The sequence below is a fragment of the Anabas testudineus genome, chromosome 19 (genome assembly GCF_900324465.2).
Source record: "Anabas testudineus chromosome 19, fAnaTes1.2, whole genome shotgun sequence".
Taxonomy (NCBI): Eukaryota; Metazoa; Chordata; class Actinopteri; order Anabantiformes; family Anabantidae; genus Anabas; species Anabas testudineus.
The window spans coordinates 790,650-1,079,007 of record NC_046628.1 but is presented as its reverse complement, the minus strand read 5'-3'; the positions used below and the strand labels follow the sequence as shown (position 1 = coordinate 1,079,007).

General features: G+C 39.4%; 15 protein-coding genes, 1 long non-coding RNA gene and 1 other non-coding gene across 30 annotated transcripts; 8 read left to right on the top strand and 9 right to left on the bottom strand.

Moving 5' to 3' along the window:
- Positions 1–2,688: 2,688 nt before the first annotated feature.
- Positions 2,689–48,987, bottom strand: exoc6 (exocyst complex component 6). 7 transcript variants are annotated; one of them, XM_026350897.1, is made up of 24 exons: positions 48,789–48,987; positions 34,250–34,421; positions 32,921–32,968; positions 32,735–32,825; positions 32,473–32,518; positions 31,236–31,289; positions 30,614–30,764; positions 30,380–30,532; positions 30,140–30,208; positions 29,725–29,808; positions 29,153–29,199; positions 28,901–29,021; positions 27,092–27,163; positions 26,910–27,007; positions 26,493–26,598; positions 25,116–25,228; positions 24,843–24,954; positions 24,611–24,745; positions 23,317–23,496; positions 22,535–22,564; positions 17,926–18,067; positions 17,280–17,353; positions 8,234–8,346; positions 2,689–7,242 (listed from the first exon to the last, which is right to left on the bottom strand). In XM_026350897.1, the coding sequence occupies exons 1-24, from the start codon at positions 48,965–48,967 to the stop codon at positions 7,116–7,118; spliced, it is 2,517 nt and encodes an 838-aa protein (XP_026206682.1). In that variant the 5' UTR covers positions 48,968–48,987; the 3' UTR covers positions 2,689–7,115. The 7 variants fall into 7 exon arrangements, with proteins under 7 accessions (XP_026206682.1, XP_026206683.1, XP_026206688.1 ...); XM_026350898.1 differs by having other exon boundaries at positions 25,116–25,225; XM_026350903.1 differs by lacking the exon at positions 48,789–48,987 and adding an exon at positions 48,173–48,317 and having other exon boundaries at positions 25,116–25,225.
- A 10,971-nt stretch (positions 48,988–59,958) lies between these two features.
- Positions 59,959–60,040, top strand: trnas-gcu. The gene has a single exon. It is a non-coding gene; the product is annotated as a tRNA-Ser (tRNA).
- A 17,587-nt stretch (positions 60,041–77,627) lies between these two features.
- Positions 77,628–82,983, bottom strand: hhex (hematopoietically expressed homeobox). The gene is made up of 4 exons (XM_026352259.1): positions 82,323–82,983; positions 79,114–79,292; positions 78,506–78,556; positions 77,628–78,263 (listed from the first exon to the last, which is right to left on the bottom strand). The coding sequence occupies exons 1-4, from the start codon at positions 82,705–82,707 to the stop codon at positions 77,985–77,987; spliced, it is 894 nt and encodes a 297-aa protein (XP_026208044.1). The 5' UTR covers positions 82,708–82,983; the 3' UTR covers positions 77,628–77,984.
- A 3,656-nt stretch (positions 82,984–86,639) lies between these two features.
- On the bottom strand, positions 86,640–90,547 carry trub1 (TruB pseudouridine (psi) synthase family member 1). Its single transcript, XM_026350565.1, has 8 exons — positions 90,382–90,547; positions 90,195–90,293; positions 89,291–89,346; positions 88,519–88,600; positions 88,357–88,429; positions 87,418–87,557; positions 87,253–87,309; positions 86,640–87,170 (listed from the first exon to the last, which is right to left on the bottom strand). Exons 1-8 carry the CDS (start codon positions 90,491–90,493, stop codon positions 87,040–87,042), a joined length of 750 nt encoding a protein of 249 aa, XP_026206350.1. The 5' UTR covers positions 90,494–90,547; the 3' UTR covers positions 86,640–87,039.
- A 285-nt stretch (positions 90,548–90,832) lies between these two features.
- lrrc45 (leucine rich repeat containing 45) lies at positions 90,833–101,763 on the top strand. Its single transcript, XM_026351827.1, has 17 exons — positions 90,833–90,933; positions 91,708–92,020; positions 92,331–92,392; positions 92,494–92,547; positions 94,297–94,450; positions 94,624–94,736; positions 95,744–95,802; positions 96,073–96,150; positions 96,791–96,926; positions 97,515–97,592; positions 97,714–97,825; positions 97,917–97,987; positions 98,341–98,433; positions 98,661–98,753; positions 99,140–99,313; positions 100,474–100,621; positions 100,757–101,763. The coding sequence occupies exons 2-17, from the start codon at positions 91,792–91,794 to the stop codon at positions 100,954–100,956; spliced, it is 1,854 nt and encodes a 617-aa protein (XP_026207612.1). The 5' UTR covers positions 90,833–90,933; positions 91,708–91,791; the 3' UTR covers positions 100,957–101,763.
- A 1,057-nt stretch (positions 101,764–102,820) lies between these two features.
- Positions 102,821–113,056, top strand: rac3b (Rac family small GTPase 3b). Of its 2 annotated transcripts, XM_026352033.1 has the most exons (6): positions 102,821–103,000; positions 105,569–105,640; positions 106,346–106,463; positions 107,908–107,970; positions 108,507–108,666; positions 110,770–113,056. In XM_026352033.1, the coding sequence occupies exons 1-6, from the start codon at positions 102,966–102,968 to the stop codon at positions 110,898–110,900; spliced, it is 579 nt and encodes a 192-aa protein (XP_026207818.1). In that variant the 5' UTR covers positions 102,821–102,965; the 3' UTR covers positions 110,901–113,056. The 2 variants fall into 2 exon arrangements, with proteins under 2 accessions (XP_026207818.1, XP_026207820.1); XM_026352035.1 differs by lacking the exon at positions 107,908–107,970.
- A 261-nt stretch (positions 113,057–113,317) lies between these two features.
- Positions 113,318–118,489, bottom strand: dcxr (dicarbonyl/L-xylulose reductase). 2 transcript variants are annotated; one of them, XM_026350574.1, is made up of 9 exons: positions 118,376–118,489; positions 118,109–118,221; positions 117,209–117,306; positions 115,234–115,388; positions 115,067–115,109; positions 114,744–114,843; positions 114,558–114,622; positions 114,074–114,191; positions 113,318–113,545 (listed from the first exon to the last, which is right to left on the bottom strand). In XM_026350574.1, the coding sequence occupies exons 2-9, from the start codon at positions 118,158–118,160 to the stop codon at positions 113,442–113,444; spliced, it is 735 nt and encodes a 244-aa protein (XP_026206359.1). In that variant the 5' UTR covers positions 118,161–118,221; positions 118,376–118,489; the 3' UTR covers positions 113,318–113,441. The 2 variants fall into 2 exon arrangements, with proteins under 2 accessions (XP_026206359.1, XP_026206360.1); XM_026350575.1 differs by lacking the exon at positions 113,318–113,545 and adding an exon at positions 113,567–113,987.
- Positions 118,490–119,717: 1,228 nt separating this feature from the next.
- Positions 119,718–133,010, bottom strand: rfng (RFNG O-fucosylpeptide 3-beta-N-acetylglucosaminyltransferase). Of its 2 annotated transcripts, none has more exons than XM_026351505.2 (9): positions 132,580–133,010; positions 131,367–131,927; positions 128,517–128,565; positions 127,334–127,436; positions 127,061–127,214; positions 126,793–126,878; positions 122,430–122,595; positions 122,249–122,334; positions 119,718–121,717 (listed from the first exon to the last, which is right to left on the bottom strand). In XM_026351505.2, exons 2-9 carry the CDS (start codon positions 131,838–131,840, stop codon positions 121,642–121,644), a joined length of 1,194 nt encoding a protein of 397 aa, XP_026207290.1. In that variant the 5' UTR covers positions 131,841–131,927; positions 132,580–133,010; the 3' UTR covers positions 119,718–121,641. The 2 variants fall into 2 exon arrangements, with proteins under 2 accessions (XP_026207290.1, XP_026207291.1); XM_026351506.2 differs by having other exon boundaries at positions 132,851–133,008.
- Positions 133,011–137,498: 4,488 nt separating this feature from the next.
- atp6v0a1b (ATPase H+ transporting V0 subunit a1b) lies at positions 137,499–168,154 on the bottom strand. Of its 3 annotated transcripts, none has more exons than XM_026350626.1 (22): positions 168,052–168,154; positions 164,623–164,779; positions 164,234–164,312; positions 163,988–164,085; positions 163,693–163,821; positions 163,339–163,421; positions 162,553–162,679; positions 162,359–162,441; positions 161,550–161,643; positions 159,441–159,653; positions 158,885–159,035; positions 157,557–157,696; positions 157,294–157,457; positions 156,099–156,189; positions 155,820–155,938; positions 155,522–155,738; positions 154,705–154,812; positions 152,951–153,151; positions 151,773–151,790; positions 143,888–144,005; positions 142,931–143,102; positions 137,499–138,204 (listed from the first exon to the last, which is right to left on the bottom strand). In XM_026350626.1, the coding sequence occupies exons 2-22, from the start codon at positions 164,737–164,739 to the stop codon at positions 138,111–138,113; spliced, it is 2,616 nt and encodes an 871-aa protein (XP_026206411.1). In that variant the 5' UTR covers positions 164,740–164,779; positions 168,052–168,154; the 3' UTR covers positions 137,499–138,110. The 3 variants fall into 3 exon arrangements, with proteins under 3 accessions (XP_026206411.1, XP_026206413.1, XP_026206414.1); XM_026350628.1 differs by having other exon boundaries at positions 152,951–153,058; XM_026350629.1 differs by lacking the exon at positions 151,773–151,790 and having other exon boundaries at positions 152,951–153,058.
- Positions 168,155–172,237: 4,083 nt separating this feature from the next.
- On the top strand, positions 172,238–195,234 carry LOC113156390 (caveolae-associated protein 1-like). The gene is made up of 2 exons (XM_026351509.1): positions 172,238–173,163; positions 191,778–195,234. Exons 1-2 carry the CDS (start codon positions 172,630–172,632, stop codon positions 192,648–192,650), a joined length of 1,407 nt encoding a protein of 468 aa, XP_026207294.1. The 5' UTR covers positions 172,238–172,629; the 3' UTR covers positions 192,651–195,234.
- Positions 192,789–196,493, bottom strand: LOC113156391. Its single transcript, XR_003298298.1, has 2 exons — positions 195,969–196,493; positions 192,789–194,724 (listed from the first exon to the last, which is right to left on the bottom strand). It is a non-coding gene; the product is annotated as an uncharacterized LOC113156391 (long non-coding RNA).
- Positions 195,913–226,656, top strand: LOC113156389 (signal transducer and activator of transcription 5B-like). Its single transcript, XM_026351508.1, has 19 exons — positions 195,913–196,050; positions 197,796–197,930; positions 198,717–198,873; positions 206,605–206,694; positions 208,008–208,185; positions 209,092–209,222; positions 211,849–212,000; positions 212,426–212,581; positions 213,641–213,820; positions 214,078–214,165; positions 215,615–215,737; positions 215,848–215,940; positions 218,022–218,228; positions 218,548–218,642; positions 219,116–219,258; positions 219,858–220,013; positions 220,262–220,313; positions 221,851–221,958; positions 222,648–226,656. The coding sequence occupies exons 2-19, from the start codon at positions 197,803–197,805 to the stop codon at positions 222,769–222,771; spliced, it is 2,361 nt and encodes a 786-aa protein (XP_026207293.1). The 5' UTR covers positions 195,913–196,050; positions 197,796–197,802; the 3' UTR covers positions 222,772–226,656.
- Positions 226,657–228,850: 2,194 nt separating this feature from the next.
- Positions 228,851–235,411, top strand: naglu (N-acetylglucosaminidase, alpha). Its single transcript, XM_026351599.1, has 6 exons — positions 228,851–229,478; positions 230,927–231,074; positions 231,374–231,520; positions 232,057–232,142; positions 232,374–232,630; positions 232,863–235,411. Exons 1-6 carry the CDS (start codon positions 229,066–229,068, stop codon positions 234,065–234,067), a joined length of 2,256 nt encoding a protein of 751 aa, XP_026207384.1. The 5' UTR covers positions 228,851–229,065; the 3' UTR covers positions 234,068–235,411.
- Positions 235,412–236,211: 800 nt separating this feature from the next.
- Positions 236,212–253,766, bottom strand: ipmkb (inositol polyphosphate multikinase b). Its single transcript, XM_026351333.1, has 6 exons — positions 252,454–253,766; positions 247,477–247,562; positions 245,522–245,618; positions 244,840–245,012; positions 241,907–241,988; positions 236,212–240,580 (listed from the first exon to the last, which is right to left on the bottom strand). Exons 1-6 carry the CDS (start codon positions 252,674–252,676, stop codon positions 239,757–239,759), a joined length of 1,485 nt encoding a protein of 494 aa, XP_026207118.1. The 5' UTR covers positions 252,677–253,766; the 3' UTR covers positions 236,212–239,756.
- A 5,271-nt stretch (positions 253,767–259,037) lies between these two features.
- ube2d1b (ubiquitin-conjugating enzyme E2D 1b) lies at positions 259,038–267,159 on the top strand. The gene is made up of 7 exons (XM_026350909.1): positions 259,038–259,222; positions 260,282–260,345; positions 261,433–261,464; positions 262,740–262,817; positions 264,954–265,059; positions 266,271–266,364; positions 266,458–267,159. Exons 1-7 carry the CDS (start codon positions 259,199–259,201, stop codon positions 266,501–266,503), a joined length of 444 nt encoding a protein of 147 aa, XP_026206694.1. The 5' UTR covers positions 259,038–259,198; the 3' UTR covers positions 266,504–267,159.
- Positions 267,160–267,406: 247 nt separating this feature from the next.
- On the top strand, positions 267,407–271,949 carry tfam (transcription factor A, mitochondrial). Its single transcript, XM_026350908.1, has 7 exons — positions 267,407–267,619; positions 268,188–268,330; positions 268,535–268,605; positions 268,735–268,884; positions 269,090–269,185; positions 269,547–269,603; positions 269,700–271,949. The coding sequence occupies exons 1-7, from the start codon at positions 267,534–267,536 to the stop codon at positions 269,946–269,948; spliced, it is 852 nt and encodes a 283-aa protein (XP_026206693.1). The 5' UTR covers positions 267,407–267,533; the 3' UTR covers positions 269,949–271,949.
- zgc:171971 (RNA_pol_Rpc4 domain-containing protein) lies at positions 271,298–276,460 on the bottom strand. Of its 3 annotated transcripts, none has more exons than XM_026350905.1 (8): positions 275,714–276,460; positions 275,391–275,437; positions 275,138–275,292; positions 274,893–275,020; positions 274,316–274,424; positions 273,328–273,578; positions 272,419–272,571; positions 271,298–272,200 (listed from the first exon to the last, which is right to left on the bottom strand). In XM_026350905.1, the coding sequence occupies exons 1-8, from the start codon at positions 275,903–275,905 to the stop codon at positions 272,060–272,062; spliced, it is 1,176 nt and encodes a 391-aa protein (XP_026206690.1). In that variant the 5' UTR covers positions 275,906–276,460; the 3' UTR covers positions 271,298–272,059. The 3 variants fall into 3 exon arrangements, with proteins under 3 accessions (XP_026206690.1, XP_026206691.1, XP_026206692.1); XM_026350906.1 differs by having other exon boundaries at positions 273,328–273,575; XM_026350907.1 differs by having other exon boundaries at positions 273,328–273,575; positions 274,364–274,424.
- Positions 276,461–288,358: the final 11,898 nt, after the last annotated feature.

Here is a 288,358-nt window from a genome sequence, read left to right as displayed (position 1 = left end):
AAGAGAAAAAAGCCCTTCGGCAGCCATCACACTGTAAAACTGCTAGTGCCGAGAAGTTCAAGTCTTTTGTCCCTTGGTATAGACTGGAATGGCAGAGGCCCTCTAAAAGCAGTCAGTATTTTAAACGTTGCAGTCCTTTCAGGCCACAAAACTGCAGGTCATGCTAACACAATAACCTGGTATCAAGTGGAAATTAAGCTACATGCATCATAGTACTTAGTGACCATAGTCAGGTGGGAGTGGTTAATTAAGGTCTCTCTAAATAAAATCAAAAGGTCACCTGCAACAGTATGAACAGAAGCTGTGACTGTAGAAAAGGTAAGAGGTAGAAGCTACATTTTCAGAAGTTAAAAGAAGACTTACTGTACTGTAAAACCAAAAAACTGTTGACCGTAGGCCATGTGACTGAGAGCCTGGGTCAGCAGAGGTCCAGTATGTGTCTCCTCCTCCTCTGCTGTATTGTTGGAGGGAATGTAAAAGCTGTTTACTGCCTTGTTAAACTGTTTGATCCCTGCACTGAAATACTTGTCACAACTGTTGACACACAGGAAGAACCCCCCCCCCCACCACCACCAACATGCATTGACACAGGAATGTAAATTGTGCTGCTTTCCCTAGACTTTGTCTGCAAGAAATGCAATCTGGCCTCTATTACACATGGAGTTAGCCAAACATGAATTCTGTGCAGAAACACGGTCCACTGTACCTAACCTCAAAATCAGGGCCCAGAGAGTCGGTAGAATGTGGAAACATGTTCATGGTCAGATGAGTCCACACTTTAACATTTGGTGGAGAAAAACAATTGTCAGGTTTCTCTGTGCTAAAGGCCATCCTGTATTTTATCAACGAAAGATGCACATGCAGAGACATATGGTATATTGCGATTTTAGAGAGACATATGCTGAAAAAACATTCAAAGAAACTTTTATTTGAAACATAATGCTTGACAAACAAGTTTCTCTCTTCTTACAAGGCTGATGTCTTTCTCCAACACACCCGTTGCCTGTTCAGATGTGCAGAAACCTTGCTTGGAGTGACGAAACATTTACATCTACACAGGTATATGTATATTTTTTATATACAAAGCAACCAAAAGTGTCAAACAGAGTTAAAGTACATTTCACTCTGATATGGAGAGTATAAGTATGAAATGTAATGGCAACACTCCACTAAAGTACGAGTAGTAGTGCCTATATGTACTGTCTTGTAGCTGTCCAACCACAATTTCCCCAAGGGGATAAATAAAGTATCTCATTATTTTAATACAAGAGCAGATATACTTGTTTCCAACCCCCTCACAGTCTACTGTATGTCTGTTACACCTTCACCATCTATAATTAGGATGTATGTAAAAGGATTGAACGGTATTGTAGGGTTGAGAGAGCACAGTAACAAACATTTTTGTGTGTGTTGGCTCGATGATTGCTGTCCAGTGTTAATAGAGGTCTCCAAATATCTCTCGCCTCATTACATCTATGGCGACAGGGATCCTTGCATTCAAACTGTGACCCAGGCCAAAGTTCATTTGGTGTTTCCCAGTTTGCGTGTGTGTAGGGGACCCATTGAGGCTCAGAGGGTGAAGATACAAACTGACAGATAACCTTAACAGAACAAGTGATGTTTCTGCTTTTGTGTGTGAGACAGCAAGAGACTAAGAGAGACAGAGGAAGCACCCATACTGCCATGAGGGGTTACAGTTAAAGATGAATCTCTGCACATATGTTTTAAAGGGCCAGATCACTAAAATAACAAAAACAAACACTAAGTATATTTTTCCAGTACTCAGTGGTATCATTTGATGCTCTGGGAACGAGAACGGATGGATCTTTTGACTTTTGTCTTTTAGAGGTTAAGGAAAATGTTTTAATTTTGGTCCTAATTTTATTAATATAGTTCAAATTTGGAGTAAAAGTTTCACTGCATATATTGACGCAAACATAGTCTCTCATGGTACTCAACAGTGTTCAGAAAGATTCAGATAAATTCCAATGTTATTGTATTATATGCTGATGGTATGCTATGCTATGTATCTATGGTTTATCAAAAACACTATAACGGCACTGACATTACATATAGATTTACATAAAACATATCAGAGCTGCAGATACTATGTAATATGGAGGAAAACAAACTAGATGTTGTCTTTCATTCTAGAACAGTTATGTTACCAGATTTTGTAAAGGCATAAACTTAACACTTACATACCATTAGACTACCAAAACATGGACATGGTTAATCAAATGATGCAATTTTCCACTGGACACCTCAAACTCTGCCTTTTGATATTTCTATTAGTTACTTCTTCGACAACACTTTATGCATCACAACTGATGACAGTGGAAAATGTAAATGATAGTTTCACTGACCATAACTATTGAAAAAGAATATAATTTAGGAACACTGCTTACCAATGCCAATGTCATTATGGACATTTTTGATTATATGACAATATTTTTGTAGCATAATTTTTGCAGCGAGGATTAAGACCACTGAGAAACTTGTACAAAAAAAAAAAAAAAGTATTATTTTCTATTTTTGTTTACCTTTGTGCTTCAAAAGGAGTGATGACAGACTCGTGGCCATGTGGACAGGAACTACTCAAGATCATTTGGCTGTCGAGCTCAGTGCTGGACAAACAGTGCTCTCTGTGTCCCGGGCCAAATGACAAGCTTAACACCAAGCAGACGCTACTGTTGAATAGACTTTTTATTAGAGCACACAAAATTAAAAATAAGTTTAGGAAAACCACATCTCAGTCAGGGTGTTTTACGGAGAATGACAACAAAGGTAAAGCAAGGTATAGTTTGGATATCGTAATGTACCCTCTCTCCACTTCTATCACAGCCAAGAATGTAGATTTTCTTAAATTGTGCACTTTTAAAGGGAAATGTTGTTAAAGACTCATATAAATTGAGCTTCTGAAATGTTTTCTCTTGTCATCACACATAAAATAATGTGTAACTATAGAGATAATAATCAGAAAATCACTACATTAGCAAGTATTTAATTTGGTTGCAAATGGACACAGCATTGTTTCACATTTCAAAACTATTTTTGATACTGAAGCATCACAGGCAACACTTTTTTGTTGTCTGTCAAAATATCCAATCTAAACTTTTGTTAATGGTTTTGTTTTGACTCGCCCGATAAAGACAGAAGAAGTTACATGGATGGGTAGTGAAACTTTTCGACCTAAGAAGGGAGTCCAGTTGCCATGATTCAACATCCAGATGACTTTGCCTGGATGACTGAGAAGCTTCATCACAAAGGATGTGTTTTATTAACACAGACACCACAACCTTTCCCTAACTTTAACCAGAGTGCTTTTGTTGCAGTAAACCACAGATTCAACATGTGAACCTCGGGCCCTGGATCAAAATTCCTTCCCTTTCTTAATATGTAGCATATATGTTAAACAGAATTTGATGAATACAGGATTGGATTAGTTTTTGTATTAGGTGCAGCCACTTCCCTATCCATCATTTTTTATTTGATAAATAAACTTTAATGTATTGCAAGTTTCAGCACAGCTTCCAACATGGGAGTCATGTTATACTCATACATACATTACCTGTAAAGAGGTTTCACATTAAAAGTCTTCCAGGTGCTGATGGGGCATACTGTACTTGAAGGGAGGCTTTGGGGCGGCAGTACAGCAGTCGTAGCAGTTGTCTACGAACCCCAGAGTGAATGGTTCAATTCCAGGTTCCCCCTGGCTACTTGTTGAAGTGACCTTGGACAAGACACCAAAACCCCATAGCAGCACTCATGTTTACTGTGTTGCAACTGTCCAACCCCATTTCCCCTAAGGGGATCGATAAAGTATGTCATTATTATTAAATGCCAAACCTTTGCAGGCTGCCATTGAAGGTGCTGAATTGCCCACTAGTGGAACTTGGAACCTGGGAATCAGTTGTTTGCCAAATATCACATTGACAAATGTGTCAAATAATGAACCACCAATCTTGCGATCTGTGGATGAGCTGCTTAGCCACAGACTTTTCAGTATAGTAGTGATTAAAAACTATACTTATGGAGCAGCAGAACAGTGAGTGTTGCATGACTCTTATCCCATTGTAAGACTGATGAATTTAGTGCTGTGGCAACATACAGTGCACCTATGCCAAATATTGTTATCCAGCCTCTACTGTCTTAGAATTGGTGCATTTCATAGACATGAGTATGCAACATGTGCAAAAAAATTCATTTCTGGATAATGTCTCGGTTGAAATCTTTTGGACCAGTATATATAGAGTATATAAGAGTTCATACTGTAATGTTATACAGCACATAATATAATATTTTATATGTTAATGAGAAGAATGAGTGGAGAGAAGGTACCAACGGAAGTCACTGAGCTCCTCACACTGTACTGAACTGTGTTCACCAAGTAACAAAAGCAAAGTTAAACTACATATTTAGGTGTTAACGGAGGTGCATATCACAGTGTCAACCTCCACTTCTGTTTGTAGTTGACAATCTTCTGGAATATTTTCTTTACAAAATATGCAGTATATACAGTGGCATTTACAAGCAACTTTTACAAAAAGGAAAAACAATTAATCTAAAAGGAACAAACAGTTCAGTGCTAAAACGCCTGCTGAAAGTAGAGCACAGACCAAAAACACAAACACAATAGAAACAGTCTTGTTATAAAATGTTTTCATCAGGAGTCATGAACAGGGTTTAGTCAGAATCAAACTGCCAGTGAGGCTGTAAAGGAACCAATTCATTATTGCTGTGCTTTGTGACTGTATGAGGGTTTTACAATTCTAAAGCTTCATGTCACCCTGAGGTACAAAAAGAGAATTTAGAATGCAAGTTATTTACTTTGAAATACATACTGTATATGTCTATATAATAACTTCTAAGTATGAATCAAGTCATTTGGGTGGGCTGCATTTAACTTCACAGAAATAATGTCCTTATCCCTACAACTAATAATTTACAGAGGGAGGAATGAAACCACCTGAACCCTCTTCTGCATGTGAGCTGTACAGCTGTGATACTGAGAGGAAACTTGTAATGGGTAAAGATCAGATTTGAAGTTCAGATGGTGCGTGGCTGGTATAATCACTGTGACTGCTATATGACCTGCTTGCTTTTACACTACATAGGAATCCAAGGCCCTGATCAGGTCCTTGGAGCGCATGCAGAGCAAACCCATGTATCCACCTGTACAATCAATTTCAAATCAGTACATAAACCTCCTGCATTGAGTGGACAGGTCTACATGAACTGGTGAGTTGTTCCAACAGATGGCATAATTTCATTTAATGTTATGTTCTGTGAAGAATCCCACTACAATCTGAGTGTCAAAACTGGCTGACATGTACAATGTAAGGAAGTAAAGAAGACAAACACCTAAAAGCTTCTTTGTTTTCCATGAACATCAGTCTTTCAAGACATCATCATTCATTTACCTGTTCTTCCTTCCACCCATCACCTAATAATCACCTTCTTTCTGCACGCACGCACACACACACACACACACACACACACACACACACACACACACACAAACAGTGACAACAGCAAAAGTACAGGGACCGCAGTAAGGGAGACTGGAGAAAACAGGTTAGGTCCCTGGACATAACAGAAAGTGGCACAACTGAGTTTGATCAGTGGATTAAATGTTCAACAAAGCTGCACTGTACTGAACAAACCCCACATGAATGACTGAAATTAGAGTTATGGGTGATGGAGTAACTAGTCTCTGAGAATGAAACCCTTTATTGCACATTAAAAAGTAGTTTCATATGATGTGATGTGGAGCTCCATTAAGACATCTACTTAAGAACTTGGGCTACAGTAATCTGTTTTATTTAATGTTGTCTAAATAAGCTACCTGTGTCTGTGTGAACCATAATTCTAAAACCAAGTCTAGGCCAGGTCATCACTTTACATTTTTCAGCCTTGTCGTGCACTAGTCAGACCCCTATTGGTTGCTTTTCAGCTTATTGAGCATGTTAAACTGATGTTGGACGTCATCTCTGATCGGGCGTAGAGCTCAGTAAACCACTGCGTGAGAAGAGAAAAGGACCCCAGCGCTATTTACAACTTCTTCTCAGACAATTCTGGATTCTTAATGGCTATAAACGGTCTGTGGTGAGCGAGAGTGGTGTGAAAATGTAAGCCAGAGCTGCAAGTCTATATTGCAGTTTTAGGGCTTCTTCTTTTCTCTTTTAAATCATAAATACAGATCAACGCCACCTGCTGGTATTTCAAGTTATGTCCTAGTACACTTTTTGACCCAGACCCAGTTGATCTACGTCACCTCCTGGTGTATCCTAGCCTTAGTATCACTCAGCCCTTTGAAGTGATCTAAGATTGTCCTGCGGCTGGTGGTCTGCTGCATGTTAAAGGTTACTGCAGTGTGAGTTTGTAAGTGTAGGCTTATTAGGCTTAGGCAATTAGAAATGTTGATTTGATCTGTACACCTCGATCAACAGATTACCAATAACCTGAGTGCTCTACATGAACAACTACTAGATCCTGACTTCATACATGGAGGACAGAAGTTCTGTTATCTCATTTTCAGATACACAATATAATGTGTTTCTGACATGACAACAGGAAATGGCTCATCCCATAAATTGTGGTGCAGCAAGAGTTGACTTTTGACCTCACTGTCCCAGTACCTGTGTGTGTCACCAGTCTCCCGCACTCAGCAGTTATTGTCACTGTACTCTCACACACGAAAAACATGTTTGTGTTATCAAAGCCATTAAAATACTTTACAAGCATTTTACTGTCCAGTCTAGTGAAGAGTCGAGTAGACCGCCATGAATATGTGTGTTATTTACATGAAGTTTTGAAGTATTGTATTTGCTTGGAGTCACTTCCCTGCATGCTGTGTGCACTGTACCTATATTGCTGCACCTCTAAGTGATGTGTGTGCATATTAGCCGTCTCTGTGAGTGCAAATTCCATGTGTAGATTTTTGGGTATATTCATGTCACATGCTTTGTGTTATCACTTCATTCCATGTGTTAAAATGCCCTTCATTGAGTTTCGTGGCAGTTTAGTGTGTGCGCAAGCATGTGTATGTAATTGCATGCATGTTTCAAACATTGTATATCTCTTTGGCGCACACACTGAACCTGCGTGTGTGTTTAGGATGACATGCCGTTGACCAGGCTCCTCAGCTGTCTGACCACAGTCTCTATCAGCTTCTGTTTGTCTCTGTCATTCTTCCTGAACTGAGAAAAGATGTTGTTCTTCTTACTGGTGTCCTTCATCCTGCAAACAGAGAGGGTTTTTCTTACTGAACTCATCATTAAGATTTGAAGTCAGGTAGTGCTGACGTGGTACACTGAATGAATCAAATTTAGACCTAGAAACAGTTATGTCATGGGGATGACAATAAGTCATCACTTAACAAGCTTATAGTCAAATAATGCAGAGCAAGGTTAAGCAGAAGTCAAAAATACATTGTTAATAATATAGTTGTAAACCATGACATTGGTCAAAATTTGCACAAAGCCAAGAAAAGACACACTGTAATGTGAAGTGAAGAAAGAATTGTGGTTAAATCTGACAGCATGCATGTAGAAGACCAAAAATAATCAGTGAGGAAGAGGCTGCACCTACCCTCTGTAGACTCTGAGAAGCAACAGTTTGTAGCAGGAAAATAGCAGAGAGAACATTTAGAAGAACAGACAGAGAGTAGACACATCCATGGCTAAGCTTATGGCAGTGTTAATATAATTAAGTGGTACGAATGTCAGAGAAGCAGTTTCTTACACATACGCATACCATATAGAAACCATTGCTGAGAGATTATGCCACGTTTTCATTGGCATACATGATCGTGACTCCCGTTATAAGGGTTTCTGCAGGGTTCACTAAGTTAAATGTGAGACATTTTAATTTGCATGTTTAGTACAAAACAGACCTAAAATTAATTATTGTGATTATTTTCTAAAATTCCTAAAACAATTCCAGATATGACTCTAGTTAGGCCTAGATCAGAATAAGACAAATTGGATAGATGGAATAACCAATGAAAAATTACTGATTTACAGAACTTCTAAGCTCATTTGAAAATTGTGTCTTAGTCAAGAGTCTCAATTTTTACTGCAGCTAACAGCAAAAAAATTAGGTGTGATGTATTTGATTGAAACTTCACAAAATTATTTATAAGAAACTAAATGAGTCAGTTTGTGTCTTCATGCTAAAACAAGTGTGACACACACTTGCCCAGCAGGGTCTATACATCAGGTGCACTTACTTCTCCAATAAAGCCAGAGCAGTGGCTGGATTAACTCTTAGGTATTTGGAGGTCGGCTGGCCGTAATCTGCCAGGTACGTTGACCAGTCCCACACCATGAACAGGTCAAGCAGCTGTAAAACACAGAGATATACAACAAAACATCATTTTGGAGAAACTTCAGACACAGCTGCAGAGAGGAAATGAGGAAAAAGGAAGGTGGTAGCAGGAACATGAAGACATAATTGTGATATTTTTTTACACTTTTATATCCACTGATCTTTACAAAAATCATATTAAAATTATATGAGAATATAGTTTAGCCAAATTATACACACTAAAATAAGTTTCCCTTCTTATTAAATAATTTAGATCTATTTGATTAAACTGCTGTTTGCCCTGAACACATTGCTTAAAAGTATATTGTATCTGAGGGATATGACACACTGATGTTAGCCATTAATCAGTACTCCACTGCTATTAGACTACAATGTATGGGATTGAAAAATAATGTGCACAGTAACTTAACGCTAGCTAGTTTAGCTACAAACAGATTTGGAAATCTGATGGTCAGATAGTTCAGTCTTAATACCGAACAACTAACGTTTCAGAACCTCTGCAACTACACAGTTGACCACTATTTGCTGTAGAATTACAAAAACAAAAGGATTTTACAAATGCAGCTTCATAATGTACCATAATTTCACTGGACCTTGTTCAATGGATTGCTCATGTATACAGAATTAAAAAGCTGGACAAAAAAAAAGTGTATAAAAAGTCACCATGTTGGATCCCAAACTTGCCCTAGAACCCTGAAATTCTCTAGACATTACCCAGAGGAGCTGTATGAAAGAATGCAGGCTCTAACGCTACATGATGACTGTTAAGTGTGAACATTTAAAATGACCCCCTCACGACCCCCTTACCCCACCCACACACACACCACACACACACAGTGTATGCTAATGTCATAGAGTGAAACAGCTGGGTGTTTGGCTCATGGTGAAAGAATAGTGAAAGAACAGCTTAGTGATAAAAGCATTATTCAGCTGATTGAGAGACTACGACACACAGAGAGGTTTGGCAACAATGCCATTATTGTCACCTGGAGCTAAGTGAGACACGCAGAGGCTGTCAGAGCTGACACTCAGCTCTCCACAATTCAGCTAATTCATTGAATTTGACATAACAATTTAGCCACCAGGTTAAAGAGTGATACTTGGGGACACTAAAAACAATGTGACGTGAGCTTAGTTTAAGGACTGACCTTCAATCACATCACTTTTGCAGATTGACACTAACTGGCAATTCTATTCTATTCTATTCTACTGTGTTTTCATATGCAATTATTGGTTTTCATATTAATTATTAGTGATATTTAATATATGCAAACAAAAGCATGATGGTAGCATGATGCTCTGGGAGAATGCTGATTTCTCTGCAACGTACATGTGTAACCAGTTTTCTAAACAGCTTTTTACAAGAGTGCATGTGCTTGACAAAAAAGGCTGCAGACAGAAAACTATGCAATGGATAAACTGTTCCTAAGTTACCTCAATCATAGTACTGTATTTTAAACTTGTTTACTGTCCAACATATTTACTAAACTAATATACCTGATATAATACGGATCGTACACTCTAATCTATTTGGGTACAAGTCTCAGCTTGTTAACTGCACAGAAAAAACTGAACAGTATAAGGGAACCCGCAAATCAAATTTGTTTGTCCGTCCAGACAAAGAAGTCCAACCGGTTCAAAGAGTAAAATACAGCTTTACTGCCACCACCTGTTTGGGTAAAGATATAACAGTGTTTCTACTAGAGCTTAATTTTCCCTGAATACAAGAACAGTCGGAAGAAAACTGCCATTTCAATCCGGACAGATCCAATACAAAGAGAATAATGGTTTGGTTAAAAATCAGATAAAAGAGAAGATACACGTATTGACGTGAGAAAAGGACTGACTAGGACCGACTGTTTCATATTTACAGTGAGGATTACATTTACTAAGCCATAGCCATTATCTTTAGTAAGATAACATAGAGTGACATTACTAATGATATAATGATATGTAATGATATTGTTTTTAGGTTATTTCAGCTTCACTAATAAACATCAATTCTATGACTAACTTGCTGGTTTAAGTCTCTTTGTGATTGGCAACTCTATATAATTGCATGTGGACCAAGTGTTTTTGTAGTTGGAGAGAATCCAGTGGAGTGTCTTCCATCATTACCGAATAATCTCTTCCCACTATTCTTTCATTCATATAATCTAAATAATTAAATTAAAAAATCACGTCTAATTCTAAATCAAGTTTAATTCAGGACCCCCACAGTATTTTCATCATGAAGCCTTTTAAAAAATATGGTGGTCAGATTTGTAGAATATACCGTATCTGTTATATGTGTTACATATACTAAAAGCTCATCCCATTTATGGTGGTAAACACTGCCAGATTTGCTGAAAATGTGTCTTTATCCCAAAAGAGCCAAAGTCGTGGATTCTTTAAAGAGACCCAATAAAACAGTTGCTGCTTTGTATAAATGCCTAAAAGTATTTTTTGCATTCTTATTTGTTGTATTTCAGACAATACCTTGGTGAAAGCAGATGCTTAAGGGCTGTACGATAACACAACTCTCTTGCACATTGGCTAGTTGTAAATAGTTTGTGCACATATAGATACATAAAACTAAACAACAGATTCCCCTTCATGTTGCGCTTTTGATGTAAGAAACCTTTGGCAGATATAGTACTAGAAACGATTAGGAGCCTCCGATGTAGCTTGTCTTTGTTGGGTCTGGCGACAGGCCAGCGTGTAGGTCATCTGTCTCTTGGAAACGGTCAGAGCCCAAAAGGTTACATCTTTACCAATTAGAACTACACTGCACACACTTTGTAGCACTTTTGTGATGCATAATATCATGAGGTTCAGGTTAGACTTCATAGTCTTCAACTATTGTTGAAGACTACTTAACCTATTGTTTAATTGTGCTCACTTTGTCTAGATTTAGAACTTATCATGAAAATATGAACACATCTAATGTCAAATTTATGTAGAAATACAGAAAATTGTAAAGGGTTCACAAACTTTGAAGCATAACATGCCCACTTCCTTTTGGGCATGTAATATAGTACTGAAATAGTAAAAGTCATAGGGAGTGTCATTTTATTTTTTAAGACAATATGAGTACATTTCGTATACATGGTGCTTGTGGCAGCCAGCTTTACATGTGCTTATGAATATAAGTTATTATTATTTGCATGCTGAGATGTTATTACATTTACAACATTCTCGGTACATTGTAGTTAATCTGAGAACACAGTGGTCAGGCTAATTCAAGGATAGGTTTGTTTTTTGTAATGTATTTTTACTACTTTATCTTTATTTTTGTACACTTGGCACATCTTGAAAAAGTGGAAATATATATATATATATATATATATATATATATATATATGTATATGTATATATATATATATATATATATATATATATATATATATATATTTGCTATCGTCAAAGAAGAGGAGAGTGTGACTGAGTGTAGTACAGAACAATGTAAAAAGCAGTTATAGATTCAAAAGCCATTGGATAGAGGATGTAAAAGGATGACCTCTGTGTAACCTGTAGGCTGTGGATGCCAACCAACCCATTTACCCAGGCTAGGATTAACATATCAACCAAGCAAAAACAGAGCTACCACTCAGGTCATGTCCTCTGGATTTCTTCTAGGAAGTCGAACTGTTTTAGCAACCCTCTGTTGCGTTGACATCCTATAGCTGATTGTTGTGTAACCTGATCCAGATTTTTCTGCACAAATAACTTTTTCACTTGGTACAAATGATTGTGAAAATATAGAGAAACGTCTGTTATTTCAGTTATTATAGCTTGCTTTGACTAGAGCTGGTACAGTTCATCAATAAAGGGTAGTACTGTGACCTGGACTGGATACAGAGGCAAGCTTGCATACCACTGTTGTTTACAACAAAAAGGGAGGCAGGCGCACACTTGTGTGTGTGTGTATGTATGTGTGTGTGTGTGTGTGTGTGTTTGTGTGTGGGGGTGATAGGAGGAGCAGGTGAACTATAGGACAGGTAAAACTTGAAAAGGTAAGGGAAATCCAAAATTATTGGATGTGGGATAACGTAAAAAAGGCGGATTAATCTAGAACTCCACCCATTTGGTTCAGTCATCTTTTTTATCATCTTTAAAGTTTGTGTATAAATGCTAAATGCTCAAAACACTGCTCCTTCCTAGGTATTCCTTTCCAGACCAGACATCCTGACGCCTTTCTGTATGATCTCTGGAGACTTTAATCACGCCACCCTCACCAAGACACTTCCTACTACATTGAGCTTGTGGTATGCTAATGTTAAAGATGCCTACAGCTCCACTGCCCTCCCCCCTCTGGGAAATACGGATCACAACCTGGTACATCTCCTCCCGCAATACACACCTTCGGTTCAGAGGCAGCCTGCCACCATTAAAACCGAGGAGGACAGAGGAGGACAGAGAGGGCACACTCTGCCCTGCAGGGATGCTTTGAAGAGACATATTGGAAGACTCTCTGTGAACCTCACGGTGAGGACATTGATGCATCACTGACATCAATTTCTGTGTGGACACCCACGTACCCACAAAAACCATTTGCTGCTTCCCAAACAATAAGCCCTAGGTCACTCAGGACATCAAAGCCATCCTGAATGACAAGAAGAAAGCATTAAGATCAGGAGACAGGGAGGCAGCAAGGAGGGTCCAGAGACTGCTCTCTGTCAGGATCGGGGAGGGGAAGGAGGCTTACAGGAGAAAACTGGAACATAGCCTTCAACAAAACAACACAAGGGAGGTCGGGAGGGGCATGAAGACCATCACTGGCTACAAGTCCAGCAGCCAGGTGACTGTGGGGACAGTGGACCGAGCCAACAAATTGAAAAAATTATTTAATCAATTCCAGGCTGAGCCACAGAGCCCACTTCAGTTCACTGTCCGCTCCTCAGTCCCTCCCCCACACGACTCAGCCACCACCCTAACAATCTCAGCTGAGCAGGTGAGAAGAGAACTGCACAGGCTTCACCCCACAAAAGCTGCAGGTCCTGATGGAATCAGCCCTAGGGTGCTGAAAGCCTGTGCTCCTCAGCTATGTAGTGCTCTCAAGCACATTTTCAACCTCAGCCTACACCTGGAGAGAGTTCCTCTTGGGTGGAAAAAGTCGTGCCTGGTTCCTGTGAATAAGACGCCACATCCCAGAGTCCTCAATGACTACACACCAGTGGCGCTGACATCACACATTATGAAAGTTTTTGAGAGGCTGATCCTAGAGTCCCTCCGACCTCTGGTCAAACCCTCACTTGACCCCCTCCAATTTGCCTATCAACCCCACCTTGGAGTGGATGATGCCATCATACATCTGCTCCATTGCACCTACACCCACCTGGACAAGCTTGGGGGCTTAGTGAGGATCATATTTTTTGATTTCTCCAGTGCATTCAACACCATCCGGCCGGCACTTCTAGGAGAGAAATTAAAAAACAGCAGGTTTAACACTCCCCTGATTTCCTGAATCATGGACTACCTCACCAACCACCCACAGTATGTCCGCCTGCAGAACTGTCTGACACTGTGATCTGTAGCACAGGAGCTCCACAAAGCACAGTCTCCATTTCTCTTCACCCTGTACCCCTCAGACTTCAGGTACAACTCAGAGTCCTGTCATCTTCAGAAGTTCTCTGATGACTCTGCAGTTGTAGGATGTACAGTGAGGGAAAAAATTATTTGAACCCCAGCTGATTTTGTAAGTTTGCCCACTAACAAAGAAATGATCAGGCTATAATTTCAATGGTAGGTGTATTTGAACAGTGAAACACAACAATGACAAAGAAAATCCAGAAAAATGCGTTTCAAAAAGAGTTATAAATTAATTTGCATTTCCACGAAGGAAAGAAGTATTTGATCCCTTCGAAAAACGTGCTTTAGTACTTGGTGGCAAAACCTTTGTTGGCAATCACAGAGGTCAGCCGTTTCTTGTAGTTGGCCACAAGGTTTGCACACATCTCAGGCGGGTTTTTGGCCCACTCCTCTTTGCAGATCCTCTCCAATGTTTGGCAACTCGAACCTTCAGCTCCCTCCACAGATTTTCTATGGGATTAAGGTCTGGAGACTGACTAGGCCACTCCATGACCTTAATATGCTTCTTCTTGAGCCAGTGATTTGTTGACTTAGCTGTGTGTTTTGGATCATTGTCATGCTGGAGTACCCAACCACGACCCTTTTCAATGCCCTGACTGAGGGAAGGAGGTTCTCACCCAACATTTGACGGTACATGGCCCCATCCATCCTCCCTTTGATGCGGTGCAATTGTCCTGTCCCCTTGGCAGAAAAACACCCCCAAAGCATAATGTTTCCACCTCCATATTTGACAGTGGGGATGGTGTTTTTGGAGTCATAGGCAGCCTTCCTCCTCCTCCAAACACAGCGAGTTGAGTTGATGCCAAAGAGCTCGATTTTGGTCTTATCTGACCACAACACTTTCACCCAGTCTTCCTCTGAATCAGTCAGATGGCAAACTTCAAACGGGCCTGTAGATGGGCTTTCTTGAGCAGGGGGACCTTGCGGGCACAGCAGGATTTCAGTCCTTCACGGCGTAGTGTGTTACCAACTGTTTTTTTGGTGACTATGGTCCCAGCTGCCTTGAGATCATTGACAAGTTCCTCCCGAGTGGTTCTTGGCTGATTCCTCACCGTTCTCATTATCATTGAAACTCCACGAGGTGAGATCTTGCATGGAGCTCCAGACCAAGGGAGATTGGCAGTTAATTTATGTTTCTTCCATTTGCGAATAATTGCACCAACTGTTGTCACCTTCTCACCCAGCTGCTTGGCGATGGTCTTGTAGCCCATTCCAGCCTTGTGTAGGTCCACAATCTTGTCCCTGACATCCTTGGAAAGCTCTTTGGTCTTGGCCATGGTGAAGAGTTTGGAATCTGGATTGATTGATTGCTTCTGTGGACAGGTCTCTTTTATACAGGTAACGAGCTGAGAGGGCTGCCAATGTCAGCTCGTTACCTGTATAAGATCCACCTGGGAGCTAGAGATCTTGCTGACGGATAGGGGATCAAATACTTATTTCCTTCATGGAAATGCAAATTAATTTATAACTCTTTTTGAAACGCATTTTTCTGGATTTTTTTTGTCATTGTTGTGTCTCACCGGTCAAATAAACCTACCATTGAAATTATAGCCTGATCATTTCTTTGTTAGTGGGCAAACTTACAAAATCAGCTGGGGTTCAAATAATTTTTTCCCTCACTGTATAAGGGTGGAGATGTCACAGAGTACCGTGGAGTGGTTGACAGTTTTGTTGACTGGTGTGGACTCAACCATCTTCAACTAAACATCAATATAACAAAGGAGCTGGTGATGGACTTCAGGAAATCTGGGAGTCCTGTCATCCCTTTCTTTATACAGGCGGAGGAGGTGGAGATCATATCCGAGTACAGATGCCTGGGAGTGTACTTGGACAGCAAGCTGGACTGAACTAAGAACTCATCAGCACTGTACAAAAAGGCTCAGACACGGATGTACTTTCTGAGGAGACTCAGGTCCTTCAAGATCTGCAGCACCATGCTGCTGATGTTTTATGGCCAGTGTCATCTTTTATGCTGTGACCTGCTGGGGCAGCAACATGAAGGTGGCAGACACTAACAGGCTAAGCAAAGTGATTAGGAGGGCCGGCTCTGTTCTGGGGGTGGAGCTGGACCTTCTACATTCTATGTAGCTGAGAGGAGGATGCAGTCCAAACTCCTCTCAGTCTCCCCCCTCTGTAAGGGGTGAGGGAAGTGATAGTTGTGTCTTATACTTGCTGTCATTCCACAATAGGCTATATATATATTGACCCATTTTCATTCATCTATTTTACATATTTTGTACAGATATTGAGTTTTTCCTGTATTGATGTTATTGGTTATGTGTATTTATGTTGGTGTGGAGGTTTCTTGGTTGTGTAATGAGGCAAAACAATTTCCCCCTAGGATTAATAAAGTTTTTTGAATCTTGAATCTTTATTGACATTATAAATCAGTCATGGTCAATAAAAGTTAGCGACTTTGACAAAAACATTTAAAAAAAATACCTCATTAATGTCAACATCCCCCGGAGTTATTTAAAATCCATTATCAAGAAATGATAGGAATATGGCACATGTCTAAATCTGCCTAGAACAGGCCGTCCACACAAACTGAGTGACCGTGCAAAAAGGAAACTAGTAAGAGAGGCCACTAACACACCAATGACTACTCTAGCAATTGAGATAGAAGAGACTGTACATGCAACTGTTGCCCGGGTTCTTCACCAGTCAAAGCTTTATAGGAGAGTGGCAAGGAGAAAGCCACTGTTGAAGAAAATGTTAAAACACGCCAATAGGCATGTGAAAGACTCCATGGTCCAGTGGAAGAGGGTTCTTTGGTCTGATGAGACGATAATGGTGCTTTTATGCCGATCAGACAAGATGCTATGTTTGGAGCACACCAAACACTGCACATCACTACAAACGCATCATCCCCACTGTGAAACACAAATATTTTTTTTCTAGCAAGACAATGACCCTAAGCATGCAACAAGAGCTACACAGAAATGGTTTATCGACAACAAGGTGAATGTTCTGGAGTGGCCGAGTCAAAGCCCAGACTTCGATCCAGGCGAGAAAAAGGGCTGTTCACAGCCGATCCCCACGCAGCCTGACAGAGCTTGAGCAGTTTTGCAAAGAAAAATGGCATAAAATTCTAGTGTCCAGGTGTGCAAGTCTAACTGAGACATATCTACATAATGAGGTTTTTTTATTCATAATTTTTTTTCTCAATAAAAGGATAAAACATCCAAGGGGGTGAATACTTTCTATAGGCACTGTATGTGACCTGGACACTGAGAACAGTGAGAGCCAGAGAATCATTTGATGAACAGACTTCAAAAACAGAAATATGGACTTGAATTAGATTACCATTAGGTAAAAGTGCATTCAATGGCAAAAACACCCTTATTTCTTCTGTACAGTCCAATGAGAGCATTTACCTGTCGTAGGTCAATGAAGGCCAGTTGAAGTGTGTCTCCTTGGAAACCAGGGACCGGCTCTGAGCTGGCAAACACTGAAAAAGACACAAAGACCAGCAAAAGTCACTTCAAACCACGCATGTTAAAGCATGAATGGAGAATGAATAGTGACTTAGATTTAATGCTGATCTGGGTCCTCCACCTTTCGTAGGAATTCATAGTATCAGTATGACATATGAAGAGAGCACACAGTGATGTGGCTCCCAGGATAATATGACATAGTGCTGAACTTTGGTTGACTTAAACTCACATAAACAGTGCCTACAGTAAGCATTCACCCTGCTTGGAAGTTTTCACCTTTTTATTTTTACAACACTAAATCATGATTCAATGTGGGTAAATACAATTATGGCTATAAGCGTGGTTGTCAGAAATATGACCTGTGAGCGACCCTTAACAAGATAAGCAGTTCCAGCTAATAAATGGTATAAACTACAGTTGTTGAGCTATTCCATTTGTTCTTTTTCTTTATATATTATAATATAATATATAATATTTAGACTTTATTCTCAAACTTTTCTAACTTTAATGCTAGAAAAAAACAATAACATAAATACATTTCAAGCTGGGACTTAAAAGTAGTTTTAGTAGTTTCATTTATGCTCACATTCACACTGAATAACATCTAAGTTGAACTGCTGAATGGCCCCCATGCTGACTTGTTTGAGTTCTGTATCCAGAAGCATCTGCATCAGTGATGTGGACAGATGTTTACAAGCTGACATACAAGCTGTCTGGGCCACTTTACCCTGTATGTAGAGAGAGAGAGAGAGAGAGAGAGAGAGAGAGAGAGAGAGAGATGCAGGGGAGGGTGGTGCAAGGGTTGGGAAAGAATGGGAAAGTGTAGGAAAGATTAGAATAGAGATCAGGACAACAAGCAGGTAAGAGAGAATGATTGTAGGGAGGGTATATGAGCAAAATGAGGAGAGGAAAGAGGTATAAAAGAAATTGTGTGAAAAATCGTCAAGAGTGAAAGGTTAAATGGTAAAAGAACAGAAGGAGGGTTTGTGAGTGGAAGATACAGGAATAAAAATAGATGTGGAGGACAGAGAACAAAAAGAAGAAATATTAATGAACACTATTGTTATAACTATGTTGAATTCTGGATAACAAAATCACACAGATACAGATGGTATATACAGCTGTCAAACCCCATTTAGACAGAGTAGAAAACACTGTAAATTGACTGGAAGTTGAGTCATGGCAACTAGACTTCCTTCTGGTTATGTTAAAATGTTTCACTGACAAAGCTACCTGGAAGAAGAAGAATGGAAGAAGAAGAATGCCCAGTTGCCATGATTCGACTTCCAGACAACTTCACCTTTATGACTGAGAACCTTTACCGACTGAAAAATAGCTTTACCTCCATCACCGGTTAAGTACAAGATACAATTTAAATAAAGCAGTGTAGCTATTCCTAAAACTACTCTTAACAAAAATCCCAGTGCCTGCTCAAACAGCATCCTGTTTGAGACTGAGGCCTGGATTGGCGCCTTTCTCAATATCCATAAAGTTGTGGTTTGTTGTAATGGAAACTTTTCAAATATGAAAAGTCAACGTCGAAGTGTTTGGTGAGGTTTTAATCTTGGTCACACAACCATGAAGAGTTTATAGGCATATCAATTAGTTACAATGAACCCACAGGGCAAAGTAAATGTCATTAATTTAGGTGGACCCTGACATGGTCCATGAGAGGAAGGACAGCCAAGATGCACAGAATGCAACCCTAACTGATGCAGCGACGTGTTTAGGTATCTCATTTCCTAAACAACCATGTCGGAAGACACATCCTGCGGTCGTGGAAAGGTTCAGAAGGGTCAAATTATTGGGATGAATTAAGCTAAGAAAACATCTAAGGAGATTACTGAAACTACTACTTCGTGTGAGTCCAGATCCCGTTCCAGAGTGATGGGCACATGATGGTAAGAAAAGAGGTGGCTGAAGTGACGCAGTGCTTCTCCCCTCAAGTGTAAGGAACACCAACAATGAACTGATCTTTTAATGGGTCGGTAAATTACAGTTAAACACAACAGTAGATCAACACATCACTCATGCAAACTCAAGGATGATGTGGTGACCCCAACGTGAAGTAGTATGTGCTTTTTATACATTTTACACAGTTGTAAATTTGAAATAGAATTAACTGCAATTCTTGCCCATCAATGTTCATGCAATAATGCATAACAACTAAATGATTTAATAATAATAATAATAATAATAATAATAATAATAATAATAATAACTGATACTTTATTAATCCCCTTAGGGAAATTCTTAGTGGACAGGCTGTCCCCTTGAGGCCCCAAGGATTTGGGGTTCAGTATCTTGTCCAGGGACACTGCGACATGTGGCCAGGAATCAGGAGGATCCGGGAAGCGAACCACCAACCCTGGGGTTGAATTCTGGTACTCAAGTATTCTACTCTTTCTGTCTCCAAACGGTTTGCTTTTATTTTTCTTTAGATGTGTGGAGAACTTAGAGTCCACCGGTGGTAAATTGAGCATATTTACAATGCAGTAAAATGTACAAAAATAGAAGTGGTGTGAATACTTCTTGAAGTGACAATAAGAATGTCAAGGTGATTGTTTAACTTCTTTTGTTGCGCTCCACAACATCCCTGTTAACATTCTTCATGCTGACCACTTACCAGCAGACAAAACAGTAGTGTACACAGTATGGCAAAATAAAGAGCTGCCCATTCACTCTAAGTCAAAAATGACCACAACTGCTGTTACAATTTGCTTCTGAAAAAGACAAGTGAAAGAAGGTAATTCTCCACCTACTGAGCAGCACAGGACAAATGAGCTGCTAGTCACGGGAAAATAAGAGAAGATTAAGTGGGATCTTACTGCCATTTCTGCTCTATACATTGTTTATAATGACCAGGCAAGTTCCAGTGTAACATTCTGAGGTATAATTTTCATCATTATATCAAAGAAAAGCAAATTTCTTTTTCTGATCATGCCACAATTGGTTGGACCACAAATATAGCAGCATTTCTACAATCCTGACATTTAACTTAACATACGCTTGAAAAATTGTGAACCTAAATTCTAGATGAGCTGCCATGTTCTAAACCTATAATAGCAGATTACACCTCCAATGTTTAGTTTACACAAGCATATTGCTGACTCTGTGTAGACTGGTCACAAAAAAGGAAGCCCTTGTTCCCACTAACAATTAGCATTAATGTTAAGATGACGGTAGAGAAAATGGCAACAATGACATAAACAGCAAGTATGTAGATGTAGGTAGTTTTGGAAAAGCCTGATGTGATTGCTGCTATTTTTGTGGTGGCTGAAAGCTGATGGTGAGTTTGTTTGATACTGCCCCACCAGTTGAAAATACACGTTGCAATATGTAGCAACAATAATTAATTTCTGACAATGCACCAAAATGACGCAGACAACGTAAGGCAGCATGTTGCATGAATAACCACATAGTTAAAAACAAGTATCAGAAGTTGAGTCATGGCAACTGGTCGTTTTCTGGTCGTCCTAACAAGAAGGAAGTCCAGATAACTTCACCTAGATGACCGAAAATCTTCACCTACATTTTAATAGCAAGTATATTTCTGGCCTAAGGACTAGGGCCAAGGGGAATTAGCACCAGGCCTGTGTGAACTAAATTTGAAATTGTATAATTGAAAACACATTATTTCATTTTCACTCAGTCACTGAGGGCTGGAATTTATAATTATTATTATATATGCATTTTGAAACAGACCACAATCCAAGGACATAAAGGATTAATGTTTTGAATTAACCTTGATACTCCTAGATTCACTTTACCTGAAAATAATAGTAAAAAAATTTGAAACTTTTAAATTAAATGAGAAGGGTGAAGATTGGATAAAATATGAGATGATGATACATTTCCATGTATCATGTGTATATGAGCTTAGAGCCACTCATGGAGGATCACAAGTGTCATGGAAATCCTTATACGCCATTTCATTCATTGATATGTAACTGAAAAATAAAACTAAGTTAATTATTTTATACATTAATTACTAGTAAATAAAGACATATACACATAACACATCAATTCAAATCAATCAATAATTATTTCATTAATACACATGTTAATGGGCAAAAGAATTATGAAATGTACAAATACATTTATAGATGGTTAAAAAAAAAAGTTATAACTTCATCAAAAAATAGTCAGAATCTGTGTCAAAATTACATTTTAAAATAACTACATTCACAAATTGATGTTTAAAATTATTTAATTAGTATTTAGAAACCCTTTTATTGAATATCTCTTGAATTTAAACTACTATTATGGATCATTACTTAATTTAGATTTTTATATGTAGTTTCTAATTTTATATAATTGAATGAAATACTTCCATGACACAGACATTCCAACATGCAATAAAGACTCCATGCATGGAGCAGCAGTGTGCAGAAATGACTTTAGGTTCTTTCAAGGTTTTAAGTCCTTCCAAAAATCCAAGAATGCACAGAATGGATGGTTAGGACATTAAGGACAATAAGGACAACTATCGATTTATCAGTATGAAGTATTTATCACACATTATTACAGCTGCTACTGTACCTGCATTAGAAACTAATTTCCAAAGCAACTACACATCTTCTACTTGGATCCCATTGAGTATGGAATCACGTGGGGCATCTTCCTTTTTACATGCCATCTTTCTTGGCCAACATTTTGTGTAGTAAAGAAGCACCATAAGGTTAGGTATCAATAAATGTATGATCACCACGAGACTGTAAAGAGCTAGCACACATTCCCAAAAGGACTAAATGACCCTAAATCCCTCGTGTTACATCCTTGGCCTTATAACATGCAGTTCCATACCTCAAATTTAAACAGTAGAGACAAATGCATGCAACTGGGCTAATGTGGGAAAACAGAAAACTGTGAGCAGCTTGCAAATTGAGATTTGAGATTATTTTAACCCACATGATACAGTTACAACTGTTTTCCCTCTTTTCTTGCTACCCTTCTTGGTCAGCATCAAGCAGCCAACGAGAGCAAGTACAGCTCAAGACCTTTCCTTCTGGATTTTTTCCTCCTAAAATTCAAATATAAACAATGTCCTACACTCTCTTCAGTAAAGGTTATAACAGGTCCCAACAAGACAAAAGTAGTGTAGCTTCCACAGACAAACATAAGCATGCTTTTCATTGCCCATCTGCCTGCAGAATGACAGCATAGTGTTGTAACAGCCAGGCAGGAATACTCACCGACATCGACGCATGGTCATTGTTGTTATTCTGAGCAGAGACACCCCCAAACCAACCAAAAATGGAGGAGGGGGAGGGAAAGAGGGAAAGGACAGAAAAGAAATGTGGCAACAATAAATGGACAGGAGGAGATAAATTTAACTGGCGTTATCTTGCATGCTTGACAAGTCAACGTAATTAAGGAGTAAAACAAATCAGCTACAGTGTTGTTAGTGACAGCAGGTGTGCATGGAGAGACAAGAGACATTCTCAAAAAAGAAAAAAAAACAAAACAAAAAAAACAAGCTGGAACTCATTTGAGACAGATCTTGGAGAGAAGAGCAGGCAAGTGGCCAACTATGACTGAAACTGAACAGGCGGTTTGCTGTCAGCTATCTCAGCCAAAATACACAATAACTAACCATGTACTTCATAGTTTATCATCAAATGTACCTTCCTCAGTTGAAGATAATGTCATATAAGCAAATGCAGTGTTTGAGACAGTAATCACACATCTACCATGCATGTGCAAAGATTACTAACGCAACACAGACTCAGCCAATTTTCTTATTTACAGAGTGAAATTGTTCAGTAAACACATTTTAATAGGGATGTGATGAACACAGCAAAGTGGGAGAAAACAGTTGGAAATATTAAGGAGAAACAAAGGAAGAAAATAAGGAATTATCACATCCCTATTATTAACAAAAACACAATCAACATGACCACACATCATTTGTAAAGACAATGTCCCACAGTTCCCCAAGAGGGCTGGTAGGTTCAAGAAGAGAGATGACACTCACCGGGAGGTGTGTGAAGACCTGGAAAGTGGATCGCAGAAAGTTGATCAGGTCCATGAGGTACCCAGAGGCCCGACCATCAGACTCAGCCATGCCCCATTCATAGTCTGCGAGCTGGATGAATTCATCAATCTTCTGATTGAGTTTGGTATAAATCTCTCCCTCTGCAGCATGACGAGCATCCTGGAAAATATTTTCCCTTATTCTCTAGTCTCCTATAAGTTCACTTTTACTTGTGGTCATCCAGGAACAGAGACATCAATTTACTATTAGCAATGTGTCAGACCATTAGTTGTGTAATGGGTGAGGAACTGAGAGAAAAATCACAACACAAACATCCTTCATCCTTGGTCTAAGTTCTACATTTTCAAATCTTCAAAGTAGCCACCTTTTGCTATGATGATAGCTGGGCACTCATGACACTCCCCCAGTCAGTCACAGGAGGTAGTCACCTGGAATGGAATTCACAGACTGCTTTGTAAAGTATTAATTAGTGACATTTCTTGCTCTCTTAATGTGCTTTATATCATCAGCTCTCTTGTGCAGAGGAATGGTGGTACAGAGTCAACAGCTCTATTAGTGCTACTACAACTACTAGACAAATCTATATTATAGCAACAAAAAGTCCCTCTTTACTTTAAATTAATGCCAGTCAATCTCAAGAGTGTGGATGCCAAAGCTGTCAAATGCTGTGACAAAAGTGGCTCTCATGAGGACTGTACCAGGTCAGACCCTCATTTCTTTTCTAAGAGGACAACGACCCTAAACACACCTCTATGTTAAGTAAAAGCTATTTGTCCAAGAATGAAAGAGATGGAGCACTGCATCAGATGATATGGCTCCCAAAAACACTAATCTGAAACCAACTTAAATGGTTTGGGATGAGTTGGACTGGGGAGTATGGGAAATGCAGCAAACAAGTACTCAACAACTCTAGAAACTCCAAAAATCCATCCAGGTGCAACCTCATGAGACTGACTAAGAGAATGCTTAAAGTGTGCAAAGGTGTTATCGAAGCAATAGATGACTACTTTGAAGTTTAAAAAAATAAAAAAACATTTAAAATTTGTTGCATTGTGATTTCGAACTTCAATATTAATGTACAATGTTGAAAATAATAAAAATAAAGAAAACACTGATGAAGAAGGTCCACAATTTTGACTGGCAGTGTAGATCATCTGAGCTTTAGAAGTGCTCCGAGGCCACACCACTAAAATTATTCTGTCTTAAGTGTCTCTCTTAAAATAAAAAAAAGACACAAAGGTGAAGGTAAATCCACATTAAAGTCCTGTTTTACCTTGAATGTGGACAAGCCATACAGTCTGGTGGTGTGCACTGTTTCAGGGGAGACGTTGGTGATATTTGTAATGAATTCCTCCAGATACCTGCAGGCCTGCTCCAGGTGGGTGGTGTTAATGATGATTTGCACCAGCTACAGACAGAAGGTTTAGGTATTAACCCTTGGTTTAGATTGTGACTTTGTGTGTGTGTGTGTGTGTTGAAATTAGGAGCACTGATGTTGTTCCTACCTCAGTCAATCCTATGTGAGGTTTCTTTATGAGGTTTTGCAGACAGCTGCTGAGCGTTCTTGTCAGCAGCAGGTTAGTTGATTTTCGCAACATATCATCAATCTCTGTTGAACTGTATGCACAATCATAATTTCCATTAAACAAGTGAGCTACCATAAATACTGTGGTAGCTCAACAAAGACATTCTATCAGTAAAGACTAGAACTATAGCAGTGCTGCAGTGTGTATCTGAACATATTGAAACTGCACATACAGTAACAGTGCATTACATACCTACGGTGCAGGGACTCTGAAAACTTGAGGCTGGCATAAATGAACTCTTTGACCTGTGTGTAGATCTGAGGGACGGACTGGGACATAGGCAGCTTCTTCGGAAAGTCCTGCTGCTTACAGATACACACACACAAACACACATTTTTTTATGGCATTGTGAGGACATAATGCATTACTTAGCCTCCTACTATTACTTACTACCTACTGTTGCATAGCCCATATTAATCTACTCTGTATCAATATTTAATTTATCACATGTACTGCCTTACTCTAACCCTAACCATCACATAACAGCCTCACCCTTAACTTTACCCTAATCCTAACCAAGACCTAATTGTAACCCTAAAACCTAGTCTTAAGCCCAAAATTGCTCTTTAAACACCCTTATTGTGAGGACCAGCTAAAATTTCCTCACTTTTCAAAAATGCCCTCACTCCAAAGGCTAAAAATTCATGCTGGCCCTCACAATGATAGCAATGCAAACACACAGACAGACAGACACACATACAAAACCTCAGCAGTGTTAAAATACTGTCTTGTGATACACACAGGTTAATAATAGGCCCTTACTTCTTAAGTAACTATGACTATATTTTTCTTTATGAGAAATGTTTTTATGTTCTGTGAACTGTTCACTATCAATTCTTTAAAACAATGTCACCCAATTGATTGTTGTTAAAACTAAATGTTGAATGTTTGTCAATTTTAGCCTTTAGTTAGCTAATTAACATTAACTATTTTTTATCAATTAAGCTGCTTTCACACATGGGTCTAGAGAAATTCTCTAGACCCAACCCTACAAAGTCAATGTAATGTCTGTGTGACTCCAGATGTGAATACAGTAGGTAATTGTCCAGAGAATTCACAGCAAGTGAGGGGGCATTCCCTTTCAGGCAATCCATTCAGCACAACACCAGTAACCATAGGAAATATTTATGATGCTTTCTGTTGTTGTATCACACTACTCTTCTTCAGGAAACCAGGGTTGCATACATACACATTCCTAATCATGCAACAGGCTCTACTTTGATACACTGTAAACAAAACACAAACGCTTTCCGCAGTGTTCTTTGAGCGTCATGTCATGCCTCATGTACAGTCTACATTGACTGAGTAGCAACTGGTAGTTGTTTAGTAAAAGGTAATGTTTGACGTGATGAATGAGGAACATGATTTCTATGTTTAGGTACTTTTTTAGGTACTTTTTTTTTTACATTTCAGCGTAAAACTCCAACAATGTCTTGGTTTTCTTGCCGATGCAGTTCAGCCATGTTGTGGGTCTGTGGAAACTGGGTCTGAACTTACACCCTAGTGAGGATATTTTTTCACCCATTACTAGTAACTGGTTTGTGAATTTGTGGTTCTCATATTTGTTACCTTCTCTACTTCAGCATCATGAAAGGGAAAGCGGCTGACTACCAGTTTATACTCCTCCTCTGTCTCCACTGGAATGGGACTGTAGTTATCCAACTCAAAAATCTCCCTGTGGAAAACAACACAGGTAGGTGTTTGTGCCCACTTACATTTTTGGTATAGGTGTTCATAACTTGTTGTACAGTTGTTTTCGCCAGATGTTAAAAAATAACAACATGTTGTAGCTATCTAAAACAACGTGCACTCCAGAAAAAAGGTCACAATCACCATGGAATCTTCTATTTATCTGCTAAAGCAATAACCTGATATTTGAATAAACACACAATTGAAAGTTGGTGAAAAGGAATTACCTATAGGCTTGGTATCATGCAAATATCTCACACATAAGACAGAAATACAGTTAGAATCATCAAAGCCCACCTGAAAACCAGAGCCCACTTTTTCAAAAGAGTTTCATTGTACTGGTCTCTGACCTCAAAAAGCAGGTCAAACAGACGGTTCACTGGGAAGCCATAACCCTGTAAACAGCAAACACAGAACTCAGTTGTTCTAAACACTTCAAAGTCACAAGCTGTTAAAATAAAGCTCTGGTCTGGACTCACCTGTAGTGTATCAGCAAAGATGACTATAAGGTTCTTCAGCTCCAGGACCAGGTCTGGGTCATTACAGTATGACTGGAAATGAAAACAAAAATAAAAAAAAATTTTTTTTAAATCTGAAAACAGTCCTATACCCTACTAATATAACGACCATTCATGGATATATATACGTGAGGTTTTAAAAAGCTGTGTTGTTCAATTTAAAAACAAGTTGCAAAAGTTTCCTGTTACAACAGGATTTGCCTTTTTCAACAGGAGGTTGTCAGAATCACTCTCAATGTACTTTTACTGCTTTGTTTGCTATTTTGGTGTACACATTCTGAAGGAAATGCCCTCAAATGAAATGAAAAATAATCATCTGTGAAATGTATATTATAGAGAATCTAACCTGCCACAATTAACATTGTAAACAACATACACGAGGTGCTTGAATAGCAAGTTTGATGTCGTTAGGCGGGGGGAGGGGCTTAGGCAAGTCCCTCCATTTTTCTGGAGTACAGAGTGATTTATGACCCTGAATACAGCATGGTTGAGTCCCTAATCCTGACACAAGGAACCTGACAACCGCAAGTGTGTAAATCAACAGAGTAAATTAAGACAAGTTGTGACTAGGCGTAAAGCAGCAGGCACCTGCCTTCCTGTTTACTCGGGCGCACAAACATACATCATCCTATTAACCTACAGCTGGAGGCTGAACTGAGCAGCAACACATCACAGTTGTGGCACAAATGTATTCCACCAGCTTATTAGTCTGTGTCTACCATATTCTGGTCCATGCCAGGTGAGTGTCATACAGTATTCAGTTTTATAAATGCATTCTTTTTGTTTGATATCAGTTGCTGATATTAATGTATTTGTACACAATTACAAAAGGTTCTGTTGTACAGATTATATATATTAAATACAAGAAGAATCTGTTACATTTATTACGGGCTAAGCCACAAAATCCTGCTTATTTTTCCTGCTGCTTGGTGGACTGGCTCATGGACAAACGCTCCCTCTGTAGGCTGATTATTCAATGATTTAAGTGCAGGAATCTGGCAGTGGTGAGTTGCCTGCATCATGACCCAGCAGAGGGACTACAACCCAGAGAGGGGGGATCAGGGCCTTTCTTAAAATCTACTCACCCCACGCTGAGTGGCCCATTCACTGGTCTGTTAGCATAATCCTTTGGGTCATTTACAACTGACTGGAGCCCAGGAATATGCCTTCTTAATCTGCTGTTATTGTTGCAATCCGTCTCTCATTAAGGCCCCAATGACCTCTTTGGCTGCATGCGTATGTGTGTTTTGATCTCTTCTCTTTAGAGTGACATCATTAGTGTGTCTGTGGGTGCACTGACCTCCTGGGTTATGTGTGTATCAGCTAGTAAATGAAGGTTCTGCCAGGATAAATAGAGCCACAGCAGGCTCTATTATTTCTATTAACTCATAGTTTCCTTCTTTCACAGTCAACTCCCTGCTGGCTTTGTATGTGTGCGTGTATGGTTATCATTGTGAGAACCAGCGTAAATTTCTAACCATTAAACTGAGGACATTTTTACAAAGTGAGAACATTTTAGCCAGTCCTTACAATCAGAAGGATGTTTAAAGAACATTTTCCAGGTTAAGACTAGGTTTTAGGGTTAGGGATAGAATTAGGTTTTGGTTGGGGTTAAGGTAAAGTTTAGGGTGAGGCAAAACAGAGTAGATTAGTAGGGGGCTAGGGAATGCATTATGTCAAGCGCTGTCCTTACACTGACTGGCATACCAAAATGTGTGTGTGTGTGTGTGTGTTTTTTTTTCATGCATGTGTTTGTGTGTGAGAGCCTACAGAGTGTGTGCGGAGCACAGCGATGATCTTGGAAAGAGCCATGTTCCACAGTTCATCAGTGAAAGCTCTGGTCACCAGTCCCCGCGTGGCATGAAGGATATGGTCCTCCACAACAAAGAACCTGATGATGCGCATGTATGCACACACACACACACACACACACCTCAGTACTTCTATTTAAAGCATGTCCATGCTAAAACCAACACATTTTAAATTCAGGATAATTTAATGTTATATTAAAGGAAAACTTACCCTACAATCTGATTGAAGTATCTCCTGTAACCTTCCACTGTCTCATGCTAAACACACACACACACACACACACACACACACACACACACACACACACACACACACACACACACACACACACACAAAAGAGTTTTTACAGTGTTTACATTTGACACACACCTATAAAACAATAGACATGTGATTATCATTTTGTGTCATTGTAGGTGTGAAATTATAACATCTGACATCAGCTCATTTTACTTCAATTAATATGTCTATATGGTTAATACGTTTTTTTGACACAGTCTGACTATTATTATTTTATTATGTTTTACTTAAAGCCACTGTGAGTAGAAATAATTTTATTATTACTCTTTCATAAGTATGAAGTATGGTGTGTTTTTGATGCTTTTGAAGGGGCCACAAAGAAATTTTTTAAATTCTATATGTAGTAGTCTAAAATCTAAAATGGAATTAGCACTTTTTTTAATGTGGATTGTTCCTTTAGTGAACTGAAGCAAAATAGGGAGCATTTTCTACCAAATGGACAGAAACCAGTGTTATATTATCATATTTGGCTCATCTTTGCTCACCATATTAGCCTGTGGCTGCAGCACCAGCCTGGCTTGTTTCTTCCTTTGTTTCCTGTAGTAGTTCTCAAATGTTTCACGGTCACCCTGAAAATACAAAGAAACACAACAGACCTTGAGTGGAAGTGTGGAAGACAGCAAAGGGGAAACACTCCCACTTCCTGTAGCTTTTAATACAGCAACACCTCCAACTCCTCTACTTGGGCTAACTAATGGTGCTGCTCCACTAGTAAAGGTGAAGGCAGCTCATCACATAAACCGTAGGCCTCAGATCAACATACTGTTACTGCTCTACTATGATGAACTGGATTGAAACATTAATTTTCCTATTTTTATTGATCATTCATGAATGTGAAACTGATACGCTCACGATGATCATAAATGTGTGTATGTGTGTATAAGAGTCTGGGACACCTACCAACACAGTGTAAATGTGTAAACACCTGTAGACAGGTGAGAAGTCCACCAGGTCATGGGCTGTAAGAACCTGTCAAACACATCAAAGCAAGCATGACTACAGGAATCAAATAGCCATGTATGGACCGAGCATCTACTGTTTTACATAAGAACGAAAAAAACACATTTAAGGCTGTGGAAAAGATTAATACAGTTACTTTTATATGAGCCCATACTGTAAAACCCAAACATGTTTCCTCACCTCTTCGTCTGCTTCCTCCTCATCCCCTGTGTCATCCATCATCAAGCCATTGTGAGTGTGTGTTTGTCCACTGAGAGAGTACACAGGCTTCATGTAGTGGCCCATACTGGCCTGCTTTGCTACAGCACTGTTAAAGGTCCTGTGCTGCTGTGCCTGAGAGAGATACCATCATCATCATAAATAAGCTGATTCCACAGCTACTGCAGGAACTGCTGAAAAGAGATCCTGTCCTACCTGTCTCATAGCAGTCTCTCCAACCTTGTCCGAGTGTTTTCGGATACTCTCTAAAAAGTCCTTGAGGTCTGACATGGAAATATCCTTGATCTCTTCTCTCAGTCTGGGTAGATTTTCCGCCATGATCTGGCAGAACCTGTACTGACTGACTCTACGGGTAACATGGCAGAACCAAAATCAAACTGTGTTGTAGCTGCTTAACACGAACAGTGCTGATAATGTTAAAAACATCTTTGATGCATAAAACATCTATTCAGATTCTTTTGCTATGCTCAGTAAGTGGCATCACAGTGTGAACACAAATTTGGGCTGCACATATTGGCTTTAGATATCATGAAATTTATACTACCTGTCAAATGGCATCATTGCCTCCTTAATGAAATGCAATGCATATTGAAATAAGTTGTTGTAGTGGGACAACAGACAAGAAAGAATCTGTACTAAAATTGCATTAAGCAATATTTTAATAGATCAACACAATATGTTAAACTGCTGTGAATCTGAGCTGTTCACAGCCAAGCTACAAACCGCTCATGTTTGAAGGCTACAACAAGTGGGTTGTATATTTACACAAAGGGTTTATAGGAGGATTACCTCAAGAGCCTTTGTGGTATTATCTTACCTGGGGATGTAGACTTTCTCTAGCTGCTCCATGGTTTTCAACGCAGCATAGTATCTGCAGATACAAGCTTAATTTAGTACAGCTATGAAACTTAAAAAAACATATCAGTTAAAACACAGCTCTGTCATCACTGTCTTGAATTGGAAGCTTTCTACCTCTCATTGTATTGTTTGTACTGAATTACTAGTACTATTATTACTATGCTAGAGCCGCATATTTCTCTTACTGAATTATTGGCACTGAAAACAAATCTAGATTTCACTGTCATACTGTAACCTAATATATAAAAGCAACATCTTTTAAGGCCCATAATTGTTTAGAGCTTTCCCACAGTAAAATAAATAACATCAGATGTAACATTAGGTCCTGTATGAACAATATTTTGAATCCCAGATAACCTTTTTTAAACACATTTCGAGACTGTAACTCTTGTTTTAATCACTGTCTGAAGATGGTGTTGGTTTCTAAATCTACAGCCCATCAGAAAGTATAGCGTATTTCCTATAACAACACTAAATTAATATTTTCTTATGCATGTGGTACCCCGGGACTCTGTTCTTAACCCTTGTCTTTATCAGTCTTTATGCAATATTGTCATCTTTCATAGTGTTTCAAGGGTTCAACCTTGGGTCAGTGTGCTGAGCTCCCATCTTTAGACTGATAGGCAGTCTGTAGAGGGATCTAATTGGTCGGTCAGTGAGTGTAGAAGGTGCTGTATTACAGATGAACAGAAGTGTCATCAACCATACAGTAAATAGGTTCGTCATAGTGCAGATCACCAGAAAGGAGGACACAGAGTCTACAAGTGGCAGAATATTGAACTGAAAATGACCTAGGCACAGGCACATAAAATACAGATAACAATGTTCATTTGAAGAATACAGACTCATTCCAACACAAAGTAACAGTGCAATGGCCATATCATTAGTGGTTAAAGTATGCTTTACATGCACAGATCCCATAAGGTATCCAGTATGGTGAAATTGCCTTGGACTGGTTGTGGGCCGTGAACCGTGACGGTGTTGCAAGTGGGGGCTGGTTGTGAACGAGGGCACACTGAGGGTCAATTGTCCTGTCAGTGAATGCCGTGTTCCTTTGGTACACAGCAATGAACCATAAAGGGCCATGTTTGCAAAGCAAAGCACTTGGAAGCTGTCCAGTATGCTGATTACCAGATCCAAATAAGTTTAATATTTCAGTTATACACAACGCGTCACCATGGGAAATTGCATAATACCTTTTAGATTCCAACTGCTCCTTTAGTTTGCTGTACATTTCTAGCACTGCAAAAGAAGAGGAAATGAGAAATGTGTATCAGTAGAGGCTGAGGTCCAAGATTCCCTACAGTGTGTTGAACTGGTCAAATTCAAGTTACAAGTGTATGTAAATGGCCTTGAGTGGTTCCACGATCCATTTAGGACTATTATTTTTAGGACTATTAAGACTTGAAACAAATGACCTTCACACAGACACACACAGACACAGAGGCAGCCTGGTACCTGGTATACAGAGCTGGAGCTTCTCAACAGTGGTGGCCATGTTCCTCTGCTGGATTCGACACCGAATCACCTCTTCTGTCTGAGCAGTTACCTGAGGGAAGGAATGTGCAGTGGAAGGTGACATCAAGGAGGTCTTTGTAGTTAATGAGCATGTGCTGTATTTCCTGTGTTTTCATGCACACTTACCTCCCTCCCAGCTTCTTGTAGTCTTCGATTAGTGTCTGTCACTTGACCCTTACAAAGCAAACAAAGAAAAAGCTTGGTATGTTATCGCTGAGTCAAACTGACAGACCAAAATCTAGCTTATACCTACTCTGCTTTACACATTTGACAGCTGACAACAGTTTTTCGAAGATATGAATAGCTTTGTCTTGGTTCAGCCACATATGCTGTCACATGTTTATGTGTGAGTCCTGTTTCTGTCTACTCCCTCTCTCAATGCCCTCTCTTTTCCCTTTCTCCCTCCTTCACTGCAGCTGCTCAGCCTTGTAATCAGCTCATTGTCCATGATGGAGCAAGGACAAAGGCAGGCAAATTCAGATCAACCAGACAGGGGAGACCTGAACTCGTGGTTGGAGCACTGGGCTTTTCATGGGGTTTAATAGCTTGTGACAGGCTCTTTCTCACAGATTCAGTGACAAACTTCTCAATTCTGGATGGGGATTTTTGAACTCTCGGCTCTTGACGCACAGCTGAGAACCACGACCTACTTGACCAGTTGGCTTTTTGATGACAGGCCTTTCAACAGCGAAGCTCCCAAACCAGAGGGACAGACTACATAATCAATGCTTTTTTCATTCAGCAATCTTCCAGCAACAGAACAAGAGTGGAGTAATATAACATAATGTGTATCACTTATGTCATATGCAGGGTTTGACATAAGCACTGGTCTAAAGGCAGAGAGCCAGTAATAAATGTGTGCTGGGCAAGCTTTTTGGCCTAGTGACAATGATGCTTATGATCTGTGATGCTGAACCTATATTCTCTATAGTAGTGTGGCAGAGTAAACTTTAAACTTTTCCAAACATTATTTGTGGTCTTACTTCATTGCAGAAAGCAAAATTATTCAGTAGCATTTCAGTGCTAACATTAACCTGCTACAAGTCATGATATATAAGAAGATTTCTTTTGCAAATGTTACATCAGCTTTGGGAGACTCCTGTTTGAGCTGCAGCCTGCGAGTTGAATGAACCTTCTCTTGTAAATACCCAGCTGACCTTGCATTCATTTCTCTTATAGTGTTCACATCAAGTCAATAGATTCAGATGAACTGTTAGCGCTGAATCAGGACCTTCTCTATTTAAAGCAAATAACTGTGTAATAAGGTGTGTCAAGGTCAGTAGGCTGCTTATGTGTAAATACAATCGAATACCATATGATTCATATTTGCCTACAGTATATTAACTCTTCTTGTTTATACTATGTATCTTTAGGACAAATATTTGTCTTATATTCCAATTTAAAAAATGATGAGGAGGACAACAACCTTATCGACTTATTGTTCTGCTGTCTTACCATTAGTTTCTCTGCGTCTGCTCTGACTTTAAGGAGCTCTGTGATGGCATCCACAAAACCTTGGTGGTGGAAATTGCACATCTTCTCAATCTCACGATCATGATTCCTTATCCTGGCATCCAGCTTTTCCATGAAGCGTTTGTGTGCGTTGGGCTGGTCATCGTAAATAGACCTGAAAAGTAAACAAACAAAATAAGGAATCACGGAACTTGGTAGGAAGGAAAATGTTGCAAAGTAGTCCTTTCCACCTGATAACACATACCGTTTGTTTAATCAGTAATCGTATATAATAGCAAGAGCCACTGCCACTATTAATTATTATTAATAATAATAGACCTTTCCAAAAGGGATGGAACAGGTTGGACGACGTTCTCAAATTTCTGAGCACAATTTATGTAATCATAACAGGTGCTGCTAGGGTGGAAGGTGTTAAATGAAAATTCAATGCTACTACAGCTGATTAAATGAAAGCTCTGAACCTTTTAGCCTGGAAGCACTGCCACATTTTTGCTTGGGTTATTGCTGTTCATCTGATACAAAGGTGCTATGTTCTATAGTGTTTAAGGTTTGAGGTGAACATAGCATCAAATAAAAGCTGGAATTTTGAACTTTTATCTCATATTCATTGCTTGATCTTCAGTGTAAAAAGAAAATGGTATTATTTTCAATTTTAAGATGACTTTAACAATGTCTCTCTATTATTTGAGAGGCATATCTGTTAGACTACTACTATACTGTAATTTCTAATGATATAGTGTGTTGAAAACAGAACTGCTGCCAGTGTCTCCCAGCTGCTACAGTACATGTCAGTAGCAGTTACTCATGGACAGTGGCTTCACCAACAACTCTTCAGTAACAACCTCTTGGAAAAACATTGACACAGAAGCTCATTCTAAAACCACACAACTGACACAACTGCAAAGATAGAAAATAACACATCACTGTCTGTCCTGTACACTTACAACAGTTATAGGACAGAACAGGGAATTATTAATGACGATCCACAAACTGATCCATGAGCCCATGCCATTCCCTTTCACCTGGAGTAGCGGCTCCATCTAGTGACACCGAGCTGAAATGCTACATTCATAAACTATACAGTATTTACAGTATATAGTTGAACAAACAGGGTTCCTTTGTGATTTAAGAACATCCCTGATGCTCACTTATGGATCTATGACCTTATGTTTGCTTAAACCACTCCAGCACAAATGGATAAAACAGGGTAAAGAGGGGGAGTTTGCCTGCTCAGCACACATATCTCAGCTACAACTGTCAGTAATAAATTAGATCATGATCAGATTTTTCATTGAAAATATTCTAATGTTTAATGTGGTTATTTGGGTGTGTTTATAAGGAGGAGAGTCACTTTATGGCTATATTCATGTTATTTTCATGGCATATTTATGTAAGACAAAATAAAACCTTTTATAATTTAATTCATAATTTGATTTTTAATTAAAAATCAAATTATTTTTTCAAAGGTAAATGTGTGAAATTTATAACAAGTTTTCAAAAACATATTTTCCTGTGTGACCAATGACATGTTGGAAAATGTCCATATCCTGTACAGACCAATCCCTTCAGCCATGTTAGCAGCCTGTTAGCAACGGCCATCTCTCTTTCCACCACTCTGACTCAGACCGACATCTCTCATAGGATCAACTGTATTGGCTTCGATGATCCTCTCGCCTTCCGTCTTACATCATCATCTGCTCTACCATTCCTTAGTTTATGACACCACTGATGACATCCCCATCAACTAACATATTAAAACAGTGACCATATAACACCTGGCCATAGAAGGTCCTTAACAAGATTACACAGTACTACAGTGACACACTATGTACCTACACAGTGTATTTAATTTGTTGTTGCTGTTGTTGTTTATTGTCATTTGTTTTTATACTGGTGTTAACTGCTTATATTATCGTTGTTTGGTGTGTATTTAATTAATTAATTTAATTGTCTTCTAATTTATTCTATTTTTTCTTGTGTAGTTAATATTGATGCTTGCCACTCTATACTGCTTTTCTATACTGTCCTATTTAATGTCACCTTGCTGCTGTAGACAAAAAGATTTCCCCATCGTGGGATGAATAAAGTCTATCTTATCTTATCTTATCTTAAGATGAGCACTGTCAGGACCCTAAAAAATGACCTGCAGTAGGCCACTGGTGTGAATGTTTCTAAACCAAAAACTGATTTCATGAGGGTGGCCTGAGGGCCAGACGTCCTCTTGTGGGCCATGTGCTTACTGCCTGGCACAGTGGAGCTTGATTGGCATTTGCCATAGATCACTAAAATTAAGAGGTCTGTCACTGGGTCCCTGTGATTCTGAAAGATGAGAGCAGGTTCACCTTGAACACGTGACAGACATGAACTGTCTGCAGAGGCCATGGAGAATGTTATACTGCCTAACATCGTTTAGCATGACCGGTTTGGTGGTGCGTCAGTGATAGTCTGATGAGTCATATCAATGGAGGGACGCACAGACCTCTACAGTCTTGACAACAGCATGCTGAGTGCCATTAGGTATAGGGATGAAATCCTTGGACCCACGTTCAGACCCTACACGAGTGCAGAGGGTCTTGGGTTGCTCCTGTTGACAACAATGCCCGGCCTCACATGGTGAGAGTGTGCTGGCAGTTCCTGGAGGATAAAGGAATTACCATTGACTGACCCCCACGCTCGCCTGATCTAAATCCAATAGAACATTTCTAGGCCATTATATTTTCATCACATCACACAGTCCATATCAGTATAAATATCCAGCATCAATTTTTTCCCCATTGAAATCTGATGTGTTTTCAAGGTTTTTCCTTAATTTTCTTTTGAGCAGTGTATGTGTCCTCTTGTAACATTCGAAGGATTATGTAATTTGAATATTTGATATCCTCCTGGATCGGTGTGTTCTGTCTGTTAGATATGGAAAAGTTAGTTTATACAAAGTAACACTCTGGACGGTTTATTCAAATCACCTTGCATGTGTGGAGAAGGATATCGCAGCACAAATTAGCTGGGAAAATTCAACATGCTGATGTGGCCTAACAGACAATGTAGATGAAGTTTAAGACTAGATCGAGAAAACACAACCACATCAACCACAAAATTAACACCAGCCTAATACTGCCCCCTTCTGCTGTGAAAACAGTTGACTGACTCTCTCCCTGTTGTGAACAAACCCACCCACACCCGGTCATCCACATGATGTCAAAGAAAACATGACTCTTAGCTGCATAGGCTTTACTTTGGTCTCTGCATGGAGAAGCCATCAAGACCCTGCCTCTGGTTCACTGAGAGTGCTCCCTTGGACCACTTCCAGTAGGTGCTGACCCCTGCAGACCACAAGACCTGCTGTAACCTGGAAACAGTGTCTCTATTACAAACTTTGTCTGGAGGGCAACTTAAGTTTAATAGTTTGTACAAAACAAACTCAAATTTGAATAATTGAGGGATACAACATTTCAGTCCCAATTCCTGAGAATGATCCTAATTCCTTTGTATCACTCCTACGGGCTCAATAAACTGCCAAACTGTTAATATGAAAACTGAGTCTATGTGTTAACCACTGTTATGATAATATCTGGACTGCGGTCACAGGTGTTTTTAACGATTTTCATACCTCACTGTACGAGTATGAAAATGTCACACTGCAAGTGTTGGCCCTTGTTGAAGTTAATTACGGCAATGTCCCTGACTTTATTATTTATAATCTGAAAAGTAATATAGTTTTAAACTGTTGAATCTTTGGATAACACAGAGCCCCAAGGAACACAAACTAAGTGGTGTGGCATTCCATGTACATATATACAGTAACTAGCCCAAACAAATCTAATTTCTTGATTGCACACAAGAATTGATGACCTGTGTAGTCACATATATACTGTGTTTTCTAGGATTGCTAAATTAAGAAAGTAATAGGAGGCTTCTAACCCTAACCCTGCTAAATGCAGAAACCTACAACTGAAACTGTTATAACTGAGTTCATACTATTTACTGAACATATATCATTGCAACAATTATGACATTTACACTGAACATTGTTAAAAAAAAAGACTTAATATGGCATTTTTCACTACTGTCAAACATTTTTGAGCTAAACCTTTAATTTCAAGAAAATTGAACTCCTAAATGTGAAAATTAAAAAAATCACTAGCTGCAGCCCCACCTTTCCATCCACCATCAGAGTTGAGGGAATAACTTACGAATGCAAACTACTTGATTTGAAATGTGAATTTGCTCAACAGTAGAAAGTGGGAGTGAAGATACACCAGAACCTGTGCCCAAGAGAGGAGCTATGTCTGCAGTAGGCATAATGTAACATATAATGTAATATAAAATAATTCTTTAATATCCAAGTTTTCAAGATGTGACCTCACTTGCTTTCTTGTTTTTGTAGAAAAGTACTGAAAATATAATAGTAGCTGTTTTAGTCATTAGGGAATATAAGGCTTTTCCGCAGTCTGACATTAAATGCCAACAGATGAAAAAGGAAGGTAACACAATTTGTCTTAAAATGTGATCTGATCTTCATCTAAGTCAAGAGTATTAACAAATCTAATGAGCCTAAAATAATAACACCAAAAATTCAGATCTTTTATATTTTTATTGAGAACAACCATAAAAACCTCATAGTGATAGTGGGAAAAGAATGGAGTCTATTAACTATTAGCATACATGGTAGAAAATTATCTTCTTTGACCACTGAAACTTTTTGAGTTTGCTCCGAACAAGAAGAATAAGCTTATGTGAGCCATACCTCACGAAAAGGAGTTTTTCTAAAGATCAAGAATGGATTTCCATAAAACTAGAAAGGGTTTCAAAGTACTTTCAAAGACTCAAATTCACCAGTCTACAGTTAGGCCAACAATTTACAAATGAAGACACTTGATTGATGACTATGGGTACACTCCCAAGAAGTGGGCGGCCAGTCAAAATGACCCTAAGAACACAACGAACCTCATCAATGAGGTAAAGACACAACCCAGATTGACAGCCAAAGATTTGAAGGCATCACTGAAACTGGCAAACATCCGTGTTCATGAGTCCACAGTACATTAAGCAATGAACAAGCAGGGTGTCTATGGCAGGACATCCTGCCTGAACTATTTGGAAAGAACACCAAACACTACATCTGGCATAAAGGGACACATATCATCATCAAAAGGTTCACTTTCTCTTGCCACTGTATATTAGAGCTTTTTACTTGTGCTACTAAAATAATGCCAAATCACTAATGGGCTCATAAATATGCAGTACTAACTTTGTTCCTTTACTTTATTGATGTAACATATTATTCCGTAATATGTCACATCATGCCACTGAACTCACAGTGCACTTACAGATTCACAGTCTTTGCTCCATGACAGCAGTTACAGTAGCAGTACAATACCTTTAGCTATTTGACCATTAACTTTGTTCACAAGTTCTTCACAGAACTGAAGCTTTGGTCTTATCATATTTCTGGGTGGAAACGTTAACAAAAAAGGATGATTAATTTCCTTCAAATATTGCTGGAGATTACATTTTTTCTGTTTGCTTTCCCTCACCTATGAAGGACTACCTTGATGGTAGTTGAAGTTGAGCAAAGAATTTCTGCAGAACTTTGTGTTGAAATTTTAAACCGCCCTAGACATCTAGATGGCTAGATAATAGGAATGAGGCCAGATACAGATCTGAGGATTTCAGCCAGACTGAATAATCATCATCGTTCTGCAAATTTGCAGTCTCCTTATTTGACTGCCAAAGATTTGTTAGTGATTTGTGCCAGGCTTTGAGCAATTATTGTATTCAAAACAAAAATGCAGGTGCCAGTTCTTAGGTGTCTTATTTGCATGTACTTTACACAATCACTTACACGGAATTTGATAAACGGTTAATCTTAACAATGAACCTTAAGCAACAACATTGTCACATTCTTATGTGACAATGTCTATATTTCTTGTACTTCCATGTTACATTCTTCAAACTCTCTCAACTGCACATACTTCGTGTAGCTTGTTTCAGACTAATCAGTGCCATCTGTACCCAACATGTCTTGTGAGGCATTTGTGCAGAGGTTGTGGTAGACTTTCTCATAATCTGTGATTTTGACTGACAGGCTCAAAAAAAACTCATCATTTTAATTTTAGTTTTTCACTGACATAATAAACACATTTAAAACTACAATATGTTATTTAAGTGAGCACAAGCAAGACAGAATTAATATACAGAAACGTTTATGCATTTATTAGGACACAGAAAAGATAATTAAGACACCGACTGTGTGTCACATTTTGCAGTCATTGGGATTTCCCAATCCCCCTGGCATTTGTTTCATCCAGAGGAAATCCCACAGTATAAGCTCCTGCACCACTCTGTGACCTGTAGTGGTCTACTGAGATGCATTGAGGCATTGAGTACAGTTCACTATGTAGGCTACACTGTGTGCAAATACAAAAAGATCTGCGCTCTGCCTGTGTGAGCACGATGCCACACGATGTCGGAAATCTCCAAACTAAGACACAACTCAAAGTAGCAGAACTACAACAAGTAGAGAATGTTAATCTATCAAAGATGTGTGATCAGATAAAAAAAAAAAAAAAAAAGAAGAAAGGTTCAGACCTAAGTAAGTTAGAAAGAAAAAACTACTTGCTCATCAAATAATATGTAAGGCAAGACAGATAATTACTGAGATATTAAAGCTTAGAACACTTGAGCTGCAGTAGGTGATGCTGCTGATATACACTTCAATAAAACCCTGATGCGACAAGACGAAGAAGATAATTTTCCCATTACACTGAACTACAGAAATGTAGAAGCTGAAAAATGAAATCTGCCATTATTATTACTAAAATGTTATTGCTCAAATTGCCGGGGTGTAACACTCCTGAAACCTTGGCCAAAACTGCAACACAGTCCATAGTCTCCCCCTTACCACCAACAATCCACTTCCCCCATCTATAAAGCAGCTCCTTGACATAGGATCCATCCTTGAATCTGATATTTCTTATCATTACATAACCTGCCACTTGGTTTGCCTGCTTTAAGTGAGAAGAAAGTACCATTGTGTCTATATAGAGGGCTTAGTGTGAGCTGTCTGTCAGCTTAGGTCATCCCTGTTTTGAAAGCACTCAAATTGTTGGTGATTTAATAAAACCTGCATTAGTGTGTTTGCCCTCTGTAGAAAAAAGCTACTAACTTCTCATGAATTTCTTTCTTAGAGGAAAGGAATTTCTTTCCTGCTTGTCCCCGCCTTTAGCTTTGATTGTGGCACGCATTCACCATGGAATCGTTCTGATAAGCTTCTGCAGTGTCACAACATTTATTCCCATCCAGAGTTGCATTAATTATTCACCAAGATATTGTATTGATGATGGGAGAGTCAGACCACGGCGAAAGGTTTTTTCCAGTACATCCCAAAGATTCTCAATGGGGTTAAGTTCTGGGATCTGTGGTGGCCAACCCATGTTTGAAAATGTGTCATGTTTTCATGTTTTTATTGAACATAACATGTAAACATTCACAGTGCAGGGTGGAAAAAGTATGTGAACCCCTAGCCTTCTAATGACTTCTCCAAGAGCTAATTGGAGCCAGGTGTGAGCCAACCTTGAGGCCAATCAGTGTGATGATATTGGATGTGTTGCTGAAAGCTGTCCTGCCCTTTAAAAACACACACCAGTTTTGGGTTTACTGGTTTCAAGAAGCACTGCCTGATGTGAACCATGCCTCGCAGAAAAGAGCTCTCAGAAGACCTACGATCAAGCATTGTTGACTTGCATGAAGCTGGAAAGGGTTACAAAAGTATCTCCAAAAGCCTTGATGTTCATGTGTCCACAGTAAGACAGACCGTCTACAAATGGAGAAAGTTCAGCACTGTTGCTACACTCCCTAGGTGTGGTCGTCCTGTAAAGATGACTGCAAGAGCACAGCACAGAATGCTGAATGAGGTAAAGAAGAATCCTAGAGTGTCAGCTAAAGACTTACAGAAGTCTCTGGCACATGCCAACATTTTTGTTGACACATCTACAATAAGGAAAACATTAAACAAGAATGGAGTACATAGGAGGACACCACGGAGGAAGCCATTGCTGTCCAAAAAAATATTGCAGCACATTTGAAGTTTGCAAAAGAGGACCTGGATGTTTCACAGCACTACTGGCAAAATATTCTGTGGACAGATTAAACCAAAACTGAGTTATTTGGAAAAAAACACACAAGACTATATGTGGATAAAAAAAAGGCACAGCACACCAACATCAAAACATCATCCCCACTGTAAAATATGGCAGAAGGAGCATCATGGTTTGGGGCTGCTTTGCTGCCTCAGGGCCTGAACGGATTCTTGTCATTGATGGAAAAATTAATTCCAGAGTTTATCAATATATTTTTCAGGAAAACGTCCAAAGTCCAAAGGTTCACATACTTTTTCCACCCTGCACTGTGAATGTTTACATGTTATGTTTAATAAAAACATGAAAACATATAATGTTTGTGTACTATTATTTTCAGCAGACTATGTTTTTGTACTGTTATGAGTTAGATGAAGATCGGAGCACATTTTATGACCAATTCATGCAAAACTCCACGTAATCCCAAAGGGTGCCCATACTTTTTCTTGCCACTGTACTTACATTTTTAAATATAGCAGAGAGTTCTACTGTTTTCTACAATTTGATTTCACCAAATGTTTAAGAGACTGTCGATCACGATCATTCAAGTTTAGTTTTTCAGACCATATGTATTCCTCGAAGATGATGGTTCCCCACTATCCTTGCAGTTTATAATAATGCATTGGACAGTTCTTAACCCATTTTTTGTAGTATCAGCAATTTCCTTAGATGTTTTATTTGCTTGCCATATGCAAGCATGCCATAATTTGACCCTTCTGAAACTGATTCACATCTTTCCCAGAATGCATCTTCTGTTGTTTAAGAAATGGGAAACTACTCACTGCATAAGGTAAGTTAAATAACTTGTTACATAATCATCCATACAGTAATTATCTAATGGGAGTCTCTCACCTATTTGCTTAGTTATATGCAGGTGGAGACATTTCTTCTTTTAGAATAGGCAGTGTATGTTGCAATCTTTAATGCTCTATTTTAAGTATTTGATTTGAATGTTAATAATGTTCTGTGTTGTAATCACTATGTTTTGGTGAGCCAAATGACAGTTACATTCTCAACTGTATAAAAAAAATTCTGCATTTTATTGCTGAGATGAAATTACCCTATGCACGTTTAATGTCACAGAGTGACAACTGCAACTCTACATAACTGTAAAACTGAATTGTAAAAGTAACACTTGAGTCCCAGGACTACTGAAATCTTCTCACCTTTTGTGACATTTGTTTACAGGAACCATTATGAGTGTGTGTTAATTACAACAGACTGTAGGTTATTGTGAAATACTCAATGACAAGAACTTCTGTAGAGGAAACTAAAAAACAAATACAAATATCAACAACACAAATCATTCTATACAACAAACACCAGTGTTGAGCAGTTAGAATCCAATATCAAGACAACATTAGTCACCCAAAACTCAATTAAACAAATTTTCTCAGTTTAAACATTTGACATTTAAATACATTGTAATATATTAATCAGTGGTTAAAAAAATGTATTAATTAAAAAAATCAAAAAAAAAAAAAAAAAGAGTGAAGAAGATGTAAATCTCATATTTTACACTTACAAGGCCAAAATAAGGTGTGGAGGAACAACAATACTTTTGGTGCCTTGTTGTATTCTTCTATTTCTGTTACCTATTGCATCGGTTTACACATAAAAAAGTACAAATATTGCACTTCATCTTTACTTGGAGGTTTGTCCAGTAGCCTGGAGTCCTTTTATTTTGGCATTTGTTCAAAAAAGAATGAAAGAAAAGTGAAAAATGTAAAAGTTACTTAATAGTCAATTTTATTTTTTATTACAATAAAACTATTCATGTAAGAAAAGTTACAAAAATGTTTGTGTATGCTGTCAATTATAGGTCTTAGACACAAAATTGAACTGAATTGAGCCAAAATTGGAATTGGGAGGTCAGACAACAATTTAAAAAATCTGAAATAATAATTGTTCTTTCAAAATAATTTGAAAGTCGGAATCAGCAAAGAAAATTTGTGCCTCTTGATCGTACCATGTCATATACCAGTCCATATATCAAACACTTTAAACACCATTATTCTGACAAACAATACTCACGCAGACAACAAACTCCATTTAAGACCTTAGTTCTGTTGGGCTACAACATGGCCAACAGTTGGAGACATTTTGTTAAACAAATCAGATACTGATTCACATATTCAGATAGTAATCCTTACTTTCACACAATTTGCATGAGTCTGAAGTTAGCTCAAGGACAAAAGGAAGGTAATATGTGACAGAACAAATAAACAGTGATATTTTGAAGGGCTGCATCTGTGTATTACAAGTTCCTAGAGTCAACTGACATTACTATGTCTCAATACCTAAATCATTTACAGAAGCAAAGAATGATTATTTTCATGAATGGCATTCAATTCGCTTGAATGGTCAAATACAGTGAGCAGCAAATCTTTACAACAGAAATAGTAAATAGAACAGCACAGCATATGCAAACTGGATGCAGGAATGTCAATGTAGTGCAGTCATCATCAGCCTCAATGCTTCCTCTTTCCTGTTATTAATAATTAAAAGAAGGTACTTGCTGAAACAAATAAGTGTCTGTCTTCCTGCTAGAGCAGGAAGCTACCTCCACCCAGTCTACAGTGCTTTATCATTCTACTTTATGATATGTTAAACATACAGTGCCTATAAAAAGTATTCACCCTCTTGGATGTTTTATCCTTTTATTGACATTATAAATCAATCATGGTCAATAAAATTTGGAGACTTTGACAAATACATTTCAGAAAAATACCTCATTAATTTCAAAGTGAAAACAGGTTTCTACAAAGTAATGTCAATTAAAGAAAAATATGTACGGTGAAATCAGTGTTTGCATTATTATTCACCCCCTCAGGTCAGTATTTAGTAGATGCACCTTTGGCTGCAATCACAGCATAGAGTCTGTGTGGATAGGTCTCAATTAGGCTTGTACATCTGGAATTTTATGCCATTCATCTTTGCAAAACTGCTCAAGCTCTGTCAGGTTGAGTAGGGATCGGGTGTGAACAGCCCTTTTCAAGTCCATCCACAAATTCTCTATTGGATTGAGTTCTGGGCTTTGACTCGGTCACTCAAGAACATTCACCTTGTTGTCGGTAAACCATTTCTGTGTATTTTGGAAATTGAGTCATGGCAGCTGGACTTCATTTTGTTAGGTTGAAACGTTTCGCTACTCATCCAAGTAGCTTTTTCAGTCTTTGTAGGTTTTGGTGTATGCTTCGGGTCATTGTCTTTCTAGAAAACAAATCTTCTCCCAAGCCTAGTTGTCTTGCCGACTGAATAAGATTATCTTATATTTTGCCGCATTAATCTTACCCTCTACCTAAACAAGCCTTCCAGGCCCGGCTGCCGAGAAGCATCCCCACAGCATAATGCCAACACCACCATATTTCACAGTGGGGAAGGTGCGTTTTTGGTGATGTGCAGTGTATGGTGTGCGACAAACATATCATATTGTCTGATAGACAAAAAGCACCATTTTGGTCCTCCACTTGAACATTGAGTCTATCACATGCCTATTGGCGAATTCAAGTCATGATTTAACACGAGTTTTCTTTAACAGTGGCTTTCTCCTTGCCATTCTCACAAGCTTTGGCTGGTGAAGAACCCGGGCAACAGTTGTTGGGATCAGGTGATTCCCAATTCACTAACTGTGGGACTACTAGCACCAAATATCTGGACCTCTGTTAGATTAGGTCAGTCATTTTAAAGTGGGTGAATATTAGTGCAAACACTGATTTCACCTTACATATTTTTATTTGACATTACTTTGTAGAAACCTGTTTTCACTTTGACATTAATGAGGTATTTTTCTGACATTTTTTGTCACCAACTATATTGAACATGATTGATCTATAATGTTAATAAAAGGATGAAACATCCAAGGGCGTGGATACTTTTTATAGGCACTGTATATCCATCAGTTAGTCATACTACCCACCCTTGTATACAGTGAGGAACAGAAGTATTTGAACACCCTGCTTCTGAACACAATACTTCTGTTCCTCACTGTACATACAGTTGGGATCAAAAGTCTGATACCACATTAAAAATCAGGAAGATTTTAACATAAACCTGGAAATAAGAAAGTTTGAGCACTTAACACTATGGGTTATGATATGTGCAACAAATAAAAATACTTCAGTCTGAACTAGTAAGTTTTAACGTTTTAAAACGTACTAGTCTTAAAACGTTTTAACGTACGTTGATGATCCAGTTGTCCCTGGATCATCAACGTATGATAGTAAGACCATTAAAACACCAATATATCAATACACCAAGCTTTCTTAACTGAAAGGTAGAAAATCGTGATCACTGATATATAATTTGCTAAATGAAGAGAAAATGAAGGACACCTCAATCAGCAAAAGTGCTGTCAAAAAATGTTTTTTTTTTTACTTTGCATGTGATATTTTTCCAGGTTTACAAAAACAAAACAAACAAACAAAAAACACAAATCTTGTTCTCATGTGTTGTCTGCATTTTATATGAACGATGTAGACTACAGATATGTACAGTATATGTATAAGTATAATGCTTCATCTTTATGACCAAGAGGTGAAAAAAGGAGAAAAGGACTAAGCACTAACCATACAGTACATCGTTAGAAAACACTGTCCATGTCTGTATGTATGTATATTTCTATGTAATAATCATATTTACATATAATTCATATATGTAAAAATGTATATACAAATAAATATAAGTCTATAACGTCATCACTAAATCTGTAAATGCCTCAACATTTCAGAATATCAGCTTAGCTGTGGAAAGACACTGTTCACTATTTCCTTTAATGAGTCTTTTCAATTATTATGCCTACTGAATTTCCATTTTATGCAAGTATACCAAACATCTCGTAAAACTAAGTCTCAAATTGAAAACAATTCTTAACAATATAACAAAGGCAAGAGAAAAGTTCAGGCACTAACACAAAGGCCCTATACTCAATTACGAATGAATAATCCAAGATTGTTTACGGAAGACTAGGCAATGACTGACGTTTTATAATACCTAACTCAAAGATCGACGGTGTTTATAATATTAAAGAATGAGTGAAATTAGAACACGTTAAGTGAGGGTAGTACTGTTAATTTCAAGGTATACATTGTGAAAGTCTTCCACGATCTACAACTATGTCTGTGGGGCAGGTGTAGACCGTGTAAGAGGTGGAGGCATTCAGCTGCAGCCTGTTATAAACACTAATTGTTCAAACAACTGTCATTGATTGTGACTACCTGGATAATACAACCGTTGCAGAAGACCGCATTGAGCAAGTCAAGATCCCGTTTTACCGTTATCAAGCTATTTCCCGGCCGCAGCTCATCTCCAGGATGATGACTCGAACATGGTACAACGGAAAGCCGAAATGTTCTATATTTTCTGAAGAACTAGCGTCGCATTTAGCATCAGCTGCATATTGATATCAAGATGTCAAGTGCCACAGCCACACCCACAGATGTTTATATTTCTTACAGGTCACCAGCGGTACATCAGCTCATAAAGCCAGGAAAATGTAATCCAAACCTGCTTTTCACAAAACTGCACACAATTGACTAAAATACTGGCTAGTGTTAGCCTGTTAGCTCACAAGCCACCTAGGCTCATGCCTCATTTCAACAACACATAACGTTAGCCTACGTTAATGGCCAAAACTGCTAACGTTAGCCTGCCGGTGACTAGGTTAGCTAAAGTAGCTCATTAACAGAAAGGTCTAATAATGGCGGAAATGCAACGTAGAACAAAGACGGGGTAGCTGGTGGGTATTTTCTATGAAACCATCCGTTCTTACCGAAGAGTGGGACCAACACAAGCCGTGTCGGTGCTCTCAATTTCCTGTAAAATCCGCTCGTGCTCCGTTATACACTCCAGGGTTTCAGTTTCCGCCATGATTGTTATGTGTGTATGTGTGTGTGCTGTGGCTAACACTGCAGCTACAGCGGAGGACGGCTCACTGTCAGGACTGGCCTGCAGGGGGCGCACCACAGCTGTAGTCAATTCAAGGACAGTGGCTTTGTTTCCACACATCCTGTAAGTTACAGTATCCTTTACCAGCATGGACAACTACACTGCGTGCTGGACGCTTGTTACACTGTTGGATCGTAGAATTTCTATCACTCAAGCAAATAAGACATTAACATTACATATTTTACACAACACTGGAGCACTCCTGCTATTCAAATAAAACAATTATTTTGATGGTCAAATGCTTTTCACACTACACGCTTTTCACACACTTTAAGCAAATACTGTACAATACAAGCATATGTTTACTTCCATCTCAAATTTGCAACATAGATGCTCATAATTTCATCTAAGATCGCTCAGCACTTTAGTTTACTCACTTTAAGATTCAGGAGTCTGCCCAGTGGATCAAAATGTAAAACCTGTTTTATAAATGAGTTTACCTTAAGGTGGTTCCTAGGGGCAGGTCCACAGATTCCAGCTCTGCAAAAATACTCCCAAAAGCTTTGTCCTCTTCTTGGTTCTCCTCTTCACTTTGATTAGGAGGATCAGGTAAAGAAGCATGGACCCTGTCACTGGCCATTTCTCTCTTCAAGCCTAAAATATAATGACTAGATCTCATTGCATGTGTGCGAGCAACCACTGAGAACTATGTGTTTGTGTGTATGTGTGTGTGTGTGTGTGTGTGTGTCTTCACAATGAATTCCAGGGCACCTGCTATGGTCAGCACAAAAAGAGGGTGCAACAGGAAAAAGAAACCTTGTGATTCACTGGACTTTGAAACCAACAGCACTAACTTCAGCTTCTCTCTGTGTTAACATCAGTCTCAGCTGTACACCCTGAAGAACTACACAGTTCTTCAGGGTGTTTGAAACCTGTTGTCTTCATCCACCAGAACAGTGAGGAACTTTGCAATACTAATAATAATATGCTATGTATAATATATAGTATATTATTATACTAATAAGAAGTGCAATACTATAAGTGTTGTAGTGTAAGCAGTTCTAGACTTCTGATAACACAGAGCCTACAGTGGCTTCAGAAGGGATTTAGACCTTGCACTTTTTGCATACTTTATTGTGATGTATTTTAAATTTGAAATGGCCAATCTATGAATGATTGAATTAATGTCCACCAGGCTTCTGACATAACCACCATACTCAATATGCTTCATGAAAACACAACTGTAACTGTTTTTTTGAATGTGGATTATAACATGAAAAGGCTATGGAAAAAATACATTTTAAAGATGTCATTACTTTGTGGATTAAGAAAGAAACCGTTCATAATGCAACATGTGCTAACCCAGAGTAAAGAGAGGAAGCTTAAACTCCTGCAGGCTCAGGTTGTAAACAGTGACAGGTTTGGCAGGTTTGGCCTCAACCTTGTGATCTTTCTTCTGCAGGACAGACAGACGCTGGTAGTCTTTTTTCAGTGCTGAGTAGCTACAAGGACAAGAATCAGTAAATCACAGAGATCTGAAGATGCTTGTTGTGCTGCACCTACAACAGTGAGACAGTGAAAATGATGGAGAAGCATTCTGTTGTCCCCTTAGTTAGAAGTAGAAACATAAAGCACTATGACCTCTGGCAGGAAATGTCAGACGGACAATACCGTAGAAGTCTGAGCCTTGTTGGAGACCTCTGGAGGCTGCGGGCTTCACTGCACCACACTGAGCACTGCAACACACTCATCATTGTCATAAACATGAGATGGAGATAAAACTCCATCACCCTGAGGTTCCCCAAAACCTGAGAACGCTGTACACATTTTAGAACATTTTAGAAAAATTTTAATGCACTCAGAAACAATCAACACATTAAATAATTAAGGTCCATGAAGCAGGAATTCACTGAATCAAATAATCAACTGTCAGGAGAAGCAGAGCTCTGCTGATATGTCGCGTTACCCTGGTTTCTAGTAGAAATGTGAAGATCAGAAGAGCTAAAACTCTACAGGATTCATAAGATACTAACTTGCACACAGCCCTATTTAGAGTAAGAAATTATGACATTCCATTTGGGCCTCCACAAAATCAAAACAGAAACAGAAAGAAGACCAGTGCAGTTGCAAATGACAAATGAATTCTACAGAATAATGGCACACACTTCTCCAGTCAACTTTCAGTCTCTAACATCTCTACATCAGAATCACCAGTTATACGAGATATATTCTCCCTGTTACAGGGGAGACGGAGGCTCATTAAACCTGTGTGTTTTGAACTCATCTCCAGTTTTATCAGTGGTACACAGTTTATTTTTTAAATGCCTTAGAGTGTGAATACTCCATATTTGGCAATGTGATGATACAACATGAGCAGAAAAATAAAAATGGGTCTGATCATAACAATCTTTTAATGATCTTTTTCCATCACAAGTTGAGTTTATCAAGATTCTCAGCGATTTGAGCGTCTTTATCTGGAAGTTGAGTCATGGCAAGTGCTAGGTCAAAATGTCTCAATACACATCCATCTTTTTTCAGCCTTAGTTCGTCAGACTAAAAAAGCTACTTGGATGAGTAGTGAAACATTTTGTCATTAATTAGCAGAACCTCCCACTCAACTCCACCCCTTTACCTGTCATCTTCGAGAACATTTTTTAAATCCACACTGCACTCCTGTCTCCTCTCTGACCTCAGTGCAGACCACCAATGGCGTAAAGTGGGTGTGGATACTCCATGCAGAGCAGTCATATCTGCAGTATTTCCATCTGAAAGTGAAGACTGCAAAAACATAGTATAATATGCAGATCTACATCAAAACTGTATTTAATTTAATCAATATAGCATATGTTGTTTGTTATTTTCCATCTATGTATTTAAGGTTTTGTAGAAATACTGTTATGCTTATTGCTATGATATGGCATGTTATTAATTATTGTGTTATTAATCAGCCTGAAACTTAGTTTTTCTCATAGCCTCTTAATATTTGGTTGTTAAAAGGAGTAATAAAGAATACTTGACACACCCGTTACATTACATTAATGTGCGAGTGACCCACTTGTGTATTAAAGAAATGATACCACAGAAAGTTCAGCATATTTTCTGTAAGTTTATTATAAGTAAGGCAGCAGTTCTTGACCAGCTTACACAACCACTTTCTATTTCCTGCTTTTCTTCTCAAAATGCATTGGCACATTAGGAGTGTGGTCGTAGTAGTTGACAATGAGCCTCTTACAAAAGCCCTGACTATGAGTTTCCTTATTACTCCACCAAAAACAAGAAGTGGGATGTGCACACACACACACACACAAACACACACACACACAAACCATAGGAAGTGTGTCAGACTTGCAGGAACAGACTCAGATTGCTTGATGCCACATAATGGCTAAATGTATATAAAAATATAAGGACATAGATAAATGTAGGGCATATGCATCTAAACCTCCACCCCTCTCTCATACACACAAAGACATTTGCCTCAAAATAACATTCATTTTCTGGGATCTTGGTCATCATTTCACTGGTTGCTTACCAGAAAATAAAAGAAAAAACAACATATAATAGCACAATAATTCATTTAGAACATTTTCAGCTACAGAGCTGCTATACTTCATTGTCAGTCCTCTATATATATGCTCACATCGTGTAAGAAACGTCATTGTGCTATTGTGGACTGGTTAAAAAAAAACTGAGCAAGTGTATTTGTGACAGTCACTTCTGACACTGGAGCTGTTCAAACCAAACACCTTAAGTGGCAGTAATAGTAGTACTGTAGATCCATCGAAATGATATGTTTCACTGGAGAAAAGTACGGTTGGCTCAGTTAACTGTCAACAGTGGTGGTGCTGTATGACAGTGAAAAGGAAGGGATTAGATGAGAGAAAACAGGAAGAGAGGAGAGCGGATGTGTGTGTGCAGCCATATCATGAGTTGGGCCATAGATGTCCACTTGTACATCCTGTCATGCAGCCCAGCACTTTATAGGTTTTCCTGTCTTGTTCTCCAGTCAATGAATGACTCGGCTTATCCTCTTCTGAATGGTCAGTACTGGCAGAAAGATCACAAAACTTGAACTTGAACTAATCTACATATATATGAATAAGTTCTACGTCACGCCCTCTGTGCTCACTTCACTTTGTGATCCCTCTTGGTAACCTTCTGCACATATGTCCAGACATTCGGCATGCTGATCTGTACAGAGTCACATGTAAACACAAGAGCAAAGTGGGGGTCCACAAAGTAGGTTAGATTTTCCAAAAAAAAGGGATAAATGACTAAATGACTGTTTCAGTCATTTTATAATAAGATGTACAACATTGAAGGGGTGGTGGGTGATTGAAAATCCAATCAAGAGGTGCCTCCTTATATCTATTTAATTACTTTTTCACTAATTCATCTGTTTAAGCTCCATAGAGAAATTAATTAACACATGCTGACCTTACATGTTTTGGGGATTATACATAATTAAAAAGAAAAATGAGAAAATTGTTGAAGTTCAGCAAAAGTGATTAGTGAGTTGTTGTTTCTTAGTATTCAAGTATGTCAGTGCTGTGAGCCTTTGACATGGGACATCCCTTGCCACCTTTAGTTACTGAAAAGTGATTTTACATATGTAAAAGAGCAATCATGATTACAGGTGTGTATGTGATGTATGAGTGTTTTCAGGGTCCTGAAACTATTGGTCATAATATTTAAAACACAACCCACTCTGATTCCATTATGGTTTAGGTTTGGTTACTTTTGATCTGTGCGTGGTGAATTTGTCAGAACATGATAATAAGTAATTTAAGCTATGTTAGGTCAGACTTGTGTGAGGATGTTAATGTTTTGCACCACCCAGACCAACCCATCAGAATGTCTCAGCAAGCTCTGAAGAAAAGGATAATGTATAATCCATACTTAGTAAAGTCCTTTTGTGCATGTGTCCTGTTTGAAAGAGGATACATGGATCAGAGGGTCCACTGTGAACTGTCACTGTGCCTATTCTTCTTTCTGTGTGCTCTTCCTTTCCATGCTCTGCCAGCTTCCTGCCAACTTCCCAAATCTGTCTGAGGCACAGGCTGCTATATGACTGCTGACCTCCATTGTAAGTTACACCCTAAACAAATAAAGCTGAAGGACATCCTGAAATGGGGACAGTTACAGCCTGCTACAGACAGGGAGGTTTCTGATGTTTCAAGCGAAGCTACAGGCCCACTGGATGGCATTTTAAATCCCAGTGTAGTATTTGGCAAATATTCTCCCTTGCCATTTCAATTCAATTCAATTTTATTTGTATAGTGCTTTTTACAATTGACATTGTCACAAAGCAGCTTTACACAAGCAAAGAAACATTTAACAAACAAACAAAAAATCCTTATTGAGGCATTCGTGTTGTTTTCTTGCTGGTTCATAGATAGACACTAAAGCATTAGCGTGTAAATTCAGTGACCTGAAACTCAGCAGAAGACCCAGCTCACATTGTGAATAACTCACTGTTTGAAATTATTATTTTTTGACAATACGTTTTGTCATCAAAGTCAAATTCTAAACTTTTTCTTGCTGCAGAATTAAACATTCTTTCCCATATTTTGCCTTTATTGCTCTTTACTTCTGACACTGTAGTGAAACAAGCAACAGAAGCAGCAGTGACAGATGTTGACCTGAAGAGGGAGCCACAGAGGACCTGTAGAGGCCTCTGACCTGACTCTCCTTATTCAAAGTCACACGTGTTTAATTTAACCAAGCACAGGTCTCTCCAGAAATACTGTATATGAGAATAACATCACTATCTGCAGAGGCAGCAGTCGAGTAAAAGTGTTAGTAATAACTAAATATATTAGATATGCATATAGAACTTGATATGTGCAGTATACACACTGAAGCATGCATGACACTGATTTACCACTTATATTTTTAATTAAATTATTTCTTCACACAGGTTAAAAATCCTTTAATAAAAATAGTTTCCTCAATAAAAAATAAATGTAACATCATGTGAGACTCCAGCAGAAACGTGAGCTTCTCTTTCTGCGCACACATGCATGATGTTTACTCAGCAGACATCAACCTCTTAGAGGCTGTCAGCTTTCAATTCAATTCAATTTTATTTGTATAGCGCCAATTTACAACAGAAGTTATCTCAAGGCACTTTACAGTTTAAGGTTTAAGACCTTACAGAAAATATTTATACAAAAAATCATAGAGAAAACCCAACAAGCCCATTTGAGCAAGCTTTAGGCAACAGTGGAGAGGAAAAACTCCCTTTAGAGGAAGAAATCTCCAGCAGAACCAGGCTCATAGTGGGCGGCCATCTGCCTCCACCGGTTGGGGTGAGTGGAAAGAGAAGAGAGAAAAGAACAGCAGGCAATAAGACAACAAGCAGCAAAAACATTGGGCAGGTGAACTGGATTCTGGAGATGTACAGCTCCAGGCCGAGGATACCTGCAGAAAAGTACAGAGAGAGGGAGACAGAGAGGAGGAAACACAACTACAGGAGAGAGAAGACACAAAGTTAATGACATGCAATGGTGGCATTTGCATTGATACAGGAGAAAGGAGAGGAGAGGAGCTCAGTTTATCAGTAGAGGTCCCCCAGCAGACTAACCTATATCAGCATAACTACGAGATGGTTCAGAGTCACCTGATCCATCTCTAACTATGAGCTTTATAAAAAAGGAAAGTTTTAAGTCTAGTCTTAAATGTAGAGACGGTGTCTGCCTCCTGAACCTGAACTGGGAGCTGGTTCCACAGGAGAGGGGCTTGGCAGCTAAAGGCTCTGCCTCCCAATCTACATTTGGAAACTCTAGGAACCACAAGTAAACCTGCAGTCTGAGAACGTAGAGTTCTGCTGGGACAATATGGAAATATGAGGTCTTTAAGATAAGATGGAGCCTGATTATTAAGGGATTTATTAGTGAGGAGAAGAATTTTTAATTCAATTCTGGATTTTACAGGGACCCAATGGAGAGAAGCTAACATAGGAGAAATATGATCTATCTTGCTAATTCCAGTCAGAACTCTGGCTGCAGCATTTTGGATTAACTGGAGGCTCTTTAATGAGTTATTGGGACATCCTGTTAATAAGGAATTACAATAGTCCAGTCTGGAAGTAACAAATGCATAGACTAGTTTTTCAGCATCACTTTGGGACAGGATGCTCCTAATTTTAGCAATGTTTCTTAGGTGAAAAAAGGCAGTTCTAGAGATTTCTTTTATGTATGAAGTGAAGGAGATATCCTGATCAAAGATAACTCCGAGGTTTCTTACAGTATTACTTGAGGCCAGAACTAAGTCATCAATGGTGATAATGTGATTAGACATAGTGTCTCTGAGATTTTTAGGCCCAAACTGTATAACCTCTGTCTTGTCTGGATTTAGGAGAAGGAAATTGGAGGACATCCAGGTCTTTATGTCTTTTAAGCATGCTTGAAGTTTGACTAATTGATTAGTTTCTCCTGGTTTCATAGATAAATATAGCTGGGTATCATCTGCATAACAATGGAAATTTATAGAGTGTTTCCTAATAATATTGCCTAAAGGGGACATATATCAAGTGAAAAGAATCGGTCCAAGCACAGATCCCTGTGGAACTCCATAGCTGACTTTGCTGTGCATGGAAGACTCATCATTAACGTGTACAAACTGAAATCTATCCGATAGATACAATTTAAACCACTCTAGTGCTGTTCCTTTGATTCCCATGACATGTTCCAGTCTGTGTAATAAAATGTTGTGATCTATAGTGTCGAATGCAGCACTAAGATCTAACAAGATGAGTATAGAGAGTAGTCCATTGTCTGATGCTAATAGAAGATCATTAGTAACCTTTACCAGTGCTGTTTCTGTGCTATGATGTACTCTAAATCCTGACTGGAAATCTTCATACAAGTTATTGCTACGTAGGTGGTCGTACAATTGCTTAGAAACTATCTTTTCAAGGATTTTAGAGATAAAGGGCAGACTGCCTAGTTGGGGAGACAGCTTTCTCTACTGTCTCCCCAATTAGGCAGGTTTAACTGAGACCTAGGAGGAATACTAACGTGTACAACTTGTAACACTTCTTCTCCCTTTAGCCATCTTTCTTTTTCATTGACATTCCCACCAGTGGCCTGCTGGAGGGCATTTTGTAGGGCTCTGGCAGTACTGTTCTGTTCTGCCAGAGCACTGTTCCTCCTTGCACAAAGGAGCAGGTATCGTTCCTGTTGATGAACCTTCTACAACCCAATTCAGCTCTCCTAGAGTAACTGCCTGTCCCCAGCAATCTCCTCCATGCTCTTGAGACTATGCTGTAAGACAAAGCAATATGCCATCCTGGAGGAGTTGGACTTCCTATGCAACCTCTGTAGGGTCCAGGTATCGCCTCATGCTAAAACACAAAATTAGTGAAATTCCAGGTTGAGTGGTTCGATTCCTGGTTCCTCCTGGCTACTTGCTGAGGTATCCTTGGACAAGACATCGAAACCATGTAGTAGCGCTGCCATGTACATGTCTAACAGCAATTTCCTCAAGGGGATCAATAAAGTATTCATTGACCTCGTATTCAAGTCCAGGCTCAAATAAGAAAGGGGATATGGAGTGACTGTTACAGGTTCAGTATAACACACATGATATTGAACTGTATGTAATGATAACAGATTTCCAAAGGACTCCTGAGCCCATATGGCAGTAGTATGATCGTTTCTCATGCAATGCTGCCTGAGGGCTCAAACATATTCAAAAGTTTTTCCACACTTTTCACACTGAGATTTCTCTGTAAGTATGAAATGTACACGGTGAAAGACCAACATTTTTTTTTGCTTTCTTGCATTGAGAACCATTCTAATGGAACAGACTGACAATTTTATCATTTGGCACAAAGTGTTGAGACATGGCCCACCTTTATTTGAGCCATTTTTGGACAATCCTTTTACAGCATACCAAATCACGATCCTAGATTTATACTTAATTTCTGTATGTAGAAACCACCACTTGCTGATTATAAAGATTTCATTCATTTGATATTGTTGGCTGACTTCTCCTACAAAATATTCTAGGTGTTTCAACCTTTTAAATGTGTGTCCTGGTCACATCTCTACATCTAGTTTATCAGTTGTTGAATTCAAAACAGAAGTGTCTTGTTTGAAAAAAAATGTGTCATTCTAATATCACAGTCAAGTCCTTATTTAGAGGAACTATACTGTATACAGTGATAAAATCATAAATATGACATCTTGCAATGCAAGTTTAAAATGTAGATAGATAGATCTCACTTCTCACTGCTGGAAATACATATGATATGATTTCTCTTCTCTTTCTCTGTAATTTAACACGAAGAAACACATAATCAGGTTATTTAGTAATAATAATAAGATACTTTCTTGATCCCCTTCAGGAAATTGTTGTTGGACAGCTGACAAACAGTACATGTCTGCACTACTACAGGGTTTTTGTGTCTTGTCCAAGGACACCCTAATATATAGCCAGGATGATTCGAAACACTGATCCTGGGGATGTTTCACAAATCATTTTTTGAAGACAATTGATTTGATGACGTTTGATGTTCCCACGTTTAGGTGCCACTGGTTAGGAGTTCAGTGTCTTGTCCAGGAACACTTCTTACTGGAATTAGCAAGAGAGATAATTTTTCCCCTACATTTTTCTCACCATTGCCTCCCTGTTAAATCCAAAGTTTAAAATACCTCTCTTCACAAATAAAGCACTTAATAATCAAGCTCCATTTTATTTTTATCATATATTAAAGACCTCATTGTTCTATATTCTCCCAGCAGTACACTTAGCTCTCAGAGTGCAGGTCGGTTTCTAAATGTAGAATGGGAGGCCCCTTGTTGTGCTTTTCTCTCTCTTCTTTCCACTCACCCCAACCGGTTGAAGCAGATGAGACCTGGGTTCTGCTGAAGGTTTCTTCTGTTAAAGTTTTTTTTCTCTCCAGTGCTCTGCTGCTCAATTAAAATTGTTAGGTTCCTCATTCACTCATTTGAAATTTCAAACGTTTAAGATTCAGAAAGTTGGAACCGTGGGACACAAAACACTGGAAAAGGTTTGTGGATTAAAGTTGACTAAATATTACTACACACACACTCTGCAAAAGCTAAATGTCTTGTTATGATTTTAACTTGGTTCATGTTTGAGAGTGTCTGACACTCCATGGATACTAATGCTGTCTGTCATTGTTGTGAAATTGGTTCAGTGTTGATGTAGAATAGGGAAGTGAAAGAGAAGCAGAGATATATACACACAAACAACCAGTTTGTTCAGTAAAGCATTGCAGTCTTATGCTCTGCAGACACATGTGTGGTCTTAGATAGCTTGTTGTTGTTGAACAGGGAAACATATGCTGTTACTGATAGGCAAATCCTCTGGTGGCCATCACTGACTTTGAATCAGACTGCAGAATAAAGAACTTCCACATGACTCAACAAACACATAGCGACAGAGGTCAGAGGAGAGTGAGGTGGACGAAACTGAACAGAAACATGTACACTGATACAAAAAAACATATCCTGTGTGTCTATGAAAATTTCCAAGTTTCCCAAGTGTGTTAGAGGGGAAACATTCTCATTGTATTTATATTAATCAGTTGGATGCAATGTAATCACATCTATTCTGTGACACAGAGTGACTTCTGTACATCAAAGAAAATGCTAAAGAAAGTACAGGAAGACAAGGATCTAATGACTGCACTGCCTGTCCTCCATTACCACCCTGCACATTGTATCTGCTAACTTCACAGAAACCAAACCAAGTGTGACACTCAGAGTGGATGTACACATGTGACTATATAAAATTGTTCCTCCTGTTCTATGAATTGTTAAAAACTTCTAAGACACAAATTCTGCACATTCTAGCTGAACACGGTGCTGACTGATCCATGCTACCTAGAGGAAGAAGTCGTTTGGTTGATTATATGCATGATTACGCCAATATGATTACTAGAGGAGTATGATGTTTTTTGTTTAATATAAGACACCAAAAAGTTCCACTTGAAGTGTGAGGAAAAGGCAGGATTTTACCTCTTCCTCTTTATCCATTCAATTCTTCAGTTTCTCTCCTCCTTCTCTTTTCCTCTACTTACTGTGATGCAGTCCTAAACAAAGTAGGACTGGGAGGAAGTGATAAAACAGCACATCCTGTTACTCTTGTCTCAGATAACACTTTCCATGAATTGCAAGAATGCAACCGGCTCCACTGAAAGTTTGTTTTCTAACATGAAATCGTCACCCCTCATGTTCAGTGTATCTGCACACTGTACAGAGCCAGGCTGAATATTTAAGTAACTGATGACAACCTAAAATACAAACTGTAACTTGGAAAAAAAAAGAAAGTTTGTAGCAGTGTTTCCTTTCTAATGTATCACACTGTATTTAATTTCAGAACCTCAAAGTTTTCTAACAAGTACTATGGCCTCTATGCAGTGATACATTTTAATTACAAATAAGAATTTTTGATGTCAATGTTTTTAATTAATGTAACTTTGTGTATTCTCTCTCCCGTTGTGTTTCCTCCTCTCTGTCTCCCAGGTATTTTCTGCAGGTATCCTTGGCCTTGGAGCTGTATATATCCAGAATTCAGTTGACTTCCCCAATGTTTTTGCTGCTTGTTGTTGTTTTTTGTTGCCTGCTGTTCTTTTCTCTCACCCCAACTGGTCGAGGCAGATGGCCGCCCAACATGAGCCTAGCTCTACTTCCTCAGGACGAGGTGGCCGAGTGGTTAAGGCGATGGACTGCTAATCCATTGTGCTCTGCATGCGTGGGTTCGAATCCCATCCTCGTCGGGTGACCACGTTTCTATTATGGCGGCCTGGTGGCTCAGTGGGTAGATCATCTGCTTTGAATGCAGAAGGTTCGGGTTGTCTGTTCGGGGTCACAGACACCAGGTGTGTCCTTGAGCTCACTCCACGCTAGCTCCCCGGGCGCTGTATGTAGCTGCCCGCTGCTCCCCCAGGAGATGGGTTAAATGCAGAGGACCAATTTCATTGTAACATGTAAATGTGACATATGACAAATAAAGGCTGCTTCTTCTTCTTCTCTAAAGGGTGTTTTTCCTCTCTACTGTTGCCTAAAGCTAGCTCAAATGGGATTGTTTGGTTTTCTATTAAATTTTCTATAAAGTTATTCTCTGTAAGGTCTTAAACTTACACTGTAAAGTGCCTTGAGATGATTTCTGTTGTGAATTGGGGCTATACAAAAAAATTTGAAGCCACAGTGTTCTGTACACAGGTAGTGACATGATGGTTACAGAGGTCATATTATGCCCCTCATGCTAAAAAACTGTGTATGATTATAGTGATACAGTGATAGGTTTGAAAATGTGTGTGAACAGAGCATCTCAAAAACAGTCAGTTTTGAGGTGGGGCTTATGTCATGTTGACTGCAAACTTTTAATGGACCATTCAAGGACTGGTTTCCACTTCTAACATACTTGATGTTCATCTACATGCACCAGAGAGTCATATATGTGTACAAAAATGATCAAATAATTTATTTTGCATAATATAATATGGATATCATTTCAAAACAGTAATGACATGATACTGTCTCTATCAATGTTGTTGTGTGCCAGATACAACATAACCAGCAACAAAATAAAGTCAATATTCTAGCTCCATATAGAAAGAACGATTTTCGAGAAAACAGCAACTGCATAACAGTCAAATCTTGCTTCATTCAGTGCACCCTGGGGGGTGGGGCATAACGCCTGTACAGTAAAAATACATGTGAATTGGCGCTACATAAATAAAACTGAATTGAATTGAATTGAATGAATAAACGCATACAGCTAGAGCTGATCCCAGTTGTCCCTGGATGAAAGTGGTGTACTGGTGTCTGACCATACCTGTTAGTTTGCAGAGTGGACGAGCACCTACAGTATGTATCATAGGAGTGATTAGCATTAAATACTCATAATATGTCGTTATGTCTGTGTTCTCCCCTAATATATCCATTGCTTTGTAACAGCAGTGACAGTGTATAATTTACACAAAATCCTGACTGGACTATAAATCGTAAGGATTCATATGTCTGATCCGTAGACATAAATAAAGTCCACTCTGATTAGGCATCTACATACCATACTATAGATTCAATTCAATTCAATTTTATTTGTAGAGCGCTTTTTACAATTGACATTGTAGCAAAGCAGCTTTACACAACCAAAGAACAGTACATGAACAGTGAATGTGTATGAATCATGAAATGAGATTGTTCCTGATTGTCCCTGATGAGCAAGCCGAGGGCGACGGTGACAAGGAAAAACTCCCTGAGAAGGCAACAGGATGAAACCTTGAGAGGAACCAGACTCAACAGGGAACCCATCCTCATATGGGTGATTACATGCTATGTAGGCAGCAGGCAGTTCAGTATAACAGTTAATGTCTTAAGTTAATGTGGAGTCCAGTTAGTTATTGCAGGCAGACTTGTTCCAGTCCTGGACTATCGAGCGTTGAGTTGAGACCTCCGAGAAACAGCTTCCAAAGTCCGCTGAGGCCAGGACCGACTTCGTGGTGGCATGTAACCAACCATTACAGCACTGTAGCAGGATGGGCACAGTTAGTTAACTGAGCCTATAACCTGCTCTGCTGAAGCCGACTGAACAGCTAATGATAGTTAAATACTATATGAACTACTCGGTAGAGTTAGCCAGAGTGGCAGATTACCTGCAGTTTCAATGAACTGTCAGTTTCAGGATGCCAGAGCTGATCCCTGCTGGATAAAAGAATGTGTACCTTACATGTTAGTGTACACCTCCTTTCTGCCAATATCTCTACTTCTAGTGATTCATATAGTTTTTAATCATAATGAGCTAATGTGGACAATCAGAATCATAACAACTAATACACAGGTACAACTATAGTCAGCCTTGGCAGTGCTGGTTATAGCCTCTGTTAACTGTCTCCATCTCGCTGAGTTAGAGTGGCACTTGCTGCTCAGTAGCTGAGGGTGAACCCACTCTCTGTTGCCACAGCCAGCGGGGGTCTACTGTATGACATGGACTATACTATCGGAATAAATTGTTATGGACCAAAGATAACACAAAAGTAATGCGAGGAAACGCAAAAACTACTAGCTCTAGAAAAATGTCACTGACCTGACCTCTAAGTGGCTATGTAGCACCAAATGCTCAGCCTCTGGTTGAAGGGGCACAGTATCTCCTTTAGGGGATATGGTCTGAGAATGCCAAACTGACTATTTCCTGACTCTGGCAGAAACTTTAAACATGACAGCTGTTGTGTGGCTCTTTTGTGACTGGCTCCAAATCAGCCCGTAGCTGGTCACCAGTTCCAAAATTGGATAATTAGGCAGACGTTATGTTTGTATTTTCTTCTTAATTATTCCAAATATGTTAATATCAAATGTCAGCAGCCTTCTGTGTGCAAGGAGATTACAACTGCTTTCCAAGCATATTAAATTCAGAAACAATCCCAGCCACCGCAAATAGTTTTCAAACATGATAACACACTATTACTAACTCTGATGCTGGCATAGAGTTAGTAACTCTATGCAAGTAGCATATATACATTTCATTACCACCAACATATACTGTACATAACTCCATATCAGCACAGAGAGTACAAATGCTACAGTTTGTATCTAAAGTAACGTCAATTTTCAAGCTTGAGTGATCTTTGCCCAGCCTTATATGTGCTTGTGTGCATGAATAATTGATATTGTGTTGTACAATGAGAGCCAATAGAACCTTGAATCAATTACCATGTATGCACAAACACTTTTTACCTTGTACTTGGCCAATAAATCTGATTCTTATTTTATTGATTTGATAGCCAGCAGGAGATCTAACATTATTTAAACTGACACTTGATGTTTGCTTGAATGTTTTACTTTCTTCAGCAACATTGTTTAATTCCACTACAGGACATGACTGGTTACAAGGTTTTCCCAACATGATTTCTTCTAATGTTCTCATTGTCTGTCCTACATCCTCCTGCATGCTGACTGTTGCCTGGCACCCCCACCCCCAACATTCCTTCATCTATTAATGTCCTTTCCTGTTTCTGTGGCCATCACTGTTTTCACAGTCCTTTACCGGAAACCAAACAAATTAACACTATTGTTCTGGCCAGTTACATTATAGCTGGAAACATCAGCGCAGCAATAGTTTCCTGAAACCCCACATTAATAAGCAAAGGGACAGTGTTGATGTGTGTGTGTGTGTGTGTGTACGTGCGTGTGTGTGTTTGTATGGCTATCACTGTGAGGACCAGCATGAATTTCTACTCTTTGCAGTGAGGACATTTTTCCAAAGTAAGGACATTTTAGCTGGTCCTCAAAATGAGAAGGGTGTTTATAGAGCAATTTTGGGGTTAGGACTAGGTTTTAGGGTTAGGATTCTAATTAGGTTTTGGTTATGGTTAGGGTAAAGGGTATCCAGCTGCATTTTCTAGGAGGGGGCAAGGGAATTCATTATGTCAATGAGTGTCCTTAAGATGACTGTCATAAAAACAATGTGTGTGTGTGTGTGTGTGTTAGACTGTGAGTCCTCTGTCTGCCTTTCAATTCCCCACCCTGCCTCCAGATGTTCATTTACTGCAGCCAATCATACATCAGTGTCCTGAATTTTGTTTCTTTGTCCTACTGGCATTATGGAAGAGAGTAACCACTTCGCTTCGATATATGAAATAATGGCAAAAAATCCCCGGTGAGTATCTATGTATGTCGGGTTAGTAAGAAATGGAGCAATGTTTGTCCTTTGTATGGAATCATACTGAATTTGAAATGAAGCACTCAAGATGTGAGCAAAGTCAAGACATTCAGCTTTAATTTAAGGTGTTGACAAAAGTGTGACATAAACCCATTCATACACGCCCATTTTTGGGGTTCCATGAGAAATTACCCTTGTTTGTGAGTTTTTATCCTTTTATTCTTGTGTTCAGTGAACTAAAAGCTGCTTTACTGAGATCAGATGACTGACTTGCCCAGTGAAAAATATTACATTTCTCTGCCCTTGATGTGATATGCTTTGAATCATGAGCTGTTCCTTTCCTATGCCACACTTCTAATTGTTATTAATTTTTGTTTTATCAGCCTAAAGAATCTTATTCGAGACAGACAAAGCCTAATCTGGACTTTCTGTTCCTGAATGTTACCTGTGTTTTGCACTTTGTTATGAAGCTTCTGTTTACACCTCTATAGGTGTACAGGTGTAAATGTGAGTGTGAAAATTTGTCTGTCTCTTTATGTCTTTTTTCTATTTTAATGATTGGAATGTTGAATCCTAAACATGCTTTCTTCAATAATAAAAAAAAAGGCCAATGGGAGAGCAGGAGACTCTTACATAAGCACTTAAATGGATGTGCCTGGTGAAGTCAAAGCAAAAATAAATAGTATAAAACATTTTACAACTGCTTATCAAAGCTCCCATATGTCACTAGTAAGAGTAGAACCCCTAAAATGATCTCTCATTGATCTTGGGTTACCACCATATCATTTAACTCACACACGCATACACATTGCTGTGGACTGTGGCAGTTTTACAAGAGTGCTTTCTGTTTACACAGGCAGTAAAAATCAATCGTGCTGAATTGGAACAACAGCATAAGCATGTCAGAAAATGAGCAGCAGCAGATCGATAAATGTTTGAACTGCATCATCTAGATCCGTTTGTTTCTGTGAGAAGACAATAGGAGCTGATATTTAACACTGTACTAGATACAGGATGTGTTGGGCCTATTAACACATACCTCTACAGGTACAGTACAAACACTAACCCATGAGTACTCAGGCGTGAACTGACAAATTTATAACAAATTATAACCTTCCATAAAGTTTAACACTATCTTATCAGTTCACAGAATATTTGCCCAAAAATCGTATCAGCCAGCAGTATAGTGGTGTAGCACTTACTGATGTCCCCTCACAGTAAGAAGGTTCTGGGTTCAACTCTAAGTAGATGTACTGTAAATAAGAATGGTTGTGTCATTCTTTGACACATTATTAAAAATAATACAGTGAAGAAGAGGATATACAATAAATATACCTGTGTTCAATTCAATTCAGTTATAGACAACAACAGAACAACAACATTTTGTCCTAAAAACCACGAAAGATTTTTATTGATGTGTGGCTGTTCCTTCTCTTTTTACTAGTTCACATAGGAACCATCAAGTCCTGCAACTTTTAACACCCATCTAAGTAATTTGTCCCAACCCCCTCAATGTGGCCAAATTCACTGTTACTTTGTAAGAGTATCCCCATGTATGGAGACAGGTGTTAAATTAAATTGCACCTCTTTTGATGTGAGGTGTCACTGCCATCTTGTACACCTAAATGGCGGCTGGGGTAATGTTTATTTTTGTCCTAAACTGTCACAAATTCTAGAAAAACTGTGCAAACAAAGCAATTTGGTTGGGATTAGGTATAGAAATGTCCGGTATAGGTCTAGGTATTAAATAAGCATAGGTTAGTTGTTTGTCTAAAAATGACAGTTTCCTCAACTTTACATGAACTTTGTCATGTCACAGATTTGTCAGGTGACTGGATTACAAATTAATTTGGCTTTAATTAGGCATGAAGACATCTGGGTTAGGTTTAGGCACTAAACAAACATGGCAAAGTTACACAAAATGTTGCTTTTAAACCTTAAAGAAACAATATGTAATATATTTACTATACTAAATGATAAAATGACTAATTTAGTTCATTAGATGCTAAAGAAACGTGGTAAATTGAACTATTGGCTACATTCTTTTTCAAAATGTACCTTTCAGCACTGTAAGTCTATTTCTGTTTGAACCTGAGTGATACTGCCGACTGCTCACTAAACTAGTAACATGGGTTCAGTTATAGAGTGCCAGACATGAAGCGACCCAAACAGATTTTAAAACGAATACCAAGTTTGTAAATTATGTTCTGAACAGGTTAGTATGGAACTTCATCTAACTCCAGCTGCCACTAGGAATGGTTGTTTTACATAATTTAAAAGTTCTGGTTCTTGAAATCATAGTCTGTGGTGTGTGTGCAGACAGTTTATTGGGGCAGTGAGTTGTAGTTGAGAAATACAGCTGATGAAGTGATCCCAAATCATCAAAAGTGCGCTGGTTAGTACCGTGATGCTGAGCAGCCAGACCTGAACTCTGTGCCCCTTGCACTTTGTTACTTCATAACTGATATTTACGTCATCTCAGAAATAAATTTGAAATGCTTTCTACATTATCTGTTAAAAAATATATTGTATGGGACTTAAGAAGTATAACTAAAAAGTCAGTGTTTGTTTTCAAAATACCAGGTTTAGCTTTGGCTGTGGTAGTTAGAGCCAGCCATACATCAAGATAACACTGATATAACTTATTTAACGTTCATATGAGCTAAGACAAAAGGAGCTGATATTTAACACTGTACTAGATACAGGATGTGTTGGGCCTATTAACACATACCTCTACAGGTGTTTGTTTGCTAAATTTGCAAACAAACATTGAAAATGTATAGATTAGCTGAGTAATGTCGTCGCTTGCAAGGCCAGCACTCCTTCCTCTCTGAGCCACCAGCAATAGCTACAAGCACACCCTTTATCAGTGGCATCCGAGGAGCCATCACTGGCTTCACTTCACTTCATCACTTTATAATTGAGAGCTGCATCGCCTCAGAAATTAATGTGAAGTGGTTTATATGGTATCAGTTTCCAGAACCTTGGAAAGTAGAAGCTCCAGAGTGCGTATTTTCTCAGGCAGTGGGTGTTCATTTTTAGGATATCAAGCTCAGCTTTGGCTGCAGTCGCCGAGGCAACTAAACATACAGTGTAGGACTGATCGTTGCTTGTCAGCGTCAAAGATTACTGTTTTGCTTGTGTCATGCTTGCTCATATCTTTGCAGTTTCCCCTACCTGGGAACTCATGAGAGCTTTCGAGTCTGGTGAGCAGGGTTGGGGGGAAATAACCAATATCCATTAGTTTGAATTTGGACTGAAGTATCACGTTTAAACGCTTGGCATCTGTCTTACAGAATGTTCCTTTAAAAATGACTGCTTTCTAAGTGTCTCATGGTCTCATTGGTCACATTACTACACCATTATTAGAATAACATCAATGGAAAGTTTTCTTATACTGGATTCAAACTCTGATTTCCTGTGTGAAAGACCTGTGTTTTGTTGTGCCATCATCTGGTTCTCCTGGCAAACTTTGAGGATACTAAGAGTAGGTGTAACATTCACTGTAGCCACTGGACATCACAAAACAGTAAAACGTTCATTTTGATTGTTTTTTGCTGCTGTTTTAAACAACCTACAGTGTTGTTTTTCAGAGCAGGTTGCTAACACAATACAGGTCCTCTGCATCCTTGACACTGACAGATTCTGCACTACACATTCAACTTTTCTACCTAGTCTCTGCACTCTTACAGGCCTGACCATACATCTACTCCTAATTCATGGATTACTGACCGGATCCGTGAACAATGCACCATGCTCAGCAGTGATGAGAGGAAGTGGCGCAAGTCCAAGACTCAATCTGCTCTAGCTGAACATCTGAGCCTGATTGCGTCTTTTTCTCAGTGTCAACAAGGCAAAAACATAATACTACTAGGACAAACACAGCAACGCCACTAAAACCAGGAAGCTTATCTCTACTTTCAAAACACTCCTCTACCCCTCTCCACCTCTTTCACTGCCAACAACTTCACTGATCACCCAGGTCTACTATCCCTCCCATCCACTGCACCCTACAAAAAACAAACCTCAAAAGATCCCAGGCTAAACTTTTCAGGTCAGTGGTTCCACAATGGTGGAACGAGCTACCAACCTCAGCTTTACTCCCAATTTTAAATTTTTGCACTTGCACCTTATGAAACGGAAACATTTTGTCCAATAGCATTTTAATGTTTCTTTACCTTGACATAGAGATTTTGCTTGCCTTGTACCTTACTTTAAAGTCGTTTTGGATACAAGCATCTGCCAAATGACTAAATGTGAATGTAACACATTCTGTGTTATTTCACAGAATTAAATATTTATTACCAAGCCAAGTATTACATTTTATAATTACATTATAATAAACAAGTATCATATTAGATTAAAGAATATATTTAGATCCCATTTTTTCAGGGTTTCCCATTTTTTTCACCTGAAAATATATTTGTAAATGCTGTTGGAATAGAAGCTGTCCTTTTCTATTGTTTCTAAAATGTCACCTGTGCCTAATAGCACCTCAATTCAGTCGGATGTTTGCAACATTTGGCCATAACTATTTATTATCAGCATGTGTGCTCTGCCGGGGCAGCTTGTTTGAGCAGCTAATCGTTCAGATGGGCTCTCTGTAAATTGGATGGTGAGGCAGAAAATCCTGCACTCTTTTAACTAGCATGTGAATACTTTTAAAACCTCCCTATCTTCCATTTGGATATGGCCTAATTGAAACGCAAATAGAACACTTGAGTGCACCCATTAATCGGTGAGTGATATCTCCTTAGTTGCCAGAGGAATGAATCTCTTCTGCCAGGGCCCCCTCTTTCCCTCTCCTGTTTTCCATTGCTTCAAATAGTCTCCCTCACGCTTTATCTATTGGATTATTGCTTTGGGGATTAATGTCTCTATGTAGATCCTTTTCACACACACAGTAAGTGGTTTCTGGGACAACTCCAGGCCTCACTGTTGACTTACCATATGGGATGCAGAACAAAGGCAGACTGAACAGATAAAGTGAACATGAAGAGGATTTTACATTTAAACCAGTCAAAGTCCTCAAAAACTATTAAAAATAATACAGTAGTTTATTATTCACTTCATTTATTACTAGTTTATACTAGTTTATACCTTAACTTTAAGGTTAAATGATTTTAATTCTGATTCTACATCCTAACGTAATCACTGTATATATTGATCGCAATGAGCAGTGCATATGTGTTGGACAGCAGGATATGCTTAAGGAACAACAGTTGTAGGCATTGTAGTGCTGTTGTTGTGCTTGTCTGCATTGCTGTGATAGTGGAGACGTAGCTACATAGTGATGTGGCTCTGTGGTGGTTTTCTAGCTCATGAAAAGGCAAACCAGTTAATAAAAGGGTGTACGTTGCACCTACTGTGAACCAGCCTAGCACTTGCCTATGTCAAAGTGTCTTTGGGCAAGACACCAAACCCTAAATTGCTCCTGGGGGATCAGGCCAGTTGTATGGCAGCTCTGCCATTGGTGTAAGGATGGCTGAATGAGATTTTACAGGATAGCCATGATCATTTACAGCAGCGGTCCCCAACCTTTTTTGCACCATGGACCGGTCAGGCAATATTTTCAGGGACATTTAAGGTTTGGCGGATAAATACAACAAAATAAGGATAAAAACTGGTATTTTCTAAATATATAGGGCCGCATATTATGCAGAGCGGGCTTGGTGCAGGGGAATATCCTGTCGCAATAAATCCATATTTTAAGTAGGATTCCTAGTATTGTCTCTTAAATGCAGCTTTCTTTTTCTTTGAAGTCGTAGGCTCAGACAGAAGACTCTCTCCTCACTCGCTTTTTTACCCAGCGCAAGGAAACTTTCCAAAGACGTTAGTTTTTTGTTAATTATGCTAGCTTGGGGGGGTTTCAATTTAGCAGTAATGTTTAATGTGTTACCAGCCGGAGCAGCCCCTTAACGAAGGAAGCGGATGTAGGTAAGACATTTGACCGATGCAAGCATCTTCACATACATCAAGACTGAGTCATGGAGAGATGTGACGGAGAGACTGTCTCTCAGTTTTACACACTAGATCGTATAAAATGCAGTATGCATTTCACATACAAAGCAGACTTTGTCTTACATCTTTGTTCATGATGTCAGATATTTTCACTTCACTTTCACTTAATTTTTCCAATGAAAACATAACCACTATGTATGTATGTATGTATGCTACAATCTATGTGTAGACTCATAAATAGTAATGTGTGTGTGTGTGTGTGTGTGTGTGTGTGTGTGTGTGTGTGTGTGTGTGTGTGTGTGTGTGTGTCTATGTTTGTGTCAGTGAATGTGGGATATGCTTAATGGGGCTCTTTGTTCTTCCTCTACTCTAATGATTAAAAGAAGTTTCAATCAATCAGCGTAAATTAGTCACTGTGTGCACGCGTATATGGTAATGGACTAGAAGATAACTACAGTAGAGACAAGAGAAATGACAATAGGTACGTACCCCTGTAGGTTTTTTTAGAGAGAGGTTGTTGTTGTGTAATATCACTAATGCATTTGACATAGTAACCGTGACTGAAACCTGTGTTCCTCACACTGATCAGTCAGGCTCTGACTTATCTGGCCCTACTCCAAATATGACTCCTACACCCTGACCTACATGTATCCTCTACATCTCCATTTGTGGATTCACTTGGAGAGCACAGTAACAAAACAGTCTGACAGCAGGTCTACCCTGGTCCTGACTTGTCGCCATCATCAACTTTATTTTGCTCTCACAACTAAACCTACAGTACAACTCCATGACTGGGGGAACTTTGGGGAAATTAATATTAATTAATGGCATTTAAGTTAGCACCTCTAAGTTTGAGGCCATGGCTCTCTTCTCTGTTAGCTTTTTCTGTCACTTTATACATGTACAAACAAGTGCAACTCTACGAACATCTTCCTGAAGAGATGTGCGTGACCCTGCGCTCTGTTATCTCCACTTTTAAATGTCACCTCCTCTCTTGCACTTGAGGATGGTTTGCTTGTCACGCCACCTCACAGTGTGGATGTCTAGTTCAGACACACTTTTCAAAGTTAAACAAAGAAAATGAAAAAATAACATGTTGTAGCTGTTATAAAAGCCAAGCCATGTAATGGTTACAGTGCACACATTTGTTTAGGAAGATGCTTTAGGAAGTAGGATTTTCGTATTGCCCTGCAGAAGTCATTCTTTTTCATTCTTCATGGTAGATCGGTGGGCTGAAATGAGGGATGTCCACTTATTCCAGGCAGCTTTCCATCTGACTGGCCTAAGTGGCCTGAGCGGGCTCTCCATGCCTCTGCTTCAGTCAGTGCCTGGCAGGTCCTTGACTTAAGGCAGCATTACATGTGTCTAGGAGTATTTGCTAACTTTGTGCATTTCTAAAGAGTCAGCCCTGCTGACATGCACTTTAGTGTTCACAGTAAACCCTGGTTTCACTTCTTTGTTTGGAGGACTGGTGTCAACAGTGCCACACTTGAAAATCTGTTCACTCAGCGTTCACTTTTACACTGAGGATAGCACTGCTCTGCTTCGCCACAGTGGGTCTTCAAGGAGAGGTACACCACTTTTAGACATAAAAGAGACAGTGTCTGCTACCTGACCTGAATTGTATATACATCACTATAAAATGTATATAAGGCATATTAATTATCATGTTCCTAGAAGCACAGGGGTGGAGCAATCTTAGATTATTAATCAACCTCAGACCTAAACATAGTTTGAATTAATTTGCAAACTCTCAGCCCCTCTGAACCAAACTAGAAAAGTCAAAGAATTGTTTTCTTTGTTATGTTTACTCTTCTCCTGTCCCTTTCTCAGACTTTCTATCTAATTTAGTTCTTAGTGGAGATAAAGTCATTATAGTGGGTGAGTTTTGTAGATATTGAAAATAACTGCCTCAACACTGCATTTAATTCACTATTAGACTCAATTGTCTTTACTCAAAATGTAAATAAACCCACTCACTCTTGTTTTGGCATACAAAACAAGATCATTTAATATTTTTACCCTTTATAAATCCCTCTATTATCTGACCATTTATTAATAACATTTGAATTTACTGTAGTGAACTTTACTTCACCTAAGAAAAAAATCCGCTACAGTAAATGTCTATTTGAAAACACAGTTGACATATTTAAGGAACTGATTCCATCTTTTATTTCAGAGCCATGTATTTGCTTAGTTAAATCATGGTGGTGACTATTTTTTGTGTATATGACCTCCTTAGGCAATATTATTAGGAAACACTACATTGAAATGCAGATAATACACAGCCATATTTATCTATGAAACCAGAAGAAACAAATCAATCAATCAATCAATCAAAAAGCCTCCAGTTAATCCAAAATGCTGCAGCCAGAGTTCTGACAGGAATTAGCGGAGAGGTCTTATTTCTCTTACATTAGCTTCTCTCTATTGGCTCCCTGTAAAATCCAGAATAGAATTTAAATCCTTCTCCTTACCTATAAAGTACTCAATAATCAAAACATTTCTATTTGATAAAGCTGGATCAGGTGACTCTGAACCAACTCTTACTTATGCTAACTATAGATTAGTCTACCTCTCACTGTACTTTTCTTTGAGAAGTCCATATAGAGACTTCGACCTCCCATTTTGTAATTGTTTGACATTCTAAGAATGTTTTTTTAATTACAAAACTCTAAAACTAAAACAATTTTCTCATATGAACTAATTGCACCTGATTCCCTGAATGATGCCCTTACACAGCCAGCTGCCTTGAAGAGTAGGGTGAGAGGAAATGATCATCCTGTTTATTGTAGCAACTAACTTCTACATCATACTGTTGCTAAGCAGGGACCACGCAGCTTCTCCATCACCTGGTCAGATCCTCATCTATGTGCAACCTTTTGTGTTGTTGTTGTGTCTGTTTTTCTTATCATGTCCTTGTTGCACTAAATATTCCAGCTTATATAATTGCAATATTCATCATATATTGTATATTTTTGAGTGTGTGTTGGTATCAGCCATGATGTTTTTGATTTATGACATAGCCACTAAATTGCTATAGTTGTGTAGCACCTCAGTACTAGTCTACATTAGTACTGAGGTAAAATCTGATTGGTAAAATCTGCTTCTCTTTCAGAACAAGGACTTTTCAAACCGAAGTTCAGAACACTCCAACCGGTCAAGGCAGATGGCCACCAACACTGAGCCTAGTTCTGTTAGAGGTTTCTTCTGTTAAGATGAGTTTTTTTCTCTCCACTGTTTCTATGTGCTTCTAAAGTGGGATTGTTGGGTGTTCTCTATAATTTATAGTTGTTTTGTTATATTTTGTAGGGACATTCACCATATAGTGCCCCGAGATGACTGTTGTTGTGTTTTGGCAATAAATAAATACATTTAATTGAATTGATTGTGATCAACTAAAGGAATATTTCCTGTGTTTCTTGATGTATACAGAAAAGTTTAGAAATTAATTCTGAAAAGTTTTGTATTTCTTTTTTTCTTTTCTTTTTTTTTATTATTATTCTCTTCCATCAGTAAATATTTCAATTTTCTCCTCCCCTTCTCAGTGCGTGAATGTGTGTGTGGCGGCTGGCGACACTAGTATCGATGTAAGCAATGTTTTCTTTCATTAATTTATCAGCTCGGCAGGAGGAGGGAGGCCTCAACAGGGGAAGATAATGGCTTCCATTTAGCCAAGGTCAACAGTCAACACATTCCTCAGTCGTTCAAATATAAGCACACATTAACTTGTGTTCACCAATACCACAAAGACACACACAGTGCTAGTAGATTGTAGAAACACTGTCCAGTGTATAAGGGTTTCATCCTGTTAAAGAGGTAATACTCTGATCCCTGATCAGAAAATGAGTTGAATGTCTGAATGATTAACTTCAGATAACAGCTACAGAGAGATAAAGTACTTTACCCCATCAGTGTCCAGATGACCTCTGATATCTGCATCTGATTGGGAGCAGAAAAGGTGTTTTACCTGCTTAATATTTTTAAATCAGTTGTTCAGTCACTGCGTTGAGTCACACTTTTACCTTATTAATTAATATAAAATAAGTAAAAGAAATAAAACAAAATATATAAACAACACCACACAAAACAAACTTAGAAATAGTAACAAAAACAAACAAAAAAAAGGATTTGAAATACTAATTGTGTGCTACATTTGAAAGTTTGTATGCCAACATCTTTTCCAGTATGTAATTCACCCTCTCAATCACACACACACACACAAACACCTGCACAACTAAATCTATCATAGAATCATCTGTATATACTGCATGTAGGGTCATGTCTGGTGCGCATTTAGAGAAGAAAAAATTAGATGAGGGGGTTGTCATGCTAAATTTCTTTCTTTCTTTCTGTTTATGTTTCTCTATTATGTGTTGCACAACAGAGAATACAATCATTATAAAATATGTAATTTTTCACACAAAAACAAAATTATTTAACTAATATTATAAACTATCCATAAATTAGTACTAACAGCTTGTGCAGGAAAAAATAGATAGAATAGAACTACAAACTAAATTAAGGAAGCAACACAAAAAGAAACAAAAAGACACAATAAAGAAAGAAAAACAACAAACAAACAAAACTATACGAACACTCCAACATACTCTGAATTTTTAGTCAAGTTGCCAAGTTGTTAAAGCTAAATAGGATCATAAAATGTTTATGTTGAGATGCCTTTTGAGATTGTTTTTTATTGGACGTTATGTGGGTTTAAGTAGAAAACCTTGAATTCCTTTTTTCTGACATGTTTGTGAAGCTGTGTGTGTGTGTGTGTGTGTGTGTGTGTGTGTGTGTGTGTGTGTGTGTGTGTGTGTGTGTGTGTGTGTGTGTGTGTGTGTGTGTGTGTGTGTGTGTGTGTGTATATTTTGACAAGATCAAATGGGCACTCTGAAATCAGCCGGCTATCTTCTGAACATTTTACCCACCAACTGTGTGTGCTATTCCTCCAAATGTTGACTTTACCCTGCACAATTTGTGAACCATTACACAATACAGAGACTGAGATCCCTGTCATACTGTTGGTTTTGGAATAGTCATGTATGTGTGAGGCCAATGAACCTCAGTAATGTAACTCAAACAAGGTTAAAAGAGCAGTGAGCTTTAATTCCTCCAAATGTCACACATGGTTATTATATGTGTTTTGTGTAGTTTCCGGATCACGTCTTCAGTTTACCAGTCAGTCTCCAATACAATCACGTCATATTAAATAGCAGTGTGAACATGTTGTATGACTATCAATCAGTCCATTGCTATCTGACTGTTGTCCCTGCTGTTCTGAGGGTTCACTCAATTATTAACCTAATCTACTTACCGAAAAACTCCCACTCAGTGTTTGCACAAGAGCTCAATGATAAGCTATTTGAAGTTGAATGTGGTGATGGGACGATCATTGACATGGGCTGAAAGCTTTACAAATCTGTTGCTGCCTTTGATTCCCCCTTGGAATCAGGGGCCAGTGATTGGGTTTATATTCAACAATATCAACCATGTGTTCCTACAGCTGTTTTTATTTATTCAGTATCATCAATTGAAGTTCCCCCGGCCTAGTCCGAAATGTTCATAGGGGCAGTTTAGGGTTCAGCGCTGGCACGTAGAGTGGTTCTTTGAATCCAAGTTGACATGGTTGGTGACAATGAGGGGGTCAGGTGTATAATAATAAAAATAATAATAGTAATTAAACACATGAACATATATTTTTTTTCAGCATTATAATACGAAGAAGATCATCTAATGTACGAGTTTTCAAAATGGTACTGATCTGCAGGGTTTCCACTTCATATTTGCTGTTAAGGTTATAGGTTGTTACGCTAGAGTCTAAATCTGCTAACATGAAATGCAGAAAATGAAAGACACTATGGCCTTTGTGCTTTTTTATCCAAAATGTATGGATAAACTATATCACTAATTACCCCCTGTGGACAATAAAGTTATTGGTTGATTGATGATTGATTCAAGTTAAGGAATGGTTGAAATTTGTTACTCCTTGATGTTGTTGATAACAACAGAAAACTCTAAAAGGTGAAAATTTAGGCAAAGAAAATGTGTAGAAATGAATTCAAAATAATGGCTAAACTTACAGTAGGAACTTGATGAGGAACAAAAATAGCACATTTGGTGGAGCAGGTTTAACCATGTCCTTCCAGGTGGCTAATCTCTGATAATACATCATCATTTGTTAGGTGATATTATTTTCTCATGAGAATTTTCATCTGTAAAAGTAACTAGTTACTAAGGCTGTAAAATAAATGTAGTGGAGTAATAGTACAACATTTCTATGTTTTTCTGTGTAGTAAAGTAAAAGTAGCATCAAATTGAAATACTAGAGAAAAGTAAAGTATCTCAAATATTTTACTTAAATATAGTACTTGTAATATTTGTAACATGCAGGGTTTTTTGTAACTGTAATCCACATTGTTGATTGTACAGTGTCCTCGAGTGTTTTGGAAGGCGCTTTAAATAAAATGTATTATTATTATTATTATTATTATCTTTTTATATTACTGCTCCATGTTGTAGTGGCTGTATTATCTAAGTAAAGAATTAAATTACTTCTGTGCATCATAAGATGTTTATAGCGATTTTCACATTAAACTAAATAAAACCAGTTACAAGAAACATTCAATTCTACAACATACTTTGTGGTGTGACTGCAGCATCCTATATACTCTGTAAAAATCTGTAAAATCTGTAAAATCTGTAAAAACTAAAACTAGAGTCTATTTAAACTACAGAGGAAATTATACTAAATTCAAGCTGAAAAACTGTAATTAAGCCAAAAAATATGTATTACCTTGTTGGCTGCTCTGACCTCAGGAGAAAATATGAACACAGGTGTATACAAAACATATTTCACGTCACTGAAGGGTAGCCAGAAAATCATCTTAATTGGTTCTAATTATATTATTTTATTTATTCAAATAGTACTTTTAGTAATATGTAATATTTACTTTGCTGTAAAATATAACTTGTTTTAACTTGGAAATATGAGTCAAAGTCTTAAAATTTTAAGAATGCAATTTGTTCTGAGTAAATGTTAGTGTGTATTGATTATTATTTTGGTTAAGATTTGTTAATTGAACCCATTAGGTAGTGTTTAAACTTACAAATCTATAACAGTTGCATTTGAATTGGCAGCTGTGTAAATGTCAGTCTTTGATTTACATAATTTAAACTACAAACAATTATATTGGAAGAGCTTTAACTCTTAAACGATGCATGCTAAGAGTCTACTAACACAGTAGTTAATCAATTTAATGAGTTGAGCAAATTCTCAGAAATTAATTAATTCAACTCATCAGTTAGAGTAAAAAGATTTAATTCTTGTCTATAGGTCCTGACAATAAAAAAATAGATATTTTACGCTGAATACCCATTAATGAGAATGTAGCATTTACAAAGCTTTTCTCTTCTTCGGAATTCCTATGATTTTGTTTCTTTGTTTTTTATGCAATGACCATGAATTTGTTTTACTTGTACGACTTTACGATTACATTTATTAATTTAACTTAACAATTCTAACTGAAATATTCGTGTCTACCAGTGGCCTGGTGATTTGAAGTTTGAAATGTATTAGTTTTTTGTTTACTTTTTTTTTGACAAGTTTGTTTTCATTTTGACATTTTAATTCTTTAAGTTATAAATAATAATATAATTTTATATATTAAGTATCACTGTACACATTTCAGAAACGCTAAATAATAAATTCCAATTCAATTTCAACTGAACTGCATCCAAACTATCACAAAAATAGTTTATTAGATATCGCCCAACAAAACACAATTTGCTCTACATTGATTATTTGGTGGAATATCATAGTTTACGGTAAAGGCCAAAAGACATACGAGCATATATCATCCAAAATAACATACAGTACAGAGAAACTATATATAGGCCTACTGTTAATTTACAGTGATCTCCAACACAGAGAAATCAGCACAAAACAACACAATACTACATTTCTATACAAAGAGACATTAAAGTAGAGGCGGGTCTGTGTTTAAGGCACTGGGGACATTGTGGACTGAAACGACCAGGCTCACGAGTCCAGTGGTCTTTATCATCCCCCTCCAAATGTCCGAGAGGATCTGAATGGTTCAGAGCTGGCGATTCAGTGTAAACTCGTCATCGTCTTCCTCTATATCCAGCTCCTGGTCTGTATCGTCCGACACGTCAGAGTCCAGCTCTGTGTGGGGCTGCTCCGGGGACACGGATCGCGCACAGCGGCCCGACTGCGCCAAATCAGAGGCCGAGACTGTCTGTCGCTGCTCCGGGCTCGGGATCCCAAGCGACTCCGTCGCCTCATCTGCCTTGTTATTACTCCTGCCGACTGAGGTGTCACCCGCCACCTCCCTCTTCCCGCCGTGGGGGTTCTCCTAAAGCAACAGATGATGTGATGAATGAAGAGGCTGCACAGCTGCACTGTACTGTCATTACTGTAGCAGTTTAATTAAGCAAAACAATAAACTACTAAAGGAATTATACTCAATTCAAGCTGAAAAATTCCTAAATATGTGTAATTATATATAAACACAAGTGTATATAAAACATATTTCAGAAAAAACATCTTATTTGGTTCTAATTATACTACATTAATACAGAAATAGAAATACCTCACCTGTTTTAGTCTGCGCCACTTCGCTCGTCGATTTTGGAACCAGGTTTTAACCTAAAGGACAAAGTGAGCAAATAAACGATCTGTTCAACCTCATTTCGTTTTAAAAAAAAATATGAAAACAACACAACTGCACAAAGTTTGATGCCTACATTGCCATTTGCGCATTAGACAAGATATTGTGAACTCCAGCTGAGCGTCAGCAGACTGTTGTCTAAAATCATAACTACTGTGTTTCAACAGGCTCGGTGGTTATAGGAGTGTGTCTATCATGGTTTCTATTTAGCTGCAGTTTAATTATTACTTCCTCTCACCCACATTAAAATAAACTTTTATATCACAAACTGATACAATAATAATCATAATAATGATAATAATAAGAATAAGAAAAAGAAATACTTCACCAACCCTAGCTGATTTTTGATCAAACAGCACTTCGTAATTACCATTTCCGACCTAACTATATATACTACTATATATCTCGTTATATATAGCGTTCCTATATATAATTAAATGTATTTGTGGCAGGTTACAGGATGGCAAAACAGAATAAATATGGATGTGTCGTCAGGCATATTTGTGAAACACTAGGTGGGTTCTAGGTCGCTCACCTGTCTCTCGCTGAGCTGCAGCATCTTGGCCAGTCGTTTCCTCTCCGGAGGCGACAGGTATTTCTGCGTCTCGAACTTCTTCTCCAGCTCAATGGTTTGGTCGTTAGAGAACCGGACCTGGCCGCCTTTTCTTTTATGTAACGGCCGCTGGATGAAGGGGGTCCATAGGAGAGGTTTACCTTTAGAGAGAAATAAAAAGGGAGGGTGCATGTTAACAAAGCAAATAAATAAAAATAAGTTTTCAAAAGAAGAAGAAAGTGGAAGAACAGTGGAAGATGTTTGAGCATCAGTAAAACGTCGCTATAAAACAGTGTTTTTTAAACATTTAGAATAAATAAGGAAACGAATTTAATGCAGCTGCGTTCTTAAGCTGCACCGAGTTCATTTGCCCTGGTTTATGTGAGAGAGTCTCATCAGAGGTGTTTGTGTCTTGTCCGGTTTCCACTCCACTTTATAGTCAGGGACAAACAATAGCGCGGAGCCTGCTGCGCGCCGCACCGGGCCTGCTGCGCGCCGCACCGGGCCTGCTGCGCGCCGCACCGGGCCTGCTGCGCGCCGCACCGGGCCTGCTGCGCGCGCTGCTCAGCTTTTAAGGGAAGGTCGTGACTGAGTGAAAACTATGGCCAAATATCCGCTTCATGTGCTTCCTGCTTTGCGGTGTGATTAGAGGCGATGGCATCCACCAACAGACACCCACGTCCTCTCCTCTCACTGACACAATATAAATCTGTTGCGGTCGAAACTGCTGTCAAAGACCTTCTTATTGCCACTCTTTTCCAAAGGAAGTTAGCTCATCCAGTCCCATGAGAAACATTTCTCAGAACAAAAGAAATATTGTAGTAAAATATAGTTTAGTTGAATCATGAGCTAGTCGGAATTGTGTTATGATGTTTTTTTGAGGTTGTGTTTGTTCACATTTCTATGAAAGGGCCTGGTTGTGTTACAATAAAGACGCTGCAAATGATGGTTATTATACAATGGGTGACGCGTAGATGAGGGTAAGCTAAATCTATTCAACCATGTTATTTAAGCTACAATGTGCCACCTTTTCTAGAAAGATGCTCAAATCATAACGTGGAGCGTTGCTGTAAAAGCCTCTTGTGATCCCGGCTCACTGAACAGCCTGAGCTGTGCAGATATCTTTGCTCTTAAGGGTTTTGGAGCAAGGCTTGCTCTTGTAAACCAATGGACCATTTCTGCTTGATAAATATGTTTTGCAGAATTGTATTTATTGTATTTTGGCTATTACCTGAGGAGTTGTGCAGAGATTAAAAGTGAACATGAGCACTAGAAGAGCAGAATGCACAGACCTTTAACCTTTTCTAGTCTTTTTAGAACCCCTACAGAGTCTTTATTTTGAAAATATTGGCTTTAATACGAATGCATTAATAATAATAATAATCATAGTATGGCTCAAAATAGGAGGAAAAACTTATAAATGTACACAAGACACACGACCTGTGTTGGCCTGTGTGTGATCTTTAGATGGTTGTTTTGTGGGGGGTGAGTTATTTAATCGTTTTAACATTTTAATTGTTTTTTTTTTTTTTTTTTTTTTTTGTTCTGCCCTGTGATGCTTTTATTCTACACAAATACCTTTCTTGTTGTTGTTATTCTTTAAAAGGACACTGACACATCAGACCTGATGTGCACCGCCGCCTCTTGTTTGTTTGATTTTGTACTCGCCGCGCCAACCATGAAGAAAGTCAGCCACATCCTCGCTGGCCGAGCAGAGGAAGTGCAACAATATGTGAAAAACGGATCCCGGGCTATCAGAGGCCGAGTGTTTCCTGAATATGCCTGTATTGAGGATGTCGATAAAATAATCAGCAGCGTGCAGCGGGCTCCCGAGGAAGCGGCTGGCCGGGGTGAGCCAGAAAAACATTTAACAGCTTCTGAAACCAGATTTACTCCTATCGACAGGCTCACGGTTTCCGCTATGAACGGAAAAAGGCTTGTTCAGTCTAGCACAGCCTCAAACGGTGTGCCTGTCACACTGCACTTAAGAGGACCACCACTCAAAACCTGTAGGCTATTATCCAACCACTGCTTCATCCAAACCAGTTAACACCAACTTCCATAAACCGTGACTGCGTCCTATACAAGAATCATATATGATACTTAAATTACTCTCACGTATTTTAAATGATACCGAATAACATGATTATATTACAAATGTTGACATGTTGACCCGAATTTTAAGAGAAAGTAAAGCAGCAGGAGTTTAAACGCGCATGGTGCGTGCGTAACGAGAGATCTCGCAATTCTAATTCGTACCCAGATGAGCGAGACTCAAAAGTACATTAATACAAATACAAAGATATTTTCGTCCCTGTGGAGGGGGGGGGGGGGGGGGGTCTTGGAGCCTACACGTATATAAAAAACAACACACACAATCTCAGACACACACAGTGAAATAACAAGTGATTTACAGTCCAGTTATGTTTTAGTCACTGGCTCACTTGCTTCTTTCATGTTTCAGAACAATGGGAGTCAGGAAAACGTCAAGGTTGCCATACGACCCCTCCCTCCCTCCCTCCTTCCCCGCCACCCACCACTAGCACGCTGAGTGGATAAGCCTTCTGCTATTGTGGCCCCAAATGTGTCTGTCACAATAACATGAGTCGTGTGTGCGTGGTCGGGCGAGCACCGTGCACAAATGTTTTCTGAGGTCCCAAGACTGTAGAATGTGTTTATTACGCATGCTACATGTGGCTGTAGATGTGCCTTCGACATGCATGAATAACCAAGCGTGATGTATTTATGCAAAAATGGTTTCGCTGGCACTGAAACGAAGCTTGTGAAGACAGAAAGGTTTTTCATGTGCAGGGTCAAATGTATCTCTCTTATTGCCACATCATCCAAGACGGTTGTGCGCTGAAGCTGGCCATATGTAGACCATTCATACCTCACAGCATATGGCAGAAATGGATCTAAGGCGTGATAAAATGCAGAATGCACATATGAGAAGGTTTTCAAGCAGGCCGGTTGCACAAGCAAAGCAGAGAAAGACACAAGGCCAAAAGTCTAGACTCGTGGAACTGAGGTTAACTGAAGCCTTTACGCACAGAGAAACAGATGTGGCTGTGTGTTGTCTCCGTGGGTGATTTTACACATTGAAGAAAAGAAAACATAGAAAACATACGCAAGTTGCAAGAGTGATTTCAAACTTATGCGACAGTTTTACGCACGCTAGTTTCCAAACTCACCGAGAGGGTCGTGCCTCAGCAGTGCCTGTGCGTATTCCCCCATGGAGCGGTGGTGGTGGTGGTGGAAAGGGTAGATGTGGCTGGGGAAAGCTCCGGTGGATGCGTACGTTGCCGTCAATGCTGCGGCGGCGTGGTGCGACAGCGCCGGGTGGATCGGCGTCGGTTCGTAAATCGGTGTCCGATACGGCGAGATGAGGCTGGTGAAGGAAGAGTTGGGCGACGGAAGAGTCGGTGTAGGGATAACTGGGGTGGAGCAGGAGGAGGATGAAGAGGTGGAGGAGGAGGAAGAAGAGGTGGTGGCGGTTCTCCCCAGAATGTCCTCAATGTAGAAGGGAGTCGGGTGAGCCGGCTGGATGGGAGTCGGCGCGTACAGCGGGACGCTCATGGTGCCGCTTGCCGCCGCCGCCGTGTGCGCTTGAGCTGAATTAAGGGAAAGCTGCGTCCCTCCCCTGCCTCCCTACAGCGTTCCGCTTTGGCAACAGTATCTCACAAGAAGTTCTTCACATACTACCAGCGTTCAGCTCAAAAGCTGCGGGCTGTCTTTTTGCGCACCAGGTTGCGAAGCGGGCCGTTAGAGCGTCAAGGCGTCCATCAGGTTGAGGTGATGAACTCGCTGATGCTTGGTCCAACTGTTGGGGCTGTTATCTGGCTAGAGGCGCAGGAGGGAGGAGATAAGTGGACGGCCAACTTCCTGCAGGTGGCCAGCGCCTCCCTGTGATTGGCTCACAAGCGGCTTCAATCGAGCCACACAGCTATCAGATGACAGAAGAGAGTATTTCAGGAGAATTCTGCTCAAGAGGAAAATGAAGAGACGAAGAAAAGAAGAAGAATACGTTAGAAAAACTTTAACTACGTCCTGTGACTCCTGCAAGTTTTGGTTTCATTGTTTCTGCTGTTACCAAATGTGAATTCGTGATTATATATTATTATAGGTTTTCTACAAGTAGATTCTATACAAAAGTTTTCATTTTAAAATGAAACACCACGAAACTGCATTTCATACATTTCAAATTGTTATTGAGTAATCAGGAAAATATACACAATATATACTCTGTCATATATTATTACATATGTTACATATTGTGAGGTTGTTGCTGAGTAATATATGTGAGGTGGACCTTGGTTGGACAATTTATTTATAGGGATGCATACAAGTCAGAACATGACGTCATAACACGATGACATGCTTTATATTTCAAATCAGAATCGGCCCCTGAGCCCTTTCCAGTAACTAAAAACAAACGCGTAATTACGCCCCAGGCTCTTTATTTCCTTTCATCCACATTTACTGATCCACTGTTGATTGTTGATTAAATATACACGCGTCACATTTGACATGTAATGTCTTTGTCTTTGACTCTGTTTTACCAGAATTTGCATGTTTTAACTAACTACTCGAACTACTGGAGGCCCCTGACTTCTCGGGACCCTTTAACCACCCGTGGAAGCAGCCGGTGTCTAATCAAATGTAAACACATTTAAAACGACCGGCATCTATAAAACAATGACCATGTGTAGGTTTCAGCCATATACTGTGAATCCCAGCATCCAATCCAGATTACAGTCTAGTGTCCTGCTGGCTCTACGCGTGCTTATGATGGGTGTTTGACTAATCAAACAGCTTGGAGTGTTATCTTCAACACTGTAAAACTACTTAACTGGAATCCATATCGGTCCCGATGCATCTGAATCAACTCGTGTTTGAACGTTTGGAGCTGTTAAGCGCGCTCGAGGTGATTTACTTACGATAATGCCAATAAATGCAAATCTCCTTAGTGGCGCACAACGTGTGCGTTTTCCTCCAAGTGTTAAACAATAACTGAACTTCTCTGTTCCACAGGTACAACACGCTCCGTCGAGTGGCTGAGGATGCGCGCGGAACGCTCATGTGGACGTTTCTGCGTCATATCAGTTTTATAGTTCGTTCATTAATGGTGTGGTCACAAGTCCGACTGTCAGCTCGCTTCTCCTCAAACACAACACAGTGCTTGGATTTTTTCTCGTCTTTGAAGCGCGCACACCGCCGCCTGCCAACTTTCTAACGCCTGTAATTTAGATAAAGTGGACTCGGTGAGCAAACAGGGATACGAGCAGCCTTGAAGACATGAAAGACATCACTTAGTCATCATCAAATGGCTAATATTTGGACTAAGACAATGTTTGGAGCTCATTGATCCGGCCAGCTTCCCTTGGAGTCAGACTCCTGTCCAGAAAACACGATTGATGACTTGTGGGCAGCCGCAGCTCCGTCCCAGCTGGCGCCATATAGGTCACCTCTACCTCCCACTGCTCACTCTGCATATTATACACACATCAACTATAGATTCATGTAATTAAGTGTACTTTAGACTTCCTTTAGGAGGCCAATTGAATGAGTAGTGGAAAAGGCAGTGTGTTATGATTGATCTTAGGTTTATTATTCTAATTATTTGATATAAACATGTGATAATTAAAGCAGGGTATAAAGTGTTTTTTTATTAATGGGATCAACACGTGAAAGCATCAATAATTATAATCCAGTCATATCATATCCATTTATGTAAAATGAGACATTGTGCAGTAATTTTACTGTGATTTGCTGTTATTCATATATATTTGCTATTTAGTTTGCTACTTTTGTAACAGAGTATTTCTACACTGTGCTGAGTAATGACCTTAGTACTTCCTCTACCACTGCCCTATATGTTTTGGTGTTGTTTGGTAATATGACACACACTAGTTTAGTAAAAAGACAAACTCTGACGTGCAGCCTCAGCTCATGCACCAAAGCGTGGAGTTCACAGTGTGTATTTTGTTGTAAATTGTTTTCGGGGTGCACCATGTTTAGCATACTGGTCAAAAACCATGACCATACACCTGTGTAAATGTTGCTCATTGGCTGATTTCTGTGTTTTAGACTGGTTACCTTTTATTTACACCTCTTCTATTTAAATGTTCTTTGCCATATATTTTTAACATATAGGACAAGGACACAAGCTCAGATTGTTTGGTCCAATAATAAAGCTACTGACATGCTGCAAGTATTGCTGCACTGCTATCACCTACAATATGGATTTCCATCCTTGCACAACAAAGTACACACTAACACTGTGCTCCTCCTCTGCTGTTCTGGACATTATCAGTGTTAGCTGAAGTGACTTTTCTCATTTAAGGATTTAAGAGGGAAAAACAACCAATTTAGAGAATTCAAAAGCTAGAAGCAACCACAGTAAGTCTTAAAGACTTCCACAATGTAAACTAAAAATCCAATTGAAAACATAAACAGTGAGAATTGTTTTCCTGCAAAAACAGTCTTTTCTGCACAGATTCTTATAAGTTTAAGATGTTGCCCTCTGGCAAAAGACTCAGGGTTGTGACATTAGACATTAAACATTAAACAAGAATGGAGTACATGGGAGGACACCACGGAGGAAGCCATTGCTGTCCAAAAAAAAATATCGCAGCACGTTTGAAGTTTGCAAAAGAGCACCTGGATGTTCCACAGCACTACTGGCAAAATATTCTGTGGACAGATGAAACCAAAATTGAGTTGTTTGGAAAAAACACACAACACTATGTGTGGAGAAAAAAAGACACTGGAGTGGCCCAGTCAGAGTCCTGACCTCAACCCGATTGAAATGCTGTGGCATGACCTTAAGAGAGCCATTCACACCAGACATCCCAATAATATTGCTACACTGAAACAGGTTTGTGAAGAGGAGTGGTCCAAAATTACTCCAGATCGTTGTGCAGGTCTGATCTGCAACTACAGGAAGTACAAAGGTTCACATATTTTTTCCACCTTGCACTATGAATGTTTACATGTTATGTTTAATAAAAACATGAAAACATATAATGTTTGTGTACTATTATTTTCAGCAGACTGTGTTTTTGTACTGTTGTGAGTTAGATGAAGATCGGAGCACATTTTATGACCAATTCATGCAAAACTCCACATAATCCCATGGGTGCCCATACTTTGTCTTGCCACTGTGTGTGTGTGTGTGTGTGTGTGTGTGTGTCTATATATATATATATATATTTTTTTTTTTTTTCATTTATTTTTTTTTTTGACCTTTGTAAAGGGTAATTGCAATTTTCTTTAATAATATTATTTTGTTTGCTTATTTATTTATTTTTTATCTTCTCTCCATTTGCACCAACGTGGGACAGTTTGCAATTTCGTTGCAATTACTAAGTGTGACTGTGCAATGACAATAAAGATTTATCTTATCTTATAAATCCTGCAGTTCCTCATATTTCTAAAGCACATTCTCTGTGAGACAGTGTCAGAAGGTGAAAATTGCAGTGTGTTCTGTGAATAGACCTTCCCAAACATAAGGTAATGTTTCATTTAGCAGGATCAATGTTTATAACTTAAGAAGTATGCATACACATGTGTACTCAAATTCAACTTATAGGAAAGATCAGTGAAGTTGACCTCTAAACTTAACTTAAATACCAGGTGAGACTTGAAGTGATGAGTCCAGTGTAGACTAATATCTAGAGAGTTTTAAAGTTGTCAGGTTGTCACGCTTCATTTGTTAAAGTTTAAGTGGACAATACCTGGGACTAACACATAAATTGGAACTTGAGGTTCTCTTCACTGAAGAGTCAAACAGATGACTCACGACTGAACATCACACACAGTAAACCTGGCTTTGTAAGTTTACACTGAGTCCTGTTCAAAATGTTTTCCTCAGGTGGTTTTGTGCAGTCCACAATCCATCACTGAGTCCTAGCAGGGCTGCAGAGCTTGCAGGATATGTTCCAGTGTCCAATGCTCCTCGTGTAAGGTGTGCTCCTCCAGAGTGAACTGACCCTGCTTGGTCCGGATCAGCTCCTTCACATGAGCACATGATGACAGAGCTGCAGCACACAAGTACAGACTGATTATTTTCAGCACTTGCAGTTAACAGGTTGATATGCTGAAGAGGAAATTGTGTCTCACCTTTTCCCAGGTCATCCACCAGGCTTCTGACATAAAATCCACCGCCACATTCAATATCTGTCATGGAGACACAACTACTGTGAAAGCTGGAAATGACATCCAAGGTGCTATTTTAAATAGGTGAGTAGAGGTTAAGAAATAGTTCATATTGCAATATATGCTAACCCAGAGTAAAGAGAGGAGGCTTGAACTCCTGCAGGCTCAGGTTGTTCACTGTGACAGGTCTGGCAGGTTTGGCCTCGACCTTGTGACCTTTCTTCAGCAGAACAGACAGACGCTGGCCATCTTTTTTCAGTGCCGAGTAGCTACAAGGACAAGACTCAGTAAATCACAGAGTGCTCAAGATGTCTGTTGTGCTGCACCTACAATAGTGAGACAGAGTGACACTGATGGAGAAGCATTCTGCTTTCTCCTAAGTGTCCCCAGAAACAAAAGAGTAAAGAAAGTCTGAGCCCTGCTGGAGACCACTGGAGGCAGCAAGCTTGACAGCAACAAACTGAGAACTGCAGCACACTCATTGTTGTCATAAACATTTGAGATCTGGGAGAAAACTGCATTCTGATTGATTGATATTCACATTTGAGAAGCTGGAACCACTGAATTTATTTATTTTTTTTGTCATGTTTGCTTAAAACAAATGCTCAGTGGTAATTCCATTATCAATACAATTTCCAACTTACTATTGCCGGTTTGAAGAAAACACTATATGGTAGTTACATTCAGTGTTTTTTGTACCTATGGGCAACAATAAATGAATTTATATGGTTAAAATGAGAAGCCCTAAAAGGCAAGTGGGAAAGTAGACTGTGCTGTGCAGCTACACTACACATCTGCCCTTTATTACTGCATTCTGTGTAATGATGAAAATGTTTCTGACTTGCAATTTTACACCCAGACTCAGATGCTTTTATTTGATTTTTAAAACCTGTTTTTCTGATACACTGCAAAAGGGAATTTAGGTGCATAGATTGCAAATTATAAAGATCTTCAATATGCCAATAACATTATTGGGTTTTGGCCAATTTCTCTCCAAAGACTCTGGCCCGATTAGAAATGCTAAATATTATTTAGACAAGGAAACATTCTCTCAGAGATTCTACTCACAGTGGTGGAACTTGCATGATATCACCAGTAAATGATTTCAGCTTCTCTTCCATGTCCAACCTGGTTATGTGCCCTGCAGGTTAACAAAAACAATCTGAATGCCTTCAATGAACAGATAAGACTGCTGAATCGAAATGAGGTGACTGGTACTTGCAGTATTACCAAAGTCTTTCTCCAGAGTTACGCTGCCAGTGGCATCAAGAGTGTCTGTTGCTTTTCCCAGTTCCCCCACAGCAACATATTTCTGAAAAATACAGTCACACGTAACACTGATTAAAAAGTGCATGTGCATAAGTCGATCAGCAAGTACTGGAGCAAGAAATAACAAAAAATGTAGACAGAAATTCTAAATACCTTGTGGAAGTATGTTAATGTTAACACTCTAATCACATATGTGTTATGCATCAAACTACAGCATACCCACCAATCAATAGTTGTACTATTTTAGTAATAAAAAGAGAAAATGCTCCTTAGTTCTTGTCCATATTATTTACTGTGGTGATGGACAGGTTAACAGAGGTTCCTGGATGACATGTGTGATCTAGGTGGATAGTAGGGAGCAGACTGAAATAAGCCTGAAGAGAGGATTTTTGAGTTTTGCATTGAAGAGGAGGGGAATGCACATGTGTACATGAGAGAGAAGGTGGTAGACAGTGTATGTAGGACAGCTCAGAGACAAAGGCATGTCAACTTCTCGACTAATGACATCAACAAAAACCAGCACTGTGAATGTTTAATGGTTGTGTTCAATAACTTGAATATACTTTAGTTCTTGTCTATACATGTGACATGTATGAAGATTAGATCACATTTTATGAATTAATGCAGGAAACACAGGTCATTCCAAATGCTTCACTTACTTTTTCTGGCTATTGTACTTCTTCTACTACTATATAGTTACATTTTAGAAGTTTAGAAGTGGAAGTAAACTCACCTTTGAACCAGTTAACATGGTGCTGAGCATTTTTGTGCCATTCCCAACACCAATGACTGAAAGAAACCAAGACAAATGTAGAGTTACATGTCTGAAAGAGAGAACACACTCATATAGAGGACACGTTTTTGTCTTTTTAAAACTAAACTGAAATCCCTCAATCACTACTAGAAGCAGTGCCTTGACATTTTGTAAAATTTAAATCCTACTTACTTCACTGACCCCTGACTGGCACCACACACAACAGGCCACAGGACAACATTTTGGTGAAATCTGGTACAAACATTCATGCCCCCCCCCCCTCTTTGGTAACTCTCAAGCTTTTGATCTACTTTAACAAACTGTTCACCTTGTCCAGTACCTCAGTTTATGGCTGCAAAACCACTGGCCTCTGCTGCACTATGACAGAATATGGCAAACATCAACATGCCAGCATTGTTACTGTCAATATATCAGCATGATGTGTGATTACCTTTAGCCTTTCACATGCAAACTGTCCACTTACTGTTCATGATATTCAAATGACAAATACACATTTAATGTCAGTGCACTACATCAGTTCATCTGACAAAATACTATTTACTGGTTTGTAATGAATACCTCACAACCTCCTACTGCAAACACCGCTAGAATGTTTATTTGTGATGCAATGAATTCAATTCTATGACGTCACAATCATTGCCTATTACCTCTGCAGTTGGCAGAACGCAATTATAACTTAATATAATGAAGTAAATAATAGAATTTCAACTCGTCCGTAGCTCCTTCAAAACAAAAGCTCTCGGCTCAGAAACATAATACTGATCAACTGGCAGGAGCAAGTACTTGCAGCCACTGTGTTTAGGTGGAACTGTCCTTTAAGGGCACCGATGACAACAGTAGCATGCGGCCCAGCAGCCCTCACCCAGGACCCCGCTGGCAGCGCTGTCCAGCGTCCCTCCGTGCCCCATCTTCAGGCTCTGCTTCCTTCTTTTTCTCGGGTTTGGGTTATGTTCACCGGCTTCTAAAAAGATAAACGACGCAAAATATTTTACCGTCAGCTCCAACAAATGACAACGGGCGCATTTCCTGATGCTGTCCTGCCGTACTACCTTTCAGTAAAGTTTCTTTAAGCGTGTTTAACACGTCTGCAGATGTCGGCCCTTGTTTCTTATAGATCGCAAACAGGCCGTTTAAAGACTGTAACTTCGCCAGAGTACTCATATTCCCACACACGCGTGTTTCATCACTCTTCTTCACGTTCTTCCTTCTTCTGCTTCTTCTGCTTCTGCTTCTTCTGCTTCTTCTTCTTCTGCGGCTTGACAAATCGTCGTTGTACCGTCATCTGCTGGTTCGACTTAACAATTACGTCTTGCACTTTTAGCAAAAACAATATTACACTATATAGTATTACTTTACACAATATTACATATTATTATATGTTATAATATTATTATAACACATTTAATTGCTTTTTATTGTCCTCAACCAGGAGAGGATTGTAGGATGAAAAAAACGCTTGCGTTTTCGAAACTACGCTGACCAAGATGCTTTGCGCCGTAATACACTTCCTAGTTACGTTGTCGCTTGGCTTCCTTTGCCTGTCAGCTGTGCTGTTTACAACAATAAACTGCCATGATCAAATTTGTGCTATTATTGCTGAGGTTTGTATATTTGGTTGTTTGAAGATACGTATATTGTTGTGCAGGAAAAGTTTTTTATAGATGTAGCGTTACTTAATATGTACTTCGGCTGTTCTGTTGATAGTCCCGCGTGAACCTTACTTCAACGACAACGTTTCACGACACTCTAATTTAAATTGTGGCAATATTATTTTAGCCTGCTTAATAATAACCAACATATCACATAAATTACAAAGTAATGCATTTCCAGAATCAATATAATCACTTTTATTCGTCAAACATTCACTCACTCGTGTCATTACATTTCATGCTACTACTACTACTGCTACTACTACTACTACTACTACTACTACTACTACTACTACTACTACTACTACTGCTACTACTGTATCTACTTCTACATGATAGTTAATGATCTGCTCCTGCTACTGCTGCACATGCAGCAGTAGTGAGAACCCCCTTTGATGTGCATTTTGGGTGTATTTAATGCCTTTCAGCAAGACTTGTGATTTTACTAAACACTGCCTTAGTTATTGAGCTATTACTAACAGTTGTTTTCACTGTTAAAACACTTGCCTATTGTCTTTCAAGATGTAAATCATTGGCCAGGTTAATGGCAACAAATACAAAACAAGACATTCAGTTTCTGATCAAATGAGACAAAGAAAAGTCATCCCATTTTAAAAGCTAGAACTAGGGAATGTTTATAATTTCTACATAAAAGACAGCATGTAGATAAATTATCATCATTTAAACAGTTGCCAATTCCATGTCTGTTGATTGATCAAACTTTAGTTTGTCAACAGGTCACCTGTGAGAAGAAAGAAGTGAAGACAACATTGTGCATCTCAGATGAAAAGGAGAGACTGGTGACCCAGAATGGAGGATTTCAGGCACACGTATCTGCGTCTGTGTAAGGAGGGAGGTGTGGAGCCCCAGGAAGGTGTTGTGGCTCAGCTCCAGGAGCACAGGGCTGCTCAGGGCTCTAGACTGGACCTGAATGGACAGAGCCTGTCTGTTGGTACATGCTCTGTGCTGGCCAGAGCCTTCCAAAAAGATATAACCTTTTCAGAGGTGTCACTCAGTGACTGCATGCTCAGCGAGGAAGGTGTGTGAATTTTGAAGATCAGATTAGCTCAAGCAGCTCAAGTAAAAGCAGTTAAATTGGCACACATCACAACATGAACACCACCTGGTGACTTTAATGGTGTGGTGGACATAGGTCAGCATAGGCACTTTAACCTGTATGGATTTGTGTAGCTGCAGACCACTCAAATAGCTAATTAACACCATCAGGTGGTGTTGATCTTGTGGCTGATTCTTTGGGTCTGCGAAGAGGTTTGATAACAACACATACATCATACTGTGTAACAGTGTGTGCTATACATTATGTTAGGTGACTTCTCTGTAATTCCCAGGTGCCAGTGTACTTCTAACCGGACTGTTTGGCAACACCACTGTAAAAGTCTTGGATCTAAAGGTAACACCTGCTAAATTAGACTGTTGACAATCTTGGTCACTAATAGATTTGATCTAATTAACATGTATCAATAATCAGTTGATGCAAAATATTGTTCACAGGGGAACAACCTGAGATCAACCGGGGCTGAGGTGTTGGGAAAGTTGCTGGAATCTGCATCATCCTATTTGAAATTCAATTCAATTTTATTTATATAGCGCCAAAAAACAACAGAAGTCATCATCAAGTGTAAGGTTTAAGACCTTACAAAATATAACTATATACAGAATTATATAGAAAACACAACAGCCCCACTTGAGGAAGAACATCAGGCAACAAAAAACAATAGTAGGTAGGGCCAGTAACTGCATGCTGGAAATATACAGCTCCGGGGCCGAGGAGACCTGCAGAGGAGTACAGAGAGAGGGAGACAGAGAGAAGGAAGCACAGTTACGGGAGAGAGGAATCACAAGTTAATGACATGCTATGGTAGCATTTGAATAGATAAACAAGAGGTTAGGAGGGGACAGGAGAGAAGTGAAGCTCCGTGTATCAGTAGAGGTCCCCCAGAAGACTAATCTGTAGCAGCATAACTTAGAGATAGTTCAGAGTCACCTTCTCAATTACCTGAGAAATATGATATCTCTTGCTAATTCCAGCCAGAACTCTGGCTACAGCATTTTGGATTAACTGAAGGAGTTAAGGTGTTACTGGAACATCCTATAAATAGTGAATTACAATAGTCCAGTCTAGAAGTAAGAAATGCATGGACTAGTTTTTCAGCATCACTTTTTATTTCATATTCCTCAGGTGGAAGAAGGCAGTTCTAGAGATTTATTTTAAAGGAGATATCCTTGTCAAATGTTCCTCACAGTATTACTTGAGGCCAATGATATGTCATCTAAGGTAAAAATATGATTACACATACAGTTGCAGGAAAAAGTATGTGAACCGTTTGGGATTACGTGGAGTTTTGCATGATTTGGTCATAAAATGTGCTGTGATCTTCATCTAAGTCACAACAATAAAAAAAAAAAAAAAACAGTCTGCACTAAGACATAAATAAGATAGAAAGTCTGAGAATTCAGTTAAAACTTCAGAGTAAGGGACAGGAGGACAGTAACAAACAGAACTGGTTTTTGACTTTTCCAGTTTGGTTCACAGAGGCTCTCAAATGAATTAAAACCATGTTTAGGTATGGGGTTGACTAATTAGCTTGAGTGGAAGATTGCTGCTCCTCCTACACCTGACCTGTGCTTCTAGGAACATGATAATTAAATCTGGTCGTGAAGTGCATTACCACAGAGCTTATAGCTTAGAAGGCTGATAATTCCACTGTGTTTATTCTTGAGTTTACAAGTTTTATACAAATTTTTGTTCCATATAGCAGCTAATGACAACAAAAGAAAAAACTTTGCCTTAAATAATACAACAGTGCATGTTGGCTACTATGGGGGTTTGGTGTCTTGTCTAAGGACACCTCAGCAAATACGTAGGAGGAACCTGTGTGGTCTCTATGGGATGCGTGTGGTGACTGGGGTCGGTTCCACGCTACCATGACGGTCCTGGCCTTGGTGGATGTTGGCAGCTGTTTCTCTGAGGTCTTGACTCAATGATAGTCCAGGACTGGAATTTTCCTACAATTCTACCAGAGCCTAAAAACATTAGCTGTTATACTGAACTGCCTGTTGCCTAACACATAGTATGTTATCAGCCATATGAGGATGGGTTCCCTGTTGAGTCTGGTTCCTCTCAAGGTTTCTTCCTGTTGCCCTCACAGAGAGTTTACTTGCCACCGTCGCCATCGGCTTGCTCATCAGGGACAATCTGATTATTATGATTCATACACATTCAAAGTTCGTGTAAACTTCCATAGTTTCTTTGGTTGTGTAAAGCTGCTTAGCGACAATGTCAATTGTAAAAAGCTTCTCTCACTGCCTGTGTTGACAGATTTGAGGTGGAACAACATTGGTCTGCTGGGTGGCAGGTCCCTGCTAGAAGCTTTGCAGAAAAACAAGAGTGTGGTGAAGCTGGAGATGGCGGGAAACAACATACCTAGTGACACACTCAAAGCGCTTGGTAAGTCTTTTATTGAGAAGGAGTCATTATTACAGCCTGTAAGAAGTTATCATAATTCTTGATACTTGGAAAATACATTAACGACATTATTATAATATGGGCTGGTGATTGTGTGTCACTCAGTGATACCTATTACCACACATGCTGTCTCAATTGTTGTTAAACCCTTTTAGAGCGAACCACAGGGCACAATTCAGACAGACAGTCCATGATGAAAGAGAGCCACAGCAGGACCCATGTCCTCAGCAAGGAGATACAGTCACTGAAGGAGGACAAGGGTCGCCAGGTAACCTACCTGTAGAGACTAAAGAATGAAATGCATTTGATACTTGGACCCTGATCAATTAATATTCCAAATAGCAAGTAATAAATTGTGTGCAAAAGATGCTCATTTTGTTTGGGTGATCTACTGAGAAAAAATTATGTGATTGATAAGGTTCAAACTAGGTGGAGACGGCTGTATTGAAATGAGAATTTTATGTGTTTCACTGGTGTCTGTCATTGAATTTGGAGAATGATCGGCATAAATGCAAGAGTAAATTAATTCCAGAGGATTTAAAGCTGTTAGTGGGAAATGCTAATAATCACTTGGATGAGCTACAGCAACAAAATCTCAGTATTGCAGGAAGAAACACTTTAGATGCCACATAAAAATCCAATTTAGTGCATCCTGTGTGCGCAAAAACCAGAATCGGCAGATAATAACAGGTGCATAACACATGTGCCCGCGCTGCAGAACATGTAAACATCCTCTCTTGCATGGATTGAAATAAACGTATGGCTTAATTAAAATTCAGACAAAACCTCCAAAAACTCCTTCATCTCAGTTGTGTGTTCTTCTCAATAATTAGCTGATCCAATAGGACTTTCTTTTGCTTGAACTTGCTGTATGTTGTTGTTTGCAGGTGTTGTTTTTGTTGCCTGCTGTTCTTTTCTCTCTCCTCTTTCCACTCACCCCAACCGGCCGAGGCAGATGGCCACCCACCATGAGCCTGGTTCTGCTGGTTTCTTCCTCTAAAGGGAGTTTTTCCGCTCCAGTGCTGCCTAAAGCTTAGGGAATATAACGCAGAATGCCAGCTCAAGGAGATAAATCACATTGCATATGTATTTGCATTTTCTCCTCCCAGTATTTTGAGCATTTGGTCAATAACACATGACTTTACATATTCATGAAGCGTGTGCTTTTTGAATTATATCATTGATGCAGTCCTCATTGTGCCCCCTTAGCCCCCTTGATCATCAAGGTAAGGTAATGCTCAGAACTCAGAACTGATTGTTCCTTTTCTCTTTCAGTTCCTAAGCTTAATGGAAACCATAGACAGGCAGAGGGAGGATATGGGACGCTCCAACAGGTAAGGGCGAGTGGTAATATATTTGGAATATGGTATATAACCATAGTTCTAAAGAGGCACCACTTCCAGATCAGTCATTTATTTATTTGCACTGAGAAAGAAAAAGTAAACCGTGGGAGATGTAGAACATATTTAGGCAGCATGTGGTAGGACACTATGTTAATACATGTAACAGTCACTCTGCATCTTCCTCAAAAACAATACTGAGATTAAGAATAACATTTTGTATCCATGACTTCATGAAAGTGACCTCATTACTTGTTTCATTAGGTCCACTTCCATTCATATAGGCCAACTCCAGGAAGCTTTGAATGAGAGGAAGTCAGCTGTCAACTCTCTCACTGCCAAGTAAGCATTTCATCTTTTCTCACAGTAATAAGAAAAACATACTCTCTGTTTTGCTGTGTGTAGTAGAAGTGACTTTTTATTAGTCAAATATGTTCCCAGTCAAGCAGACAGACTGACCATGTACCAAGATTAAACAATATATATAGATACAGTTCCTACACAGAATATTTTTCTACAAACCCTAAAATTAAAGCTGAAAATTTCAGCCTGCATTTGAGAAGCTGGAATAAGCAGATCCTTGGTGTTTTTGCTGATAGGGCGATTTTTTAGGTTCCAGTTTTGGAGTAAGATGTACATGAGTACATGTATATGAATAGAGTTTACCACACTTTCTGCCTTCCCTATGTTGTAATATCTGCTTTTGCTGAAAAACAACTCTAGATGACATCATTGAGAGAACCTTTTTAGTTCAGATGATAACATGTCAATGCTCTTACCTCTAAGATGAAGTACTCTTCCAGATGATCATCTAGAGGAATTTGTCAGATAGAAGCAGAGAGACATTTTAATAAAGCACAAAATTTTAATATTTATTTTTAATAAGGTTTAAAATTTGGCCTTTAAAAATGACATATTCCACATATCATGTGGAATCATTCAGCATTCATCATTCATGATCACATGATGTTCTGCTGTGTAGACTGCAGATGACAGAGGCTGCCCTCGCCCTCTCTGAGCAGAAAATACACAATTTGGGAGAACTGCTGACTCAAGTGAAGGCTGAGAAAGAAGAACAGAGGGAGTGGCAGAGCAAAGTGAGGAAGAAAGAGCAAGAGGTACGGACATATAGGAGAAAAAACAAAAACAAATTTCGAATTCAGTGTGATATATATTTGTTTTTGTTTTCAGCCTGTTTTGTCGTGTTCTTTGACACCCCCCTTAGTTCCCCGTTTTGCGTGTTTTTCTATAAATAAATCTAGTTTCCGTTCACCCCTGCCTCGTGCCTCCCCCTTAATTGTGACATTCACAGGTTCATCTGAAAGAGGTGGAGTCATGGATTACTAGGTATGATATGTAACAGAGATAAAGCTGTGAGTAAATTCAGGTGCAGAAAGAGATGTTCCATCAGGTAATTCCCATTCTCATGCTTTTTATTCCCATGGTGACCAACACCCCAGTGTTACTAGAAAACCTAATGTTACGAGCCCTGGGATTTTTCAGGATTTTAGATCGAAACACATGAACAATGTGTGACAATCAGCTGTTAGGACGCACTAGAACCATAATTCATATAAGGTCTGAGTGGACACAATATTGCAGTGTAACGACAGCTAAGTAGCTCTAAATCACTCATCACATGCTTATAATATACATAGGACTGTTATAAATGCATTATTGGCATCCTGTTGTATTCCATTCTGTAGGACAGTGCCCTCAGAGAGGGCAAACTGCTCAGAGAAATCCAAAACCTGACTGAAACCAATGTTCTGCTCAAAAGTAAAGTAAGTCTATAGAGAATTGCATTAATTCATATGTGTATATTTACACTACAATTGTAGAGTGACACACACAGACAAAAGTTGGTTAATGGGCTCTGTTGACCTATTTTTCTTTGTGTGTTAGGTGGAGGAGATGGAACAAAGGTGTAGGTCTCAGCAGCAGCAGATCTTTGAACTGAAGCAGGAACTGACTAATAGCACGTCTGAGCTTAAGTTGCGACTAGCACAGGCACAAGGTAATGCAGAACACACACACGCGCGCACACATTACATTGTGTTTTTTACATGAGGCCAAACAGACATGTCCTGTGTGTCACATTCTGGCAGACCGTCTGGAAATGGAGAAGCGAAGGTCCAAGCAAGCCCTGGAAGACATGGACAGCCTGCGGCAGAAAGAGGTACTCTTGTCAAAGCGCCCTCGGGAGATACTGACCACTGGCTGGGCTGTGGGCCAGTTTAGTATGAGTGCTTTCCCATGATTGCTTATCACTTTACTCCTCTTCTGCTGAACTGAGTTATTTTCAGCACAGTGTGGTTGTCAAGACAACCAGCATAAAGATTCCACGAAATGAAAGCACCTGGCCAGGAAGTAGTCTTCCACGCACTGTCACCCCCCCCCACACATACACACACAAACACACACACACAAACACATGCACACACACACAGAGCTACTACTTACATAAACTCAATATCCTTATAGATGTATTTTCTTTAAAAAGCTCAAATAGTAAAAATTGTGACTATACAGGTGCAGCATGTGAATCAACAGCTAGAAGAGAGTGAGAGAGTTCTTCAAGAACGCATCTTCAAACTGGAGGGACAGAGGATACAACTGGAAGAAGTGAGAGCTCTAAGTATCCATGTTTCAAACAGACAACTAGAAAGAAAGAAATGTGAACCATTAGCGCCAAGGTTTATCATTCACTATACTGAAATGCTAATGTATTTATTGTATCTAGAGTTTGATGTAAAAATCACATGGTGTGGCTGGGGACAGGGAGTAAATGACTTCCTGTGAGTGTCTGTTGAAGTAAGATGATTTGATGATGTATTGTGCATCTATTGTAGGAGCTTAGCAAAGCTAAAGTGGCATGTGTGGCAGAGAGGGCCCAGGCAGAGGAGGAACTGGGAAAAGTGCGAACACAAGTGCGTCTGGAAGAGGTAAACTTAAAGGAAATTGTTTAAGACTGTAAACAAAATAAGAAATCTGACCAACATCTTCTTACCATCTCTGAGTTGTCTTTGATAGTCTGAGTCATAGCTCAAGTTTACAGGTTCTAGATCCTGTTTCAGGACCTTGTAGTCTGTGCAGCTGTACTAGCTATTAACATGCCACAACAAATACTGAATAATTTGACTGCAGCTCTAAGGAGTTACTACCTGAATCCTGGTGAGACTCACTGTAGTCACTCACCCGACTAGACAGTTGGAGTCATACCCAAAGTTATTTCCTCTTCTCTTACTTTCTTTGAAATGTGTTTATATACTATATGTTAACAGACTGGTCTTCACCAAAGATTTGTTGACACTTTGTCTCCTTTGAGCAGCAGGAGCATGTGTCGGCCTTGAAAGAAAAGCTTCGCTTGCTGCGTTCCTCCCTGCAGGAGGTCCAGCTCCAGGGCTCTCTTCAGAAACAAACCATCTCTGAGCTGCAGGCCAAGAATAGCCAGCAGAGCGTCGAGATGGATGGACTGCGGCGCAGGATAGAGGAGCTCCAGCAGGTCAGGACTCACCAGTTGCCCGCTACACATTCAGCAAAACGTTCCAGGTTCAAAATGTGTAAAAGACATTATTCCATGTGTGTATTCCACATGTGACTCCAGTGTTCACACCATGAACATGAATACCCATAGTCACTGAGTCAAACATACCACCACCACTACATTACTTTTTGTTATACTTTACTGACTACATGGGGAAGTTTTTTTTTTTTTTTGGACAGCTGCAATTCAAGGTGCTACTACTCAAGGTTCACTGTCTTGGCATGTGGCCAGTTGGATGCAATTTGTGGCCATGAATGCTGTCAACTTAGTTTCTCAGAGGTTTGCAGGCATTGGAAATGTCTCTGAATAAAAATAAACACCACCTGACACCTGAGACTCCTTCACAGTGCCATATCTATATCTATATCTATCTATATAGATATAGATATGTAGATATATAGATTTATAGATATATATATATTTATAATTATATATAAAAAAACCCTTCTTTGCTCATTTGCTCCTTCCTTGGAGCGGTCTTATTCCTTCAACCTGGGGTCTTCTACCAGAGGCCTGGGAGGTTGAGGGTCCTGCGGAGTATCTTAGCTGTTCCTAGGACTGCACTCCTCTGGACAGAGATCTCACATGTTCTTCTTGGGATCTGCTGGAGCCACTCTCCGAGTTTGGGAGTTACAGTCCCCAGTGTTCCTATCACCACCGTATCTGGAAGTCCCACAGGATCTTAACTCAGTCATTTTCGAGCACCTTTGGAGATGTGTGCCATTTTGACTTTGGGACTTCCAACCTGTACTCGGCACAGATATTCCTGTACACTATGCCGGCCACTTGGTTATGGCGTCCATGTATGCCCTGCCTCCTATGCCCAGGGGTTTGTCCTTCCATGAGAGTTCCTCCTCTTCCTTCCCTTACTCCCCTGGAGCCTGCTGCCTGAGGTATTCGCTAAGCACGCCATCAGTTGGGGCCATCTTCCTGATGTACTGTATTCATTGAGCTTAGTTGTTTCATTCTGGATAGTGGCTTTGACGCTCACTAATCTTCGGCCTCCTTCCTTCTGCTTAGCATACAGTCTCAGGGTATATATATATATATAATTAATTACTAGCAGTTTGTTTGTTAGCATCGTCATGCACTGTTAAAAAAGTGGTCTTTCTTTGCAGGAGATGTTGGGTAAGGACCAGGAGAAGGTGGCTGAGGTGAGCAGGGTCAGGTTGGAGCTGCAGGAGCAGATTGGACATTTACAGGCAGAGAGGACAGCACAGGGAGCACTGAAAGAGAAGATCATGGCTCTAGAGAGAGAGATTAAAGGTAAACATTCACTATTTCTTATTTGTAAAACTTTTAACTGTTTTGGAAAGAGACCAAATCCATTTGTCTTTAGACAAATTAAAAAAAATAAAAAGTAGTGAAACCACCCTCTCTCTGCTCTCTGTTGTCCTGCAGTACTGAGCAGTAACCACAGAGAGGCACTCCTCGACAAAGAGAGTGACATGTCCTCCCTGCTGGAGAAGCTGCGGCTGAAGGAGGCGGAGATCCAAAGGATGAGGGAGGACGAGGCCAACAGAGCTAGCTACCTGCACAGTGCCATCCTCACCTACGTTCAAGGCTCACCTCTGGGACACTACAGCAGCCCCAAGAAATGACTGAGACCCAAACACCTCAGTTTGACGCCTCTCACTTGATTCTATAGAGGTCAGCAGGTTTTGGTGAAAATAAAATTATGATTTTAAAAAGTTACCTGACTTGAACAATCAGAGAATCAGCATTACAAAATGGAGATCACTGGTGCTGGACAATGTGACTTACAATGTGACAAATTATGCCAATAAAGCTAAGATAAAAAGCTGTGGGTATTCATGCTCAGCAGAAGACAACTATTACATGCAAGACATCTTCAGCTACTTTAGTGGCAATTTAGCACATTAATGGTGCTTGTTGCTGTCTGATTTATTTAAAAAATATATTTTTAAATTGAATGAATTGTGCCTGCTGTGTTAATGTTGTACATGTGATTAGGTCATTGCCAAAGAATTTCCACAGTTTAGCTCTCACTTTAATTGATTTTTAATTGAATGAAGTGTGCTTTCAGTAAAACTATTTGTGATGATTTTTCTGTTTATTCAACATCCAGTTCCTCTCTAAACCCATTTTTCTTTTCTAATTCAAGGCAGTGTAGCAGATGGGTTTCAAATATACCTTAATGTTGTATCTGTCACAGCCGACAGCTGCTGGCCAGACGTAAAGAGCAGGAACCGACTCTGCTGTTTTGACAAAATCTATTTTATGAAGTTTAACTCTCAAAGTCTTTTATAATACAAATGAGGGTTATATATCCTGATATGTTCATTTTTATTGTGTGTATTGGGTGTTTGTACCATATTACTGGTGTTTTTGTATCATTGAAATGTCTCCAACTCTTCAACAAATGACTTGCGATTTTTAGAAATGTGTGATTTTTGTTTTTTGCAATTGATTTATATTATTATATTTGGCCACATAATGAATGGTACTAGAGCCTTACTGTCTCAACAGTGTGGTGTGCTGGTGGGATGGGGCTGTATGAAGTCACTGGGTCTCAATAATACTGCCAAAACGTTCAAGATAGTTCACACACATTTCAGTGCTATCAGTCCTTGGTCTGCAATTCTGTATTTCCTGCACTGTGTAGGGTAGGACCTCAATAATAATCCTACCTGACATGACCCTGTACAGTCCAGCATCAAGCACACTGGTCAAATATAATACCAGTGCAGATAGTAAAAATGGCAAAACGGGTTAGCTGATGATTAAAAACATCCCAGTGGATGCAAACATATTCCTTTCCTAACATAAGCAATGATGTCTCCTCATGTAGAAAATGCCATTCTACAGCCTAGTGAGTGCTAGTGCAAAGGTAGGAGGGCAGGAGTAATGTGATTAGATGTGATGACAGTAGTGGTAAAAGGATGAAGCAAGGACAGAAGTAGATGAAGTGAATCATCTCTTACATCACATACAACCTGTCATGATCATGTCACATTAACACCATGGGTAAAAATGCCCGGCAGCCCCTCTACCACCTCAGACACTTGAGAGTCTGTTCTCTGGGGTACGCAGGAACTTTTACTCCTGCACCACAGAGAGCATCCCGATGGGAAACATCACAACCTGGTTTGGGAACAGCAGCATGCAGGGCAGTGGGTGGTGCTGTTCTGAATGTATCATTTGCTCTGAGCTCCCTGACCTGCACTAAATTTACATCAGGCAGTGCTGGACCACTTCCAAAGTACAATAAATATACTTCATCCACCTCATTCACTCTTTTCCACAGCAACCTTGTACTAATTGTACATTTTGAGCTTAAAGGTCTTTAAATTGTATATTTTCACATATTCATAAATAATTGCATTATTATTATTATTGATATTGTATTTTTTCTAAGGTACTTGTACTTTTTTTCTACTGGCTCTCCTCCTTTCTGGTCTATGCACCTTTAAACTCACTCGGCCATCTCCGGAGTCGCTCGGTTCTGCTCGTCATCGACCCCTTTCACTGCGGCTCCATCGCCGAGCGGACTGGCCCGCTACTCTCCTCCGAGACCTCAGCGCACCGTCAAAACCTATCAGACCTCCAGCGCCGGCTCCAGATAAGCTTCCAGCTTCCTCGTGTACAAATGCAAGCGATCAAATGTGTGGTGGTGGGCGACGGGTAAGAGCATGCTTCAAAAAAAAAAAAAGAGAAACAGCTGCGAATTGTCCTCGTGTGTTTCAGTGATGAGTCCGCGGATAGATGATGACGGGAGCTGGGGCGCACCGATGTGTCCGACGCCCTGCTTTTCCGGGCTCCGCTCCCTCATGCTCGACAGATCTTGTCGTTTGTGCGTTTTTGCGTTCGCTCTCACGGTGCTTGCGTGGCCCCCCTCCGCTTCTTTGTGACGGTGCGGGAGCGGAGCGCCTCGGGATGCTATGCGGGAACACCTACACGCCTCGTAGGCCACTGGAGGCTGCAGTGCTGATGCACGCTAAGGAATTCGTGGCCCGGTCAGTGGCACAGGCCCCGCTGCTCTGTTTGTGCTTCCAGTGACCCCCCCTCTTCCTTACTGCATCCACAGCCCCCCTCGGCTACATGTGGATCTTCTGGCATTTGGATCTGCATTTTCTTCCATCCTGCTTGAATCGATACACTTCTAGGGTTCCATCCCTCCACATGATGGCATCAGGGTGGTCTCAGCTCGAGCTTGGAAAACATTTGTGCAATGAATCAGGTGGAGTTTGAAAGCTGTAGGTGTTCAGTAGCAGGGGCTGAAGGTGTGGTTCGACTGAATGGAGAGAGGAGACCTTTACTCAGCATAAAACATGTTGTAGGGTGTGTGTCATATGTCATGTGAATGTGTGTGTGAGGATGCGTTCAGGGCTGAGAAGCACATATTCTGTTATTTTGACCATTTGGCTGTTTGCAGCCTGTGTCCATGACACTAAACAGCACGGGTGTAAATAATAAATGAATGATGGCTGAATTCCATTTAGCTGCTTTAGTTTCAGGGGCCAGTTGTGTTTTTTCTTTCCTTGCTGTCTCACTGTTGAACAGGATACATGCGTTTTTTAACTCAGTAACTCCTAACAAGATGAGTCACAACTAATTGTGTGAAAAGGTCACTTGTACAGACGACGGCTTCCTATAAATAAGTGGATACAGGACTTAAAGATTCAAAACACCTTTATTAAATCCAGTGGGAAATGATTTAATGGCCCCTGAGTGAAAGCTGCTTGCTGAGTGCACGTTTCCCTGCTCCTGGGTTGTTGTCCACACTTGTGTGGCTGAATGCTTCAGTCTTCATGTTTGATCTGAGTTTTTACATTGGACATGATGTCACGTGCGTTTTTTTATTGTAATTATAAGCTTTTGAAACATTTTACAGTCTTTGTGAATTAAACCTTTATAATATAAAACAGAAGCACTGACTTTAGTTTTAGTTGGTTGTGTTCTATCTTTTCTTTTAAAATGGTGGTCTGTGGGAAAATGTTTTTTTGGACTGCAGTACTACTGTTGACCACTGAAACAGACATTTCCTTTGAGACTACACGTTTGCTAGTTGTGCAGTGCTTGATTGGTTGAACTGCCAAGGATCACACATGGTAAGAAACATCAAATGACATAATGTGTCATTGATTTTTGTGTGCAGCTAATGACAAGTATGTTACAATCTTTAAATAACTGATAATACAATGTTCTTTTGGATTCTAGATCAATTTTGGTTTCCTGTGAGTCTATTTCGAGAAATATACACACACACACACACAGAAATACACACACACACACACACCTCCACCCTCCCTCGCAACTCGCAACAATCAACATCGTTTGGTCTGAATAGGGAATGTTCAATCTGAATTAATTGGCGTGCTGAAGCCGAGCACTTTAAAGGCGACCACCTTTACTTTAAAGTTTTTACTTAAACGTTTTGGATACAGATGGATTTAAAGGGCAGACACCCAACACTATCATTAAAGAACTAGAGATGATGCAGACTGACAGCCTTTATATGGGTCAAAGAGTGGCAGTAATGACATAACTCCCTACACCAGCAGGTGGCAGTGGTCTGTATTTATAAATCAAAAAGGGAAAGAAGAACAAGACCTAGGACCAGAGATATATAAACCTCAAACAAAGCCATACTAAGGAGGGTTTTCTTACTGTCCACACTTTATAGCTACTTTCAAATTGGTTGAAATTCTGGTGATAAAACATTTCATTTGCAGGGTTTGTGACAACCAGAAAATTGTATTGACATTTTTTTAGCCACACCTTTCGTAATAAAAAAATGCTTTTGGGGCAAGTGTGTATCACAAGATTGATATGGACGTTGCAGTAACTGTGTCATATGAGTCCCAAAACTTTCTTCTTCCTTATTTGACATGTAAATATGAAAAGAAGCTGTCAGTGTCATTACTTTTAACTCTGTCCACTACTACTCTCCCCCTCTCTGTCCTGTTCTACATCCCAATGCCAATAACTCATTGACCTCAAATCAGAGGATTTATGGGTACTGTATGTGAGCAAAGGAAAGATTGTGTTGTGTCTCTGCATGTGTGTGTGTGTGTGTGTGCATCACAGGGCACCACTGTGTCCCTCAGGCGGCATGAATGTAGGCCAGTGTCTGTGGGACAGAGTAGTATGAGGCAAGATGTGCTCTTACAGTCTATGCAGATTATTTTGGAGCATGGTGCTGTATTATACATTTGAGCTCATGTATTCTCTGTTGTTGCTCTTCCTCAGGGCTGTGGGTAAGACCTGTCTGCTGATTAGCTACACCACCAATGCCTTCCCCGGTGAATACATCCCCACTGTGTGAGTAAACCACTGCATCACTGCACACATTTGCACGATTACGAGATGGAAGTACTCATTTTATATGGCGGCCTTGGTGCAAAACAGAAAGCCTTGCTACATGTAACTGTAAGTTGCATGTGTAGTTTCAGTATTTCCTAAAATGCAACAAAAAAATATTTGAAAACACAGAATGCGACAAAGCACAACATCATTTGAGGTTACATAAAGGGTATGGGCAAACCTTAGCAAAGAGTTGGGGCCACTCTGGAACCAGTTTGTCCCCTCATGTGCTTTCTGGAATACCCTCCCTGAAATGTTCTGTTTTCACTTGTGTCATTGTGTTTTCTGAAATGTTGGAACGTTGTTTATCAGTAATGACATTGACATTTTTAGTTGGCGTGTTCTGCACCTCAGGGTCTCCATTGCAAAAATATGAATTGTTACCATGGCAGCTTGCAATTTAAAGTCTCTAGCTGTTTTAGGTGGTATTGATCTGATGTAATATTTCAGATTTTTAGTAATATAGCACTGCTGCGGTTTGAAGTTCATAAAACAAAACAATGACTTATAGTTCATTTACTATCTTTTGACCCATTTTACAGTCTTTTTTAGCTAAGTTACCATGTAAACAGCTCAGCTGTTGCAGTTTGGACCTTCAATCAGGTTGTAACACATATAACACAGTTATGATCTTTCATACTCAGTGTAATATCATTCCTGCAGCTTTGACAACTACTCTGCTAATGTGATGGTGGATGGAAAACCAGTGAACCTGGGCCTTTGGGATACAGCAGGACAGGAGGACTACGATAGGCTCAGACCACTGTCTTACCCTCAGACGGTATTCAAACTCGTTCCCCCCAGTGAAACACACACACACACACACGTCTTGCTATTGTTTATGATATTCAAAGGATATATTCCTCAGAGCCAAATCCAAGTATACATGCAAAAGAAGAAGAGACCGCTTTTTTTTTCCAACATGTGAATCGGGGGAGATGGTAGACGGCGCTGTAAGAGATACACACAGACAGTCACAGTGCTCCTTTTTACAGCACAAACTGTAATAATGAAAGAAATTCTCTGTGAAAAGTGACTTATTTAGATGTCTTTTTCAGTTTTAGTTGGAATTTGGGTTTCAAAAATGAGGCTGCATCGCACATGAGTTCTTGTAAAAAGCCGATTAGAAACCTAGTTGAGCATTTACTTTGCAGAGTAATCTGAGTTCTCTGGGAGAAACCCCGATTACGGTAACCAAATTTCCCGTGTAAACGCACTGTATGTGTGTATGTCTTTCTAAGGCTGAGTGGACAAATTTTAGTTTGATACCATCCTTGTGAGCACTGTAACTGTCTATGTGTGTCTCTTACAGCGCTGTCGGTCATCTTCCCTGATACATGTGTCAAAAACAGCGGCCTTTTCCTTTTTTTCTGTCTCCATACAGCTAAGATCTGCAGACCATGCTTCCAGAATTAGCCCAGGGCAGAGGAGAAATCAGATTACTCTTTTGCTGCATGTATACTTGGATTTCCAGTAACCAGCTTTCTTGAATGCATGTAAACTCGTTCCCTGATTACCAAAGTAATCTGGTTTCTCTGAGTAACCTGGTTATTTGAGTGCATGTAAACGCACTAATAAACCCAAGCTCAACTTTAAAACATCTCTTTCTAAGGACTCTAAAGTGATAGGTATGAAATGTTTGCCAAATAAAGCACAGGATGGGCAGGTCGAACCTCTTGAACCTGTTAGGATGTGTTGCAACAAAGTGGTTGGTAGAAATTAGCAGTTTCTAATTTACACCAAGTAACTTTAGTGAAGAACTATCGGCTGTCGACTACTGTTTAGATCGGATGCAGACGTGCATACACAATGATGCAAACCCTGACAACAATTTATAGCCTGTAGTAACTTGGAGGTTAATTTGCCAAATATTACATTTTATCACATATGTATTCCTGGAATGACAAACTATTCGTCTTGTAACGTCTGATTTTATAAGCTGATAATATCAGTTAGGTTGCATAAATAGATTTTCCTACGTAACACATATATTTAATTATTTTTAGTGACAAGTAAATGTCTTTAATATTTTGATGTTAGATCATTCTGTTAAAAAGTCATTGACTACTCAATGTTCTTTCCTTTGAGAACAGCTCTCAAATGAAGAGGTTACTGTCTTTATATGGCTCCATACACACATCCTGTACACATACCCACACACACACACACACACACACACATTCAGATCTCACTCTCAACTAGCCGTCTCTCTGGTTCTCTCCCAGGATGTGTTCTTGATATGCTTCTCCCTGGTCAGTCCGGCCTCCTTTGAGAACGTCCGAGCTAAGGTCAGTACGCTGACTGACCCCTGACCCCTTCCCATTCCCATTCCCAACCCCCTTCCATGCCGAGTCTGACCACAAGGAGGCACATCTATTGCTCCACCTGGCTTATCACAACTCTGCCCTCACTGGTACAGACCTCGGCTTAGAACACTCTAGATTTGATCTCCTTTCCCTCAGGATGTAGTACGGAGACGTGTTGTGAGCCGAGGTCTGAACAAGTCTAGACACTCACAGAGAGAGCGTGATGGCTGCCGGTGGTTTGGTCTGCTGAGCATCATAAGACGCTCTCATATGAAATCACCTTCTGTTTACGGTCCAGCCTCCCTCTGTTGAGTCTGTTTGCTTCTGATCTGAGAGGATTTTGTTATCATGTAATGTAATGTGGTGTGATATTCTCTGTTCGTGCAACAATAATTCCTTTCAGATGATGTTGAATGTCACTGTGGAACAGGCGCACAACGCTCTGCCTCCGTCTCAAGCTAACTGTTCTCTCTCTTCTCTTATTGACTTTGTCCTTTATATATGCATATGTGCCTCAGTGGTACCCTGAGGTTAGACACCATTGCCCAAACACACCCATCATCCTGGTGGGCACTAAGCTGGATTTGCGAGATGACAAGGACACCATTGAGAGGCTGCGAGACAAGAAGCTTTCACCCATCACCTACCCGCAGGGCCTGGCCATGGCGAGAGAGATTGGTGAGGCTGTGTGTCCGTGTATACAACTGTCTAGGTTTGGTACAACCTCGTTTCCAGCAAAGCCGGGACATTGTGTAAAATGCTAATAACAACACAATATAATGATAATTTAAAATCTAGATTTGATTGAAAATTGTACAAAGACAAGTTGAAACTGAGAAATGGGATTTTGAATTTGTTTCAAAGAAGTTGGGAAAGGGGTATGTTTACTGCAGTGTTACGTCTCTCCTTCTTTTAACAAGACTGTGTAAGTATTTGGGAGCTGAGGAAACCAACTCTTGTAGTAAAAGTTGTTGTTTTTTTTACCGTTGCTGTGAGTTTTCCATTTCACTTTAGTGCATCTTAAGTGTTCTTGGGTCCACTAAAGGCATTGATGTGTGGATCTTATTTATATATGTTTTTTTTTCTTTGCATGTAGGCTGTGCAGGACTCCACACAACTTTTGCAGTCTTATGTTGGCTTTTGATGCTATACATAGCATCCCATTAAATATATACGTCCTATACTCGTCCTGTAGAGAGTCATGGGGGTGTGGGTGAGGTGTTTGTAATAAGTGAAATAATATATACTGTAAAGAGGATATTATCATTATAAATCATTATAAATCAGCAAATCTGCCACACTGTAAACACACATTACATCACATTGCTTCAACTGCTGAGTGAATATTGATCTAAAATGTTCACATATTCCTTCCAACAAAGGAATCAAGGGGAACTTTGGTTCAGAATATGTTGTTTAGTGTTCTCTTGATGCTAGGCTCATGAACATTAACACTGACATTAATAAATGTAAGAGAGCTCTTTAGTTTCCTAGATGCTACCCTGAGGTTCCTCGTGATCTCCTGGACTATGACACACCTGCTCTTGCTGTTTGCGTTGTTGGTCGACTCCTAATTGGTTACACGTGTTGAAACATTGTGTGTCTACATAAGAACAGAATGCAAAGATTTGCTAATCTCATAAACTTATATTAGGAGAGGAACATTGCTTCTGACCACAGAGCAGTTTTCCACTTTGCCACAGAGCATTTGAAATGTTTCCGCAGCCTGTTCATATTGTATGACCGGAAACACAGATGTGTGGGACAGATATCTGGCGTAAAATTGGTCAGTGATTAATTTGTTGTTAACTTTTGTTCGTCATTTTTCAGTTTCAGTTTACAATGGCTTTTTCTTTGCATGCCAGAGTTTGAACCTGCATTTTGGATGGCATGGTGAACTGTGTTCACAAACTGTGTTCTCTAGAAATGGTCCCTGCAGTGATGTTCTCACAGAATCACATCTGTTGTAGATGCAGTGCTGTCTGAGGGCTAAAAGATCATGGTTACTCATATTGTGTTTCAACCTTGTCTCTTGTGCACAGAGGTTTCTCCAGATTCTCTCACACTTTTGGTGACATTTTATACTGTAGACAATGATATAGTCAAAGTCTTCGCAATTTTACGTTGACTAACATTAATCATTTCACAGATTAATGAACACTTTCGCCTTTTGTTGCCACCCTACTTGCTTTGAGACATATTGCTTCAAACTAAGCTTTTTTTTTTTTAAAATAGTACATTTTCTTAGTTTTAACTTGCAATAAAATCAAATAACATTTAAAGTCAAATATATGCACAAATACAAGGTTCACAAACTTTCAAGTGCTTTCAAGGTAGCCATCACTAATCATGTCCACACTGTTGGGTGGGGTGAAAAGCCTGCTCATAGTACCTTCTCAATCTGTCGCCCAGCAATGGTGTCTTTTGTGCGCATTTGTAGTCTGAACACAATTAATTGTACCCATGGGGATAAGGGTTCACATTCACTCATTTCACACATTTTCAGTTCCTCTCTCTGAATGCATTTGTGGTTGTGCACTACAGTACTCACACACTTCCGCTACCATTATTGTTTGTCATAACTCCCCGCTTCTAATACCAGAGACGTGCGTGGAGAGGGAAGGGTGTTGTTAAAGGATCCATACACTTAATTTGAAGGATTCTGGGAACTTAAAATTGATTTTTAACTGTCTCCATGTCTTCTCTGATCCGTCGCTGTAGTTGAGCACTTCGCAGTGAGAACTGTGTTTTCCATCATGTCTTGTTTTTCTTCGACATCAGGGGCTGTGAAGTACCTAGAGTGCTCTGCACTAACCCAGCGAGGCCTGAAGACAGTATTCGATGAGGCCATCCGCGCTGTGCTCTGCCCTCCGCCTGTGAAGAAGAGGGGGAAGAGGTGCACCATGTTCTGAGGAGGAAACTGCTGTTAGACTCCATATCACCATGACCATCAACCACTACGTCTCTGTGAGGATGAGAGAGAGAGAAAAACTAGAGTGAGTGTGCACTGCCGAGATGAATTTCTTTACATATTGATACAAGTGATATTGGCAACAAGACCAATATTTAATCAGATTTTTCTTTTACCATCACTGAATAGTTCAGGTTCTGAAAGACATTGACTGTCCAACTACTCTGTACTCACAGAACCACATCAAGTTGCCATGAGGGCTGACAAAGGTTTCTATTACATCTCTTCTCTCTCAGCCATGCTTGCTTGAATCAATGACTAGATTGAAAGTGAACTGTGAATACACCTTCAGGTCGCATGTTACCCACAGTGCCTGATCTAAGATCAGTATGTGCTGCAATGTGGACGGGCAGTAGTTTTTAATTTCAGTCACACTGAGCAACAGTCATCCTAAATTAGTTATACTGTCATGATAACGGCCCTCTTTAAACCTCTCTTACAGTGTGAGAAACAGTAGGACCACCCATTTTGAGCTATGACATTTAGTCATCTTTTGTCTGGGACAAGCCACAATCGCAGTAAGGGGGGCCTCAGCAGGGACCTATGGTTACATTTTTGCCTCAGTTTTAACAGATGATGTCATCCGTGTTGCGTCAATATGTTCCATAATCACTGATCATTGTTTTGAAATTTAAAGTACCACACAGAAAATCTGGGCCAGGTAGGTTAGAAAAGTGGTAGCACTGGACAAAGTCATAGGAGTGTGGGTTAATAGGGCCCAAAAGCTTATTTTTGCCCTTAGCATAGTGTGTTATTGGTAACAGTTATCAGATGGTGTTTGTCGTGCCCTGTTTGATATTTTAGCAGGGAGGAGTACAAAGTTGTTTTTACTGACAGGAATGACAGACTGTATCCTTTATGGCAGTGGTTCCCAAACTCTGTCCTCATGCATCCCTGCACCGTGCTCGCTGCTGATCACCTGGATCAGTAAGGTAACCAGCAGCGAGCACAGGGCAGGGTGGCCTGAGTTTAGGAACCACTGTTTTATGGTCATAAAAAAAATTTGTTCCTTGAACACACTTGTCTGATCTTAGTCAGGCATCTTCAAGTAACTTCTAACTGTGAACATATGAAAGACAAGCATGCCAAACGTGGAGGCTGTAGAACCTTGCTGCCTGAATTCTGCCTCTGGATGGGTAGGGGTGGGGATGCTGGAGGAGCTTGCATGGGTAATAAAATATTCAGTCTTAATTTATCCCATTGTTTAGAATGTGTCTCTGTTCTGGTTGTGAGTGTGTGAGTGATTGTCCCAAGCGTGTATATGAACGCTGGTGTTTGTGTGGACAACCGCTTATCAGCATCAGTAAGGCATTGTTGTTTGACAGTTTGGGGTAGTGCTTAAGAGACAGTATTGTTTTAAGCCAAGTTTTTTAGTGTCCAGTTTTTTGGTACTATTTCATATTGTATTGTAGTAAATCACGAATTTTCAACACTCTGTGGACATAAAGAAAGAAAAAGTTTAGTGCTGTACAGAATAATTCTTAGAAGGAATTCATTATGAGTAACTATCTACAGTAAATGTACCTGAATATTTAGCTCTTAAAACTAAAACAGTTCAAACTAAAGGATTATAGTCACTCATGCTGAAGTTAGAAGTGTTGGTAACAGTCTACAATAAAGGGGCCAGTCTTTGTGCAATTTGTCATTGCCGCAAACGACACCGATTGCAGATTCCTTTATGTAATGCATTTCTGTGTGGTTGCAGGCTGCAGTGTGTCTGTCTCCACCACGTGGTGAGATGCAGCACTGTGGTCCACTCTGTCATGCTGTCTTTGGTTGGCATTGCTGTGTGGTTGAATCATGTCCCGTGATCCTGACAAGCTAAGGTGTCGTAGCTGAGAAACGCAGCAAAAAAAAAAAACAAAACAAAACAAACAAAAAAAAAAAAATCTAATCTACTATTGCATGGAAGTTCTCTGGTTATTTGACCCACTGTAATTCTAGGAGCAATTGTATGATGAAATGCATTGACCATGTACGTATGTAATGTAAAATGACTTGTATAGTTGTTCCAGCTGTTTGTCTTATTTTTTATTACTTCACATGTCTGTGTGGTGAAATATTTCAATTTTTTTGTATACTAAATACAAATGTATATGTAAGGTACTATTGTGTTGTAATTTATTTATTATCTTTAAACAAAGGTTTAAAACCTAATATATATAATTCATTTATTATTATATATATGTTATATAGTCTATTATTGGAATCTCCAGATCATTTTGGCGCATATTTTTTCCCCCATATTGATTAGGGAGATGCTCTGGATATAACTGCAGTTTCCCACTATCTGGTGCTAGTACTGTATTAATATATTAGTCTAATATTACAGACAAATAAGCACAAATACCACCAGAGATCTGTGCAGTCAGTTTATTTAGTGAATCAACTTGACCTCTGGGTGTCTAATGCAGTGAGGTGATGTTCCTTTTTCTTTTCATCTAAGTGTGCTTGCTGTTTTCTGAAGCCAGAGACAGGTTGGTCAGCACGCCAGAAAGCCTCCATCCACTGGTAGAGTGACTCCATTAGTCATGTTGCTCTTATCACTCAGCAGGAAAAGAATGCTGTTCACCACGTCGTCCACCTCTGCGCGCGCGCGCACACACACACACACACACACACAGGGAACTCAGGTTACACTTGGATGGACACATTCATAAAGTGTATTTACACCATGGGCTCAGACACTGGAGGAAACAGCACTGCCCTCTTAATCCAAAGAGCTGTAACATGTAACTGCACATCTAAAACTTACATTTATTATTATTTTATTATTATTATTTAGTTTATCTATGCTGACAAAACATTGCTGTCTTGAAAGAGTTTAACACTGACCATTATTATTCAAGGCTTCAGTGCAGAGAATGCAGAAAAGTTCAATGTCCATCAGCTCATCTAACTCTCAAAGACACATTTTACTTTTCAGAATGTTGAATTATTTCTTCACAATGTTTATGAAGCAGACAGGTGACGTGTCCAGTGTTCTAACCCCACATCATCTAACATGCTGGTCTCTGCACCCTGTGACCTGCACAGGATAAGGAGGCTCACAAAGTAAGTACTAAACAGTGGTATCACCTTATGATTAAGTATGTACAGCTTCTTTTGTCTCACCTGCAAACTGGCCTAGAGGGATACGCGACATCATGGTCTGGGCTTTTTTGGGGTCGCTCCAGCCCAGGCGGCCCATGTCAGTCATCACCACTGTAGGGTTCACACTGTTCACACGGATCTGATCACAACACAACAGCAGCACCTCAGTTTACAAATCTCATACTGAATCAATTCAAGCTCAAAACGTTTATATATCTTCTAGGGCAATTAATCCTAAAGGGCAGAGATAAACAAATAAGCTGGATTTGATTATGTTAGATTGGAACTATCTTCTGCTTATGCAACAAGATAGGTCCTACTATCTTATTGCATAAAGTGGTAGCAGTGGTACTAACAACAGTAATCAGACTTTAGAGATCAGAAACATGAAATACAGAGTAGAGAGCTGGATAAAGATATATAAGAACTCAGCAAGTCAAACCTGTCTTTGTCCTCATAAGGCCACTTGACTGAGACTTAAATTAATTAAAAAGAACAATGCTACCTTGTAGGGTCCGAGTTCTAGAGCCATGACTTTAGTCAGCATGTCCAGGGCTCCTTTAGTGGCACCTGAACAGTGACAGTGACACAAAGACAGAAACACCTGAAACAGTTTCTAGTTACTGCCACTTGGGACATACACCCGGGCTCCAGGTGAATACTGGCACACAGCTGTTCTCTTGTAACTCACAGTAGACAGCGTGGTCTCTGACGGCACACTGGGAAGCCTGGCTGGACACATTGACAATGGAGCCTCCTGATCCTCTGGCCTTCATACCACGAGCCAATATCTAGAGAATCCGAAGAGACGGGAGCTTGGTTTGATTCAGCAGAAACAGTTTGATGATGAAGATGTGTCAGTATTTTCATTTTGGTTAAGATCAGATCAATTTACTGTTAATGTTTCAATACTAATGAATAAATAAATACAAATAGAATAAAAAGTGCCACAATCACTGATTTCTGAAATTCAATTTTTAACACTGTCTACAGTTTATGGAGTTCTTCTTTTACCTGGGACACATGTAGCACAGCTTTCACATTCACATTGAATAACCTGGAGATGAAAGACAGTTTAGAACATAATTAACATAAATCACCTAATCATCACATTATGAAACTGTCTATTTTTTTTTCTGTATCTACTGACTACTCATCAGAGTATCTTATATTTGTCTTACTGGTCAAACTGGTCAGGGGTGACCTCCAGAAATGGCTTTAGAATGGCACAGCCGGCGTTATTCACCAGCAGATCGATGGGTCCCACATCCTGTAGGGCTGCCTCCGTGGCCTCCCAGTCTGCTAGGTCAACGCACACAGGCGTGATGGATGCACACTATGAGCAAGCAAAAAAGCAGACATGTTGGGAGATTGAAGAGGAAGATGAAGCCTCACCACTGTAAAGATGTAATCCACTTTTTAATCTCGTATTTTGAAAAAGATAGACTACGCCCAAATCACCTGGGATCAAAGATGGCAACAGGAAATAGCAGTGAGTCCATTTTCCTATGTGAACCTGTGTCTGGCCTGTCTCTGGTGTGCTCATCTACTTTGCACCCACAGCCTCTGCCTCTGACAGATTGAGTTGTAATAATTCTGCCTTAGCTGGGAGACAAAGGGTTGCCTCAAGAAAAGTTAGTTCAGTTTTATTTGAATAGCGCCAAATCACAACAGAAGTGATCTCAAGGCACTTTACAGTGTAAGGTTTAAGACCTTACAGGATATAACTGTATAAAACATTATATAGAAAACACAACAATCCCATTTGAGCAAGCTTTAGGCAACAGTGGAGAGGAAAAACTATCTTTAGAGGAAGAAACCTCCACCAGGCTCATGACAGGCGGCCATTTACCTTGACCGGTTGGGGTGAGTTGAAAGAGGAGAGAGAAAAGAACAGCAGACAATAAAAAGAAGATTCCACCAGTGTCAGGCAGACTCTAATGGAAGATTCCAAAATCTGGTGGACCACAGCTGTGGAGGCTCCAGAAATGATGGAGGGTCAGAAAAAAAAAACTTTATGTGAAAGAGATTGGGAGCCTATTAGTCCATCAGTGGCCACGAGTTTCAGACAGATTTTTGTGCAAAAGATGACAGAGAGAAACATGTGCAAGGCCAAGGAAAGTGAATCCCTTAAAGGCTAGGAGACACCCCTGGAGATCACAGGAGGCCAAAGAATAGGTAAATACCCCTATGAAAAAGAGAGCTCTCACGGATAAGGCAGACTATTTTTTAAGTATTTATAATCGGATTTGGTTTTGAATCTGTTACTCAGATTTTTAAGCTCAAAAGAAAGTGTTAAGTGCAGGAGTTGGGAAAGAGGAATGAAAGAGAAAATATAAAACTAAGAAAAGAGAGAAGGAAAGAAAGATAAAAAAAAAGAGGGGTAAAGAATAATAAGAAAATGAGTAACTCAATATTATTATTATTATTAATAATACATTCAAAGCATTATGGTCTTTTGAAATTAATAATTAATAAACACTACACTAGAACTTCAATTCACATCATAGAACATCACCATGAAATGTGATGCACTTCTCCTGCAGCTCCCACCACAGCATCCTGAGCCAATCCTGGCACCTTCAGCAGACTCACTAAGCTTAGACAACTCTGAACAAACCTTTCCTCCAGGAGAGAAGCCTTTTTTAAATGTTGTTTTACTTCATCAGTTATACATTTGTTTGTGTGTTATTTTACATCTGCAGCCAACACTGCGTAATATAGGCTGGTTTGCAGAATTTGTGCAGCATTGCCTCTGCTCCAGAACTCTGATCAGCTAGACAGTTTTTTACTTAACTTAGAGCACTTAGGATGTAACACTATATGCCATAGCTTAAGTGTAAGATTATTATAAATCTGCTGTCTAGCAGAAACATCAGAGACAAGTCAGTCGGGCTGAAAGTTAATCTTCCATCTTGACTAGTGATGAAGGTGAAGAAGAGAATAAGGGACAGAGACAATAGCAGATGATGAAGCATGCAGTGTGTATTAGAGTAGACTGGAGAGATGGAGTGGGGGTGCAGAGGGATACATCAGCGGTGTGGAAAGGTCAGAGGTCAAAGCCATTATCATGGGCCAAAGCCTGGTGAATGAGAGACAGGGTGTGTGTGTGTGTGTGTGTGTGTGTGTGTGTGTGTGTGTGTGCTTAAGTTGTACCTCCTGCACCAGACTGTTCAGGTCGGCCTGTGTGCGTGTGACCGCCACGACCTTTGCCCCACAGCGTGCCAATGCAAGAGCTGTCGCTCTGCCAATTCCTGAGACACGAAACATCCATAAACACAAAGACTTATTAGAGCGTGCGACACCAGAGCTCAAAGACACACTCTCTCTCTCTCTCTCACACACACACACACACACACATTCCACACATGTCACAGGCTGTGTCACAATGTGCTCAACAAACAAAGCATTTTTTTTTTATTCCATTTAATTTCAACAACGCTTTGAGTGTATGGACAACTGAAATCCACTGATCAGTTCACATGCTTTTACTACTTCATTCAAACATTATACAGTGACAAGAAAAAGTATGTGAAGTATGTTTATTTTTGCATTTCTGTGCCATAAAACATGAAGGGAAGCCTTGGATTTAGTATCTGAGAGATTCACACTCTGTAACCATTTGTGCTTTTACATGGAAATACAGGCATGCACAGTAAAAGTAGTGTCACAAAGTGTCACCTTTCTACCTAACACACACGTCACCAAATATTGTTTACTACCAAATGTCTCATTCCTAATCTTGTTTACTTGATTATTAATTGTTGTTTAACTGTCACATCCTCATTGTTCCTGATCTCTTTTTTTTTTCTGGAAATGTGTGGATATTAAAGACCTAATGAGTTTATTTTCATCTTTTTAGTAGATATATATTGACTGTTGAATGTTATTCATCTAGTGCATTTACTACATATGATACATTTATTGTGGTTGCATGTGTGAGAGATGTGTGGATCACTTCTTAACAGCGAGTAATGTGCGTTTAACAAACCAGGACCACTCTGATTAGTTTATTATAGAAGTACAGTCTCTGTGTAGGTGTGTGATTGTCTTTACCTTTCCCAGCTCCGGTGACCAGAGCTCGTTTTCCTGCGAATGAAATCTCCATGCTCGATCCTCGATCGGCTGCAGACGGACGTGCAACAGATGAGATGGGAGCCGAAGTGGGCCTGCACGACAAGAGAAGCGATCAGTCACGTGATCGAAACATTGCGCTGCAGCTTTCCCCGATCTAACAGCGACGTCTTCCAATTCCTGCATCCAAACCCTCGTTTCCAACTTCTCGACGTGACTCTAACTAATCTAGAGAGTGGATCTACTCACCAGCAGCAGCAGCGGCGGCGGCGGCGGCGGCTCGGTCACCAGGAAGCTCTGCTTCACTGTTCACTGCTCTGCACTCGGCTCAAACATTAAACCTCACACAGCGGTGACGTTCAGGAAAACATGTTTGTCTTCCAGGTCAATCCTGCAGACTGACAGACGTCTGTGTGTAAATATGTGTCGATAGATAACAATAAATCCACTCATTTCTACATTACTCAAAACACAGCAATAGAAAACAAGCTTCTCACCCCTAGATTAGGACAGTTTGACTCTCAGGCTTGAACAGACCACAGGGCTTTAATCTGACCCTGTGTTGGACCAAAGTCTGACACTGGGACTTGCAGCACTAATAAGACTGAAGACACTCCAGCGTTATGTAGGCTGTGCTGGATTTTGGATATATTGAAAGGTAAACTGTCAGCCCAGTCTGCCCAGTGCAGGTTTTCTTCACAGACCTCTGACCAGCCTTCGTGTCCATGCTGTGAACTCCTCTATTATGATGCTGCCACCACCATGCCTCACCATAGCACCGGCATGAGCCACAGGGTGAGTAGTGCCTGGAGTGCTGCCCAGAGAGTTTAATTCTGGGCCACCAGACTAGAGAATCTTTGTTCTTGGGCTGACAGGGTCTTTTAAATGATGCTTGACAAACCACACTACCATCAAGGTACGACTGACATGTTCTTCTGACCGGGTTCTTCCATTTCTGCACAGGACCTCTCATCTTTGAGGAGAGTGTTTCTTCTTAACTTCCTGGTCACCCCCCTGGACCAATAATCTTTTTGTCTGCTCAGTTTGGTGCAACTCCAGACTTCTTCCATGTCAGTTTAATTTATGCCACTGTTCTCCTGGGAACACTCACGTCTTTAGAAATAGTTGAATACCCTCGTCTTGACTTTTCCTTGCCACCAAATGTCATTGTGGAGATCTACATAGAGTTCCTTCATCTTCATGGCTTGGCTTTTGTCCAACTGCCAGACTAGTGGTAGTCAACTCTGCTTACTGTTGTACTACTTTGACATAGTGGAGCTGGAGAGTCTCAGCACTAAATAACTGGTATCCTCCAAAAGCTTCAATGAATCGGTTCAGCGAGTTCATCAGTCTGTCTCACAGAGGGGTTGAACTGTTTACAGAGAGGCAGCTCCAACAAAGTGCTGTGAGACAAACACCATAAATCTAACAGTCATTTGATTCCAATTATGGAATGATGTCAATGACTTTGGAATTACTTCAATGCTGCCAAAATATGGTCTTGATTCCGTAGTTTTCGGTCGCCCACAGAAAGCTAATGCGCGCATCAGTGCTGCAATATGGTGGCTACTCTACAATCATGAAACACTTAAGAATGCAGAAATGTTTTATTCTTATAAAAACAAACATAATACATCAGCGACAAAAACGTTAAAACCACATCTTGCCTTCAGTATTGCCCACTGACCTGCAGAAGGGCACATACTTTTTTTAAAAAGCAGAAATACTGACATTGTTTTGTGGGACCTGAGTGAGTGGAGCCAAACAACCCGTTTGTAAGAATAAGGCTGCAAGTTCTTCACTACACTACACTGCACTAACTTGTGTATCAAGAAAAAAGTATTCTTACTTCCAAAGGCTATGACGACCTTTCCTAAACTAGAAGGCATAGATTATTTAAATATTTATAAATCTGATTTATAAATATATATTTATAAATCATCTATAGTAGTAATTCAAACCTGATAGCAGGTTAGAATTAGTACTAAACACAAAACACAGCTGACAGGAATATCACTGTTGTACAGATAAAAATTTAGATTATTCAGTCTGGACCACACTGACTGAATAATCTCAATTATAATACACTGACCACCCATCATTCCCATTCCTAAAGTCCCACTCCTTGTACAGTTTACAAAATTAAGGCTAAAGGTCTAAATCCCTGCAGGCAGTCCCTAGAGGTTGATTCGAATTTTCCATGCTCATCACCTGATGGTAGTGCCACATGAAAGGTCAGGGATCACTAAAATTATCCGAAACTATCATCTTGGAACCCTCCATACCAAATGCCATAGCTGTAGTTGAGATATCTTTGGCTCCACACACTGCAGTCTAATGGTGCAGTCATATGAAATTGCACTTCCTATTTAAGACTCTTGCTTTAAGCTGTGAACTGATTTTCTGATTGAAAAAATGAAACCTGAAGGGTCTCCAGTCTACAGCAGGTTTCAAAAAGGTGGGACTCAGCTTTTAAGCAGAAAATGTATTTTGGTCCTCTTGATATTGTCCTCTTGATATTGTTTGATTTACAACTCTTCGTTATGTTTACAACCATACCCAAATCCATCTTCTGTTCCTCATGCTTTTGGACAAAGAACATTTTACCAAGCAAATGTTATTGTAGCTACATCCAACAAGTCCAACAAACTAACTTCTGTGGCTGGAGTAGCTTCACATTGAAGATGAAGAAAACTACAACCTACACAAAAGAAAAAAAAAGTTTATACAAGAGTGAAGAAAAAAGAAACATGCTAAATCTGATTTCCAACACTGTTAACATGCAAATACAGTGAGAAATACACAGGAAGTGACACAATCAAAGTAGTGCAAAACCATAAAGTTGAGCCTGTTAGAAGTAGTAGTAATACAAAAAGACGATATTTGTATGAGAATAGGAAGGTCTCACAATAACAGACTGAAATAAATGAGTCAAACTTATGCAAGGATAATCTCAGGAAATCATCTCTCAAATGTCAATTCAGTTCATGTTTTGAGACCAAAAACATAAGAATGCACCTTTCTCAGGCTTTAAAAGTACCTCACACATTTTCCATTATAAAGAAACTACCTTGATTTTCTTTGGGTAACAGCAAGAAAATGAGGAGGGGCAAGGAAAACAATTGGTGTTAGTTGAGGGACTGGTAATCATAATGATGGTGCACATGTGATAGTGTTAGCCCAGAGTGGTTCTCCAGTAGTAAAGGTAGAGAAAGCTATTGTGTGCACGTCTGAATGTGGTCATGAATAACCACAGGACAGATGCAGCAAGCTGTTTTTTTTTTTGTACTCTGTGGTATGTGACTGACCATTGGAACATGTGCAATAACATCAGAGGGTCCCAAACAATGCTAGCACTGTGCATCTTTTAAGCATGAGGTAAAGCTGCTTTGGAAGACACTTCACTAACTAATGTGAAGTGATATACCAGCTACATATGGCTTGACCCAAACATTGCAGAGTGAGCCAGTGGGATAGAGGTTGGGTGGGTTGTCAGTGCTGCAGGATAAAAACGTTCAGTTTTTGTGGTGAGGTTTGAGCTTTGGACACCAGTCAGTATCTTGGTACAGGAGGCAGTGGACAGTCTTAAACCTGCAGGACAGAAAGAGACCACAGTCAAGGAAAAAAAGCCTTGGTAAAATCAGTGTGTATTAGAGGATTTTATGAACAAACAAACCCAATAAACTCCCCTCCCACCCAGTTACCTAAGGCTTATTAAATTTAAATAGAATAGTCTATAACTAAAAATATGCATCATGTCTTTAAGTACTTTTGCTCTAGATCTGTTTTTCCTGTTTATCTTATTGCCAGGTACAGTTAGTTCAAATAATGGGCAACCTGCAGGAAAGTGCTGCAGCATAGTACTACAGTTTTAACAGTGTGGAAAAACTTCCCTTCTCCCAGAAGAGTGGAGCTATGACAGCAGTTTCATGTTCAAGACTCATGACATTTACGTGCACATATTAGTCATTTTGTATACGTTGCACATTCAACTGCAGTAATATTTTAGCTTAGTATAGTAGATTGAAGCTCATCTAAACTCAATCTGGCATATGAAAATAACTGTTGAAAAGCACCATAAGCATCTGCAATGTGTGGAGGACCAGTAAGGCTATGCTATACCTTGTGGGGTCCTCAGCCAGCGAAAAGCCTCCAACAATGCTGACCACATTTCTTCTGTTCTCAAAGCCTCCATAGCTGAGAGTCACCTGCAGAAAGCAAAAAAACACAATCAAACTTGATAGTATGGCTAGTATGTCAAATCATTACTATTGGTACTTCATATTAAAGTACAAACACACACCTGCTCCAGTGCTGTGTTAGTGGGGAGCTTCTGCAGGTTCTCCAGGTGAGAATGGAAGAGGTGTGTGTGCGTTAAGGCGACTTCCAGCAGTGCCTCGATGATGTAGCCGATAGTGCAATCATCTGGGAGACGGATCTTTTCTGCCGTGCTGATGAAATTCCCCAAACTGTAATCAGTTGTAATGAGTTTCAGCCAAAAACAGATCAAAGTGTGCTTTAAACCAATTTCCAAACTCACTTTGTTCTTATGGAACAGTCTATGCCCGAAAACAAATGTTTTTACAATGTGTGATCATCACAAGGCAATGTCTTATACAGTCAGGGAAAAAATTATTGGAACCCCAGCTGGTTTTGTAAGTTTGCCCACTAACAAAGAAATGATCAGTCTATAATTTCATTGGTAGGTTTATTTGCACAGTGAGAGACACAATTTCTAAAAACAGTTATAAATTATTAGTATTTTCATGAATGAAATAAGTATTTGATCCCCTATCAGTCAGCAAGATCTCTGGCTCCCAAGTGTATCTTATACAGGTAACGAGCTGACACTGGGAGCCCTCTGAGCTTGTTAACTGTATATGAGAGACCTGTCCACAGAAGCAATCAATCAATCAATCAATCAATCAATCAATCAATCAATCAATCAATCCAGATTCCAAACTCTTCACCATGGCCAAGACCAAAGAGCTTTCCAATGATGTCAGGAACAAGATTGTGGACCTACACAAGGCTGGAATGGGCTACAAGACCATCGCCAAGAGGCTGGGTTTGAAGGTGACAATGGTTGGTGCGATTATTCGCAAATGGAAGAAACATAAATTAACTGCCAATCTCCCTCGGTCTGGAGCTCCATGCAACATCTCACCTCGTGGAGTTTCAATCATAATGAGAACGGTGAGGAATCAGCCCAGAACTAGTCGGGAGGAACTTTTCAATGATCTCAAGGCAGATGACACTATAGTCACCAAAAAAACAGTTGGTAACACACTACACCGTGATGGACTGAAATTCTGTGTTTGCAAGGTCCCCCTGCTCAGGAAAACACATCCAGAGGCACGTTTGAAGTTTGCCACTGAAAATCTGACTGATTCAGAGGAAGACTGGGTGAAATTGTTGTGATCAGATCAGACCAAAATTGAGCTTTTTTGCATCAACTCAACTTGTTTTGTTTGGAGGATGAGAAATGCTGCCATGACTCCAAAAACACCGTCCCCACCACCAAATATGGAGGTGGAAACATTATGCTTTGGGGGTGTTTTTCTGCCAAGGGGACAACACAATTGCACCGCATCAAAGGGAGGATGGATGGGGCCATGTACCGTGAAATGTTGGGTGAGAACCTCCTTCCCTCAGTTAGGGCATTTAAAAGAGGTTGTGGTTGGGTACTCCAGCATGACAATGATCCAAAACAACCAAGGTAACAAAGGATTGGCTCAAGAAGAAGCATATTAAGGTTATGGAGTGGCCTAGTCAGTCTCCAGACCTTACTCCCATAGAAAATCTGTAGAGGGAGCTGAAGGTTCGAGTTGCCAAACATCAGCCATGAAACATTAATGACTTGGAGAGGATCTGCAAAGAGGAGTGGGCAAAAATCCCCCCTAAATGTCTGAAAACCTTGTGGCCAACTACAAGAAACAGCTGACCTCTCTGATTGCCAACAAAGGCTTTGCCACCAAGTACTAAAGCACGTTTTGCAAAGGGATCAAATACTTATTTTATTCATGAAAATACAAATTAATTTATAACTCTTTTTGAAACGCATTTCTCTGGATTTTTTTTGTTATTGTTGTGTCTCTCACTGTTCAAATAAACCTACCATTGAAATTATAGACTGATCATTTCTTTGTTAGTGGGCAAACTTAAAAAATCAGCTGGGGTTCAAAACAATTTTTCTCTGGCTATAATTATGTAAATAACATAAACATAAACATTTTCAAATGGTCTCTGCAGGAGGAGAATTTTACAATGTTTAGTAGTGTACTGAACTAAACGCTGAAAAGTAACATTTTTTAAAAAAAAAAAAAAGGCAGAGGAGAAAGCTCTAACCCAGGCTCCTTCCTTACCTTCACACCACGGTATAAAGTGGACGTGAATGTCAGATTGTAAATTTTTGAAAGTCGAGTACAGACACCTTCTTTAACCCAAATTCCAACATAATTATGAAATTTCTGTTTATATTGTATAATCTTACTAAACAATTGATTGATGACTGATTGCTCAAAAAAAAAAAAAAGAAAGCTTTGTCAGATTCTAGTGAAATTATTTAGTTGTTTTTAAATTAAAGAAACTGTATTAAATATAAAAAAAGAACTTATTAGTTGCAACTTTGTGAAGTCACATGCCACTATTAAACGTGACTAATGTCACCCTTTGTATCTGGTAACTCTTGTTTTACTAACATGTTGTGTTACTGCGATTACTGTATTTCTATGCCCACTGTGCCTGACAACACATCCTTACACATTCTCTAACAGTTGTCTTAACACATTCTTAGAAACATTTTTCTAATCACTCTTTTGTTACTCAAACTGGCGTGATTACTACACAGAAAATAATATAGTAGTTTTTATACCTTCAGGTAGGTTCAACAATGTTAGTTCAAAGACCAGGATATTACGGGTGCTGCTCATATAATTAGAATATCTTCAAAAGGTTGGTGTATTTCACTAAACCCATTCAAGAAGTGAAACATGTACACATTCATTCCACACAGACTGATATATTTAAAGTGTTTGTTTCTTTTAATTTTGATGATTATAACTGGCAACTAATGAAAATCCCAAATTCAGTATCTCAGAAAATTAGAATATCACTTAAGACCAATACAAAAAAGCATCTTTAGAAATCTTGGCCAACTAAAAAATATGAACATGAAAAGTATGAGCATGTACAGCACTCAATACTTAGTTGGGGCTCCTTTTGCCTGAATTACTGCAGCAATGCGGCGTGGCACTGCTCAGGTGTTATGAGAGGACAGGTTGCTCTGATAGTGGCCTTCAGCTCTTCTGGATTGTTGGGTCTGGCATATTGCATCTTCCTCCTCACAATACCTCATAAATTTTCTCTGAGGTTAAGCTCAGGCGAGTTTACTGGCCAATTAAAAACAGGGATACCATGGTCCTTAAACCAGGTACTGGTAGATTTGGCACTGTGTGCAAATCAGAAAAACAGAAAACACACTGTAGCAACACCAGCAGATGACATGGCACCCCAAACCATCACTGACTGGAAACTTTACACTGGACCTTAAGCAACTTTACTTTCATCAAAGAACATGACTTCTGACCACTCAGCAGCAGTCCAGTCCTTTTTGTCTTTGGCCCAGGCGAGATGCTTCTGACGCTGACCCACGTCTTGCATACGTCTGTGCGTAGTGGTTCTTGAAGCACTGACTCCAGCTGCAGTCCACTCTTTGTAAATCTCCCCGACATTTTTGAATGGGTTTCGTTTCACAATTGTCTCTAGGGTGCGGTTATCCCTATTGCTTGTACACTTTTTTCTACCACATCTTTTCCTTCCCTTCGCCTCTCTATTAATGTGCTTGGACACATTGTGAGGAGGAAGATGCAATATGCCAGACCCAACAATTCTGAAGAGCTGAAAGCCACTATGGACAGATTATTGTCATTGATGGAAAAAATGAATTCCAGAGTTTATCAAGACATTTTGCAGGAAAATGTAAGACCATCTGTCCCCAACTGATGCTCCACAGAGGATGGGTGATGCAACAGGACAATTATCCAAAGCATACAAGAAATTCAACAACAGAATAACTTCAACAGAAGAAAATACACCTTCTGGAGTGGCCCAGTCGGAGTCCTGACCTCAACCAGATTGAAATGCTGTGGCATGACCTTAAGAGAGCCATTTATACCAGACATCCCAAGAATATTGCTACACTGAAACAGGTTTGTGAAAATGAGTGGTCCAAAATTACTCCAGATCGTTGTTAAGGTCTGATCTGCAACTACAGGAAACGTTTGGTTGAGGTTGTTGCTGCCAAGGACGGGTCAAGCAGTTATTAAGTCCAAAGGTTCACATACTTTTTGCAACCTGCACTGTGAATGTTTACATGTTATGTTCAATAAAAACATGAAAACATATAATGTTTGTGTACTATTATTTTCAGCAGACTGTGTTTTTGTACTGTTGTGAGTTAGATGAAGATCGGAGCACATTTTATGACCAATTCATGCAAAACTCTACGTAATCCCAAAGGCTGCCCATACTTTTTATTGCCACTGTATATCAGTCTGTGTGAAATGAATGTATACATTATACAAATTTCACTTCTTGAATGGAATTAGTGAAATACCTCAACTTTTTGAAGATATTCTAATGACTAGCACCTGTACATGACCTACCTGGCCCATGGGCTCATTTTTAGTGCCAGACCTCTGCTGATGCAGAAACCTGCTCCGCCGGTGGCGAACCAAAATTTAACCGTAACCTGAAATGAGACACACACATTAGCACTTAAGCCAGCTGTTAGGTGTGTGAAGAAAAAAGAAAGTTGTTTCATTACATCTATCCGGTTACTGAATGGAAACTGAAACCTGGCTTGGACAAAATGAAAACAAGGGACTTCCTGCTATATTATTAGATATTTGTCAATAAGTTGTTAGGACTGACTGATCCATCACTCTTGATTCTCTCTGCAGCCTCTATAGGGTGATCCAGACTAGGCCGGCCCAGGTAGACATCCTGGCTGTGATGGTATGAGGACAGCAGTCGTAGCAAGCTGGGCAGGATTACATAGTTATCATCATCCACATGGCAGAACCATCTATAACATACAGACACACGCACAAAGTCAAATTATAATTAAAATTAGTTTGGAAGTTGGTGGTTCTGTTGTCATCATCTCGTCATTTGTCTTCAATTAAGCGTAAATTGTTCACTCACTTTTTCTGTGACTCAATGAATTTGTCATACTCCACAGACATCTTGCAACAAAGAGCCTGTCGCGTATGAGCTGCCGAGCAGTTAGTGTTGATGATGTTTGCTCCTGGGGAAGAGACAGCAGCAGTTATTCATATACAATAATACTTACAGATTATCAAATGTTATGTATTTGTACCATGACTGCATGTACCTATGACATATTATAGTATGTGCAATACATATACTGAACAGCTGGACTCTACGGTCCATCCTTTGTAAGATAAAACACCTGCCGCATTGCGCACACTGCTGTAATCTATATATCAGATAACATTACTGCCATGCATTTTTATATTTTTGTACTGTCTACTCTCTCATGACCTTCAAGATTGCACATAAACAATGCAGCATTCTCAAACAAATTTATACATATTACATTACATGTTAAAACTACTACTGGTTTGTAGTATTGTGATTTGTAGTTACACAGATTTCTTTATACTAAGCTTTCCCAGAACCTTAATAAAGTCAACATGACATAAATCAAATAATAATAATTAATACTTTATTGATCCCCTTGGGGAAATTGTGGTTGGTCAGCTGCTAGGGGTTTCGGTGTCTTGTCCATGGACACCTCAGCAAGTAGCTAGGAGGAACCAGGAATCAAACCACTGACCCTGGGGTTTGTAAGCAACTGCTCTACCACCTGAGCTACTGCCACCCTGATAAATATAGACGTAAGTGTGGACCAAAAAAAAAACAAAAAACAGCCCAACGTAGTGTTTTACATCAGAGAGGTGGAAAGTTTCTTCCTCTGCTATCTCTACTGAGTAAATACTGACTTCAAATTCTACAGGCTGTAGGTAATTGGGTTCCAAGTATCACTGTTTAGTTCAGTACTAACCTCACTTACTAGTCACCTTGGTTTCACTTAGAAATGCCCTTGCCTTTGAAAGAAAACACAGTGCAGATATTGCCAAGATATTGGGATACTAATACCAATACTATTCTATACTGATTTTATGCAATGACAAGGTACTTTATTTTAATTGCCCAACATGTTTTACCCTGTAAAGACATTTAAATTGTTTGGGATGTTTCATATCTATGTGACCAATTGGTTTTCTGTTCTTTACTGTTATAATAAAACATATTAATGCTAATTATAAAATGCTGGGTGTATAAACACAATATGACTCTTTACCTGTTCTCATCCGCAGTTCCTTGTCCTCACAATCAGTGAAAATGTAGGTCTGAAACAGCCAAAGCCACACAGTTATAAACTTCTCTTTTGCCCAAAGTACAAAATACACTATTGTGGAATAACCCAATGTACCCAAGGAACGGTTGCTGTTTAGACGGTCTCTGCAATAACTTTTACTACTACTATATATCCTTCAGGATGATTATTATTGTCACACAACATTCTACATTGTGGAGATAGGTTGCAAAATAAAAAAAGAGAAGGAAAATAGCGAGGGTCAAAGACAGAAAAGTATAGAAAACGACTGGGATCACGTCCAGCTGAAATGAGCAACTACACAGCATGTGATAGCTAAGGTTAGTGTATGGGTCAAGTGGGTGCACATTTGAATTTGAGATAAGTGCAGGTAATGGGTCAGTCCCAAACCGAGTTCTGCGTGCGCAGGTTTGCAAAACTTGACCTATTTGAGACTCTGGCTTATGTTGACTCGTGTTTCAACCTTCACGTCCACTTGTTTGTCCCTCCTACAAATGTCACAAATAATGCAAGAAGCAGAACATGTTTAGAAAATGTTTTCTTAAAATCCAGAATGCCTTTATAGCCTTTAAATGCATCAACTGGTTTAGTTTTGACAGAGACTGTCTGCAATTTAAGCAACAAAAATATAGATTTTATCTTAAATGAAAACCTAATTGATTTTCTTATTTTCAGTATTGTATATTTACTGCTTCTCTTTTACATTCTTTACTATGACATACAGTTCCTTAATTAATTGACGGAATAAATGTTATAATGCTCTTTAAGTATATCAATATCACTATTGATACCTGAAGACTTAACGTGTAGCTTAAAATATTTCTGGCAGCTCTAAACACAGACATTGAACTTTGCTGACCTGGGAACAGTAAAATAAGCCATCAACAGGTCAGAAATGGCTCCAGATCTAAAGAAGGATTGTAGTTAACAGAGAAGAGTTTCACAATGAGGCTCTTTCACAGGACACCTGCATTCGGTGCCTGGACCTCGTCCATCCACTCTGATTGTTGATTTTTAGGTGAAGTAGGGCAGAGTTTTTTTTTGTCCTTTTCCACACTGACGCTCTTTGTCCATCGGTGGTACTTACTAATTGCCCACAGAACTGGTCACAGTGCTCTCAGTGTTGGCACTTTTAAACTTTGTGAGAGGTACTGGGTAAAACCCAAACCTTATAAACCTTAAGCTTTAGGCATAAAAACAGGCTGTACCACAATGATTGAATACTGACGGCTATCTAAAAGAATAATTTGCAAAGACCCTCTCAATTTTACACGTTGACAGCTGAACTATATGTTAAAGTTAACACTCAAACAGGAAAGCACAGTTATGGAACACGGAATGGTGCTAGTCCTCCTTCATGTACTGTAGCTTTAAATGTCTCCACAGTTGCAATTTAACTGTCAAGAGCAAATGTGTTTTGTCATATATGAAGAGTGGTGTCAGTGTATGGTGTTAAAGATTTATTTTCTTATAAGTGTTCTGTGGTTTCACTAAACACTGATGATGACAAACTCCCACTGCATCATTGAGGGGAGGCTAAGGCAACACCCTGAAAAGCTACCCAAAGAGCGAAAACAGGCTGCCCAAGGCCCTGCTGTCACCACAAGAGCTAATACACGCTGCAAGAATATGTTTGTATAAGAGATGCTTATGTGTTTAAAAATGCTCTAACTGTTAGAGTCCTGCTGTCAGTACACAGCTGATCACAGCTTACCAGTTATTACAGCAGAGTTTTAAGCTGATTGCGGCTCTAATGGCTCTTGGGTAACAAGATTCATGGAGAGCAGTTAGACTACCACAAAATTTAGTGGTTAGTTTATGTGGTATTTTGGACTGCACAATTTATCTAAATATGATTAATGCTGTGTTGTCAAGATGTAAACAAAAGCACAGTTTCTTACAGCTGTAACAATTATTTTTTATGATCTACCAATATGTTCTGAAGGTTATTATATATGCAGCTGAAAAACCATACAACAACCAGAAGTCAAGACATAGCAACTCCATCCTGTGTGTGTCTGTCTTACATGCCTGCTACCAAGCTATCACATCGCCAGCAACACCAAAAACCTTAGCAAAGCATCATGTACAGTGCTGGTTTCTAGGTGTCCGTTTCTTCTTTGTAGATGTTTATTGTAGCACTGTTCGCTACAGTTAAGTTTGCAGTCCAACAAACCTTGACACACCAAGATGAGGGTCTTTAGCTTTTCAGATGATTAGGCAAGTTAAAGTGCTCTTAGAATTTTTTTTCCTTCATCTCATCTGAACTTTTTAAGTGACCAGCTTTTCACAAAGATATGACTATATGTGAGGCAACTGAAATGTAGAGCAATGTATAATTGCTAGCAAAAACTGCTTTGCATACAGTTTGTATGAACAGTCTTAGGTATTTTGCTGCCCCTTACTAAATGACCAGTACAGACAACCATCACCTGCTGGTATGGCTCTAGTTTGTGGAGTGTATGCCACTTTTTGGCCCAAACAAAGGCAACAGAAAAGCCACTGTTGCCGCCAGTTCTTTGATACTATGCTGACTCAGCATATTGATGCCTCTCACTAACAATCAACACAAACCAAGTAACATAGTCCACAACTCCCTCTTGCTAAAAGCAGCTGTTTATTTGGGTAGGCTGGCTTGCAGTTTTTGAATAGATGTGATCTCATTCGCATGTAGTTGTCCAACTATTCCATCCAGCAGTACACTATTTGATTCACTTTGTGTTACTGTAAAATGTATCAACTGTCCAGACCCACAGAGAGAACAGTGAGGTTAAGGCTACATCCACAGCAATAAATACCTCTAGCTCTCCTCACCTGCTCTTTAGCTTGAGAAACCCACGTCTGAATCAGCAGCTCCAGCCTGGATCTGTGGTACTTCCTGGTAGTCTTCACAGCAATAAATATATCCTTCAGCTCCAATGGGTCACGGGACCTAAAATCTGGAAGTCCCTCACCCTTCCCCCCAGTCCAAGTCCCTTTTTCTTGGTTCATTTTGGGGTCCATACCTCTTTCAGGAGTGTGGGTACCATTCCTGTTATGTTCTTTCTCCATGGAGCCCCCCTGGCCCACTGAGCTTTCATTCAGTCCTGAGGCTGCGTCAGTCACTGCTGGAACCCCATTGTGGTGTAAAGGGCCACTCTGTGCAGGTCTGACTTGGGGTCGGGGATGAGGCAAATCCACCTGGGGAGCTTGGGGCTGGAGGGCCGGGATGAGAAGAAGCAAAAGCCCGCAGAATGCAAGTGAAAGCAGGAAGCAGAACTTGCTGACACCCACTGAAGCTATGTGCATCCTGAATGGCAGAGGGAGCAGGTTCAGCCTCCAGGGCTGCAGTGACTTCCAACACCACCTTGTCCCATTCTCACACCATCTCACAGTCTGGAGAGATTATAGAAAGTAGCAAATAAGAAAAAAAGCTTTGAAGTTTAAAAGCTGCAACACTTCAATACCAATCAAAAAGAAAGTATTGGCCTTCTCTGACTAGTTATAAGGAAACCTTTCCAATGGAACATTTACACTGCCGCCAGACCGTGGAGAATATTTCTACTAAATATATTAGGCACTTTATAAACTGTAGCTGCACGTCAGTCTTGTCAGCTATTGAACTTTTAATACGTGTTGACATAAAGAAGGCTATACTCCAAACCTCATCATTTACTTGCACACAGAGTGTTATTGCTTCACAGCAACACTTAAGCTAGTTCTGGCACTTTAGCTAACGTCATGCTACTTCCTTCAGTAACAGTTTAAGTTTAAGATTTGTTTACGCGGTTATGCAATAACGTTACATTTAAATACGGCGAATTACTGTCGGCACATACCTTACCAAGTTAGTTCGCACATTAGGTAAGCTACATTTACATTTGCTTAACGATTTAAAGAACATTTTATATCGATTTCTAACCGACTTACCTCCACGGTCTATGTGACACGAAAGCCAGTTTGTATCAAGCTATATCTAAATGTGGTGTTTGTGGAGCCTGAGACTGTTTTGGAAAGAAGTGCTCTGGAGCATCTGTTAAATACTTACAGTGAAGTATTCAAGGGCACATTGGACTTCTTTGTTCGAGTGTAACACCCTTACATTCGTCTATTGGAAGAGGGCAGCTTATAAAACCTGTTAACTAGAAAGCAATCCTTAGTTTCCACGGTATTGAAAGACAAATGCAACCGAATCCGCTGCTCGACTTGTCGCTTTCCTTTTTGTTCCCAAGTGACTACGTTTCGCAGCTAACGTTGCTCCTTCTGCTCTCCGTTACGACCGATTTGTGTAGTGTTAGGAAATTATTAAGAATACCTACTGTTATACAGAAACAATGCAAAGCAACTTGCACTTAGACTCACGCCGCTCCTGCATGGCAAAATACTCCACAAACCACTCAACTCAGCTCAGCTCGGACAATCAGGTCAAGTTAGCTACAACTAACCCTACCATTGCTTCCTATGAATCTTTCAAAATAAAACGATCCTGTAACAAAAATGTGCATTGTTATTTCCAGCTATTGAAGTGTAAAGCTTTTATTTTTGAAACAACCATGTGTTGCAGCTTCGCGCCCCCTGTCGGTCGTGATAAGACAGTGATTGAATAAGTTCATTCCACTAGCAAGTCTCACCCAGAAACCAAACACTGTCAATCTTAGTACACTGAACTACAAATCCTACCAGTGGCTGGACAAAGCTGGACTGAAAGACGGCACAGAGGCACTAATCCTAGCAGCACAGGAGCAGGCTCTGAGTACAAGATCGATAGAGGCTGGGATCTACCATACCAAGTGCAGGCTGTGCAAAGATGCCCCTGAAACAATCCAGCACATAACAGCGGGATGCAAGAAGGAAGTACCAAAGTCAAAATGGGACACGCCTCTAAAGGTGGTCAAGAATGACAGAGCTAAAATCCTGTGGGACTTCCAGATACAGAACAAGGCTGTAGTGATAGATGTAGCAATCCCAAATGATAGCAACATCAGGGAGAAGGAGCACGAGAAGATCGAGAAGTACAAAGGACTAATGAGCTTCACTCCTGCAGGTCATTAGCTCTATCAGACTTGAGGACTGGCTATGGAGACCTGAAGCTTCACAGCTTAGGTTAGGATAGGTTACAGCCACTAAGCCTGAAGACACGATGAAGGAGGCATTATGTATTTAAAGTATTAATTTCTTCCTTGCATTATAGCAGTATATTTAACTTTAATGTATTTGTTTGTGGATGAACATGCAGAGATTTTGTAGAAACTCTGACCACTGGCATCAGCCAAAAAAGACCTTTCTGTGAGGGTGAGTACATCTTCAGGTCACACACATCCAGATCTTTTCTGAAGACATTAGGATAAAAACTGGAGCTGACCAGAAAGACTATATGCTGAGAGCTTTCTTGAACTCATGTAGTATCTGATCTTGATCTCTTTAAACTAGAAAATGGTCATTTAGTTTATTTAGGCAATGGAACAAGTGAATGCTTCTCTCTGTAGACCGACTTGCTGCAGTTTACTCATGGATGTACTGGAATTTTGTGTTTTAAGGTCTTGAAGGAGAACCTGCCTGAAACGACAAGCCCAAGAGGAAGCGAAGGAACAAGTCGAAATGTCCACTAGGGCTCTGTAAGGCTGTATCCACAGCACTCTGGTAAAAGAGTTTTATTCAAAATTCGTCATTTATATGGGTAGACTTCTGAGTGGTTGACTCTTCTTCTGACAGCAGATTAACACCACAGTTGATAATTGTCAGATAGGTATGAAGTGCAGCCAAAAACTCTGGACAAGTCCCAAGCAGAAAACCTTGTCCCAGTACAGTCCTCTCTCCTCCTTGAAGATCTGTGTGAACACTCCTGGGTACAACGAGGCTGTCTTCTGTGTCTTTAAAACATGCAAAGCACTTATAGATTTCATTTAGCAGAGTGATGTTGTCACGGGTCTGTGGAGGGGGTTTGGAATCTGTGACTGTCCTTGCCACATGCTCCTCATTGGCAACTTTCCTTGAGAATCAGTTTTTTGGCATTGTTAGGTTGGCCCCTGGCTGTTCTTAGTCCAGCATCATCCCGATCTCTGAAGGTACCATTCTGTAGCCTCAGTACTCTGACGACCTCCCCTGTCAGCCGTTGCTTTTGATTTGCATATGTGGTGATGGTCTTAGTTTCAGTTACATCATCAGTGCATTTGGTGATGTAACTGAGTAGCTGTAACTATCTCTGTATATACCTTAATGTTGGTATGTTAGTTATAGGTGGAAGCCTGTTTAAACAGGTCCCAGTCTGTGGTGGCAAATGGCAAATGCAGTGCTGAGGAGGCTATTGCCTTTTGCCACCTGATTAACATTGCTAAAATTAGGAGCATCCAGTGTCGAAGTGATGCTGAAAAACATGTACATGTATTTGTTACTTCAAGATGGGATTATTGTTGTTCAATATTGATAGGATGTCCCAATAACTCCTTAAAAAGCCTCCAGTTAATCCCAAATGCTGCAAGAGTGCTGACTGGACTTAGCAAGAGATCATATTTCTCCTACAATAGCTTCTCTCATTGGCTCCCTGTAAAATCCTTGGCCTTGGAGCTGTACATCTCCAGAGTGCAGTTACTGGCCCCACTGACCTTCTCAATGTTTTTGCTGCCTGAAGTTGCTTTTTTGTCTTTTTTTTGTTTTTGTTTTTTTTGCCTGCTCTTCTTTTCTGTCTCCTCTTTCCACTCAACCAGTCAAGGAAGATAGCCAGGTTTTTCTGCTCCACTGTCTAAATTTATACTTTGTAAAGTCTTAAACTTTATAGTGTAAAGTGTCTTGAAATGACTTTTGTTGTGATTTGGTGCTAAATAAAATTGCATTCATTTGAATAGTGTTTTTAAATTAATTTGACTTTCCTTGATTTGTTGCCAAAATTCTGGCTATATCAATAAATAACAGAAGCACAGTGTGCAGTCATCTGTATCAATTATTTAACAAGGAGTCAAACCACTAACCTGGGCAGTACGATCTGGTCTACTGCTGCCCCATATAAATGGATTTTGAAATGGGTTACTCATCAGACATGCTTAACCAAGAATTTAAAACAATAAGGAAAGAGAAATAAAGCTTTCCATCAAATTGACTTCCTTCACAAGTTCAAAAGTGCATAAAGCTGCATTGCAGCTATTTCTTTAACTAATTAAATGAGTGTGGTTGCTGCTGTTGTTCTTACCCTAAACAAACACACACACACACCTTTAACAGTAAACTGTTATCTCATGTAGCTGCGGATGAATCTGTATTTATAGTTAATATTTTTTAGCAGTTAATTTGAAATGGTATAATGAATAAGCAATGCAATTTTTTTCTACTTTTTACATATATTACATGGAGCCAGGTAGAAATATATTCATATCTGGATCTAGTATAATTCCATATTTTCTTAATTATATACGATATATGTAAAATGTTAAACTCTCTAAATGTATTCTGAAACAGCTGTGATATTTGATACTTTATTTTTGATTTGATAGAAGCTTCAATACAATGACACATTGTATTTTAATTAAATGAAACTGAAATCATTCTCGCATCACCTCATATATCCAAAGTAGCAGTCATGGTCCTAACTGGCAGTGGTTTTAGTGGAACCCCTCCTCTCTGTCCTTGCACTGGTTCATATCATGGTTGACAACTTCACACAATCACAACATGCTGAAAGATATGTAGAACTTCACTTTGTTAATGTAAATATACTGTCCACTATAAATGGACAACAAAGTTCGAGTGCCACTATAGAGCAAACTTCATGAGTCCTGACATTAGTTCTACAAGTCTCTAAAACTCACAATAATACAGGTTTTTCCATTGATTTGCCATGTTTATACATTAGCTATTTTGTTTACTTTTCATTTTTTAAAACAATGTATGGTAATGTATTATATCAAATTAAATGCTCAAATAAGAAAAACTGTGAAACAAAAATGAAACAAGTAAAGGAAAAATAAATAAAAATGAAAACAAAATGAATAAAAATAAAATAAGAAGGAAACTTGCCTGCCTTTGTTATGCACATGTGCTCTTGCAGAAAGCCAGATTGCATTTTCACCTCACACCTCACACCGCAAGAGCGTGGTGAGAAGTTGCGATGCATTAGGCTGGCGAAGCTTTTTCGATGTCACATTTTATAAAGAGACTACAAATCCATGGCAATAAGAAATTCTACTGATTAAACTTTTATTTAAAACACCTCATCAAAGAAACTGAAGATTTAATTAGCACTTTTTTATTGAATGGCAAATTGCAAAATGCATTTTCAACTCTCACATTGAATTGCCAATTGTAAAATGCATTATCATTTGAATAGAGAGACCAAAAACCCATGGCAATATGAAATGTCATTGATTTAGCTTTTAAAAGTCACTCTTGGCAATAAATTGCCAATTGCAGAATGCATTTTCAAACTGCATGACAAAATCACATTTGTGATAACATTACCTGTTCACAAATGAATTGCCATTTGAATTGTGACACTGTTTTCACAGTTTTCATTGGAAAAGTAACAACAAAAGTCACTGCTAAACAGGCAGGCAAAACTCACAGGAAGGAGAGGTTCAAGGTCTAATTTTCAGGGGCTCATCCAAGTGTGTCTAAATTCAAGGTCCTGAAATACATGGCTGTCTGAGGTAACCCAAAGAGTTTTTTTTTCCTATCAGAGCTACTTTAGTGTTACCTTGCAATATGTTTTGGATTCCCTCAGTACTTTAGCATTATCTCTGATATATGATGAAAGGCTACTACACATGCTATTATGAAAATAGCATGTGTGACACACTTTGGCTGTACCACCCAGTGAGTGGGTTCACCCTCAGCTGTGTCTATTTTTTGAAAATTGTTTTTCAAAATCTCACCTGGCTGGTTGTTCCTGAGAATCTGAGGGCTCAGAGCATTTTGCTGCTCAGAGAGAGAGAAAGAGAGCAGGAGAGAAATGAATAACGAGATAAAATGAATCCCCAAGAGTGTTTATTATTGATCAAAACCACGTTAACTTCCATATCATCAGTCAGGCTCCATCCTTGTGAAATCTTTTTCCATCAAAATGCAAATACATATTTAATTTCATCGAAACACTTGAACTCTGTTTTTTGAAGCAACCGAGTCAAAAATCGCATTTAACAACATTAATTTATCAACGTGAACTTAAATTCCACACTTTGCATCAGTTTGAGTGGAAGAGATGTTTAATAACATCATATATAACTCTGAATGCTATAGATGGAGTATTTTGTTGAGAATTTCAAAATTGCTTTTCCACACATTTAACTTTCAGACATTTACACTGAATAGTGTTTTTAGCTATGTCACCACATCCAAGGAGTTCAGCATGACTAGGCCTTTATTAGAGTTAAACCTATGAAATGTACTGTTCTTGCACACAAATGCACCACAACACAAAAATCTGTTTTTCTGTCAATACTTGTTTTCTGCACAAATTCACACAAATGTTCCATAAATTACCAATAGAGGGTGACAGAGGGCTGCACATGGGCTCATGCAAACACATACACTGACAAAGGAAGTGAAGGTTCTGGACTCTGGCGAGTTCATGGTGTGTGGGCTGAGGCCTGATCACTCGTCAAATCGACCCTCCAGGATACTCTCAAATGAGAAGGGGACAAACTTAAAGCCCTGGCCAGAATAGAACTTGTTCTGGAACTCCACCCTGAAAGGAAAAAGGCACAGAGTAATGGTGAGAAGTGATGTTTAAGATAAGATAAGTGATTGTGAGCTTTAGACAGTAAGCTGGATTCTTTATGTGCTGTTGGTGGCTTTTCTGACATGCCTGTTAAACATACCTGGGCAACATTTGATCTTAATTACACATTACAACATGTAATGCAATGCAAAATGTACAAAAAAATAAAAAAACTACATTAATTTATTACTATTAAAGTGTACAACACCCCCTTTTCTTCTGCTGCTCATTACGTTAGACCTTTAGACTCAGTACACATGTACTGAAACGAGTATCTGGCCTATAACTGATTATTATCCTGTTCGATAAATGCTACTACTACATGCCTCACTCTGCACCTTGTGTCTTCTGTCTATGTACTGATATTCTATTACCTATAATTCTGGTAATGTTCATATAATCTATATTAGAGAAAGACACTGAGCGACAGTGTGTTTTGTTGTCCCCATTTAAACATTTGCTGTGATCCCTCTCTGTGATGACACTCCAACAGTTTCAGCTAACTTCAAGTGCCATCAATCAAAAAAGAACCCTGAATTCAAACTCTAAAAATCGGCCCAATCTGTGTGTAGCTGAATTGTATGATGGATAAGATTGTCAGACTGTTAAACACAGTGTTAACTGATGAGAAAATTCATGTCTTATCATGTTCACTTAATTCAGTGTATTAGCATTTGCTATTCAGCACATAACACAGATGAGGCTGATGTCAGTTTTACAGGTATTGGTCCATAAACCAAAGTGTTGGACAAAGTAAAGCAATGACCTGATGACGCTACCTGATAAAAAGATGATCAGCAAACTAACTGCATCTCACCCAGAGGCAAACGTGAATGTCTGAACCAAAGTTCATGACAATTCATACAGGATATGGATTTATGTTGGATCATGCTGGTTCTGATGTCATATCACTGACACTAAGAATTTGATGGAAGTTTATTTGTTGGGTTCCACTTTACTGATTTCTGACAGCAGATATGAAGCTTAGCAGTCTCAAATTCTTCTTTTTACCCTTGTATGACATTGTTGTGAATGAAACTTTCCCACAAACCAAGCTTAACAGGCTGCCTAAAGTGGGGGGCCATTTTAAGCAGGATGGATCAAATGTGGAAATGTATCATGTATGTGGCCAAGTGCATGACAGGCACCAACTTCTGTATTCTATTTTGCCAGTTTAATAAAACCATTATTCAGACATAGGGCAAAACAAGACAGGGACATGGCTGTGGAGTACAGTGGACACCAGGAGAGCTGGCATGTCCACTATGGGCTCTGCTTCAACTCTAATATTATTAATCATATTAACAAGAAGAAAGAAGAAGAAAACAACCAAGAATGGCACAATTGCTTTGGCTGTTATATCTTTAAGGCAGGGCAAATTCCATTAAAGTTAGTCAATGTAAAATCCTCAAATTGGGTTGTCCGTGATTCCACCTATAATGCGTTTATCTACAAAGAAAACCTGCACTGGTACACGATGTACCCCAGAGTGTGGGTTCACTCCAGCAAGCCAAGTATTGTTTCCAGGTGTGTGTCTGGGAGCTCAGACTCCGAGCCTACTTGTTATGCTGATGTGGGCATTACAACATGTTATGTTGAGCAGGACTCATAATAAACTGTACAAATGAATAAGAACTTTCAGATTCCCATTGGCTGATCTGGACCATATGAGTACTTGAAACTAACCTAAAATTCTCAACTGTCTGTTCCTTGCTATTTTCTGATTCAGTTCTTTTTGTTGCTGTGTCTGAAATTGAGTCCAGTCTGTTGTCTTACCCTTATCATCATTGGGATCTGTAAGAAATGTAACCTGTTTAAACTACTCAGTTCCACAGGCAGGAAGCACTTGTGGCTTTAACAAACTCCATAATGTGTTGCATATTGAACTGAACAGATACTTAGCAATAACAGATACTTAGTAGTTCATGTCTTAGCAGAAGACATAAACTGTCTTCATCTTATTTGTGTTTTAACATAGCTAGCATGATTACACACATAAAGATGACAATTTAAAAACATCTCTTGATTCTTTTTATGAAAAGAAAGTATTTGTTGTTGTATCATGTATAGCATTTTCTGGTTTAATGAGGCATTTGTCACTGCAGACCTTTGGTAAATCATGTAATTGTTATGGCTTAATTCCCTCTAGGTGTGCAAGGTTTTATGCATGCTGGCCCACTGGCTTCTCTCACTTAGGAATTATTGCTAATTAAAAAAAAAAACCCTGTGACACAACAAAACGTCTGTTAAGATACAACATAAGCATGACATATATAAAACTTTTCATAAACTAATAATGCACACATATAGTATATGACCCTGATTTTGTAATAGAGCATGACATAAAAAGGAGCCATACTGCCATATTTTAAGACTTTAAAAATTTAACTGCATCCACAGTTAAAAATAATGTTATTCTCAATTCCTTGACAACCTTGGATGTCTCTATTTATAGGAGGAAAAAAACAAGAGTAGATCTTTCTGGTTCCTGGCCTCAGTGAGAGATGGGAGTGCCCAGGAATGTCTCCCAGCCATGGCAAATAGTTTGGCCTGCCATAGGTGTAAGAGGGCAACACCTAAAAGAGGAAAGAAACGAGAGGTCTCCTGTCCACACAGACGTGGCAGTGGAAAACTGTTTTGAACACAGTTGAACACAGATGCCTGACTTACACTGGTGTGTGTGTGTGTGTTTGTGCAGACAATTCATCAGCATGGGTGAGTGAAGACTGGAGTGCAGAGCAGAAGCTCCAGGTTGACTGCTGTATACACTAAATATGATTTCCATTCACTCACCTCTGTAAAAAAATCCTGTTGCTGCTTTACTATCAAAGTGCTTTACATTCAGTAATACAGACTGATGCCTACAAGCTCCTCAGAGTTACCATAGACACCCTTAGTGCACCACTGGGAGTTAAAAGTCTCACTGACAGAGTCAAGCATTCTGATGCTGAAATGTTAAGCTCTATTCCGTTCAGAAATGGAACGGAAAGAAACTTTCTGCTACTGCAAGCTTTATATAACTCTTCCATTCACATTACAGCAGGCCTTTGCGCCAGGCAGATAAGTGGAACTACACAATCTAATGAAATAAATGAAAAACAACTCAGTACTAAGAGGGCAAATTCCATGTAAAGCTAGTCACAACAATTAGGCCTGACAGCAGTTAAACATCAATGACACACCTTTGTCCAAAAAAAAACAGACATTCCCCTCTACACCTATGCATGCTATAACTATGAAATATAGTTCTGTGTTAGCAGAAGCCAGACCAGAAGGATTATAGTTGCTATCACTTAATATGTTCAGAAGGAATGGTCTGTCTAACAGGAATGCAGCAGGGTGCACCCGTTTATAAACAGCAGAAGGTCTATAAGGTCATTAACTACTAGGCCCCACAAAATAACATTCTTGCTTTGATTCAACCACAATTTCTCAGTTTAGATTTTTATACAGTGTTCAAGCACTAGTCAACAGTGGTGCAAACTGCACAGGTACAGGGGTAGCTGTGGAGAGCAGTTGTCCATTACAGGATCAGTGGTTCAATTCCCAGCTCCCTCTGTCACCTGCCAATTGTCCTTGGGCAAGTTACTGAACCGCAAGTTGCCCCCGGTGAGTCAGATCAGATGCATAGCAGCTCTGCCATCGGTGTGTGACTGTGTGTGAATGTGTGTGAATGTGTGAATGCAATGCAGTGTAAAAGCGCTTTGAGTGCAGACCCTTTACAAGAATTTAAGGTTCATTTTATGTCTATCTCATTCACACAGAGAGTGGCACCCCAGGTACCCCCAAGGCAAAGGCAGGGTAAACTTAAGGTGGTCCTGCCTAAGGATGATTCCAACCCTGATCTCACACATGGGGGAGGCGATGTTACAACTACGCTATCCAGTTGCTCTGTAAGCTTAGCGTAATTACTTGAAACAGGGTGAAACAGAAGTTCAGAAATAAATCTTTCAGTTACTTAATTAGCACACTGTTTAACATCTATACAAACAAACACAACAATTACAGTTTGTTCTTTAGTGGTGAACAATGGCAAGTGCAGTGATTTTAACAAAGATTCTATATTTCAACAGCAAATTCAGTTAATGAATACACACGTGGTAATTCGTGTAATTAGTTTTAGAGGTACTGGTAGTTAGTGAGGGTTAGGATGAGGACCAAGTCAAGCTTTATTCCTGTCACTTTGTTAAGCTAGACTAACCACATCTGTGTTTGCTGGGTTTAATTATTGCAGGATCTACCTGACAATGATACAGAAACTTAGATCTGTTCTAGGGTAGTCCCTGATTTCTCTATATTGAACATATTGTATTCATTAATGTTCAACTGTGTCCTGTGTGCCAGTGCTGTTTACACGGGAGTGGAAATGGTGCCATGAGGCGATGGAGCTGCAGGGTGTGTGAGATCATCTGGAGTCCTGTACACAGTTTGGTAAACCTCTCTGGGTCAGGAATGTTTCATGCTGCTAGCATTGCTCCTGTGCATGTAAAACTGAAGAACTGTAGCTTTGGCAGAGATACAAAACTGTCAATATAGATTCATTGTCTGTTATTCTGTCTACATGTGATGTGCATGGATGTGATGGTGTATATAATATGCTCACCTTGCACAGACACAGATTTATATTGCCTATTTAGTACCATGTATGTGGCTCTATGTGTGTGGGTATTTTAGTTGTGTGTGTGTATCTAACCAGTGCAGACGCAGGGCGTGCAGGAAAGCCGACAGTCCCTCCATGACGAGCAGGATGGCGACAGTGAGGGTGGCGAAGGCAGAGAAGATTATAGACAGCCCAAAGAACCCACCCCCGCTCCTGGAGGACAGACCCAGGTGCATCACCATGGACCAAAGCACCTCTGACAGTTCTGCACACACAATTATGATACCATTATAACAGAACACAGATACAGGGCACAGGACAAGCTTTCAATTCACAAAGTAATGATCCACACTGTGCCCTTAGCCACAGCTGCCCAATAATACAGTATGAAAAATAATAAAGTTGACACCAAGAGGTCAGCTGTATTGAAGTTATCTGCACTGTATAAACAGTGGGAAGAAAAAGTACGAGTATATAAGTGTGAACCTTTTGGAATTTCATGGTTTTCTGCATTAATTTGTCATAAAATGTGATCTGATCAAATTATTAACAAATATGATGTGCGTAAAGTATTAATACAAAATAAAGACTTTCATGTCTTTATTGAGAACAACCATAAAAACCTCACAGTGCGAGTGAAAAAAGAATGTGAACCCTTTGAATAATGACCTCATAAAAGCTAATTGGAGTCAGATGTTAGTCAAAACCAGTAATTAATTCTAATTCGGTTCACATACTTTTTCAACTAGCACTATGAGGCTTTGATGGTTGTTCTCAATAAAAACAAAAAAGGTCAGAATTTTTTGTGTTATTATTTTACGTACGCACATTATAGTTGTTAATACTTTTGACTTAGATAAAGATCAGATACTATTTTATGACAAATTAATGCAGAAAAACCATGAAATTCTAAAAGGTTCACATACTTTCCCACTGAACCGCAGACAAAATGGGTCAGAAATACTCTTTGTCTCCTTTTTTTAATCTATTTTACACAATATTTATCATTAAACTGTGCTTGGATCTGTGTGTGAACATTCTTATACTCACGTGCATGAGCCAGACTGAGGGCCCAGAGACGTAGGTAGGAGGCTGTGTTGGAGATGCAGCCCAGACAGTACTCTATGGTATGGATGGCCTGGTTGACTGCTACGTCCCCAAAGTTAAACTGGTGGAAAGTCGAAGTGGTTAGAACACACACTGTGATACAATAACACATTGTTATATGGTTTCCATATATTTTTAGTCCTAAAATTTGTCATTAACATAACAGGACTTTGTCTGCTGCTCTGCTGTCTTCAGCTGCTGCTCCTCCTGCTCCGCAGGTGTATTGCATCACATCCTGTTGCCAACGCTGACTTGATATTCAATTGTGCTGTGTTTGCACAATTAACTTTAACGCTTTCACTAGCTTAAAACTTAATACTGTCCCATCCTGTCCCAAAGTTTTTCAGCATCACTTTGGGACAGGATGCTCCTAATTTAACAATGCTTCTCAGGTGGAAAAAGGCAAATCTAGAGATTTATTTTATGTATGATGTAAAGGAGATATCCCGGCAAAGATGTTCCTTTAATCCCAATGACATGTTCCAGTCTGTGTAATAAAATGTTGTGATCTATAGTGTTGAATGCAGCACTTAGATCTAAAAAGACAACTACAGACACTACAAGATGAGTATAGATAATAGAATTTACTGTACTGTACTGAACTGAAATAAATCACTACAGTAGATGTTTATCTGAAAATGCTGTTGACAAATTTAAGGAACTGATTCCATCTTTTATTTCAGAGCAATGTGCCAACACAGAGGAGGGCAGTCCTCCTAACTTTACTCAAGTCGATGATCTTGTTGATAACACTGCAGTCTGACTCTGAACAATACTTGATACTGTTGCCCCTCTGAAAAAGAAGGTAGTGAATCAGAGGAGGCTAGCTTCATGGTACAATTCACAAATCCATAGCTTAAAGCAGAGATCACATAAGCTGGAAAGGAGGTGGCGTTCCACTAAGTTAGATGAATCTTGCCTAGCCTGGAAAAACTGTTTAATAATATATATATATATATATGGGTGGCTGTGGATCAGTAGGTTGACTGCCAATCACAGGATTGGTGGTTCGATTCCCGGCTGCCACGTCACATGTCAAAATGTCCTTGGGCAAGGTACTGAACCCCTAGTTGCCCCCGGTGAGTCAGGTCAGCTGCATAGCAGCTCTGCCATCGGTGAGTGAATGTGTGTGTGCTTGTCTGTGTGAATGGATGAATGAGATGCAGTGTAAAGCGCTTTGAGTACCAGCTAGATATAAATGCAGACCATTTACTATATATATATATATACATACATACATACATCATAGCTCTGCTGCGCCTAGTGTTCCCTTAACTCAGCAGCAGCAATGACTTCATGAATTTCTTTACAAATAAAATCATAAGTTTTAGAGAAAAAAATGATCAGATGCTTCCTGCAACTGGCATGGCTCTACAACAGCTCTAGATTCATTTGTCAGACCTCACTTGCACTTAACTTCTTCAGCTACAACTGCTGCTGAAGATTTCCAGACAAGATTTAGAGTACATCATAGTGCGGAAACAACACTGGTAAAGGTCACTAATGATCTTTTATTAGTTTTTATCAGTCAATGGATTTTTCTCTATACTTGTTTTGCTAGATCTTGTTTTGCTGCATTCAACACTATACTGCAGATGACAACATTTTATTATACAGACTGGAACATGTCATTAGGTTAAAGGAACAGCACTAGGCTGGTTTAAATTTTATGTATATGTATTTTATGTTAATAAATGTATCAGATTCCAGTTTGTGCATGTTAATGGTCAATCTTCCATGCACACAAAAGTTAGTTACAAAGTTCCACAGGGTTCTGTGCTTGGACCAATTCTTTTTACTCCACTGTGTCTATAAAAAGTGTTCACCCCATTGGATGTTTCATCCTTTTATTGACATTATAAATCAATCATGGTCAAAAAAAGTTAGCAGCTTTGACAAAAATTTCAGAAAAATACCTCATTAATGTTAGAGTGAAAACGGGTTTCTACAAAGTAAAGTCAATTAAATAAAAATATGTAAGGTGAAATCAGTGTTTGCATTATTATTCACCCCCTTCAGGTCATTATTTAGTAGATGCACCTTTGGCTGCAATCACAGCAAGGAGTCTGTGTGGATAGGTCTCAATTAAGCTTGCACAGCTGGACACTGGAATTTTATGCAATTCTTCTTTGCAAAACTGCTTAAACTCTGTGAGGTTGCGTGGGAATCTGGCGTGAACAGCCATTCACAAATTCTCTATTGGATTGAGGTCTGGGCTTTTACCAGGCCACTCTAGAATATTCACCTTGTTGTCGGTAAACCATTTCTGTGTAGTTTTCCCTGTATGCTTCGGGTCATTGTCTTGTTGGAAAACAAATCTTCTCCCAAACCGTAGTTGTCTTGCCGACTAAATAAGAGTGACACGGAATCAGAGTGTTCATCTGTGTGTTAGTGACCTCTCTCACTAGTCTCCTTTTTGCATGGTCACTCAGTTTGTGTGGACGGCCACTTCTAGGCAGATTTAAACATTTGCCATATTCCTTCCATTTCTTGATGATGGGATTCACTGAACTCCAGGGGATGTTCAGCGCCTAGGAGATTTTTTTGTATCCATCCCCTGACTTATCCTTTTCAATGACCTGTTCTCTCAGTTGCTGTGAGTGTTCTTTTGTCTTCATGGTTTAATAGTAGCCAGGAATATTGATAAACCAGAGACTGGACCTTTGAAGTTTCTTTATACTGCAATCACTTGAGACACATTCACTTCACTCTGGTGATCCCCATTTTACTTAATTTTAAAGGGGATGAATATTAATACACTGATTTCACCCTGGTGAGCAAACTGCTCCAGTTGTCAGGTTTGAAGGGTGCCTTCTCCAGATGGCATGTTTCAACTCCTTCCACAGATGGTCAAAGTGATTTACATCAGGACTCATAGAAGGCCACTTCAGAATAGTTAAATAATTTGTTCATAGCTATTCTTGGGTGTTTTTAGTCGTGTTTTAGGTTATTATCATGTTGGAGGATTATTACCTGTGACAAAGACAAAGCTTTCTGACACTGGGCAGCATGTTTTGCTCCAGAATGCCTTAAAAGTCTTGAGATTTCATTGTACCCTGCGCACAGATTTAAGAAACACTGTACCAGATGGAACAAAGTAGTCCCAGAACATAACTGAGCCTCCTCCATGTTTCACTGTAGGTACAGTGTACTTTTCTTTGTAGTTTTCATTTTTGCATCTGTGAACATAGAGCTGATGTGACTGGCTAAAAGGTTCCAGTTTTGTCTCATCTGTCCAAAGGACATTCTCCCAGAACCTTTGTGGTTTCTCAATATGCGTTTTCTTTCTTTCTTTTTTTTTTATGATTTGCTGTCATGAGTGGATGCTTTCATCCTCCTCGGTCGTCTTCTGTTAAGTCCACTTTGGCTTAAATAGTGACTGACGGTATGATCTGACTCCGATGTACCTTGACCAGTCCCATGGACCTTAAACTTCTGAATAATATGTGCAAGTGTAGTCACAGGAACATCAAGCTGCTTGGAGACGGTCCCACAGCCTTTACCTCCGACATGTTTGTCTATCATTTTTATTTCTAATCTTCGGAGACAACTCTCTCCTTTGCTTTCTGTGGTTCATGTTGAGTGTGGTACACACCATGAACAGCACAGTGACCACTTTTCACCCTTTAAACAGACAGACTCACTGATTACATGTATCAAAAAGTTACTTTTTAAATTAAAAAATGCTAATTACAGGACTCACGTCAGTTTAACATGTCTCTATGGTTAAATTATTTTACAGCTTTTCTAGGGGTACCATAATTTTTGTCCAGGCCAGTTTCATTAGCTTGTTTTTAAAAAAAAAAACTTCTGTTAAACCACTAGTCAAAAGCTATGGGGTACCAACAATTTTGTCCACGTGTGTATATTTATCTATGAAACTAGAAGAAACTAATCAATTAATCAAACTTCAAGCATGCTTGAAAGACAAATATACCTTGATGTCCTCCAATGTCCTTTTCCTAATTCAGAGGAGGGAGGTTATTTTGTTTTGTCCTAATAATCTCAGAGAAACTATATCTAATCACATTCGTGCCCTATATGACTTAGCATTGTCCTCAGGTAATACTGTGAGGACTCTTAGAGTTACAGTACTGTGGAAAAGTCTTACGCACCATTACATTTTTATTTGGTTTGGCAGTGCTATTATAACTATATACCTAGTTTTACTGTAGTCACTTGATTAGAATACAGCTAGTGTACATAGAAAATATGTTCACAGTGATAAAAAACGCAACAATATGAGAATAAACATGTTTGTTTTAACATTATGTTGGCTAAAGTGACAAATAATAAGTGTAACCTCTGCAGAGGAATCTGGAAAGATCAAGGACAAAAACAGAAGTGGAAGATCTGATGAGAAGCTTCTTCTCTGAGAGATCAGAAGTCCAGCAAGGACCTGGTTCAGCATCTGGCAGCTTCATGTGGATGCCAAGTTGACACGCACAAGCACACACACATTCACACACCGATGGCAGAGCTGCTATGCAGCTGATCTGACTCACCGGGGGCAACTAGGGGTTCAGTATCTTGCCCAAGGACACTTTGGCATGTGACATGGCAGCCGGGAATCGAACCACCAATCCTATGATTGGCAGTCAACTGCTCTACCTATTGAGCCACAGCCACCCCGAAAATAGTTATTTATATAGTTGGTCCTTCCGCAGCCTAAAGAAGCTTGACCAGAAATGTTTTTTGTGGAAAGGCAAAAGCCAAAAAAAACACTTTATGTGTTTCTAATGTAAAAAAATAAGAGAAATAAATACTGTTCATCGTTCATAAAAGAACAAAGCAAATGGTGCCTAAGACTTTTGCACAGTACTGTATCTTCGACCAGAAAACCTCCATTATTTTTCTTTTAGGAGCATCATGTCTCAAAGTGATGCTGAAAAACTAGTCCATGCATTTCTTACTTCCAGACTGGACTATTGTAATTCATTATTAGTAAGATGTCCCAATAACTCATTACAAAGCCTCCAGTTAATCCAAAATGCTGCAGCCAGAGTTCTGACTGTAATTAGCAAAAAATATCATACTTATTCTACATTAGCTTCACTCCATTGGCTCCCTGTAAAATCCAGAGTAGAATTTAAAATTCTTCTCCTTACATATAAAGCACTTAATAATCAAGCTCCATCTTATCTTAAAGAACACTCATAGTTCCATATTTTCCCCACAGAACTCTCAGACTTTCCCAGGATGCAGGTTTCCTTGTGGTTCCCAGAGTTTCCAAATGTAGAATGGGAGGCAGAGCCTTTAGCTATCAAGCCCCTCTCCTGTGGAACCAGCTCCCAGTTCAGGTTCGGGAGGCAGACACCCTCTCTACATTTAAGACTAGACTTAAAACTTTCCTTTTTTATAAGGCTTATAGTTAGAGATGGATCAGGTGAGTCTGAACTATCTCTTAGTTCTCTTAAGATTTTGCAGCTTGTTGTTTTTTGTGTTGTTCTTTTTTCTCTCCTCTTTCCACTCACCCCAACCAGTCAAGACCTATGGCTGCCCACCCCGAGCCTAGTGTTACAATTCCTCCCTTTGCCCCTGTGTGTGGGTTTTGTTTTTGTTACTTTGTATTGTTAGTTTTTCCTGTGAGTTTTTCTTTTGCCTGCTATTGCAGTGACTGTTGTTTGTTATGTTGTCGGTTTGGTCTGTGTGTTTTGTTGTTTTGTCTGTGTTTATGCAGCATTTTTAGTTGATACTTTGTACTGTTTGGTTTGTCTGTTTGTTAATGTTCTCCTGCTTTGGGCAGTGATTTTCATTTGTTACTTTATATTTCTAATTAGTGAGTTGAAGTTTGTATTTTTGTGTATTGATTAATTAGTTGGTACTTGGTATGTTTTTGTTGGTTTATTAGTTTGTTTTCCCCATGTCGTCCATTTTGGACCGGGAGTTATAATAAACCTTTGTTTGTACTCGTTGGTCCCGTCTGTTTGTAACACCTAGTTCTGCTGGAGGTTTCTTCCTCTAAAGGGAGTAGCTCCACTGTTGCGTAGTGCTTGCTCAAATGGGATTGTTGGGTTTTCGACATAATTCTGTATACAACTATAATTTGTAAGGTCTTAAACCTTACACTGTAATATGCCTTGACATAGCTTCTGTTGCGGTTTGAATTGAATTAAACAGTATAAAAACACTGAAAAATTGGTATAGAATAGGCTACGGAGGAGGCAACTGAAATTCTAAGCAGGTAACCACATAAGAATGTTCCTGCAAATGCAAAGTACAGTAGAAAGTTAATTACTATGAGTCAAAGTGTACATGCAATGAATCAAGCACATTGCAGGGGTTCAAGATTCCCCAAGGCTTTGCTAAAGGCCTCAGAGGTGGTGGGGAAGGATGAGGGCTGCACACTTTACTTGCCCTCCCTCCCAGACTAAACTGAGAACCACCCAGTCCTCATTCCTAACCTTTAGACCACCACTGCATTCACTGTTTCAACTTTTTCTGTTGGTTTTAGTGACATGTACAACTGTATTCTCCACAGTCATAGCATGACCACTAATGTCAGCCACCAAGTCATTTTTGCTCCTGGCATGACCAGTGGAAATGACTTGGAATGGACTTGGGGGCCCTTGTTTGAATTTGATTCTTCATTTTCCCCAGCAGGATCACAGCTCAGGGACTTGTTTGTGTATTGTAAAGCCAACAGAGTTCCTCTGTTTGCTCCATCCTGGAGCAACACTAGCCTTTCCTGTAAAAGTGGTCTGGGAGGGGGAAAAATGGGAGCTTAATGATCCACATTGCTCTTGTTGGGTTTGGCTTGCCACTGGTCTCATTTCCTCTTTCCATGCTTCTCTTTTGTCCTTGAAAAAGAGTTCATGGAAGAGCACTCATTGTTCCCATTCAAAAGGTCTCAAACACAAGTGGCAAATGAAAACACCAGCTAACATGACACACAGAGGACAGTGCCTTGTGTTAGAATTGCTGTGGCAAAACATTTTAGCAGTGTCACATGATTTTTCACTGTGCATTTACAACATACAAGAGGGAAGACTTTGGATCTGTGATAGAGCAGGAAAATGAACGGCTCTCTAAAACCATCCATCAAGATCCTCAAACAACTTTCTTGGTTACAGTTAATAAATGCACAAAAGAAAACTCAGACAGAGGTAGTACTAGTGATAGAGACAAATCTAAGACACAGTGATATGCTGTATTTCCAGAGATGAGCTGTTGTACTGGTTAGTTGATCTGGGCTTGTCCGTGTTTTTTGGGCGTTTTAAAGCAGACAATGTGTCGTGGAAGATTTCACTCTGACCTTTATCTGCCTCAGCCAGTGCTCTTGTGGATGTGTTGGTTCAGATTTGTCTCAGACTTGCAGGTGCTTAGACTAGGACTTGTCTCAGTAATTTGACAGGGACTTGAAGATGTTTTGTCTCTACCCCCATAATGACAAAACAGAGCTTTATGTGAATGTTTTGTCTCAGTATGTTGTGATTTGCATTGTTTGCTTTGCCTTAAGACCTATAACCCACAGTTTTTCTTGCCTGTCCATGATTTTAGAAGAGCCCAGGTTATGGGTTAACTAAATACTAACTAAATTGCCTATTAATGTTTTGCTATGCTTCTACACTCTCACATGTACAGTACAAGAAAAATTCTAATACAAATAAACAATTTTGTGAATTATAAAAACATCAATAACAACTGACTAAATAGACGGTGTCAACAACACAACCACAAACACAAGCATGCCTGGCACGGGGAGTTGAACAGACAGATCTTTCATAGTTTAAATAAAGAATGACCACCAGTTTCTTCTAGAGGCACAAGATCAATCAGCATGAAAGCATATAGGCATGCTAAGAAGATACCAAACTTAAACTCTTACCGGCTCTTCCTCTGAGAGCTTGAAAGTAAACAAGTCAAAGATTAGTCAGACATGATAGGTCCTCATAAAATGGTTAATAAAAAGATTTGGTTAATTTTAAGTGATCAAAATAGTTTCTGTTTCTAACAGATCTACATTAAAATGAATGTAATACAATGTATCTATATAACCTGACAAGTTAATGGTCAACGGTGGATAAAATAATGCACATGTACAGTATATCTACAATTACTTATTAGGAGATCCATGTACATTAATGCAGTTTCCATTTTATGTGACCTCTACTCCACAACATTTTATTCACAGCTTTATTTACTACTTAATTTTGCAGATGTATATTCTTATTGTAAAACATTATCAACTAATAAGTGATGTATTCTTCTGGATGAGGGGATAGAATCAGCTCCACTCAATCAACTACACCATTAGTACTTGCACTTACTTACTTTGAGCATCAAAACGAAATCTCTTGGGCTGTATTTACATTTAGAGTTACAATCACTATAATAAAGGAAATTCAACAGCATGTCCTCCAAAGTCTTTGAGTGTAATATTCTCTCTATTTTCATGCCCCCATAGAGAAAAGTAATGTTCTCATTTTTGTGGCATTGAGTAAGATTCCCAGCCTGATACTATCACGGTCACATTTTCCTCCTAACTTTATGCAACAATAAATTCCATAGCCCTGTTGATTAGTCATGCCTACATGGAATATCACATGCATGGAATAATGACAAAATGCAGCTTTGTTGTGTTAACAACATAAAAATTTGGAGATTTATTATGCAGGAGACATCACACATCTGAGTCATAGAGGTGGTATTTTGAGAAATCAGGAAAATTCCATTATCTTGTTCTAGTGAAACCCACGATCTGCTCTACTCCTTCCCAGTCCCCCTTTCTCTTAGAATATGGTTGAGCCCAGATCTCTTCTTATTACCCAGGAAAGACAGCTGCTTCATATGTTGGTATAAATGCTTTGTGAGAGCAATGGAGGACTACCATTGTGACAGGCTCTCCTCAGTAAGTCTAAAGTAAGTTTAAATTCATTTTCATAACTCCAATTAAAAATCCCTTAAGCATCACTGTAATCTTATTAAAAACTTATGCAGTTTTTAATAACATTTGAATGGAATTTTGCAGTTCAGTCTGAGTTTGGTGATATTTATCTGGCTCACCTCATCCCCCTCCTCTGAATGTTGGGAAAGCTGGTCATGATCCATGATGCCAGCCTCGTCCTCCGTGGGCCCGTTGCCCACCCGCACCCCTCCGAACTTCTGCGTGCCCTGTTGGGTGAGTCCGGTGCATGATGAGGACACGCCTGTTTGCTCTAAAGATTGCTCTAGATTCTCTGCAGGGGTTTCTTCCCTCTTCTGGTACTAGATACAGAAGCCACAAGAGCTGCTTAAAGCTAGCTTAAAGCAAGCCTTGGTTTGAATGTTTTCTTCTTAATTTGTGCATCCACAGTGCAGTAGGCAAAGGCTTTCACTCTAAATTGAAATATACTTGTCAAACATACTAAAAATGAAAATGTAAATGCTGAATCACACAGAAAGCCAGGTAGTACACAGATGTACAACCATCAGCCGCAACATTAAAATCAGCATTGACCCTCACAGTCTGTTACCATACAGCCCCATGCTGTGGGGTAAGCAATGATGAACTGTGTGTTCTGGCACCTGTTGATCATAGACAGCATAAACGTTTTCAGCAATTTGTGCTACAGTAGTTGTTCTATGGGATCACACGAACTAGGCTACCCTTCACTACATGCATCAGTGATATTTAGGCATGCATGACCCTGGCAGAGGTTCATTGGTTGTCCTTTCTTGATCCACTTTTGATAGGTACTGTTTTTACACCTTAGTGCATTTGTTTTGTACGAATCAGTGGATATGTTATGCAAAATAAGAGCATTTCCTCTTAGTACGATTTTTTTTCACACTGAGAAAAATCAAAGTGTAACCAAATATTTTTTTCTCACCAGGAGGACTGCACCAGGGTTCGCTAGATGATGTAGATCGAAACTACCTCTTTTTGGTGGTCTTGGTGCGATTGTTTTGGTGTGTACTCGAGTGCGATTACCGTGTTCACACCAGATAAAACAAAATGCACCAAGAGGGAAAAACGAACTTGACTTTGATTTAAATGAACTAAAGCCTGTAGGTGTGAAAGCACCCACTGATCACTGCAGACCAGGAACACGTTATTCACATCTCTTGACAATGGTTTTAATGTTGTGGTTGATGATTTATTTACTAGCTTATAACACATTTTTGCAGGGCAAAATGACCTCGCTGGCTGGGTTAAATCTGGCAGTACAGCTGTAAGGCGAAGCACGGGATAACCCCTGGTCTAAATACAACAGAAGTCAACATGTCTTTCAATATATTTATGGAGCTACCAGCAACATCCTGATCCACTCTGGTACTTCTGTTCTTTATCTACCATAACTTTAATGAGCTTCACAGCTGGCTAGTTAGCTCTAATGTCTGGATTGGGAATGTACATTATCCATAATTCTATTTAACTGGTGTTGGCCCTTATTCTGTCATTCTGTATTTGACATTTAACACAACCAGTGAAAGCAATGAGTACTCCAGCCTATATTTCATATGTATTTAGCCTACTGCATATTAAAATTGATGTAACAAACGTGTTGGATATGTTGAATTTGAATTTGGATTAAACAATTAAATGAGACAAGAAAAGTAAATTTGCTAAGGCAACCCCAATCTGCAAAGTATTTTCTACCAAAATATGAGCGTTTCCAAGGCAGACTTTAAGCATTTTTACATGGCAACACAAGCAACATCACACAGTATAAGGTGAACTGAAATGAAGGGCAGAATAGGAGTGGAAAAGGGTTACAGCAAAACCTATATTCATCAAAGGTGGCACTAAGGTTATAGGTGGGTTCAGATCCACATACCAGGTGCTTTTTCCACAGGTGCTGACGCCGAAGTACCATAGTTTTCACAATCAGCATACAGGGTACACATGCAAGGGCAATCAGCACCAACAAAACCTGGATCCCCATCTACAGATTCAAACAGAGAGAAGTTAACAAAGTATGGTGATGTGTAGCAGTGATGAGAGGAACTTTGTTTTCCCAAATTTCTGGGAGAAGCCTAAATGAGTCTTTATTCTTTTCCCCTTTTCCTTACTTTCTAGCAAAAAGATCCTTGTTGAATTTATGGCTAATATAACAACAACATGCAGTATTACACCTACACTATAATAACTCAAGCTGCTGAAAGAAACGGTTTTCTGTGGTTTAAATCTAAAACTTCATCTGACAACAGGAGCAGGAAATTAATACTAGCTACAACAAGCATTGTTAGTCTAGCTTAGAATCTAATTTGGAATACTTATACAACCATCCTATAATAAGAATACAGAATTGTTCTTTCACCAGGCATATTGACTTGACTTGACAGTTGGGCTGTAGAAACAACATAAATACTAAATGACAGAGGAAACATTCACCTGATATTGTAATGAGAAGCTTATAATGATATATTTATATATCTCTACTTTCTCTTCTTTTGTTAATATTTGTTGATAAATATCATTGTGACCAACTGTCAATCACCTTACGGAAACAACACTTTTTTTAATAATCATCACAATATCAAGGCAGGGCTTTCTGAGCTACTTCATAAAAAGTAATATTTTGGCTGCTGTGCGACTCTCTACCAGTGTTTAACTATATTAGTATAGGAAGGAAGGGGTAAGTAAGGGAGCACCTGTCCCCTGTAGAGGGGTTTGTTGGTCGGGTCATTGTAGTTGAAGAGACACATGTTGATGAAGTGGATGAGCAGGCTGGGAGCTTCCTTTGAGGTATATGCATCATACGCTGTCCACTTGTAGAAGACCAACAGGACAAGGTAACCAAACAGGCTTGACATGAAGACAATCTCTGGGATAAAGCCCAGAAAGATGTTCAGTGGTTTCTTGAAGTACCTGCAGCAATTAATGATTATTATAATAATTATACACATAAATGATATTACTGTAATATTTATGTGTCAACATCCATCTTACAGGTGGTTGAAAAGACTGAGAGACACTCCAAACAGCATGTGAATGACACCCAAGATCACAGACATCTTCATCTTGAATGAGTTGAGAAAGGTCAACTTGTTGGTGGCAAGATTCCAGATCTGCAGAAAACACACAAAAGGGTCAAATTTGATTAGCTTTTAATATTACTTATAAGTAATACTTTAATATTACTTATTTTGACAGAGGCATTAATTATTTATTGCACAGAGAACTTTCAGCTATTTATTTTTGTAGTTTTAGTGAATGTGCAAGTTTTACCGGGTCGATTCCAAGTGGATAAGGTCCCCCAAACACACCAGCAACAGCTGGGTCTAACTGCAAAACTCCATTTTCTTCAAGTGTCTCAAAGCTAAGACAGATCACAAACAAGCATTAGAATAAAGCTCATGTGCATTGGCAAAAAAAGGTTTAGGAACACCAAGCCATACGAGTTTTACATTAAACTGAAAAAAGAAAAAGTTCAACACAGAAAGCAGGTTCTTCATTCATCTGTGATAATTTTTCCAGCAGATAAATCTAAAACAACAAGGACTGCCTTCTGCTAAACAATTACAATTTGCTACTCAATCAGTATATAACTTGAAGGCTTTGCACTGAATCTCTTTTTTACAGAAATTCAAATATAGTTGATCCTATTTTGATTATATAAGCCTTCTCAGGTATTACAACATCTTAACATAAGTTCATGTCCAGGAAACAAATAATAGTGTGTATATTCCACATGGGAGACCTAAAAAATAAAAATAGAATAGAATAGAACTAGAAATATCCAAACAAAATCAGCTTTCTTTTGAAACCCATCAGTCTATGGAAAAAGGACATCATCGGCTGCATTATTAAATGGTAAATGTTCTGCACTTATATAGCGCTTTTCTACCTAGCTGGTACTCAAAGCACTTTACACTGCGTCTCATTCACCCATTCACACACACACTCTCACACACCGATGGCAAAGCTGCTATGCAGCTGACCTGACTCACCGGGGCCAATTTGGGGTTAAGTATCTTGCCCAAGGACACTTTGGCATGTGATGTGACAGCTGGGAATTGAACCATCAATTCTGTGATTGGCAGACAACTACTCAACCTATTGAGCCACAGCCACCCCCTTTTTGTTAACCCAGTGTGCATAGACACTGTCTGTAAAAGGCTCAAGTCAGCTGACCTCATGGTGAGGGTTGAAAAAAACAACACTACTGAGGTTAGCAAATTGAAAGTAAAGGTTGCAGTGGGCCAAGATGCATAAACCAAGTCTAACTGACGAGTCCATGTTTAAGGTGTTACTTCCAAGTAAAGAAGAAATGAAACAATGTTAATGACAAATTAGCCAAAAAACAGATGTAGTGCTCAACATCCTCAGTTCATCACTAGTAGACATACTGTATAATGTGCCACTAGGATTAATCTGAACAGTATAATGTAAAATCATCTCCATGTAGAGTAGGTTGACTTACGACCAGTTGGCTCCTTTGGGGCCAAACATGGGCCTGACACTCCATCCGGAGCCAAACATGTTGAGTGACTTGGAGAAGCAGTCGTTGTAAATGATGCCAGTGTAGATGGAGAAGAGCCCCATCAGGAGGACAATGTAGCGACCAGCAAACACCATGTTGAACATCTACAGAGAGACACAAAATTTTCCATTTGTTTAATGTTCAGATATGTGGTGTACTGAGAAGTTTGTATCACTGCATGATTTGTTTCTGTCCTATTATACCTCGTTGTCACTCTTCTGGGCAAGGAGACGACTCTCTCGAATGACCAGGTACAGGGCAGCACAGGTCATCAGCAAGCCGTGACCCATGTCACCAAACATCACAGCAAACAGGAAGGGGAAAGTGATGATGGTGTAGGGAGCTGTAACAGGCAACACATGAAGACAGGAAGAGACCATTACACACCAAGACTCAAACATGAGCATTTATCAGTGTTGACTGTTGAAATTCCCAATGTTGAAGGAACTGCTAATGATCTGTCTGCTAAGAAACATCTGCTTTCATATCTCTGAAATACAAGAGACTTTTGATCTTGTAAAATTTGAATTTGGCAGGTTTGCACTCTTTGCAAGAACAAGGAGTGTAAACATAATGAATCTAACAATGTTTAACTTGTGATAATTGTGATATTTAATCAATAAAGCATTAAAAGAGATGAGTAATAATAGAATTATGTTTAATTATTGCTTACATTGTACAATACTGCATTCCAATTTATTAAACTATTACACTTCACATGACCAAATTCACTTCTTTTGTAGCAGTGAAGCTTCTCCTCACTTATAAATCCCTTAATAATCAGGCTCTGTCTTATCTCAAAGACCTCATAGTTCCATATTTTCCAAGCAGCACTCTATGTTCTCAGACTGCAGGTTTACTTGTGGTTCCTAGAGTTTCTAAATGTAGAATGGGAGGCAGAGCCTTTAGCTACCAAGCCCCTCTCCTGTGGAACCAGCTCCCATTTCAGGTTCGGGAGGCAGACACCCTCTCTACATTTAAGACTAGACTTAAAACTTTCCTTTTTTATAAAGCTTATAGTTAAAGATGGATCAGGTGACTCTGAACCATCTCTTAATTATGCTGCTATAGGTTAGTCTGCTGGGGGAACTCTACTGATGCACTGAGCTCCTCTCCTCTCTCCTTTCTCTTATATCAATGCAAATGCCACCATTGCACATCATTAACTTTGTGTCTTCTCTCTCCTGTAGTTGTGTACTGACCTGGTACTGACAAGTCCCATCAGATTCAGTTTCGGTGCACTAGTGTGTGTGTTGCTTAGGGCACTCAGAAGAGTGTGCTTTATTCTGACTGGAACAGGCTGCCTTAGATTTTCACAACTAAATCACAGCTATTATTGCAATTTCACTGCACAAAAAAAGAAAGACTAAAAATATCATTATGAGAACCACCATAACCGCAAAAAGGTAAGTATTACTTGGTTTAGTCACTTCAGTGATTTCAAAAAGCATGCTTGTGTTTTGACCTTAAACTACAATTTAAAATGGTTGCATGTTTTTCAAACAATAATGATAACAATATTAAAAATAACCTGGATTGATCTCCCGGTAGTTCCCAATCCCATAGGCATCAACGATGTTCTGGAAGCCTGATGTGAACTTGTTGGTCTTGTTGAAGGTTGGTGGTGTCTGTTTGGTCTGCATCCTGTTGAGAATGGACGGAACTGTCGAGCCACTCCTCTCCTATCAATCAAAACTTTATTTATCAGCCACTTAAATGCACTTTCCATGTTGTAGGTGAAAGATTAAATGACTTACAGAGACCTCCACAAAAACGTATACCTTGTTGAAAATGTTAGTAAACATGTCTCAGGAAAATTACGAGAGATCACTGCTTCCTTTTGATTTTAATTTATACACAACTTTAAAACAACTAAACACTATTAGAATTTCAGCCTGCTTTGCTGTACTGTGTACTCATATTTTTTAAGCTGATTCATCAGCAATTTAAAAAGCTTTACAGTGACCTGTGTGAACTGTTGCTGCTACATACAGGTAATTTTTTTCTGTCAAAGTGTTTATAAGTAGTGAAAGTTCAGACAGCTGTTATAAAAAATATATATAAATATAAGATAAAAATACACTCACCGTTCCTCTGCGCAGAGCAAACTGAATAGAATCCAGGTCTGAGACAGGACACCACACCTCAGCAATCAGACACTTCTGGGTTACGTCAATGTTGCAGAGGTTGAGTGTGTGGTAGATAGCCTTCATCTTTCTCACCTTGATGAACCACACCCGCATGGTCTTGGAGGCAGCTTGCAGCACTCGTTGGCGATGGTCTTCAGTTTGATTAAGGACCTACAATAGCAGAGTTGTTTTAGACTATAGAGCCTGTCCAGTCAGCATTAGACTGACAGATCTATAGGTTGACTTGTGGTCAGGTGCATTGATGGTGTAAAAGACCTCATAGTATGCTATTTTCCCAACAGAACACTGCACAGCTCTCAGAGTGCAGGTCTACTTCCTATCAGGTGACTCTGAACCATCTTTTAGTTATGCTGCTACAGATTAATCTCCTGGGAGACATCTACTGATACATTGAGCTCCTCTCCTCTTCTCTCCCCTTGTTTATCCATTCTAATGCCATCATTACATGTCATTAACTTTGTGTCTTCTCTCCCCCATAGTTGTATTTCCTGCTATCTGTCTCCCGTCTCTCTGTACCTTTCCGCAGGTATCCTGGGCCTTGAAGCTATATATCCCCAGAGTGCAGTTACTGGCCCTATCAACCTGCCCCAGTGTTTTTCCTGCTTGTTGTTGTTGTTTTTTGTTGGCTGCTGTTCTTTTCTGTCTCCTCTTTCCACTCTTCCCAACGGGTTGAGGCAGATGGCAGCCCACCCTTAGCCTGGTTGTGCTGGAGGCTACTTCCATTAAAGGGACTTTTTCGTCTCCACCATCGCCTAGTGCTTGCTCAATTGGTATTGTTGGGTTTTCTATATAATTCTCCATACAGTTACATTTTGTAAGGTCTTACCTTAAACCTTAAACACTGTAAAGTAACTTGAGACGACTTCTGTTGTGATTTGGCACTATATAAATAAAACTGAATTTCATTGAACTGACAATCAATAACATACCATCTATCTGACAAATCTGAAGTCAAACAATGGGGACAAACAAGGAGAAACAGTAAATGTTTCTTTATTGTGTTCCAGTTGGTTGTTGTTCTTTTTCAAGATTCAAGATTCAAAACACTTTATTAATCCCAGAAGGGAAATAAAGTGTTCTGAATCTTGAATGTTTTAGAGGGGAACATAAATAATATCACTCCTGATTATTCAAATCCCTAGCATCAGAACTGACAGGTGGGACATACGAAGACATATTGTCATTGACATACCTGTCAATGACAGCTACCATAAGAATCACTCTATAATTTAATTGAGAAGACATTTATATATGGCCTAGGTTACAATATAATTATTCATAGTTATTAATCAATAATGAAATATTCCTAAATATAAAAAAATATTGTCTATTGACTTTTTACAGTGGATAGATGCATTTTTTCATTGTCGTCTACAAACCTACACCACACCTACAGGAAGTCAACTGGATGTTTAGAATACACATACAGGATTGCAAAATAACATTAACACATTAATCTTTTATGTTTATGCACAGAATCAGATTTTCTATATAAACCTGAACTAAATGCTGTATTGTAGTAGACAGTAATAAATTGTGTGTGGTTGGTAGGCTCAGAGCAGGGAAGACCTTTCAAGTGGAACCAGTGCGTTTTTCCAGGCTTTATAAGGGCAAAAATTGGGGAACCACAACACTGTGTGACAGGACAAAGGTCTTTCACAGATAAGAACTAATGCACAAGAAAACAGCCACCTACACTATAGGGGCTTTTGTAATTGTATTGGAAGTAAATTTTATCAAGGAAAACACAGCAGGAACCTGATCACAGACATCCTGTTTCTGATTAATTTCTTGTTGTTTGGTGTGCACCAGTACAAAGACGGATTAAAATAATGATTAAATTACTGCACTGCTAATTATAAGGTGGCCTAAACAATAAGCAGACTTTGTTCTAAGGTCAACTATTCACTCTCTATATTATTCTCATTTTTAAAAGCCTGTAATTTTTTTAGTTTATTTCTTGTCACTTTATCCCATTAACTCATGTGTGTACAGATTTCCATCCAGTAATACTAGTAATGGCTAAGATCCTTTACAGTGACATACCATCTGGAGGTCATCGATGCGGCTGTTTACTCCAGCAAGCATCTCTTTTCTTTCCTGTGGGGTCTCTGGACACGGGTAGAGAGAGGCACGGAACCTGGAACAATACACCCACAAACACTCACTCACAGCATCTAACATATTCATACTACATAAGGCTTTTGTATGATCTAACCCATCATAGTAACTACCACAGCTAAGTTAGTGGCAAAATGTTATCAAATCTTCTTATCTTCAAAAAATAAGTCACAAGTCTATCAGTCTCAAATGTAAAGATCACAGCTTAGTCATCTTACATGAGCTCTACTCAGGTTCCACTCTCTTTGCTAAACATGCTCTGGTTTCAAAAACTGCCAGGGTGACACTACTATTTATAAAGAATGACTCGTTTTACATATTATAAACATATTATTATATTATAAATATTATATTATTGGATTATAATTATTGATGCATAATAATGATTTATAATAATGTCCCTATACACTGTTTGGATGAACATCTTAAATGAATTCCTTTACAAATTGCGGTTTATGTGATGAATTTTACAACGCAGATCAAAACTATTTTGTGATTGTACTGCATTTTGTTTTAGCAATAGTAGCAGTTGTTTTGTAGTAAAAATTGCAGAGGATGCGTACTCTAGAAGAATAAATACTTTAGTATTGTACCTAAGTACAGTACTATGTTTTTTTAATTTACTTTCTTCGTCTTTATCATTTATTTATAAAATATGTAAATACTTCCTTTACATTAAAAACATGAACATAAAATCATAAACATATTCTGTGCTCCTAACTTCCAACACCCACCCCTCACAGATCTTCTTCACCCTGTTCTTCAGCTGGTCGCCTTGGAAGAAGATGATGAATACTGACTTGTGGACTTGGTCTCCCTGTTGAAAAGAGACAGTATTGGAAAACACTTCAACTTTAGTGTGAGTGCATCATTTAATATGTATCTTTTTTGTATTCTCCATGACTCTACCTATATCATGTATACTAACTGTGGTCGGGTCCTCCAAAGGGTCCTCGATCTCTGCCTTCCTTAAGAAGACATTACCACGACACACCCTCCACAACATCCTTTCAAATGTGGGAATCCTTTCCCTGCTGATCACCCCAGCCACAAACCTGCACAGACAAAACAGACAAGAGTTCAGAAAGGACATAAATGGACATATGTGACAGGTTTTCACTGCAATTTATGGTCCTAGGTTATGAACTGCCTCCTCTTACTTAAACCTTACTTAAATGGTTGTTGGAGTTTCCTAAAAAATAATCTAAATTAATCACTTTTTTTTTATTTTATTGATAAAAACACAGGGAAATAATCTTCTTTTTAACATCAGGATAATATTAAAAAAATACTTTAGATTTAAAATAACTATGGATGCAGTGGCTCAAATATCTTGCTTACTGCCAGTCAGTTCCCAGCCCAATGCAGCTGCCCCCTTCCCCTGTGGCCTGATAGTGGGTGTCCACATAAGTGTACAGTAGGGTGTCTATTTTCTATTTTGTAGATAACATGACTATACAACGATTTTGAAGAACACTGATTGACTGATTTAATTTGCTGAGAGACAATAAACGTAATTAATTTATTAGTCTATGGCATCTAGATGGTAAATGGTCTGCACCTTTTACAGTGCTTTTCTACCTAACTAAAAACTCAAAGCACTTTATACTGCATCTCATTCAACCATTCATTACTAATCACTAATCATCAGTTTAGTTTGCACAATGCATTGCAATCCCTATTACTACTTTAATATTTTAATCTCAAGCTTTACCCAAGTCTGAGCGGGGCCCCGCGCCCCCCTTCACTGCCTTCCATCAGAGCTGATGATTCCTCTAGCAGGTTGGGATCTTCCATCTGTGAAAGACGTAAGAAAAAAATGAATTCACTTTTCCTTAAAGCACATACTTTTTATTCTTTTTACTGACTGCTTAAGGTACTGCCCCATTGTGATTAAACTCTGGAATACACCTTCAATAAACCACAGAGAAAATTATTACACATGTACTAAAACAAAATAAAATAAAATATTATGAAGGTTTGCACTTGTGTAGGTGAATCAAACATGTATTCTCACTGATTTATGCTGGGTGTGTGGTGTGTGTCTTAGAGCTGCATATAAACTAACCTCATCAAAGAATTGCTGTGTTCGACGGAGAATGTGTTTGAGCTCCGTCAACTCCAGGAAGTTCTTCTTCAGGGCTTCCTGGTTGGTGTTGATCTCCTTCAGTTCATTCTCCAGCTTCTCAAAGGTGGCCTGCCAATAACAAAACAGACACACTTGCTGTATTTACCAGTATTAATTGTGAAAATGATAAGGGATTATTTTAGACATCAAATCTGTAGACGCAACACAATGCACATTTGTGTTGCTTTGGAATTTGTAGGACTACAAAGATCTGAACTGACTGATGAAAGATTACCTCTAGATCAATCATGTCTCTTGGGAAAGGCACTTCTGGATTTTCTCCAGTGTCCATGGTTGGGATGTTGGCTCTCTTGATCTCCTTCTCCACAAACCCTGGAGAGCAGAGAGATTACAACAGTTCACACCAGCTTACTGCCTATGTAAAAAGAAAAATCTCTTAACTATGTGGTCTTGATTTGACAGGAAGAACAGGGAATCAGAAACAGAACCTGAACTAAGACACATTTGTCTCATCACTTACTCAGCTTCCTGTCCATCTCCTCACATCTTCTCACTTCATTCACAAACTTCCGCTGGAACACGTTTACATCTGGGTTCAGCTGCAAGTGAAAAAATGCATTTTACTAAAGGTCAAAGTAACTAATGCCTAGGAATTTTACAAAAAACGGTATATTTGAAAATATGAATTATTACATAATATAATAATAATAATAATTACCTATAAATTTCATCAACACTTTTGGATCTAATGTAAAACTACAATATGTTAAATCTGGAAATCATACTAGATCTAGTATGAGACTTGAAAGTGAGCAACTCTCCTCCCGTCAACCCTCCCTTTGATCCCCACTTGATCATCTAATTAACGAAATCTGCTATCTTCCGTGAGAACCCTCTTCCAGTACTTACATCTCTAAACTGGACCATGCCCAGCTCTCCCAGCTCACTGACACAGCAGTAGGCCGCCTCTGACTGAAGAAAGAGCTGGGCCAGGGTCATCTCCTCACTCCTGAAGAGTTCTCCCATGATGAACACCACAGTCCACCTAAGCTAGAATCAAGAAACACTGCACACAGGACAGGAAGGTACACCAACTATTAGATTTAAAGATTTGTGAATATGCTTTTACACAGTAAACATCTCCATCAAAGGACATACAATGTGGAGGCAGAATTCTGTATTTGGTATTCAACCCAGCCTAACGCTGCAGATATACAGTATTGAGTATTGTTCAGAGTGAGGCTGCAGTATTATCGACAGGATGTGCTGGAATAATTAAGATGACTGCCCTTCTCTGTATTGGTATATGGCTCTGAAATAAAAGATGGAATCAGTTCCTTGAATTTGTCAACAACATTTTCGGATAAACATCTACTGTACTGAATTTTTATTTCTTAGGTGAAGTAAAGTTCAGTACAGTAAATTCAAATGTTATTGGAAAATGGTCAGATAAAAGAGGGTTTTTTAAATATTAAATTAGCAATTTCAAAACTGTATGTCAAAACAAGATCAAAGGTGTGATTAAAATAGTGAGTAGGTTTATTTACATTTTGAGTAAAAACCAATGGAGTGAATTAAATGCGATGTTGAGACAGTTATTATCAACACAAAGAACAGAACAGAATCAGATAAAAAGAGAATTCAGTTAAAAACTCAGAGTTAGGGACAGGAGGATGTTACACAATAAGAAACAGGACTGGTTTTTGCCTTTTCTAGTTTGGACCAGAAAGGCTAAGAGTGAGGCTCTCACATGAATTCAAACTATATTTAGGTCTGGGGCTGATTAAGACGCTTGAGTGGAAGATTGCTGATCCTCCACCCTGACCTGTGTTTCTAGGAACATGATAATTATTATGACTTGGGGGGGGGGAGGGCGGGGTGACTTATTCAGACTGACATATTCTATCTGCCAGGTTTCAGTAAGACAAATGTTAATCTTTATAATGAAATCTACGATAAATCTTTCTAGGGATATAGAGAATGATATTGATACACATGATATACATTTGATTGTTTTCTTTTTATTTTGTTCTGTGATAGGAGTCTTCTTTATTTTGTATTACGTTCTAATGAATTTTAATCATTTAGGTGGTAGGGGAGTAGACACTGTCAGTATAGGGTTTTGGTAGTTTGGAGTGACACTGTGTGTGCAAGACTGTCTCTTACGCACCATCTGAAGTGGGATTGATACCGTGTCTTCTAATCAGCCCAGGTTTTAATCAAAAGTTTTTCAGCTGTCTATGTAGCCCACGTTGTTTGGGGGACCACTTACAGAGATACTAAACATAAGGCACACTGGCCAGGTCAGAGAAGGAAAAAGAGAGGGAGACAGAGAAGCCTTGACCAACTAAAGAGCTAGTTAAACGATAAGCTGATCACCTCAGACAAAACAACATCATTTGTGAAAATGTTGTTTAATTAACAGGTGCATGAGTAATACAGGCGTATGCCACGGTTCTTACTTCAGTAGATGTGTAGTAAAAGTAGGTATTTAGCGTTAAAATCAGTTAAAGGGCTAAATACATATGAACACTACATGTGAACAAGTTAGTGTCTTCAACAGAAAGTGATGCATTACGCCTACTGTAAGAGGAGCAGTGAGGAGCAGAGCCTCCTAAAAAGGAGTTACATTCAGCTTTTGAATTAATCTCTGCCACACTAGACTGTTAATATTTTCATATTATCATATCATTTTCACATTAATATTATTAGCGCTTTGAGTACCAAATAGATAGAAATCTAAGTGCAGACCATTTAACCATTTACCATCCCTCCATCTGCTTACCTTTTTATCATGGAGCACTTTGCTTTAGAAAGATGTTTTTAGCACAGCATAGTACAGCGCTGCTCTGTCAGTGAGATAACACCTCACTGACAGATTTACAGTTAACACTGATTGTTTTGGCTCATCTAATTTGACTACTGACTGCTACAGTTCATTTTTTATGTTTTAATTTCCTGACACACGATTTTTCGACAGCAGACTTCAAGCTCAGCTAAGCAAAAATAAAAAACAGGCTTCTATGGCATTTTTTTGGAAATGTTTTAGCCTCGGCCTAAGCTTGTCTGACTGACACAGTAGTGCTTCTTAAGCGAATGACATGGGGCTTCATAAAAAAAGGCTCAACTATGTCAGAATGGTATTTTATTACCATAAGAGTTCTTAATCCCTATAGATTAAAGGCCATTTTTAGAAATGTCCAAACCTACAATTACAAATAGAAATATCTTAAGAATGGTACATTATTGTACACAACAGCTGATGTAATATACATTGATTGTAACACTAGTCTAAGAGATGTTGTATCTTAACCTTTCTTCACAGACATGCAAAATATCTACTAAAATATATCAACTAATAGATAATATACTGAAATATCAACTTATTGGTATGGATACAATTCTAAAAACATATAATACATATTTGTTGTAGATATCGCACAACCCAATACCCATACTACCATGTTCTACTCTGCCCTACTCCCCTACAGTAATCTTATATGAGTATAGCATGCTATACTATTACTATAATGATGACTACCATGCTGTACTATATGACATTATAGTACTCTTACTATAAAGTTTATATTATATTATTTCTCCATTCTACGTAGAAACACTGACTATTTTTAACTTTTGTGTGTGTGACTTTATCTATTATGTCACTAATCTATATTAAATCTAACATTGCCTTGTTGTCAGGTCAAGAGTGACAAAAATAGAATGAAAACAAACTTTTTGTTTTTTTATAAAAACTGTTTTTAGAAAAGCTATTAGGAACCGTCTTCATGGAGACAGAGCATCGCTGGTGTCACAGCATCCCTCCTCCTCCTCCTCCTCCTGCTACTCTGCTCTGCCCTTCACTGCTCAAGGACGCCATGATGCTGCCGGAGTCCGGCCTACAGCATCTGTCACCTCCTCTCTCTCCCTCACACACACACAAATCAAACAGCATTCGTTCGATATAGCAGCATCTGCTAGAAATGAATTCTTTTTTATTGTTTTTATTTATTTTTTTTTTGCCACAAAGTGACACTGCGTCCATTACAGGCCCCACACGAGAACATGCTGTGAATGTAGCTAACACTGCGGCGGTGGCGTTAACGTATAGTAGGCTGAGTCGTTCTGAGGCTCTGCTGTGTGTTTAAGAACGGTAACGACTCAGTTGCATACATCCTCTTAAAAATACATATTTTCCAAGGGGCGTCTTCGAAAGAAGGAGTCGCTGTCATGTTATCACCGTCACGAACGTCAAAATGTTCGTCTTAGAAGGAATTTGGTACAGTACTTTCCTCACTGCAACACCAGGCTGACAGGGTTTTTAAAATGTTTACTCACCCGCAGCAGCTGTCGCGGTCCGCAGCTCTTCTCAGCCACCTGGATGCTGGATGCTGTGGTCCAAAGAGGTTCAGCCACCAGGAAATGCAACGCGAAACCATTCCTTTCAAAATGAAAGCTTTCTTCTTTTTCGACCTCTGTCTTTGTCGTTTTTTTTTGTAAATCGACCCTCTAAATGACGATGTCGGCGATGGTTTTCAAATGTGCTGTGTCTCATGTGACGTCATGTGTTCATTTCTGTTGTCCAAAATCATGCTGATCTTAGCTTCATTAAGGTTTTATTTTGAAAACACGAACCGGACGCTAACTTCAAAAATCCTGTACATCCGTCCGGCTAATCCCAGATTAAGATTAGCACTACTAGGAAGGCCTTTGACATTGTGTCTCTAAGAGGACATGTCCCTCACACGCTTTACACACGAATACTGTTCAACGATTAAGCAAAAAACACATACAGAGGAGATTTTATCCATTAAACATTACCTCCTCCTCTAAATTTTGAGATTTAGATTGATTGTAGATATAATAAACTGTAGGCCTATATTGCTATATAGTTATAAATAACATAAATTAACGCAAATAATATAAGTGTTAGTGTATAAAATGTCAAATATACAGCTTTATGTTTGCTATATTCAATAAATAATAACTAGTAATACACATTTGGGGAGATGTAAAAATCCGTTCTGTGTGGGGCTAATCTGCCTGGTTGCTACTGCTACAAAATTCTACATAGTATATAAAATATAATTCATTTATTTACAATGATAAGAGATTTCAAATTTCCGTGCATTGAATGTGCTCCATTGCTTAATGTGCAATGGTCTATTAATTTAGAAAAATAATCCAAGTACCAGCATACTATACCTCCATCTGACCCTGATGTAGTTCTAAGGAAAAACTTCAACATACAGTAGGTCTCGTATTCATGCTTCCTGTAGGATGTCAATGAGTTTAAAGCTGGCATGATATTTACATGTAATGTGTATGACATTTGATAAAGATGAAGTTATAAATAAATATCATGATTAGAACCACAGGCATGACTACATGACAAGTGAAGGTTTAAACTGTTGACATATCACAGGGAATAACATTATCATCAATTATTTAATCATAATATTTGTCACAGCAATTTCCAAATAAACATTAGAAGTGCAGTGTTGTCATTACACAATAATTTACCAGGACTGTGCAAATGCTTGTATTCCATTGGCTGACAACACTTTGATGAATCCATTCATTCAAATGAATGGGGGTGCTGCAGTTTTTCCCACAGGGCTACTGTATGTCACTCTGAATGTGTCTTAAAACTTTAAGGTCATGCAGACTCTTGGCCATTTACGTTCATGCAAGCCTGTGTTGCTTGTCAATTACTTTGTCACAACTAAAGATGGGAAATCTTTGGATGGATCTTTGACCTATGATTATAAAAATCTACTGTATGAATTACATCAGCTTTAATTTTGTGCCAAGATTCAGTCATGTCATAGAGATTGTACTACATTTGGCTCTGATTATCATATCATGCTATCTAAGAAAAATGCTATCTTAACCATTCATCTAAATATCCTGAAAACAAGGTGTACCAGATGTGGTGGAACAGTGTACAACTGGCCAAGTGTTGAGTCAGTCTTAATGGGATCATGTAGCAATGTTCCTCTTAAACCAGCCACAGTCTCAACTCCCCATAGACTAGAGGTTAAACTGGGACACTGGCCAGCTGCCAGCCAGCAGTTTTGGAACACAGAATTCCCATAATGTAGATAAATTACTGTGGCAGACTTATATAAGAAACTATTTCTCAAAGATAGCTTTCTGACTCATTCTGGGGTTAGGGTTAGGGTAACTTGCATGCAAAAGAATATTTTTTCCAAGTGCAGAGCAGAGAGTACTCATATGGAATTAAATTTGAAAGAAATGATTAGCATCATAAGTAAGAACTCTTATCCAAAATATTTCATTCCGGGCCATTTCAAAGATGGTTGTGCTGATAATGTAAGAAAATAATACAATACATTATGTACTTGCAGCTGTTGACTGAGATAACATGTCCTGATGGCGTCTATGTCTATTAGATGTCTTAGTTTGACAGAATGAACTCATCCACCATTAGATATTTACTAGTTCATGACAACTCTGCAGCAGTGCAGAAAGCATAGCGTGTCAGGCATGCATTATTAGATTGTTCTCTAGAGTCTGATTTATCAAGCTTTTTTTTTTTTTTTTTTGTTCATTGAACTATTAGTTTTGGTCCTCTAGCCATGTTTGGTTGTCATTAAAAAGAGACAACATACCTCTTTTTACTTATAATGATGCAATAAAATGTTTAGATAAGCTGGATGAAGGCATTTCAATTGTGTTATTATTTTGGGTAATTTAATATATATACCTGGAAGTGGAATCTTTGTATTCCCTCTTACATTTAGTTTATAGATGACTTTGCCAACTGCTTTAAGTTGCTGGAATGCACGGAAAAGAAGTCTAAAAAAACATAAACATCAATACTCATGTCTCTGCTATTTTACTTACTTTTAACATTTCTGGTGTCATTTCTGTCTGTCGGTCTATAAAGCATCATTTCCACCATTATTGTTGTATTTCTACTTTCAAATTGTGTTCCATTTAAGAACATAATTCTACATGTTATAGATCAGGTGACTCTGGACCATCTAAGATAGATAGATAAGATAGTTTATTTGTCATATGCACAAATGTACATGGTACAGTATACAATGAAATGTGTTGATGTACCTGCTTCCTTTTACATAGAGAGACAGAACAAGTAGATATGAAGAACAGAAGTCAGAAGTCAACAGATGAAAATATACAGGATAAGTGTGCCGACCTGTGTTAACATCTGCACGTACTCTATGTGTATGCCTATTCATACTTACATATGTACACATATACAGTCATAAATATATAAACATATAAATATATAAACATTTAAATATATACCCTCAGATATCTATAACCACCGGCACCTATGCAATTGCATATGTTCATTTGTACATGTAAATATAATGATGTCTTTACACATATACATAACCTTGTATATACACATGCACACTCATTTACCTATGTACTCACAGATACACCACAACATACCAGCGATATAGATATTACAGAGTATACAGAGTTTTGATTGAACCAGATTCCTTGTTTTATGGGTCTGAGTTGAGCAGGCGGATAGTATGGGGAAAGAAACTGTATTTCATCCTCACAGTCCTGATTGAGGATCTTCTTAGCCTTTGACCTGCAGCGTTTGATGCAAATGTCCTGCAGGTTAGGGAGGGTGGTTCTGATGGTCCGTTCAGCTGAGCGGACCACCCTGTTGAGGACTAAGAGGTCCTGCTTTGTACCAATTTCCCATCCAAGTGATTAAACTTCCACACAAGATGCTTTCGATGGTGCTGTTAGCTATGCTGCTATAGATTAGTCTGCTGGGGGGCCTCCACTTATACACTGAGCTCCTCCTGCCTCTTCTTCCCTCTTATTCTTATGTCTGTCCCTTCAACTGCTACCATTGCATGTCATTAATTTTGCCTTTTCTCTCTCCCGTACTTGTGCTATCTCCTCTTTGTCTCCATCTCTCAGTACTCCTCTGCAGGTATCCTCGACCCCAGAGCTCTTTATCTCCAGAGTGCAGTTACTGGCATAACCGACCTGTGCAGTGATTTTTATTTATTATTATTTTTTTTTAACTTTTATTTAACATTATGCAGGACTTCAACTTACATTTCTATTCTAGTGGTATTGCTTATTATTTGAGTACTTCCTCCACTACTGTGGATAATACCTGAATATATACAACATTGTTGGGCTGGAATGTGAAATTCTACAGCAACACAGAACTGATTAAAGCATCGTTTTGTTTCCTATCTTAGTTTGCTTATGCACTTTTCTTCAGAGCTCCTTTTCCTTCCTGCTGTCATCCATTATAAATCCAGCCCTGCCTCTCATGCACTAAACATGCTCTGAAGAAGTGAAAACAGGAACGGTTCCTGCCTTGCATTCCTCCTTCTGCTGTGCCTCAGCTTGTACACAAGCGGATCGGCACAGCTCTGGTCTAACTATTCTAACCATGCTGATGGGAAAGGGTTGGACCAAGGGGGTGGACTTACTTGCTGTAGGTGGAGTTGTTCTGTATGTCTGTGTGTATTTAGAGCGGAGAGCAGGAGGGGTTTCAGGAGGGGGAGAGCCCAGTGGAAAAAGTGGGGCTGGACAGAAAAAACCCTGCTGGCTGTAGCTTGACTGGAGGGTTTCTCAGTCTGGTGTGGCATTCACATCCCAGCGCTTGTGTGGTAACATCCAGCATTGCTTGGCTTCCTTGTACACTGGCGTGATTCCAAGGTATTTGCTGTAGACAGGACAGGCAGACTGAGAGAAAGGGAGACAAAGTGCACGTAACATAGAGACAGATAAGCCAGTTTAGAAGAAGGAAGGAAAAAAGAACAGGTCTGGAGAAGAGAAGAGAAGAAGAGAAGAAAAAGAAGAAGCAGGTGAAAGAGAAACGGACAGAAAAGGAGACTAAAAGAAGTAGATTAGCTAACTGTACACTACAAATACACCAATATGGCAGCCATGGAAGCACTGGAATCCTCAATTGCCCAGCTGGAGCCTCAGACCCTCACTGAGATCTCAGACGATGAGGTCAACCTCCCACCCTCAGATGATGAAGACGATGCCCTTGCTGCTGCAGCCAAGAAAGAGCTGTCCTCCGTGGGTGCAGAGGGGGATGCTGCAGAAGACAAGGATGAGGCGTTGAAGTTGGACACACAGGTGAACGGCGTGATGGTGCTCTCTTTGCTTGACAAGATCATCGGGGCAGTGGACCAGATCCAGCAGACCCAAAGTGGGCTGGAATCCAGACAGCAGGAGATGGAGCATTCTGTGACCAGCATCCAGGGTGAGCTGACCAAACTGGCCAAGAGCCACAGCACCACATCCAACAGTGTCAATAAGATGATGGAGAAGGTGCGCAAGGTGAGCGTCAACGTCAAAACGGTGCGTGCCACCCTGGAGAAACAAGGAGGCCAGATCAAGAAGCTGGAGAACAACGAGGCTGAGCTGCTCAAGAGACGCAACTTTAAAGTCATGATCTACCAGGTGGGATAGAGTCTGTGTGTAATTCCATGCATCAGTGTGTGCTTTGTCTATATGAGGTTAAGGTTGTGTGTGTACATGACACTTGGTCTTGGTAACACTTAGGGATGGGTGTGGCACACAAGTGAACCAAACAAATGTTTAGGTTCCTGAATGTGAGTAAAACTTGTGTCACTGATGTTTTATGTACATCACTTATCCTAAATATATCCTAAATATACCATCACCCTTAATCAGCCTTCTACTATATACACACATTGGCAAAACAAACAAAACAATGAAAGCAATTAAATCTAGTACTGCGTCAACAATGTGCACATATTATATAGAAATAGATCAATGAGGGCACAAAGTGAACAATGAACTAGTAAAGTAAGTAAAAAAAAGTCATATTAATTATAAGAGAATATAACTCTTATCAAGGTCAGCTGCATGGCAGCTCTGCCATTGGTGTGAGTGTGTGTGCGCATTGCTAAATGAGAACCAGTAACACACTAAACTGCATACTGAGCTGTGGTATGTCCAGCAAACAAATTGTATTATGTATAAATATTAAAATATACTAAATACTCTACACTAAAAACCAAAAGAATAATTCAGTATACATCCAAAAGATCCACATATGTCTATGGAAACAATTACCTGATACATTACCACACACAGTAATCAGAAAACACAGCTTCCAGACATTTTCCATCCTGGTTTGTGCCACTCTTCCTGAGTGTTCACAAATGACTCATTATAAAATAGCATCTAATAACAAACAGCATTGAACAGAGTCTCCATGTGAAATTACTGTATGATCAATAAACATTAGTTTAAGGAATTGATTAACCTTGTTTATGCTGCCTACTGGAGGTGTTGCAGTGTGCATTGATTGCTATGCTCCCCTTGCTGATACACCACCCCTGCCACACCCTAGATCTACTGTAGTATCCACTACTTGTGACTTCAAGTTATTTTTCTTCCATAGCACACTATGCACAGGAATATAGAATACAAGCCTTCACATGTGAGCCAAGCTGGCTGCCCAAGTCATGCAGAATCCATTCGGAAAGTCATTTCACCCTCCCCACCCTTCTTTTTTTTTATGAAACAAAGATGGAAAATACTACAAGCCAGCTCAAGAAATAGCAGAGAAGACAGAGATACAGTGGAGATGAAGGTACAGGGGAGAGGAAAGCTCTAACAGGCAGATGTTTATTTGAAAAGATGAAGAGCAACAACTTTTTTTTCCCCCTTTGAGGCGAGTTGAGAAGAGCCCTCCTGTTTCTTTTTTTAGTCCGCGAGGCCACAGTGTGATGTGTAATAGCTTGCAGCTTTTTGCACAGTGGTGCAAGAATATTCAGAGTTTCCACCCTTAACTCAGACATCGTGATTGGACTGACCTCACTCGGCCTGTTTCTCTCAGTCTTAAGCAGTCCAGAATAATTCTGAATGTATTACTGTTATTCAGACATGCTTACACAATATAATTGGTTACTTGTCTTGGCATACCAGATTTTGTATATAATGATCTGCAGATGAGCAGGGCACAACTGCTTATCTTCATCTTCATGCTGAGTGAGCAGGATGACTAAAATGTTCTCATCCTGGAAGGATCATAAATCCACATTTCTATTAGTTTATAATAATGTTTTGAAGCTGCAGGCTGTACATTTCCAACAGTATTCACTCAAAATAGCACACAGTGAAAACTGTAGGGATTTGCTAGTGTTATCCAAATGCTTTGGCCCTGTGGCAAGAGAAACTCCCCCTGAAATGAATCTCTGGCTCCCTTACTAATTCAAAACACTGGCTTTGTTTAAGGTTGCCAGCTATGACATAATGTTAGATTCATCTTCATTAAAAAAGGCAAAGCACAATGAGTTGTTCTGTTTTCTATTTTCTGTGCTACACTGTCGCAATTCAAGGACAGATTTTTTCAAAATCTGAAGTAAACAGAGAAACGCTGCATCAACACCCCCAGTAAACCCGTAACACTATTTATTTGGGTACTGAGGACAATGTGTGAGCATTTAAATGCTTGGTTTTTGCTGACAGTTATTAGCACTGACTTATTCCTGTGTGCACAATCACATCTACGCTCACAAACACTGAACCTTGTGGAGGTACAGAGTCATCTGCAGCTGCACTGTTGGTTGCTGGACTCCAACGATCATCATGGAAAGACAAACAAAACTGACCAAGTTACTATTTTCATACTGCTGTGAATCTGTTTTAAGGTTTCAGTACATGCACATTGTCACAACCAAACCAATATATTGACTAGATGATAAACCAGTATCGCACACTACATGTGATGAAGTACATGCATATGTTTGTAACAGAGCACCGACAAGTACGTTTTTACAATTCACAATGTGCAGCACAGTATGTTCTTTGGTCATTACTCTTCAGTTATGACATTATTATGCAATCATCACTAAGAACTTTTTGTTTTCAATCTCAAGGTCTAGCTGTTGGTGCCTTCAGATGTGTTGTAGGACAGATAATTGAAGCAGAAATAACCGAAAGTGTATTTACCTTCAACAGTCGACTGTCAGTATGTTATATATGCCAGTTTGATCAATAAGAGCCAGATGTTCTCTTGACATGCCTTTGAGCAACACACCTACATAAGCACATTACAAGCACATGTAAGCACATTGCAACATAACGTAATGTCAAAGAAATGCTTACATTGGTGCTGATGTCTGATACTGTGTAACATACTGTGTAATGTATACAGTAAATGCTACTAACATTTTCTTTGGGTTCCATTAGCGTAACATCGCTATTGCTGGGGTAGTGTAATATCTTATATACAGAACATCTGAGCTGTAGCTCAAACACATGACATCAACTAATTAGTAACCTGAAAGAAATACCCCCGTCACATTAATACTACCTTAAGCTATCACATACTATATGCAGAGACCCCCTCTGATTGTCTTGCTCCTCACCAAATGCTTTTCTATTCCACTCTATTACATTTTGGGTGTTTAGCAGCCGCTGCACCAAACATTGCACAATGAAAGGAAAAAAAAAGTGGTATCTCAATTTGTAATGACAATACTTATCTATAAAGACGTATTTCCACAGTGATATCTCTTCTTGTGCAGACATTTCATTATGAAATAAACATAATATATTCTCTGTGCCTGTGTAATAACCTTCTCCCCTGTGGGGTTATGACCTAATAGGAGATAGTTATAAGTCACATGTAGCCCTACCAAAAAAAGTTTTGTGTTCTCAGATTTTTTCCAAACTGCTTCTCTTCAGGCTGTGTGAGGTGGAAACTGCTGGACAGCCCTGTTTTGTAGTAGCGTTATTTTTGCCTTGGGGAAAAGCACTGCCCTGGCACTCGGCTGATGATAAAAACACATTGTTACTGGGGGCCATGCTCACACAGCAAGGATCAGCAGTAGGGTTTTGCATTGGAGCATATTAATGACTGTTGACTCCACCAGTCTTCCCTCTGATCCATCATGTAGCCGAAAGTAACACTTGGCGACCTGATTAACTCTGCATGAACATGTTTCTCACTGGTTTTAGTTTAGTTTTTCCATTCTAGGAATATTCTGGCATGAGGGTTAAATTACATGTCAATCTGGTACAGATCAGTCAAAAATGCCAAATGCAACATAAACAGCCCATCAAGCCAGTGGTATGTTGGAGTAGCCCAAGTTACTGTATGATGCGTAAGGCGATTTCCAGTAAGGCTGAGATTTACTCCCTTACATCTGAGTTCCTTGACAGCTGAATCCACATGCTGCCAGAGAATGGAGCTTATACAGCTTTTACTGAGGATCCAATCTGGAATGTGACAAGAAACGCAGGGAGCACACAGTGATAGAAATAGTATCTCACTGAAGCTGGCATATACTCACTCCATTAGTGTAAGGAGGGTGGAATAATACATGTGGTTGAATTAAAGCAAAAGGTAAACTGGAAGGAGAGATGTCTATCCCCTTTGTACAGGGAGTGGATGGGTGTGTTGCAATGAAGAGCACAAGCAATATTTAGACAGCTGATTCATAGCACAGGCATCCCCAGTTCTCCAGGCTAACCTCTGCTCGCCTCCTCCACCTCCTCCTCATGGGGAACCAGCCACAGCCCTGTTCCTCCCTCCCCACTGCTCCTCCACTCACCAGGAAAATTCGCTCCACATCATGTCTTCCCCAACTTGCCCCACCCTGCCCAATGTCCCAATACTACCTCTCCTTCTTTTTCATTTCTTTCTTTATTTGGTTATTTTAGAGTCAAGTATTCATTGTTAAAGTTATTCTTGGAGCACAGTCAATTTCTTTTAAAGGCTTTATTTTAAGAGGCTAGGAAAGTAAAGATCTGGAGCTGAAGGGTTGTAACAGACTGGAGGTGATCATGGAATCTAAATGGAGACACGCTGTCACAAAAGGGAGTAACAGGGAGTGCAACTGAATAAATGCGACAACAGAAATGTGACTAGCGGAAGATGGCAAGAAAGCTAATGGAGAGAGGTGGTAATTGCAGGGGAATTGAATCCTGAGAAAAGTGAGTGGCTGGTGTGGGCCGGGTTCTGTGAGAAACTAATACTGAGGGAAAGATCCATAGACAACTGTGATACCAGAGGCAGACAGAGAGTGAGGTCCGGAAATCCAAAAGCAATCCAAGCGACAGCAAACAGGTCACAGGGTCCAGAGAGGTAGTTAGAATGCAGACAACCTGGCGAAGAACAAAGGGCTGCAGACCTGCTTGTGAGAGTGAGAGATAAGGTAAAACTGATTGGGTAATCAGAGGCAGAGGCACAGGCAGAGAACACAGTGGTCAAAACATGAAGTAAAGGCTGCAGGCCGTGACAATTTCAGCACAGTCACCGTCAACTGCAGATTTACTGGCAGAGGCCAATATAAGTTTATGTTTAGAATAAAACCTTTTCATGCAAAATTTCACTACTGACCAAGTGTAAACCATCTTGGCAGTGCTCACCTTTCCGAGAAGGAAGACTGAGATCAATACAGAGAGGGCTATTGTGTGAGGTGTGAGATGTTACCTCATCCAGTTTTATAGACGTTTGCTCTGCCTGATTAAAACACACAGAACACGCACAACAGAAAAGCCCTGCACATTTTTGCGGTCAGTGATCAAAAACAAATATTTCTCCTAGTATGTGTAGACGTTAGTTATCCTGCCAACAGGCAGATACAGTAGCAAGTTTAGCTAGTGGGACAGTGTGGCCTGCAAGTGCTTTTTAATCTTTTAGTAAAATGTTTAAATGTGCCCTTACACAATAATCCGTCAAAATCAAAACACATACAGTGGGTATGTAAGTATTCAGACTTTTTGTCAAATTTTCACTCTTTTCAATCTCACAAATTTTCACTCTTTGTTATATTGCAGCCATTTGCTAAAATCATTTAAGTTCATTTTTTCCTCATTAATGTACACACAGCACCCCATATTGACAGAAAAACACAGAATTGTTGATTTTTTTTTTTTTTGCAGATTTATTAAAAAAGAAAAACTGAAATATCACATGTTCATGAGTATTCAGACCCTTGCTGTGACATATATATTTAACTCAGGTGCTGTTTATTTCTTCTGGTCATCCTTGAGCTGGTTCTACACCTTCATTTGAGTCCAACTGTGTTTGTTTATACTAATTGGACTTGATTAGGAAAGTCACACACCTCTCTATGTAATGATCAATATAATTTATCCTTTCACCATCAAATATATTTAAATTAAATTAAAATAAAATTTAAATTAAAGCCATGTGCATTTGGACATTTGATGTTTGAAGTTCTCTACTCAAAGCAGTATCGTCAATTCAATTCAATTTTATTTGTATAGCACCAAATTACAACAGAGGTCATCACAAGGCACTTTACAGTGTAAGGTTTATGACCTTACAAAATATAACTGTATACAGAATTATATAGAAAACCCAACAACCCCCACTTGAGCAAGCACTACGCAGTGGAGTGGAAGGCGACGCTTAGGGTGTCCGGCCATCTGCCTCGAGGCAAGGGGTAAGAGAAAAGAACAGCAGGCAACATGAAACAATGACAGCAAGCAGCAAAAACACCGGGCAGGTTGGTAGGGCCAGTAACTGCATTCTGGAGATGTACAGCTCCAGGCCGTGGACACCTGCAAAGGAGAACAGAGAGAGGGAGACAGAGAGGAGCATGCACAACTATAGGAGAGAGAAATTACATGCAATAGTAGCATTTGAATGAATAGACCAAAGGAGAGGAGAAGAGAGAAGAGGAGCTGAGTGTATCAGAAGATGTCAGAAAAGGTCCCCCAGCAGACTAATCTATAGCAGCATAACTAAGAGATGGTTCAGAGAGAATCTTTAACTATAAGCTTTTTATAACAGGAAAGTTTTAAGTCTAATCTTAAATATTGAGAGGGTGTCTGCCTCCTGAACCTGATCTGGGATCTGGTTCCATAGGAGAGGGGCTTGATAGCTAAAGGCTCTGCCTCCCATTCTACATTTGGAAACTCTAGGAACCACATGTAGACCTGCACTCTGAATGTAGAGTTCTGCTTGGAAAATATGGAACTATGATGGAGCTTTAATATTAAGTGCTTTATATGTGATGATAAGTGTTTTTAAACTCTATTCTAGATTCTACAGGAAGCCAATGGAGAGAAGCTAATGTAGGAGAAATATGATCTCTCTAGCTAATTCCAGTCAGAACTCTGGCTGCAGCATTGTAAATCTACATAGCAATGGAAATTTATAGTGTTTCCTAATAATATTGCCCAAGGAGGACATATATAGAGTGAAAAGAATTGGCCCAAGCAAAGAACCCTGTGTAACTCCGTAGCTAACTTTTTTGTGCATGGAAGACTCATTATTGACATGCACATACTGATAGATAAGATGCATCTATCTGATAGATTTAAATCTGAAAAGATTTAAACTAGACTGTGAGTATGAGTAAGGTCGTACAAATACAAACTGTACCATGGAGCTAGCTTCCTCTGATTCACTACTACTTTTTTTTTAGAGAGGCAGACGTATTGAGTATTGTTCGGAGTGACGCTGCAGTGTTATCAACCAGAAAATCATGTGTCCTATTCACAAAACTTTGTTTACTTTTCACCTTTATGGTCATAGGGATGTTAGGTGTCAGCATCTAACTTAACTTAATGCAAGTGATCCATTACACAATAATATAACAGGACTGGCACACTCAAAATAAAACCATAGGGAATCCTAAGAGAATGAATCTCAGAGTAACGTGTGGTACAAAAACCATAGATGACAAAAGTAATTACTCTGGCGGTGCATTTTTGAGTTGAACCCAATCGTTTTAAAAGAGTAGGTGCAACTCAGCATCAGCACTCAGCTCATCTTTTATATATTGTTATATTGCTATATTATGTAACCTTTTAAACCGTACACGGTAAAGTGCCTGGAAATCACTTTTGGTGTGATTTGGCGCTATATAAATAAACTGACTTAAATTGAATTGAACATTTTTGCTGAAATAAATATAGGGTATTTATAAGATGTTATTAATTAAATATTTACATTTTAAATATTTCTTATTGGATAACCCTAACCCCTAGCTCCTTTGTTCTGTTCTCCTGAACCTTAAAGGAATCTTTGTGTCTGTCAGAACAGATTTTACTCATCTCTCTACCACCACCCAAAACACCTGCTGCCCCCACTCTCTCTACATATCAATTAACAGTACATCTTATTTCACTGTGATCAGCTTCATCCAAAAGATTTACAAATGAGCTATTCTGAATGCTTTGCTGTCAAATGATCTAAACCAGAGCTGTAAAGTCCACATTTCACCAACAGCCTGTGAGAGATCAGACTCCCAGTAATGTTTTCCTTGTAAATTCATCAAGAGTGATCCCCTTCTTCTCTCACAGGTCCGTCCAGGTCCATATTTGGACAAGTGAGCCAGAAATGTTCCTGGCTCAGTTTACAGGCCGATTGTGTTGAACATTGTTTCAGCTGGGAGCAGTGCTTTTTGGAGGAGTATTTTTGGCCTTTGTACAGTTCATACAGGTAGTGTACATGTCAGGCAAAGCAGTGAAGTGAAGTGAAGACATGGACGAGAGCTTGCTTATAAAATGGGTATAACAGTTAAGAGAGAGGGAGACAAGGAGAGTGAGACAACACAGGGAACAGAGGGAGGTAACAGGAGCAACTATCACATACCTTTATGAGATTGCGGTCCTGATACAAGTCAGAGGTCAGATAACTGCTGTTGACACTCATACCACATCAGCTTGTATGGGTTGTGTTATTTCATTTACCTACAGTATAAAATTCCCCAACATATAGGTGAATAGCTCAGTTTATCGTTACAAGAAGTGACTGGTTTGATACCTCCTGTTATTAAAGAATACATTTTTTTTTCCTGTCCTATACTGTATAATGTATATTGAGTATTCTATCCGTTTTTATATGTTGCCAGCAGAGCAGACAATGTGCCATCTTCCAAACACAAGCAGTGTTGTGGATGTGTGGATTAAATATATTTTTAAGCAAATATTTTTGAGCATAAAGCTTAGAACTGTTTATCTTTTGTAAAACGTGTACAGTTAGTGAAAACAAAGCAAAACCCAAACATCACACAGCTAAATTGGAAGTAATTGGAGAGGACTAAGTATTTTTATTATGTTGCAAAGTACTGTAGATTTACTATTCACCTGTTTCAACAATGTATGAACTAATGAATTACTGATGCTCCAGAAGTGTTGGGATGCATACAAAAAACAAAAGCAATCACAGAATAGACTTGATATTAAAATTCACATTGGACACATTAGAAACACAAATTCTTCTAAAGGGGGCTGTTTAAGGTTTCAATCCAACTGCACTACTTTCACATATTTGTAGAATTAATAGCTTGTGGAAAAGGTTTGTTAAATATAACATCATCTTCAGCTATGCCAAGATGCATATCAGACGTGCTTCAGTGCTGGTCACTTGATATTGTTACAGGATAGTCCAGGTCCTTATCTTAACCCAAATCAAATCTTATTTCTAAGCGAAAGCTTTTCCACAAGTCTATGTCCATGAGTCAGATGCAGATGACTCATAGTCAAAAGCTGTGGTTATTGAAAAAAGTAGTTTGTGTCCTCATATGATCAACTCTCATGATTCCAGCTTTGACTCTTCTCATGGCTAGTTAGATTATTAGCCCTAAACAGAGGGACATTTGTAATAAGTCACCCTATCTTCTGTTTCTATGACAAATGTTTAATATTTAATATCACTTTTTTAACACTTAAGGTAAAATATTATCTACATATTTATTTTTTGAAAAGGTTTTATTTAGATTTCCCATCCTATACAATATGCCAAAACATGACCTCCATGTCCAAAATACTGTGGACATGGAGATTATGCTTTGTTGAGACAATCCCATAAGAAGCAGTGCAGATTAAACAGTGAATTAATCCTGGCAATATTGTCAATACATGTAAGTTTAGTTTCACACCCTTTTGTGTAGTTATTTACTATTTCATTCTATTCACTACTAAGGCAAGAGCCTCAGCCGGTTGAGGCGAATGGCCACCTGGTTCTGCTGGTGTTTTTTTTAATTAAAGGGTTTTTCTTTCCTCTTCACTGTCACCAAGTGGTGCTCAGCGAGGATTTGCAGGATTTTCTACAATGTTATATTGTTATTTTGAGATGAGATTTGTTTTAATTTGGTGCTATAGAAATAAACTGAATATAATTATAATGACCTTTCATCTTTAGGAAATTATTATGGTGTTGATTATGACGACTACTAATTAAGAGACTGGGTTGTCCACATACAAATAAAAATACAAATAAAAATTTGTGGTAATAATAGTAGTTTAGCAGAAACATTATTCTTGCTGACTGATATCTTTTTGCATTTCAATCACCCAATACCCAACTCAATGCAGCATCTGACTGAAGGTGAGATACTCTATGGTTGCTGAATTCTTCTCCATGGTCAGGGTTTTAAACTTAGGATACCAAAGTGGAAATTTTTTAGCTGGTGTATTTCTGACATGCTTGATGTAACAAGTTCTTTCAGGTCTTTAGCTGTTCCAGTTATTAGTCTAAAACATCCAGTTTGTTTATTTGTTGGAGCTATTTACATTTTCCCTTACTGCTGCATTTAGTTCCATCTGGCTGGAGCACAATGTCTTTGTTCTCACATAACCCTGGCTTTAGAGTGCTGTAGCAGTGCAGTAGCAAAAATAAAATAGAAATAGAAATAAAAAGACTGCACCTGGTTTCTCATTGTAATAGGCTGTGTTTGTAATTATTGCTGATGGATAAAATTTAACCAGTGCTTCTTGACCAGAAATGTTTTAATCAACATAAACACATATCTTCATGATGCTCAAAGTGTGGGTCGATATCAGGGTCAGGCCAAGTTGGTGCTTGATTGAGAAAACCACCTGTGAATACCAGGTGCTGTAAGCTTTTTAACTCCCTCTACTGAGCTTGATATGGATCTTAAAGTGACATTCCAGCTATTTTATTTATAATGCTGATTATTTTTGTGAGGACTGAGAGGTCATCAGGGGGACTCATTTTGAGTTGTTAACCAAGCATCTGTTATGATTGTGTGGATTGTGGCCACGATTTTATTAAGGTTGCACAATGTGTTATGCCCATTTGGGAAAAGGATTATTCTATGAATCACCGCTCAATACATTTGGTTATGTGGTTAAAGTGGAACGGGGGCAAAATGGTGTTTTAGCTACAATTTACAAATTTACAGAAAGAAAAGCTCCAATATAAAGTGAGGTTGTGGAGTTTAAGACATGAGCATTTAGAGTATGTGTACCTTATGGAATTTTGTGGCCTTCGGCATTAAATTGTCATAAAAAATGACCTGATCTTCATCTAAGTCAAAAGTATTAAGAAATCGAATCTGCCCAAAATAATAACAAAAAATAAATAATTTGATTATGATGATTTTTCATATCTTTATTGAGAACAACCATAAAAATCTCATAGTGCTAGTAAAAAAAGTACATGAACCCTCTGAATTAATAACTGGTTGACCCCCCCCCACCCCCGCCCAAACCTTAACCAGGCTCTTCTTGCAGCTGTGGATCAGAATCACTGCAAGCTGGCCAGACCCTGGTGCAGCAAAGCAGACACAAATCATGATGTTTCCACCATACTTTATTATTTAAATAATGTTTTCATGATGATATGCAGTGCCGTTTTTATGCCAGGTGTAGTGCTGTGTGTTTTTTTTCCAAATAGTTCATACTTTGTTTCATCAGTCCACAAAGCATTTTGCCAATACTGGTGTGCAGTGTCAACACGCTCTTTAACAAACTACAGGCATGCAGCAAGGTTCTTTTTAGTAAACAGCCACTTCCTTTGTGGTGTCCTGCCAAATAACTTGCTTGTTCAATGTTTTACCTACTGTAGACTCATGAACACAAGTGTTAGCCAGTTCCAATGATGCCTTCAAATCCAAAGATCCTGGGTGAGGCATGGCTTACATAAGCACAACTTAAAACGTTTGCTTGGTTTTTGTCAGTCAAGGTAGCGCTAGTCCACACCCACAAACTAAGACTCCAGGTCATTGTTACAAGGGTTTGTTTATTTGTTTGTTTGTGTTATTGCCTGACATACTATGGTGTAAAGTCAGGATATTACAGTCTTTGCTGACTTTCTATGTGTGTCCCCTTAAAGTAAGTGTATGTGAACGTAAGTACCACTCATCCACAAACCAAGATTCCTGATAGCTAGGGGACAAACAGGGGACATATTGTAGAGAGCAGGAGAGGAGCAAACACCAGAGGAGGAAACCACTTCTTCTGCAGTTCCATAAATCTCTCCATAAACACAACCTCCTCCATTGTTATTGGAAAGAGTAACACAGGGTGGCCATGGGAACGACCACTGTCATTCCTCACTGTCCAAATCAGAAGTGTGGGGAACAGTACACATACTCAGTGAGGGCCAAAGAGAAGGGGGACAGTGCTGCTAGGCTGCTCATCCTATCATTTTGAGTAAAGTGTAAAAATTCTAAGTGGTTGGCTCTTTTATGGAATAGTATATAGTATCTGTTTGGCTCATTGTCACTCAGAGGAGGAATTATTAATGATGGGGTTTTGTGTTTACACACTGCAAAGCAAAGCACTGTGTGTCTGTGTGACTGCATGTGTGTACGTGTATATATGTGTCTGTGTTTATTTGTGCTCCTACATGAAAGTACATGTTTAAAATACCCACAACCCAAAGTATGTTGTAAAAAACAACCTTACGTTGACAATGGCGAGCTGTGTCTTGCAGAAAGAGCTGAAAGTGATGAGAGTGAAAATGGCTCAGAGCTGCCTCACACACGTGGGTCTGGAGCCCTGGAAACAATTGAAGAAATCTTTAGTGGTGCTACATTCTTGGATGCTTCAGGATGAAGCTACAAATGCCCCAAGTCTGACTCAGTTTGTGGTTGGTGTCTTCGACCCAAAACATGACTCATAGCTTTTTTTTTTTTTTGTGATTTCTGCTTGATTTTTTGTTTTTAAAGCTGCCTCTTAGTTGTTGTATTTTGAGTCATGACAGTCTATGGAAATAATATTTGCAACTCAGCTTTAAAATGCTTCAATAAGCACCGCAGAAGTAGCCTGCCCCGCCATGCTATTGGTCAAGAACAAGTTATACTGAATCAGAACCAAGTGAGTAAACTGGCACAGAAATATTTGTTCTGTTGCCATGGAGCCGTAAACGCCGATTTGTCTCATTCTTCAGTTAGGGTCACTAAATGAAAGATAGACGGTAGAAACAAAGGAAGGTGGGAGAAAGAAACGTAGCCAAGCATGAATAGAGACAAAAAAAAAGAAGAGAATGAATGATATAAAGAAGAGAGAGACGATAAAGTAAGACAAAGACAGAAAGGAAGGAAGAAAGAGAAGGCTACTGCCATAGTGCTGCAGTACAGCTGGATGACTCATCGCTTGCTCTCCCCCCTCAGGGACCTGTGGCATGCCATCACTTAATATAGCAATCTCCCTCTCCCTCTCTCTCTCTCTCTCTCTCTCTCTCTGGTCCCATGTCTATGATTCAAGAGGACGAATGAAAAACAGGACAGAGCAGAGAGTTCCCTCCCCAGAGTTTTATGTAGTGTGTGACCGTCATACTCTTTCCCATGGCGCTCACATGAGAATTGTACTCAAAAGTGCATACACCTAGTGTTGGAACTGCTGCAGTTACAGCCTTAATTGGTCTGCAAAATAATTGACTGCGTCTAGGCTGTTAATGTTTGCAAGCTTTAGTTAGATCTTAGGGCTTTCTCCATATGCATTATTGTCTCATTCTCTGTTCCTGACCTCATCATTCATGACCCAAGTCATGGACATAATTCTTTTATGGACTGCTTTTCTAATGGAAGACATAAGACAACTGTAATCACTGCTTTAAATGCTTCTCTCTGTTACAAACAACCTCAATGTGAAGAATAGCGTTAAGGCTTAGTTTACTCAAAATGCAACAAAACACATGCAGGTAGTTTGTATTTGTCTGTCACTGAGACATAGTGGTTGTTCATGTAAGAGAAGTGGAATCTTTTTTTTAACAGATATCAGTTTGTAATACTGCCTGTCCAATCATGTCGCTGTTTCTAATGTAGTTCAACGATAAGAAAGTTCACCATTGCAAGTTTGATAGAAATCTGTATTTATTATATATTTATTATTTATTTTATTGAAATGGTAATGGTGCACTTTTCTACCTAACTGGTACTCAAAGCTCATCTTAAGAAAGGTGGTTTTGTCATTTCAAAGCTCCTGAAAAACAAACACATTGTCCTCATTTCTTTCTCAGAGTGGTCTCATTTCCTTTTTACATCAGCAGTTGTATCATGAGGATTCCCTGTTTTCCTGGACTTACTGGAAAATCCCCTCACTGCGAGTGTGTGTAATGGAATGCACTCTTGCACAGCTCACACAGCACATTATACGTATTGCTCATACAGGTACACACACACACACACACACATACACACACACTGGCTTTTTCACAGCGGTAGGGGAATTCTTGGTGGTTGGAGTTTAAACAGGAAAACAAAAACAGAGAGGGTGTGTTTCAGTGGAATCCCTCTCTCTCTCTCTCTCTCTCTCTCTCTCTCTCTGCTGCTGGCTGATGAGTGGTTGCGCTGTGGGCAGAGTGGAAAGCTTCCATCATGTGCTCCACGTCCCACACACACGTCCAGCAGCAGTAGGCTCTGCTCTCTGGCTCTGCTGATTTTTAGTAAAGCATCTTTTTACTTTTATATGGAAACATTACAGTTCCAGAGCGGCTCACCACTGTTACCATAGAGACACATGTACAACTACTTGTTGACTGCAGAGTGGAGGCAGTAAAAGTGGAAATGGCTAGTTTTAGCAGGGCAGATTTTATACAAAATGGTTATCAGACGCTTCACTGTGATACCAATGAAATGAAGCACACAACAGCTTCAGCTAAAAAACATAATAATCAGTATTTAGTCTAAGACAGGAAGTTGATACATGCACAGCAGATGGAAAATTGTAAAGACTTTATCTTTGCGACACCGTTTCTCAAACCCCCCATGGGCAGAAGAAACTGTTGAGCACAATTGATTTTCAATTGTTAGATTTTTTCACTTCTAGGGTTAATTGATCTTGAAATGACTTCAGCTGCTGCTCTCTACTTCTCATGTTTAGGAGAAAATGTTTGTATATCAGTGCATGCAAACCCATTTTCTTCTCAGGTAGAACAATTGTGAGCAGTAGAGCCCAAGAGCTCTGAGAGAAAATGTTCAGAAACTACAGTTCAGAACATTTTAGTGACGTTTTCTTTTTGGATGGCTTGATAGATCGATGGTTTGGCTGTAGGTGACTGAATGGCTGATCAGGTAACATCAAATGTAAAAGAGAAAAGCTGGTATTAGCACTAGAGAAAAGTTGGTGCTGCCCACTCTCACTGCAACAGAAACACTGTGTTGTGCTGACAACACAGGGCATCAGCCAGCTGATCTCAGCAGCAGCTGACACACACATACACGGCTGTTTTGAACTGCAATACAATACAGAATACTGATCCTGCAGACGACCAACTAAAAGCATCCTAAAACAACTTTGTTTCCTCTTACTTTGTGTAATAGTATAATTGCTGAAGGATGTCTAATGCTGCCTTTGCAACGAGTCAACATTGTTGTTGGTGTAGTGTGAATGTGAAGTTTGTGTTCTGGCTGATTATGGTGTCTGTGTGAGTAGGAAACGATTAATAAAATGTCTCACCAGCTTTATGTAGCAGTAATATGAAACATATGATGATGGAACAGTAAATGGCAGCATTTCTGTCTCACCTAATAGTCACATATTTGTTGTCCTTGCATACTGTACATACATGTGTACATTGTTATTGTACCAGTAACAATGGGCCATGGCCACCCGCCAGCTAAATTCTGGCCACCCTACATAGATGATCACATAATTAATCTTATTAACAATCATGATGCAACAGTTGCAGCCTTTTCTTACAACATTTACAGTCATAGTCAAATTCCCTGTATGTACAAACATGTAAAAGACTGAAATTCTAGCTTATATTTACACTTCACAGAGAAATAACATGTGTGTAGACCAAATTTAGCACATAACATAGTTACACGTACATTTAGTCATGTGGCAGATGCTTTTATCCAAAGAAACTTAAAAGTGCCTAAGGACTATATTGTTAACAGTGTGTTTATCATGTATTATGCCAGAGGGATAAAAAAACAAACATACTTTGAGTATTCATGCATTAGTGCATGAATGCATAGTGGGTGTGAAATGTGAAATGAGGGAATGAGCCAGAGTAAAGGCACTGAAAACCCCTCTTAGATGAATCATTTTTCCACCAGCCACAAGTCACTGTGCAAGCAGGAAAGAAAGAAACAAAGAAACAAAGATATCCAGCTCAATGTGAACACACACACACACACACACACACACACACACACACACACACACACACACACACACACACACACACACACACACACAACATAGAGACATAACATTGCTCCAAGACATATTACTTTCTCTGCCAATCTCTCTCTCTTTCTCTCTCTCAAACACACACACACTGTTGTTCAGTGTGTTTTGCAACTCATTTCCCTCTCGACTGTCATTTTGTAATGTAACTGTAAACAGATATGAAAATCACCTACTTGTGTATGTTTTGCAAACGCTATGGGAAAAGGATAATACACACACAGGCATGTACGCACACACACACACACACACACACACACACACACACACACACACACACACACACACACACACACACACACACACAAACTCTTGCTCAAAGCATTACATACCTCATTCGTCTATTTTCCATGGCTCTGAGTGTACCTTCCTGCCTTTGCTGCAGTAGCCTCATGAAGAACAATGTCCCATTAAATTAGGAGGGTCAGGAAGTCAACACATCCCCATACACTCTTTCCATGGACTTCAGGCACACACACAAAGACAGGGAGCACATATTTTCATTTTGCTTTTGCTTTTGCTTATTCTTATGCCAACACATTAGCCTGTGACCTCCTACACTCTGAGCTGACAGACACATGTTTCTCAGGATCACATTGTGTGCATGTCCACGGCTCCTCAAAGATAAGAAAAGCGTCCACGTGAACCTAAATTTTAAAGCTATTATCAGGGGTTAGAGGCAGCCATCATTTGAACATATGTTCCTGAGCAGTCACTCAACACATGTAAGAGAAGGCTGGATTACCCTCTGACCTGTGTTCAGTGCAAGTCAGTGAGTCTTGGCAATGTGTGTTTGTTAAAAATTGTGCACCACTGTAGTACAAGTGATACAAATATAATGTGATGAAGGTACTATGAGTTATCAACTGGGTGCTTTGTGTTTGAAGTCAGAGGGAAAACCAAAGCAGGGGGGATTGGTTTGGTATAGGGGGTCAATAGAGAAAGCCAGTCATGACGTCATCGTATTAGTCAAGTATGCTTTTACATAAAATTTTGTCATAACTGTTACATAGCTGGTTGAATTTCACTTAAACACTGGTTGAGATGAAACATGCCTCTGATTAGCTTGATTTATGCTTATGCATTAAATCTATGCATAGCCTTCACTGTAGAGTCGGAGGTTGCTGGTACTCATTTGATGCAGAAGCACAATTAACTTAACACTTTGGAGTAAGACGTCAAGGAAGTACTCTGTTCACAGTCAGAAAGTGAAACTAACATCTATCTTGAAGAAGACCATCAGGGACTTGTTGCTTAAATGATTTTCATCACCCACTGTATTGTCTGTGATAGTAAAAGAGCATGTATTGAATTTTGGTGAGGCAGGTACAGTATTTTCCAGCACCACCACCTTAGCACAGCTGCTCATCCAAGGTCGAGTTTACCCAAGATACTGCAGTACAACACCTGCAGTACCTATAAAACCTACGTCACACTAAATAGCATCAGAATACAATAGCTACCCCCACCCCCAGACACACACACACACACCCTCAGCTTTCATACCTCCATCTTCCAGTCAATACTTTGATGCTATCATCTTCCTGCTGAGCAGATGGTTTTCCAAGACCCAGAAGCATCAGCCCACTTGTGCTATTACTTGATTCACACGACAGTAGAAAAATATCTCTCCTTTCCAAACCTTCCCTCCCCCTAACCCCCACCCTTTCCCGGTGGTCTTTTGTTCTGGCACTGCTGTGTTCCTGTTTTGACCATAAAGGCAGTGTACAGGGACAGAAAAAGACAATGCACACAAGTATTGGCCCTTATGCAGACATTCAGGAGCCCAATCGGACGAGGATTTGCTGTGATGGAAAGAGGAAGACCCCCACCCCTCCTTTGCATCCCTTCATTAAAAAGCAAGCAGAGAGTAAGGGAAAGAGGGGTCTGGCTTCCATATGCATAGCCATACCCAGGTGTACAACATGCACCCTTAACATACTTTGTAATGCATTGTATTACATTACACTCAAACACAAACCCACATAATTTCCATTTCCATTGCTTTGTATCTGAGACAGTTGAGGGGACAATTGATTTTTTTCCTGTCATGTCCATGTCCTTAACTCTGGTATGACATACACTAGTGAATCCTGAAGTCTTATAATGTTGCCAGCCTGTATTTCTATAGGCTGGCCTCTAATGTCTCTATTGTGTGTGTATGCACATGTATATCATAAACAGTGAAGACAATTCATTCCTATCACCAGTAATCCTAAATGAAAAAAACATACTGTAAGCTAACTTAAATGACTGCATTTAAACTTAAAACTTAAATTTCAATTGAATGCAGTTTATTTATATAGCACAAAAACAAAAGTAATCTCGAAATACTTTACAGTGTAAGATTTAAGACCTTATAGAAAATAACTGAGGTATAGAGGTTAATGAAGAAATCCCAACAATCCCACCTCTCTCATTTTTCTAATTTCTATCAGTGGCAGGCAGCTGTTTTGAATGAAAAGTCTCACATAAACCCACTATACTAGAAAATGTGAGACAAACATAGTGGGCTCCAGATCAAAAAGAAGAGAAACACTGGGTTCACATTTGCAAGGGGCACACAAGCACAACTTAAACAGCTGTTAGCCATGTCAACCCTAAAAGGTTTTACAGCAATGGTATATTTCCACCTTGTATTGACAATCTTTATATTGTCTTCTCTGCAGGATGAAGTGAAGGTTCCCTCAAAACTCAGCATCTCTAAATCCATGAAAGTTTCTGAGTCTGTGTCAGGAAGCAGAGGAGGCAGCCTGCTAGAGCTTAAGGAAGCTGTGGAGGAGCCCGGAGAATATGGAGAAGAGGGAGAGAAGGTGGACAAACCCCATGTAGATCTCTCGTCTGATGAGGATGGGGTGGATATTGAAGAGGCGGTTGAGGAGTCTCGTGCTGAACGCATCAAGCGCAGCAGTCTGCAGCGTGTGCAAAACCTGAAGACGGTTTTCTCAAAAGAGAAGATGGATAAAACCAGGGCAAAGACCAAAGAAAACCTGGAGAAAACCAGACAAAAAACCAAGGAAAACCTGGAGAAGACAAAGCAAAAGACAAAAGAGAACCTGGAGAAGACCAGGCAGAGAACCAAGGAGAACTTAGAAAAGACCAAGCAGAAGACAAAGGAGAATCTGGAGAAGACCCGTCACAACATTGAGAAGAAAATGGGGAAGCTTGGGACACGCATGAGCGTCAACCCTGAACGCAAGCAGAAGCTTCAGACATCCCGTGACAAAGTGAAGAAGGCCTTTACACCAGACCATGTTGTTTACGCCCGCTCCAAGACTGCCGTGTACAAGGTGCCCCCCTTTACCTTCCATGTCAAGAAAATCCGTGAGGGAGCTGTCGAGGTGGTCCATGGTACTGAGATGGTGGAAGTGTCCCAAGATGCTGAGCCCTTTAGCGGGGTGGACAAGGCCTTAGAAGAGGGCGCGGTGGAGGTTGAGATGGAGATGATGAATGGGGCGGGGGAGGAGGAAGAGGCTGACGAGGATGAAGAGGAGGACAGCCATGATGTCCTAGAGGAGAATGAAGACAGAGACAGCGATTAGATAAAGCGATCCAAAACAAAATCCTTTGCACCAACCATGAAGTTCTGTAAAAACTGAAATAAATTCTGTAGATTGAGAAGATTACTCAAGAATAATTACAGCTGAATACAACTTGGGTCTCATTTTTTTGATCAGTTGTCATAATGTTTTATTCACCAAAGTCAGTGGTGAATAAAACCAGATCATAAATCTGATCAGTTAGTCATACAGTCACATAGATGGTTATCCAGCCAATAGTTCTAGATTATCAAAATGTCAGTAATAAGCCTTCCACAGTGTACAAGTATGGTAAGCATTGTAACTCAAAGGTGAACCAATGGGTTGCCAATGCTTTATTTCATTTTTCTATTTAGAATAATTTTGGCTAAACAATGGATTCAAGCCTGTCTATTTGTCTGATAGCCCATATGCCTTAAATCCAAATTCTCCATTGGCTTCTTAGGATGTTAATGTGTTTACAGGTTTTGTGCTGCCTTTAAGTGGCCAAACTATTACCAAAAAAAATAAAGCCCAGGCAGTATTCTAACTTACAAATACTGTGCACATGGCACAAAGAGTAGGAAAAACGAGGAGTCAGTGGTTGCCTTGTTCACAGGTTGTCACATTCCATGACCGTTGCAGCTATACAGTCAATAGTGTCACCAACAAACGGAATAGAACAAAAATGAGACCCAAGTTGGAGAAAACACTATTACCATTCAACAACTTTAATACTTTTTGCATAAAATTGATCATTATAGAGCATGATGAAATTATTTCTGTATTTACAAAAGCATTTCAAAGGGTGTTTAGCCTCTACTTGTGTTAAGAGGGTGTAGATGATTGCAGAAAGAGAACAGGATAAGGGAACAGAAAACTCTTTTGTAGTAAAAGGGGCTTGGCAAAGTTGGATTGGCAATAGGACAAGTGCCATGATTAAAAGACCCAGAGAGGACACCATGATTCCCACTGTAAGAACATTTCATTTATTAGCATTTCATTTTTTATTTCCTATTTTCCAATCCAGACACTACACTAACATCTCACAACTAGTGGGATGAGAATGGTCAACCATTAAATTTCAAACTGTATTTGTGAAAAAAGGAAATAATCTCATGGATAAAATAACATTGTTGCAGATTTTCAACAGCCAAATTCACAAGTCATAAACACATTGAGTACATATTTATCCAGAAATCCCTTGTACTTTAGAAACATTAACCATTCCAGCTACATCTATTACCATCCTCTTTGTTGTTGGGTTTTTAAAACACTAAGGTGTAATTTTACTTTGCTATGAATACCCACTGTTTTAGAAGCACAGTGATTGTTATAAAGTCTACATTTTAAACAGCTCACATTTGAATATAATATTATAACAATTTTATATGTGATCACACTTTTCACTAGGCTGATGTTATCTCTTTTTCATTAGTGACAGAACATACATTAGCGGACACCTTTTTCACACAATTAACATCATGCAAAAGTACATTTATGCTCCTAAAGGATAGCCCAGGCCCATGAAAATGAAGGTCTGCAAAACACTACAGGTCCATTTCATTTCACTTTGATTATTTTTATGATAATTTTCTTCTTTTGAGTTTCATAGATAAGGACACATTCAGCAAATGTCAAACACTTCTGACAGAGCAACTGTATCAACATTGTGTACTCTTGGGACCTGTCAATTCACAGTGCGTAACAAGACTCGTAGCTGCAATCTGACACTGACCTCTAGTGTCATCTCATTATAGTTTTCTCTGCTACAGAATAAAGGTGCATTTCACCAGATCTTCCAACTGAATTTAGACATTGCCACTTAGTTTTTCCTCTACTTTTACATGTTTGTAAGAATGTATAAATGTGTTTTGTATTTTCACCATTCCTGGAGGTATTTTATGAATCCCTTGCAAGAATGAATTCATGAATTAATGTTTGTCAGTCTTGAATGTTCTGCTCTGACTGCAATTCTTTTTGCACATTCATGATAAACTTCCATCCACCTATGCATTTCTCAAACTATTTCCAGCCAGGATAGCGGTGCTTGAACCTGTCCTTTGTCTTTTGTACACCCTAGATGGACCACAGCAGTCTGTCAAGGAGATAAAAAAGAAACAGGCATATGATTAATTTGCAAATTCAAAGTTAGAAAACATATAAAAGTGAAATAAAACCACACTGCCACAGTAGTTAAACTGTTAAACTTTAGCTTCTAGAGCAGACACATGTTTTTTTTTTTGTATATAATGTGAAACACTGCCATTGCAGATCACAGTGCATTTTGATTTTATTTACAAGAAAGCCTTCTCCTGCCTGCACTTCTTCTGTATCTAGAACAGCTTCTTGAGTAACATAACATTCGAGCTTTTTCATGCACAGTTGTGGTAGATGGTCAGTGGTTAAAGGCTCGGTCACTTAAAGCAGATTAACAAAGCCATGTGTGACAAAGCTGTAATAACATGCAGCTGTCCTGAGCCTGATGGAAAACTAAATGTAGATGACACAACTGTTTCCTAGTTTTTATGTTGTGAATTGGTTCCTGTTTAATGTTTCATTGCTTAACCACTAATGACTGAATTAATAAAAGCTATATGGTTCACAATGTCTGCGTTTTATTGGATGTTAGCAAACTAATTAAGACTGGACACAAACTGATCATTACAAAATGTATATGGAATGTTTTTATCGATCATAAATCGTTATTACCACAAGCACTACAATATATATATATATATATAAATATATCTCAAAATGATGTCAGCGATGTAAGTGGAAAGCAGAGCAGGATATATTCCACACCATCTGTCCTGTAAAAAGTTAAAAACCTTCAAATCAATAAAAATAATAACAGGACTCGTCATCACAGAATGTCCAAAGCTCTATTTATCTGCCTGAATAAACTGTTAAGACTTAAACAGATTTCTGTTTGACACAGCTGGGTGTGGGCTGGAGGTGCGGTTAAAAGCGGAAATAGGAGAGCTGAAGGACTGTAGCAAGCTGTCGGAAGTTAGCATGAATACTCCCGGAAATGCAGAGTTTCTGTACGAAAAACGGAGAATTGTTGCTAGAGTTATCGGTGCGAAAACAACAACAACAACGTTGTTTGTGAACTCTATTATATACAGAGTAAACTACAACAGATGCCACGGGCCGATAAAGTTCTATTAGTCATATTAATGTGGTTTAATAACGTTGTTATTTTGAAATTTTGAAAGCGGAAGTAGTATTTAACATTCTTTCTTGATTTGATGCTGGTCAACAACAACAACTGCTTTCCCAGAAACGAACAGGCGATAAAATAGTTGGCGATGCGATATGTAACTCACACTAACTAACCTGCGTAAGGTTTAAAAGTTGTGTGTGCTGTCCACTGCTTGTCCATGGTATTACCGTGAGCTGTGCTGTAGCCTCTTGAAAGGTGAGTAAACACGTAGCTGTTAACTGAGCTACTTGTGGCGCATGAAAGTGAAGTTTTGGTCGAGCGCTGTAACGTAACGACACAGTATCGGCGAGTCTTCCTACTAAGCTAGCTAGTGGAGTAGCTTCCCTTCTTTAACGGCTAACGTCGCGCTGCCTCTCCTGCCTTAATAACGTGACGTTAATTCAGCGCCTTGCCTCTCAATAGTTGTACATGTGTTGAGCAACACTCAGAGGTAGCCATTTCCAAGTTTGCTTAATGTGAACAGTCCCCCGACGAGACAGTCTCAGTGTACAGTGATGCTAGGAAGCTAAGCTATTTCTTACTAAGAGAGTAAGCATCCCCGTGCTTCAGACCATTTGAAGAAGATTCTACTGAAAGTGGCATTGATCAGACTTCTACCGCTCACTTAATAAATAATATAAATCACTCCACAGAGAAATGGCATACTTTGTCAAAAACACGCCATTATGTCTTTTAGTCATAAGTGTGTAGACCAAAGTCAGCACATAAGATAGTTACACTTAGATTTAGTCATTTGGCAGACACTTTTATCCAACGCGACTTACTGCAGGTGCAAGGCAAAGGCATACTAAGCATAAGGAGGTGAGGTAGACAAGAGGCGGGATTCGAACCCCAGTCTCCCGCATGGAGGGCGAGGATGATCTATAAGATAGTGTAGTACATTATCTATAAGATAGTGTAGTACATTATCTATAAGATAGTGTAGTACATTATCTATAAGATAGTGTAGTACATTATCTTATAGAACGTCCCTCTTTTAGTTCACAGTTGACAGTTGCAACAACGTTTCTAGTATAAATGTGGAACCCCCCCCCCACTTCTTTTAAAAATCCTCATCTTATTTGTTTGGTGGACAAAGTGGACAGTGACTGTAATAAAGGTGTGTTTATTATGTGGGTGGGGGAACTAGAGGAACTCAGTGGCCCTTTTCCTTGGCCAAGCTCTAGAGATAAATGTAGAGCCTTCTAAATCCACTCTGCTTTAAGGCTGTTACAAAGTAAGTAGCATAGATAATAGTACCACCCCTATGTTTAGGTTAGAATTGTGTGTTCAGTAATCTCTCACTCTCTGGTTGCATTTTCTTTGCCCTTCATCAAACACAAGGCAGATCACTAATGTTGCCAAGATGACTTTCAAACTTCCCCTTGGGAACAATAACATTTTATCTTACATTAATTAAAATACCTCTGCTTATTGCATTGCTGTGCCAAATGGAAGAGGATGTTTCTGAGAAAATAATTGAAGGAGAGTCTTTGCTCTGATGAATAAGGTACAATTTTGGAATCATTTCAGGGTTCTTTGTACATAGTTGCATGCCTTTAACTAAAGTGATCTAAAGAGTGGAAGAGAAACCTTTGCCTCCCTATGGTACTGCTGACTAGTTTAGCATACCTGTTTACTGTAAAGCACATCACCATTCAACCCACACATTTGTCCCAATAGAACGTTGTGATAATGCTTTCTTTTGCTCTACTCTTTTGATCTCTTTTCATGTATTTGTATGTTTTACTTACATTACATTACATTACATTACATTACAGTCATTTAGCAGACGCTTTTATCCAAAGCGACTTACAAGTCATTACATGTTACAAGGGTAGGCAGGGCAGCGTGAGGAGGTCTTGCCCAAGGACCCCTACTGGATGTAGCCATAGCTGGGATTTGAACCCCAGTCTCCCGCCTACTTCTGCATCTTCTCTGCTTCTCGTCTGCTTCTACAGGAGCACCATGGCAATGTGGATCCAGGCCCAGCAGCTGCAGGGTGAGGCATTGCACCAGATGCAGGCCCTATACGGCCAGCACTTCCCTATCGAGGTGCGACATTATCTGGCCCAGTGGATTGAAAGCCAGCTCTGGTACGCAAGACCTTGATATTTATTCCTATACCACTGACACACAGCCTGTGGGTTAAAACATCAATCTGTTTGTATGTAAGTTGTCTTTAGCTATACTTTGCCTTTTATTTTCTGATATAATACAACACACAGTTAGTTTCATATCTGTGACAATGTAGATAATTAAAATACATAAAGGCCAACTGTGTTATATTGTGTTTGAAACACAGTAATCATTTCACATGTGCCTCTCTATTTTAGAAGATACAGGCCAACTCTGATATTTAATCCAAAACATTTAGATCTGTGACATTTGACTGCGGAGCATCAGACTCGGGCTTAACCCTACATTCTTACCCTCTCTAAATGCAAAGGAGAGGTTGGGGCTGGACAGTGATGCCAATGCTTGGTCTCTCTGATGATGTGGAGCAAAGCATGGAAGTTGTCCACTTTACACGTCTGACCACTTTATAACAGCTCTGCCTCTCAGACTTTAGCTAGTAAACAGCAAATCACAGCAAATATTTGTATATCAGTATTCATGAAGCTTTTACAGGCATATAGTGCTGACAATTTTAGGTTGATTGTGATGTATACAGGGTAATTTGTCATATATGCAGATTTAGTAATTAATGGTGTGTTTTTGACATTTAGGCAAGTGAACTTTTAGCATGGATTTTAGACAAAATTAAAAAAATTAGATCCCAGCAAATTTTACATGTCCATGTATCCCTACATTGAGAAGCATTGATTTTGAAATCAGCTTTGAATTGATAAAAAATCTAAATATTTATTTGTGTTTTACAGGGATTCAGTGGAGTTGGACAACCCAGCAGAGGAGGCCAAAGCCAAACGCCTGCTAGACAATCTGGTGGCTGAGTTGCAGAGGAAGGCCCAGCTTCAGGGAGGAGAGGACGGCTTTCTGCTTAAGATCAAGCTGGGCCACTATGCCAGCCAGCTCAAGGTAATGGTGGGAAACTGAAAGACAACTGAACATCAGGCTTCACACAAACCCTGTTTTACCAGACAGCTGGAAAATTATGTTGTTTGGTGCAGTTAACATCAAAAAGGTCATGTCATAAGGCTGTAGTAAGGAGTGTTTTTTCATTAGTACACATTAGTACAGCTGTTTTCAGACAAGCACTGGTTAACCCTACATACACATAAACATATCTAGACCTTGCCTGTATGTGAGAATGCAGTCCAACAACTGTTGCAGATTTAGCAGACTTTGTCATTAGCTAGCTCTCAAGTACGATTTCTGTGCAATGTTAAATTGAGCCCATGTGTGAATATAGCAGGTCACTGTACGGACAATTCACTGCAAGCGAATGGGATTGTAACAACAAAACATTGCAATGTCTACAGTGTGCGTTTTGTGTGACATCGTGGCTCTTGCATGCTCAGCAGGCGTGTTAAAAACCGACAATCTCCTCTTTTGTGCTGCCTGGGCGTGATTCAGCAGACATTGCCCCGAGTTCATGTCACAAAATGGCTTACGAATTAATTAAGTTATTATTACAACAGCATTTCTTTTTATAACAACGTACCACTTCTACCACAATCTTTAACGTGTATACAGGCATACATGAGGAGATGGCTTATTACAGTACATGTCTAGATAAACATATTTTATATTTATATGTTATGTTATATGATTAATTGAGATTATGATCTGTTAAGGCAAAAGTAATTTTTTTATTAGGTTTGTGAGAAACTGTTTCTAACATGCTATGGTTTTGGTGTCATAATGAGGATAGAAGAAGAATAGAAGACAGAATACTGTTTTCTGTAATGACATGGAAAATGTCATAATGTCGTGAAAAAGATTTCACAAAAAGTTACTTTTAACCAATGGGCCCTTTAATGCACCTGAAACGATTCTCGGCAGCTGGCCCTGGAAGGCTTGTTCAGATACAGGGTATGATGTGGCAAAATATAGGACAATCCTGGAGGACAATCTTATTCAGTCAGCAAGAAAACTACGGTTTTGGAGAAGATTTGTTTTCCAGCAAGACAATGACCCGAAGCATACAGCGAAAGCTACACAGCAATGGTTTACTGTACATATCTAAAGTGTGCTGAAACTTACTCCAGTGGTAAGTTGCATAGTACTAGAAAACCACTACATGATCTGATTTGTGGTTCTGAGCTGAGACTTCAATTAAGAATGTTAAATATCTGGGCATCTTAGTGCAAGGTCTTACACACAAACACAGGTATACCTATACTCCCCTCCAAATGTATTGGAACAGTGAGACCAGTTCCTTTATTTTTGCTGTAGATGGAAAACATTTGGGTTTAACATCAAAAGATGAATATGAGGGGGCAGCATCCAAGATGTGGCGAGCTGGGACCCAGGAACGAGCCACAGGGCTATAATACTTCAAGTTGACAAGGTACAGGAGACCACGGCACTAGGAGGCTCGGAGGTGGATGAGTCTGGATATGTGGGGTGTATGCGCAGTAGCCTGGGTAGACACAAACACACTGCCATAGGATGAATTAGATTAGATATATTAGATAAATTAGAGATGGTTCCCCGGAATTGCATAGTCAACTCGGCGTCTTTAGAGGGAGATCCCAAGTGGAGAGTCAGACTTTTTGGCCAGGTTGGCTCACTGCCATGCCCTGTGCCACCTTTGAACCAAGGAGTAAGCGGAAGGGACATTGACTTATAGATCGAGGCTGAGAAAAAGAGGAGGACATAGACGATTTCAAAAGGTGCCACACCTGTCCAGGCCACATTCTCTGATCAGGAGAATGGGTCCTGGCTACATAGGAGGTGCAGTCCACTCTCTAGCTGCTGGTTCAGCCTCTCAGTCTGCCCATTGGACTATGGATGGAAACCAGAGGCTGACCTTGATGACAAAACCTAGGTAACCTGGGAAGTGGAACCAAGTGAGCCATCTTGAAAAATCAGATGAGTTCGGTGATGAGTTCAGTTGTGTTGCCTTTAGTCTTTGTCTGATGATGGTGAGTCCATGGTCTGTGGGGTACTGGTGGGGTGGTGTCTAGCAATTTAATTAGCAGAGCAGACAGGATAGGAGGCAACAAACTCCTTAACATCTTTGATCACTGTAGCCCACCAGAATTGCTGCCTAACAAGTAAGAGAGTCCGGAAGACTCCAAAATGACAACCAAAATGTGTGGCACTACTGGAGGACAGTGTTGCAGGAATGACCTATGAAACTCGCATTTCTCAGCCTTCACAAATAAGTGATTCTGAAGATGGCATTGAAGGACTGCCCTGACATGGGTTATATGTTTGGTAAACATCTTAGTCTCCTGCAAACGTTCAAAGGCAGATATTAGAAGTTGGAGAGGATAGTGATTTTTTAATCGTAATACTATTGAGCCCTTGATAATCAATCCAAGGTCAAGGAGTCCCATCCTTTTTATTTACAAAGATAAATCCCCCCTCTGCAGTGGAGGTGGAAGGACAGATGAGATCTGCTCTGAATTCCTTAGTAATATATTTCTTCTTTGCCCAATGTTTTGGAGGAGAAAGAGGGGAAAAAAGCCCACCTCTAGATTGGTGGTATGAAATCAATCCCACAGTCTTAGGGACTCTGAACTGAAGGGACCTTGGAGAGGTCTGAGAAGACTTCTGTGTAGCGTGTCTCGTCACTCTCTGCGAGCAGAACCAATTTAAAGAACTCAACAAGGCAATTAGATCCCCAGCCCAGGATTTGTCCAAATGGCCAATTAATGTGGGGGTTGTGGCAGTTGAGCCAGTGGGCGCCCAGAATTATAGATGGGTTAGGAGACTGAATGACAAATAAGAAGATTCATTCAGTATGGTTATCAATAGTTAAGGTTATTTAATCTGTTCTACAAGCTACTTCGTGGTGGAGGAGATTATTAGGAGAGTGCAACTTCATGCACCGAGTCAGATGTGAGAGTTAAATGTTACTTTTACTGACCAGAGCTGAATTAACAATATTGGCATCGGACCCAAGTAGATGAACACAACTACCTGGGGTGATTGTAAATTCACACGCTGAGCCTCGGCTTTTAACAGGCATTCGAGAGTCTTATGTCCTGGACCCTTTGCAATAAAGACAGAGGTTTTCTTTGAATCTTCTCTTTCAATCATTAGGTTTTAACAATCTGCATAGGTTCTGGGGCTGGCATGAAAGTGCTTGAAGCAGGCTTGATTTGAAGGCGGAGGCACCACCTGGTGGAGAAGCTGGGGGTTGAGTGGCAAACCTGATTGGATGTGCCCTTAGCCCTCTCCATTTGGCATTCCCTAATCTGGTTGTCTATCTTGCTGGGCCAAGTTCATCATTGCCTAGAGAGTCTTTGGACTGCGGTGGAACATCAGGGCGTCCTTTACACGATCTGCCAGGCCCCCGTTAAAACGAGTCAGTGAGAGCTTTTTTTTTTACCCCGGCTACATTTAGCTGCTGCAGTTCTAAAGTCAATGATATAATCAACCAGGAGTCAAAACATTGTGTATTGGATCCAGATGTAAACACCTGGAAATAAAAGCTGAAATTCAAGATTCAAAAAACTTTATTAATCCCAGAGGGAAATAGTTTTGCCCCATTACCATTGTTCTCAAAACAGACAGAAAGAAAATGAACCCCAACCAGGAAAGATCCAACACCAACATAAATACACATAACCAATAATAACATCAATACAGAAAAACTATATATATATATACAGTATATGTAAAATAGATAAATGAAATTGGATCAATATATATATATTATATGTAGATTCACAGCAAGTATATGACACTATCACCTCCGCCACCCCTTACAGAGGGGGGAGGAATTGTACAGATTGATGACCACAGGTAGAAACGATCTCCTGTGGCGCTCTGTGGAGCATTTGATGTTAATAAGTCTTTGGCTGAACGTGCTCCTCTGTCCAGCCAACACACTGTGCAGTGGGTGTTAGGGATTGTCCAGGATTGAGAGGCGTTTAGACAGCATCCTCCTCTCAGCTGTAGAGGGTCCAGCTCCGCCGCCAGAACAAAGCCAACCCTCTTGATCAGTTAGCTTTGGATAAAAGTGTCTGCTAAATGACTAAATTTAAATGTAAATGTTCAGCCTGTTAGTGTCTGCTACCTACTACCTTCATAGAAGATGGCACTGGCCACTGACTCAGACTCATCGAACATTCACAGCATGGTGCTGCAGGCGTTAAAGGACCTGAGTACATCCGGCTCTGAGCCTTTTTGTACAGTACTGCTGAGTTCTTAGTATAGTTCAGTTTGTTGTCCAAGTACACTCCCAGGTATTTGTACTCGAATATGACCTCCACCTCCTCCCCCTCACCAGCTCCTTTGTATTATTGATGTTCTGTTGAAGATAATGGAGTCCACACCAGTCAACAAAACTGTCCACCACTCCCCGGTACTCTGTGACATGTCCACCCTTAATACATCCTACAACTGCAGAGTAATCAGAGAACTTCTGAAAATGGCAGGACTCTGAGTTGTACCTGAAGTCTGAGGTGTACTGGGTGAAGTGAAATGGAGACTGTGCTCTGTGGAGCTCCTGTGCTACAGACCACAGTGTCAGACACACAGTTCTGCAGGTGGACTTACTGGGGGCGGTAGGTGAAGTAGTTCATTATCCAAGAAATCAAGGGAGTGCCAACCTGCATATTTTTTATTTTTCTCCTAGCAGTGCAGGACGGATGGTATTGATTGCACTTGAGAAATAAAAAACATTATCTTGAGTAAGCCCCCAGGCTTGTCCAGGTGGGTGTAGGTGCGACGGAGCATATGATGGCATCATCCACTCCAACTTGGGGTTGATAAGCAAACTGGAGAGGGTCATATGAGGGTTTGACCAGAGGTCGGAGGGACTCCAGGATCAGCCTTTCAAAAGCCTTCATAATATGTGAGAGAACCACTGGTCTCTAGTCAATTGAGGACTCTCAGACGTGGCGTCTTAATCATGGGAACTAGGCACGACTTTCTCCTCTTTACGTTGAAGGCTTTGTCCCAGTTTCCTCCTGTAAGCCTCTTTCACCTCCCTGATCCTCACAGACGGCAATCTCTAGACCAGGGGCCCCCGCCTTCATATGAAAGTTTAATGTTAGTGCGGCCCTCGAGTTTGATGTTTGGCACTTTACAGTGTTGGTGCGGAGCCGAACCAACCAACCAATAACGGTGGGGTATATGGGTCTCGGGGGTGGGACATCGGCCAGGCGTAATCCAAGCAGAGAACCATTTCTCGATGAGTGACAGCAGCGTTGCCATGGAGAGTTTTCATCCTGGCTAGCGGCCTCGTTTCTATGAAGCACACGTGGACATTTGTCCAGTGCACTGCGTTCACAACACTTCAAAAAAAAGTTTTTTTAAATTGCTGCCCAGCGGGACATTATAAGTCAAAGTGTGGCGGGTTAAAATAAAAGTAAGGAACTCACGACAGCTGTCGCTATGTGACTGGGGTTATAGGGTCGCACCATTATTTACGGGTCATTGTTTTTTATTTGCATCGCGCTATTTGCAGTTTTTGAGAGAATGGACCCCCAGCTTCCCTGAGGTGAACTTCAATAAGTCCAAGTACAGGTCCAGACTTACTGATGATCATCTTCAAACCATACTGAGGGTCTCAACTGCTTCCTCCCTTAAGCCAAATGTGGCTCGACTATGGGAGAGGAAGGGCTGCCAGGTCAGTAGCAGCAAGGAGTGGGTAAGAGAAGCCATATTCAGAAGAATAGTTCATGTTCTTCAATGTTCAATTCGTGTTCAGAAGAAGGTTAAAGGTTAAAGAACTGTTAATACAGACATTTCAATCTGAAAACAGCAGATATAGAACACTGAAGAAACCACATATAGTCGCCGACTAGAGGAATGTAATTATTATTATTATTATTTTATTTATTTGTTAATGATTTATTTTCTTATAAATATTTTATGTTTTTATTTATTTTGTATAAAAAAATAAAATAAAGAGATTTGAGTAGATGGGATTTTTTTTTTTTAACAAAACGTTTCTTGTGGAAAACCTGATGCGGCCCAGCCTCACCCAGGCTCTGCTTCCTGCGACCCCCAGGTAAATTGAGTTTGAGACCCCTGCTCTAGACCCTCCTTGCTGCCTCCCTGTCTCCTGACCTGAATGCCTTCTTTTTGTCATTCAGGATGACTTTGATGTCTTCTGTGACCCAGGGCTTGTTGTTTGGAAAGCAGCAAATAGTTTTTGTGGATATGTGGGCGTCCACAAAGAAATATATGTAATCAGTGATACAGTCTGTCAGTCCATCACTGTCCTCAACGTGAGGTTACCAGAGAGTCTTCTAATCTGTATCTTCAAAGCAACCATGCAGGGCAAAGTGTGCCCCCTCTGTCTACCTCTTTATGGTTTTAGTGATGGCAGACTACCTCTGAACCAAAGGTGTGTATTGTAGGAGGAGATGTACCAGGTTGGGATCTCACTTTCTGACTTTCCCAGAGGGAAAAATATAACTATGAATTTCTGTGGTGGTTTTACCCCATTAATGGCACATTATGTGAAGAAAGGTAAAGCAGCTTCACATGACGTTATGTTTTAACTGTCATAAAGTGTATTTCCTGTAAACATGAAAAATAATTGTGATATGATAAAGCAAACCACACTTCCTGCTGTGTTCCTCTTAGCTGTAAATGCCTATAGTCAGCAAACAGTCAAGATCAGAAGGATTGGTCCTGCTGCCTCTTGTGACCTATTGTGAATTAAATCAGGTGTCGTGTTACAAATACAGCCAGGTAAATGATGTTAGCAAAATATAAAACATACACTTTACTTAAATTCTGTAGACACCCTTGTACAAATTTGTTGAAAAATCAGAGCTTTTCTCCCAGTATCAAGCATATAAAACTAAACCAGACACACATTGTTTGACAATTTAAAACACACCAAGTGTGTGTTTTTATCATAACTGTGACAGCATCACAGCGTAAGGGCAGCATACAGTGGCTATGTAAAACAACTAGGCCTATGTTCATTCGGCTTGGTTACAGAAACCAAGCTATGGTTTCGTTCCACTGCTTTTTTCTATAGTGTTATGAACCAAAATAGGTAACTGTCTTTAGCATTTGCTACATACTACAATAAACATGGTTAGTTACACATTTTGTTCACTGACCTTTCAGAACACTGTTAAAAATGGTCAGAATGTCCAGTCATTCTGTTGTAGATTGACTGAGGGACAATGGTTAGAATTGGCAAAGGGTGGGCATTACAATCGAAGATACATTTCTACTGTCATTTTAATCTTTAGGTTCACATACCAGTCAGTCATGAGTCAGTTAGTTTTGGTTCAGGCATGTTTTCTCTTTATTTTTATTACAAACATTTTTGTAGCCATTTGGTAAAATGTGGGTAAATATGGGTTTCATTGTGCTTATGTACCACTATATTTGATGTTGTTTTGACTTTGAGAAATGTAAACCAGCAGGTACGTTTCAACAGCAACAAAAAAATCTGAATTACTATTGTCAGAGCAGAACTTGTATATTAGCTGCACCAAAAAAATAAAAGCTCTAATCTAGTAGCCCATTTTTGTTGGTATAGTATTGAATTATTTAACTAATCAGCTAACAACATTAACATATAACTTACTCTACTCTTACATGTGATTCATTGATGGGCAAGTTTAAAATTTGTATTGTTTACATCTATGTTTAGCAGTGAATTCTTCTTCACTGCCTTTATCTGTTTGCACACATTTGTGTAATATATCTCTGCAGAGCACTTACGATCGCTGTCCTTTGGAGCTGGTGCGCTGCATTAAACACATCCTGCATTCAGAACAGAGGCTGGTTCAAGAAGCTACAAATGTAAGTACTGAAGGGGTTGGTGATGTGACATCATATACAGAAATCCTGGTTACACATAATGGGCTGTGGCAGAGGTTGAGATTTACAGTGGCAAGAAAAAGTGTGAACCCTTTGGGATTACGTGGAGTTTTGCAGGAATTGGTCATAAAATGTGCTCCGATCTTCATCTAACTCACAACAGTACAAAAACACAGTCTGCTGAAAATAATAGTACACAAACATTATATGTTTTCATGTTTTTATTGAACATAAACATTCACAGTACAGGGTGTAAAATGTATGTGAACCTTTGGACTTAATAACTGGTTGACCCTCCTTTCGCAGCAATAACCTCAACCAAACGTTTCCTGTAGTTGCAGATCAGACCTGCACAACGATCTGGAGTAATTTTGGACCACTCCTCTTCACAAACCTGTTTCAGTGTAGCAATATTATTGGGATGTCTGGTGTGAATCGCTCTCTTAAGGTCATGCCACAGTATTTCAATCGGGTTGAGGTCAGGACTCTGACTGGGCCACTCCAGAAAGTGTATTTTGTTCTGTTGAGGCTATTCTGTTGTTGAATTACTTGTATGCTTTGGGTCATTGTCCTGTTGCATCACCCATACTCTGTGGAGCTTCAGTTGGCGGACAGATGGTCTTACGTTTTCCTGCAAAATGTCTTGATAAACTCTGGAATTCATTTTTCCATAAATGACAACAATTCGTCCAGGCCCTGAGGCAGCAAAGCAACCCCAAACCATGATGCTCCCTCTGCCATGTTTTACAGTGGGGATGAAGTTTTGATGTTGGTGTGCTGTGCCTTTTTTTCTCTACACATAGTGTTGTGTGATTTTTCAAACAACTAAATTTTGGTTGCATCTGTCCACTGAATATTTTGCCAGTAGTGCTGTGGAACATCCAGGTGCTCTTTTGGAAACTTCAAACGTGCTGCAATATTTTTGTTTGGACAGCAATGGCTTCCTCCGTGGTGTCCTCCCATGTACTCCATTCTTGTTTAATGTTTTCCTTATTGTAGATGTGTCAACAAAAATGTTAGCATGTGCCAGAGATTTCTGTAAGTCTCTAGCTGACACTCTAGGATTCTTCTTTACCTCATTCAGCAAAACATGAAAACATATAATGTTTGTGTTATTATTATTTTCCGCAGACTGTGTTTTTGTATTGTTGTGAGTTAGATGAATTATACTTTCACATACTTTTTCTTGCCACTGTACACGTGTTTGGAAGAGGATATGCAGTAAATGATGTTGATAGTTTTAGACTGAAGGCTAAAAAAGACAACATTGAACCTTCTTCATATTTTGTGTGTAGGCCAGCTCTGGCAATGGGAATCAGGCCATGGACAGCCTGTCACAGCGGCACCAGCAGATCAACCAGGCTTTTGAGGAGCTGCGCTTGGCCACACAGGAGACCGAGAATGAATTGCGAAAGCTGCAGCATAGCCAGGAGTACTTCATCATCCAATACCAAGAGAACCTGCGCATCCAGGGTGAGGACACATAGCCACCATACAGGCATATACACACATTACAGTCTCTGTCTATGTTTAGAATTTTTAGTGGTCGCTGCCCAAAGATCAGTTTGTGCCTTATTTAGTACTAAAAGTGTAACTTAGGTAGCGCAGAATCCAATTACTGTTCATTTAAGTAAGGTAAATTCACTAAATGCAAATACTAATCGAATACCGAATAATGTTACTCCAGTTTAGTGATTTGTTTCTCTGCCCTGCCAGGAGTGCTAATCCATTAAAACATCAATCAAATCAAACATCACCATCCTGTGACTCACACGGGATGAACCTTTTGGAATTTCATGGTTTTCTGCATTTATTTGTCATAAAATGTCATCTGCTCTTCATCTAACTGAAGAGTATTAACAAATGCAATGTGTGTGTGTGTGTAGGTAAAGTAATAACACAAAAAAAATCTTTCAAGTCTTTATTGAGAACAATAAAAACCTCTCAGTGCGATAATGACTTCAAAATAGCTAATTGGAGTCAACATAAGTTGAGAAAATTAGTTTGGAGGTGTGGACTACAGCTACTTCCACTGACAAAGAACACTAAATTTTTGAGTTTGATCCGCACAAAAACCAACCAGGTATCACTTCACATACTCCATACTTATGATCTTTATAAAAACATGATCATAATTTTTTTGGTGTTATTACTTTACGCACATATTTCTTAAACTCTTGACTTGATGAAGATCATATTATGTGTTATGACAAATTAATGTGGAAAACCATGCAATTCCAAAAGGTTTACATACTTTTTCTTGCCACTTGTATCACTACAGTGATGGGGTGGTTGATAAAAATCAAGATTTATCCACATATAAGCGGTGTTCTGTGGTAGTTGGGTGTGTGACGCCCCGTCTTCCTCCTGCTTTATTAGCCCAGCTGAGCAGCTTGTCTTCACTGCCACCGGCTGAGCGCACCCAGCGCGAGACCACTCTACAAAGCAAGAGGGCTACTGTGGAGGCCTGGCTCACCAGAGAGGCCACCACACTACAGAAATACAGGCTGGTATGAATACACTAAATAAACACACATATATTAGATATATACATATACTGTGGGGGAGCCTTGGAGAACTGGGATCTCCCTAACAAGACATGAGGTCATCTGAAAATGTGAAATTTTAGGGTGTCTCTAAAACAAGCACATTCTTATTGTGCTATTAGTGCAATAATAATTTATGTTGAGCATAGTGTTCTTGTTCTGCTAGCATAAACTAGCAAAATAAGCTCAGTTGGCCCACATGTTGGAGGGGCTGCAATACACTGCAGCAACTATCACTCCCTACTTTCTTCCTTTGCCATTTGACCTATTTCTATCTTATTTGTGCTGAGAAACTACATATTGTAATAGACACTTCATTGTGCAAAGTATAATACTGTAGTGTTAGTGGTGCATCAGTGATAAGATTTCTCTGCCTTCCAGACCTTACTGCAGCACCAGTTACTTTTGATGTGTGTTTCTCTTTTATTATTATTATTATTAATGTTCTTATTTATGCAAATAACACTACATGACACTCATGACTTTGACATTAACCCTAGAAAAATATATTCTTTCTACAGCTAAGTGTGTGCACAATAAAGACCTCAGAAATTGAAAATATGGTGGTGACAGAGTGGGATCAAGCAGATATACATCAATATATTACATATTTCACAGATGCACTCACAAAACTGACTGCAACAGTAAAAAGCCTCCAAGGCTGAACATTCAAATACAAATTCTTTATAGAGCTGAACCAAGTTTTGCACAGGTAAAGTCAAAAGAAATACAGGTCCAGTAAAAACTGACTGACTGTTTGGGCCTATTAGAGGAGTCATACAGTATATAGTCGGTGAGAATTTAAAGCTGCATAAAGAGCTGCTTAGGTGTGACAAATACCTACTGACTGATCACTGCAGCAAAGGGCATTGCATCTGGAATGCAATGCAACTGTGAAAAGCAGGATTAAAATTAGCTGGACTTCTGTATCTCACACACACACACACACACACACACACACACACACACACACACACACACACACACACACACACACACACACATAAAGAGAAACATAGAGCAATAATTCAGACACTCAAGATTTTTGCAGCAAACTAAACGATGCACTGTGAAGTTCATGTAAGGCAGCACCAAGAGAGAAAAGAGCAGCAGTAACAGCATGTTATGTATGTGTTTACCTTCTTTTTTTTCCCCCTCCGTGCTTACAATGGATACAATTTTAACTGGTAAAACCCACTCGGATTTTTAGCAAGAGCATTCAAAATTAAAAACTAAAATCTCTGTCTTTACAAAAGTTATTTTATGTTGGCTCCAACTTGATGCTCGCGGCTTCCTGTTTGCTTGAGATTTTTCTTGAACTCGACTGGACAGTTTTAAAAGGCACACACCTCTCCTGTATAACATACAATAGTTCAAAATTAATGTTAAGACAAAAACAAGCCATATAAAACTAATTCTAAAGCTTTGAGTGGTTGTCTTGCCAAACTGACAAATTGAGTAACATTTTTACACATTCCACTGATAGCAAGTGTGACATACACTGCCCGTCCCAAAAATAAAAAAAAACACCTGAATTTAACTAAGCAAATAAGTAAGAGCTAGTTAGAGTTTCAACTGGAAACAAGTTATTAAACCCTAACTGATGCAGTGAGTAGCTGCTCAACTCTTAAACAACCATACTGGAAAACACATCCTGTGGTCATGGAAAAGATGTTAAACTGTTTCAGAATCAAATTATTGGCATGCATCAAGCAAAGACATCTAAGGAGATTTTTAAAACTAATAAAATTGGATAACGAACTGTCCAACCTATTATTAAAAACGGCAGGATAGGAGGGAACCATCATCTTCGAGGAAGAGATTAGTTGAGTTGAATGATCGTGATCATTAATCACTGAAGCGTTTGGTGAAATCAAATTGTAGAAAAGTTACACATATGTTTAGTAGTGAAAGTAAGAAAACACACCAACAGTGCAAAGGGAACTCAAAGGATTGGGACTAAACAGCTGTGTAACCTTAAGAAAACCACTTGTCAGTCATGCTAATATGAAAACAGGAGCAATGGAAGAAGGTCATTGGTCTGATCAGTTCAGATTTATCCTGTTCCGTTATGCCTATTGCCTACCAAACAGGCCTGTGGGAAGGTGCTATGATCTGTGTTTGCTGCAGTTGGTCAGGTCTAGGTTCAGCAACGTTAAGTGCCCAAAGAATGAGGTAGGCTGATTACCTGAATATACTGAACGGCAAGGTTATTCCATCAATGGATTTTTTCAAATTGTGAAAGAGTGGTTCAGGGAGCATGACACATAATTTTCACACATGGATTGGCCACCACAGAGTCCAGACCTTAACCCCATTGAGAATCTTTGGGATGTGCTGGAGAAGACCTTGTGCGGTGGTCTGAATCTCCCATCATCAAGAAAAGATCTTGGTGAAAAAGTAATGCAACTTTGGATGGTAATAAATGTTGTGACATTGCAGAATTTTAACTTTATTGAAACGATGCAATGGCATACACATGCTGTAATTAAACCTAAAGGCGGTCCAACAAAATATTACTGTGCTACTTTTTTTGGACGGGCAGTGTACAATATTCATATGTTTCATGTATCACTGATTGTGTGTGCAGGACTTGTCAGAACAGCACCAGAAAACTCTGGGCCTGCTGAGGAAGCAGCAGACTCTGATACTAGATGAGGAGCTGATCCAGTGGAAGAGGAGGCAGCAGCTGGCTGGCAATGGTGGTCCTCATGAGGGAGGACTGGATGTCCTCCAATCCTGGTACACAAAATAACTGCTCGCCAATTAGTTTGACTTTTATATTATATTAGATGGTCATGATTTAATTAAACAGTTTTATTGACCTCAGGCAATTACATGATTGTTATGTAGACATGTTTTCTTCCAGTGTTGCTGTGATCAGTGATCATACAGTTTGGACAGAAACTGATTATTACCTTTATGAAGGAGGATTTCTTATAGGTGTGTTGTGTTACACTCCAAGTTTCAGTTTCTGTTCAGACTGTATGATAATTTTGGATGTAGTTATACTGTACATATACAGTACATTTTGTACAATCAGAGCAGCAAACGTAACACCTCTTAGAAACTGTGAAAATTTAAAACTTGAAGAATAAAAGTACTTGAAGTGTATGCTTAAATGTACTCTTTTAGAAAAAAAATATTTTCACCTCCTTGTCCAAAAGGTGTGAGAAGCTGGCTGACTTGATCTGGCAAAACAGACAACAGATCCGGCGATGTGAGCATCTGACCCAGCAACTTCCTCTGCCAGGCCCAATGGAAGAGCTACTAAGCAAGCTCAACAGTGACATCACAGATGTCATCTCCGCCCTCGTTACTAGGTGAGAACTCGCCATCTCAATGCTATGTAGACATTGTGAACAGTCTTCGGGGCTCTGAAAAGGAGATGTGAGTAGATTTAGGAGGAGAGGCACTGCACTTGTCCACTTGTATGCATTGACCGACACCGTACATGTGCCTGTACACTGTCACGCTGAAAGCCATGTAGGTTATACACCTCAATTCCCTGTTTGCAGTTGGCCTGTGACTTTTAAATGAAGTCGCGGGAAAAAAAACATGGAAGTGCTACCAGTTACAAAGACACAGCAGCAGGATCACAAATATTCTGTCGTAGCAGCAGACACAGCTGATCTGCACCACGTTCTAATAATGTAATAAACATGCTACTTTACCACCATCCAAACCACCAGTGTCAATTTCACACAACGTCTCTAGGACATCTTAACTAAAAATTTCTGTTATTTAAATTTTCTGTTCATTACTGTGCAGCTAATGTGGCTACATTCAACAAGCTAACCCAGTGACCAAACAAGACAAAACACTTTCAAATGGTAACCCTTACTGCTTTTTGCAGTTTGTTGGGGTTTTTTTTGTTGTTTTGTTGTTGCCTGCTGTTCTTCACCTCAACTGGTCGAGGTAGATGGCCACAAACGCTGAGCCCTGTTCTGCTGGAGGTTTCTTCCGTTAAAGGGTGTTTTTCTCTCCACTGTCACCTAGTGCTTGCTCAAAAGCAAAGTTGTTAACTTTTCTATATAGTTAATAATTCTGTATATAGTTATATTTAATAAGGTCTTATACCTTCCACTGTAAAGTGCCTTGATGATTTTTGGTATGATTTGGCACTATATAAATAAAATTGAATAGAGATGGCTTAGGCGTCTTGTGGGGCTTTTGTAGAAATATGGGGTGCTTGGCCAATGCTACGTATCACGTTTGTTCTTGTAAAACTACAGTGAGAATCATGCACATGTTCATGGCAGGAAATACATTTCTGTGATTTTACCTCTTTACAATTCTTTTGATGAGTTTCATAGACAGAATCTCTTATCATGCATAAGTGTTGCCCAACTCACTGTGTTATTTTCCCCTCTTCTCACCAGCACCTTCATTATTGAGAAGCAGCCTCCCCAGGTGTTAAAGACCCAGACCAAGTTTGCAGCCACTGTGCGCCTTCTTGTGGGTGGAAAACTTAACGTCCACATGAATCCACCACAGGTCAAAGCTGTCATTGTTAGTGAACAGCAGGCCAAAGCTCTGCTGAAGAATGAGAGCACACACAGGTGGGGTGCACATGCCAGCATGCAGATTTGTCCATGTATCCTAAAGAATAACAAATGCAATAATGAAACACACTGATGGCTGATAAAAAAATTGAAAGACTGGGTACTTTGTGGGGTGCTAAAAGGCAATAGTCTCATGATGTTTTAATCATTATGTGAGATTAATACATTAAATGTGTAGACCTCATTTGTTGAAGTGATCTATAGTTACTGTGAATGTGTTCAATCCTTTCTAAAAGCTTTGTTTGCCTTTGTAGTGAAAGCAGTGGAGAAATCCTTAACAACAACTGTGTGATGGAGTATCACCAGGCCACTGGTACCCTTAGTGCACACTTCAGAAACATGGTAAGAACTATAGGTTTTTTGGTTTGTTATTTTTTAGGGAGAGTATTGCAACACTCCAATTATAATTGGTTTACAACTAATTGCCAAGGAAAAGTTTGGAAACCTACACACTTATTTATTCTTACTAAGTTTTGTTTTGTTTTTTTCAATTACATCATTGTCAGTTGGGCACAAAACACAGAAATATGAACAATATATTTCTTAGCATACGTGAGCGCAGAATAAGGTCTTCCCAAAGGTCTGCTGTGCTGGTTGGGCAGTGTTGCCGAACTCTTTTGTCCAGCGTGTCCCACATCAGTTTGATGTGGTTTAGATATGGTGATTGAGCTGCCAAACTGATGCTCTTAGGCAGGCATCTATCATCTCGTCATGGGCTCTGTGTTTTACCTCTGTACTGTATGCTCTGCACTTTGGACTCTGGTTCTGATCATCTAAAGTCTACTAATTGTACATCTTGGCCCCTATCTTCTGATTTGCCAACCGAGAAGGTTTTTTTTTTCTTGGCAACTCTGCACAAACTTATTTTAAGACCAACCACGCTTGAATTTCTGAACAAATCTTAATAGTTGCAATAGTTGTTTAAGCTTAACACTAATTGAGTAGCAATTTTTTTTACATTTCGGTGTAAAAATACAATAATGGTCTGATGTTTCTAAACTTTTCCTTGTCAAAATACTTTTTTTGCTCCCTGGGGGTAATTGTATGTTAGTAAGGTAACTCATTTCATCTTTATGCAGAAAGCACACAGATATAGAGTGATTTCAGTATGTTTAAAGACACACATCAGTCTACAGTAAAGAGTCTATAGTAATGATTGACCTATCAATTTTATGTACATGTGTTTATATATATATTTACAAAATTACAATTTTGTTTGTTGGGATGCTGTGTAAAATATAACTAAAAACTGAATGCAATCATGCGCAGCCTGGTGAAAGACCCAGGTTTTGCTCCACGGGCTAGCCAGGTGCATGTTCACCACTTTTGTTTCGGAACTTACTAAGAATAATTGTTGTAGTTTTGAAAGCTAAATTTGTTTCCCATTTTTGCTTAATATAGTATTTCAGCTGCTCAACAATTTAGGGCTGTCATTGTCATTTGTGGCATTTCATAATGCACAAAATGTTTTAATGGGTGACTTGTCAGGACTGCAAACAGGCCAGTTTAGCAACCGGACTCTCTTTAGGAACCGGGAACTGCTCTATCACCTGAGCTACTGTAAGCTAGAAGAAAACTGATCATGCAACATCAACATATTGTCATCATCAATTCCTTGAAACCCAACAGAGAATGTTTCCTAAGTGCAATATTATTTCCAAGTTAAATTTTTTCAGCTCAACTAAATACAAAATCATAACACTGTACTGCATTACCAGGCCATGTTCAGTGACTTCTGCCTAGCACACAACTTATCGTCTTCTCATGTCTTTGCTCTGTGTGTGTTTGCAGTCACTGAAACGGATCAAGCGTTCTGATCGTCGAGGTGCAGAGTCAGTGACGGAGGAGAAGTTCACAGTTCTGTTTGAATCACAGTTCAGTGTTGGGGGCAACGAACTAGTCTTCCACGTCAAAGTAATTAAATGTGGCATTTGACGTTTGACCATTTACACTTGTGAATAGAAGAGAAATGAAAGCCTTGTACTGGTGTCATCACTGTCTATCTATATATATCATATTTGCAGACCTTATCGCTGCCTGTGGTAGTGATTGTCCATGGCAGTCAGGACAACAACGCCACAGCAACAGTACTGTGGGACAACGCCTTTGCTGAACCAGTAAGTTGTCTGCTCATAGACTTTTATCCCGCAGCTGTTGACTATATCAAACAATTTCATATACTTTCACATAGAGTCAGCTTGTTGGTATATAGCATCATGTGGTGGTAAAGAAAATCTTATTGTCAACAAATTCCATATGTATATACAAAACAACAGCTAATGTAAATGTGTTGTGCATTTCCAAAACCTGATACAACTTGTTCATCTATGCCATATACAGTGCCTATAAAAAGTATTCACCCCCTTGAATGTTTCATCCTTTCGCTGACATTATAAATCAGTCATGGTCAATAAAACTTTGACAAAACAAATTCGGAAAATTTCCTCATGTCAAAGTGAAAACGGGTTTCTACAAAGTAATGTCATCATTATTATTCACCCCCTTCAGGTCAGCATTTAGTAGATGCACCTTTAGCTGCAATCACAGCATGGAGTCTGTGTGGATTGGTCTCAATTATGCTTGCACACCTGGACACTAGAATTTTATGCCATCCTTCTTTGCAAAACTGCTCAAGCTCTGTCAGGTTCCGTGGGGATCAGGTCTGGGCTTTGATTCAGCCACTCCAGAACATTCACCTTGCTGCCAGTAAACCATTTCTTTGAAGCTTTCGTTGTATGTTTCGGGTCATTGTCTTGCTGGAAAACAAATTCTCCCAAGCCATAGGGAGACTGAATGCTGACTGAATAAGATTGTCCTCCGGGATTGTCCTATATTTTGCCGCATGCATCTTACCCTCAACCTTAACAAGCCTTCCAGGGCCAGCTGCCGAGAAGCATCCCCACAGCGTGATGCTGCTACCACCGTGTTTCACAGTGTGTTTGTGGTGATGTGCAGTGTTTCGTGTGCGCCCAACATAACGTTTGGTCTGATAAAAAGAATCATTTTGGTCTCATCAGACCAAAGAATCCTCTTCCACTTGACCATGGAGTCTTTCACATGCCTATTGACAAACTCAAGACATGATTTAACATTAGTGGCTTTCTCCTTGCCACTCTCCCATAAAGCTTTGACTGGTGAAGAACCCTGGCAACAGTTGTTGTATGTACAGTCTCTCCTATCTCAATTGTTGAAGCTTGTATCTGCCTTAGTAGTCATCAGTTTGTTGGTGGCCTCTCTCACTAGTCTCCTTCTTACACGGTCACTCAGTTTGTGTGGACGGTCTGTTCTAGGCAGATTTAGACATAATTTCTTGATGATGGATTTCATTGATCTCCGAGGGATGTTCAGTGCCTTGGAGATTTTTTTGTATCCACCCCCTGACTTATGCTTTTCAATGACCTGTTCTCTGAGTTGCTGGGAGTGTTCTTTTGTTTTCATTGTGTAATGGTAGCCAGGATACTGATTAACCAGTGACTGGACCTTCCAGACACAAGTCTCTTTATACTGCAATCACTTGAGATGCATTCACAGCACTCAGGTGATCCCCATTTCACTAACTGTGGGACTACTAACACCAGATGTCTGGACCTCTGTTGGAATAGGTCAGTCATTTTAAAGGGGGTGAATATTAATGCAAACTTTGATTTGACCTCACATATTTTATTTAATTGACATTACTTTGTAGAAACCTGTTTTCACTTCAATATTTATGAGGTATTATTCTGAAATTTCTTTGTCAAAGTCACCAACATTTATTGACCATGACTGATTTATAATGTCAATGAAAGGATGAATCATCCAAGGGGGTGAATACTTTTTATAGGCACTGTAGCTGCATTGCTGTCCAGAACCTATTGAAAATATATAAATGAGTCACTTCATTGCACTGGGGGACATGTTCCTTCATTGCCATGACCACAATGTAGTTTATTTTGACTTAATTAGGAAAGACAAGTTACAAATCTTACTTTTATAGCTGCAGTCTGGTAATAGTGTATGTGTTTAGATGTGTTAGTGTATGGTAGAGTCCTGTATTTACCATATATCCTTCAGTATGATTCTTAAATCAGAAAGCTGTAATTTTCCATTTGTTTAGACAAACATCTAAATAACGGAACAATCTGAGTTGGACCCCTCAGAATCCCTTCATTGTCCTGTGTCTTCCTCATGGTTTCCACACTTTTTATTTTCTTGTCAGGGCAGGGTACCATTTGTTGTGCCAGACAAGGTGCTGTGGCCTCAGCTGTGTGAGGCCCTTGATATGAAGTACAAGGCAGAAATGCACAGTGGTCGTGGCTTATCAGAGGATAACCTTGTCTTCCTGGCACAGAAGGCTTTTACAAACAGCAGTAACAACCCTGAGGACTACCGTACCATGACCATATCGTGGGCCCAGTTCAACCGAGTGAGTCCTGCATTTCAACATCACAGTTCTGCACTTTAGGAAAATACAGAGCAAGTGGAAATATATAATACAACAATGATAACCACTAAGCTAAGTTACAAATTAAGCTCCAATTAATTTTTTAATTCTCTGAGGAATGAGTGCATCGTGCCGAAAACTAGTCTTCCCCAGTACAGATGTGATATGAGAAACTTCCAGGCTATTCTGTGATCTGGTGTCATGGGTGCACATGCATGCGTGTGTGTGTGTGAGCATGGAAATATTAAACCATCGATGTGTGCAGGTAAAAGTACTGATGGAACATGTTTAATTTGTACAGGAGAGCTTACCTGGACGCAACTTTACCTTCTGGCAGTGGTTTGATGGAGTTGTGGAGCTGATGAAAAAACATCTCAAGCCTCACTGGAATGACGGGTAATGCCTCACTTTTTGCAAGAAATGTATATCAATCAATAACAAACTATTTATTTACTAAGCAATATTAGCTGGCACAGGAACAAACAAACTCCATGAAAATATCTTTGTTTATGTTTGATGAGATCAGTTTCCCCTTCCCTGTCTGGAGATCGGGCAACAATAGTATCGCACTCCTTTAACATTGTTTGTCTCATGATAGGTAATTTCAGAAATACTTGTCCCTCTCAAACCTGACTCCTACACTACCCACAATGACACTTGACTGGTCTTCAGAACAGTTATGATACCCATCAGTAAAATTGACTCATTTGATACATTTATTGAACAAAGGTTTTTTGACATGAGAATTCAAACTTAACATATTACAAATACAAATGCCTTAATCTGTGGTGACAGTGAAAGCACATTAAGTGCATACAAGTGCTTTTATGTGAATACTGTAAGTGTATTTGTCTGTTCTCTGTGTGCAGGGCCATTCTGGGCTTTGTAAACAAGCAGCAGGCACAGGACATGCTGATGTCCAAACCCAACGGCACGTTCCTTCTGCGATTCAGTGACTCTGAGATTGGAGGCATCACCATTGCCTGGGTGGCTGAGAATCCCAACAAATCAGGTACTGAATGCTGTGTTCCATTGTTTAGTGAAGATGACTCAGACAAAGTTATCTTTCCAGTGTTGATATTATTATTGTTGATATTATTGCTTAAACAAGGCAAATGATACAAAGGAAGTTCAATTCCAAGTCGGCTGTCCTTTTTTCTGTATCCCTGCATATCCTGCAAAAATGTCTGTCCTTGGCTTTCTGTCTAATTCTTTCTGTATATTGCCTAGTGCTCAGTACTCCTCAGAATGGAATAATTCATTTAACAAATACTTGCCAACTGTGATCTGTTGGTGTTTTCCTTCCCCATTGCTTTCTCTGTAGTCCTTGTAACAAACAAACTTGCACCTGTCTTATCTAAGATCAGCTTCAACCTCTAGCCTTTCACTGGGTGAAAAGAGGATTTCTTTATTTTTGTTAGACACTTAGGTTACATGAGGTGAAGGTTACAAAAGACTGCATGTTAGAACAGAAAACAAATTGAATGAAACAGATATACAGTCCTCCGTGCCAAATAACCGAATGTAAGTGTAGTACAGTGTAGTACAGTACCTCTTTAATAACACACACACGCACACAGTGATTGTAATCCTTGGTTGTTCTTTGGCAAGGTGAAAGGTTGGTCTGGAATCTGTTGCCTTATACAACAAAAGACTTCTCCATTCGCTCTCTGGCTGATCGCATCAGTGACCTTAATCATCTTCTGTTTCTCTACCCTGACCGACCCAAAGATGAGGTCTTCGCGAAGTACTACACCCCTCCACTTTGTATGTACCAGCAATACTGTTCACATCAACACATCACTGTCTTTTTTTTGGTAAATACACACAGCTGTGAATTGGATGTTTGCTTCAATTAAATAGAGAATAATTTATAGACATTGCCTTATGTTATATCTGAGCAGCGTCATAGAATAGAAGGCTTTAAAAGCCTGGTGGAATGAACCCAATGCATGGGTGACACTCAGTTGAATATTCTAAATTTCAGTTTTTAAGGCATGGTGGTTCTCTTGCAGCAAAAGCAGTGGATGGATATGTGAAACCGCAGATCAAACAAGTTGTGCCAGAGTAAGTGCATTTTTTCCAGTTTTCTAATTCACACTCGAATTATACACTCTAATGAACACAACAGAAGTAAATACAAGCAGCAAGTTTTAAGAGCTTAGCATTAGCATAAGCATTTACTGTAAGAATTGCAAGCACATAGAAAGGCAGTGCACCGTATCTCCATAGCCAAAAGAGAATTATAAACTAATTTAACTCATCTGACAGATAAATGACATATAATTAGGGATAGGTTCTGAAACCCACTATTAAGTGGACATGAATGTGGACAAATGAATAAATGCTGGAGTATTAATGAGCTTTAATGTTATTGTTTATGCTGTTGCTACTGATGAGATTAAGACAATACCCATTTATTTTTGCTATATAAACATTACCTTGCACATTTTATGCACTCGGTGTTGCATTTTTGCTAATCCCAATCCAGAGGTGGGATCTTTCTTGAAGCTTGTGTGTGGCAGGGGAAGCTCTCTCTCATACACTGCAGCATGCAGCACACACACAAACACACACACACACTACTCTTAGTGACAATGGAGAGAACTAAGCAGTCAAAAGTGTGGGTATCCTTCACCAGAGTTAATGCTGACAATGTTTGTGCAACAACTGTTTTTCATTTAAGGTCCGAAACACAAGAAATCTGTTCTTATTCCGCTGATTTTCTTTAACATTCCCCAATAACAGTAGGAAGTATAGTAGATTAAAATAACGGAATATTGCACTCAAGTGATAACTATTTCAATTCAATTCAGTTTTATTTGTATAGCGCCAATTTACAACAGAAATTATCTCAAGGCACTTTACAGTGTAAGGTTTAAGACCTTACAGAGAATATTTATACAAAAAATTATAGAGAAAACCCAACAGTCCCATTTGAGCTAGCTTTTAGGCAACAGTGGAGAGAAAAACACCCTTTAGAGGAAGAAACCTCCAGCAGAACCAGGCTCATAGTGATTGATACAGGAGAAAGGAGAGAGGAGAGGAGCTCAGTGTATCAGTAGAGGTCCCCCAGCAGACTAAGCTATAGCAGCATAACTAAGAGATGGTTCAGAGTCACCTGATCCATCTCTAACTATAAGCTTTATAAAAAAGGAAAGTTTTTAGTCTAGTCTTAAATGTAGAGAGGGTGTCTGCTTCCCGATTTCACTAATTGTGTGACTACTAACACCAAATATCTGGACCTCTGTTGGATTAGGTCAGTCATTTTAAAGGGGGTGAATATTAATGAAATTAATTCACCTCATCCAGTGTCCAGATGTGCAAGCCTAATTAAGAACTATCAACACAGACTCCATGCTGTGATTGCAGCCTATTTAATTGACATCACCAACTTTTATTGCCCATGATTGATTTATGATGTCAATAAAAGAATGAAACATCCAAGGGGGTGAATAGGGGGAGAGGTTGTTGTTAGAGCTGTTTATGACACCACCATCACAGCTAACACCTGGTTTAGGTGCTAATTTGTGAAATGTTTTTTCTGATAGATAACTGTACGTAATGCAATGTAAAGAAGTAATGCATGACATGTCTCTGGCAGATTTACCACCCCAAACCCTGAGCCCAGTGCAGGAACTCCCACATTCATGGAGCAGACAGCTTCTCCTTCTGTGAGCCACCCCAACAACTTCAGTGTTTACCCTTCTATGTAAGTATGATCCTCTACTTCATTTATTGACTCATGATAAAATCCTGTGAACACTGCAAAGAAGTCTGGTGATGATACTCTTTTCTCAGTAACAGATAAGCATTTATTGATTTGTGGACATTAACAAAATACATAGGACATTTGCAAAGTGCACAACAAAAATCTCAAGCTGAGAACAAATTTATTGAACAAGTGCACATCGTTGCCTTACTAACCACTTACACCCCCATGCCCACATACCTACATAGCCCTATATGTCAGCTTTCGTCACACTCTGGTCACATCAGAGCAAGATCAGTATGGAGATGTTCTAGTTATATGCCTAATAAGAATTAAGACTTAATGTAATGATTGAATTGTTTTAAATAGTCTGTCACAGCTTGGTTATTTAATTAATATTAGAATTACATCCGTCTTGATTTAATTCGTATGCTGACCTTCCAGCAAAAGCATTTTGGTCAAAATCTGTTGTTATTAAATCAGATCTATAAATAAATATTACTTGATGAACTTACAGAGGATGATCACATTTCAGTTTGTGTCAACAGAAACATAATTTATTATTTTACAATTTATATTCTATTACATTATTTATTGTAATAATTTATTATTTTACCCAAGTATAGTATGGTAAATGCAGTCAACACATTTCTTTTTTTGAATGTCTGTCTCTGTTCTTGTTCTGTCAGGAATGACACCATGTTGGATGCAGATGGAGACTTTGACCTGGAGGACACAATGGATGTCGCCCGTCATGTGGAAGAGCTGCTCCGCAGGCCCATGGCCAACCAGTGGAGCAGCCAGCAGTCCTGAATCTGAACCCTAAACCAACTGCTCACTGTCAGGTCTTTTCTGTCTTATCCAACAGAAACAACCACACCTGCAAATCTCTCTGGGCAGCAACTAGAGCAAAACATTTACAATTCACTTTTTTTCTTCAGTTTTAGCTGCCCACAGATGTTTTGGAAGAGAACAGGTCTGGTAATACATGTGTACCTGCCTAAGTGTCTCTGTAGAACAAGTAACACTGTCCCCTCCCAGTTACCTTAGTTTCTCAGGGCTGGCATATGGAGCTGGTTTAGGGGAATGGGATTTTTATACACAACTAAGACACACTTTGTTTTCATGTAAGCTTTGCGTTAATTTGTGCCAGATAAGCTTATAGCTGGCACCAGGAAACATTGCATAAAAATCCACAGTAGGCAAACTAGTTTCTCTTGTTTTAAAAGTGTTTCCTCCCTCTGCACAATCAAATACTGATAAGTTGATTTCCTCTATGACAGGAAGGATGTGTCAGTGATTCTTAGTAGTATCTGCAAATTTCATTAAATTCTCATAAAAAATAAGTCTTAAAGTGAGACTATGTAACTTTTACTGTGAACATCAGTAGTATTTACTGGATAGTGACAAATATAATTTTCCTTCAGTTCCCAAGAGTCATTTACTTTTTACAATTAGCAGACAACAACAAACGCCTTCATCTTCTACATCACAGCTGTTGCATAAGCTTCATGACAGGTTAAAGCTTGCTGTCAGTGGTGTAAAGAGGAGTAAAGAAGCTGAAGTTTTTTCAGAAACCTGCTGTTAAGCTGGTTCAACAGGGATTAAACAATGTCTTCCGGAAAGAGGGTTGCGCCAGCAAAATTGTGAGCTAGGTGATTTGAGCAGTCTCCTGAGGCTAGAAATCTCTCAGATGTATTATTAAACCAGCATCCGCATAAGTCTCACACATTTGATTATTTATAGTGCAGTAGACTTTAAGGAGAGTTATTGTTTTACAGACCAGATGTTTAACTGTGTGATGTACATTTTACCAAAAGTGTAGAGTGAGATGATTTGGTTTAGTTTAACCTTTTTTTAACCACAGCTTATAGTGTTTTTCCACTGCATTCGATCAGCTCAGCTTCATACAACTCTTTGCGCCTAATGGGGTTTTCATCAGATTTCATCAAATGTTGGTGCCTGCTCCTGTTTTGGTATTACCTCCATTGAGGTTCCACACAAGCTGAGGCAATATCAAAAAGTGGTATGAACACATTGCAGATTACTAATTGGTCACAGAGAAGTGTTACCATTACAACCAGTTGTCTAAACTCTGAAGTATTTCCCAAATTTTCATGATTTTTGTTTCAGCAGTGATTCGTCTGCTACCTTCAATTCCTTCTAAAACTAATTCTCTTTGCATGACAAACAGCCACATACTGAGAAACAAGAGCAGCATTCCTTCATTATCATCAATTGTTCCCATGTGTGTCAGCAAGCTCATAGCAGTTGGCATCATTATGTCAATGAGCTACGTAAAACGAAGAACCTGGAACTAAAAGCAAATAGAGAAGAGCCAACCTGAGGTGGTACCATATGGTGCATAGTCAGATGTTAAATGGCACAGCAGCAGTCTCAGTGTGTTTACGTAGTTTTCCTGTTTCCTCTAAATTTCTGCAGACTAATGCCAAACATTGGCCCCTACCTGGCCTGGTAAGACTGTACCGAAGTTACCACAAGTGAGTTTTATTTCTTACATAGTCTGGCTTTAAGCACTGACATTGGAATTTGAAGTGTAACTACTATAATTTGGTGCTTTTTGTATAGTATTTTTCTTGGTTGCTTCTATTACAGCAGTCTGTGTTGTTTGTAGTCCACTGCCTTACAGGAACATGTTCAAATGCTCTTAGGTGCTTGAATGTGGTGTTGTAAAGACATTAACTGCTTAATGATTTAACACTTGTCACACTGAGTTTTACATTTAAATCTTGGTACAATACGATCCTTCATAGGTCAGTTGGTCATTATTCTAACGTCATACATGTTTATAGTTTGGTAGCCTAATCAAATTAGGCTTCATAGTGTAGAACAAGAAATGCCACATTGAAATCTTGATCACTTATCAATGTGAGAAAATGTTAATGTGCTTCACTTTACTAAATACAGATGTTGTAGTCTGCAGTTAGCAAATGCTCAGTGCATTGGTCAAAGTTTGTAAGTTATTTAGATTTGAATTGTGGAAACCAATTTGTGTCACTGCTCCCCCTGGAATTTATTTACCCATAGTACTTACCCACAGTACAAAGTACTTTTTATTTGTGTTGTGGTAACACGAAGTATTCTACTGCAAATTTAGCCACGCTATCAGTCTATATGTATATGTTTTGGAACTTAAAGTATGTCAGATTTGCCATTAACGGTTAATATATTGACAATTATCAGTGAAATCCTAAACATTTATTTAACATTTAACAACATAAATTCATACGACATTAATTCCACCTTATCTTATGAGGAAAGATCTTAGAATAATGACATAGTAAGTCATTTATATGATATTGTTTCTCTTTTTATGGCACAGGAAGTCAGAATTATTAAGTCAGAGATTTTTTTTCTCTTGTGGATGCAGTGAACCTCTGTAGTACAGAGCCTGCATGGGTCAAATGGTACAAAATACTGATGTGGAAACATGTTCACACAGATAAACCAAGGAAAGAGGTTAATAAAGTAAAAGGTTTATTGTAATTAATATAAATAGACATACTTTCCGGGAAAAAAACTATGTAGAACAGACATTAATTATGACAGTTATGGCTAATTCATTCAAACTTCAAACATGGACACTGACATTTAGATACTGTCCAAGTTGTATTTAATACATACTGTACTTATTTACAGTATACTTTATGTGGTAAAATACAGGTTAGGGGATGTTTGTGTACAAAAACTTGTACAGTGCTGTCATCTGTGTTTTTAGTTTGGGTTCAGTGAACTATTTTTCTAAAACCAGTTTAATTTAGCTCATTCCTCATAAAGTTTCTATCTGTTCATTTGCTGTAGCAGTGTGAGCACTGATCTCCACATCAGTCACTCGTTCTTTCACCTGTCCGCTCCATAACGACACCCAATAATAACCAGACTTCTTATTTGCCTGAGAGACCACACTAATCATGAGTGAACAGACTAAAGTCAGGTGACACTGTGCTATCTCTCTTCTTTGTACTGTAATATCTAACCAAACCCAAAGTGAGCTTGACGTTCAGCTTCTAGGAGCCATCGCTTGACTCCAACCTAAAACTGTTATATCGTTTTCAACAGCTTGAATATCAGGTGTTACTTTGTGGCAGTTGGACTGTGACTATGTCTTGTTCACAGAAAACCTTAATGTGTTCCATGTATGAATTGTCATATTTGAAACTTAGTATGTGCTGCCTTCAAAGCTACGTTTAATTATGTATCAGTGGATTCCATGGGAAAATGCTCATACCTCAGACTTTGTAATACTTTTTTTAGTCAGAATTGTTTTTTGTTACTTAGTTTTTTTCACATGTAACACCATTAGACATCAGCTGATGATAGCTGCCAGTAATGACTCTGCATACAGTGGATTCATTTTGTATTTTTGATTTTAAACAATCCTAACTTGTTTGGTTGGCCACTAGTCGAGAATGTTTTTTGTGGATCAGCTACTTGACTGGTGTGTGTCGGCCATTGCCACTTATTAGCTAGATTGTGTCAGATTTGCCTAATCATTTTTCTAGTTATTAATTTCTTGTTGTTTCTATGAAGCATCTGTAGGTATTTCTGTGCCTTGTGGTTTGTTAAGGCACAGCACTGTTCACACCGGACATTTTAAAACATTGTCATTAACCATGAACGGCTACCAGCAGCAACTGGTGAACATTCTATCTTTTTTAGAAAACACAAGTTTCCCAACACGTCTGGAAAAATCACTGTGAATTAAAGGTAAATGAGTCCAAGTCACCAAATTATACCTGATGAGTCACGTGTAAAAGGGATTCTCCATCATTGTGAGGTGACTGTTTTGGTGTGAGATTGTTATATAAAAGCTGAAATACAGAGTGCGACCATGTGAAGTAAACTGGCAAAAGAAAGCTCCTTGTTGCTCAGAGCCACTGTTCGAGTATGTGATGTTCTCTCTGATGCAGTCCTTCTCTCGTTAGTTTTTTGAGTCGACTTAATGGATGTATGCATATCTTAATGTGTAATTACGTTTTCCAGCTCACTGCTGCGTGTGTTTGATGGCTTTTGTATAGTCTGTAACCTGTTTGGGGACTTCTTATTCACTTCCACTTTGTGCTGCTTTTTGCTGAACGTTTGATGTCGGGATTGGGAACATGAAAATAAAGGTTTTTTCTAATTAATCCAGTTCTATTGTGTCTTGTTATTGATTTGTGTTTCTCCGCTGTTCCATGGACCATCTTGTTGAATTATTCCTTAGAATGAGGGGTGGCAGTATCGGTTGTTCAGTCTTACCACTTAGCTCTATACTAAAATCTTCATCCCCACATGATAAATCCTAGAGACGCTGCTGATCATTTAGATTTTCCATAAGGGCCACTGACAGTTTGACACTTGTAGTAAAATGTATTGACTTAACTGTTGATTGTGTGTGTCTGAAAAGTTTAGGTAAGATCACTCCCCTCTATGTGGGAGACTGGGTTTCAAATCACAGCTGTGTACCTTTGCCAAGACCTCCTTACGCTTACCTTGACTTTGTACCTTGTATCTCACTTGGATAAAAGTGTCTGCTAAATGTAAATGGAAAAAAATATATTAAAGGTTAACAATTGTGGATTATTATTCCTGACTGATTAACAAGCAACTGGTCATTTCTCAGCTGATTGAATTGGAGCTCTATATACTTAGTTTATCAAGGTAAGAAGAGAGGCGGGTAAAGTGATGCATCCATCATGCCTAGTGCCTACCGTACAAGCCTGTGGGGGCAGTACCATGACCTGGGGTTTCTGCAGTTGGTCAGGTCTAGGTACGTTATTTGCCCAAAGAATGAGGTAAGCTAACTACCTGAATATAATGAATGACCAGTAAGTGGCAACACACAAACAAAGCAACACTTGGTAAACGTGATTTAAGTTCAAAAATAATTCAAACCGTAATAAAGGAAACAGTTTCAGCTTTGAAAAAGATGTTAAACATGCTTCAGTTTGCTGATATGACCCTGCTCAGCCTTGTGTCATGCACACAAAAGCTAGTTATGGAGTTCCACAGGGTACTGTGGACTGATTCTTTTTACTCTATATATGTCCCCCTTAGGCAATATTATTTGAATACACTCCATAAATTTCCATTGCTATCCAGTTAATACCCAGCTATATTTATTTATGAAACCAGAAGAAATTAATCAATTAGTCAAACTTCAAGCATGCTTAAAACAAATAAAGGCCTGGATGTCCTCCAATTTCCTTCTCCTAAATTCAGACAAGACAGAGGTTATTTTTTTATGTCTAATCACATTCGTACCCTAGATGACTTAGCATTGGTTCGAAGTAACACTGTGATAAATCTCTGAGTTAGGGTTTGGCGTTACAAACAAAATTTCACTGTGTACATACAGGAACCTGCAGAAGTATTTGTATAGTGCTAAATCACAACAGAAGTCATCTCAAGGCACAATCCAGCGTAAGGTTTAAGACCTTACAGATAACACAAATGAATCAGATCTTAACAGATTTTTCATATCTCTGCAGCATTTCAGCACTGCTGATGAGTATCTACCTTTAACATCGACTTATCTGCACGAACTGTCTCCTGCTTTAAATATATTGTAATTTTGACTCACAGAGAACACCATATTTTTCTGGAAATGATTACGTATAATTTGTAGCACTGTGATGAAGCTGTGCTGTTTCTTTTTTTTTTTTTTTCATTAAAGATACAGCATCTGCACCACAATAATATGATCTCTATTATCTGACTACATTTGAAGTTATGACCAACATTTAGATAAGAGGCAAAAACAACCATCTGTGCAGAAAAACAAGAGCACAACAGTGTAATTAGACATGAACTTTGTTTCATCACTCCGCATTTCAACAGTCACAGGTTTTTATTACACGATCATATGACATCTGTAATATTTACAATACCTCACAGCTCGATCACGTGACAACAGAACAGGGTTTAGTAGGAACCGCATCCTCTGATTGGCTGTGAGTTACAATCGAGGCAGCATCTCTCTCTCTGATTGGCCAGCAACCTTTGAGCGAACCAAAGCTTCCTGGTTATCTGCAAATGGCCAAATAAACTTGTTTTTAAACCTGTGCTGCGGTGGGAAACTCTGACTTCGTGTTGCTCGGGAGCAAGATGTCACCCAGGTGTCGCAGCAGTCTGGTCCTCGTCGTCGCCTTCTGTCTTCTCATCACAGCGCATTGTACGTTTCACACTCTGGACCATATCAAAGCGAAAGCCAGCGACGCGGCGCAGGGCAGAGCGGTGGTGGGGCTGCTGAGGCGGCTGCTCGGAAACAGGTCGGCGGAGTTCGTAGTGTCAGTCAACAGGAGCCTTTCCAACGACAGCCTGGACGTGTGCGAGCTCAGGTCCAGCAAGAATAACAAGATCGTGGCCGTGGGCAGCACCGGAGTGGCCGTGGCTTCCGGCATTTACAACTATCTCAAATATTTCTGCAACTGCCACATTTCCTGGTCCGGTAATCAGCTGGATGTTCCGCGTCCTCTGCCGAGGCTCAGCGGAGTCCTGCGCATCAACACGCAGCACAGGTCAGCACGGTGACACTGTGTCCGCAGGTCTTTAACTCAGCTTACAGCCAGTTAAACAGGGGCATGGGTCATTTTATACACTATTTTATACACTGTGGAAAGTTTGCATAGTGGAGCAGAGAGCTGGATGACTAGGAGACTAATGTAGGAGGTCAAAGTGCATTTCCAAATTGGCCTCCTGATACTAGTGCATAATTACACGATGGCTTTTGTAGGATCTTTAGTTTCACTTCATCATAGATGGGTTTTGGTGTCAGCTCACCTGTGAGAACAGACTTGCTGGTGAGTTTGCGATGCCCTTTATTTTTTTTAGGGAAGGGCTCGTTTCGACAAGACAATGCCAAACCCACACTGCACAAGCCGCAGCCTGGCTCAGGAGTAGAAGAGTCTGGGTGCTAAAGTGGCTTGTCAGCATTCCAGACCTGTCACCCACTCAAACGTTTGGCACGTCATGAAGCAAAAGATCTGACAAAGGGAGGATCTGAGAACCCCCCCCCCCCAGCTGTGCCAGCTTCTCACAGTGTCAGATACAGAACTATATACTCACCAGTCACGTAAAAATCACATGATGGAGTGTCACAGAGTCACGAGTGTCGCAGAGATGCTGACGTAGTTCATGCTGCCCTGCAAGTAAGACACCCACTTTTAATGACAACAAACAGATAAACTGTACGCCTAGGCGTTTGATTCTGTCATATACCCAACAGCCCCATTCCCTCCACTGCAGCACAACATCAACAAAGCCTACGGGTGCATGACAAGTGGAGCACTGCCACACATTTTCCATTGTTTACTGTGAGCACTACGAACAGAAGGAGCAACCAAACTCTTTAAAGCACCCTTCTTTTCAATTATCTGTTGTGCATTAGACCCGCATCAGCTCACCACAGTTATGTCATGTGCACAGTAGTTAGATTGAAACAGCCAAGGCCAGCGTGGCACAGTTCGGTGTTCCCCCTGGCTGTGTAAAGTATGAGTGGAGGGCAACTCTTTAACAAGCAGGTTTAAAAAAAAAAAAAACAAATATAAGTTATTGTAATTATTTATGCCATATGACAAAAACTTAATAAAGAGGAGTTAGTAGTTAAAATGATATATTTCACTGCTTCTGGTTGACACTGAAGCAATAGGCAAATACAATAAACATTGTGGTGAGTAGGTTTAGTAGTGTTTGTATTGAGTTATTATGGGTATTGTTTCATTCTTAGTTGAATGGAGAGTCCTGAACTTCAGCAAAAAACGACTACACCTTTACCTTGTGCACTTGTCAGTCGCTTTGGTTAGAAGCGTCTGCTAAATGACTTGAATGTAAATCACCACATTCAGATGTTGATCTCTGACTCAAATCTTATTATCTTACCCAATGATAATGAACAGTGTGTGTGTGTGTGTGTGTGTGTGTGTGTGTGTGTGTGTGTGTGTGTGTGTGTGTGTGTGTGTGTTTCTAGATTCCGGTATTACCAGAACGTCTGCACTTTTAGTTACTCCTCCGTGTGGTGGAACTGGGCTCGATGGGAAAGAGAGATTGACTGGATGGCACTCAATGGAATCAATCTGCCAATGGCCTTCACTGGCCAGGAAGCCCTGTGGCAAGAGGTCAGAGCAATTACTCTTCATACTTTACAAAATGTACATTAAACCAAAGCAACCATTTAAATATGTGCATATATGCATGTATTTTAGACTAGATCTAACAACACATAACAGATTCTTACCTTCTAAAATTATGTTTGGCAGATATTTTAAATAAGAATTAGATAAAGTTCAACAAACTAGATGGAGAAGTGGGTTTTCTAACTTCTCTTTTTTTAACCTCGTGTGCACAGCAAGTATGATCCATTGATATGAGCAGGTGCACGTGAGCATCAGCTGATGAACGTATTGTGTACCCTCAGGTGTACCGTGCTCTCGGGTTAAACCAGTTGGAGATTGAAGAATTCTTCTCTGGCCCCGCCTTTCTTGCCTGGAACCGTATGGGAAACATGTTCAAGTTTGGTGGACCTCTGCCGCAGTCCTGGCATGTGAACCAGCTTTTACTACAAGTACTGAAACCTCCAACACACATCAGAATAATGTATTTCTATGTAACTGGTCACTAACGCCACCAATCTATGCACACTGTCTTCAGTTTGAACAGTTAATGCAGTAAAGTCTTTGAGGAGACCATCTCAGATTTTGTTTGTGAACCCTTTATCTCTATTTAAGTCCTAATACATAAAGGCTTTAGCAACTGTCATCACTCCCTTTTGCAGTGATGTCAAATGAACATTTCTAGTAAGCCTTCATCAGCCCAGATTTTAGTTCATTCCTCCTACAGAACCAGTTCAACTCAAAAATGTGGTTCGGCTTCTTTCATGAACCTCTACAGTATATCTATCTATAGTATATCTCCAGCACAAGTATCAGGGCGTTAACTCAACCATACCAAAATGTTACATTTCTTCTGCCTAAACAAATCTTTAGTAGAACAGCTTGTGACTACAGCATCACTGTCCCTCTACATAAATCCACTTTCTGTTGAGCTACACCCATCCGAACAGCCTCCCAACCTTACACAACATTATCTCTCTTTGTCCAGTTTAAAATCTTGGAGCGAATGAGATCCTTTGGTATGATTCCTGTGCTGCCAGCCTTCTCTGGGAACATTCCCAAGGGAATCCTCAGGTGACTTATGGACACTTTTGCTTTTTTAGCATTTCATGATTTGACAGTCCGTGCTGAAAATGTGATGTCTATAAAGACATAAAGGAGTGATTAAACACAGATACCCCTTTTTTCATTAAAGAAGTGTTATTGAGGTGGACTGACGGAACTAATTTCAATTGCTTATATGACAGTACATGTAAAGTCAAGTCTGTTCAGGTACAGTGTTCAGAAGTATTTCTTATTTTTCAGGTTGTATCCAGAAGCAAATGTCACCAGATTGGGACCTTGGGCTCAGTTCAACTGCAGCTTCTCATGCTCCTATATCTTAGACCCTCGGGACCCACTTTTCCTCCAGATTGGTTCCCTCTATCTGTCCCAGGTGGTAAAGCAGTTTGGGACGGATCACATCTACAACACTGATACTTTCAATGAGATGACTCCACCTTCCTCTGACCCCGACTACCTGTCTGCAGTCAGTCGCTCTGTCTTTGCCTCAATGACTGCAGGTGAGTGTCTCAGTGGGGGACATCCTGTTCACGCTGGAAGCCCTCTGAATGGTGTTTTTTTTTTTTTTTTTTTTGGGACTCAAGTTTAATTATTACCCTCGTTTGATGACCCACAGATGACCTGTTGTCCAGCTCTTTTAGACAGACTTTAATCTGCTTATGCTGTTTTCAGCTATGTTCGAGAAGTGTCCCCTTCTTGTCCCTAATCCAAATCTCTTTTTTTCTCCACTAGTTGATCCTCAGGCCATTTGGCTGATGCAAGGCTGGCTGTTCTTTAGTGATGCAGCATTCTGGAAGCCAGCCCAGATTCAAGCTCTACTACACGGAGTGCCCCTTGGACGAATGATTGTGCTCGACTTGTTTGCAGAGACAGAGCCAATTTTCTCCTACACAGAGTCTTTCTATGGACAGCCATTTATCTGGTGCATGCTGCATAACTTTGGAGGGAACAGTGGTTTCTTTGGCACAGTGGAGAGCATCAACTCAGGGCCATTTAAAGCCCTCAGTTTCCCAAACTCCACCATGGTGGGCATAGGTATGACACCTGAGGGCATTGAGCAGAATCCAGTGATGTATGAGTTGATGAGCGAGCTGGCTTGGCGCAAAGAGCCGGTAAACTTGTCAAAGTGGGTATCATTGTATGCAGTGAGGCGCTATGGCAGCACACAAGAGGACCTGGCAGCTGCATGGAGGCTTCTGTTTGCCAGTGTCTACAACTGCACCATTCCACATTATAGAAACCACAACCATAGCCCACTGGTGCGCCGACCTTCCTTCCACATGAATACTGAAATTTGGTATGACCCAGCTGACTTGTTCAAAGCCTGGAAACTGATTGTAGAGGCAGCCCCTTCTCTCATGTCCAAAGAGACCTTCCGATATGACCTTGTGGATGTGACTCGACAGGTGCTTCAAGACCTGACAACATCTTTTTACCAGGATATTGCAGACGCCTTCTGGAATCAAAAGCTGCCAGAACTTCTGACTGCTGGTGGTGTGCTGGTCTACGACCTCCTGCCCGAGCTCAATCGTTTGCTAAGTAGCAACCGTAATTTCCTGTTGGGGACATGGCTGGAGCAGGCACGATTCTTAGGCATTGATGAGAAGGAAGCACAGCTCTACGAAATGAATGCCAGAAATCAGGTCACACTATGGGGTCCCGATGGTGAGATCCTAGACTACGCCAATAAAGAGTGGGGAGGCCTCATGGAGGACTATTACGCCCAGCGCTGGGGACTGTTTGTCCACATGCTGGTAGACTGCCTGGACAGTGGACAACCATTTAAGCAGGACACATTTAACCAGGCAGTTTTCCAGGTAGAAAAAGGATTTATTTACAATGGTAGAAAGTACCCGACCAAACCTCAGGGAGATACATATGAGATAGCCCACAGGATCTTCCTCAAGTACTACCCACAGGCCTTAAAGACACTATAGTGTAGCAGAAAAACCTGTCTCCAGCTGCAGCAATAAGAATGTCTTCCTCCCTCTCCAGTTTTACATGGCTATCCCAAAACCTTTTTATGTAAAAAAAAATCTAACAGCTGGAATTCACAGTTCTGGGTTCAAATCATATCAGGAATACAAAAAATTACAGAGACTGTTCATTTTACACTGATCCAGTATCTAATTGAATAATCCTGTAACAGATGCGAAGGGAAAATGGAACATGAAAATGCTAATGACATGCAGTGGACTGTGTGGAGGTTTTGATCTCATGTGTGCATCTGTTGGTACTAATTTTATTCAGCTGATCTTAAAGATGTTTAATCACAGATTAAGATGTTAAGATGAATGTCAGCTTCATGGAGTCAGTACAGGGGTTACAGCTGATATTAGGTAATTGACCTGCTACCTCCTATCATAGCATAAGCACTCACCTTCCTTCAATTTCCCCAAGGGGATCAATAAAACATCATGAATGAATCATTCATACCTGTGGGCATTTTCAAGTCAACACTTACCTAACCTGATTGGATTGGAGCCTGATTCTTTGGTCAGAATCAGGCTAGGTATTTCCACCCGTTTCCAGGGACCTGGAAATGCATGTCATAAATAAATTTAAGCCCCCGACTCTCCCAACTTGCTTGACATTCACTGTGTTCTGCCTGCATTTGTATTCAAATGGCAACTGCAGCTACAGTGCCACAAGTATGTAATGCTGGCTGTCATCTGACCAATCAGCAACATTCAGCACTACAGGCACAACCCTAATAGTTCTTGGACTTTAGAAAGCACTACCCCTGAACTCGCTTGGAATTATATTTAGACTCCCCGTTCTTTAACAGAGACAATATAGAGGAACTGTCTGGACCTTTGGTGGCAAAGGGACTTTAGTCAAAGCAGGACTGTGTACTTTATTGACATCACACGAAACTGCATCACAAGCAGAGATACTGTTTCTAACGTGGTTGTAGTGCACATTAGTAGATAACTTTATGCTGCCTCGGCTTTTTTTCCCTACATGTTTTTTCTTCTTTTAAAATATATTTTTATATGACAACTTGTAGTTAAACAGAGAGGTCATATAGACTCCAGCAACTTTCTCAATAATGTAGTTTCTTCATCCATTTTGAACAAATCAGGTGTATTTTTGATGAATGCAGTCTAGTTAGTGACAGATTTTCTTTAATCGGGAGAATAATGAAGATGAGTTTTGATCATGTCACTTCCTGAGCACAACTGAACTCTAATGTGTTAAACATTCCACGTAGTTTCTGATCTGTATGAAAGCTATTTTTTTATTGTGATGAAATAAACTTGATATTATTGTTCATCTCAGGCATGTCATAAATCTTGAGGCTGTGACTACAGTGATTGTAGTCTGCACTTCATATTTGCGTGTGTGTGTTTCTGTGCTGCTCATTGATAGTTTTATCTATACACACAAAACTGACCACTAAACTCAGAGTACCTATTGTTCCACTCACCCTCTGCACACATGGGCTTTAAACACACATTGAACTGTACAGGCAGAGCAAACACACACTGATACACAACCAAAAACATCCCAGCTTTTTTTTTTTAAATCAAACCTTGTGACAAGTTACTAACTCACCCTACACCACACACACCAACTTGTGAGGGTTCACAGGCCAAAAGCCTCTTGTAAATCTTACTACATAACTTCTATCCAGAAAAATGAAAAGGCTGTTAAATGCAGAGCAAATGGGGAATTCTCTGAAGTAGAAGGTTAAAACACGGTAATTACTGACTCGAGCCTTATGAGTTTGCTGTTGAAATGCTACACTGACAGTGACTGATTTGTACACCAAGGTCACTGTGATGATGTACATGATGTTGCAGAATAATTATCTTTAAGTGTTTCTTAGAAATGTTATCATATAACAAAATGAAATGAGACTCATTGGTGTTTGGAGCCGGATAACTCCAAGATGTGTGTTCAGTCATTCTGACCGTTTCATATTTCCTGTAATTATTGTTGCTAGTCAGTGTGAGTGGTTTGAAAGACAGCAGGTAGCAGATAGAGATGTATTTTGAATATATATATATATATATATATATATATATATATATATATATATATATATATATATATAAAAGATACAATACAGCGCAACTGTTGATTAAATATTTTTATTGTTGAAAATATAACAAGTATCAGGTTTGTAGTCATAGAGGTACTTTCAGCGCTCTGAGTTCTTCTCTGTATGTACAATGATTATATTTCTGCTCATTTAGAAGACATGTTAAATCCAGTATACCATCATTTAGACACTCTTCAAAATCCACACTGAGGAGCCCATTAAAGAAGCATACAGCTGGTTTAGCATTTTTCAAAGTGACATTACAGCCACTCATTTCAAAGCTTCCACTTCACATGTGGATTTTAAACCAAATACAGGAACATGTAAGGTAACACTTAGTTAAATCAGCTCTTACAATTATTGCTAACTACAGTGAACCACACTTCGAAATGGCTGACTGTAATGTTCAGTGCACATGATGTGTGGCTCAGGGTCTAACCTATGTCTCACCAGCATTATGGTCCTTTAACAGGGAGCAAATAAAGAAACTATAAACTGTGTTCTGGCCTCTAACAGACTTTTGACCACGAGAAGAGCAGCTCATGTAAACAAATGAGAAGAGTGTACACAGAGAGAAACACACAGCCAGATCTCACCAAACACTGTCAGTGTGACTTCCTGTAAATTGCCAGTGGTGGAGAGTAAGAAAAGCATCAGTGAGGCATCAGTATGTGACCCCACTGACTACATAAGGTGCAGTGAGTGTGTCCACTGTATGTGTGTGCATGTGTCTGAAATATAACGGTGTCGTATCAGTTTCCTTCGTCGGTAGAGGTGTATCCAGGGATTAGACAGAGGAGGTGGGCAGTGTTAGCCAGGTCTCATTTCCTTTGGGCTCTGACTGTTTTTATTGGCTTCTAATGCTACGGTTTTATTTTTAAATGCTCAGTTCACTGAGCATTTGGAGCACCCTGTAAGCTGAATGGTTGTGGAGTATGTTGCGCAACTCGAGCAGCTGGGGGCCTTTGCTGCATGTCGTACCCCCTCTCATGTCCCATGCTTTCCTGCCTCTCTACCACTGCCACTATCACATAAAATGTGTACTGTAAAATGCAGTACACATCTATTTTCATGGGAGAAAAGAGATGAACACACAGACAGACAGATTTTATTTTCAGTAACACTGGCTGATAGATTTTCTACACTGACCGAAGGGAGATTCACTGGTCTGTATAAAAATGATGATATTCTTTTTGTTAGTTGTGATACAACAGCCCACAAAAACTCAGAGAAGCTTCACAAAGATAGCGGAATGATCGGTAATCAATATTCCAAAACAGAAAACAAGACTCCTGTAAACATCCTTTAAACGACTCCTAAAAATTGATGTTATAAACCACACATCATGTGGTTTATTCCAAAGAAATGTCAGACAAAATATTTGGTTCTGTTTCAGTCATAAAACTTCTTCTCAAATTAAATTACATTATTTTCATTATTTTCATCCAGCTCATTATATTCAGAAAGTAAGACAAGCTACATCAACTAAAGAAATCTGTGCATATTATTGATTAAAGTCAAAGTGGGCTTGTGGTGCGCTGGGGTTTTAAGTCAGCTCCACTGTTACTGTAGAGAGCGAAGAGTGGAGCCAATAAACCTGCACAGAAAACTCGGAACCACACGACACTAAACCAGTTGCAAGAGGGGGAGAAAGCATAAACAGGTTTCAGCTAACAAATGTAAAAGGCTTAAAAGAAAATGATTCGAAAAGAAAAGAAAAGCAAAGAAAAGGGTCCTGATAGATCCTGTGTAGAAAAAAACTGAGATGATGATTACATTTCCTCCAAATGGCTAGTGGAGTAAAAACGCACACTGAAAACAGCTTTCAGGTTCTACTGTGCTTTAGCTGTGCTTTTTACTGTGCAGATTACCATCTTCTTCCAATCTGTGCTGTGGAATAAAAAAAAACATCCGTTGAAGTGACAAGAATTGAATCAAATGAGGTCAAAGACAGCTGCCCGGACATCTTCACAACCTGTGCAGGCTAGTTTCACCATGGATGGACGTTCCTCACTGTGACCATGAATCATCCAACTTAAAAATCGAAATGTTGAACACAGTTCAATAGAAAGTGACATTAAGGGTACATTCTCTAAATTCACAAAGCAATCCTATAACAAGGTCTGCTTACTAGTCATTTCCTCATCATCTCATGACATTCAGCAGCAAACAAAACCACGACACATGGTTATAATCAATGGAAGAAGGCGAATTGGCTCTAGTGGTTATTATCTTTTGTTTTAGTACTAACCAGCTCATCTGCACCAGGGTGAAAAGCAGAAGCTCTCAATAATCACGACCATCATTCAGAAGTTAGCACAATCATGTTAACCAATCAAAGCTAATTCAGTGTCACACTAGATAACTTGCTTCTGCCAAAAAGCAAATCCAAACCATCATCTCTCCAGAAACCAAGAAAGATGAAGGATTTTCCAATTTTTGACCAGTTATAAATCACTACATTAGAATCACTTTAAAAAAACATCACAGAATCACTCCTGGTTAGTGCTGGAGCAGTGGCACCGACATCCAACAATGTCACCTTTTGACAGAACCTATGTAAAACACTAGGGTAACAAGGTATGACATCGGAAATATAATCTGATTCCTCAAAGCAGGACAGTAACAGGGGAGACGCCACATGGTCAGAATAGACAGTGAAGAGAACAGGCTTCAGAAAGGACATGTGATCTGAAGCAAACATGTACAACTATTAAAATAGCCACGGTAAAAGACAAGATGTGTAAGGTCAGTGTGAGGTTAAGAGGTCAAAACCAGGACTTAAAGGTGAACACTGATGAGATAAGTCAATCATGAGATGAAGACGATATCAGATGTAGAAGTGAACAGGCAGACAGCATGATGAGTGAGTAATAGTAGTCATTTTACAGTAAGGTTACCTGAGTTAAATACCTGGACAGTGGTTTCACCAAAAACACAAAATGACGACCCGACTTAAAAGTTGACATTGTGCAGGCTTCTTCTTTTCCTGATGCTTGCAACTGGACCCTGGTTTAACCATTACTGGTTCTGAAAAATATGGATCAGGCCAAATCCACATAAACACAATAGCAAAACTGAAAAGGATGTGATTCACACCTATAGACCCATTATTACTGCTCCGAACCTGCAGCACTGCAGTCGTCTAATACATATATGAACAGCTAGGTGTGTATGGCTGTTTACAAGTTCCTATAGGCTCACAGTAAATACTGTCCTAGTGCCTACTCCTAGTTTCTGGGGTGCAGGGATACGCATTTAAGAACATCCTCAGTGGCCTAAAGGCGAAGTCGGGTGACGCAATGCAGCGTGTCTGAGCATCAGGAAGTCTGGAGATGTACAGGGTCGTAATGCCTTCATGGACTGATTAGTGCATGTTCTGCTGATCACAGGGAACACAGTTGTCGGCCTCTACTACCTCCACACGCATGCACGCACACTCACACACACACGCACACGAGGATCACAACCAGGTGAGATGAAGTTAATGATGATGATGATGATGATGATGATGATGATGACACTGATGGTTCAGTTTTCGTTGATTCCTCAGGAGACAGTGGTTTATTTAGGGCAGGTCAGGAGGGAGAGTTCACGGCAGCGTCGCAGAGGATCTCGTCCAGCACCGTCTGCAGATGTTTGAGGCCGTAGATGTAGCCATAATCCTGACTCTCGCTGGGGAAAACGTGGGCAAAGTCAATCATCCTGACCTCCACCTTCACATCCTTTCCACTCACCACTGTCAGATTACCTCTTTGTACCTTCAGCTCATCCTCCTCTCTCCTCCTGCCACTCTCCTCCCTCTTTCCATCATCGTCATGCATTTCCAGTTGGGATTTGTTTCCATTTCTGTTTATTGGTTGCAGTGACTCACTTCTTAGTTTCCATGAAGAGTTGTCTTCTTCACACAGTACTGAATTGTTACCTCCAGAAACTGAGCTCACTGTTATTTCTATAGCATCACTTTCTCCACTGTTACCATGAAGATGACCCTTGGTACAGTAGAGGTGGCCACCTTTCCTGTGGTTGGTGCATACGTTAGCCAGGCTGTAGCCCAAGGGCCTCACAACCATGTGATTGTTGTTGTACTCAGCCACTTCCTCTTCCTGCCCCGCCCCTTCCTGTCTCACCTTCCCCTGTCCATCCTTACAATCATCCACAGTTGACAACATGGCACTTTTCACCAGAGTTGGGCTGATTGACGGTGTGCTGATGAGGGAAGAGAGGGATGATGAAAAGGAAGAAGAAGGGAGGCCCTCGTAGACAAAGAGAAGTGAGCTGGCATAGAAGTTCAGCTGGCGCTGAGACTCAAACCAGTGGAGGATCTGCTGTACCCTGCGGATGCTGGCTGACACGGCATCTTTCCTCAGATGAACACCGTTATGGAAGAATTTTGCTAAGCCTGGAGAAGAGGAGGAGAGAAGACCTTGGTCTGTTTCTTTGGCACTGCTAACAGTGAACATCTGAACTTGTGTTACGGTTAAAATAATGTACTCATATTCACAAATCAAAGAATAAAAGAGATGAATGATAGATTAATGTCACTCAGACAGAAGTTGCTACTACAAAAGATGGACAGATCTGTAATCATACGACTTTTTGCATTTCAAAGAATATTGATGATTTTAGAGAAAGACCAGTGTGTCACAGGAAGGCGGTAAACACAGCATGTTGTATCAGTGTAATGTCCTTTTATTGACATTATAAATTAATAATGGTCAATAAAAGTTGGCGACTTTGACAAATAAAATTTGGAAAAATACCTCATTAATGTCAAAGTGAAAACAGGTTTCTACACAACATCAATTAAATAAAAATATGTAAGGTGAAATCAGTATATGCATTAATATTCATCCCCTTTAAAATTAATGACCTAATCCAATAGAGGTCAAGGCTACGGTCACGCTATGTTTGTTAGACATCAAACACTGCACATCACCACAAACACACCATCCACACTGTGAAACACGGTGGTAACAGCATCATGCTGTGGGGATGCTTCTCGGCAGCCGGCCCTGGAAGGCTTGTTAAGGTAGAGGTTAAGATGAATGCGGCAAAATATAGGACAATATTATTCAGTCGGCAAGACAACTACGCCTTGGGAGAAGATTTGTTTTTTACTGCAAGACAATGACCCGAAACATACAGCGAAAGCTACACAGAAATGGTTTACTGACAACAAGGTGAATGTTCTGGAGTGGCCGAGTCAAAGCCCAGAACTCAATCCAATAGAGAATTTGTGGATGGACTAGTAAAAGGTTGTTCACACATGATCCCCACACAACCCAAGCTTTAGCCGTTTTGCAAAGAAGAATGGCATAAAACTCCAGTGTCCAGATGTACAAGCCTAATTGAGACCTTTCCACACAGACTCCATGCTGTGATTGCAGCCAAAGGTGCATCTACTAAATACTGACCTGAAGGGGGTGAATAATAATGCAAACACTGATTTCAAATATTATTATATTATATATATTATTAAACATTTTTATTTAATTAATATTACTTTGTAGAAACCTGCTTTCACTTTGACATTTATCAGCCATTGGAAATGTTATATTGACGATGATTGATTTATAATGTCAATAATAGGATAAAACATCTAAGGCTATGAATACTTTTTATAGGCACTGTACTTACGAAATATTGAAAAGTTCTTCTTATACTACCATGTGCAGAAGTAAGTTAATTTATTAAACATGTTAGTGAAAACCTATAAAACACATACCATCTTTAATCGTATCCTTAACCAGTCCTCTTCCATAGTGCTGATCATAGGACTCAAAACTGTCACTGCACACCTTATACACCTGAAATAGAAAAACATACAAAAGAGAGTGTGAAAGTGTGAAAGAGTGTGTGCCATAATTGTGTTGTCGTGTTGGAGTACATTATAATAATGTTCTACCCAGTACGACCTCAGTAATTAGGGCTGTGTATAGGAAAGAATCGGGCAATAGGATGCGTACCACGATACGTACCACGATACAGGTGTTACAGTTCAGTATATTGTGATATACTGTGGCAATATATTGACTGTTACTGTTATTTTTTTAAATGTAATTTTAGGAAAGTTGTCTTAATTTATGTTTAAAGACACACTACCATATGCTAAAATTCTGATAAAAAAACAAACAAACAAAAAATAAAATCAGCACTGTCATCTAGTGGTTGGGGTTTGAACAACACAAAATGAAACCCTATCTGCCAGGAAGTTTTGAATGTAAATTCTTATTAGAAATCAAAAGTGTGAAAATGTATATAGTATCGTATATATGTATAATAATACTCAAGTGTACAGGTATTTCTTTTATACCCCTATCAATAATACTGTCTCTTTATCTAGTACAATAAGACATAAAAAGATCATAGGGGCAAAGATCAGAGCATGGAGCTAAAGTTCACATGCGGTTGCAGCACATTTATGAACAGTTTACAAAGGGTGGGGAACAAGCAGCTATAAAGCTGGTTTCATGGCCCAACCATCAACTGTCATTTACACTGAAGACTCAGAAAGTTAGAAAAACACTACCAGTACACAAAGAGGAAGGCAGTAAGAAATATTTGACTAAATTCTTCAAATTCATGAAGGTTTTTTCATCCCTGATTCACTTCCAGGTGCTGCTATATCTTCACAGTTTGATGGACAACTTTCTGCAAACATTTTTTATTCATTTTAAAAAGTATTGTATTTTTCTTTGATTTCCAAAATCTCAGTTTGAATCTTCCTTTTTCTTTAGTTTCACTAAGTTTCATTAGAAATGTGGCAGGGCTACGCTGTGGTGCATAGACATTGTTAGTGGAGGTCTGATTGAAATGTTAGTGGTACTGTGGGCTTACAAAGATTAATTATGTGATTTTGTACTAATAAGAGATGCAATAAAGAGCTGTGTTTTATTGGTACACAGATTCTGTTCATTCTCATTATTCGCCAGCTTAAAATAGTCTTTTAGTCAGAGCAGAGCGAATTGGATAAACAAAATGTAAAATGTGTTAAAGCTCACCAAACAGTTTAACAGCTTTTTTTAAGTGTCAGAATTCTTGGATTTAACAACAATTAAAAGATAAATACAGACAAACATTTTACAAATACTATTTACTAAAGACAAGTCATACAAACTGGTTGTCTCCAAATCAATAATCCTATGAAATCGATTTTATGTACTAATAATATGCACTTAGAAGTGTGATTTATTTTTAGGAAATTATTCATATTACATTCCTTTCAAAGAGGATACAAATGTCTGTTTGACTGCACTTTAATATGATCAATGTTGGTACAGTAACATACAGAGAGAAAGACATCTAAAACTAAGTCTTCCAAGACAGAAGTTCTGGTCTTCCTAGTCGAACCTCTGAAAACTGAAACATTTCTTCTCCTGGCACTTTGCTTCAAATGTCTTCTCCCTGACTTACCTTTGTTACTTGCTTTGTACACAACTTGTAGCATCTGCCAAATAGCTAAATTTAATGTAAAAGGTAAAAACTGCTAACAAAGATGTTGCACAAGTTTAAATTCTAGCATTTCTTTTAATCAAAGAGATAGAAAATGTTTCCACAGGTTAAGTTTTTAATATACTAACTGGTGCTCAGTGTTAAAGAACAAACTCAACACATAATTCACCCAAAGGGGTTGAGAAAACTCGACTCACGACTCCTGATCGTGTTAATACTAAGGGAAGTCTGCAATGTAAACTGATCAAACTAATAGGTGTCAATATTTGTCCTATTTCCTCTCTAATAGAAAACTAATTTTCTGACATCTGTCCAAAATACTGATATAAGTGATGAGTGTTACTTGCTTGGGGATCAGGAGTGTGTGTGGCTGTTTGCGGTTTCACATTGGGTCAGGGTAAAGAGTAGGACAAGGTTTAGGTGAGAATTAGGTTTAGGTTAGGATTAGAGTTAGGGTGTTTTCACACCTAATCAGTGGATAAGTTTGTAAACTGTTGTTGCGTTTTACTCTTGGTTTGGTTTCTTTTCACAATGAGAAAAGTCCAAGTGTGCTAAAATGCGTCATCAGATGCTAGGAAATAAGCTTTTATAAAATGTAGGTGAAGCTGGTTTTAGCTACTGTGCAGAGCTCAGCCTGAACTAATGTCCTGATAATGTTCCATGTTCTCCATGTCCTGCCAATTTCAAAACTAAAAGGAATGGATTCTCGCCGTACCTTTACTTCCTCAGTTGATTATAGTGCCTTTTATTTATTTCTTTTACTTCCCTCCAACTATGTTTGATTTAATTTCAAACAAATGTTTTTCTTCAGTTTTTTTCTCATTTAGTTTCATCTTATATTTACATTTAGTCATTGGGCAGGAGCTTTTATTCAAACACTTTGAATTGCCTCAGTGCTATATAAATACAGTTACCTTTTCTTTCAAAGGCTGACATTTCTAACTGTCCCCAAACTTGAATGAAAGTGTACATATCTTTAACTAAATATGTATGTTACACAGGGAAATAACAACTGAGTTAAAGCAAAAGACAGTAAAGACAGGATCAGATCCCAATCTGCTTTGTGTTAGCTCTTCATGCAGTAAGTGGTCACATGAGATGAAAAGCTTGTTTACAAGTGCCTCTACAGGCCATTTTCCTGGTCCAAACAAAAAATTACCTGATCCAGGCTTCTAAAATCATTACACAGATTACGGTCCAACTCACCCTCATGCCAAGGACCAGGAAGCCAATCTCCTCCATCAGTGGGTATTTCCTTATCTGTTGTTCCCGTTTCTCCTGCGACGCAAATGGGTCGTAGCTGCGCTGGCCCAGCTTCACATCCATGATGCAGGGCTTTGCAAAGTGACGAGTCACGTCTTCCAGCTTCAGGTACAGGTCTGAGGCAGTGGAAAATACAACAGTGAGGATGTGTGCACTTACTACAACCCAGTTTATATGACACTGAAGTTAAATTTAATTCAAAGTGACATTTAACATCAGTATTGGCCACAACTATGAAACGAATGTTAAAAGTCTTCATTGACTGCTGACTGCAGTCAGTCTACTGTGCTAGTGTGGTAGGACAGTGAACACCTCCCTTGTATCCTACACATATCAAAATATCGTAGGACAATGAGAAAATGTTTCAAACTAAATAACCTCAGTACATGTCATTCATTCAGGTTCCACTAATACCATCCTTGAAGTGAAACCTCTGTCCCTACTGAGACTAGCACGTCTCACTGAAACAGCTTTCAGCCAGGCTATGTTTACCAATCTATTAGGGTAAACACAAAACTTGTCATTAAGGAGCTGTCTTTGCCCATAGCAAACTTATCATCTCTTGGTCTGGTCTGAGTAGAAGGACTAACTTCACTAACACAACACACCTCATATCATGTCATACCTTTGGGGCTTTCAGGAGATGACCAGGTGCCGTAGTATTTAGGGAGGTGGTTCCGGAGTTCCAGAAGGCATGCATCATGGCAGTCCTCTGCATACACCTAGAACATACACATTCATCATCACACTATACTGTACTGTACATACAATGGGTTCTGTGTACATTCATATAATGTAGTGTTGCAATAGTTCATTTCATTATGGTTTAACCTGAACTTTCATCTGGTAGCAAACTGTTAAGCCTATCAGATGCCAGCACCAAATCACTGCAGCATGCCAGCACCATAAAGATATGACATTTCAGTGACAGTGCAATATGGAATGGGTGGCAGTCATGGCATCCAAAAATGTCCAATCCCTGGACAAGGAATCTGGCTATTGGGCCATGGAACGTCACCTCGCTGAGAGGGGGAAGAGCCCACGCTTGTGCAGAAGGTTGTGCAGTACCAACTAGAGATAGTCGGGCTCACCTCTACGCATAGCTTGGGCTCTGGAACCCAGCTGCTTGAATAGACCACGGTGAAAAAGGGGCGGGCAGGAGTTGTCTTACGTGTTGAAATTCTACCCTGTGGACGAGGCGTTTCCCAGCGCCTTCGGGTAGGTGATAGGTTGTTTGTGCCTAAGGGCCGAACAGCAGTGCAGAGTACCCGGCTTTCTTGTGGTCTCTGGAAGGAGTATTGTATGGTACTCTGACTGGGGGTTCTGCTGGGGGATTTCAATGCTCACTTGAGAAACGAAAGTGACTCTTGGGTCACCTAGGGCGTTTGAGGGTTCATGGGAGTTTGCCCAACCAGTACACATGTGCTGTGTGGACTTGGAGAAAGCATTTGACCATGTCCTGGTATCCTGTGAGCGGTGTATGGGGTCCGGGGCCCACTGTTTAGGGACCACAGGATTTCATCTCTGCTTTTTTTCAGACGATGTTGTCCTGTTGGCTTTTTGAGGTCAGGACCTTCAGTGTGCACTGGGGCGGTTTGTTAGTTGATCATCAGGTTCTGATGATCAACTAATAAATCAGTCAACACATCATTTTCAATTTATCAGCATACCGGTCCAGTGCAACCTACAGTATGACAGATGGTCCTACACTGTTAAACATGTTCTAAAACAGAGCAAAACTAAATAAGGAAAATAAAAGATCAGATTCTAAAACAAGTCTACTGCTTAGTGAGGTTTTAGAACAGCTGAGTAATGTACTCAGACTCTCGGTCCTGTGCGGGATTTGGGGTCACTGTGTGATGTGTGTAGCTGGGATTAAGTTTGGTTGTTTTGGCCAGGATGCAGGCTGACATGACGCCATGACTCACTCATGTTTATGTGAGAGTTGCTGAGACTGACAGCGCTGCTAAGCTCTAAAGCAAATGCTGAAGCTCTAAAGCAGCACACACTGTGTAAGCAGATAGACTCGTACTCAATCTGTGGACTGATATTTAACTATTTAAGAATGTCTCCCTCTATCTTTCAGCGTTTACACCTTCTTACTCAGACAGAGAGACATAAAGGACAGTCCCAGAGGGATGTGTTTTCACTGTCAGCTTATCCAATGCTGGATCATGTACAAGTTTTCTTCATTAATCTGTTTTTATTTTCAGCATTTTTCCAGCATGTCCTGGGTCATTTATATTTGTTCGTATTACATTAAGACGTATGCCATTGTTATTCAGTTGTAAGGCACTTTGAATACAAGCATCTGCCAAATGACTAAATGTAAATGTAAAATGTAAGCTACAGAAGGTAGTAGGATCTATCTATGAAGTGTTGTTGGGGGGGGGGGGGGGGGGGGGCTGTTAAAACCCTAGTAAATACAGCTCTAAACACAGAGTGATATTTCTGACCTGGTTCTCACAAGATTTTGAATGTTTCAATGAATGACCAAATAACTCTTGAACTAATAATTCTTAGTGAAAATAATATGTGCCTTGTGTGAAATTGTAGAGGTTATGTTAGTAAATGTATTACCATGCTGTAAAACTGCATCTCTCGTGGACCTCTTGGTGGAGGCTGAAGCTGTTTCAGCACTGTTCCATCTGGATGCTGCAAAATACCTGCAACAAACACAAAGACAGTTCTGATTGTCAGAGCAAAGTAAAGTAAAGTTTAGCCAAGCAAGGATGCTAAAGCAGGGAAAAATAAATAAAGGCTGATTAAAAATTAAATATTTCTTTGCTGTCGTGTTGTTGAAGAAGCATCTCACTTTAATGATCATTTGCTGGCTCAGTAAATCTCTGTAAATGAACAACATTCAACTATGAACTGTTCACTTCTTCCAACACTGGTTAATGTTAAACACTGTATCATAAATCAAACACAGTGATCTCAGTCAGCAGCAGTAAAATACAGAGATAAAGTGTGAGCTGGAGAACAATGTCATTCATTAACACAAACAAAGAGAGAGCTTTGTAATACAGGAAAATATACAGTATAAAATACAGGTCTTTGTAAGCTGCTCATGAGAACCTTCACTTTACCATCAATCAGTCCATCCAGGATTTACAATCACAACTTTGTGATCTTGCATTTTGGCCAGTTGAGCTATGTCCTGCTATGTCCTCCTGTCACGTCTCAATGTGTTGTATGTGTGAATGCATTGAGATGCACGCAACTGCCAAGATGTGTTGAGTGTGCTTGCAAATCATGCAGACTTCAGCGGTAGACACAAAATGCTGCTGCTTTGAGGCTGCTTTCACACCTTAGTGTGTTTGCTTTGGTCCGAATCAGTGGATAAGTTTGTAAAAATCCAAATAAACTAAAATGAGTCACGTCAAATCACGTGAGAACGTTCCCTACGCTTCTTGGTCAGATGTGTCTGCCGCGGGAACAGAAAAAGTAAATACAGAAAGAAGGTAAAGTGTTGAGGACTGTATGTTTCTGTGACAGGAGACAGAGGACTTCACAGTAAATGCCAACACAGGTTGGTAATGCCGATGATTACTGTTTATTACATTACATCAGACCTGGTGTCTGGGAGGCAAATCACCTCCTCACATCTCCACCTTGGGTGCGATTACCGAAACGAACCGCACAAAGTTCTAGTGTGAGCAGTGTTTTAGTGTGAATCCTAACCCTAACCTCAAATCAAATTGCTGCTCCTGCACGTCAAAACAAATTTAATGTGGATGTGAAGTTTACTTTGTCACTGTTACTTTACATGTCAAACTAAAAAAAAACCCTGCGAAATCCTGGAGGGACTGAATAATACTTTGAGACAGACTTTTAGAAGTGTGGTAATGCACTACAGCGTAAGTTGAGCCAGGTACGACTTTTCGGTCCATGTAATTTGCTCCCGTCTCAATTACAGCTTAGATGTAAATTATCAATTTTCAATATGACACAAATACTGTCAGCTAATTTTTTTGATAATTGATAAATCAGATTGCAGTGCAGTAGATGTCTGGTGTTACTGAAAGTGTGCTGTAATGTGTTAAACTGTACTGCAATAAAAAAAAGCTTCCAACATAATCAACACTAAACTGAATACAGATGCATTTTACTGAAAGAGCTCCTGGAATAATTCATTTGGCCTGACTTTGTTTTTGCATCCCTGTTTCTATTATTCCAGCTGAGCAGGTGCTTCCTACAACTGGACTAAGCCTCTCCTTTCCTGTAGATAAAATGTGTGCATTACCTTATCTAAAACTAGTAAAACCAGTTCAACCAGTCCACTGGTCCAGACTGGACTAATCTATTTCATGTTTATTCCATTACGTCACAGGTTATTTACTGCTGCAGCCTTTTCTGACTACGGAAAAAGGGCACACTTTGCTTTGTCATGTCCAACACATTTAGTGTGATTTAATGTTGGTTCTTTGATGAAGCCTGAAATTGTGCAGCATTGTTTGCTCTGTTAAAAACATAACACAGGAGAGGAAACTGTGTACATTTATTTTGCAGTTTAAAAAGAAAATTCAACAGTTTCATTTCAACAGTCGTTAATCACTAACTTACTATTTATTATTAATGTGTCCAACACTGATTAAGGATATTGCAGGATTCAATAATAGTGTTAGAATATTGGTAAATATGAGTCTCCTGTTACATCTTCACATGCTGACCAATGCTGATTACTGATGGATTGAAATTTACCTGCAGGGGGAAATTAGTTTTCTCTCTGGCTTATCTCTAGATTATTCTAAGAACACACACCCTTAACATGTGCAAAACCTTCTCACACAAGGAAAAACCACCAGCCCACAAAGGAAAGGGTGGGGTAATGATGTGAGCCTGAGGGTGGACAACTGCCCTGTGTCTGGAAGGTCATCAATCTCACTCCTACTAAACCCTAGTCTGAACAACATCTTTTTAGTACTTGTTATGCACAAAACTGTGTCCAGTATGTGATAAGAGTGTGTGTATCCTGAATATGTAGATAACAAAACAATTACATTTAGGTGCAACTGCAATGAGATGTCTTATAAGTGAACAGAAAATGTCAGATTGTTCCACCTTAAGCATGAAGCGTCATCATGGAGGAGCTGACGGTAGGTGATGTCTGCTGAGTAACACAGCTGGACTTTCACCTCCGCTTTTCAGTCTTGCATCAGACTCCGTAACCACATTATGATCCAACCGTAATCTATCTAAACACACACCACACCCATACCCCTGTTATGTTAAAAAAAAAAAAAAAAGACATTTGCATGTAAAGCTACTGACACTGCCTGTCTGTCAATGTTGAAGTTCCCTTCTTTTTTTCATCATAACTTCACAGAAATCCACTTCTGTGCTTCCATGTCCATAACAGTTAAAACAGAGTGTAGACGTCCAGGGAAACAGTGGGGGAGTGAGCAGAGTCAATTTCTGTCAGCAGCATTACAAACTCAACAGGATTCCAACTGTTGTGGAAAATGAAGGCGTCTGCTGGTTACGTCTTTATACTGTGTAAATACCTGCATGTTAGTTTGAATGTGTGCAGCCTGTGTTTAATGATTATTCACCACCAAACCCAAGGAGGTACAAAGATAAGATCATTCCTCAATACTGCCAAATACACTTTATCACTGCTTCACTGAATTTTCTCCAGGTGGACTAATTCAAAGGTGGCAGGCACAGAAAATAGGAACTGAGAGTGAAGCTAGGTATCAGAATTGTATCAGGAAAGAAAAAAAAACACCTTGGCTCAGACACAGTGGCAAGAACAATTAAAGTGCGTGAACCATTTGGTTTTCTGCATTAACTAGTCACAAAATGTGATCTGATCTTGATATAAGCCACGAGTACAGACAAACACGAGTACAGTGCTTTGGGTACACCCTGGACAGTTCACAATACACCACTGTGCCTCCCACAAAGATAGCAACCTTTCTGAATATCAGACTAGGACATTAAAACTGGTGGGCCCAGAATCCCTATGTGTTATAGCCAGCTAACAGCAGCATATTGTCTTGGTTTCAGATGTCATTTATTTTCTTAGCATGTTGCCACCCTGAGTTGTATGAAATGATTCTACAAACTTGAGAAAAAAAGTTGCATATTGTAACTTAAAGCCAACTACTAAAGGCGGTTGTGTAAACATTAACAGTACACTGTATGCATTAGTTACAGTTTTTTTTTAGCATTTCACAAAATTTCTTGTATTATATTTCAACATATTTGTTGATTTTGGAGTCTTACACATTACAGTCGTTGTAAAGGATGCAGAACTTACTTGCCATATACTGTAAATCTGATTTTGAATAAACCCATGCAGCCAAATGTGGAATGTCTGTGATTTATATATGTTTGGTACACTGTAAATGCCTTGAATAATGTCTATCAGACTATAATTTCACCCCAACCGGTCCAGGCAGATGGTCGCACACCCTCAGCCTGGTTCTACTGGAGGTTTCTTCCTCTAAAGGGAGTTTTCCCTCTCCATCGTTGCCTAGTGCTTGCTCAATGGGATTGTTGGGTTTTCTATATAATTCTATATACAATTTTCTTTGTAAGGTCTCTACATTATCCCTTCATGCAAATTTTTATCCAACTAACTCAAATATGAAAAAAAAGGTATTCCACTGATAGAAAGTTATTGAGCATATGTAAAATGTTTATTTTATTCTCAGGTGTCACAAAGACCACATAAAGTAAGAATAAAACAATAATTGATAATGACCAGTACTAGACCAGCCTGAAATTGGAGCTTTATAAAATATAAATATAAAATATACGGAGTATGGCTATGTATTTAACCGATTTTAACTTTCTCATGTGTCAGGAACAAGCCGTGCACCAAAAAGCTGACACGTGTTATATTTTGCCTATCCCATAAGATGAAGGTGCTTGCAGTTTATCAGGGTATCTAACTGACAACCTGTGGGCTTATCCATCACACACTGCACTGTAAGTGATATCAGTTGCTGACTGTATCACACACAATCGATTCAGCTCAACACCTTGCATAATGAGGCACAGAGGGACTCTGGCAGGTGTCCTGTGTGCATGACTGTCAGCGTGCATCAGTAAAGAATAGAGAGAAAGCGAGGAACAGGAATGGTCGTATATAACCACGCATGAGGAGTGTGGAAAGACCCATGAATGAAGACATCTTTGATTAAGATTAGTAGAGATGGTGCTGCTGGTATTCAGAGCCACACAATGAAAAAATATTCTACTTCTTACCCACAGGTGCATGAATCTTCCTCATATGCATGCTGAAATTAGATATTCAAACACAACTAAATCATCTACAAATGAACCACTATACAACGATTGACCTTTTCCAACTATACACCAACAGGCAGGTGAACAGTTGTGTGTTTACACTAACAAGAATCTGCCTGCTGGGTTATTTGTAAGCCCAATTTTCCGTTGAACTCAACAGCTGATATAATTTCCTCAGTCACATGTAGGCGTGATGAGCCAAAACTTATTCAGTTATCCACGTCAGAAGCGCAGGAAGTTGTTGGTGACAGAAATTCGCAAGGAAATATGAGAAGCGCCTTTGTCCAGTTTACTTACCCACTTTATCCACTCCATATTTGTGGCCCGCCACCTGATGTGACAGCGGGACGCAGCCGTTCAGGTGACCCTGGCCTTGTGGCCCCAGAGGCAGCTGGCCGCACTTGTCTTTAGCGGGGGACGCGCCGGAGAGCCGCGGAGGCAGGTTCACCCCAAGGGCTGAGGTGGGGGCTGAGCCTGGGGTCAGTTCCAGTCTACTAAGAGCTAAAGAGGACTCCATCATCACTTGATGCCGAGTTGTTGAAATGTGTAAAGATTAAAAATAAAACAATAATAATAACAAAAAAAAAAAACAACAAAAAAAGAAATCCTACGTTCAACAGAAAAATAAAAAGAATAATAAAAAGAGACGTAACTGTATCAGTTCACATGCTGTTATTACGTAAGCACAGGATACAGCCCCACACACAAATTCAACACACTGGGAGTGAGGTTGAGAAACCTTCATGGAAATGGTCCAATCCAGGCGAAACCGGCGCAACAGCCTCGGCTGTGTTCGCTGTTTTCTGGCCTTCGACAATAAGCACTGTGACGGACAGCAACACTGTCGTAACCCCCGCTGTGTCCGGCCTTGAAGCAGGGCTCCCGAAGCAACGCTGATTCAATGATTTTCATATCTTAAACAGCAGCATCAACGCATCCTAGCCACATCCCACTTCCTAGCAGTCTAAAAAACAGTACAACCACTGACAACTTCCGTTCGAAGCTTCCGAAATAAAACAGTTGGAGACGTTTACATAACATTAGAGACGTTTACTGCATGCACCTTAGTCACATTAGGCACATCGTACACTGCTACTCAAAAAAAGACACTAGCAGTTGTGCTGATAGATTGTGTTGAGAATTTACTTCTCTTTGTCCAATCCAGTACTTTGAAGGCAAAACTAAACGCATTTATTGTGAAGGGAGATATACTCAACGTCTGTATCAAGTTCAGCTAGCTTGGAGCAGCCCCACTTCCTCACTGGAAGAGTAAATACTGCTGTTTCTCACTAATAGTGACGCTACGACAAAGTTAACAACGATATGGTGTCGCACCTAGCAAATACACAAACAGGCAGGACGTAGGGAGACATTAAACGAAGACTAAACCTTCTCAGTCCAGGTTTTAATTGCTAACGTATCAGCGGCGCTCATTAGGCTGCTAAAGAAGCTGTTCATCGGACATCACACTTGCCGTGTTCCCACATCCGAAACGAAGGCCTTCGTTTTGAAGATGAGCACAAATACGATGCACGGTCTTCCTAAAATCCATGATATTAAGAGAGGTCGTTGAAGTGCTCCTCAGACTCATGTAGGCAGAAACCACTCTGCTTTACGTGCAGCGCTCAAAGCCACTACTGTCGTAAAAACCTACATTTTCCCAGTTACGATTTGTGGCAGGTCTGTTGAGTTAGTGTTTTATTGAACGAATTTCAAGTACAAATCTCTACGGTGTGTTTCAGCTTTGCATTGTAGAACACCCGTAAAAACAAATAAAACGAACGATACACATTAAGGATCAAGGATAAGTTAACTAAGGAACATTGGGTAGGGTAAAGAAAAACATTTCAGGGCGTTGATATAGATACAAGTTTAGTTCATTCTTCCGTTTAGATCATTCTTTTGATCTGGGGCTTGACCTTTTATTTTGAAATACACACAGAATAAAATGACTACCCAACACGGTTATTTTAATGATATTCTGATATTTCCTTCATAAATAGGCCTTGTCTAGCCTTGGTTGGAAGCCAACCGTGAAATGAAACAAGTTATTTAATGCGTAGTTTTTTTTTAGTATTTTAAGGTCTCCTGTTTGAGGTAACTAAAATAGATATGGCACAGACTTTAACTTATTTAATGCTTGCCTAAACATCTATGTACTCTTGAATAATTATTTTCCTTAGTTGATTGTCATGTGTTAATAAAACATTTTCACTACATTTAGTTGATTGGTAATTAACGTAATAAGCAGTTATGAGTCATGCTGTAGCTCAGGTGGTACAGTAGTTATTTACAAAACCCCATAGTGAGTGGTTCGATTCCCGGTTCCTCCTGTTCGGTGTACTTGGACAATTATTATTATTATTATTATGACAGACTAGCTGAAGTGCCAGTCTTATCCATCCAAACTCTTTACATCAGTGAGTGCTGCACTCTATACTTCAAAACTAGAGTCTCTATACTGTCTAAATACATTCATACATTCAATTCAATTCAATTTATTTGAACAAAATATTCCTTATCTTGGCAATATTTCTGAGGTGAAAGAAATCTGTCCTGGTGATATATATATATACATTCAACTCTTTCATTTTTAGGACACCATTAATAGCAGATAAATCTATAGCATACACTCCCTCCTCTTGCATGTAATGATACTAGTGTTGTGCTTTCAAGCTAAAATTTGGACATTTATCAATCAGGTTTTTTGTCTAAAATTTGCAGTTTTTTCTTTCCAACCACTCAGGACAGATGACTGCCCAAATTGAGCCTGATTCTGCTGAGGTTTTTTCTATTAAAGGGAGTTTTTCCTCTCTCTTACCCTTCCTGATTTCATATAACCACATATGAATAACTAAAATGATGAATAAACTAATATATGAATATTCTGAGTCAATCAACAGCAGAAATTGAAATTCTTATATCTTCACAGTATAACGTCATGGTTATAATCAGCTCAGTTTTGAAGATTTTGTGACAAAAACAAAACTTTTTACATTGTCTGTATTTGGTTGTAGTCACTGTTTTCCACAGTGCAGCAATGTAAATATAACCAATAGAAAATAGTTACTGACAAAATGAGTTGACAAAAGAAAAACTACTATCATAGATTTTAACAAATTAGCATGATAATTAAAGCCTCACTCTGAAGCTGAGTGAAAAAAAAAAGAAAAGGATCAATGTTTGGATGTGGTGAACGTGGATGCTGGTTTCTATGGGCACAATAATGAAACTTTACATTTTAGGAAGCAAACGTGAAGTGTCCCTAATGATGAATGTGACAGGACATAAAGTGATTCCCCAGAGGAATTGGTGATTGAGGTTTTAGTTGTAATAAAACTGTCCTGACACCTTGGAGCTAGACTCATCCTGAGAACAGCTAATCTGTTATTTCCACATAGTTTCCACATTAAGCTGTGATCTGTGTATAACAGCAAACTGTATTTTGCAAGTTATTTATGGAGTTTATGGATTTATTCCTATATTTATCTGTTCTTTTTAATTTCACGGACAAATGTGATCAAGGAGCTATTTTTAGATACGTTTAAATTTACTGAAGTTATGCTTCTTCCTCTCAGTCTCAGTCTCGCTGAACCTTTCTGCAGATATCCTTGGCTTTGGAGCTGTATTTTATTTTGTTGCTTGTTGTTGCTCTTCTTTTCTCTCTCCTCTAACCACTCACCAAACCAATTGAGGCAGATGGCTGCCCACCTTGAGCCTGGTTCTGCTAGACATTTCTTCCAAAACTGGGAGTAATGCTGCTTAAGGGGGGATTTGTTGGGTTTTAAGATCTTTATCACTTACGCAAAAGATAGACACTCTAAACTGTTAATTTGTAATTTAACATTTCAAATTGTTCAAATTATCTAATTTTGTTTGCACAGCAACACATGATATAGTATATAGTATAGTATAGTATAGCATAGTATAGTATAGTATAGTATAGTATAGTATAGTATAGTATAGTATAGTATAGAGTGTAATGCAACCCAGGACTCGAGGATGATGTCTTAGAGAACAATAAGTTAATCCAGAAATTGACTCCCTAACAACATAACAACTGGATCTTTACAAGGTCCTCCAGATACAGTTCAAAGTCTACTTTCTTAACTGGAACTAAATGTTGAATGGTAGAAAATACATTTCTACTACATATAATGTGGAAAACCTGTATTGAAATACAAATGTTGAGTGTACAACTCTTGTTATATATTGAAGCACGGCATTGAGTCTTCTGTGAACAACAAATCTAGTGAACTAGTAGAATATGAGACAAATTATCTGATGGTCTGATGTTACCTCTTTCCTCCTCTACCATCATACCAGATCAGTCCATTTCCTTAATTGCACTGATTATTATGCTTATCTGTTGGAAACTCCTTGCTATCACTGTTTTTGGCCTATCAATCATGTAAACACCAATCCTGGGTTCACTAAACAGATTGCTTCTGTGTTTACAGTGGAATCACGCGCTGTTTAGTGTGCTCTCTTGCTCAGAACAACATGTTGGCCTCAACATGTTTATGCTACATGCCTGCACATTACATAATGTACAAATGTACAGCTGTTCAGCACACAACTAATGTTTGTATTTTACAAATCCATTGTAGAAGTAAGAACTCACTCTGTTATAGTCTTCATCCACATTATAAAGGTTTCTAAATTCAATAAATGCACTAGGGTTGTTATATTTTTTTGGCTTGGATGTTTTTTATTCTCTTTTTTTCCTGGTTCACTGTGTTTATATGTGGCCTCTAAATAGTAACACAATAAACTGAAGTACATACTAAAATGTACCTACCAAAATTCAGCCAAGAGACCATGTAAAATACAGCTGAAAAAACTTCTGACATAGCCTGCATAGCCATCAATATGTGACAATTTACATACTACTGACTTGTCTGTTAGCTCACTGCTGACACATAATGGGATTTACCATTACCTGCTTACAACAGTTAGCACTGCGACCACAGTTATATAGTACAAATTATTAGAAACAACTGATCAAATCACTTTTGTTGAAGCCACATTTGTTATTAGCACATTGTTTATCTTAGAACACTCTTACTCTTACACTCTTACAATACAAATACATTTGTACACATCTGTATCAATAGCTGCCTATACCTTGTTAGATGGAAGTAGTGACACAAAATTAGTAGAGCGCTGGTCTGCACTTATATAGCGCTTTTCTACCTAGCTGGTAATCAAAGCGCTTTACACTGTGTCTCATTCACCCATTCACACACCGATGGCAGAGCTGCTATGCAGCTGATCTGACTCACCGGGGGCAACTTGGGGTTCAGTATCTTGCCCAAGGACACTTTGGCATGTGACATGGCAGCCGGGTATCGAACCACCAATCCTATGATTGGCAGACACCTACTCTACTCTACCTACTGATCCACAGTATTGTACCTACATACAATACAATTTGGTAGCTCCTGAACCATCATTTTACAAAATGTCACTGTGTTTGGAAAAGTGCATCCAGTCTCTTTAGACACATAACATTTTGCAAGTAACATAAACAAAAACAAAGGGTTTTGCAAGAATACTAAGATGAAAAAAAAAAAAAAAAAATTCAAACTGAACCCAGCCGCACTAATGATTCATGATGATCAGTTCATGTTCAGAAAACCCAAGGTTCGACCGCAACCCAAAACTTAGACGCATTTGAACACTTGTGGTCATAAATGACTACACTGTATGAGAATCTTTAACTCTATTTAATGATAATAATTAGTAATGATATATTACAACTGCAATCATTTATTTTGCAATCAAATGGCAACCAGCATTCATGGGAAGTAAACCATGTGGAGAGTAAGGAAGACAAAGTAAGGGCCATGCATTCCATTTCATCTAGAGATCTTTATTAGCAAGTCGGTTTCCTCAGTTCAAATGAAACTGGAACTATGGAAATTCTGAACTGAAAATAACAACATATAATTGAAAAATTAGGAACATACGGTGGCTGATTCTTTAGTTTGATACTTTGTAAAACATATTTTAATCATCAGCTGCACTTTTTGGAAGAGAGTGAAGTAAAAGTGCACTTTACAGGTAACACAGGTTTTTGAAATGGTGGCTCAAATTTATACTTTTAAATGTTAAGGCTTTCCTGCAATTGATTTCCATTACTAACTTGTATATAGCCTGAAAATCAGAGGTCAGTCAAATCAAATTGACGTTAAGGTGCTGGATTTCCCCTATTCAAGTCTGCCAGTATTAGCATTTTATAAAGAAATGAATAGAAACCAATAGCTGTTTTAAAGTAGACTGCGTGTAGTATATTATAAGTTATTTACTACTGCCATCAGGTTATTTTGTTAAATACTATTTTAAAAAGACGCTTCACCATGTAAACAAGGTACCTACAAGTACTGCTTACATTACGTGCACAATATGTGTCTTCCTCAGATGTGAATGCCAACAGCAGTGTTAAACAGCAGATTAACCTGACCTGGCTTGTTTGAAGCCCAATAAGTATACACAGTGAGTATTAGTATTAAACTAGATCATGTGCAATAAACTTAGATATAACAAATGACAGAAAATATAGACTACTGGATAATTTTCCTTCATTTTTCTACGGATTTGGAAATCTTCATAATAATCTTTCTAGTCATATCAATAATAGTAAATGCTTTTTTCGGTTGTTATACTTAAATGTGATACATATTAAATACGTATCATTTGCACCATAATATATAGAGAAACATCCAGTTGACTCCCAACAAGATAGAGACTGAGCAATACAAGAAATAACATCGGTGTAAACTATCATTTTGATTGCTATTTATGTGGTTTACATTTCACCCATTTGAAACATTTTAAACTACGTTTCCCATGACCCACCGTAAACAAGCAACCGTAAACAGAAGAAAGCGGAAACAAAAGAGGTTTTATAAAAACATAAACACGTCTCCAGCTGTACTGTACTCAGGGAATCCACTACAACCATTGACTTCATAAGCAATAATATTGAAATAGAAAATAAAGAGGAGTCGACGTGAGGTGAGGCGTTGCATCAGTCAACATGGCATTGAAAAGAATACAAAAGGTAAGTTTGACTAGCTAGCGTTAGCTTTGGCTGCTAGCTAACGGTAGCTAACTGGCCCAGTAGATGCTAACAGCATAATTAAATTACACAAAAAGCTTTATTTATAGAGTTTTCAACGCTAGTCTCGTACTACAGTAACTTATACGAATTTCTGGAAATGTGCTGTTTGTTGACACATTCTGCATTACACACAAGTACAACTTCAAAGTTTCGTGATGGCTCGCTAACAAATAGCCAAGTTAGCTAACTGGGTGAGTAACTAGGCTGTTGGCTTCTCCTGTCAGTCCGTAACTGTGTTTTAACTCCCTACGACTGTGGTGTGCTCCGACTGGTGTCTTGACTTGTGCATGTCCTCTTGGCGATGGACAAGTAGCGTTACTATAACCAGTTAAGTCTTTTTGTTGCTATCATTCCCCTGCAGCTTATACGTGACTGATGTCAGGGGTAACAAACTGCTCTCCGTTAATAGAATATTTGTAGGTGGACACCAGGAAAGTGTCTCTCTACGAGTCACTCTTTGAATGGGAAATGTAATAAATAACAAGCGACTTGGCTATCTTATGTGCACTTGGTGGAGGCTTTACGTGGGTTTAGTCCACAGAAAAGATCTGGAAAGCTCTTCTTCTCCTTTATTCCACTCCTTTCCAACCGGGAAATAAGCTTAGTAGAGGTGAAGGGAACAGAGTGAAATAAAGAGAGTGCAGGCCTCTTACAAGTGGTACTGTGAAAACTGATGGACACCCGGAATCAGTAGCCAATTTTTAACCTTTTTTTTTTTTTTTAATTAGCAGTCTTGCAATGCATTCCCATATTTTTGATTTAATCCAAATGACTTGTGTGGTTCACATGACGTAGAGTTTTTAGTTTTGTAGTTTGTAAGGGATGTAGAAACAAAACTGTGTGTATACAGTCCCATCAGCATTAGTCCCATCATTCTGTAAAACAGAAGAAAACAACATAGTAGTGACTGCAAAGTTTGATTTCACAGTAGAAATGTTACATTTGAACAGTTACATTTGATTAGTACCTGTTAAACAGTGTTTCTACTTTGTTGAGCAGGAGCTACAGGACCTGCAGAGAGACCCTCCAGCACAGTGCTCTGCAGGACCAGTGGGGGATGACTGTGAGTACACACACACACACACACACACACACACACACACACACAACACACACATATACACACACACGCACTACATGTCACTTGAATGTATTCTGTAATGAGGTCGCTCCCTACTGGTTTTGGGCTGTTTATGGTTCTCATGTGGTAATAACAATAATTTTCAACTGATTTGCATAAAACTAACAAATAAGGCAATCGGTTCAAGAAATAAAAACTAAATTGAAAACAAGATGATTATTTTTGGTATTTTCAATGTTAGCAAGGATGAGCATTATCAGGGGAGGGAGAGAATCTGGCAGCAAGTACAGTAGAGTAAAAGTACTCTACTGTAGTACTCTGTGGTCACTTTTGGGTTTTGCCCAAATATGCTGCTTAGTTATGGTTGTGTTGTGTTAATTTAATGTATCACTGCATTTACATGCACTTAAGCATATAGGTTCCTCAGAGAAAAACGATTACTAGGGTAAACGGGGACCAGGTTTCCATTCAGTGAAGTAACCTGGTTACTATAAATCCACATAGGCAGTTGGCAAGAGAAAGTACTGAAGACCAATAAAACAACCAGGTATTGAAACACTGTTTCACTTACAATTTATTTAGACCTTTATAAGCAATGTTATGTTAGTTTCAGGTTTATTTAGAAATGAGGAGAAATTGTTATGATCTCTTAATCCAGCTTAGGAAAGCAGATTTCAGGTTTTACCACCACAATAACCAGTTTTTATTTATATGATATTTAAGGAATCACTGGGTAAGTGCATGTAAATGCACTGATTATGACACTTTGCATAAAAGGTTAAATATGAGCCTTCTTGCATCAAAACTTATTTTGGAAGTGATTATGTGACTATGGCTGAGGACACATTATGTCCCAGCAGGACTAACAGACAGGTTAATTGGTGAAAATGTTTTGGTTAGTTACAGACACAGACAATGACAGTTTACAGGGGTGGCTGAAACTGTATTATCAGCACATTCCAGTTTAGTGTATTGTACCTGATGGATGATGACTCATGAACATTTTGTCTGCTTCATGTATAACTTACATTCTTCTCTGTTTCTTTCTTTCCTCCTTATTTATTTGTAGTGTTTCACTGGCAGGCGACCATAATGGGTCCGGTGAGTGTCACTTTTTGCAGTTCATTTGTTGTAAGCCAATTTTTAAATGGAAAAAGTGTACACTCAGTGTCTCATAATAACAAAGTAAAAACAATGTTAGAAAATTAAAAATCAAAAACTCAGATCATACCTTTTGCATTTTTTTAGTTAGTGACATTGTGTAACACAAAGTGCTACATAACATTAAGCTGATGAATTGACTTTACACTTTGCATACACACTTTCTTAGCACCATTCACCACATGTTATTATGGGGTGGCTGTGGCTCAGGGGTGGCTGTGGCTCAATAGGTAGAGCAGTTGTCTGCCAATCATAGGATCGGTGGACGATTCCCAACTACCATGTCACATGCCAAAGTGTCCTTGGGCAAGATACTGAACCTAAAGTTGCCCCCGGTGAGTCAGATCAGCTGCATAGCAGCTCTGCCATCGGTTTGTGAGTGTGTGTGTGTGCTTGTGTATGTGAATGGGTGAATGAGATGCAGTGTAAAGTGCTTTGAGTGCCAGTTAGGTAGAAGAGCAGACCATTTACCATTTACATGAATTACAAATGGCAAGAACTATTGCTAGCTAACTAACTTTAAGATCAAGGCAACAAGATTGGAAACAACAAAACAATTTATTCAGATGATCTAAACCATTTCATTTGGATGTCTAGATAAAAGTGAACACACCAAGAAATCTGTGTGCACACAACACAATAGTTGAAAGTTGAAAGTGTATGTTCTGCAAACTTCCAAGTTTCACTGGAGTTCAAAGTTCAGACATCAGCTGTGTGTCTGTTTTTCCTCTATCCAAACAACAAGTGACCTATATTGCTATGTAATAAACATGGAACATGTTAACCCAGTCTCCCCTCAGTTTTACTGGTTTTATATTTTTAATATATTGCTTTAAGCAGGGCGCGTCACAAACTGTACATAGTTCATTAGATATGTGTTGATTCCGTTAAAAAAAGTTTGTTACTACCAGAGCTACAGTGGTGCTCTCTGCTGTCTGACACTCAGCTCCCAGCCTGCATTAACCAAGCAGCAGCTCGGCTTCTGTTAAAGATGCAAGTTTGGCGTTAACATAAGCCTGTGCTGTGTTTGTCATCTCTTATATTTTCAAGACATAAATGCCACTCCATTGTCTCTGGGACATGACACAACACTTCCCCACAGATGCACCCCCATTTTCATTTAATGCAGGGTGTTTTTCAGTGTGAACATAGTCTTATCTGAACCCAGGTTAGTTGGAAGTGCTTTACTAACAGAAATGTATCATATGTGTTCAGGGTGACAGTCCTTACCAAGGAGGAGTTTTCTTTCTCACAATCCACTTCCCCACCGATTACCCATTCAAACCACCAAAGGTAAGAACTAGTGTGGTTACTCAGAGCTTTGTCCTGTCAAACTGCAAAAATGAACATGATGACAATGCAGTCAGGCAGCTGTCTGCTCCTTTAAACTTCTTTTTCATTATTTTTATTGCCTGCTGTTAAACAATAAACCACATTTATAATTAGCAACATTAGCTACATCAATTGGGACATATTAGTCGCAATAAGTGTGATGAGATTATATTAGGTACATAGTGCCGTACAAGTTGGTAGGATAAGGGCAAGTACCTTCATGGATAATATTGGGGCTTTCCTCTCACAGTCCAATACAATTAGGAAGCACTCGACTTGGAGGTTATTAGAAAGCTTACACCACTTACTACCAAACTTCAGCATTTGTGCTGCAGTACATTCATTTTATTCTGACACAATACACGAACACACACTTTCCAACTACTAGAGGATCAACAGTAACAGGGCAGATAAGACCGATACACAGGAAGTCAAACAAAATAACCATTAAATATTTTTGTGGAAGATCTACACACATGGAAAAAAGTGTATCCCTCTGTTAAAGAAAGAAAAACCCATGAAAGGTTACCGAAATAACTTGCAACTGACAAAAGAAATAATAAATAACAATTTACAAAATATTAACTGAAATGAAATTAAATGAAAATCAGACAGTGCTTTTGAGTTTTGGTTCACCAGAAGTTTAAAAAAAAACAAACTAATGAAACAGGTCTGGACAAAAATTATGGCACCCCTAGAAAAGATGTAAAATAATTTGACCCTAGGATCATGTTACACTAAAGTGTGTCCTGTAATTAGCTTCACAGGTTTCTTCAAACTTGTAATCAGTCAGTCTGTCTATCTAAAGGGTGGAAAAGTAGTCACTCTGCTGTTTGGTATCATGGCGTGTACCACAGTCAATATGGACCACAGAACACTTAAGAGAGAGTTGTCTCAGAATAATTATAAAATATAATAGACAAACATGTTAAATGCAAAGACTGTAAGACCATCTCCAAGCAGCTTGATGTTCCTGTGACAACAGCTGCACATATTATTAAGAAGTTTAAGGTCCATGGCACTGTAGGCAACCTCCCAGGATGTGGCCATAAAAGAAAAATCGATGACAAATTAAAGAGACAGAAAATAAAAATGGTAACTAAAGAATCCAGAATAACTTCCATAGAGGTTAGAGGTGAAATCCAAGGTGAAGGTACATCAGAGTCAGATCACACTATCAGGCTCGGTTGGTTCTGGGGCTGCTTTGCTGCATCCAGCATAGGGTTTCTTAAATCTGTGCAGGGTACAATGAAATCTCAAGACTATTAAGGCATTCTGGAGCAAAACATGCTGCCCAGTGTCAGAAAGCTTTGTCTTTGTCACAGGTCATAGTCCTCCAACAGGATAATAACCTAAAACACAGCTAAAACACTCAAGAATGGCAAAGAACAAATCACTGGACTATTCTGAAGTTGGCTACTGTGAGTCCTGATCTAAATCACATTGAACATCTGTGGAAAGAACTGAAATATGCAGATGGCACCCTTTAAACCTGAGACAACTAGAGCAGTTTGCTCATGAGCAGTGGGCCAAAATACCTGTCGACAGGTGCAGAAGTCTCATTGAGAGTTACAGAAATCGTTTGATTGCAGTGATTGCTTAAAAAGGTTGTGCAACAAAATATTAAGTTAAGGGTACCATCATTTTTGTGCAGGCCTGTTTTATTAGTTTGTTTTTTAAAGCGATCCTGTTGAGCCACACTTCATAAGCAATGTCTGATTTTTACTGGTTAATTTTCAGTACATTTTTAATGATTATTACTTTTGTCAGTTTCAATTTATTTCAGTGACCTTTGTGGGTTTTTCTTTCCTTAACAGAAGGGGACCAACAATTTTGTCCACGTCTGTATTGCACTGAATGTATTTATTACCCTCTTCACTTCCATGGTCAGCTCATGGTACTCCTTATTTAAACATTTAGGCAAGGCTCCAATTTCTTTTGAATCCTTGCAATTTGGATGTAAAAACGTGTTTTTACATCACATCACATTTCATATGATGTAAACCTACTAAAACAAAGTAGTGCTGTGAAACATGGAGAACACTACTGCAATAGATGTTGAAATGTGTATGTGGGCTTTTTTTTGTTTTTTTACAGGTAGCATTTACAACAAAGATTTATCACCCAAATATCAACAGCAATGGCAGTATCTGTTTGGACATTCTACGATCACAGTGGTCTCCAGCACTTACAGTGTCTAAAGGTAATTACAGTCTCCTGTTGTTGTCACTGTACAACAACTTCTATTCTATATCAATACGCAACTTTTTTCTTGACTGCACTAGGAGTCCTGCAGTCATTGTTTGGAGTGTGCATATGACTCAATATGACTCACTATAAAGGCTCTTTATTCTCAAACACTAGCCCTTTTTACACATAAACCTTGCTGTATTGGTAACTAGGAGGCTTCCTCTTTAAGATACCTTTGCCCATTTACAATGCACTTTAAAGCTACTATTGTAGAGATACCTATGCAAAACTAGTTTGTTTTACGGTTGTGCAACAAGTTTGTTTTACGTAGGTATCAGAACCCTTTAGCTGCGTGATGTTTAACATGATGTTCTGCTGGAAGTTTCTTCCTCTAAAGGGAGTTTTTCCCTTCCACTGTCACCTAGTGCTTCCCTAAGTGGGGTTGTAGAGTTTTCTATATAATCCTGCAAACTGTTATATTTAGTAAGTCTTAGACCTGATACTGTGAAGTGCCTTGAGTTGACTTCTGTTGTGATTTGGTGCTATACAAATAAAATTTAATTGAACACGTTTTTTTTTTTTAATGTACTAAAACAAGTAAGTTGGATATTGATCTCCTTCAAAACATTACTGGACCAACTGTGCACATTTATGACATGATTGGACTCAAACACAGTTGATGCATATGGAGGTCAACATGATCATTAAGGAATAAGGACAGAGATTCAGTTTCCAGCAGCAATATGTGGGTGAAAGGAAACTGCAAGAGAAACGTGACTTGGACTGCTTTGATGTGCAGCTGTGGGGCAAAGGGGAATTTTGTCCCAAAAAAAAAAACAATAACAATAACAAAAAAAAAAAACAAAACAACCGACGCCTCCTTGTGTGTTTTACACAGTGAGAACTTGCATCACCTCTGACACTACCTCCTGAGGCACCTTAAAGGAGGGTTCAGCATGGACCCTCGTGTCGGTTTGGTACGTTTTATACAGCACAGCAGGGCGACTTGTTGGTGAAGTGCACCCACCTTGAAGTGTAGAAGGGGCTATTGTCAGATGCCAGTAGTAAGTTAATTAAATAAAAAGTGACAGTATATTGATGCCCAAGAAAGGCTGATATTCAGCATCTCTATGTAGCAGAGACTGGATTTATATTGTCTACAAGGCTGAGTTACTTGGCAAATTATCTAACTAACTGGGTTTTTTTTATTCTTCTTCATGCCAGTTTTACTCTCCATATGTTCATTGCTTTGTGATCCAAACCCAGATGACCCCTTAGTTCCAGACATAGCGCACATCTACAAGAACGACAAAGACAAGTGAGTATACACATGGACACAGGTGACGCTCCCCTGTCCACTAATATCAGGCGATACATCTACCCATTTCAGTCTCTTCTTTTCTCTCCGCAGATACAACAAACTAGCAAAAGAATGGACCCAGAAGTATGCCATGTGAAGACAAAACTAAGATAAAAAAAACATGCTGATAAGTTTCTTTTACCTTCCTTTTGTAAAGTCACAACACACTGTAAAATATAGCATGGAGTCATTAAATAACCATGGTTAATGTCCATCAAACTGTAATGTCATCAACATGATTAATAATCTGAGACCATGACATAAACAAAGGAAGCAGGGGGTTTACTTTAGAGCAGATGGGAAAGTTTGACTGTTGTTATTCAAAGTGTCATTCATTCATTCAAGTTTGGCATGTTGTTTTTGCATCAAGTCAATTTTTATTTATAAAACACACATTTATTACAAACTTTGCCTCTGTCTTATTTTTTAAATAAAACTATTTAATTGTAGGATGTAAATCCTGACATATGCCATTGTGCAAAAGACCTGTATTGAGAGGCACTGAATAGCCCAGTAGCACATACAGGCTGCTGCTTAGCTGGAAAAACACATCATAATAGTTATATCATATTTCTAAATTAATATTATCATTATAATAAAACAGACGATTGAGCTCACGCGTGTATTGTAGCGCTAATGCAGTAAAATAGTAAAACAAGTGAAGCATCAATTAACAGAGGTTCTGTATCCAACACAACAGATGACAGTGGCGACACCTGCTGGCTGCACAACAAACAGGAACTCTGCTCTAATGGAGGAATATCGTGTATGTTAATGTTGTATGTGTTAGATAAATGGTAAGATAAAAAAAGTAGTTAGTTTAAAGTAAACTCGTTCAATATACTCAGCTATATCATTAATGTTGGACAATACATAAACAGGATGAACATATAAACATCTATAGCGTTATATATGTATGTGATGAACAGCTCTCAAGCGGAAACGGAAGTAGTTTTCCCACAATCCACCACGGTGACAGTGATAGGCGCCTTTTGCAGCCATTTATCTGCTGCATGTCAACAAGGATGAGGAGAGAAAGCTCTAATGCATAAATATAATAAAACGCTGGCATTGTGGAACACTACGGATATTTTTAATACCCTATTTGATGGTTTGTGAACACCGACATGGCTCCGTTTAGCGTAATGACTGCGAGTGTTAGCCTATTGGCTAAGTCCCTCAGCGTCTTGTCCTGCACAAGCTCTCTAGCGAGGTAACTAACCAAAAGTTGCTTTAGCCACTGTGTAAGCTAGGCTAGCTAAAGTAGCAGCAGTGCTAGCTAGTTCTATTATCATTCCGCACTCTGTGGAGTTGTTAAAAAATATCTTTAAGTAAGAATTTTAGAGATGGGAAATCTTTATATAAACTGTTATTGAACAAGGAGTTCAAACCACGGTAATTCTCGAGGAGCTTTAATGTCTTACTAATTGTAAAAAAAGCGGATTGCGTCTCTACAGACTGTTAACTCACATTAATAACAAACGGTTGACGCTGTAACCAGTGGACGTTTGATTACAGCTAGAGAGAGCAGCTTCTTGCTACACTGTATCACGCAATGGGATCTTTGTAGCACAGGCTGTGTGTGTGTGTGTGTGTGTGTGTGTGTGTGTGTGTGTGTGATGAGAACTGAAGCACAACTCCATCGTGGAAAGAATTTAAGAAAAAGGAGAACTTAGAAAACTTAGCTATGTATGCCACAATTGTTAATTTCTCTATTAGACATAATTCATGTTTGAATATTCTACATAATGTTTGTGTGTGTTTACACACGAATGCTGTAGGTGTACCAGTGTCCTCCCTGCTGCATATGTCATCCCAGTGAAATGTCTAACCTCTCAGGCCACTGGCCCTCCAAAGAGACCTCTGAATGGATACATGAGATACGTGCAGCAGCAGAAGCCAGTCATAACCAGACAAAATCCAGGTATAATTGCAATACACAGTGCTTTTTTTATAGGGCAATGGAAATAGTAGCTATATGCACTATGAAGAAAGTGTATTATAGTTGCATAGATATGTAATTTCAGAGCACATGGCTGAGCTATATAAGTCTAACTTTTTTTATTCTACATAAGTTATTTGTATCATATAATGCTGTTAATGATCACCTTCTAACTTTTGCGTTGAGAAATTAAATCAGTGGACATCATTAGGGAGATTGCCCAGCAGTGGAGAATGATGAGCCCTGAACAGAAACAGGTATTTCCCTCTTTTAATAAGAACTATATTGTAGACTGAGCCAGTGGCTACAAATGGGAAATAATCTATATCATACTGACTGTAAAATACAAACACTGTTGTCTGTATTTGTTGGTTCCTTTCTTCTAGCCATTTGAGGAGGCCTCTCTCCGAGCCAGGGTGCAGTTTAAGCTGGACCTCCAGAATTACCAAGCCCAGCTGACCCCAGCACAAGTCCAGCAACAAGCTCTGGACAAGAAGCATAGGATGGCCAAGAGAAAAGCCATCCGCAAAAAGAGGGTATGAAAGACAGCAAAACAAGTAAAACACAGGACACTCTTGTCTGTACCTTCACACTAACATTAATTTCTGTCATATTAGAAATACATATTAGGCCTACTATACCAATTATTCACATGTCTGACCATGCTGACAGCATTTACTTCTCTGTCATGTACTGGTGTGTGTGTGTGTGTGTGTGTGTGTGTGTGTGTGTGTGATCCAGGAGTTAACCAACCTGGGTAAGCCTAAACGTCCTCGTTCTCCGTTCAATATCTTCATGTCAGAGCACTTTGAGGATGCCAGAGGAACCACCACACAGGTCAGTAACCACAGAGCCATGACATTACCTTTTAAAGAGACGGTTCATATTTTGTCTTTTGACAGATGGTGTGAGGTGCTCGCTGTATTAGATACATGGACTTGTCTTCCAGTGACTGGTCATAGATCAAGATTACGTAAAACTATGATGCAGTATCAGGAAGACACTAGCCTTTCTGTATACTGACTTCTGACAGCTGGACTGTGAAGTCATTTGTGGATAAATGATATCCAATGAACACACTTCCTCCTAAACAGCTGGTTTAAAACACATGAAGGATTAAAGACAAGTTTGTGCAGTTCAGATCTAAGAGTTCTACTTCAGTTATTGATATCATATTAATTGCTGATGTTCTTTGAAGGCGAAGATGAAATCACTTTTGGAAGACTGGAGGAATCTCTTTAGCCACCAGAAACAGGTTGGTCAACACAACACAGTCATTACACATTCATTATAAACAGTATATGCCTTGAAGACCTTCATGCAGATGCAATGTGTTTGTTCTACATCTCAGGTGTACACACAGTTGGCAGAGGATGACAAAATCCGCTACAAGAATGAGATGAAATCCTGGGAGGACCACATGGTGGAGATCGGACGAGAAGACGTGATCCGAGAGCGGACACTGTCTAAGAAAAAAACTGCTACTGAATCTCAAGCGACCAAGAAGGAAACAAAGAAGTCCACAGCACATTCAAAAACAACCAGGAAGGCAACAAAAAGTAGCCCCTCAAAAACTATCAGGACTGCCAAAAAGACATAGGATGTGTGTATCTGGTCTAGAGGAAACACAGTTTGTTTATGACAACCGAAAAACAGGTCTGATGACCCAGCACTGCGCTCTGATTTATTTTGTTCCTCTAACTTGAAAAGTCACAGTTTTGTTGTTAATGATTCTTCGATTCAACAGGGCAAACATATCATAGTATAACACCCCAGTACAGCCTGTGATCAGTGCAACATACACCAGGGTACTCACTTTGTACAGTGTTAACTTATTCTGCGCCCCACACATTAATCCCTCAAGCTGTTGCAGAGTGGAGCTTTTTCCAAGTTTAAAATGTGACTTGACCACATAGAATGTGCTGACTTGTTACACATGTGAGTGAGGTGTTAAAGGGAAGTAAAAATGTATGGATACAGTTTACGTGTTTCTGTATACAGTCTTTAGAAGAAGAAAGCCCTGACCATACCATATTAAGAATAAGGGTTATTGCTGCCGTCCCCAAAACAGACACACTTTTCTTTTTATGCTTTGTCATATAGTGTGTATTTTTGTGTTAACATAGTTCATCAAAAGCTAAGAGCAAACAATGGCTTAGCTTGTCTCTTAATATTCACCAACTATCTGTCTGTTCCAAACTCCAAGACCAATGGTTCCTAGTTGAGGTGAGAACCTTTAAGAACACGTCTTGTGGTTTGTGTGCACATTTTTACAGTCTTTTCTTCTTTTTTTTCCAAATCGCTGCTCATTGTTGTAGTTTTTAATCAAAAAGGACAAAATAGTGAGCTTGTTAATTTCAGCAGCAGAACTTTTTTTGGATACAGTGGAGCTCTGTAGTGACAGTTGGACAAACGGTGTGGGTTTGGGATTTATGTAGAAAACCAGCACTCGGTTCATCCCTTGAACGTTTTAATTGCTCCACAGAACCTGACTGAATAGTTTTGTTTCATTGCTTTTGTTAGTGTAGGACCAGCTTGTGCAGTTGCAACCTAAAACTGTAAAATCCTGCTCTCATTTATGACAGAAGAATCATTAACAGCTGAAATTTGGCTTTTTTATGGCTGCAGTTACAAATGCTTGTTCCAGCTGCTTCCCCCTCAGATGAGCCTGATGTCATTGTATAAAATAACATGTGACCCAAACGTCATTTGTGTGTAAGAAATTCTGCCAGTTAATAATACCAAGGACCAGGTTCTTTCTGGTCTTCATGCCTGTTAATTATGAAGAACATCCTTTCAGTATGTAGAATGTATTTAGCGCTGCCATTATCTTTGTATTGTGTATTTTCTGAATAAACATTTACACACACAATCTTCTACAAAATACCCTCTATTGAGTCCTGAAAATGTAACATGGCGGCCACAAACAACACTACCACAAAGGTTAAGTGACTTTACATCTGTTAAATGACAAAAGATCATCACAGTTGAATTTTTCTAAAAACTCCAGAAACATTACTGAATTATTGACCAGCCTCACTACACATAATACATAAACCAGCATTTTACTATTGTTTTTGTGTACTTATTATTGGTTAACCCAAAGACACCTTAGTCACTCTTTTCTTAGAGGTTATTGATATTATAACATAAGTGTGTTTTAACTGGGGAGTAAGTAACAGTGAGCTGTTTGAAGAACGTCTTTCTGGTCAAAGCTGATGCTGGTGGCAGCAGTGTTGACATACACTGACAGCACCCTGATTACATTTACCACGCAACAGTACAGTGTAGTTCTTTTTACTTAATGTAAAAGGTGTGAAAACAGTGAAACAAAGAGACGTAAAACGTTATTCTTACACTGGTACAAACTGTGTGTTAGGATCACATGACGTGTCATATCGAAACCTGCTGTTAACTCTAAAAAAGATGAAACAGAGCTGCATCTTCTGTAAGTTAAGGGAGACTGTGAGAAGGCAGGATAATAGGTTTACAACGTGACAATTTTTGTCTACCTGTTTATGACAACAATGACCATTGTGTTCTCCGCTTTATAAAATGTAAAACCAGGTGACCGAAACAGCTTCCTTAAAAAAAAAAAAAACAAAAAGATCAAAGCTGAGGTGGAGCTCAGCTGGACAACATATCCTTTAAGTGCAGCAGTCGTGTTCCTTGTGTCAGAGTCTGTCCCTCTGTGCTGCACGTGACATACTATCAGGGTCCTTGTTGCTGCTTTGCTGTAGCTTGTCTCAGTAAAGCCTGGAAGTCAGGAGATAAGACCAGTTTGTGGTGGACGTTTCCCAGCACCATCATGTCTCCAGTTCGCCCATCAGACAGACACACAGACACCAGTTGCTGCGGAGTCAGATATGGATAATGACAGAACATGATTTACTTTCATGTACTGCTGCCACAGTAGCTACACTGATAAAACTGTTTGTCCTCAGTTGTCCCCAGCTAACAGGCTGTTTATTAAAACTAAATGTTTTAGTAAGTGACAGAGGAGGGTAACCCTAGCATCTCACTCTGCCTGTTATAGTAAAATGATACACACACTCAGACATATGCAGTACCTGGAGGAAGGAGGATGCAGCGCCCTCACAGACATCCATAACAATGTCACCCAGCTTCAGCTCCATCTTTCCTGACCTCCTAATCCGCAGCTTACCTAGAAATCCTTCAGGGAACTGTGACAGCACAGGACAGCCCTCCTTCACCGCGGCCTCCTTGGGAGAGGCAGACATACGCAACCTGTTAGTAACTGGCTGACTGAAAACAAGTTCAGACATTTACAAAGCAAGATGGAAGGGCTACTAGAGAAAAGTAAGGACGTGTACTATTATAATAATAATGAAATACTTTATTGATCCCCTTGGGGAAATTGTGATTGGACAGCTGCCAGACGGTACATATTGGTGCTACTACACAAGTATCTTGTCCAAGGACACCTCGACAAGTCGCCAGGAGGAACTGGGAATTGAACCACTCACCCTGGGGTACATAGATGAGTGCTCTATAACCCGAGCTACTGCCACCCCATAACAGAAGACATTAATGGCCAATACGCACAAATACAGACACGTAACAACAGCACATTTTACTGTGTTAGAAATGTAATTTCATAGAAATGGAAAAAACTAATTGACCCAGCAGTCTTTTCATAGTAAAGCACAATGACACAGTGAAAACCCAATGGACAGTTATGCAAATGTTACAAAAATACAAAGGGAATTTACAAAGGCTTTCAGAGCCTCTGTAAATGAGATAAACCTGTCGAAATCCAGGTGTGAGGGACTTGTAGGGACTTACTCAAGAGGACTATGAGCTGGATCTGCTCCCACAGGGATTACTGTCAACTGAAGTAGGGGTGTGAATACTATTGTAATGGAGAACATTTCTAAAAACACATTCACTTTGTCATTATGGTTTATTGTGTGTAGAAAAATGTGTTTAAATTCAACAGACATGGCAACATCACTGACCTGTGCTTGTAGACCTGCAGGCCTCTTGTATTCAGACTTGATATCCTTCTTGGGGTGTTTCTCAGTAGTGGATACAGCAGAGTGGTCGACCTGTGCAGATGCTTTGCCTGGCATACAATCAGGTAACTGCATAAAGAAGAGCTCCTCTCTGCTGGACAAGCTGAGCTCCTGCAGCAGCTCTGCCAGGAACGGCTGCTCCAGTTTGGGTGGCTCTGTCCTGCTGCAGCCTGCAACTGGATCTTCGAAACCTGCTGACATGACATGAGAATGCACTGTAACAGAATACGGATTCATCACGCACATGTTTTAGATTGCTTCCTACTACGTGTCTGCAACCAGATTCTGATGCTCAGTTACCCAGCCAGTAGCAAGGCTTAGTTAGTTAAAGTGCTTGTCTAGTAAATAGAAGACCCTGGCTTAAAATTTACATTTAGTCATTTATCCAAAGCAACTTACAAGTCAGTACAAGTTACAATGGTAGGCAGGGCAGCGTGAGAAGGTCTTGCCTAAGGAGGTACCCCCTACTGGAGGTAGGCCACAGCTGGGATTTGAACCCTAGTCTCCCACATGGGAGGCTGTGATGTTACCACTACACTAACCAGCCACCAGCCAAATCCCAGCAGTGCCTTGTTTTGTTCTTTCTCTGCTTAATTTACGTTATCTGTGGCTATTGTTATACTGTCTCTAATTATTCCAATGTGTTAACATACCAATAAATCTTATTGTGACAATGCTAAGCTCTGCCTCACTGCTACAACTCTGTCTGATTTTACTTATGTTTGTCCCTTCATGTTTGCAGCCACCTCCTTTTCTACCAGGACAGTTTGTGAACTCAGGGGCCATCTGTGTCAAAGTGTTCCCCCAGTCAAATTAATAGCCGGTTCCTGCACTAATTGGTTGGAAGCTTGACCTGGATGTCCTGAGTAAAAGGAACTCTTAACTAGGAACTGTTAACAGGCATGTAGCAGCAAGAACTGACTGTTCTCACATTGTGGTGTTGTGGTGGTCAGACTCTGTCTGAAGCTGTTGGACTTACAGAGAGGCAGCTGGATGGGTTTCAGCTTGGCATCGTTCTTCAAACCTGGATCATCAATGAACTGTAGGTGCAAAGCACAAGTTATGACCAACAATGGGACAATTGTTATTAATATGTAATGGATTAACAAGTTATTACACTTAATCTATAAAAAGCCAAACTTTCTGAAAATGAGGTTTTTATGTATATTTAGATTTTTCCCCAATTTCATGCGTAGGATAGAAATGTCAGAATTTTACAAATACAATCTTGGTGCACATACTTCTGGAGCCATGTTTGAGTTTAGGGTTTTTTGGTCATCTCATTTTTCCAGTCAATATAGTCAGGTCATCTCAGCAGTGAAACCATGTTTATGCATAATCATTCCTTCTGTTCATCATTTTGTAATGGGATTCATGTGTATATGATGGAAGAGAGGACACTCACCATGGTCGATGTTCTGTGCAAAAGGTTGTTCAAGGATTTACAGCAAACAGTTGACAGTTAATCAAGTCAAAGTTACAGCCTTCTTTCTACAGGAAGTACTCACATCATCTCTCTGTAGTTTACTGAGTATCTCATCTTCTTCCTCATCTGAATGTTTCCTCTCTTTTTTCACCAGCTTACAAACAGAGGAGGCGGTGGAGTCGTGCAAGTCTACAGCACCACCACGCCAGCCTGAGCAGAGAGGTTACTGTGAGGTAAGGAAGGGTGCTGCTGGAGTGTAATATCAACCTGTGGTGTGTTGTGCACACTTCACCTCCACTGAAATCAAAGAACAGAAAAGGTGTTCACCTGTTTTGTGCACAATATCAGCAGGACCCTGCTCAAAGATGGAGTGAGACTGAATGGTCTGAGGCCTCTCTTTCCTTCTCCTTCTGTTCTCCCTCCTCCTCTCATCCTTCTCTCTTCTGTCCTTTTTCAGAGCCACATGAATCTCTTCCTTAAACCTAAGGAAGAACCAAACATGATATAAGTCACACTAACAGCACAATATATGTAATATACATGATACTTTCATTGAGAAATTATCTTGTTCATCACTCACTCATCTTTGTTTTTTCTGACAGCGTGGACATTTGGCTCAATGGTTTTCTTTACCAGCAGAGGACAGAGAGAAACACAACATGTTTATGAATTCATGAATTGTTGTTATACACGGTGCATATAGTATGCTGATTTTCTAGCTGCAATGACTATAAATAAATTTGCATGTTACTTTAGTTCTAACTAGCAGAACAGGGATCAGTAAATAATGTGTTTTAAGGCAGGTGCTATAATGCTGAAGTTGAACCTGACCTGTGACCTCCATCTCGCTTAATCATTTTCAAGAGAAAAACTATTATGGGCTGATTTGTCTTCATTCATCACCTTGGATTTTTTGAATGCTCCCCCCAGTGTCAGATCTCTGGTCCTGAGGGACGTCAGTCTTCCAGATGGAATAGGGGAAGACAAACTCCTAACCCGGCCTGAAAGTACTCTGCCCACGGTGAAATTCATCCCTGCCCCGCTGCTTTGGCCGGAGGAGCCGGGAACAGTTGGTGCATCACCCGAGTCCGTCATTTTGAGTCTGAAATACTGTTTTACACAGCATGCTACATGGTAACGTTCAATCCAACTTTACGCTGATAATTGTACGCTTTTATTTTGAAAGCAAACTTGTCCAATTCCGGTTCTTCTCCGCCGAGTTTGTTGTTATTCGTTCATTTTGTCTCCATCCAGACAAAAATGTCCAGAAAACCGTTAAATCACTCAGGAACCAACTAACAACAGTCAAATCCGAGCGCAGTTCCACACCAAGCACACAACTTCTTATCGTCCAGTTTGTTCGCACTCACCACGTCCAAGCGGCTGCGCCACAATGCAGAGCTGTGCACTTGTGGAGAAATGTCTCCCATCAGTGGCATCAGCGGCACACACACAACGTTAACGGTAACGTTAGCAATACATGTGTTACACTCGTCTTCTCGGTCATAACACGGTGGAATTTACATACGGCGCTGAACTAAAACGTTCCGTATATTAGAGTAGTGGAAATATTGCAGAGGTTTTGTTTTACCGCCAGTGTCACTGGATCTTAGTCACTTCCGTTCTGCGCCGCTTCTGTTGTTCCCACTGTTGTTGATGGGCGGAGCTAGAAGGAGGCTGTTCGTCTGCTGCGTCACACTGTCCCGCTGCCGTACTGTCATGTTACACACACACACACACACACACACACTACAACACAGTCACATAGCACAGTGAATAATAACCAACCTCCCTCAGTCAGCGACAATAAAATGCAGTGATTAAAAATAATTATCTATCCAAGATGGCCGACGTGTGCACAATGCCGCGATCCCATGTGCAAAAGGTCCATATGCTGCATATGAGATCGCACAACAGTGGGCTCGCATTGTGTTACTACTCTGTTGTTATCTGTTGTATCTGTTGAGAAGGAGTTTAGTTAGGTTTGAATATAATTTAACACAACGTCTGCATGCAATCTCCCTCCAGATCGAAAAAAGAAAAACTAAATCGCATTCACTGTAGAGTATTTATATCAATCTCTGACAACATGTTTGAGACCTTACTTGATCTTTCATATTCACAAAGTTACCGAGTTATACCATTATAAATGTGCAAGCTGTGTGTGAGCTGGATCACTGGATCAGGTCCGGAAATGACAGCTATATTACCAGTTTAATCTGATCATGATTGCAATGTCATGTATAACAATATTTAGTGTAAATTAGTAATTTGCATGACCAATATATTTGTCCATGTCCAAATGACTAAGAAAAGCTGCACCTTAAAGTACAATAGAACTTCAGTTGCATTGTAACTAGTGGTGGATCAAGCCTCCTTCCGTGGTACTGGGTTCGCTACTTAGTAGAGGTGCAGTGTACTGGCCTGTAGTTGCATTGTAGATAATGAAGTTACCAGGTATGTTTTGTTGTTAAATCACTAGACTACTGTTTTTATGTGATGTTCTATTCATGCCAAGGAGGAGCCACTCCATCAACTGCATGAATTATAAAAAGTGCACAGACTTACTGTCATTGTCTTCTTCTGTGTTAGTCTTAGGGACCAGCATGTTTGGTATTGTCTAGATTTCCATTGTTGACCCCCGAGTTTATACCTAGGAGGTAGCACATCGTTACCATGCCAAAGGTAAATGGTCTGCACTTACATAGTGCTTTTCTACCTAACTGGTACTCAAAGCGCTTTACACTGCATCTCATTTGCACACACAAGCACACACACCGATGGCAGAGCTGCTATGCAGCTGATCTGACTCCCTGGGGGCAACTTGGGGTTTAGTGTCCAAGGACACTTTGGCATGTGACATGGCAGCCAGGAATCAAACCACCAATCCTACGATTATCAGACAATCATAGGACAATTACTCTACCTATTGAGCCCCAGCGATTTCTCTGGAAATCAGGCACCACCGCCCAGAAGAAGGCCTTCATGTCAATAAACTCATCAATCGAAGCCATGATTTCCTTTGCCATAGTGCACAGGTAAGAACTACATAAAGACAGAAAGCACACATTTTTTTGAGAATGACAGTCATGTCATAATCTGGGAGGTTTGCTACCATTATGTGATAGTGTCAAACAGAGAGTGATTTAAACTGAGATATACTATTTAAGTTATATGTGTGTTCCAAACAAATAAAGACACCAAATTATCATGTAATACTACTACTAGTAACTTTTATATTAAGGTACTGTACATCTGGACATCTAACGGGCAACTACCTTATGCTTTCTGTATTTATAGGTACACACAAAGAGAAAACATACAGAATTATAACAAGCTCAGTTACACTCTGTAAACTCTCACCCCATACAATATGGGCTTAATACACTCCCACTGAGCACTGTCTCACCCCATTGACAATGTATCACTGGGTCAGAGATGAGGAAGATGGGCAAGAGTTGAGGATGTTTACTGTAGTGCAGTCTAGCTGGCACCTCTACCTTTTTAAACACATGAAGGTGGCTTCCTTGTAGCACTCAGTAGACCTTTTCCAGCATTCCATCTTTAGGAAGCAGCATCCCAACAGGACCATAATTCAACAGTTTGGATTATGGCTTGGAACTGGATGTCTCTAAAGCTGAAGCCAGGGATCTTAGAAAGAATGATCTCTTCAACTAGTCCACCCCGCAGAATTGTAGTTTGTTTGCATACGAGTCAATCTGGTTCAGATCTGGTTCTCCAAAACACAGAGAGACAAAGTGCAAGCCAAGCCTATCACAATCTCATCTCTGATCGTCTTGTAGACTATGCATGGTTTGGGTTAGGGTAATTTCTTGTATAATTATACTGTGTAAGGTCTTAAACTGAATTGGCGCTATACAAATAAAATTGAATTGAATTAATTTGAACAATTCAGAAATAAGCTGGTGGTGCTGATGTAACTGCTTCTTCGAATAACTAATTATATCTGACTTTATTCTTGCATAGACAAGTGAGAAAACAGTAATAAACTAAACATAAGAAAAACAATGTCTGCAAAAACATTTTTATCTTATTCATTTACTGTACACTGGTTTTGGGATTTGTGTGCGTTTGTGCAGGGAATGTACTGAACACATCTGTAGAAACATTTTGAAAAATGCTTCCATCTTCTAAGAGTAATTATTATTATTAGAAAACAGGGTCAGGGGAGGTGGTAGGAGGGCAGTTACCAAAGAGTCAGGTCATTGGTGACTCTGGAGAAAGGGCCCAGGCAAAGAACAGTACAAAAGAGGACGCACTTAGGGTTTTCGGGGACTGTGATGGTACACTGTATAATACCTTTATGGGAGTTTTAATCAAAGCCAAACTTTTTTGCCTCCCAACAGTTCACCTATAAGTCAAGAACAATCAAACGGAGAAATTCAGCAGATATGTGCACCCTATTTTTCTGTGTCTCAGCAAAATTTCAAAGATGTTTAAATGGGTAATGTACTGTATAAATAGCTTTTTAATGCCAAAAATGGTTAACTATTTGAAAAGCAATGCTCAGTTTGTCTGAATGTTTGTTGACCTCCAGATTTTGCTATTGATTTGCCATGATCTTTGGGCCCTCAGACAGAAGTGTTAGAAGAAAACAAAACAAAACAAAACAAACCAAGACTTCTCTGGACAGGGTCAATTTTGCCAGCAAACAAACAAACAAACAAAAAAACACACATTCTGCATGGATTACATGGCTCAGTAGTAAAAGATTCCTGGTGCTAAGCTAATCTGTCTGTGGCCTAGACCTATCATGCACCTAAACATGTGATGCATTACTGTACGTAGCAAAAATTCTAACAAAGGAGTCTGTTGAGCATAAATAGGAGCACTTACTTTCACTTACTTTAATAAATCAGTGGTCTTCTTGGTTCAAATTGCAAATCATGCAAAACACACACACTATACCAACTTTTGGAAGGGGCAAAAATATACAAGCAAAAATGATTTATCAACTGCCCGGTCTCAAAACAGAAGATTTGGGAAACCAACTAGATGAGGGAATCAAACAAACATGATGAAAATTGACTAGCAATGAAAACAAAGTGGCAACCAAAAAACCACTGCACTGACTCAGGTAAAATAGAAACTACACACTAACTATGAATACAGTACAAACAAAAATAACTGCTCTGATGCAGATAAAATACAAACTTAACACACTGATCATACATACAAAATATCAATGAAAATCAACGCACTTATGCAAACGAAATACTAACTAACATACCAACTAGAAAAACAAAATACCAAACAAAATATCACTGCAAAAGGCAGGTAAACAACTCACAAACAGAGGGAATAGAGTCCGAAAAAACAAAGGCAAGGTCCAGGGTGTAATGAAAAGCGGTGAATCCAAGTAACTCCTAGTGTGAACATTCCATGTACAAACGAACAAAGTGCTGCATATGTACAATCTGTGTATAATCCAGTGACAAACAGAGGACTGAGGGGAGCTTTTAAAGGAAAGAGAACACACAGGTGAAACAAATTCATAATAGAGGCGCAGGAGAGTGGAGGGTGAGGAAGTCCAAATGGTGGGTATGACAGGAAATGAGAGCAGAGCCACAGTAGTAAGAACTGGTTAAAAACGGGAAGGAACAGAAATAAAATCAACGTAATGTGGATGAAGGCAGGAACCGTAACAGGTTTATTTTAATTACCTTTTTTAAATTCTGTAATTTGAATCAAACTCATGGGTTGCCTTATACAAAATACACACAAGTGCAGGAATTTTGGCCTATTCCCCTTACAAGTCCACATTTCTTCAGGACTTTGTGATACCCACTCCAGAATATTACACTTTGTTGACCTTAAGCCCTTTTGGAGGTATGCTTTGGATTAATGATTCATGAGCATTGAAGCTTTAGCTAGCTAGTTCTAGCTGATTTCTTCAGATGATGTTTCAAAAATGATGTTGTCACTTTTCAAAAGTGCACCAGTCCCTCTTGCAGCAAAATAAAAACTCCACAACATGATGCTGCCACTCCTGTGCTTCACAGTTGAGATAGCATTCAGAAGTAATGCAGACTATATTAATATAATACTAGAACATGGTAGTGAAGAGTATTGATGGGCGATACCACAAAATTTGGTACCAAGTAATTACAGGGCCAGTATCGACGATACCGATACCGAAACCGATACTTTTTGCACCTTAGGAGAATCATCATTGCACAGTGTTGAATAATATATTTACTACAACGGCAACTTGAATAATGCTCATGAGCATAAATACTTGCTGAAATGCTAATAATAAAATTATAATAAATTAGATCAATAAGTAAATTAAATACAAATATGAAAAAAAATATATTTTAAATTGGAATAAATCAAATTCATTAATACAAAATTAAATTTCTTAAACTGAAAGATCATAGTACTCAAGAACCAGCAAAGTTAGTATTACTAATTTAGTAATACTAAGTTAGTATGCTGCAGAGTGAAGGGAGTAATACTTCCTTCTGGAGTGCATGACTGGTCCTGGAAGGCTCTGACATCTGATTGAATGCCATAATCATGTGATACAGAAGACCATTTAAAGTACGCTTGTGCTGGTTTTCACACATCCAAAACTAATTGCATGTTTTTTATTAGAAGTGGTATCGAGCGATACTTAAGAAAGTATCGACCAGTGGGTATCGAAGTGTCGATTCCAGAGTCCATATTCCCATCCGTAGTGAAGAGGATCCTCACCTCACCTACAGTATCTTCCTGTCAGTCTCCAATTCAATCGTCCCTGGTTCCCTATTTTTACCTCACAGAACATTTATCACTGTCACTTAGAGGCAGGTGCATATGGTGTTATCTTAATTTAATATACATTTGTTCATTTAACATTTTTTTAAATAATTATATATCAAACTACAGCAAAATGAATATCAGCTTATATAAGTGTGTTATTGTGTAAAGGCCTTTTACACAATAACTTTTAACAAGTGAACAAAACCTGAGATGGTCAGGCTCCTGCTATGGTTCTTCTCACACAGTATGAGGTGGTCATGTCAATGTGTGTACTGCCAGCCAAGTAGAAAGAACACAACATGCAATGGTGGCAAATGAGAGGAGAGAGAACAGAGAAAAGGAGAGGAGCTCAGTCAGCGGCGCTTCCCCTAGCATTCTAAGTCTATTTCCCCAAGGGGATCAATAAAGTATTTCATTATTAACATTATAGTAGCATACGTAAGAGATGGTCATGAGTCACCTGAGCCAGCTCGATCTACGTATTAGGCTTTATCAAAAAGGAAAGCATGAAAGCCCAATGAGATGTAAAGCTACATGTGGAATTCACATATCTACAAAGAAATGAAAAACAAAGAAACATCACAGGTTAGCTGTGAAATAGATTAGGTCAAATCTTATTAAACAGTTTGATAAAATCAACCAGGTCTTTGTGCAGCGCTCTTCCACTATTTACTAGTCCTCTTCCGTCCTCTGCTGCATATTACTCAAACACTTGGAGAAAATCTGCACACATCAATGTCACATGCACTTCATGTCTTTGCATGCCCAAGTTGAGTGAGAGAAGAAACGGAGGATATAATGTTAGGCCACATCCATCTGGGATCTGTACACCATTCTAACCTTTAGTAATGTAATGTCTAAGACATATATATATATAAGACACACATGCTTCTGCCATGAGCAGATTACCTGCAACTAAGATCCAGATTTTATATGAGGAGGGAAGAGGAAAAGAATGCCAAGCACAAGTGAAAAGGGTGGAGGAGAAAGACATGCCAGCTGCTGGTGGCTCTGCACTCATACTCTAATAACTTAGATATGCATGTTTTTGTGTGTATTTAGCTCATACATTTAATGGCTAGATCTTTTCATAGAGGTTTCTCCAGTATCTAGGACTCCATATTTAGCTTTTCTTCATGTACAAATGTGTCTAGGTTTATATTGCAAATCTGTGTGTTTGCATGACTCTAAATATGGGATTGAGTTTGTGGCGAGGGGGGAGAGGGCGACGATGGGTGTGTATATACGTACAGTGCGTGTAAATGTGTGCACTGTTGCCCTGTTCTGTGCTGCAGTGACAGTGATGTATGGGTAATTTTAAAAGCCGTTCTTTTTCACAGAGCAGTCTGCAGTCAGGCCAGCCAACCGCAGCCCATTCCCCTACAGCGCTGAGAGAACTCATCTACATCTACTCCACATGCACATAGCCAAGCAAACAAATCAGTCAAGATAAAGCAGCATAAATAAATCCAGTTCAGGAACAGTGTTTAAACTAATCTGATAATTGGAACACGCTGCTAATATGTAAAATTGTGTGAAACAGTCTGTCGTGTCCTCAGCTATTTGAGCTCCTTTCTTTTTTGTAGTGGTTCCTGATCCAGTAATATTGCTGATAAAATGAATGCTCCGAAACAAATTGGTATGACTGTAAAATGTGCTTGAGAAGTCATAGGCCCCCATCCATCCCTAGCTGGATGTAAATGCCATGAGGCCGCATTAGGACGGAGCCCCCCACTCCTATGATGTTTACAAGCAAACAGTAACAGAACAATGTGCACCTCTAGTGTCCGCTGTAGCCGAAGACGACAGAGCCTCTAGAAAACTCTTCATTGTCAAAATTGTTTAAGCTATCGCAATCAATGTTGCAGGTTGTGCTGCATTTCTTGGCTCTGGACCAAATAATATTTAAGATTCCTATATGGTAGCTGTGAACTGTTCATACAGGAGGTGGTTCAACAACTCAGATGTCGGTATCTCTTAAAGGATTGTGGTCGTGTTCTGACACTGGGGCATACACAATGTTAAAGTTAATCAATGATACAATGATATATTCAGCTAAAGCCCCTCTCATTGATAATAACTGTCCATTACCTTGATTGGCATCTGCAGAAGGAATCAGACCTCTGGTCAGCCATTTCGCTACCGTCAGGTTACTCACCAGAATCACCTGCAGACATCTGTGCTTATTGATGTTTGGTGACCACTGCCTGCTTAGTGAAAGTTAAGGTTTCTGCCATGAGTGCAATGTTATCACGACTTGTCAACACTTGATGAGAATGAATTTAGTGTATCCTACAGTGTGTTTTACAGTCATGTACAGCGAGCCAACAGAGCATTATTTCATTTTCCACTACTGTCCTTCTACTGTACTGCATTAGTTTGAGGTTACACATGAAAGCCAACAAGTCTCATCTTATATCATGTAGTTGATCTAAAATTGAGCATATTACAGTCCCAAGTCCTACAGTCCTTTAACAGTATTATTCTTTAAAACTATTTTTTTGCTTGTCTTGTACCTTACTTGTAAGTCACATGGGTAAAAGCATCTGCCAAATGACTCAATGTAAATCTTCACTAACATTTCAAAGACCTAACTTTACAGAACACAAAATGAATATTGTGCAGAAGTTAAAGCCTGCTGCTGTTCTGCCCTACTGTTTTGTTTTTCATTAGGTTGTTATTGACTTGCTCTGCTGCCATACTGTCCGGTTGACTTGACTCCAATGATGCTGTTCTTCTTTAATTGTTAGTGTTATTGCTAGGGGTGCTAACGAAGTGCTGCTAAAATCATTTTTAGCCATAGTTTACCCTTAGTAGAAGGAGGGTCAGTTGGGGTATCTAACATGGGTGTGTGTGATTGTTTGGAGTGGGTATGTTGGTTCGGTTTGTTACAGGTATACATGTGGAGGTTGCTGTGATACGCTGTCCCCTCTACCTCAAACGGTATAATTTGATTCTTAAACTTTGGTGTTAAACCCTCCTGGACGAGAAGCTCGCCCAGTGGTAGCACCTTTGAATTAAATGGTTTAAAGATTTTTAAGGCAATTGTTGCATTGTAATTCAAACTGAATTTGGAGCTTTTAGTGGGAACATATTTGTTTTATCTTGACTTTTATGCATTTGTAATAAAATTTTATTTTATTTATCTTTTGGTGAAACCACGTCTGACTTTTTTTTTTTCTTTTACAGACTTATTTGTGTGGGGGTAGACCATGGTGGGATGTTGAGAATTCACCACCAGACCCCCTCGTCTCATATACTGATACATGATATACTGTTCCTCGTATTCTACTGCTAGAAACGGTAACAAGTCAGGCATTTAAAGGATGACTTGATTGTTTCTACTTGATGTCTGGCTTTATCATCTACAATAATTTACAACAGTAGTGGATGGAATGGGAATTTGATCACACAAAATACTTGGTGTAATTTGATGTCTCAGTGTACTGCTTGGTCTTTGTACAGACACATCCTTTATATTTTACACTATTGTTCAACTTAGCAATATATTAACAACATTAGGATACCTGCAGAACAACAAATTACTTGTTAGGTGCACGATGTCTGCAATACTCGGTTTTTACTGACAGTGTTGTAGCCAGGCTGTTTAGTTCTTGTGACACATCGTGGGGTGATTCAGTGTAGTGCTGGGCAAAGAAGACCATCTTCATGTTGCTATGTTTGGTTTTAAAGGTTACTCTGATCAGACACCCTTTGCCACAGGAGCTGTACCTTGTTATGGCAATATGACTATGGGGAGACGGCTATCTTTGACATGGCAGAAGAAAGTGAATCTATAATAAGCATGGATGACAATGAACATAACTTAAGAGCAAAGTATTTAGGCTGAAGAAATAATATCAGTTCAGGAACATCAAGGTTCCTGTTAACAGTAATGTTGTTACGAACAGACGGACGGGACAAACGAGTACCAACAAAAAAACAAGGTTTATTAAACAGGGAAAACTCTAAACAGGCAAAGAGAATAAAGACACAAACTAACAACACAAAACGCTGCAGTGACACAGGAAAAATAACTAATAAACCAACAAAAACATACAAAGTACCAACTAATTAATCAATACACAAAAATACAAACTTCAACTAACTAATTAGAAATATAAAGTAAAGAACGAAAATCACTGCCCAAAGCAGGAGAACATTAACAAACAGACAAACCAAACAGTACAAAGTATCAACTAAAAATGGTGCATAAACGCAGACAAAACAACGAAAACAACAAAACACACAGACCAAACCGACAATATAACAAACGACAGTCACTGCGATAGCAGGCAAAAGAAAAACTCACAGGAAAAACTAACAATACAAAGTAACAAAACAAAACGCCACACACAGCTGACAAACAATTCAAAGTCCGACAAACAGGTAAAACAAAAGGAGAACAGGGTGGTTCCTGACAAACTTACAAACTGACCAAAGTGGTGGAGGATACAGTGCAAACAGGCAATGAATGAAAGACTGAGGGGCTTATAAAACAACAAATGTTACCTCTTTTACCTGCTTTAAAGAAGCAAGATGTGCAGCATCGAAGTGACATTTATGCAGAAAAACAAGTACAAAACACTCACTTAGTATCTAAATTCAAAATTTCTATTACAACCTCACAATGACTGGAAAACCTAAAAACCAGTCCTGTTTGTTATTGTGTACCGTCCTCCTGTTCCTTACTTAGAGTTCCTAAGAGTTTTTAACTCTTGTTCTGACATAAGGTTTTGAAATTACTCATTTAATGGTTTTTCCCCAAAACCCTCTTTTATCTGACCATTTCTTTAATAACATTGAATTTACTGTACTAAACTTTAGTTTACCTAAGAAAACAGCTTAAAGCAGAGAGCATGTAAGCTGGAGAGGTCTTGTAGGTGGCGTCCCACTAATTTGAATGAATCTTGCCTAGCCTGAAAACACAGTTTAATAATTTATAAAAAAGCTCTGCATAAAGCAAGAACCACGTATTATTCATCATTAATAGAAGCAAATAAGAACAACCCCAAATTTCTTTTCAGCACTGTAGCCAGACTGACAGACTGAAGAGTCAAAGCTCTGCTGAGCCCAGTGTTCCCTTACCTTTCAGCAGCAACAACTTTGTGAATTTCTTTACAAATAAAATCATAGAAAAAGAATCTCAGAACCTCCCGGCCAATGGCATGGATGGACTCGTATGTACAGCTGCTCTAGATTCATTTGTCATACCTCACTCGTACTTAGACTGCTTCATCCCTGTAGATTATTCAGAATTAATTTCAGTAATTAATTCATCCAAACCTAAACAATCAATTAATTAAACATGTTTCTTATATTAAAATAATAACCAGTATAAAGATTTCCAGTCAGGATTTAGAGTACATCATAGCACAGAAACAGCACTGTTAAAGGTCACTAATGATCTTCTATTAGCATCAGACAATGAACTACTCTCTATACTTGTCTTGTTAGATCTTAGTGCTGCATTCGACACTATAGATCACAACATTTCATTACACAGACTGGAACATGTCATTGGAATCAAAGGAACAGCACAAAGGTGATTTAAATCGTATCTATCAGATAGATACCATTTTGTACATGTTAATGATGAGTCTTCCATGCACAGCAAAGTTAGCTACGGAGTTCCACAGGGTTCTGTGCTTGGACCTATTCTTTTCACTCTTAGGCAATATTATTAAGAAACACTCAGATGATACCCAGTTATATTTATCTATGAAACCAGATAAAAAAACAATTCAATTAATCAAACTTCACGCATGCTTAAAAGACATAAAGGCTTGGATGTCTGCCAGTTTCTTTCTTTTAAATTCAGAGGTTATTTTCTTTGTTCCTAGAAATCGCAAAAAACACGTCTAAACACATTCTTATCCTAGATGACTTAGCATTGGCCCCAATGCTCCATCTCAGAGTTATCTTTGACCAGGATATCTTCTTTACTTCATACATAAAAGAAATCTCTAGAACTGCCTTTTTTCACCTAAGAAACATTGTTAAAATTAGGAGCATCCTGTCCCAAAGTCATGCTGAAAAACTAGTCCATGCATTTGTTACTTCCGGACTGGACTATTGTAATTCATTATTAATAGTTTGTCCCAGTAACTGCTTAAAAGCCTCCAGTTAATCCAAAATGCTGCAGCCAGAGTTCTGACTGGAATTAGCAAGAGAGATCATATTTCTCCAACGTTAGCTTCTCTCCATTGGCTCCCTGTAAAATCCAGAATTGAATTTAAAATTCTTCTCCTCACTTATAAATCCCTTAATAATCAGGCTCCATCTTATCTTAAAGACCTCATAGTTCCATATCTTCCAAGCAGAACTCTCCGTTCTCAGACTGCAGGTTTCCTTGTGGTTCCTAGAGTTTCCAATTGTAGAATGGGAGGCAGAGCCTTTAGCTACCAAGCCCCTCTCCTGTGAAACCAGCTCCCAGTTCAGGTTCGGGAGGCAGACACCCTCTCTACATTTAAGACTAGACTTAAAACTTTCCTTTTTTATAAAGCTTATAGTTAGAGATGGATCAGGTGACTCTGAACCATCTCTTAGTTATGCTGCTATAGCTTAGTCTGCTGGGGGACCTCTACTGATAAACCGAGCTCCTCTCCTCTCTCCTTTCTCGTGTATCAATGCAAATGCCACCATTGCATGTCATTAACTTTGTGTCTTCTCTCTCCTGTAGTTGTGTTTCCTCCTCTCTGTCTCCCTCTCTCTGTACTTTTCTGCAGGTATCCTCGGCCTGGAGCTGTACATCTCCAGAATCCAGTTCATCTGCCCAATGTC

Bases quoted from the DNA above. Each gene is read 5' to 3' on its own strand.
- LOC113156389 (XM_026351508.1), top strand. From the start codon at position 197,803: ATGGCAATGTGGATCCAGGCCCAGCAGCTGCAGGGTGAGGCATTGCAC. The intron at 206,695-208,007 runs GTAAGTACTGAA...TTTTGTGTGTAG, and splicing joins TGGTTCAAGAAGCTACAAAT to GCCAGCTCTGGCAATGGGAA. The intron at 215,738-215,847 runs GTAATTAAATGT...TCATATTTGCAG, and splicing joins AACTAGTCTTCCACGTCAAA to ACCTTATCGCTGCCTGTGGT.
- tfam (XM_026350908.1), top strand. From the start codon at position 267,534: ATGGCTCCGTTTAGCGTAATGACTGCGAGTGTTAGCCTATTGGCTAAG. The intron at 267,620-268,187 runs GTAACTAACCAA...CGAATGCTGTAG, and splicing joins TGCACAAGCTCTCTAGCGAG to GTGTACCAGTGTCCTCCCTG. The intron at 269,604-269,699 runs GTTGGTCAACAC...TCTACATCTCAG, and splicing joins TCTTTAGCCACCAGAAACAG to GTGTACACACAGTTGGCAGA.
- exoc6 (XM_026350897.1), bottom strand. From the start codon at position 48,967: ATGAGATCTAGTCATTATATTTTAGGCTTGAAGAGAGAAATGGCCAGT. The intron at 30,765-31,235 runs GTAAGATAATAC...TGTTACCCGTAG, and splicing joins GAGAAAGTCTACATCCCCAG to AGTCAGTCAGTACAGGTTCT. The intron at 24,955-25,115 runs GTATGTAATGCA...TTGTGCATACAG, and splicing joins TCAGAGTCCCTGCACCGTAG to TTCAACAGAGATTGATGATA.
- ube2d1b (XM_026350909.1), top strand. From the start codon at position 259,199: ATGGCATTGAAAAGAATACAAAAG. The intron at 260,346-261,432 runs GTGAGTACACAC...ATTTATTTGTAG, and splicing joins AGGACCAGTGGGGGATGACT to TGTTTCACTGGCAGGCGACC. The intron at 265,060-266,270 runs GTAATTACAGTC...TCTTCATGCCAG, and splicing joins AGCACTTACAGTGTCTAAAG to TTTTACTCTCCATATGTTCA.
- rfng (XM_026351505.2), bottom strand. From the start codon at position 131,840: ATGCACATAGCTTCAGTGGGTGTCAGCAAGTTCTGCTTCCTGCTTTCA. The intron at 128,566-131,366 runs GTGAGGAGAGCT...TGGCTGTTTCAG, and splicing joins TTTCTCAAGCTAAAGAGCAG to ACCTACATTTTCACTGATTG. The intron at 121,718-122,248 runs GTATAGCATAGC...TCTGTCCTGCAG, and splicing joins CTGGCTGAGGACCCCACAAG to GTTTAAGACTGTCCACTGCC.
- rac3b (XM_026352033.1), top strand. From the start codon at position 102,966: ATGCAAGCGATCAAATGTGTGGTGGTGGGCGACGG. The intron at 105,641-106,345 runs GTGAGTAAACCA...TCATTCCTGCAG, and splicing joins GGTGAATACATCCCCACTGT to CTTTGACAACTACTCTGCTA. The intron at 106,464-107,907 runs GTATTCAAACTC...GTTCTCTCCCAG, and splicing joins CACTGTCTTACCCTCAGACG to GATGTGTTCTTGATATGCTT.
- lrrc45 (XM_026351827.1), top strand. From the start codon at position 91,792: ATGGAGGATTTCAGGCACACGTATCTGCGTCTGTGTAAGGAGGGAGGT. The intron at 94,737-95,743 runs GTAACCTACCTG...TTTCTCTTTCAG, and splicing joins AGGAGGACAAGGGTCGCCAG to TTCCTAAGCTTAATGGAAAC. The intron at 97,988-98,340 runs GTACTCTTGTCA...GTGACTATACAG, and splicing joins ACAGCCTGCGGCAGAAAGAG to GTGCAGCATGTGAATCAACA.
- dcxr (XM_026350574.1), bottom strand. From the start codon at position 118,160: ATGGAGATTTCATTCGCAGGAAAACGAGCTCTGGTCACCGGAGCTGGG. The intron at 117,307-118,108 runs GTAAAGACAATC...TTCGTGTCTCAG, and splicing joins GGTCACCGGAGCTGGGAAAG to GAATTGGCAGAGCGACAGCT. The intron at 114,623-114,743 runs GTGAGTTACAAG...GTCACTGTTCAG, and splicing joins CAGAGACCACGCTGTCTACT to GTGCCACTAAAGGAGCCCTG.
- LOC113156390 (XM_026351509.1), top strand. From the start codon at position 172,630: ATGGCAGCCATGGAAGCACTGGAATCCTCAATTGCCCAGCTGGAGCCT. The intron at 173,164-191,777 runs GTGGGATAGAGT...TCTTCTCTGCAG, and splicing joins TTAAAGTCATGATCTACCAG to GATGAAGTGAAGGTTCCCTC.
- trub1 (XM_026350565.1), bottom strand. From the start codon at position 90,493: ATGAGTACTCTGGCGAAGTTACAGTCTTTAAACGGCCTGTTTGCGATC. The intron at 90,294-90,381 runs GTAGTACGGCAG...TTATCTTTTTAG, and splicing joins TAAAGAAACTTTACTGAAAG to AAGCCGGTGAACATAACCCA. The intron at 87,558-88,356 runs GTGAGTAGAATC...TTGTCCTTGTAG, and splicing joins ATCATGCAAGTTCCACCACT to CTACTCGGCACTGAAAAAAG.
- naglu (XM_026351599.1), top strand. From the start codon at position 229,066: ATGTCACCCAGGTGTCGCAGCAGTCTGGTCCTCGTCGTCGCCTTCTGT. The intron at 229,479-230,926 runs GTCAGCACGGTG...GTGTGTTTCTAG, and splicing joins CGCATCAACACGCAGCACAG to ATTCCGGTATTACCAGAACG. The intron at 231,075-231,373 runs GTCAGAGCAATT...GTGTACCCTCAG, and splicing joins AGGAAGCCCTGTGGCAAGAG to GTGTACCGTGCTCTCGGGTT.
- atp6v0a1b (XM_026350626.1), bottom strand. From the start codon at position 164,739: ATGGGAGAACTCTTCAGGAGTGAGGAGATGACCCTGGCCCAGCTCTTT. The intron at 163,422-163,692 runs GTTAGTTTATAT...CGTCTTTCACAG, and splicing joins CACAGCAATTCTTTGATGAG to ATGGAAGATCCCAACCTGCT. The intron at 161,644-162,358 runs GTGGGTGTTGGA...GTATTGTTCCAG, and splicing joins GTGAAGAAGATCTGTGAGGG to GTTCCGTGCCTCTCTCTACC.
- hhex (XM_026352259.1), bottom strand. From the start codon at position 82,707: ATGAGCGTCCCGCTGTACGCGCCGACTCCCATCCAGCCGGCTCACCCG. The intron at 79,293-82,322 runs GTGAGTTTGGAA...TTCTCTCTAAAG, and splicing joins GCTGAGGCACGACCCTCTCG to GTAAACCTCTCCTATGGACC. The intron at 78,557-79,113 runs GTGAGCGACCTA...TTTGTCCTTTAG, and splicing joins TGCAGCTCAGCGAGAGACAG to GTTAAAACCTGGTTCCAAAA.
- zgc:171971 (XM_026350905.1), bottom strand. From the start codon at position 275,905: ATGACGGACTCGGGTGATGCACCAACTGTTCCCGGCTCCTCCGGCCAA. The intron at 275,021-275,137 runs GTGAACACCTTT...CTCTCTGCTCAG, and splicing joins TGATATTGTGCACAAAACAG to GCTGGCGTGGTGGTGCTGTA. The intron at 272,572-273,327 runs GTCAGTGATGTT...GCCTCTCCCAAG, and splicing joins CTGCAGGTCTACAAGCACAG to GAGGCCGCGGTGAAGGAGGG.
- ipmkb (XM_026351333.1), bottom strand. From the start codon at position 252,676: ATGATGGAGTCCTCTTTAGCTCTTAGTAGACTGGAACTGACCCCAGGC. The intron at 245,619-247,476 runs GTAATACATTTA...TGTATGTTCTAG, and splicing joins AGATGCAGTTTTACAGCATG to GTGTATGCAGAGGACTGCCA. The intron at 241,989-244,839 runs GTGAGTTGGACC...TTTCTATTTCAG, and splicing joins TCCTGGTCCTTGGCATGAGG to GTGTATAAGGTGTGCAGTGA.